General features: G+C 39.4%; 2 protein-coding genes, 1 long non-coding RNA gene and 1 pseudogene across 6 annotated transcripts; 2 read left to right on the top strand and 2 right to left on the bottom strand.

Annotated features, from left to right (window-relative positions):
- Nucleotides 1-29,264: 29,264 nt before the first annotated feature.
- On the bottom strand, nt 29,265-52,702 carry LOC106634408 (uncharacterized). Of its 2 annotated transcripts, XR_001337770.4 has the most exons (5): nt 45,882-52,702; nt 45,199-45,332; nt 43,191-43,261; nt 41,595-41,672; nt 29,265-30,203 (listed from the first exon to the last, which is right to left on the bottom strand). It is a non-coding gene; the product is annotated as an uncharacterized LOC106634408 (long non-coding RNA). The 2 variants fall into 2 exon arrangements; XR_004665884.3 differs by having other exon boundaries at nt 45,199-52,702.
- Nucleotides 52,703-66,116: 13,414 nt separating this feature from the next.
- EPSTI1 (epithelial stromal interaction 1) lies at nt 66,117-169,866 on the bottom strand. Of its 3 annotated transcripts, XM_063595930.1 has the most exons (13): nt 169,325-169,637; nt 148,007-148,065; nt 146,481-146,564; nt 143,114-143,187; nt 142,303-142,386; nt 133,005-133,078; nt 106,049-106,142; nt 98,999-99,031; nt 97,241-97,324; nt 80,035-80,108; nt 74,725-74,824; nt 68,935-68,966; nt 66,117-68,230 (listed from the first exon to the last, which is right to left on the bottom strand). In XM_063595930.1, the coding sequence occupies exons 1-13, from the start codon at nt 169,510-169,512 to the stop codon at nt 67,978-67,980; spliced, it is 1,233 nt and encodes a 410-aa protein (XP_063452000.1). In that variant the 5' UTR covers nt 169,513-169,637; the 3' UTR covers nt 66,117-67,977. The 3 variants fall into 3 exon arrangements, with proteins under 3 accessions (XP_063452000.1, XP_003805980.1, XP_024783220.1); XM_003805932.6 differs by lacking the exons at nt 68,935-68,966; nt 98,999-99,031 and having other exon boundaries at nt 169,325-169,866; XM_024927452.4 differs by lacking the exons at nt 68,935-68,966; nt 98,999-99,031; nt 148,007-148,065 and having other exon boundaries at nt 169,325-169,460.
- Nucleotides 109,740-118,946, top strand: LOC129393612 (palmitoyltransferase ZDHHC4-like; annotated as a pseudogene).
- A 30,615-nt stretch (nt 169,867-200,481) lies between the features above and the next one.
- Nucleotides 200,482-277,408, top strand: DNAJC15 (DnaJ heat shock protein family (Hsp40) member C15). Its single transcript, XM_003805934.6, has 6 exons — nt 200,482-201,082; nt 234,993-235,044; nt 238,229-238,302; nt 247,869-247,945; nt 255,040-255,110; nt 277,166-277,408. The coding sequence occupies exons 1-6, from the start codon at nt 200,975-200,977 to the stop codon at nt 277,234-277,236; spliced, it is 453 nt and encodes a 150-aa protein (XP_003805982.4). The 5' UTR covers nt 200,482-200,974; the 3' UTR covers nt 277,237-277,408.
- The last annotated feature ends 10,950 nt before the right edge of the window (nt 277,409-288,358 follow it).

The following is a 288,358-nucleotide window of genomic DNA, read 5'->3' on the forward strand; positions in this document are numbered from 1 at the left end:
GCCCAGTGTTGTTCATATTTCACTACGAGATAAAAAGCTGGAATTGTAAGAGTAGATTCAGAAAGAAAAAGAAGATTCTGAGAAGGGATTTCAGAACAACTTCCTCTCTGGAGTAAAGAACAGTTAGGAAAGAATAACTGGCAGCCTAAAGGTGCCTCTGTAGCTGAGTATACTGCCAGGAAGTCTAGGCAGAGAACCAACATTAAACTCTGCTCCTCTCGGGGCCTGGTGAGAGCTATGGAATGACCCAGAGAATCCAGAAATTCCTTCTTCTTTATACCAGGGGCTGAGTTTGAGATGTTACAGCTCCCAGAGGTGCCTTAACTGATGGAAGCCTGTGACTCATCTGGGGGAAAGCCATCATCACCCATTTGCCCATAGATACCCTTCCAATCCCAGTGGAACCAAAAGGAAACTTACAGGTGGGTCACATGGCTCTCAATCTTTATGACTGTGATCAAAAGAGACCTGCAAGTAAAGAGGCTGCATCTCCAAGCTTCAACAGAGAGCTGGTAGTTTTACCCAGTTTGTTTATTCATGGCTCACAAGAGTAGCAACTGCTGTGCCTTCTACTACTTATCTACTAGTAGTAAATAGTTGGATCACAAGAGGATCCCAAGCCCTCTAAAAAAGAAGCTCACAACCTGGCTTACCTGTTGAGGCAGTAATAATTAAAAACAAATATATATATACATATATTTAGGCAAAGAAAAAAAAATGCATGTAAGGGACCCAACAGCCAGACAGAAACAGACAAAGGAGACTAGAAATATTAGCTGGTTGCCAATATTGATGGAGAACTGGTAGAAAATAAAGAAAATATTTTAATTAAAAAGTAATAAGAACTTCTCTTTTTGATAATGGCAGGTGGGCCATTAGAGCCAATCTTCCCACTGAAGCAGGAAACATATAATAAATATACACTTGAAATATTCAGAAAACGAATAAAACAATGAGGAATTAAAGAGCAAGATCTAGAGAAAACAGAAAAGCCTGCTACGTGAGCCACACATTTAGGGCAGCTTTCTCTCTAGGGGTGTCTGCTGTCATTTAAATATGCAACTGAGAAGATGAGCAGAGCTCTGAGAACCTTGTGGAATAAACAGACAAATGCTGCAGTTCAAGGATTACCAAAGAAGGAGAAACTTGTATACTTACAAAAGAAATACACCCTAGGAGTAAGGGTGACCTATGAGTAAACTGAACCTCACAGGGACTGAAGCCCAGCGTTGAGTCATCTTATTTCCTGAAATTAAATCAAGGTGGTCTGGGATGGCTAAAGCCTCTGGTCTCCTGCCAGAGACCAGAAATTATTTCTATATTTTTATAAGTAAAAACTAGCACTCAATAAAAAAAATCAGGCACACACAAAGACAAGATAATATGAAAAAGGGGGAAATAATGCAGAATAGAAACAGATCACTAGAAAACAATGTAACACAGCTGACAAATATTTCTAGTTACATTTTAAATGTTCAAGGAGATAAAAGATGAAAATTTCAGCAGAGAACTGAAATCTGAAAGAAAGAGAATTCTAGATTTGAAAAAATTAACAAATGAAATTAACTCAATTTATAGGATTAACAGAAGATTAAATGCAAATTAAGAAAGAATTCATGACTTGAAAGATAAGAAAGAATAAAGATTCCAAGTTAATTTTATTCCAAGTTAAATTAACTCTGAATGGTCTTACGTAAGTAAACAGACTTCCTTGGGTTTTGAAAATATGAGGAAACAAGCCACATGAACAAGAGTAAGCAAAAATAATAATAAAAAGCTCTATCAGACCACAGTTATTTTATATCACAGAATAATTAAATGAAGAATATAAAATAATGTGTTTAAAATATTTGAGGAAATAAAAAGTAATTAAAACCATGAGCTGGTAATTAACATAGTATCATGAAAGAGAAAGATTTGAAAACTAGTCAAATATAACTCTTCCCCCTATGTACAAAAATCATCATCATTAACATGTAAAAAGCCAATAGAAACCTTAAATTGTAGATAGGACTCAGCTGATTAGAGGTAAGTAAGGTACTTAAGGATAGAACTGAAGAAATTTTGTAGAAGGTACACAGTGAGAAAAAGAGATAAAAGCAGGAAAGAGCAAGGAAGATCAGAGACATGGAGGATAAATTAAAATATATATATATACAAAAGACCTAAGTGGAGTTCCAGAAGAAGCAAAAAGAAGTTCAAAGAGGCCATAGTTGAAGAAATAATGGATGAGAAATTTCTAGAATTATTGAAGGATATGAATCCTTGGATTCAGAAAATATAACTAATCCTATACAGGACAGAGAAAAAGAAATCTACAATTAAACTCATCAGAGTAAAACTACAGAATATCAAAGACAAAGGGAACATTTTAAAAAGGAAATAAAGAGGAAAAAAAAGACAAATCACCTACACAGGAGCAATAAACTGGCAGCTGATTTCTCAACAGTGAGAATGGAAACCAGAAGAAAATAAATCATTTCTAGATACCCTCAAAAATTAAGACAGAGAGAGAGAAAATTTATCACCAAAAGTCCCTCAGTAAAAGAAATTCTGGAGATTATGCTTGGTTAGAAAAAAAAATGATCCTAGAGGAAAGGTCTGCCATACAAAAGAAACGTTGGCAAAACATTGGTAAGTGATGACTAAATCTAAATCATTAACTGTGTAAAATAATGAGAAAATGGCTAACATGAGGGATCAAAAATTGAAATTAAAGATTAAACAACAATGGCATGAAGTAGAGAAAAATCAGCTTGTCTATCTCTAATTATTCCTTATCATTATTTCACTGGGATTGCACTAAATGTAGGGTTTATCTTGGCAAGTATTTAACTTCTTTTTTGTTGTTGTTAATTTTATTTTATTTTAAGTTCTGGGATACATGTGCAGGACATGCAGGTTTGTTACATAGGTAAATGTGTGCCATGGTGGTTTGCTGCACCTATCAACCCATCACCTAGGCATGATTAATTTCTTTGTAATATAGCATCTCTTTCTCTCCCATACCTTTTCCTTTGTTCAAGTCATTATTTTTATGTACTTCAGGGGTCTTATAAAGTTTTATTTTATAGACATTGCACATTTCTTCTTGAGTTTATTCTAGGAAATTTATCTTGTTATTGCTATTATAAATGGGGTCTTCCATAATATCATCCAACTGGTTGTTGACCATATATATAAAAGTTAATTACGTCTTTATATTAATTTGGTAGCAATCATATTTCTGAATTATCTTATTGTTTATAGTAGTTTTTCAACTGATCTTTAGTTTTCCAAGTTTAAAAATTACATCATATGTAAAAAAAAGATAATTTTACCTCCTCTTTTCCAATGTATACTTCTCTTGCCTGTTTGTATCAGCTAGTACCTCGGTCTAAACAATGTTAAATAATAGTGGTGCTAGTGAATATTCTCTTATTTCTGATCGTAATGGAAATGTTGTTAGAATTTGTCCACTAAGTATGATGCTATTTTGCAGACTGAGATGGGCATTTTTTTTATCACACTAATGAAGGAGCTACGTATTTCTATTTAATTGAATTTTCAAATAAAGAGTGGATGTCAAACTTTTTGAAATGCCTTTTTAGTGTCTAGAGAAATGATCATTGTACATTCCCAATGCACATCTACTAATATGATGAAATACATTATATTGTGTTTCCCTATACCAAACTAGACATGCACCACTCAAATACATTTCACGTGGCCATGTGTCTTATCTTCCAAGGTGCTGCTGAATTTTGTTTAATTTTTTAAATTTGGGATAATTGCTTCACTATTCACAATCAAAATGAAAACTTGTAGCTTTATTTTTGTGCAACCTTTTTCAGTATTTAATGACAATGTTATGTTCACATCATTTAAAAAATCTTTGGAAGAATTTATTTTTCTAGGGGCTGTAAAAGTTGAAATTTCATGGGAATTATCTACAGTGCCAGATAACACCTTTTTCACTGAAGGAAGAAATTTCCTATTCCTGACTTTTTTTTTTTTTTTTTTTGTCCTCCAGTCCAAATCTGGAGGAGGCAGACACAGCAAAGTGGGATGGAGTAAAGAGGGTGTAAGAAAAAGATAAAGCAGCAAGTGGAAATACAGTTGTTGGTAATGCCTTCTCTCCTCATCTTTGGCTCCTCAGCCTGAAGCAGTTCTGAGCTGGGGGAGGGTAGAACCTTAAATTTTAAGTGAAGTTCAGAATTTGTATTATTAAACTGTCTGCCTATTCAAATTGCTGAAGACTATCCTTGTGACTTGAAGTGTTCGAGGACTTTTTATAATCTAGAAGTTACTGGAAAATCTATTGGACTTAAACAAGCACATTGAGTAGGTTTGAAAGGGCTTCAGGAGGAAACATAAAGTTATTTTATGATTGCACCCTGTTGAGTTCATCTCTTGCTATGTGACAGTTACACCTGCCTAGGACACTATAAGCAATAATGAGTAAAACAGCCCAGCTTGTTTAAAGGAGTACAAAATGAAGGGGAAAAGTCTTGACTTCCTTACAATCATCATCGAACAGAGCTCTTTCCTCCATTTCCATTTAAATTGTAAACCCTATCTAGAGGAGGCTGGCTTATTTCAGAAAGATTTCCCCAATAGTATATCATCTCTCTCAAAAGAGGGAATCATCCTGTCTCCCAGGAGTCAGATGGCCGATGAAGGGTACATATTGGTCAAAGTGGTGCCACTACATCAGCCAGGATTGAAGACATCCCTCCAGAGTGGTTAATATAAAAGCAAAATGACTTTACTCCTAGTATTGCTGTCTGATATTTATAATTCAGCTACACCTTCCAAGGAGCTACCAGAACCACAAAGCAATACTTCTCTGACCACTGCAATTACTAAGGAGGAGACACTTGATAATTCGGTATCTACAAATATTAAGGAAAGTCAGCTTTGCAGTCGTATATCCTAAGCTTGTTAAAGAGTTTGCTAACCAAATCATCTGCAAGAGTTGGCATGGCCGTTGGGGGAAATATGTTCATTCTTTCTTTTTTGCGGTTTTTAAAAGGTTTTCAGATTCACTCATTCATTCATTCCCTTTCATGCTTATTCCTCATTCCCATTCCCCTTTCCTCCCTCAATAAGCAACAATTTACTTGGGATGTATTCATTCATTTTTATGTGTTCTAGCAAAGCGTGCACTATTGTGTGTGGCTATATTTTAAATTTCCTTAAATGATATTGTACTATCGAGTTCATTCCACTAATTTTAAATTTTTGCTTCTTTCACCAAACACTGAATGTGTTATCATCCAGTCTGTTGCCTTGAATGGCTGGATGGTAATCCATGGTGTGCCTCCATCACTGCCAGTAATAAACAACCAGATTCCCTCCAACTTCTCATCAAAGCCCTGTGATGAAAATCTTCCTATAGCCCTTTATGAGCCTGTGGGATAAGTTCTTTGGGATATACACCAAAAAAGAGGGAATGCTGAGTCGTAAGGTCCATATGCCTAGGTCAAGATCTATGATCTAAAAGAGCAGCACCACATTGTGCTCCAGACCAGCTGCACCTGCCACCCTCCCACAGGCAGTCGACTGGCATTGCCACTGTCCATATGCCATGCATGTTATACAGCTCTCCAGCTTTTGTCTGATGTAAAAAGTGATAACTGGTTGTTATTTTAATCTGCACTTTTAAAATTATGAATATGTTTAAGCATCTTTTTATAAACCCAATAGCCTTTTAGGTAAAAAGCCAGTTCAAATCCTTTGCCCATTTTTCTATTAGAGTTAATGCCCTTTTCCTTGTTGGTTTATACAGTTCCTTATAAATTCTGAATATTAATCTCTTATTGCTTTAGACATTGCCAGAATTTTTTTCAAACCCTCATTTGTCTATCTCCTTCACTGAACTGAAAACCTTAATTTTTATGTAACAAATTCATCATTCTTTGTTTGACAATTTTGTTTTTCTTCTTTGGTTTAAGAAATCCTTCAGTGCCTCCATATTATAAATATATTTTACAATGTAGTTTTATTTTTTAACTTTAGGATTATAATTCATCTGGAACATATCCTTTGCATGTGGTATTTGGTAGCAATCCAAATTACAAAATCAATATCTTTCCCATATAGAAATAGTAACCAATCAGAAAATGTAATGAAAAATATTATATACATAATAGCAGAGACACAGTAAAATACTCAGAAATGAAAATATGAACATATAAAACCTATATGAAAAAAGATAAAATTTTGTTAAAGGATATTAAAAAAACTCTTGAATAAATTAAGAGATATACAACGTTCACCAATGAGACAATTCAATATAACAATGATATCTATTCTTCCCATGTTAATTTCTATATTCAATCCAATTCCAACCAAAATGCCAAGATAGTATTACAAATTGAATTTAATATGGTTGCTTGAATGTTTATTTGAGGGAGAAATATGTGAAAAGGTAGCTGAGAAAGTTTTGAAAAGTGTTTGCTACATTAGGTATTAAATATACTATAAAAAGTACAGCAATAAAATAAGTGTCATAGTGACATAATTGACCAACAGGAAAAAAAACCACACACATTTCAGAAACAGACCCATATATATATGTACTAGAATTAATGATTAAGGTGGATCTAAAACTGTATAATTTCTATCTTACTTAAAAGATGAAATTAAGGCAATTGGCGATATATTTATAAAACTTTAAGTTTTATTTTCTTCTTACATATATAAAACTAAATCTCAGATAGACAGATGAGCTACACCAAAAAGAAAACTATTTTTAAAAGTGCTAGAAAGTACATTTTAAAACATAATATTAGGGTGTAGAAGGTCGCCACACCACCCAAATGCCATATAGGAATAAATGGACAGATTTTACTAAAGTAAAAAATTACAAACTTCTATCTAGTAAAAGGAACCACAAAGCTAGATATAGGAAGAAAAAGAGCTATAAGATTAAAATATGAAGTAAAAAAATTAAATGTCCAATTTATAAAAGCTTCTTCTCTTTTCTATGTCAATGAAATAAACAACCCAAGGAAAAAAATACACAGGATATGAATTCTCAGAAGAAATAAAGTTGGCCACTAAACATGCGGAAAATTTTCAATCTTTATTATTTAGGGAAATTTAAATTAAAACATTAATAAAATATCATTTTTCTTTAATCGGATTAGGAATACTACTTGTTAATTCCTCAATGTTGTGGGGAAACAAGCATCCCAAAATTTTTTGGTAGGGATATAAATTGATACTTTGTTTTTGTTGTTATTTCCACTGACCAACATCTAACTTTCTGTCTCAGTGTAATCTCCCATGGTGTATAATCAAACTGGTAGGTGCACTTGTCTTCTATAATGAAGTGTAGGGGCCAGATCATAGCCTTAACTAACAGTCTCCTCCCTAGATTTCAAATTTTAGGCAAGCATATCTTAGATAAAAGATGTTATTATGGACTAAATTGTGTCCCCTCCCCACCCCAACCCAGTTTATATGTTGAAGTCCTAAACCACAATTCTCAGAATGTAACTATATCAGAGATAGGGCCTTTAAAGAAGTAATTAAGTTAAAATGAGATCATGAGGTTGGGCCCTAATCCAATATGACTGTGTCTTCATAAGAAGAGGAGATTAGGCCACAGACATGAAGACACAGGGAGAAGACCACCAAGGAAAGAGGCTCAGAAGAAACCAACCCTGCCACACCTTGATCTTGGACTTCTAGTCTCAAGAACTGTGAGAAAGTTAATTTCTGTTGTTTAAGTCACCCAGCATGTGGTACTATTTCATGGTAGTGCTAACAAACTAATACAAAAATGTTGAACTTCATTTGCTACAGAGGCTGGTAAGTTCTGTTAAGGGCCAGACAGTAAATAGTTTCAGCTTTGGCGGCACAGAATCTCTGTTGCAATAATTAAACTCTGCCATTGAAGTGTACAAGCAGTCATAAACAACATGTAGATGAATAGGAGAGTCTTGTTCCAATAAAACTTTATTTATGGAAACAGGTGGAGGGCCAGATTTGATCAAGGAACTGTACTTTGCTGTTCCTTGATGTATAGTGGCATCGTGCAATTTCCTTCGGGGAAATTGTACATTTAATGGTACAACAGTCAAGGCCACATGCAGCTCCACATCTACTGCCAGTATCAGCAATGGCTACAGTAGTATCATAATCAAACCATCCCTGCTGCCCAGCCTTTACAGCGCCATTGGTTTTTACTGATTTTTGAAGTTTGTCTCCAGTCAATACTGACTCCTACATTTTCTTAATGGGAGAGAATTTTTTGGAAAATTATTTGTTTAATGTAGCCTGGGCTTTTGTTGCTTCCAACTGAGAGTACAGATTGATACAGAGGGCAATTTATGAGCAACTGACAAACTTAAAAAGAAAAAAAAAAAAGCCCTTTTATCCTTCAATAGAAAAGCAGAAAAGTATCCAAAGAGATTACTTCATGTATGCACAATTAACACGTACAGGAATATTCATTACAGCCATTTTGTAATGTCGGCATAGCCCAGGATTTATTTCTTGGCCCTTATCTTTTCTTTGTCTACATTTATTCTCTAGGTCTTTTTATTTGGGGACAGAGCCTTAAATATCACCTATATGCTAACAATCTCCACATTTACAATCCAGCCTGGACTTCGCCTATGAATTCCAGAATTCTATAGGCAACTCTCCACTCAATAGCTCCCTATGGATTGCTAATAGGTTTTCAAACATAACATGCTCTATTTCTCCAGTAAAGGACAATGAGGTCAGCCTTGATTCCTTTAATCTTACACTCTATATCTGATCTTGTTGGCTCTACTGTTTAAAAGTTTCCAGAATTAGAACACTTCAACTGCTGTCACTGCCATCCAAGCCACAATATTCTCTCATCTGGATTATGGCAACAGCCTCCCAACAGATCTTTCTGTTTCTGCCCTTGTTTCCTCCAGTCTGTACTCAACAACTTGATGCCATGAGATTGTGTCCCTTCTTTTCTCAAAACCCCTCAATATCCTTCCATCTAACCCAGAGTTAAAGCCAAAATAGGTACCAGAAGACCCATGAGATCTACATGCTCTGACGCCCTACACCTCTTTAACATTATCTTCTACCACTATCCCCCTTGCTCAGGCCATTCCAACCACATTGGCCTCCTTGCTGCTCCACAAAGCCTTTGCACCTCTCATGCCCTCTGCCTTGAATACTCTTCCTCCAGATATTCACAAGGCTGGTGCTCTTGTTCCTTCAGGTCTTTTATCAAGTGTTACTTCTCAAAAAGGCCTTACCTGAACACTCTGTCTGAAATTCCTACACTCTGCCCACAATAGTTCCTATCTCTCTTCACTGCTATATTTCTTTCCTCATTATCTATATCATACACTTTGCCTATTCATCTTGTCTGCCTTCTCCAGGAGACTGTACAAGGGCAGGAAATTTTATCTAGCTTTTGTTTTTTGTTTTTTGTTTTTTGCTGTGAATCCCCTGTACCCAAACCAGTGTATAGGAGATAGTGAGCACTCAAAAAGTAGTTTCTCTATAAATAAATGTATGAATTAAAGAAATGAAAGCATTATAAGAGTCTATTAATGGTGATGACTTAAATAAATTATGGTAGATTCACAGGAGGGCAATATAGAATAAGGACTCTAGAATCAAATTGCCTGGAATAAAATTCTGTCTCTGACACATGCTATCTCTGTGACCCTGGTAAACATATACAACACCGTAATGCCTCAGTTTCCCCTTCTGTAAAATAGATAATGAAAGTACCCATCCCTTAGGATTGGTGTAATATTAATGAGATTATCATATCAAATGCTTAGCACAGTGTCTGACACTCAGCAAATACTTAAATAATGTTGACTATTACCACTATTACTATTACAATGGAATACTATATGTCTGTTAAAAGTATGAGGTTGTTTTAGACATATACACATGAAAAAATCATAGATGTTATCAAAAAATGAATCCAAAACAAATAGGTATAATATGTTCTCACTTCCATGTAAAAAAATCCCTCTGTGTGTATGCATGTGTAGATTAAAATGGACAGAAGAAAACAGACTTCTATCAATGGTTGCCTGTAATGAAAATTATGTGGATGGCAACGAAGGGGACTTTAACTTTCTGTGCTCTATATTTCCTCACCATTTGAACTGCTCGATTGAATTATTTTCAGTGAGACCCAATTCATTCCCTTTTTGCATGTAAAAACTTTAAAAAATGGGGTGAAAGATTCCTCCTACATCTGCCTGCTCAGAGGATGATCTAGACCCATGAGGTATGATTTTTAAAGGTGCTACAGAACGTCTCTGACTGGACTTATCAAAGTATATTAATCTTTTAAAATCCATTCCCTTACTGATATATATTTAAGGCTCCTTTTGTAATTTATATTTTCCCAAGTATAAAATCTGATTTGAGAGTAAAAAATTTGCTTTTTCAAACTACACTCCCCTTCTCCCTCCCATTCAAGAGTCTGAAACACTCCCTTAAAAGCTATGCCTCCTTTTTTCTCTTCCTAAAAAGTAACCTAGAAACTTAAATAGATTCTAATGTTTCATTACCAACTTAATGTCAGAAATTCCTGACCAATGAGAGCCAAATAATATCTTCATTTGGTAGCAGTTCTGTTGTGCCTATCCCTTTTCTATTGATAATGAATACCCCTTCCATTTCTAGATTTCACAACTTGAGTCTTTTTTAACTTTTCTCCCCCATCATCTATCACATCCAATTTGTATTTAATAATCAGAAACTCAACGAACATTTACTGAGGACTTATGTACCAGGCACAAAACTAGGGGTTAAGAGACACAGTAAATCAGGTATGGTCTTTGCCTTCTAGGTACTTAGAGTCTAGTGGGGAAATAGACATGCAAGCAAACAACATACTCTAAAGCACCACAAAAACACAGAAGAATAGCCACTTTTCCCAAATAACATCTCTTGCACCTGTTCGTTCTGCTACTTCTTGTCTAAACCTCTCACTTACAATCTCTTCTCTCACTCATCTCTCCATGTTTAACATTTTCCCATCCTAATGTACACTATATGATATGGTTTGGCTGTGTCCCCACCCAAATTTCACTTTGAATTGTAATAATCCCCACATGTCAAGGGCAGGGCCAGGTGGAGATAATTAAATCATGGGGGCAGTTTCCCCCATACTGTTCTCATGGTAGTGAATAAGCCTCACGAGATCTGATGGTCTTATAAATGAGAATTCCCCTGCACAAGCTCTCTTTCCTGCCACCATGTAAGACATGACTTTGCTCCTCTTTTGCCTTCAGCCATGATTGTGAGGCCTCCCTAGCCATGTGTAACTGTGAGTCAATTAAACCTCTTTCCTTTATAAATTACGCAGTCTCAGGTATGTCTTTATTAGCAGCGTGAGAACAGACTAACACACTATACAAAGCAGCCATGTGAATCTTCCCAAATCAGGAGTTTCCATAATTTAGTCCAATACAAAAAATATTCTTCATTATTTATTGCAACATTGCAAAGTACAACTTTCTTTGCCTTAGTGTCAAGGCCAGGACATAGTATACTCTCAATAAATAACTGATGAATAAATGAATCTGAACTGAGCCTCCCTATTCAAACTTATATTTTACAATCATATGGCTCTAAACATACTACTTTATACACATGGATGTAAGTCCTGTCCCAAGGACGCATCAGCACATTTTTGTCTGTGCCTCTTGCTAGTGCCACCTTTCCTGTGTCTCAGGGAAGCCCTCCTAGCTGCCTCCTCACTGCCATCATTCTAAAGCTCAGTCTTGGCCCACCTTTTCAATAGACTCTTCTCCAAACACCACTCTCTTTCAAATGTCTTTAAAACTCCTTGTCTGCACCACTCATTTGCTACCTTAGAATATGCTACTGGAAATTGTTATCTTCTGATAAATGTGGCCTGTCTTTCCAAATAGGATCCCCATAATTTATCAGCGTCTTTGAAACTGGAAACTACAGTTGTTAGCTCTTATATCATAACTACTTAGAGTACTGAAACAACACATTTGGAGGAGAAAGCAACATTTATTCCCCGTAGGTATGAATGACACATTCCCATGTCTAACCCCACTGCAGGCTGAACAAGGACCTGACAGGAAACCACAAGGCAGCAGCCCTTGCTAGCGTGACAATGAATCAGAAACCTATCGACATCCTCTTTCCCATCAACAGGACAGAATTACAAATCTATTTCCAGGGACAGCTCCATCAAACCCACCATCTGTCAATGGGTATTTCATAATTTATTTGGTTTGATTACTAAAGATTCAGGCATTTTTAAAATTAGGAAGTGGGAGAAAAGGATTAGGAGGTCTTCCTGGACTCTTTGTGCTATATTAAAGTATCCTCCTGATATAACGCCGCGGCCTTCAGGCTTTGGAGAAGAGTCAAGTAGCAAATATCCATGTTTTGATCCCGTTCCACAACATCATCCATTCCACTCCAAAGTTCAAGAGCCAAAGGGGTTATAGAAACAATCTGTTTAACTTATGACTCAAAGAAACCAAGACAGGCCAGATCTACAGGCTAGTTGAGTTTTTTCCAAAGCCACTACCCACAAAGATGAGAAGTCCTTCCTGGACTTCCCAGTGATGGTCCAAGCCCTCCCCACCCCCACTTCATGACGCAACACTCTTGGGGATATTTTGTCACGCCACTTATCACAGTGTATTTAAACTTTGTGTGCCTCTTTACTCCAAATGGAATATAATGTCCTCGAGATTAGGGCTTCTGTATCCTTATAACTTCAGTCCTCAGAAGAGTATCCGGCAAAGAGTATACCTGTAATGTTTATGGTGAACAAAACCTGACAGCTTCTTGTGATTTTCAACATTAGATTATCCTAACACCATTTCAGAAAATGTAGGCTGTATGCTCTACTTCGCCATGGATGCATACTGCAGTTACATTCATCTCGACGGATTTTCAAAGATTTTTTCAACAACTATTTGCGTAACATATTAACATTAATGAGGCATTTTCACATATGTTATGGAATTAATCCTCACAATACCTGTAAGGAAGGTATTATTATTCCCAACTTACAGGTAAGGTAACTGAGGCTAGGAGAGATCAGATGTGGTAGGCAGAATAATAGCCTTCCAGATATATCAGGTCCTAAGCACTAGAACCTGTAAATGTTACTTTATCAGGAAAAGGGTCTTTGCAGATGTGATTAAGTTATGGATCTTGAGATAAGAGATCATTCTGGATTATCTGTTTGGCCCTAAGTGTATTCTTATAAGAGGAAAGTAGAGGGAGAGTTTATACACACACACACACACACACACACACACAAAGGCATGGCGGCAAACGTTGGCATGTTGCAGCCACAAACGTGATCTCTTCCAGAGCTTCCAGGGGAGCACAGCTCTGCTGACATCTCCATTTTGGCCCAGTGGAATCGATTTTGGGACTTCCAGCCTCCAAAACTGTGGAAGAATAAATTTCTGTTGTTTTAAGCCACAAAGTTTGCAGTAATTTGTTACAACAGCCACAGAAAACTAACACAATAAATATAAATGGTCAGCTAGGAAGTAGATGGCATGGCTAACTCCTTCCCATTTCCTCCTTAACATTGAATGTATGTTTGTGTGACATGCCTAGTCCCAAATGAAGCATTTTATATGAATTACATTTTTCAATACTCACAGGTTTGTTAATTAAGATGTAATTGTTATACCCATTAAAAATGAAAAAAAGTGAAGGTACAAAGAGGTTAAATTATCCACAATAGCTTATACATGCTTTAGTAAGTTATTTGCACATCTGATAACAAATATGCAAAATAACATTTTTAAAGTTTTAACTGTGTTCAATCTCCCTCCCAAATCAGCTTCCCCTCTCCTTGGATTGTCTTTGTATGTCCCACAAAATAGCTCCCCCAACTTCAGTGAGACATTATGAAGCACCCACTGCCTTAGGATATTGGGGCAGAGAGAAGAGAACAATGGAGTGAAATTATTTACTGACATGTGACAAGCTAAAGTGCAGGTACAAGATGGTACAAATTTGGAAAAATAGACTCATCAGTCCATGTCCATCAGTCCAGGAAACAATTTCCTGGCTCAGGAGAAGGGGAGAGAGGGATTCCATGGGCAGGAATGGAGGACCATCAGGAGGCTGTTCAGATTTGCTACCTCAGAAGCTTTGTGGTGGCAGAACCAGCGCTCAGGCCACAGCAGTCTGGGCATCACTCACTGACGGACAAGCAGGAGTGAAGCTCATCTGACTTTTGCTAAGTTCTGTCCAACCCACCTGATAAGGACAATCACCTCCCCTCCCTCTTCAATGACATGGGTCACTTAAGCAACCACAAACAACTGGGAAGGAGGGCAGGGCCTTGACACCCGGAGGGATGGAAGCAATGGCATCGGGAGAGCCCCTAGGACTAACTGAACTGAACCATTTGGTGGTCTACCTTGTGCTTCCCAGGCTCTCCTCCCTCTTACCCCTAACATTGTGGCAATCAGGCAGCAACCCATTAGACCAAGAATGTATCTAATAGTCCCATTGTGCATAGTAAGCTATGGAGGGGCCTGATGCAATTGGGTTTGTCTGTTGGGAATCTGACATAAATAGTGACACTGATTTATTATCAGTGTCTTCTAGATTTCTCCACAATACTCAGAGATTTTTATAATATATTCGGTCTGTTATTTCATCATGCACCATACTGTGGGGGCCTCTTGGGTCATACTGCAGATATTTCTCTTAACTCATTCATCTCTGATAAATGATTCAGTAGTAAACCAATGGCAGTCATGGAGCAATGCACACGTTAGGCTTCCTTCCCTTTACCAATGACATAGGTCCCAGTGCCAGGCCTGGTAATGATTTAAGAGCTGGAAAGGGCAAAGCACCAATTACAGTCCATCAGGCTTGGTCCACTGGGTGAGGAGGAACTAGCAAGCTTAACCTTTTAGACTTATGCTAACATGTAGGTCACCAGGATCCACTTAGTCAAAGACCTTTTCCGAACCACTTCAAAGAATTAACAGCATCTCCCACCATAAGCAAATAGATCTTTTTTTCAATCTACAGAAACAGGCTCAAAGCACACGCACATATATATATTAATATATATAAACATATACATATAATGTTAAAAGTTCTCTTTCATGCGAACATTTGGGGGATTCTTAAAAGAAGGGAAATGGGATAATATTACACAAGATGACAACATTATTAAGGGCGGGCCTCTAAGAGGCTCTCTATTAGGCTAAAATGTATGGTGTGTCTACGGCCATACCACCCTAAATGCGCCCATTCTTGTCTAAGATGGAATGGTGTTTACAATATATCTTTTATTTAACACCATTCCACAAATACCTTCATCAATTTTATTTCTTTTTTTTTCTTTTCTTTTTTAGAGATAGGGTCTCGCTCTGTCGCCCAGGCTAGAGTGCAGTGGTGTGAACGTAGCTCACTGCAGCCTCAAACTCCTGGGCTCAAGCCATCCTCTTGCCTCAGCTGCCTGAGTAGCTGGGACTACAGGCACATGTTACTATGCCAGGACAATTTTTAATATTTTTTGTTGTTGTTGTTGTTTTTAGAGACAGGTTCTCACTACGTTGCCCAGTGAGAACTCCTGGTCTCTAGTGATCCTCTTGCCTTGGCCTCCCAAAGTTCTAGAATTGCAGGCATGAGCCACCTCACCAGGCCAGTTTTCTATTGGATATTATATGTTTCGCCCCTGATGAAGCACCAGGGGGAATAAAATTCAATTCGTTTGCCTTACAGAAGTCACTGGTCCCCTACCTGATGCCCACCAAAGGTGAATTTGCCCTGCCATTGTCATGTCTTCTCATTAAATATTCCACAGGCTGGGCGCGGTGGCTCACGTCTGTAATCCTAACACTTTGGGAGGCCAAGGCGGGAAGATCACTGGAGGTCAGGAGTTCAAGACCAGCCTGGCCAACATGGTGAAACCCAGTCTCTACTAAAATACAAAAATTAGCCAGGCATGATGGCGGGTGCCTGAAATCCCAGCTACTTGGGAGGCTGAGACAGGAGAATCACTTGAACCCGGGAGACAGTGGTTGCAGTGAGGTGAGATCATGCCACTGCACTCCAGCCTGGGCAGCTGAGTTTGACTCCATCTCAAAAAAAAAAAAAAAAAAAAAAAAAAAAATATATATATATATATATATATATATATCCCTGACACATTAAATCATTCCAAGACACAGACAAGGCCACTAAAATGACCCATCTCTGCCCTTTGGGATCCCACAGCTTACAGCATATGGAATTCATTAGAGTTTGAGTTCATCTACAGGAGCGTCACTGAGCAGAAACCACAAGTAGCACAGAGCAGAGTCAGACTTCACATTAGTACTCTTCCACTCTCACCATGAGAAAACGATGCTCTTTCTCTTTAAAGGCCTCCCAGTTAGCTTGCAAGCCCCTTCTACATTCCTGAGGGTGAATTACCCTTATAATTATTATCAGTATTGAATATTTACTAAGTACCCATACTGGGTGAGATCATGAAGTTGTTTGACACGTATATATGGCAGAAATATTCCAAGTGTATTTAGCCACCGTTAATGTTCTTCCAGAGCTGAAAATAGCAGGGAAGAGTGTACTTGACCTGATCTTTTGCATGTTGACTCCTTTAACTAAGTCTAAACAGAGCAGAAACCTTGCCATTGGAGAAGCGCTTGCAAAAGGGAGACCAGGTCAGAGCATGAGCAGCAGATGGGGCTTGAGAGCCAAGAATGAAAATCCCAGGATGTGGCCAAACTCTGTAAATCATTATTGACTGAGCTCCATGCCGTCTTAATGGCTTTTACTACCTCTTGGTTCCAATTCAAAGTGCATATTAAAGCAAGCAGCACTGCAAAGACCAGAGGGGCTAGAATAGTAAACTACCCATAGTTTAGTAATCATTATGCATTAATTATTCAGAAGCTGGATCTCCTCTTTGCAAACATTAAAACCAGTGACGGCAAAGAAATATGCCCCTCTTTTGGAGGATGAGAAGGAGTAGTACTATTTGGGGTTGATGCTGGCACGATATTTAGCAGAGCATGACAGCTTTAGTAGATAAAAAAACGTGATATAGTATCATACAAACTGTTAGCAATGTATTGGAAGACTCAAGTATTCCCCGTGGGGCATTTACATTGGATTTGCTATGATTGCAATATCTGCACAGTGATGCATTACGTGTTTTATTCTCTTTATTATATGTTTTCATTACTTTGTGTGTTAGAATGCAATAAAGAAAGCTGAAGCAATAAAGGTTGATTGATAATAATAATTCTGCAAAGATGCAACTTCCTTTCTAAAGCAGTTCCAGAGTTGGAGGAACCAATGGCATCTGATCATCTGTTCTTTTGTAAGATTTTATCTTCCTTTCTGATAAAGAAATAGAAATGGGTTTGGAAGCAGCTTTCAGTGACAGCTGGCACTGCATGGTAAAGGAGGAGAAAGGTAGGGAAGACTGTGTTCTATTTAGAAGGCTGAATCCTGCATGTGGTTCAACTCCGCTTCTCTCTTTTCTTTCATATTCTACAACTCAAATATCAGATGTTCTCTTTTAAAGGAAAGAAAAAACATTTTTCAGGATCAACACTGCTTGGGCTTTCTAACTGACATCCTATCCTACTCTCTAAAGTGTGTTTAAACCTCTTCTCTAGGATTCTTTTTAAACTGGGATCATTGAAATCAGGAACTTAACACGTGCATGTGTGTTGGGGTCCAGGCTCCCAACCTAAGCTTAAAATGAGCTTCAGACATGGCTGAGTATGTGTGAGGCACTGGTAAAATTATGCACTTAGAGTAGATTTTTCACAGTGGTTTTGTTTGGGGCTATTCACATTCATCCGGGGAAGTGATTGGACTGGAAACAGAAGCTAGTGTGTGTCAGGGGTGTTGGAGAGAGGAGGTGTGTGCAGAAATTGAATGAAATGGTTTCACAAGAGGCTTTGGAGACCTAGGTAACTAAGAGTACTGATTAGGTGGGAAAAAAAAAAAAACAACACAGAGTCAGGGCAAGCAGCACCCTCCCCTCTTCTATGTCAAGCACAGAAGGGCTCCATCTGGGTCAGGATGCCTGGTGACACACTCCCAGCTTCCCAAGGATTTGTGGCTGTGGAGCACAGAGAGAGAGAACACCTAGTCCTGGTCATGGATATCAGCAACTGTGGAAAGAAGGCCACCAGACTTCCAGACATGGAGCGGCACAGCCTAAATGACTCCAAGAGCAACACACATCAACCCGTTCATTGTGCAACAAAGCAGGGGTAAGAGCACCTTCCAGGCACCTCCCAAGACCTCCCAGAAATACTTGGGGAAAATTATGCGGGGAATTGAGATCTTGTATTATGTCGGTATGGGCATGAATCATTGAAATTTGGGTTATATATATTAAGTGGCTTTATTTGTACCCACAAACAGATAAGGTTTTGGGGAAATTGAGGTCATATATGAAATAAAAGAAAAAACTCCATTTGTGATTGTGAAAGACAGTCACTCTCAGTATGTGATTTTCTAAAAGGCTCACGCACTATAAGCAACCATCAGTTAAACACATTAATGGAACAGAGCAATGATCTATTCAGGTCAGGACAGTGAGTCCTCACGTGTGGGAGAGTCATTGCAGAAGATGGCATAAAGCTTAGAGACAGCTAAAGATTGACATCAAACTGGTAGGGCATTGCTTACCAAAACATTGACCATATAATTTGGGAGGCCAAGGTGGGCAAATTGCCTGAGGTCAGGAGTTCAAGACCAGCCTGGCCAACATGGTGCAACCCAATCTGTACTAAAAACACAAAAATTAGCTGGTTATGGTGGCTCACACTTGTAGTCCCAGCTACTCAGGAGGCTGAGGCACAAGAATAGCTTCAACCCAGGAGGTGGAGGTTGCAGTGAGCCAAGATCATGCCACTGCACTCCAGCCTGGACAACTGAGGGAGACTCCATCTCAAAGAAACAAAAACAAAACAAAACAGACACTGGCCACATGATAATCAAGTAGAACGCTTGTTAAAGTGCAGATTACATGGGCTCTGCTTCCCAGGGGTTTTGACTCAGTCAACTTAGATATTTGACAAACACACTCCCTCGAGGCAATCTTGATAGAAGTGGTCTTCAAATCCCTCTTGGGTAAGCACCATCATATTTAGGGTATACCATAAGGGTATGTCAAGGCCATCTGGGTCTGCATTGTCAACCTAGAGGCTAACCCATTGTCAAGGAAGTCATGCACCAAGGCTGTGCCCAGAAGAAAGAGAATGCTGTAGAGGCAGAGAGTGAAGTAATGAAGGCAGCATGGGATGCTGTGACCAGCCTCAGGGGCAGAAAACAGGAAGTCAGGAGGAGCAGAGAAATGAACTGGGGGTGGGACAGGAGCATGGACACACAGGGCTATGGAGTCATGGCTTTTACACCGTGCCCTTGCGTTGATGTCAGAGGTTCCATGCTGGGGGGACAGTGATGAATAATACTCAAGAGATAACTACCTCTGATCATTTATTTCAAGTGATTTTGTAGCCACTATGTATGGTGGGCATTTTTAGAGATGCCAAATTGACTTAAGTATATTTTTCTTAGCTAGTAGAATTATTTGCTATTGAGTTATAGGTGTGTTATTCAAGTCCAGCTTCTGAAAAGCTCTTTATTTCTTCACAGATATCATTCCTCAGAGGTTACCTTATACTAGTATGGTAGAGAGAACATGTATTTTGGACGCAGAAAGACTGAAATTCAAATCCTAACTCTACTCACAAACTGGGTGACATTGGACAAGTTATATGACCTCTTCGGGCGTCAGTTCTCTTTTCTATAAAGTGGAGATAATTATACCTAACTCACAAGTTTTTGTGTGGATTAAATGTGTACACAGTACCCCTCACAGTGCTTGAGATTTAATAGGTACTAAATAAATGGCTGCTATTACTATTATTACCAGACTGGTTTATAACTGTGAATGGCTCATCTTTCTAAAATTGTGGTGCTCAGGTTACTATACTTTTCCAAATTTTAGGTAAAAACTGAACTATTTTTCATAATGCCTCAGCATAAACATTTACTTTTATTTGTGTTATATTAAAATAGGATATAAGATTAGTGTGAGTTTTAAAAAATATATCAACACTTGGGGAAGATTTCTTTGTCACACACTTAATTGATTCCTTGTTTTTCTTACACTTAAGCAAAATGTGTCCGGTACACTGACAATTCTTGATTTACATATGCCTGTTTTCTGTGCATCCTCCAGGAACAGATGTTCACCTAAGAACAGCAGGCCCAGATAGACCACTCTGGAGTCACAGAAAAAAGAGCAAGGTGGGAAGTGACAGGAGCAAAGGTAGTAAACAGGAAGAGGAAAGTTCATCCCTGTGGGGCCACTTTTTCTGGGTGTTCGCTATTCCAATGTCTCGTAATGGATTACTAGAACATGATTGGTACATTCTATAAAATGATGAATTTACAAGGTGCTTTAGGAGCATAGAAAAGAGCACAAATAAGAGGCAAGTTCAGGACAGCTTCAAAGAGAAAGTGATATTCGATCTGGGTCTTGAGATTATAAAGGTAGAAGACAGTCAAGAATACTGCAGGCAGTGAGACTAGTACAAGCAGAGAAAAAAAGAGCAAGTAGCATGTTGTTAAAACTGTGTGTGTGTGCGTGTGCGTGTGTGTGTGTGTGTGTGTGTGTGTGGAGGTGGTGATAGAGGACTGGAGATTAAGACCAGGTCAGGACTGGACAGGAAATCATTTTTAATCCAAGCTATAAAGTTAACACTTTATCCATAAGATTCAACTAGCTTTAAAAAAGTGGTTCCAGTGGCAATATCTGTATAAATTGTAAGGAACAAGAATAGAGGTGAGGAGACCAGTCAAAAGACTAAAGCCTACTGCAACATCTTTTACCTGTTAGGACTTCTTACACAGCACCCCCACTTCCCAGACTAACACAAAGTAGAGGTGATCCTACAACCGAAGAAAAGGGACATTGCCCTTAACTTAGATTATCAGTGACTCAAAATGAAATTCAGCCTTCGTTTATGCCCAGCTAAATTTCATTTAAGACCTAGAATTGTAGATTTTGCCAATTTAAAAGGCTTTTTTACTTTTAAAAAAAGTATGTTCCAGATTTGCAACTTATTCTATCAAAAATATTAGTTACTGGCCAGGCTCAGTCACTCATGCCTGTAATCCCAGCACTTTGGGAGGCCAAAGCAGATGGATCGCTTGAGCCTAAGAGTTCAAGACTAGTCTGGGCAACATAGTGAGACCTCGTTTCTACAAAAAATAAATAAAATTATCCAGGCGTGGTGGTGCACGCCTGTGGGCCCAGCTACTTGGGGCTAAAGTGGGAGGATAGCTTGAGCCCGGGAGGTAGAGGCTGCAGCAAGCTGTGATTGCACAATTGCACTCTAGCCTGGGTGAGAGAATGAGACCCTACCTCAAAAAACGAAAATATGTGTGTGTGCGTGTGTGCATGTGCGCATGTGTGTGTGTGTGACCTAGACCTGCAAAACTCAGATTCTGAAGCTAGATTCAATCTGATTCTCACAATATATTCAAACTACTTAGAGCTCTTCTCAGAAGATCCACACTACCATGAAGGAGCCACAATTTGGCCAAGGAGACATGACACTGGGTCTAGAAATCTGCTGCTGTGACCTAAGGGAGAAGAAATGAGCATCTCAAAATTATGTAGAACCCACAAAAAAATCAAACTTTGCACTTGATTTTCTTCAATCCCCCAATATAGTTGCAGTTTCCTCCCTTCCCTTAAATCACATGACCTCTATAACTTTGGACAATTACTGATTAAAGTTTTATTTAACCAATCAATTTAATCAAGTGTCATTTGATTTCCTTCAAATCCTAAACTAATTGCCAAAACTAGACTCAGTGATGCTGCAAAAATTCTGCAGAAATTTTTGCCAAGTGAATTTTTGCCAAGTGAATTTTTGCCAAGTGAATTACTGAATAAAGCAATACTTACTTAATAAAGCAATACTTCAAAAGAGAGAAATTCTGTTCTTTGATTTATTTTGTGAGTCATTGAAATGGACTTCTTAGGCCTTAGGTCTTCTATTGTCAGACGTGTTCAACAATTTTCTTCACATCTTCCTACTTTTCAAGAAAATGGGCAAAATTACCATTCTTTTCTGTTTCAAATTACAGTTTCATGACACTTTCATTTCATCGTGAGTGAAATACCATGAGCAATTAAAAAAGGCTCCATATTTAAATGCCACTTATGTAGCAGCAAACATCATCACCTTCTAATGAGTAAATCCATCAGAGAAACAAGAACAAAGCAAAAAGTAGTTCAATTTCAAAACTCCATTCAACACCCATTTAAGGGAATAAAAGTTCTGACCTCAGCACATCTTACTGGCTCTTTCTGGAAGCCCCCGTCCTCCTTTGGTGTCTTCTGTCATCTTCAGTTCTACATAAATGATAGACTCTCTATCTTGAAGACATCATGGAAACATGAAAGAATAATGAACTTGGAGTCCAATTCCAGAAGATATTGCTTCCAATCTAGTCTTTGCCACAGAATAGCTCTGTGACCTAAGGCTAGACAATTAACCATTCTGGCTCAATTTCCTTAGTCATAAAATAAAGGTAAAAATAACCTACTTCCTATGGTGTGTGTGTCTGTGTATGTATATTAAGTGTATATTAAAACACCTTGATAATTTCCAGTTACCCTCAAGGAAAACATTTAAACTTATTACTGCACAAAAGGAGTCTGCTCACACAAACTCAAAAAAGAGGATGGAAGAAATGGATCCAAATATATCAGTAATAACAATTGATATAAATGAATTCAATCACCCAAAAGACAAAGAATGTTAAACTATGTATATTTATATATTTAATATTTTTAAAAATAGTCCCACCTCGGCTGGGCACTGTGGCTCATGCCTGTAATCATAGCACTTTGGGAGGCTAGGGCGGGCAGTCCACCTGAGGTCAGGGGCTCGAGACCAGCCTGGCCAACATGGTGAAACTCCATCTCTACTAAAAACTACAAAAATTAGCCAGGCGTGGTGGTGGGCGCCTGTAATCCCAGCTACTTGGGAGGCTGAGGCAGGAGAATCACTGAACCTGGGGGGTGGAGGTTGCAGTAAGCTGAGATGGCACCATTGTACTCCAGCCTGGGTGACAGAGCGAAACTGTCTCAAAAAAAAAAAAAAGTCCCACCTTGAAAGAGAATTTACAGAAAGCATATTTAAAACAGAAATTTACAGAAAGATTAAAAGTATATATTAGGAATTAAAGACCAGGCATGGTGGCTCATGCCTGTGATCCCAGCACCTTGGACGGCGAAGGCGGGTGGATCACCTAAGGTCAGGAGTTCGAGACCAGCCTGGCCAACATGGTGAAACCCCATCTCTCTACTAAAAATACAAAATTAGCCAGGCATGGTGGCACATACCTGTAATCCCAGCTACTTGGGAGGCTGAGGCAGGAGAATTGCTTGAACCCAGGAGGTGGAGATTGCAGTGAGCCGAGATTGCACCACTGCACTCCAGCCAGGGCAACAACAGTCTCAAAAAAACGGTCTCAAAAAAAAAAGGAATTTAAAAACCTAGTACAGTTAAATTAATATCAGACAAAATATTGGCTTTAAAGGAAAAAATTATTATATCAATGGAGAGAGCTTCTATATATTAATAAAAAGGAAATTCTCCAGAAGAATACAAAAATTCTAAACATGTATGCATACAATAAAACATCTTTGAAACATATAAAATATAATTATAAAATGGAAAGAAAAAATTGATAAATCCACCATTATAGTGAAAGATTCTAACATCTTTCAATAATTTACAGACCAAGCAAGCAAAGAATCAATAAGTATATGGAATATTTAAGTAACCCCATTATTAACTCCTACTTTAATGTACATTTATAGAACATTCTATTCAAGAATGCATGGAATATCTATTTAAAACTGACTAAATAAGGAAAGCCTCAATAAATTTTAAAGACTCCTATCATAATCTGCATTTGCTGATCTCAATGAGATTAAATTAGAAATCAATGTCACCCATATCCATAAAAGAAATTGAGCCAATTTTAAAATTTTTCATAAAGGGAAACCCAAGATCAGACAGTTTTACATGGTTGTTCAAACAAATATTTAATAAACAAGTAATTCAGAATCAAAATGTACTTCTTTTTGTGTTTTGGTCAAGAAATAATTTTTAACTATAAATGTAAGCTATTTTACATTTTCTTAGAAAAGTTGTGAAGTTTTGCCCATCATATTTAAATTGCTGTTACATTTGAAATTGATGTGAAGTATGGGTCTAATTTTCTAGTTTTTCATATCCTAATATTCTACAGTGCCATTTCTGTTGTGTATCAGATTTACATATATAGTTTATCTGTTTCTGAGTTTCCTATCTGCTGCATTGATTACTTACTACCACCATGCCAATATCTACTAAAATAATTACCAGTTTTTAATGCTTGCAAGTAGCCAAGTCTCTTCCACCCTTAACTCCACACCTTGCCACCTTATGCTTCTTTAAGAGCATCTGGACTATTTATAACACTTTGTTCTTTCTTACAAATTTTTAGAATATACTTAGAAAGTTCTGTAAAAATTCTTGTTGAGATTTTGATTGAAATTTCTTTAAAACTGCAAATGAATTTGGTGAGAACTAACATATTTACAACATATTTATAACACTGGTACAAAACATGGTATTTCAACATGTTTTTGCATAGAAAAGTTCAGCGTTGTAAATATGTTCATTTCAACATTAAATTAAAATATGTTCAATATTCATTTCTAGTTTCTTTAGGGTCTTTCAATAGATTTGCTATAGTTTGGTTCTTATTGGTCTTTTTGCTTTATTTGTCTTGTTCTTATACACTTTATAATTTTACTGCAGCTAATTAAATACATATACTTTCTATTTAATAGAGTAATGTATATTGAGCTTTATCCAGCAAACTTACTGAGCTCCCTTACTCATTTTAATTTTTGTCCCTACATTCTTATGGGTTTTTCTACAATAATTTCATCTATAAGTAACAAAAATTTTTTCCTGCTTCTCCAATCTTTATAATTATCATTTCTTTATCTTGTGAGTTTGCTTTCTGAAAATTTTACCAATACATTTCATCTAAGTAATAATAGTGGGTGTCTTTGTCTTGCTGCTGTTTTTAAAAGAAATGTAACATTTTGCCATTGAGTTTCCTGTTGTTTCATGTTTTGTTATTTTAGGTATGCTTTATCAGGTTAAGGAAGTTTCTTTCTACTTTTAGTTTTCTGATAGCATTTTATCAAATGCTTTTTACGTATTTATTGAGAAAAACTTTCATCTGTTAATATGGTGTTTAAACAAGCTGTTTTTCTAATGCTGAACTTTGCTTTTCTGGCATGTGCCCAACTTGGTCATACATTACCTTTTTTATGGATTCCTGAATTCACATTGCTAATATTTTAGTTACTAGTTTTGCACCTATGCTTATGAGCATAATTAGTCTGCAGAGTTTCTTTCTCATGTTCCCCGTCATGTTTTGATATCAAGACTTTGCTAAAATATAAATGAGATTCAGTAGCAAATAACAAATCATTCTAGCTATTTTAAGCAGAAAGAGGGTTAGATGCTTACAAATTTCTTAGATGAGCTGGTTGTCATAGCAGATTCTAGGATGAAACTCCAGGACAGATTTCTAGAAGAATCCTGCTTAAGTGGCCCATCAAGTTCATCGTTATCTCTGCCACAGTCAGGAAACTAGATGTGACGGTTAATTTTATGTGTCAGTTTGGCTCAGCTATGGTGCCCAGTTGTTTGGTCAAACACTAATCTAGATATTGCTATAAAGGTATTTTGTAGATGTGATTAATATCTACAATCAGTTGACTTTAAAGAACATTACTTTTAAAGATAATGTGGGCACATATTATCTAATCAGTTGAAGGTGTTAAGAGCAAAAATTGGGATTTTCTAGAGAATGGAGAATTCCACCTCACCATTTTATTTATTTTACTTTTTGCCTCAACATTTTAATGTAAATCCTTCCTGAGCTTCCAGCCTGCCAGCCTGTCCTACAGGTTTCACACCCAAGACTATATCACTTCCTATCTCAGTTTCGAGCCTGCTGGCCTGTCCTACAAATTTTGGACTTGCCAGTCCCCAAAATCACTCAAGCCAATTCTTTAACATATATATCTTCTATTTTTTCTGTTTCTTTGGAGATTCTTGACTGATATATGAGGGAATCAGGAAACCACTTCAGGAATACAGTAACTTATCTGCACTCTCTGCAATCTGGGAATTGGAAAGCTGCTAAGAGCTATGGGCTTTAATGTGGCTTTGCTTCTGCTAGACTCAAAAGAGTGAATGGTGCCTTCAGCACTGCTGCCACTAAAATTTGTATCCAAAACATATCAAGATCCTTCAAAACAAGGATTCCTGACAAACGCTATATGGAAGAGCAGACGAGAATGAGAAAGTACAGATGTCAAACAAGACAATCTACCATGTCTGCCACATCAGCTTTACATAATCAGGGGCAATATTCCTTTTATATTTATTCTTTAAAAAGGTTTGCATAAGCATCATAAGGACTTGAGATTATAAAAAGAAGACATTCTCACTTTGTTGAGACAGGCTTGAGCTGTCTTCAATTTAAGTAATAAAAAAGTGGCTAAATTTTCATTTGTCTATAAACAGATAAAGATGATATATCAACATCGAGAGTTCCAGACAGTTATGTGGCAACAGCTATAGGCTTTTCTAATTGATGAGCCTAAGGGAGACCAGCATTAGACACAGAGTAAAGGGAAGGTATGATGAGTGCCCCAATAGACATGAGTTTGTTTCAGGAAATCTACCCTGGGACAACTATCATACATTCTATTTCACATACACACACATGCACACACGTACACAAGCACATACATTTCCCAAAGTTACCATGAATTTAGAATTGAGTATTAGAATGTTTCATCCAATATCCCACCGGGAAAAAAAAATCAGAACAGGCAGAACTCCCAGACTGTCCAACTCACCAGGGCACAAGATCTTATTTTTATCACAGAAGAGAAAGTCATATTTCTTATCAAAATGAAGCCATGTGGCAGGAAGAACAAGTTGTATGAACTTGGATAAGCCACTTACCCTCTCTAATCCCCAGTTTCTTCCAATTAAAATGAGGATAAACTAAATCACAAAAAATAATTATGTTCAAGGAAATTATTTTTCTTAGTAGGAACCTAATAAGTGTGAATTGAATTAAACTAAATTAAGCTGGGGCTATTTCCAGCATATAGGGGTTCATAGAGTCATCCTAGCTGTTATGAGTGAGGTCCTTTGAGGCCTTACAGGTACAGGGTCACAAGACAAGGCTCCTTGTATTTCTATGAGACATGCTACACACAGATCACTTCCAGCTGGATTCCTTCTGTACCAAGATCAGCCATGTCAGGTGTCTCACACACCTGCTGAATGTTCAGAAAATCTACTAGGTACAGACTCCCTCAGAACCTGGTCACCCAGCCAGCAAAACAGCCCTCCCCAGGGCATAGTGCAAAGCCTTCTTACCACCTCCTTCTAGGACCTAGCTCACATCTGGAACACCCAGATCCAATGAGACACTAGCCTATTGTCCAACATCTCCAAGACAGTCTTAGTAACGACATATAAACAACCAACCAAACAAAAACAAAGGAAACAACAGAATCCAAAAGCAAGCCCATAAGAAGTTGGGTTGCACAAAGAAAACAAACAAGCCTTTGGGATTTAGTCACCTTGGCTATAAAGCCTATTTCTTAATTGGGCATTTTCTCCAATGTTGATCAGAGGCAGCTAGCATCTCTTCTATCCCACCTATGACAAGGGTGAGGTCAGCACTCAACAAATAAGAAAGAAAATTTATGGTAAAAACGTGAGGTTAAAAACCCCAGGCAACTCTTGGCCAACTCCTGCTTTTGAAATTCTAAATTGCAAGCTGAACCGTGTGGTTCCACATACCTTCCTGACTAGTGACATCTCTCTTGGGAAATGACTCAAATGTGCATTTGTCTTTCTGGGAATGGCTGAGTTTTCTAAAGGCCCACTGTCCTTACAAGCCTACATACTTTTTGTTGAAGGAAAACCTTGTGAAAAGCAAAATATTCAAGAGTCATTAGTAGGCATACACATGAGCTTTCATACTTACCCACAGCCCTCTGAGCAGGCCTCCCTGTGGTTACTAAATTTTTTCTCTTGCTGAGATTTCCCAGCATGCTCTAGGATTATCAAGTAAAACCAAATATTAAGAGGAAAATCTTGAAAATCCTTCAGTGCCTGGGGTGGAAACAAATCAGACGAGTTCTCCACTCTGGCACCAGCCAGCTGAGTCACAAATACTGACCTATCCCATGCTGAGAAGACTCAATCACGAGTTTCTATCCATCAAATTTCCAGAATACATTGTCGTCTCACAAATGGGGGAAATGAAGTATATAAAACAGTGGGAACGTTTGCAGAAATAACAGTTAATATTTATATCAGGCATTCATCGGTACATGGCAAAGTTGAGAAATTTTTCTCTGGGAATTTCTTTCTGCCTTCAAGGCCTTAGGTTGGATAGATTCTGAATTTCTTAATCATAGAAGCTATGCACCATGTTTCAATTTGCAACTCAACATAGCTTTTGTCAAAATAAGTGCCATATCCAGAAAACAGTTGACATTAAAAATGAGAAAAGGCTGAGCTGGAGACAAAAACATGAAAGCCTATATTTCCTGGTCAAATGAATTTTATCACAGCGCATTTTTAGTATCTTTTTAATGTATTCTACTTGGTTGCTCAAATTGTGAAAATTACAAAATAAAAATTAAGTGGCTGTGTAATATCTGACTTGTCAGCTTTTCCACCTGGCATTTCTTTCTCTTGCAGCATTGATTCACTGTCTCAAGGAGGAGATGCATGAAATGTGGAAAACCACCTGTCTCGTTTAGTGGAATGGGAAGTGTAATGGGCTGGAAGGGAACCCACCTCTACAACATTATGCTTTCTGTCCTTAGGCAAAATACCTTGGCCTTACCTGTGTTTAAGCTTTTACAAGAAATGTCATTCCCAGTAAAGAAAACAGAGTCTAAGATGGTTGCCTCTGAAGGAGAATCTCTGAGCATGGAGGGACATGTTTGCCAAATACCCAAGTCTGAATAACCTGAATAGCCCAAGTCTGTTTGTCAAGTAAAACTGGTGTTCATGGGAAAAGCTGCTAGTTTAGCTAGAACTCAATTACACAAGTACTATTTTTTTGTACTTCTGTATGTCACAGAAGTGCTTTATTTGTACTCCCCATAACATCACACACAATATTAAAAAGACTTGTACTGAAGGATAAAGATTTAATAAATCATGTTGCTCCTTCATCAAGGTCATTCTTAAGTCAAATTCTTTTTATGTTTGTTTTCTGCCAGTCATGAAGACGAAGAATAAGATGTCTACTAGTGCAATTGCTGGTACTGCCATTTGTCCTAAGGTGTCAGCAGTTTTGCCTATCGTTGCTTCTGCACTATCACTGCAAATGTCAACACAGTGAAAAGGGAAAGTATGAGAATAGATTTGGCCTCCCCCTGGAAGAGTCTCAGGGAGCTCAAAGTGTCCATGAACAGTGCTTTGAGAACTGCTGTTAGTATATTAGTATAAAGACATCATGGTAACACATCTGGCTTCAGGACAGCAGACACAGAAACAAGGAGAATGAAGGGGATCCATTTTTTGAAACACAAAGTTTCATCGCAGAACCTAGTAATCAGACATCTGCTTCTGTAGTGCAGATACCTTGTGTTACTCCCTTGATATTACCGACTATAAAATTAGAGTATACTAGCTAATAAAACCATATTGGTATATGTATTTGTTCACAAGCATTGCTATAACAAATTACCACTTCTGTGGCTTAAAATAACAGAAATGTATTCACTCATAATTCTAGAGGTTAGAAGTCCAAAATCAAGGTGTCAGCAGGGCCAGGTACCCTCTGAAGGCTCTAAGGAAGGATTCTTAATGTCTCTTTCTAGTTCCTTGGTGTTCCTTGGCTTGTAGCTGCATCGCTCCAACCTGTGCCTCCATCTACACATGGTGCTCTTCTCTTTGTGTGTCTCTCTGTGCATCCTCTCCTCTTCTTCCAATGACTCCAGTCATTGGATTTGGGGCCCCCACATCTCACAGGCCAAAAAGTCTGTCTTTCCAGATAAGATCACATTCACAGGTACCAGTGTCAGGACTTGAACATATCTTTTTTGGGCATACAAAATGAAGGACAGAAATTGTTGTTCATTATTATTATGTAGTATAGTAGGTTTAATTGTGTCCCTTTAACTCACTACACTAAATAGTCATAATGAACTAACAGCAACTCCTGCTCCTCATTTTCTTTAGATCTTCAAAGAGTTAGAAATATTGAGCAAGAAATTTTATTTTAAAAAACAGCTTCATTGGGGTATAATTGATATGTAATAAACTGTACATATTTACAGTGTACAATTTGATAAACTTTAACACACATATATCCCCATGAAACCATCACCACAATCAAGGTAGTAAACATATCCATTGGCCTCAAAAGTTTCCACGTGCCCCTCTGCAATCCTTTTTTCCTGCTCCTCTCTACCCCACCCCATGTCCACAGGCAATGTTGATCTACTTTCTGTCACTATGTTAAGTTTGCATTATATAGAGTTTTCTGTAACGGAATCATAGAGTATGTACTCTTTTTTCTTTGGCTTCTTTCCCTAAGCATAATTATTTCATAATTCATTTATGTTGTAACACATGTATCAACCAAGTAGTATCCTATTGCATGACTTACATTTGTTTATCCCAGTCACCTGCTTGCGGAAAATTGTGTTTTTTCTAAATTTGTATTACAAAGGAAGCTAGGCAAGAATTTTTAAATCTTCCAAAAGCTAAAACTTTACTTCAACAATATGTCATATGTTTTATTTGTTTATGAAGCTAACAGAGCACTTGCTGCTGTAAGTCAAACTTAGCTCTTCTGCTTTCCAAGAAGGTGGATTCCTCTGGTATAAATTGTGAAAAGCCTTTTGGAGAGAGAGATGCACTTTAAATCAGGAGCCAGACAAAATGATAATTTTCTACTCCATAATCCCACTCTTAGGACTTTTGCCTAAAGGATTAATTTAAAAAAAAAAGTAAAGGTAAACTGGTGAAGATATTTTCTATAGACCTCTCTAGAATAGTAAAACATTGGAAGCAACCTAAATATATAATGAGGAAATATTTTTAAAACATGAGAAAGTGCTTTAGAGAAAACATTTAGCTCAAAAAAGCATAATATGAAATTATATCTAGACCATGATTGTAACCATATAAAATTCAGATATGTGTGTGGATAAGGGAACTAAAAACTATTAGTATGTTATGGTAATGGAATTGTGAATGATATTTCTCTCTTACTTTCTTTATTTTTGTCATAAAATATACACAATAATAAACATCAGCAGGAAACAGTTGACTGCCCTAAAATGACTAAACCCATAGGCTTCTTGATGGTGTGCAAACCTGTATGTGTTCATTTGACCCATTCCCTACCACCTATGAAATAAATTAGGCTATTGTCAGAGTCCTAGTCTAATTTGCCCTATATATATTGCTACACTTTGGACAGAAATTGGAGGATGGTATTAGAAAGTCTTCTATACTCTGGGAATCTTCTTCAACCTGAAAGTTTCATATATATGAAAATGAGGGAAACTATCAAGTGTTGGGGGAGCGTGTGTGCCATCGAGAGCTTTCACACACTGATGGTGGGAGTTTGGTTTGGTACAACCACTTTGGAACTCTTCAGCATTATCTAATAAAGCAGGGTATATTGCATACACTGTGACCATAAATCCCCCTTCTAGGAGTACACCCAACAGAAATGCAGATGTATGTTCAGCAAAGGTATGTAGTAGAATGTTGATAGCAGCATTACCTATAATAGCTCCAAACTGGAAACTGCCCAAATGCTCATCCACATAGAATAGATAAATTGCAATGGAGACACACAATGGAACACTATATAACAATTGGAATGAACAATCTACAATTACATGTGTTTATATAGTTGAACAGCACAAATATTGAGAGAAATAAGCCAGATGCAAGAAAGTATGTAGTGTATAATTCCACTTATGTTAGTACAAAGACAGGCAAAATAAATCTATGCTTTTAAGGATCAGGATAATGATTGTTCTTAGAGGAAGAAGGGCAGAGACTTACTGAAAGTAGCATAAAAAGGCTTCAGGTGTACTTATAATGGACTATTTATTGATCCAAGTTCTGGTTATATAAATGTGTTTGGTTTATGGAAATTCATCAAGCTATATATTTATGTGTAGTTTTCTGTAATGTATATTATACTCCAATAAAAGTTTTTTTGTAAAGTCTATAAGCATTATCAAATGCTTTAAGAATGTTACCAGGAAATTTCTTTTTTATGTAGATATGAAAAGAGGGATAGTTGACAGTACAGTGTTGTGAATTTACAATGAACTAGAAAATCAGGATTATATAGCAGGGTGCATCTGGGGAACTTTGTGGCCAGCCAGGAATAGTTATTGCTAGTTACAGAGCTGAAAGCCCCCAATAAATTTTGTTTTCTCCATTGCACACTGCCTGATGATTGGCAAAGAAATAAAATATAGAATCAAGAAGGCCAGAATGCCCTCTGCAAGAACAAAATGTACTGCCAATATGGCACGTAGCTACACCTCCATCCAAAGTTGTATGGAGCTTATGAAAGGTCCAAGCTGCTGTATGACCTGGAGAGCTAGCATGCATCTCATTGCCAGGATCACAGTTAGAAAAAGTAAACAGAAATATGTTTCTACCAAAATCCATAAGAGAAGAAAGGAAAACTGTTCTCCAACCAAAAGAGGAAGAAGGAGAGGGCATCATCTCTCATCTTGTTAAAGATAAGCTCCAGGAAGCAAAGGAGAATTCTCTACCCAGCTGAATAAGGACATATTTCCCAAGAACCACTGGGTTGCCAGAATTTCTATTAAGAATTCCAAGTATTCTCATATTATTTTTCAATTTTACATTTCTACTGATTGTGTAAGGCCTATAGAAAGCTTCTTGAACTGTGTTTTCCCATCTTCAACCTGACTTTGCAATTGAAAGACAGGATATAGCAAAACCAGAGGCTAAGTGAATGCCAGCAAGAGAAAATGGTTAAATATTTCATGGTATGTCATGGAATGCCATAGAAGCATTAAAAAGATAATAAATTAACTTCTAGAATCAAGATTATGTTCTCTAAATGCCCTTTCTCACTAGGGAACCAGTCCACTTTGGAGAAATGACTCAATCTACATCTAGTGTAAAAAGCGTTCTGGGTAAGTCAAGGATATTCTATTTACCAGAAATCAAAGAAGTCATCATCACAAATTACTGGGGTCTTGTCAAAAGAAGACCAAAGGAGCAATTCTGCGGAGTGCCCACTGGCCAAGAATGAGACCATCTGAGCATCAAATGTAATAAAATTCCATAATCTACAACACATTTAATATATAAAAATATCTGAGTCCAACAATGTTATTGATCACCATTGGAGGTTGCTAAAGCATCATTTCATTATTCAGAAAACTGACAACCAAAAAAAAAAAAAAAAAACCTTTATTCTGCCTCTCCTATACAAACTATTATTCAAGATTACCAATGATTGATAAGAGAGAGTTCTTCATAGAATTCCAGCCAATCAAGGCAGAAAGATTAATAGATTTAGAAAATTATTATTTTACAACTCTGACTGAAATAATGAATATAGGTAATGTTCATTACTGAATGCTAAAACTGTTAAGTCAGGGTTGATGAGAAAGTTTATATTGGAAAGATAAAGCTGACCACACCTGACCCCAATGGCCAATTTCAGCATCACTTAAAGTGGGCTGGCCAATGTTGTATTCCTCCTATTCCATACCTCTGTGATGCAATAGAAAGTACACAGCACCAACTATTAAGTATTCTAGCCAAATGAATTGAGCCAGAAATCTCGTCAATCTTCTATATTCAACTAAGTATGTAAAGGAAGCACAGGGTAGGTGTTAAGTGACACCACGAGAATGAAATAAGACAAATCTAGAAGGTGGGAAATTCTACAAGGAAAATAACCTGGTTTCTTCAACAAATAGAAGTATTAACAGGGAAGGGGAAGGGAAAATCATTGTAAATTTTAGAGACATATCAGGCAAATGCAATGTTTGGCATTTGAATCCTCATTCAAACAAACCAACTGTAAAAAGATGTTTTTGAGGCAATCAGGGAGATTTGAACATGAACTGGGTATTGGATGATTTTAAAGAACTATTATAAATTTTGTTATAGGTGATATTAGTATAATTGGTTACATTCTTAAAAATCTCTATCCGTTAGTGATGAATACTGAAGTGTTTACTGGATATAAACAACATAAAGTCTGGGATTTGCCTGAAAATATTGAATAATATGAAGTAAAGTATACACAATAGTAGTATGAATCCATTTTCGTAAACAATGACCTGGTTTTGTAAAATACGCACATACATTTATTTTTAGGTAGATGTATAGACATACACATATATAAATGTTTACATATGATTTTATGAGCACTGAGAATTATTTGGAAGAGCTCATGCTACACTGTAAATATAGACTAGCTGGGGGTGGAGGCTGATATGAATAGGGAAAGATTAAGTAAGGGTAAATTTAAAAAAAGATTTCATTTTTAAAAGGTAGGATGATGTGTCCCAATATATGGATTTATATGAAACAGTCAAAATATCTGTATTTCTACATACATAAAGAAGATTGTTTTTAATCTTTAAAAAATTGCAAAATCTGTCCACATTTCTGAAACAGAAACAGCGCTGGTTTCCTAGCACTGAAGCCTGGTAACTGCAGTAAATTTCTGCCGGTCTGCCCATAAGCAGAGTGATAACAAACTAGAAGCTCTCAGGCAGCAGCATGTGGTGAGCTGAAGTGAAGCAAATAGAATTGGGTGTGTGGTAGGGTCTTTGGGATGGGGGCTGACTGGAAATCAATACTTCAAAAATGCACTGCAACACTCACCGCTGCGGTGTGTTAGCATGGATAGCAAGGAAACAAAATGAGATGTCAGCTGAGTATGCTACAGAGAATGAATCTCCTTCTCAGAGCCCAAGTATCAGGCACAATGCTCACCACCATGAGGCAGCCATGGGACAAAGGAAAAGCACTAACCCAGGAATCACAGGAGGTTTAGGTCACACCTCGGCTCAACCACACACCAACCGCATGACCTTGAGAAAGAAACTTGACCTCCTGGCCTCCACACATAAAATGAGAATAAAAATAACATCTCAACTGTCATGATCATCACATGTACTTTACAAAGAGGTAAACTAAAAAGCGCTACACATGTAAAAGTGTCAGAAAGGTTGCTGCCTGCCCCCATGTGCACGTGTGCACACACACACCCCCACACACATCTCACTATTCATATATACATTAGCACATAGAAATATACACCATTCACAGGTAGAAATGCTGTATATGCATGAGTTTGACAGCAAAACAACCCTCCTCCCAACTTGCAGATGGGAAAATCAAAGCTTAAAGAACTTAACAAGCTAAAGGTTACATAGAATTCATTTATAATAATGTTGGAATTTAGCAGAGGTATATGTGTTTAAAATAGTCTCATTCAAGGCCAGGCGTGGTGGCTCATGCCTGTAATCTCAGCACTTTGGGAGGCCAAGATGGGAGGATCACTTGAGGCAAGGAGTTCAAGACCAGCCTGCGGAATATAGAAAGACCTCATCTCTAAGAAAATTTTTAAAAATTAGCCAGGCCTGGTGGCATGAGCCTGCAGTCGTAGCTACTAAAGGGCCTGAAGCAGGAGGATCTCTAGGGTTCAGGAGTTGGAGGTTACAGTGAGTCATGATCGTACCACTGCACTCTATCCTGGGTGACAAAGCAAGACCCTCTCTCAGAATAAAATAAAATAGTCTCATTCATGGCTGCTAAATATGATTTCTGATTTATGGAAAGTTCTGACCTGGAAAAATTACAATGCCAGATGCTATGGACTGAATCGTAAACGTGAAATGCATATGCTGAAGCCCTGTTCTTCCAGGTGATGGTATTTGGAGGTGGGGCCTTTGGGAGGTAACCAGGGTTTGATGAGGTCATGAAGCTGGGGCTCTCATGCTGGAATTAGTGCCCTTATTAGAAAAGGCACCAAAGAAGATGGATTTACAGCTGAATCCTACCAGAGGTACAAGGAGGAGCTGGTACCATTCCTTCTGAAATTATTCCAATCAATAGAAAAAGAGGGAATCCTCCCTAACTCATTCTATGAGGCCAGCATCATCCTGATACCAAAGCCGGGCAGAGACACAACCAAAAAAGAGAATTTTAGACCAATATCCTTGATGAACACTGATGCAAAAATCCTCAATAAAATACTGGCAAACCGAATCCAGCAGCACATCAAAAAGCTTATCCACCATGATCAAGTGGGCTTCATCCCTGGGATGCAAGGCTGGTTCAATATACACAAATCAATAAATGTAATCCAGCATATAAACAGAACCAAAGACAAAAACCACATGATTATCTCAATAGATGCAGAAAAGGCCTTTGACAAAATTCAACAACGCTTCATGCTAAAAACTCTCAATAAATTAGGTATTGATGGGACGTATCTCAAAATAATAAGAGCTATCTATGACAAACCCACAGCCAATATCATACTGAATGGGCAAAAACTGGAAGCATTCCCTTTGAAAACTGGCACAAGACAGGGATGCCCTCTCTCACCACTCCTATTCAACGTAGTGTTGTAAGTTCTGGCCAGGGCAATTAGGCGGGAGAAGGAAATAAAGCGTATTCGATTAGGAAAAGAGGAAGTCAAATTGTCCCTGTTTGCAGACGACATGATTGTATATCTAGAAAACCCCATTGTCTCAGCCCAAAATATCCTTAAGCTGATAAGCAACTTCAGCAAAGTCTCAGGATACAAAATCAATGTACAAAAATCACAAGCATTCTTATACACCAATAACAGACAAACAGAGAGCCAAATCATGAGTGAACTCCCATTCACAATTGCTTCAAAGAGAATAAAATACCTAGGAATCCAACTTACAAGGGATGTGAAGGACCTCTTCAAGGAGAATTACAAACCACTGCTCAATGGAATAAAAGAGGATACAAACAAATGGAAGAATATTCCATGCTCATGGATAGGAAGAATCAATATCGTGAAAATAGCCATACTGCCCAAGGTAAATTATCGATTCAATGCCATCCCCATCAAGCTACCAATGACTTTCTTCACAGAATTGGAAAAACTACTTTAAAGTTCATATGGAACCAAAAAAGAGCCCACATCACCAAGTCAACCCTAAGCCAAAAGAACAAAGCTGGAGGCATCACGCTACCTGACTTCAAACTATACTACAAGGCTACAGTAACCAAAACAGCATGGTACTGGTACCAAAACAGAGATATAGATCAATGGAACAGAACAGAGCCCTCAGAAATAACGCCACATATCTACAACTATCTGATCTTTGACAAACCTGAGAAAAACAAGCAATGGGGAAAGGATTCCCTATTTAATAAATGGTGCTGGGAAAACTGGCTAGCCATATGTACAAAGCTGAAACTGGATCCCTTCCTTACACCTTATACAAAAATTAATTCAAGATGGATTAAAGACTTAAACGTTAGACCTAAAACCATAAAAACCCTAGAAGAAAACCTAGGCATTACCATTCAGGACATAGGCATGCGCAAGGACTTCATGTCTAAAACACCAAAAGCAATGGCAACATAAGCCAAAATTCACAAATGGGATCTAATTAAACTAAAGAGCTTCTGCACAGCAAAAGAAACTACCATCAGAGGAAACAGGCAACCTACAAAATGAGAGAAAATTTTCGCAACCTACTCATCTGACAAAGGGCTAATATCCAGAATCTACAATGAACTCAAACAAATTTACAAGAAAAAAACAAACAACCCCATCAAAAAGTGGGCAAAGGATATGAACAGACACTTCTCAAAAGAAGACATTTATGCAGCCAAAAGACACATGAAAAAATGCTCATCATCACTGGCCATCAGAGAAATGCAAATCAAAACTACAATGAGATACCATCTCACACCAATTAGAATGGCAATCATTAAAAAGTCAGGAAACAACAGGTACTGGAGAGGATGTGGAGAAATAGGAACACTTTTACACTGTTGGTGGGACTGTAAACTAGTTCAACCGTTGTGGAAGTCAGTGTGGCAATTCCTCAGGGATCTAGAACTAGAAATACCATTTGACCCAGCCATCCCATTACTGGGTATATACCCAAAGGACTATAAATCATGCTGCTATAAAGACACATGCACACATGTTTATTGTGGCACTATTCACAATAGCAAAGACTTGGAACCAACCCAAATGTCCAACAACGATAGACTGGATTAAGAAAATGTGGCACATATACACCATGGAATACTATGCAGCCATAAAAAATAATGAGTTCATGTCCTTTGTAGGGACATGGATGAAATTGGAAATCATCATTCTCAGTAAACTATCGCAAGGACAAAAAACCAAACACTGCATGTTCTCACTCACAGATGGGAATTGAACAATGAGAACACATGGACACAGGAAGGGGAACATCACACTCTGGGGACTGTTGTGGGGTGGGGGGAGGGATAGCATTAGGAGATATACCTAACGCTAAATGATGAGTTAATGGGTGCAGCACACCAGCATGGCACATGTATACATATGTAACTAACCAGCACATTGTGCACATGTACCCTAAAACTTAAAGTATAATAATCATAAAGAGAAAAAAAAAAAGAAAAGACACCAAAGAGCTCGTTCTCTCTCTCTCTCCTCACTATGTGAGCATCTAACAAAAAGGCAGCTGTGTGCAAGACAGGAAAAGGGTCCTTACCCCAAAGTGAACACTGCTAGACCTTGATCTTGGACTTTCCACCCTTCAGAACTCTGAGAAAATAAAGGTCTGTAGTTTAAGCCACTCAATCTATAATATTTTGTTACAGCAGACCAAGCTGGCTCAGGTACTGGGTCAAGAGCCTCTACTTCATGTTCTTACAATATCCTGAACTTCCTGTATCATAATATTCATCATTTTACTGTTAGCATTGTTAGTTCTACTTCCTAGCTACATGTCCTGGGGCAAATTGCTTAAAATTTCCCTCTGCCTCTGTTTTCTTTTCCAGACAATGGGGGTAATAATGGAATCTTTCTCCTAGGACCTTCCTGCATCTGTGTAATGATTACCTTATCATAATAATTAGGCGATTGAATACATGACTTCACCTAGAACAGTATCTGGCAAAATAGAAAATACTTAATAGGATGACAAGATGATGTTACTGTTGTTTTTGCTGTTATCTATTTGGCCAAATTATAAACTTCATAAGGGCCCAGAGACCTCTATTATCTTGCTCACAATTGTTACCCTATGAACAAACTAGCATGGCACATAAATAAATATTTGCTAAATGAACAACTAGGTGATGAGAAAGGAGAAAATGATTCAGTGAGATGGCAAACATTTTCAGGAAGTGCATACTGTACCTATAAATAGAAACAAAAGCTATTTTCTTAGATATTTTAACCGGTAATTTATAAGTTGCAATTTAATTGATTCAACACACAGCCAAGAAGATGAGGAAAGAATGGTATAGTATAATATTCTTTGAACAGTTTTCCTGTGCATAGTAAAATACCTATGGAAGAATTGTCGGGGGTGTGCTCCATTCTAAAGCTCATTAAAGCTGCTTGAACAACCATTGCACAGGTTTTGCTTTTTCATTTAATTTTAATAAAATATTTTACTGGAGGAAACTTTGGGGTATAATAGCAATGAAGTGGGTATAGTGCTTTAGGTGACATTTCATTTCATTTGTGGGCACCTGTGGAGATAAATATACTAATCCCAATGCCTCGGAATTTGGGCTGCTGGTTATCCAAAAATGAAATGTCATGTACAGAAAGTTATTTTTTATTGTTTAATTTCCAGCTGTCTGCTCAGCAAATCAGAATGACAAAGACAACAGCTATTTCAAGATAAGGCACCACCTGCATTATAGAAAATGCATCTCATTTGAAACTTTAGTCCTGTTCTTGATGACAGACCAGTGAAAACGTGAAATTTAAAATATTCCCCATTGCTTCCCGAGCATGAGTGATAATGAGCCTTTCATTTTGCTTTGACTGAAATCATAAAGCAAAGTCATGGATATATTGTACAGTTGCACCTCACACTCTACATAAACAATCCACATCTCTAGGCAAACCTTTTATAGCTTAAATAAGTCTGGAAGACAATGAGAGCAGCAAGTTAGATTTAAACCCGAGATGGTGATCTGTAGCTGGAGGAAGCCAGAGCAGACGGAGAGCCTGTTCATTCTATTACCAGAACCACAGTTGACTGTTTTTCAATCTTATCATATATCTCAAAATATCAGAGCATAATTCCCACCTTGGACTAAATCATCTGAAGAGATTTGGTAATGTTGCCTTGTTCCTCTGCAGGATAAAGAAGCTTCCCAATTCTATGAGTTTTCTCCCCAAAATGAGAAGGGAAAAAAATTCTTTTCTGGTCTATTCTCAGTAGCCTTCAGGGCTACTTACAAGATAAAGCTTCTCAGAGATTTAGATCATAGCTGTGTTTAATAATAGATAATATTCAGGTGTCATCTGTGTCAGAACCCACCACACCCGCTCCCATGGACAAGCAGGAAAGAACTAATATTTACAAAATCACTCTGTATATTTGTTTGGGCAGGTCAAGTCAGGTTAAAGAGAGAACCAATAAATTTTATTTATATTCTCTCATGAAAATCCATAGCATCCATCACTAGAGTTTCCAGGCATCAAACCTCTGACCGGCAGAAGCAAGAGTTAAGGTAATTAAGTAAATTTCTGATAATGCTGCTTAATTTCTTCATGTAAAGCCCTTCCTTCATTGTACATATATTCATTCAGTGGATTATCCCGTAGCTCTGACTATGCCACATTGGAGATTGTTTCGCAAGACGTTCAAGATGTATTGCCTTGTCTTTTTTTTTTTTTTGAGATGGAGTCTCGCTCTGTTGCCCAGGCTGGAGTGCAGTGGTGCGATCTCGGCTCACTGCAAGCTCCGCCTTCCTGGGTTCACTCCATTCTCCTGCCTCAGCCTCCCAAGTAGCTGGGACTACAGGTACCCACCACCATGCCCAGCTAATTTTTTGTATTTTTAGTAGAGATGAGGTTTCACCGTGTTAGCCAGGATGGTCTCGATCTCCTGACCTCATGATCCACCCACCTCGGCCTCCCAAAGTGCTGGGATTACAGGCGTGAGCCACCACGCCTGGCCTGCCTTGTCTTTTCTAACAACACTTTTCTCTTCCCCTGGGTGCTACCATCTACTAGTGTGGCTTTAAATATTATCTCTATGCAGATGACACTTAAGCTTGTATATCTCCCTGACTTCTGCTTGAGTTCCAGACTTTCATATCCAACTTCTTACTTGATTTATTCATTAGGATAAAGAATAAAAATATTAAACGTAAATATTTTCAAAACAGAACTCGATTTCCATCTTACACCTATTTCTCTTACAAGCATCTACTCACTTGCTCAAGCCCCACATCTAGGATTCATCCTTGATTATTTCTTTATTTCCCCATCAGCAATCCCTGTTAGCCTGGCCTCTGAAATAAACAAGTAAAAACATAAATTAAAGTATAATTAACATAGTGATATGTGTCATGTAGACTATGAAACAGGGTGTTATGAGAGGGAGGGAGTGATAGGGTGATCAGGAAAACTCTTTTTGGGAAGGTGATATGGTTTGGCTGTGTCCCCACCTGAATCTCATTTTGAATTCCCAGGTGTTGTGGGAGGGACCCAGTGGGAGGTAACTGAATCATGGAGGCAGGTCTTTCCCATGCTGTTCTTATGATAGTGAATAAGTCTCATGAGATCTGATGACTTTATAAGGTGGAGTTTCCCTGCACAAGCTCTCTCTTTGCCTGCTGCCATTCATGTAAGACGTGACTTGCTCCTCCTTGCCTTTCACCATTATTGTGAGGCCTCCTCAGCCATGTGGAAGTGTGAGTTCATTAAACCTTTTTCCTGTATAAATTACCCAGTCTTTATCAGCAGCATGAAAACGGAGTAGCACAGAAGGTGACAATTCTGTGTTCTGGATGTCAGAATGTACATGTCCATGCAAAGATCTAGGGACCATTTCAGGCAGAAGGAACAGCTAGAACAATGACTCTAAAGCAAGAAAGAAGGCAGTTTGAATGATGCAAAGAAAAGCTTAAGCCCTGGTTACATGGGGAGATAGGGGTCAACTTGTATAAGACATATACACCCAAAAGAAGGAGTTTGGAGTTTAAGTGCAATAGCAAGTCAATGAAATGATTTAACCTGCAGAGTGATATGATTTATTTCATTCTTCAAAGATCATTCAAGATCCTTGGGCAACATGAACAAAATTAATTTACATCCTTCTGCCAACATCACCACTACACCCAGATACTATTGATCCTATTGAAAACATAGGAATGTTGGGTTAAAGTATAGAGCAATAATATAGAATAAAATTCTACACTCAGAAGAAAGAAGGAAGAAAGAAATAAAAGGAAAGAGGAAAGGAGGAAATCTTTGAGAAATCAGAATAAACACATAACTCAAAACAAGACTGGTAATTATCGCAACTGATGAGAGAAGACTCTCAGAGGGTGTGAGTAGGATATCGGCTCTGAATGGGATTTACACTGTACGTAAGCAATGTAAGCAAAGAAGACAGGGGTCTGGGGCTCTGAGAGGCAAGAAGCTGGAAATAAGGCTCCTGCCTAGAGAGAGGTTCCTCAAAGGACTGCTCTGTTTGGATAAAGAAAACTGTAAAAACTCTACCCACCAGCTGAGGGAAGGGAAAAGGAATCACAGGGAATCTGAATGGAAAACAAAATCGCCTGTGAAATTGAAAGCCCACAGCCAGATACGGTATCAGAAGTTACAAAGCCTAACCAGTTTAATAAACTCAAACCAAGAGAATATTATAAAAACTGCTCCTACAGTAGTGAAACCCTAAATTTTACTTGCAAAAGTAAATGCAAAATTGAGCCATGGCGGGGGGGGCATGATTTACATAGAAAAACAACCCCAGTGTAGCAGGAGCTAACAGTAAAAACTACAAACAGCACAAGAAATGAAATCACCTGAAGGAAAATCAGCAGACACATCAATCAGGAGGCGCAACACTGAATTCCAAAGTAGCTGATAAAACAATCTGAAAGAGATTATAAAATAAGTATGGAAACTAAAATGAAAGAGCTGGGCTATGAATAAAGGAGAGGCAAGTCAAAAATAAAAACAAAACACGTCACTGTAGGTAATTAACATTAAAACTTTATCATTAAAATGTAAAAACTTAATGAGTAGGTTAAGTAGCAAATGAAAACCAGCTCTAGAGAAAATTAGTAAACTACAAGATATATTTGAGGAAGTAACACAAAATGCAGTACAATCCAATACAAAGAAATATGAATAGGCAAGGGGGATTAAGGAAGGGGAAGAATAGAAGAAAAAACTCGACGTGTATTCAACAGAATAGCAAGAAGTAGAGAATAGTAAAGAAAAAACAAAACAACAACAACAAAAAAAACAGTGCAGTATCAGCCGGGCGCGGTGGCTCACGCCTGTAATCCCAGCACTTTGGGAGGCGGAGGCGGGTGGATCATGAGGTCGGGAGACCCAGACCATCCTGGGTAACACGGTGAAACCCGGTCTCTACTAAAAATACAAAAAATTAGCTGGGCGTGGTGGCCAGTGCCTGTAGTCCCAGCTACTCGGGAGGCTGAGGCAGGAGAATGGCGTGAACCCTGGAGGCAGAGCTTGCAGTGAGCCGAGATCGCACCACTGCACTCCAGACTGGGAGAGAAAGCGAGACTCCGTCTCAAAAAAAAAAAAAAAAAAAAGGTACAGTATTTAGGTCTGCCTAATCACAGTACTCTGCAATCCTGGACATAAGGTTTGGTCCAAGGGTGAACACATATCCAAACAAGTCCAAATAAAATCCTCCCACCACCATCTCCCAGGAGAGTTATGTGATGTTGGGAGCGTTAAGATCTTTTCACTTGGCCTGGCTCAGTGGCCTCACACCTGTAATCCCAGCACTTTGGGAGGCCGAGGTGGGACGATCACTTGAGGCTAAAAGTTCAAGACCAACCTGGGCAATATAGTGAGATCCTGTCTCTATTCTTAAAAAAGAAAATTAATAAATAAAATTTTAATAAGGATCTTTTCACTGGGTTGCTGAACTGTGTGGTAAGATACAAAGTCAGGGAAAGGGTCTTGTGCTTTGGGTGGTGGGGCTAGAGAAAGGAACACTGCACCATGGAATGAAAAACTTTTCTAGCTCCTTAGCGTTTTCCCCCTACACACACTCATTGTCTTCATTCCTTATGCAAGCTATGTCCAGGGAGAAAGGAAAACATTTTTTCTTAGCACCCACTCAACCAGACACTTTCCTAGGCAGTGGGAATGATAACCTGAATAAGACCTGATCCATGGAGAACCTGAGTGCCAGAGGCTGGGAGGGGCTGGACCCCAGGTCTCCTGATGTTGAATCCAGGGCTTCTCCTGCTCTCTTCTTCCCTCCTAATTTTACAGCACTGTGTACCAGGTGCGACAGTGATTGAGCGCTAAGTAAAGGTATTTTAACCTTCGAGACACCCTGGTTGGAGTTCACAATGAAATGAAATGCACCAGCCTCCCTCTGGTAGCCAGAGTCTCTGGCCATGCTCTTGTAGCAGAAGCTTCTCATTTGGAACAGCTCAGACTCCCTGGGCTCTTTGAAAGGATTGGTGGAGATGAGTTTCTATGTTTTACAATTGTGATAAAAATCCTCTGCTCATAGCCTAAGGGAGTGTGAAGTGGAGTACAGGGTGAGGGCCAAATAATCATGCACGGGACACGCAGCCAGAGTGTCTGGGATGCCAGGGGGGTGTCTGCTGAGCGATTAGGACAGGGCAGCAGACACAGTGATTAAATGGAGAGGAGGGGCTGCTGAAAATGAAAGAAAACGCTGCAACATGCAAAAGCACTGCCATGCTACACCACAGAAGAGAATGGATTAAATAATCGACTTAAATCCTTTTGCATCTGGGTGAAACCCAAGTGAAACCAAGTAAATTAGCTCAAAAGGTTTCTGGACCAGCAACTTACCTTCAAGGCTGTTCAATGTAAGTTGTTCTTTCTCCCTGAACTTCATTACAGACAGGATAACTTTTTCCTGATTCACTTAGGACAGTCTCAGCTTACACTTCCTGTCTCAGTATCTTATCTCTTTCAGCATTTGTCTGAGATTTTTAAAGGAAAGTATTATGGTTAATAGTTGCATTACAGTTAGCCAGGATGGGTTCAGCAGACTTCTGGAGCAGATGCTGTGATGTCATCCCAGAGTCTCCTCAAGACTGAAGGGCTACTCCACCAGCTGCAGCGAGGGCTTCTGGCAGAGATCCCCAGCTGTCAGCCCTCATCGGAATTGCTTCAAATGAAGAGTGTCATCTCACCCACCACCATGCCCTCTTCCCAGGGTGCCCACAGCCAAGAACTGGTTTATAGGGAGATATAAAGGTCTGGCCCCCACTTTGTCTAGAGCTGGCCATGTGGTTGCTCTCTGTTGAGGCTGAATCATAGGCTGTGATGGTTAAGATTGAGTGTCAACTTGATTGAATTGAAAGATGCAAGGTATTGTTCCTGGGTGTGTCTGGGAGGGTGTTGTCAAAGGAGATTAACATTTGAGTCAGTGGACTGGGAGAGGCAGACCCACCTGCAGTCTGGGTGGGCACCATCTAATCAGCTGCTAGAATAAAGCAGGCTGAAAAAGGTAGAAAGAGTCGACTTACTGAGTCCTCTGGCCTTCCATCTTTCTCTCTTGCTGAATCCTTCCTGCTCTTGAACATCAGACGCCAAGCTCTTCAGCTTTTGGACTCTTGGACTTAGACCAGTGGTTTGCCAGGGGCTCTCGAGCTTTCGGCCACAGACTGAAGGCCACATTGTCGGCTTCCCTACTTATGAGGTTTTAGAACTCAGACTGGCTTCCTTGCTCCTTAGCTTGCAGACAGCCTATTGTGGGACTTCACCTTGTGATCTTGTGAGTTGATTCTTCCTAATAAACTCCCCTTCATATATACATCTATCCTATTAGTTCTTTCCCTCTAGTGAACCCTGACTAATGCATCAGCCAACTTCTCTTCCTGCCCCATCCTTCTTCCTTTCCCCTTCCAGAGGTGGTGATCCCAAGACCATTCCCTAGCAAACCTCCTGTCCACCACTCTCCATCTCCAAGTCTGCTTCCTGAGTAGGCCACAGCCTGTGACAATTGCCACTTGGTGCCTTCACTTTTTTTTTTTTTTTTTTTTGAGACAGGCTCTCAATCTGTTGCCCAGGCTGAAGTGCATTGGTGTGATCATAGCTCACTGCAGCCTCGGCCTCCCGGGTTAAGTGATCCTCCTCCCTCAACCTGCTGAGTAGATGGCACTATAGGTGTGTACCACCACACCTGGCTAATTTTTTAAATTTTTGTAGAGACAGGGTCTTGCTATGTTGCCCAGGCTGGTCTCAAACACCTGGCCTCAAGCGATCCTCCTGCCTCAGTCTCCCTAAACACTAGGAATACAGGCATGAGTCACTGTACCTGGCAGTGCTTTCACTTTCTGCTGTGGACTTGTCTAATGGTATATGAAACAAGAGCAGTCAACTGAGTTCCTACTCTTGTTAAACCAGAGGATGCCCAGGGATAACCCACCTCACTTTTCCCAGCCTTATCTAGACACACTACGTGGTAGACAACGATGTGATGTCCAGCTACCTCTTCAAAGGAGGACTTGAGGAGGCTGAGGCAGGAGGATCACCTGAGCCTGGGAGGTTGAGGCTGCAGTGAGCTATCATCATGTCACTGCACTGCACATACCCCACTGTGGGTGGTACAGAGACAGCCTCTGGCCAAGACTTTGTCATGCCCATATCACTGCTGGACATCTTTCACTGCCCAATCCTGCTTCTTCTCTCTTCCACAGGTGTTGGTGCCAAATAAACCTCTTGGGCCCTAAACTTCTAGGCATCTGCCTCCGGAGAATCCAACCTGCAACACAACTTAACTAACACCTTCCTTTCCAGGACAGCTTATGGGGTGCTCCCTTATCAAAGAAAGTGTGCTAGCAGCTACAGGCAGCACATTCTTTTTATCTGGGATAATGGTGAGAGAAGATTTGGTGCTGTGGCCCCTGCTGGCCCCTTGATGTACCAGCCAACTGAAGTGACTTCAATTGGAGATGCCTGAAGATAGCAGGATGCCATTCAGTGCTGTCAGTGGAAAACACAGGACATTTTAGTCTAGGTATATATACAATATTTATGGAAAATAGAAGTCAAGCATTCCTCCCACATAGCATATGAAAAAAGAGTCTAAATGCTCTTGCAACAGCGGTTTTAACATTAATGGTATGCTGTATAAATTGACAACTATTAAATAATATTATTTGGTAACTTTCATGCGCGTCTGTGGGAAGAGACCACCAAACAGGCTTTGTGTGAGCAATAAAGCTGTTTATTTCACCTGGGTGCAGGTGGGCTGAGTCCGAAAAGAGAGTCAGCGAAGAGAGATAAGGGTGGGGCCGTTTTATAGGATTTGGGTAGGCAAAGGAAAATTACAGTCAAAGGGGGTTTGTTCTCTGGCGGGTAGGAGTGGGGGTCGCAAGGTGCTCAGTAGGGGTGATTTTTGAACCAGGATGAGCTAGGAAAAGGACTTTCACAAGGTAATGTCATCAGTTAAGGCAAGGACCAGCCATTTACACTTCTTTTGTGGTGGAATGTCATCAGTTAAGGTGAGGCAAGGCATATTCACTTCTTTTGTGATTCTTCAGTTACTTCAGGCCATCTGGGCATATATGTGCAAGTCACAGGGGATGCGATGGCTTGGCTTGGGCTCAGAGGCCTGACATTCCTGCCTTCTTATATTAATAAGAAGAATAAAACAAAACAGTGTTGAAGTGTTGGGGTGGTGAAAATTTTTTGGGGGCTGGTATGGAGAGAGAATGGGCGATGTTTCTCAGGGCTGCTTCAAGCGGGATTAGGGGCGGCGTGGGAACCTAGAGTGGGAGAGATTAAGCTGAAGGAAGGTCTTGTGGTAAGGGGTGATATTGTGGGGATGTTAGAAGAAACATTTGTCGTGTAGAATGTTTGGTAATGGCCTAGATACGGTTTTGGATGAATTGAGAAACTATATGGAATAACAGGAGAAAAACAGGTATAAAAGGTCTAAGAATTGGGACGACTCAGGACGTCTGATTAGAGAGTGCTTAAGGAGATTTGGCATAGTCTTGCCAGCAAAGATTATTTATTTACTTCAAGAGTTAAGAGTGGCAGTTTGGGGATAGCACCAGGAGATATCAGCTGTGATGGCTTGGAAAAACAGTGTAAACTGGCAGTGTAAACAAGAGCAGGGCATGTGTCAGTAGTTGAGAACAGTGAATAGGAGTATGACTAGACAGAAAATAGTAGGGATGACAAGTTTTTGTTTTTTTTGAGGCACAGTCTAAGTTGGTCTGGTGTCTGGAATGAGACTGGGGCCTAATAAAAAGGAGCGTCTATACAGGACCTTAAATGGGCTGTATAGCCCTGTAGCATTCTGAGGACAGGCCTGAATTCTGAGAAGGGAAAGTGGTAAAAGTATTGTCCAGTCCTTTTTAAGTTGGTGGCTGAGCTTGGTGAGGTGTGTTTTTTAAAAGACCTTTAGTCCATTCTACTTTTCTTGAAGATGGAGGACCATAAGGGATATAAAGGTTTCACTGAATACTAAGAGCCTGAAAAAATGCTTGGCTGATTTGACTAATAAAGGCTCGTCTGTTATCAGACTGTATTGAGGTGGGAAGGCTAAACTGAGGAATTATGTCTGACAGAACGGAAGAAATGACTGCGGTGGCCTTCTCAGACCCTGTAGGAAAGGCCTCTACTTATTTTGAGGGCCTCTAAAAGTATTAAAGCAGCGGCAGCCACTGCACGCAGACATGAGGGCTAGGCTAAAACAGTAAGGTCAAGTTGTTTGGACAGAAAGGCTACAGGGTGTGGTCCTGGCTCTTGTGTAAAAATTCTGACCATGCCTAGGAAGGAAAGGAGTTGTTTTGTAAAAGGTGCTTGGGTTTGAGAGATCAGTCGGACACGATTGGCAGGGAGAGCACGTGTGTTTTTATGAGAATTACACCGAGATAGGTAACAGATGAGGAAGAAATTTGGGCTTGATTGAAGTAATGGGGGCTGTCTGTGAAGCTTTGCGGCAGTACAGCCTAGGTAATTTGCTGAGCTTGATGGGTGTCAGGGTCAGTCCAAGTGAAAGCGAAGAGAGGCTGGGATTAAGGGTGCAAAGGAATAGTAAAGAAAGCATGTTTGAGATCTAGAACAGAGTAATGGGTTGTAGAGGCAGGTACCGAGGATAGGAGAGTATATGGGTTTGGCACCACGGGGTGTATAGGCAAAACAATTTGGTTGATAAGGCGCAGATCCTGAACTAACTTGTAAGGCTTGTCTGGTTTTAGGACAGGTAAAATGGGGGAATTGTAAGGAGAGTTTATAGGCTTTAAAAGGCCATGCTGTAGCAGGCGAGTGATAACAGGCTTTAATCTTTTTAAAGGGTGCTGCGGGATGGGATATTGGCGTTGAGTGCGGTAAGGGTGATTAGGTTTTAATGAGGTGGTAAGGGGTGCATGATCGGTCACGAAGGAGGGAGTAGAGGTATCTTATACTTGTGGGTTAAGGTGGGGGGATAGAAGAGGAGGACGCAAAGGAGGCTTTGGATTGGGAAGAAGGGCGGCAATGAGATACAGCTGTAGTCCAGGAATAGTCAGGGAAGCAGATAATTTAGTTAAAGTGTCTCGGCCTAATAAGGGAACTGGGCAGGTGGGGATAACTAAAAAGGAGTGCTTAAAAGAGTATTGTCTAAGTTGGCACCAGAGTTGGGGAGTTTTAAGAGGTTTAGAAGCCTGGCCGTCAATACCCACAACAGTTATGGAGGCAAGGGAAGCAGGCCCTTGAAAAGAGGGTAATGTGGTGTGAGTAGCCTCCGTATTGATTAAGAAGGGGACGGGCTTACCTTCCACTGTGAGAGTTACCCGAAGCTCGGCGTCCGTGATGGTCTAGGGGGCTTCCGAAGCGATCGGGCAGTGTCAGTCTTCAGCCGCTAAGCCAAGAAGATCTGGGAAGGAGTCAGTCAGAGAGCCTTGGGCCAGAGTTCCAGGGGCTCTGGGAGTGGCTGCCAGGTGAGTTGAACAGTCCGATTTTCAGTGGGGTCCCACACAGATGGGACGAGGCTTAGGAGGAATCCTGGGCTGCAGGCATTCCTTGGCCCAGTGGCCAGATTTCTGGCACATGTAGCAAGCTCCTGTGGGAGGAGGTTCTGGAGGAACGCCTGGCCGCTGCAGTTCAGGCGTTTGGAAGTTCTTCTGTGCTGGAGATGTGGCTGGGGTTTGTCTCACAGTGGAGGCAAGGAATTGCAACTTTTTTCTATTATGGTACACCTTGAAGGCGAGGTTAATTAAATCCTGTTGTGGGGTTTGAGGGCCGGAATTTAATTTTTGGAGTTTTATTTAATGTCGGGAGCAGATTGGGTAATAAAATGTATCTTGAGAATAAGACGGCCTTTTAACCTTTTAGGGTCTAGGGCTGTAAAGTGTCTCAGGGTTGCTGCCAAACAAGTCATGAACTGGGCTGGATTTTTATATTTGATGAAAAAGAGCCTAAACGCTATCTGATTTGGGATAAAGAAAAAGGAACATTAACCTTGACTATACCTTTAGCTCCAGCCACCTTTTTAAGAGTAAATTGCTGGGCAGGAGGGGGAGGGCTAGTCACGGAACGAAACTGTAAGCCAGACCAGGTGTGAGGAGGGGAGGTGATAAAAAGATTATAGGGTGGAGGAGCAGAGGCTGAGGAAGAATTGGGACCTAGCTCGGCCTGGCGAGGAACAACCTGGGGAGGAAGGGAGAGGTCAGATGGGTCTGTAGAAAAGGAAGATTAGAAAGACTCAGCGACGCTTGGGGTTGGGACTGAGGGGACAGGCGGGAGGGAAAGAAGGAAGATTTGGGACGAGTTGCACTGGTCACAGAGACTAGGAAGGGACTGATGTGTAAAAGAATGCCTGGACGTCAGGCACCTCAGACCGTTTGCCTATTTTACGACAAGAATTATTTAGATTTTACAGGATGGAAAAATTCAAAGTGCCATTTTCTGGCTATTTGGAACTACTGTCGAGTTTGTATTGGGGTCAAGCGGCATTGCAGAAGAAAATAAGGCATTTAGGTTTTAGGTCAGGTGTGAGTTGAAGAGGTTTTAAGTTTTTGAGAACACAGGCTAAGGGAGAAGGAGGAGGAATGGAAGGTGGAAGCTTACCCATAGTGAAGGAGGCAAGCCCAGAGAAAAGAGACAGGGAGAAGGGGCGGAGGGTTCTTGCCCTCCGGAAAAGCAGAGAAGGGGTTGGGGCACGGAAATAAGGGATTGGGGCACAGAGATAAGAGGTCAGGGTGCAGAAATAAGCGATTGGGGCACAGAGATAAGAGGTTGGGGTGCGGAAATAAGCGACTGGGGGCTTCTTGCCCCCTAGGAAAGCAGGACTTGCCGCTAAGGGTGAAGGAGAAGGGGTTGAGGGGTACTTGCCCCTGCCCCAGGAAAGCGGGACTTGCCGCTAAGGGTAAAGGGGAAGGGGTTGAGGGGTACTTGCCCCTGCCCCAGGATAGCGGGACTTGCTGCTAAGGGTGAAGGAGAAGGGGTTGAGGGGTTCTTGCCCCCTAGGAAAGTGGGACTTGCCGCTAAGGGTGAAGGGGAAGGGGTTGAGGGGTACTTGCCCCTGCCCCAGGAAAGCGGGACTTGCCGCTGAGGGTGAAGGGGAAGGGGTTGAGGGGCACTTGCCCCTGCCCCAGGAAAGCGGGACTTGCCGCTAAGGGTGAAGGACCAAGGCAGGCGTCCCTGCATGGTCTGACACCCTTGAAACGTGAGTGTATACTCAGAGAGGCATCCCTGCAATGATTAAAACCAAGGGAAGGCTGCCTTCCCAGTCCGTGACCGGCGCCGGAGTTTTGGGTTCACGGATAAAACATGTCTCTTTTGTCTCTACCAGAAAATGAAAGGAATTGAAATTAAGAGAAGGGAGAGATTGAAGTGTGGCGCCAAGATTGAAAGGAGAAAGAGGTTGAGGGATAGTGAGGGAGGTTGGAGAAGAGAGTAAAAAGAGGCCGCTTACTGGATTTGAAATTGGTGAGATATTTCTTGGGCTGGTCGGTCTGAGGACCTGAGGTCGTAGGTGGATCTTTCTCACGGAGCAAAGAACAGGAGGACAGGGGATTGATCTCCCAAGAGAGGTCCCCCGATCCGAGTCACGGCACCAAATTTCATGAGCGTCCGTGTGAAGAGACCACCAAACAGGCTTTGTGTGAGCAACATGGCTGTTTATTTCACCTGGGTGCAGGTGGGCTGAGTCTGAAAAGAGAGTCAGCGAAGGGAGATAAGGGTGGGGCCATTTTATAGGATTTGGGTAGGTAAAGGAAAATTACAGTCAAAGGGGGTTTGTTCTCTGGCGGGTAGGAGTGGGGGTCGCAAGGTGCTCAGTGGGGGGTGCTTTTTGAGCCAGGATGAGCCAGGAAAAGGACTTTCACAAGGTAATGTCATCAGTTAAGGCAAGGACCGGCCATTTACACTTCTTTTGTGGTGGAATGCCATCAGTTAAGGTGGGGCAAGGCATATTCACTTCTTTTGTGATTCTTCAGTTACTTCAGGCCATCTGGGCATATATGTGCAAGTCACAGGGGATGCGATGGCTTGGCTTGGGCTCAGAGGCCTGACAGTAACACGTTTTAACTTTGCAAAAAATGTTTTGGCATTAATGGGCTCAAAAAGTGAAAGGAAATGTGTAATGGAAAATCAAATACTTTGTTCATGAGAATGTTAATGACAAACCTATAAATCCCAAAATGTTTATCAACACTTACCATGGGGGCTATATGACATCACTCACCACATGAAAAATAGAAAACACGAATCTGCTAAAGTATTAGTATCTACTCTCATTTGAGAGTACATTTGAGATACATACTGTGCATGAACACGAGGACTTGACACGTGCAGACGAGGAAAGTATCCTGTGAAGCATGGCTTTTCATTTGGATCAAATGACTGCCTCTCTAAATCTGCACTCTGTGTCTGTTGTACACATACAAAAAGTGAAGTTGATGGGTTTCAGGGCATGCTGCTCCAAAATATGGTTCCTTGGCATATTGAATATTTTAAACGGAAGAAATTTGAGGAAAACAGCAGAAGCAGGAAAGTGTCTCTGACTTTCCCCCAGCCTTCTTCCCTGATGCAGTTCATAAAACCTAGGAAAGATTTTCTGACCTTCCCCTGAAAGAGGTCATAGACTCTCATGTAAGACGTGCCCTCTCTATGCCAGAAAGAAAGGAACATCCTTATCCCTGAAAACAAAAGGTCACAGAAGGGAAACTGAACAAACCGGCCTTGCTGAGTTTCCCCAGTTTATAATCATCATGTCATACTTTTCACCCTATTATATTTCTCTATGACTCTCCTCTCTTCATCAAACCCAGCATAAAAATACACAGGTTTAAAAAATACACAGGTTTAACTCTTTCTTCAGGTATTTATTTCCTTATGAAAGCTCCCATTTCATGTAAAATACATGTTAAATAAACATGTAAGCTTTTCTCTGGTTCATCTGTAGGGGCCTCAGCCATGAACCTAAGATGGAGAGAGGAAAAGCTGGTCTCCTCCCCTACAAAGGGATAGATGGTAAGGTGCTGGATCCAATGGCAGAAAAAAAGTTTCAAACAATTAAATGATGCCACTTTTATAGAAATGGAGTCAGATGCTTCATATTGGAAAACAGTTATTTTCAACAAAGATTCCTTTTATTTTCATCCAATTCATGGTATCAAAATAAAACATTTGGAATTTTATTTTGCTGACGGTAAAAACATCTGATATTACTAGAGTGAGATGTCATTGTAAATCCAGTTAAATGAATCAGTGCTATCATAAATTGTTTTTAAAAGTTCAAACTAAAGTTATCTTTGTGTCATAATTAAGTACAAATTTTGGCATAGCACAGTGTCATTGTAAAAGCATGTTTTTTCTAAAGAATTATGCAGCAGAAATGTACTGGGAATTAGATGTGGTGCAACATGATTCATACTTGTACTCAAACAAGTAGTGATAATCTACCAATCGAAATAGTAGCAGTCACTAAGAATTTATAAATATGATATATATGTATACACTTAAAATATCTAAACTATAGTTTTTGCAAAAATATGATTTTAAATACAAGGCAGTATCATGTGTTTTTCTCTCTTTGCTGTCTGCCATAAGGAGAATTTTAGAAATATTTGAGCATTGAAGAAATAATTTGTATATCAATCTAAGTATCTTTTTGTTGAATTCTTTTTAAAAATTAGCTGTCTAAATCTGGGCTGAATTTATCCAAATCAGTTAGAAATCTTTGATCAACACTTTCAATGAATAGAGTTTCAAAAAACTTTAGCTTTCCACATGTTTAGACAATTGGAATTATTAGTAACAAGTCTTAAAAACAAGAAGACACCAAAGTGTATCCCCACCAAAGCATGAAGAAACTAAACAAATTAAGTACGTTAAAAAGAGTATATTCTCAATCCTGATATGGTCTACAGAGAAGGTTCATTTCAAATTTATTAGTCATTAAATGCAAATTTGAAGAAAATATTGGACAATTTTATTTAAAATTTTAACATAGCAAGACCATATAAGGAAAAGAAAACATTCTTTAGAAAAATAGAATGACATGGTATTTGAGACAAATGTGTTTTCAAAAAATGACTAAAGGGGTAATTATTCTGATTATATTATTGTAAAATTTCTACTTTTTATATATGTAAAGAAGTTTTAAAAGTTTTCTTTGGTGTACACAGATATATGTTATTCTACTTTCTAGAAAAAATATTTTTGAAATAGTGTTTCAAAATAATTATTTGGCAGATCCATCAAAAAATAAAAATGTATTTGTCAGTTAGTAAATTTTTGAAAAAAGATACCAGGATTTTTAGCACTTCATTTCACTCTTAAAAGTGTCCTGATTTGAAAGATGAATTCTATGGTATCAACTTAAAAATCACAAATTTAGAAAGGAGACTTTATTTGCTACAAAGACTCGCAGCCTACAATGTGGCCATTCTGACAGGCTGAGAAGTGTAGCTTCTGTGAGAAGCCTCTGTCAGTTAGCGGGTACTTCGAGGGAGGGAAGGATGAGACATACATTTTGTTGAACAGGTTGGCCAAATATATGTATATATTCAACAGGTTACAGGAGGAGCTATGCAGTCTTTCGTCCAGATATTCATGAAGGGGGAACATGGCACGCATACTGAATAAACATGCATGTTACATGCATCTCATGCTTCCCTTAGGTGGAGACTTAACATTGAAATATATTACAAGTAAGCCCTATAAGTCAAAAGGTGAAGCAGGGAAAGGAAGACACTCAAATGCACAGCATCTGTAACTCGGCTGGAACTAGTCCATCTGTGGGTGGTCTCTTAGCAGGAGAAAAATACTGAAACCAGTCTTTTATTCAATCAAAGCTGTAGTTCTGGCTTGTGGAGCAGGGGGCCTCAGTTAGTCAGCTCTGCTGGTGGATGAGCTGCAATTGTTTAATATTGCTTATCTCAAGGCCAGCGCGTGTTTAGCTGCTAGAGAAAAAGAAAAACCTTGTGGCAGTTGGAACACAGTTTCTTCTTTAACTGTAGGAGTCCATGACTTAACACGGCCTTCGGTCCTGTTTATAATGTGGTATCTCATTGTGAACAAAGAGTCTGTTCTGACAGTCTCGTGATCTCTATTTTAACATTAATGCTGGTCAGATGTTGTGTCTAAACCACAAAAGGGAGGGAAGATAAAGAGGTGCATCTGACCTCTCGTCCTGTGATGGCCAGAAACTCAGTTTTTAAAAGGTTTCTCTGGGGTCCTCTTGGCCAAGAGGCAGCCTGTTCAGTTGACCGGGGAGCTAAGGACTTTAGTTTCAGTTCTCAATAATCATCCTAGTTACACAGTCATCAGACTCACCACACCCCAAAGAAAATGAATGTTCTGTGGTTCCCCTTTCTAGGGTCTCATAGGATCAAAGTTTCCCCAGGTTGAAAGGGCTCTCAAAGAAAAGGTATGTTAATTCTCTTGAAGTTTTCAAATTTCAGTGTACCTAGGGATTTCCTTGAGAGCCTGTTATGCAAATTCCTGGTCCCTGGTAACAAGATTTGTGATGTAAGTCAAGGATGGGGCCCAGGAGTCTGTATTTTTTCCAAGACCTCACCCTCTCCCCAAGGGATTTCTTTAGAGATGTACCTGGTCAATTCTGAAATCAACTTCTAAAAGCTTTTCTTGGCATAGAGTAGAAATCTATATCCCTAAAGTACCACCCACTAGTTCTAACAATCACATAGAAAAAAAAGAATGGATTTCTCTTCCTATGATAGACCTTTAAGTATGGGAGATGCCTGTCATTTCCAGAGTTCTATTTTATTCAGCCTAACTACTTCAGTCTCTTCTTCAACTCTTCTTCAATACACAACACACACACACATAAACTCATACAAGGTTACCGAGAATAAAACGTATGCAGATTAGGGTGATATGACTCAGGAACAATGTGTGTGAAAAAGTTTAAAGATTTTAGCTGATAGTAAACTCAATATGTGTCAACAGTATGAATCATTACAAGAGAGTAGGAGAAGGAGCAGGAGAAGAGGAAAGAGAAGAGAGAAAAAGGAAGAACAAGAAAAAAATCTCTGCCTCTGGTTGTTGATGGTATCAAATGAGATGCTGATTATGCAGACTTCCCCTAATGTACTTTGCTGTCATGTATATTTCTTTGATCAAATATCTTCCACTTCCTAGAATACCAGCTCCACTCCTCCCCTAAAGCAATGAGCTATTTTCAAAACCATTCATCTTTCAAGATTCAGCTCAAACATCAAGTCCTCAACTGCCCCAGGATAACTTACCTCTCTGTCCTTTAAACTCCCACTGTTCCTTACACAGCTCATTATACTCAATTGTTTACACATGGCTTACTGCACTTACCACCACCCGCACCGCCCCCCCGGCCCGGCCTTCTAATGTGCTGCCTGCATGATTTCCTTAGATATTATTCTTACTGTTTGGTGTCTATCTGTCCTAGAATATGAGCTTCATGAGGGCAGCTTCTGTCTTATTTAATGCTATATCTCTGGTGCCTGGAAGAGTGCCTGGCACATAGTGAGCACTCCTGGGAAAATATAATTAAAAACGAAATGTCCTCCTAACCCAGAAAAGCTTTCTACAAAGGTAAAAGGAAAACTATTTTATTATTAAATAAGCATTAAACCAGAAAGTGATGCACATTACAGGCAATCTGCTAAAGAAATGGCAAAGACCAGAAAGAACTCTCACTCTTTTATAGCTAAGGGGATACAACCCATTACCATTAGTTAGGCTTTGCAATTTGGAGTCAGACAACAACTGAAGTTACACCCCTCTCCTCTTAGGAAACCGGAAGCTAAAGCCTTAGCTTCCTTGATGATTACATCAAGGAAGAGAGGACGTCCAGGTCCTTGAAGAAACACTCCAGATTGTGAGGTAGCCCAGAGGCTTCTTTAGCCACTAAAAAGATTCACATACATAGAAAAGGACAGGGAAAACTTTTATTTATTTATTTTTTTGAGACAGTCTCGCTCTGCCGCCCAGGCTGGAGGTGCAGTGACGCAATCGCCGGCTCACTGTAAGCTCCGCCTCCTGGGTTCACGCCATTCTCCTGCCTCAGCCTCCCCAGTAGCTGGGACTACAGGCGCCCACCACCACGCCCAGCTAATTTTTTTATTTTTTAGTAGAGATGGGGTTTCACCATGTTAGCCAGGATGGTCTCGATCTCCTGACCTCGTGATCCGCCGGCCTTGGCCTCCCAAAGTGCTGGGATTACAGGCGTGAGCCACCGTGCCCGGCCAGGGAAAACATTCTGAAAGAGAAAAAAGGAGTGAAATTTCTTCCCTTATTTTCGACAGGAAGATTTAAGCTTCTCATCTTACATTTTTACTTGCTCTTTCTACAGTTAATCACTACATGTTGAAAAAGTAAAAACTAAAGGATGGTTTTCCCTGTAATTAACTATAAACACCTAAGGGCAAGAGCTATGTGTTATTTTCCTACACAACACCAATATAGTGTGCACTCAACAAATGTTTGTGGAAAGAGGAAGGAAGGAAAAGAAAGAGAAACAGGAAAGAGGGAGAAAGAGAGGAAGGAAGGAAGGAAGGAAAAAAAGAAAAAGGAGAAAGATGATTTTGACAACTGTAAAACAATCTCCACATTAAGGACTAAGCATCAAGGGAAGAGAATCAAATACCAGACAGATAAGCTGGGCCTATCATAATAGTTATTGACTCTTCATAAACCATCTCTACATGTACATTTAGTTATGCATCGGGTAATGGTTGAAATAGATATCTAGGGTCCTTTCCAAAACTGGATTCTACAGTTCCTAGGTCACGGACTTGGCTTGTCTCCAGTTGGCCTGCTTTTATAACCGCCCAGTGGGTTTTTCTTGTCCACTGCCCAGATAGAGCTAATTTATGAAGGCAGGGGAATTGCAATAGAGAAAGAATTTTACACACATAGAGCCAGCTAAACAGGACACAGGAATTTATTATTACTCAAATTGGTCTCCTCAAAAATTCGAAGGCTAGGGTTTTTCAAGGATAAAGAGACGGGGGCACAGCTAGGCAATGGGTGCTTGCTGCTGATTGGTGGGGGTACAATCATAAAAGCGTGGGAAATGGTCCTCATGCACTGAGTCACTTCTGGGTGGGGTCACAGGAGCAACTAGTGGGTCCAGGTGGAGCCATCAGTGTCAGACATACAAAAAACTTAAAGACATCTCAAAAGCCAATCTTAGGTTCTACAATAGTGATGTTGTCTGCAGGAGTAATTGGGAAGTAGCATATCTTGTGACCTCCGGAATAATGGCTGGCCATCGTTTATGACTACACTTAGCAGAATTCAGGCTCCTATCCTCCTACTAGCCTGGTGGTCTCTCATTAGCTTTGCAAAGGTGGTTAAGCTTGCGAGGAGGGTATTATCATTTATTTATTTTTATTTCTTTATTTTTTATGTATTTATTTTTTTTGAGACAGAGTCTCGATCTGTCGCCCAGGCTGGAGTGCAGTGGCGCGATTTTGGCTCACTGCAACCTCTGCCTCCCGGGTTCACGCCATTCTCCTGCCTCAGCCTCCCGAGTAGCTGGGACTACAGGCGCCCACCACCACGCCCGGCTAATTTTTGGTATTTTTAGTAGAGTCAGCATTTCACCGTGTTAGCCAGGATGGTCTCCATCTCCTGACCTCGGGATCCGCCCACCTCGTCCTCCCAAAGTGCTGGGATTACAGGCGTGAGCCACCGTGCCCGGCCATTTAACCTATAAACTAAATATCTCCCAAAGCTACGTAGACCCAAGCCAAGGGATAATTAAGGGCAGTTTGAAGGCTAAAGGCAAGATGGGGGTTGGTTAAATCAGATCTCTTTTCACTGCCATAATTTTCTCACTGTTACAATTTTTGCAAGGGAGGTTTCACTTTTCTCTCCTCCTCCACCTCCAAAGCTCCCTCCTCTTAAGTAGGGAGAATTCATTCGCACGTTTTTCAGAGCTCTGCACTGTAATTCATTCAGATCCAGACATTTCGGCTCATTTACAGCGGATGCATGCTCTCGCATAATCTCTACACCCATCTTGGGCTTCAATTTTCTCTTAACAATGTTCGTTCTACCCTTTTCAGTCCAAAGATCACTCTCCTTGACAGAGAAGACAGGACTAAATGGGAGGAAAGGAGTTCTGTTTTCTTCACGTCATCCATCAACATCACACCACTGGCCTCAGGCAGCGAGCCTCTTCCTTCCTTATTCTTGCTCTAAATTTAAGAGCCCTCCGTTATCCTTACTTTCTTTTCTCTAAGCCTCAGCTCACTCTGGTCTTTGGTCCTTCTGATCTGTTACTGGTCCCTGCCTTTCTTCAACACAATCTTTGGCAGCGTGCCTCTTTCCACTTTTTGGCACATCTTTTTAAAATCCAAATTTCTCAGTGGGAGTGTGCAGCCACCTTGGCTCCGAATGTCTTTTCCTTTTGTCTGCAGCATGAACAACATGTGTGATTGCAAAGATAGAATTATAATTTTGAAAGCTTACCAATTCTTTTGAGTTTCCTCTTGAGAAATAGAATTAAAACAATCTTTTCTTGAATTCATTAAAACCTGCCTTCTCCAATTGTTGAGTACCTGTCTTAGCATTCCAAGCCTCCTCCCTGCTTGGCTAGCACAAACCTTAAAACGACACACACACTTCCTCAAAAGATTCCTTTATACCATAGAAGTGAAGTGCAGGAGGCAAAAAGATCCAATGGTTTTTTCTGACAATAGTCTCTGTAAAACATCTCAAGAAACCAATTAAAGAGGATGGTAGTAAACCTGAAATAAAAGGGAAAGTTGCTAAAGATATTGTGGTGGTAGAATTGATAATCCCTGCCAATCAATTATGCAGGGATAATTAGGAGAAGGAAGGAAGACTGTTGAGGCCTGTAAGTGTACATGGCCAGGTGATCTAGAAAATGGTGATAAGGTAGGAAGAAAGAAGGACCAACATTTTTAGTAATGAAGAGAGGAGTTGAGAAAGTATCTTTTCATTTAAAACTAATATAGTATTTCCCTTGCTACTCTCCTACCTTGCATTCCCATTTACCTTTTAAGAGCATTTATCCCATCAGTTTGTCTACAACCTATCCTGTGAGGTAAGGTGGAGATAAGAGATTTGTCCAAGGTTTCAACATTAGTGAATGGCAGAGCTACATTCTCATATCTTCCAGAAACCCGGTGGTTCCCCTTTCTTTTCCAAAATGCTATGGCTCATGGCATTGCTAACCATCTGCAGGGATTAAAGGACAGGCATTGCCAACTCCCTTTTTGCCTGTAAAGGGGCAAAGCCAGCCCTTTGGTTTGCATCAGCAGCTGCTGTTGGCGGGGTTTGGGTTTATTCATAACTGATTAGCTTAATATGATATCCTTATCCCAAGAATCTTTCTATCCTTGATTACCACACCTGGGGTTGGCATTAACTGGGACAAATTCCAAAACATTGAGAGAAGCTCTCTTCCAGGGTGTTTCTCCTCTCCTATATCTTGTCTCCCACTTCCAAGCAACAACCACACTAGTCTCTCTCTCTCTCTCTCTCTCTCTCTCTCTGTGTGTGTGTGTGTGTGTGTGTGTGTGTGTGTGTTCCGAGGTGAGCAGGCCTATACAAACCTACTTCCAAAGGCCAAGGAAGGTGAGGAGCTGAAGAAAGAAGCTGACAAGTCCAGATTCTCAGAATGAAATACTTAATAGGGATTTATGAACAGAAGCCATATCTCAAGCGGCTGTGAATGGGGGATCCCTACAGTACACTGTTACCCCACAGACCCAGGGCTTACAAATCATAGGAAATTTGCCTAAGGGGAAGATATATGTGTTTACGATAACATCAAGGTTGTTTTGACCTAAGGGCAGGAATTATTGGTAATTATACACTCTTAACAGTAGATAAAATAGAAATTTTAGAGGCATTTTCGGAACTGGGGTTAATCAGAAGTCAACATGGCCAATTAGTATACAAGATGGAATTACTCTAGCCTGAACATTCTTCCTCCTCAATGTCCCCCAAACACGTGCTTACCACCATCACTGCACCACTGTGGCTGCTTTAAATGTCCCTGCACTCAATCCTTCACCAGCCACCACCATACTTATTTCTTTCCATCTGTAAAAATTTTCCTCTTTTATCAAATCCATTCATTTACCAAATACTCATTGAATCACTACTATGTGCTAGGCACCGTTCAAGGAACTGGGAATACAGCTTTGAACAAAACAATGTCCCCGAGCTCATGGAATTTTATTCTATAGTCTTTGAAACTCTTTATTGACCACACCAAATCTCCCTTCCTCTGAAATACTATAAATTTTGTATATATGGCCACATCACCGTCAATGTATTTACACAGGCTAGAAATATGAAACTCATCTTCGATTCATCAGTCTCCATCTATATCTAGTCATTTTCAAAGCCCTGACTTTATAAAATACGTCTACATTTACTGTAACTACAATGTAATTTTTCTGAAGATACTTTCTGAAAGACAACCGAATCTCCAAATTAAATATGTAGGCTGCTTATCTTGATTTAATATCCTGAGAATTCCACATGCTCATTCTTTTGTCCTCATCCATACTCTCACGGCTCTAGCTCAGAACTCTCATCTCGGGTCACCTTGAACTGATGTAATCACCTCCAGCCTCCTAACAGATTGCTCTGCTTCTGGGCTTTCCTCCCTCAAATCTCTTTCTTGGGTTCACTCATGATTTATTTAAAATAAAAAGCTAAATCTAATCAGGTCCATGCCCTACTTATAACCTTTTAAAAGTTCAAGCTACTTGATATGGCACCAAAAGCCATTCGTGTTAGGTTTCTTATCTCATTGCTTTGCATAGCTTCTATCTCATTTTTCCTACATTCTCTCTCTCTCTCTCTCTGTGTGTGTGTGTGTGTGTGTGTGTGTGTGTCTAACTCATACTAAAGTTCTTTAGTGGCTGGTTTGTACGATATTGTAGTCTCCATGCCTAGCATAGTGCCTGGCCTATATTAGTTCCTTACTAAAGTTTGAATTGAACTGGGTTTTTGCTATTGTTTTGAATTTGTATGTGTCTTTGATCTTAAGCTTTCATATGTCTGTGTCTTCTTCAACTGTAGAATGTGTTCCTTGGGGGGATAATTAGGGTTATTTACAAATGTTCTTGTTCTCTTCCTCCTTTGTACGTTGCAGAAAATTGTAGGATTTTCTTTCCCACAGCTTTAAAATTAGGAATAGCCACATGATTTGTTCTGGCCAATGACATGTGAACAGAAGTAGCGTGTGTCATTTCCTGGAGAAAGCATTTCCTGGAGATAGCACAGAATACTGCCACTATGTCCTCCTCTTGGTGTATGGAAAGCATATGAACAGACAGAGCCTTTCTCAGTCCTTGACTAAGGTGAGCAGAGGCTTCTGCTGACCTGTGCATAAAGTGCAGCATGGGCAAGAAACTACTGCTAATCCAAGAAGAGGTGGGGGCTGCTTATTGTGGTCACCATAACCTTGCCTATTCCGACTGCTCCATTGCCTGAGGACAGGACCTGTACCACTTAACTTTGTGTCTCCATTGTGCCACATTTAAAACAGACTATAGACATATATTTAAATGTTGATTTCTGATTTTTCTTAATTCACAATGTCCAATTTCAAATATCCCTCTCCCATCAGTTTCTGTTCTCTCCATACTAAAGCACAATTTCTACTCATTTTAGCTCAACTATGGTTTCTAAAACAGAAATTTCTAATCAGTTCATAATCTGGTGCCAATCACTGGTGTAAGGTTTTGTAGGGAATGAAATGTCACCCCCCGATGACTGACGATGATTCCTTCAGCTCAGCTGTGGTCAGTGTCCTCCAGGGACGGTGAGAAGGAATGTTCGGAGCACATGCCCTGCAGCTGAGCAGCAAAGCAAAGGGGTTGTAATAAATCAGCTTCCTAGGGGAGGTGTGTGTTGCAGTACAGCTGTCCCTGTAGCCTCTGTCCCAGCAGATGGCACAACATGGCAATAAATGTCATGAAAATGCTTCTCCCATTTGCCTTTATATGCCTTTAAAAAACCCTTCACTTCTGAGCATGTAATTCTGTGAGCAGAAAAAAAATGATAATCCTCTGTGATGCTTTTTAAACTCTATTGCTAAACAAGGGAATATTTTTAAAGGGAGGGAGGAATTCCAAATCAGAGCCCCTTCCTTGAAGGAATGCCTAACATGTATTTATTCTCTATGCAATCCTCATGGTAACTGGAGAGGCATATTCTTTCTCCACATGTAAATTTTATTATACCTCACTCCGATATTATTTCATGCACATCAGCACGGAGCTAGTTTCTAGATGTGCTAGTCCACTGAGTTATTAATAAAAACAAAGAGCCCACAACCTTCTATTTTCTTCTACCTGCTAATAGTTCCAGAATGATTCCTTTTACTTCCTCTGGCAGCCACATTTCCAAACACGTCCTCTCATAACTGGACATACAAGTCCAGCTAATTACAACCTATCTGCTTAATATCCTGAAATTTAAAATTAAGATTGTAGGCACTGTTTTTATGATTACATGTTTTTAAAAATTAGTTTTTAGCCAGAGTTATCACAAAACTTTGAATTTTAACTTGAAATTTTTGGCTTTATAAATGTCAAGGGTTTTACTTTAAAATATGTCTACATTTACTATAACTACAATGTAATTTTTCTAAATATACTTTCTGAAAGACAACCGAATCTCCAAATTAAATATGTAGGCTTCTTATCTTGATTTTTAAAAAATCGACCTAAAGAAAAAATGCAATGTTTCCTTTGAACATAAAGTATTTAGGGACCACAAGAAATGTCTCTAGTGTGAAAACATACACAAAAAAACATACAAAAAATGTGAGTTCTTAGGCCTGTCCTGTGAATGGAATAAGATCTCCTGACCTGTATTATCTACAACTGTTAGCAGCAGTGAATCCGTACTGGTTGCCCCAACCTCAATTCTTGCCTCCTCAGAAGAAATTCAACCAAGGGGCATAAGGCAGAGAGACTGAGACAAGTTTTAGAGCAGGAGTGAGAGTTTATTAAAAAGTATTAGAGGCCTGGCACGGTGGGTCACGCCTGTAATCCCAGCACTTTGGGAGGCCGAGGCGGGCGGATCACCTGAGGTCAGAAATTCAAGACCAGCCTGACCAACATGGAGAAACCCCGTCTCTACTAAAAATACAAAATTAGCCGGGCATGGTGGCACATGCCTGTAATCCCAGCTACTCGGGAGGCTGAGGCAGGAGAATCACTGGAACCCAGGAGGCAGAGGTTGAGTGAGCCGAGATCGTGCCATTGCACTCCAGCCTGGGCAACAAGAATGAAACTCTGTGTCAAAAAAAAAAAAAAAATTAGAGCAGGAATGAAAGGAAGTCAAGTACACTTGGAAGAAGGCCAAGTGAGCAATTTGGGAGATTGGGTGCATGGTTTGGCCTTTGACTTGGGGTTTTATATGTTGGCAATCTTCTGGAGTCAATGATTCCCTTGGGGTGGGCTGTCTGCATGCGCAGTGGCTGGCCAGCTCTTGGGAGGGGCCGCAAGCCCAGTGTGTTTACTGGAGTTGTGCATATACTTACTTGAGGCGTTCTTCCCTTACCAGTCGAATGTTCCTGTAAGGTCATGTATCAATTAAACTCTGCCATTTTGCCCCTTAATGCACATGCTTGAGCTTTCTTGCCCAAATCCTGAGATCTTATCAGAAGCTGCTGATCACCAGTTTCAGGTGTTTCTATCTATTGGGAGACTGCCTTTCCCTGGCACTGGCTGCAACCAATTATTATTTTAGAGAGTCAGCTTAACAACTGGCTGGCCGGCTGGGTGCAGTGGCTCATGCCTGTAATCCCAGCACTTTGGGAGGCTGAGGCAGGCAGATCACCTGAGGTCAGGAGTTTGAGACCAGCCTCGCCAACGTGGCAAAACCCCATCTCTACTAAAAATACAACAATTAGCTGGGCGTGGTGGCGGGGGGGAGACTGTAATCCCAGCTACTTGGGAGTTTGAGGCAGGAGAATCTCTTGAACCCGGGTAGCAGAGGTTGCAGTGAGCCGAGGTCATGCCACTGTACTCCAACCTGGGCAACAGAGTGAGACTCCGTCTCAAAAAAAAAAAAAAGAAAAACAACAAAAATAACTTGGCTGACCATCACCTGATGGTTGCCTGACATTCCTGGTAGGGGGGGCCTCTCTTGGCCTGCTCCTGTCTGCCTGACTATCTACTATAATATAACTAAGCCCAGTAGTAGGGGAAATCCTTTGTTTTGTTAAAATAGGCCACTGGGTAGAGGTTGTTGCTTTGCAGATTTTAGGATCTATCAACATGATACCAAGAAGAAACCACAAAGGAAAAAGTGGTAAATCCAAATACAAAAGTGTTTAAAAGTTTATTAAACATTTTATTACACACCTGTATTGCCTAAAGTTTCTATAACAAACATCTTACATTGGAACGATTTTCTTGTTTTTATTTTCTACAAAAAAAAAAGCGGGGGGGACGTTAAAATTAAGCATAGAAATGGTGGAACTTAGGGATTTCCTGTCCAGTTACCTGCGAGTCAGGTTTTATTCCAATTGATTCAACATGGCAGATTAAATGTGAAAAGTAAAATGGTGGGCTCCTTTAGGCAGCAACTCTTGCTTCTTTCCTGGTTACCTCTGCCTACATAGATATTTGATTAAGCAAGATGTTTACACCCCCACACATATTCTAGATAGTTTTGGTCATGAAGTCACAATTTTCCATATCTGCACAATTTTTAAAAAATGGAACTACCCATCTGCACAAAATCTTTGTTTGGGAGTGCAGGGAAGGCCAGGCAGTGGAGGAGAAATTGACACCAACTTCCCTGAGAGCTTCCAAAGTAAGAAAGCATCCCTTTTTCCTACATCAACTCCTGGTTGCATGCTGGAAAATGCAGCAAGTGAGGCACACCAAGCATAGACGCAAAAATCGGAACACAACTGTAAGGTAACCAGGCTGGCAGGTGTAGGGCCGAAATGGCTGCACACCACCACACTAAAATGTCTGCTACAGCCGCACATTTACAATCAGTTTGGTGATGTTTCCAACACAGGCTGGGGGATTGAGTTTCCCCCATGTAAGGCAATGACAAGGATTTCAAATGGACCAAACATTTTATATTAGTGTCAACAGCAATAACACAGCTTCAGCTGGCGGAGGAGAGGGAAACCAAGAATATCCACATTATTTACTCCAGAGAAACTTCTTCCTGACACCATCTGCTCTCTGTTACCCCCAACCCACCAATGTGGCCCTTTCCTAGCGCACCCTTGCCTAGCTCTGCGAACCCCTCAGTTATGTCTCTTGGCCCAAGAATTTCAAAACCCCATGTTTTCTTGAATAAAGAGATTTGGAAAGTTCATTTCAACAGAGTGATTGGTAACACAAAAGATCTCTTAATGCTGCAAAGTATTATTAGTTGTCCAGCTGCAAAGATGATTTGTTGTATTTATCTTTATTCTAGGATTGAATGTAATGCTTTTGCTATACAATGTGGTGGCTGGGGGACGGTGAGGCGGAGGGGACAGAGGGATTGAGCTAGATTACACAGCGTAGAAAATCAATGCTCTTACACTCTAGGGTCTGAGAACTGGTTCAAGGTCACAGAAGTGAATAAGAAAGCCAGCTGAACTAGCAATAGGAAATAGGTTGCACAGAGCAAAGAAAAAGCAAGTTTCTGAAACATGTACAAACTACATATGATGTCTATATTTGTGTCTAGCTGATGTGTATACAAACATTGGCCTTTCTGGAGATAAACTGTCCCCCTCTGAAAATCAGGGTAACACTATTAGTAAGTCAAGACCAAAACAAGAGCCAACAGTAATGACAGTACTATATTTGATCTATATGGCCTGGAAAGGGGAATTAAAATGAGACCCTTCAAGAGAGAAAACCCCAATAACTTTTCACTAAAAATAAAAATGACCCATTTATACAGGAGTTCAAAATTTATTTATAAATTTGTGTAAAAGAATATAAGACCTTTTTCTTTTGTACATATTTGTACCATAAAGAAAGTAGGGATTAAAATCTAAAAAGACCCCCAAAGCTTTTCAAAACCTGATCTGAGAATTAGATAAGAATATGTCACTTAGAAAGACAAGCCTGTAGCACCCATAGCTCTGGATTAACCTGAAAGCATCAAGTGACTCCCTCTTTTTCTACCCTACCAACATCACTCTAATTATACATCCAATTAGAAAAATAATGTAGCATTTCCCTGGCAGCAGAGATTAAATATGAGTTCAGGAATCAGCTCCTCCAAACATGCATAAATGAGGACAAGGAGAAGCCAGTCACTCCTGACTGCACGGTCAAGTGTGTGGGCAGTTGAAATTAAGGTAAAAACAGTGAGGCTGAACAAAATCACATTAAGAAAAAGCATCTCATGAGGCTTTTCGAGGTCAGTTGATGAAGGCCAGATAGGAGTCAATATTTTCTCATATACCCTGGAAGAAAAAGAAAACAAAAATTACTGCAAGCAGCAAAATAAAATTCAAAGCCTTTGTAGTCAAAAATGAAGTTCCTGCAAAGAACGCTCTTATGCATCAAGCTAAAATGATCATTTTTTTAAATTAACAACTTAAATGACCATTGAAACGATTTTATTTTCAAGTCACATTGCATTTGATTCACAAAATAGTCTTGGTCAATAAGGTAATGGCTTGTCAAGTGATGTCTTATTGGCTGTGTTCTTAGAGATAGACTAACAGAGGTGACAAATATACAGTTCGAAAGTGTTGTCACCCACCTACACAGTTACAGCAAGGACAGGATGAACACATGTGGAACAGAGCAATTTAAATGGAAATGTCTCAAGTAGGGTTACGCTGTATTATGCAGCAGAAAGGTGACTTCTAAGAGGACATTGATGTAGGGAGATAGATTGATGAGTCTCCACTCCTACCATTTGCAAAGGGTCAAGAAACCTCCATCAAGCCTTCTGCAGTGCCGGGCCACGCTACGTATGGAATACACACCATTGCTGTTCTAACACTTTGGGAAATTAAAATCTCAGGTTGCCTCATTGGTCATAGGAAATGCTTAACTGCTCTTGAAGACATAGGATTTAGAGTTTCCACAGCATCCCAAAGAGCCTCACCTACTGTATCAGAGGAAATATTATTTAAAGGGATGTTTTTAAGTGACCCACCTTAGGTGCCTCAAAAAAACTAATAGAGAACCCTAGAAAAATTTAAAAAGAAATGTATTTTTTACATATAAAAGCAATTATTGAAGAATAAATGTATATGTTAAGAAATATGAGAAGACTGATTTAAATTAACAATGATTAAAAAATAAAAATCAATCCACCTAACATACACACTTATTGGGGGCCTACTGCTTAAGTGTCTATATGACATTTCAAGAAACCACTGCTTCTTTCCATGGCTTGGTTTTATCATAATTTCTGCCTTCCTCCTTGTTTACTCTGTCTCTGGCTTTTTACTGGTTCTGATATTTCCTCCAAGCCTCTGTGAATTGAGGCATAGCTTTCCTCTTTCATTCTTTGGAGAAGCTCAGTCCTCATCTATCAGTCTTTAAATGGTGACATATCCTTAATTTAATAGTAATTCAAATATATTGATATAATTTAAGTTGCTAATTCTATATATTAATTTTGTCCACTTGTTATTTGCAGAACATGTCCTAAATAAAAGTTTAATTTATGGCCTCTCCTCTTACTTTTGTATGATATTCTTTTATGAACAGATGTTTTAAAATTTAATGTAGATATAGTTATCTTTTTTGTTATTGTTGTTTATACCTTGGGTCTTACAAAATCCTTTCTCAGCTCTATTTTATAAACAGCCTCTTTTATTTTCTAAAATGTAAAAGTCTTCCTTCCTATTTATAAGCTTTAATCCAGTTAGAATTTTTTTATGAATTATGTCGGGACCTAATTTCATGTAAGTACTCAATTGTCCCCACAGCATTTGCTGGAGTCTGTTTCCCCCCAGTGATGTGCTCTGCCCCGTCTGTCATACAAAAAAACTAAAAAATTCAGAAATGTTGGGTGTGCTGGGCCAATTGCATACCGCATTAAATACACAATTAAGTCCCCATATATACTTCTTTATCTTTAGGAGTGAATTGGTTACTCTCGGTTCTTTGCTTTGATTCCAATTTATGTGAATCTATAGCTTATTTGAGAGCTCATTCCTATCTATTAACAAGGTATAACTCTCCATTTATTTATTCCACAGCATCTTTCTACAAAATTTAAGAATTTTTTTTCTTTTCTTTTTTTTTTTTTTTGAGAAAGAGTCTCGCTCTGTCACCCAGGCTGGACTGTAGTGGCGCAATCCCTGCTCACCGCAAGCTCCGCCTCCCAGGTTCACGCCATTCTCCCGCCTCAGCCTCCCAAGTAGCTGGGACTACAGGAGCCCGCCACCACGCCTGGCTAATATTTTTGTATTTTTAGTAGAGACAGGGTTTCATCTTGTTAGCCAGGATGGTCTCGATCTCCTGACCTCGTGATCCGCCCACCTCGGCCTCCCAATGTGGTGGGATTACAGGCGTGAGCTACCGCGCCCGGCTAATTTTAGAATTTTTTAAAAAGGGTCATTCATATTTTTGGTTGGATCTTTTTATTAGATTTTTTATTTATTCCTAATGTGTAGAAATGTAGTTTTTACATATTGATCTTATATCTACTAACATTGCCAAGCCTTTTTTTCTTCTAATAATTTGAATGTAAATTCTTTTGGATTTTCTACGTAAATAATTGTATCATCTGTGATTTATAAAGGCTTTTTTTTCCCCCCTTTTCAATCCTTATATCTTAACGGAAATGTTTTTAATGTATTTTTATTATTATTATACAGTTTTGATCCCTTTATGAGGCAAAGAAATTTCCCTTCTATTCCCAGTTTGCTAGAAGATTTTACCAGAAGTGAGTATTGTAATTTAGCAAATGCTTTTTCTGTACTAATTGAGATGATCGTATGGAGTTTCTCTTATAATTTATGAGGTGAATTATCTCAGTAGGTTTTTTGTTTTGTCTGCAATAAGCCAAGCTTGCAATTCTGGAACAAATCCTATCTCATCAGGATATGTTACGCTTTTTCATATTTATTTTGTCAAAATCTTGTGATTGTTTTGAATCTATGTTTATGAGTGATAGTGAGTCTATTTTTTTCTATACGGTCTTTGTCTAATTTTAATTCAAAGTCACGTTTACCTGCTTAATCATTTTGGATAATACTTCCTTCTTTTTAATCAGAAAAACTTTCTAGACATTTGAAATAATCTGTTCCTTGAAAGTTTAATAGAATTTGGCTCTAATATGTATAGGCCTGGTCTTCGTTTAATGCGAAGACAGTAAGACATTGATGTTGATAGTGTTTGTATCATTTTGCATGCCCACCAATAATGTGTAAAGTACCCATTTCCCCACAGCCTTGCCAACAGAGTATATTGTCAATATTTTAGGAGTTTTTTTTTTGCCAAATAATTGATAAGAAATGGCATTTTGGTTTAATTCTTTTTGAAGTCTGCTTGGTTGTCTTTCATTATCTCCTATTTTTTCCTCATTATTTCAAATCCAATTTTTATTTCATCAAACGTTTTATACATCATGATTTTAAATTCAGTATCTAATCATTTTAGCATATGAAATCATCTGGCTCTAAGTCTTTCTGATGTGTTTGTGATGTTGAATCACAACCACTTGTTTCCTTGTGTGTGTGGTAAGTTCCAGTTATTGTTTTATGCCTGGGATACACCAGTGAACACAACAATCCAATGGCCCCACCCTTGTAGAATGTGGAACATACAACACCACAGGGAGAGGCGAAGAGTAAACCGTCAACAAAACATACAAGGAAATTATGTTTTAAAAGTATGTTAGAAGTTGAAGAGTGCTATAGAAAAAGGGAGGGGAGCCTAGAAAGGGGACTGCAGGAGCCAGGGTGAGAGGACAGGCAGCAGCTTTAACTAGGATGCCAAGGTAACCTCACTGAGACCGTGGAATTCAAGAAAGTAAATGAAGGAGGACAAAGCATATGGATATTTTGGAGAATAGTGTAGACAGAGCACCCAGTGCTCTCAGCAAGAAAGCTGGTGTGGCTAGAGAGAAATGAAGAAGGAGAGCAGCAGGAGAGCCAGAGGGCTAAGAAGGAGTCTGGACCATGCAGCACCTGGTAAGCTGCTGGAAGGACTTCGGCTTTTACTCCAAGTGATTTGGGGGGTGGTGAAAGCCAATGGAGGGGTATGCAGAGTCAGAATCTGACTTCTGTCAGTCTTGTATCGAGAACAGACTGTAGGTAAGTAATTGTGGAAGTAAGAAAACCATCTAGGAGACTACTGCAAGCATCTGGATGAGCACTGAGAGAGGCTGGAAGCAGGATAATGATGATGAGGGTGGTGAGAAGCTGTTGGATTGGATGTATTGGGAAGGAAGAGTCAAGAGGATTTGTTGATGGCTAGCTGTGTGGGTGTGAGAGAGGGCTTGCACCGTTATGGAAACAGGAAAATGTGCAGATAGAGCACTAGGGTAAAGGGGATCAAAGGTTAGGTTTTAGACATGTTAAGGCTGAAATGTCTATTACATATCTTGGATAAGTAGAGAGGTGTTGGGTAGGCAACTGGGTACACAAGTCTGGAGTTTGGAGGAAGGGGTCTTGGCTGGAAATAGAAACTTGGGAGTCATGAACATATAGATAGTATCTAATTTCATAAGAATGAATGAGGTCATCATGGTATTAAGTGAACATCAGTTCAGAAAGTGGTCCAAGGTAGATCCCTGAGGCACTTCACTGTTGAAAGGACAGGCAGATGCAAGGAATTCAGCAAAGAGGGATGAAAAGGGGTTATCACTGAGGTATATGAAAACCCAGGAGAGTACAGTGTCACAGAAGCTAAGTAAAGAAACAATTTCAAAGAAGAGGGAGTGATTCACCATGACAAAGAATGGCGATCAGTCAAAAGATGAAGATTGAGAAATAATCGTTGGATTTTGCAATGTGAACATTTTTAGTGACCATGAAAAGAACATTCTTTTTGATGGGTAGATTCTAAAACCTTGTTAACAGTGGGTTTAAGAAAAAAATAAAGAAATTAGAGATAGCAAGGAGAGGCACCTTTTGATGTTTTACTCTGAAGGAGGACAGAGAAACAGGGCAGTAGCAAGAAGGAAATGTGCTATCAACAGAATTTATGTTGATTTATGTTTTATGCTGATGGAAGTGTTCTAGTCGAGATGGAACATTCAGCAATTCAGTAGAGAGGAGAGAGTATTATTAGAACAAAGTCCCCCAGGAGGTGGAGAAGATAAATCATAAAGCAAAGCAAGCACAGAAGTGCAGATGTCTGGAGGTCAACAGAGGTGAAGGTGGGAGCCTGAGGAACTTCCCAGGTTTCTCTTGCTGCTTCTTTTAAGTAAGGAAAGCACTGATAACCCCTTTGGACTTGGATATGCCCATCCTACTAAAAATTTCACCCAATCAGCCTCACTATTACATCATGAGGAAACAACAATGCTCCTCTCTTTGATCTGTGAGGAGTCTAAGCAGAGATTTATGGCTCACTAAGGCCTGCCAATAGTCATTGGTGAGCCAGATTGCCACATCCTCACATCCTCAGCAGAAGCCTATGCGATATCCATTTATGCTCTCCCATCATCTTCCCCTCAGTCCCAGATAGGTGCTTTCTAAGTTTTAAGAGCGGTTCCATAGAGAAGAAATGACAACCATACAGTGTGTTTCCAAGCCCTGACCAAAATCTAAATTCCAATTGTGTTTCACAACTAAGTTATACAAGCTTGGATAATGTCTTCAACTCACAATGGCCCATTTTCCACATGACTCCTACTCACATAGTGTTACAAGACACTATGTGTACTTTGTATCACACAATGCAAAGATCCTGCGTTTCAATTATTTTCTCTGTTCCATACTGTCCCTATTCTGAATGCCAGAGTGTAACAAATGAGCATATATTACGGATAAGTAGACACATCCAGGCAGCGTTCTCTGCAAATTTGCTTCTGTTCAATTATCTTAAATACGTATACATTTATAAAATCCACTCATCAATGTAAACTACTAGATGTCTTTCAAAGATACATGCTGTAAGATTTCTAACAGATTGACTTCTTAAACATGATCTTCTGTCTGTCAAGTATTTATGAAAGGAAGATCTTCTCTAGATTTTCTAGGTCAGCAAGCACTTGATTATTTTGTTGTATTTTGACCAGTTTACAGATTTCTATCTGATGTGTGTATATAAAGGGAGTGAGTGAGAGAGAGAGAAGGTAGTTATACACTGGGGCTTCAATTAAACTGTAAGACCTATGGTCTTCAGTTTTGATTTTGTACACATTGCAAACCTCACAATTATATATGTTCCAAAGCTTTGGTGCTCGTTCAATCATATATCATGCACACAAAATACATTAAACACATATTGCAACACAGTTGCAAGGTTTTCATCACAGAAATAGGTAAGGACATTTCATTTTTTAAAAGTGCCTTTTGCTATAGGGTTTTTAAAAAATCGTTTCCTAGTGAAAAATTAACTACTGGTTTCTTTGATGTGTTAGTTTGACTGAGAATATATTACTAGAGAATGCTTATTATTTTTATAACCATATTTCATTTAAAATCTTTCTGAAAAAAAAAACAAACGTTCATTTGTTTTTTTGTAGGTCTGGGCAAGGGATGATAAAAACCCTTAGAGTCCAGGCAATCATGCTGAGAACAAAGGGCAGGTATCATTTTTTATTGTGATTGGTGAGAGCTGAAATCAGGACTTTGTCCCTCTAGCAGAAGCTATTGTGGAATTTACAGTAATCCCCCTGGCTGACTGCCCATCACACTGCCAAACAGCACAACAACAAAAACGTAATATCTGGGGAGAAGGCCAAAACATATACTAAAAATTCTCATTGTTTTTATTCTTCAACATTGAAAGATGATTTAAGAGAAAAGAAAAAACTCACCCAGCTGTTACCGCTATTCATATTCCAACAGCCTCCAGATTGCTCGAGGCCACCTGGTTGACTTTTGCCCTGGAGTCGGTCCAGAAAAGCATTATTTACCCTTTAAAACAATGAAAAATGTGTGTGAGTAGAAAACTTGCTGCAGGGCTGAGAGATTTCTGAGAATCTAATGTGTTGTATGAACTGACCGTGGGGATAGCTTCCTGGCTTCAGCTTAGAAGAAATCCACAGAAACTTCTCTTCACACTAACGATATGACATGCTGTTAACCCCTCTTTACTAGAGCTGGTGCCAATCTTGGCTCAAGCCAAAGGGGGTACGAATTCTTAACCTGAGAGTTTCAGGCACTCATCTCCTGCCAGTTCAGCAAGACCCTAGTTCAAGAAAGAAACTACAGCCCTCAAAATCATGCCAGGTATGAACCTCAGAGGCTGGAGAAAGACAGAAGCCTCAGCATGAACCAAAACATGAAGAAGAACCAAAGATAGCTCTATGGCATTATTGTTGCAAGATAGATGTCCTTCCCATATTCCCTGCACTCCACTGCCAGTCTTGCTAAAGTAAACCCCATACATGAAAAGCAGAAATGGAAGGTGAGCTTATATTATTCTATTTCTGGAGCTTGCTACCTGGTTGTTCACTTTATAATTAATCACTATAAATATCTGTTTTGTGGACCTTTCTGTGTTTCATATTACAGTTTTTAAATTTAAAATAATAAATCACAGGTAACGTCGTGCTCTGAGTTGCCCACGTATGGCTGAGTAGAGTCAGGGACTTGGAAGCTGAAGAAATAGCACTGCAATAGGTACCCTATGATATCAACAGATTATTTAGGTAGTGCAGAAATAAGACTATAAGCTTCTGGGAAGCAGAAACACAATGCCTGGTGCATAGCAGCAAATATACATTTATGGAAGGAAGGGAGGCAGGAACCAGTCACATGAGCCTCTTGTTCAGTCATGAAGATTAGCAGAATGTGGTCATGGTGAGTGGCTACAGGCCAGTGACTGTGGGAGATTAGGGAACTTTGAGGCAAATAAAGGCTGGGTAGCAAAGTCAAAGGCTGGAGGGGGTTTCTGGCTGTCTGCGCTTGCTCAGTGCTAGCTAAGATGCCAGCCGTGTGTGGGCTCAGTTGCTGTCTCTCAACAACTTTAGGTCCCATCGGGCTGTGGTTCCACCTCAGCTATTATAAAGCTTCTTTCCCATCTTACCATAAAATCTACCCAAGTGCCATATTCTAGTCAGCCTGCTTCACTGCCAAGCTCCATGTTTAAGTCACCTTCTCTGAATCTCTCAGCATGCAGATAGAATAGTATCCTACTTCGCTGGAGACTCAACTATCAAGAAAAGGAAAGTGACCCTGCTCCCCATTAAACAACACAACCACTGGTATCCTGGACTGCCTGCATGCCTGGAGCTGTTCTTATCCAGTCTTTTTGTCATTAACAAAGATGGGCTTTCACTCAGCATCCTCCACCCCACACCCAAACCACTACAAGGCTTGTTTGCTCTACCTCCTGAACACAACCTAAATTCACTCATTTCTTTCCATGGATACCATTCTAGTTCAAATTACTATATCTTCACCTTGCTAGTGCTTTCACTCCCACCTTCCGTAATCTAGTCCCCATACAACAACCTTACTAGATTATGAAAGAAATGTCTTCCTTTTGCTTAAAATTCTCCCACGACTTCCCATTGGTCTTAGAATAAAACTGGCTTATTAAAGGTTGTGTTATCTTGCTCCTGCCTACCTTTCCTCCCTCACTGAGTATCATTCTCTTCTTCACTCACTATAATCCCATCACATGGGGTGAGGTGTGGTGGCTCATGCCTGTAATCCCAGCGCTTTGGAAGGCTGAGGCTGGTGCATCACTTGAGGTCAGGAGACCAGCCTGGCCAACCTGGCAAAACCTCATCTCTACTAAAAACACAAAAATTAGCCCGGCATGGTGGTGGGCACCTATAGTCCCAGCTACTCAGGAGGCTGAGGCAGGAGAATCGCTTGAACCTGGGAGGTGGAGTTTGCAGTGAGTGGAGATGATGTCACTGCACTCCAGCCTGGGCGACAGAGCAAAACTCTGTCTCAAAAAAAAAAAAATTCCCATCACTTGGGACTCAAACAGTCCAAGCTCATTTGTACTTTAGAGCCTCTGCACTTGCTCTTCCCCTCTTCGTAGGCCATCTAAGTCCATGCATCTTCCCCCAGTCTCTATGTGGCTGGTTCTTCCTTGTCCTTGGATGTCACCTCTGCAGTGAGGCCTTCCTAAGTAACCTATCATCTCCAATTTCTTCTTTAACATCACCTTGTGATATGGTCCTCACAGGACACATCACCATCTGAAATAACAGTGCCTTTGATTGTTGACTTCCATTTCTCTCCTCCAGATTATAATTTCCACATGGTGAGGGACCCCTTCTGCCGTGTTTTGCCCTATTCCCGGAGCCTAGAGCACAGCCTTTATGGAGTGTAGCCTGATAATGTAGTTACTGAATGAAACAAATCTTCCTGGCACACGTTCTTCACCCCTGAAAACAACATGGATGATGAGTGCAGACTGCAAAACAGCTCACTGGCAATTGCTCTCAATTCACTCAAACCCTGTGAAGACTGATGCCTTGTCATGAAGACATAAGGTAATGTGATTCACTTTTGAGCATCAGTTACTAAGAGGACATCAGAGTGGTTGAGCACTCTTTGATACTATAGGAGTGTCCTCAAGTTGCCTATGTCCACAGCAGTGTGAGTCAACCAGAGATAATGGGTGGGAAAGAGTTTGCTTCTCTCAATTCCTATCAAGAATCTAAATGGGAGGGAAAAGAATCAATTTCTATTTTTGTTTAATAGTTTTAGAAAGTACATACATGCTACTGCAGTCAAAGTTGTGCTCTGGGTTTTCTTCTGAGGGTTAATTTGGATAAAAACTATTATTCAGGGATGGTTCAAGTTTGAATAAATCAATTCAGTTCATCCCAGTTTTCACCTCATGGCCCAAATCCTTTCAAGTCCTTGACCCCCATACTCTGTCGTTTCTCTCTGCAATTTCTACTTGTCTTCTCCTACTCAAATAGTTACAACGGGTCAGGTGCAGGTGCACTCAAGCTCATTACAGGTTCATTGAAAAGCTTGTCAGGAATCTCAGTGCTTTCTATTATAATACTCAGAGTTGAGTTTTCTGCAATGTGAACTTTTAAACTGTAGAAAGCACGTTGTCCTTTTGATGCCAATAAAATTGTGCCTTTGGAGAAAACCTAATTTACATCCCCTACACACACACTATATAGCTTGTGTTGTTGCCTTGAGTAAGAATGGACACGGCTATTAAGAGTTCATTGAGTATGTATTCTCACATGATAACATGGGAAAGCTCATGGCACACTTTAAAGGCAATACAAACGTAAGCTCTTTTCAAAAATTGATGAAGAGCATAAAATATATATTTAATGACTTGATCAGATACTTCAAAATGAATTACTGAGTTTATTATCTAGAAAAATCTCTTCTTGGATTAAATTTGGAGCTATACATTTATTGGATCTATTTAAGTAGAATCAAAAGAAAGAAAAAATAACGTATAGAAATTAAACAGCCCCACCAATATTTAGGTATTCAGTAGTATGGAAATAAACTTAAAGAATGAAAGCCAAGATTCCTATAACAAAAAAGTTATCTTTTCCACTTCTAATCAAATAGCTTGGATGTTTATTAGGTGCCCATCAAAGATAAATATTTCAGCAATGGAGCCTATTAATGTGACACATCACTATGTTTAAGATGCTTAAAGTCTTACAATTCAATTAATCCTCAGAAATCCAGAGAAATAACTGGCTACTACTAGCAATCAGTTTATAAATACAATATCAAGTGTTTTTTAAACAGGAAGTATTTTAAAAAGAAAATAGGGCAGGTGCAGTGGCTCACTCCTGTAATCCCAGTACTTTGGGAGGCTGAGGCAGGCAGATCACCTGAGGTCAGGAGTTCAAGATCAGCCTGGCCAACACAGCGAAACCCCGTCTCCACTAAAAATACAAAAATTAGCTGGGCATGGTGGCACGTGCCTGTAATCCCAACTACTCAGGAGGCTGAGGCAGGAGAGTCACTTGAACCCGGGAGGCAGAGTTTGCAGTGAGCCGAGATCCTGCCACTGCACTCCCACCTGGGCAAAAGAGTGAGACTCTGTCTCAAAAAAAAAAAAAAAAAAAAAAAAAAAAGAAAATAATAAACAGCAATAAAATGGCTAAATTATGGCCTACTTTATAATAAATAAGTAGTTAGCATGCTTCCCCACCACCATCTTACCCAACAATATAGCCTAACCGACATATCAGAGTTTTGATATTTCCTTAAATAAGAGAAAAAACATATAATTCACATTTGTAGTTCCAAAACTATTTTGACTGGACTCTGGGGACAACATAGTTCAGTCAAATAAAAGTGAGCTCCCCGCCCACAGTTAGAGGCACCATCAGAATAGGGAGCTTCCACTGAATGCTTTTTAAAGTCTCTCATTTAGAAAATGAAACCAACATAACTTAAAAATACAGTTTAGTGACAGTGGGAAGGTTAAATACGTTCAAAAAAGCCATTCACTATCAAAAGAATTTGTCCCTTTAAATTGTGAAAACCCTTACATTCTTCTCCAAGATACTCAAGTACATCCCTAATGAACTCAACCCGTGTCCCCCTAGAAATCTTAGCATAATAATGGCAGACAATATGGTGCTTATTAGCACTGTCCCAACAGTAACATGATATTTTACTAGGTATTCTTAAGTCTGATATTAGGATTAAGATGGAGAGTGCTTAGACTATTTGAAAATTACTTAATGGTTCTAAGATTTTTTTTCTCTAATGTGTCAATATTAAATAATGTTAGTGAGTTTTTGTCTGAGCTTTTGCACTCAAGTATGGGTATCTGACCATCTATATTGATGTAATTGTTATAACGAAGTCTATAAATGGTAGACCATCGTCTCAAATTAGGATGTTTTGTCCTATGGTAGGCAAATTAAATATACCTTAATTGAACACACAACTTAAGAACATGAGTCAGTTTTCTAATGTGAGTTTATAATGCCACCTATCCAAGAAAATTGTGCATGCACATATGTACACACATGTGTGTACTTATATATGTAGCAGTTGGCATACCTCATACATATATCACGTCCCAATAACAGATTTAAAGGTAATACGCATTCCAAAACCATATTAATAATGTTATCGTAATGTTTTCCTAAAACACTGTACAAACTTTCTAGGTAATTGATTTAACCAAGGATGCTTATTTTATTAGCCAGTTTTACCTCCTGTGTTCAGTCTGGTGGATTTTGGCTCTTTCTTGCTCTTGCTGCTGCTGTTTAAGTTCCAGTAATTCACTCTAGGAACAATAAAAGTTTTAAAATATGGTTTTCAATTAACACGGTTGTACAGAAGACACCCAAATCAATTACATATTTAACCTCAACTGGTACAATATTTCATTTTTGAAACTTTTACTTAAGTACTATTTGGATGTGAAATTATTTTCTTATATACGTAGGTAGCAAATAACTGTGGCTTAGTCAAACAGAATAGCTCTGTGAGTGTAAAATTGCTAGATTAAAAGCCAATGTGCATGGTCAAGATACTAGATCAATAGGTACAACACAAACAGAAAAAAATACAATGTAAGTCAAACTCATCTATGTCTTACAGAGAACAACAAATCCAATTAGTTCCTTCAGGAATATCACACAATACTATTTCTTGGTATTTCTCTAGCATTTCTTTCCTAATAAATTCATAGCAACTTACAAATAAATATTGGACTCAATCTTATAGTGTAATTCTGTTAATAAAACATTCTCCATCCTGGAGAATAAGCACTCACCTATTATTGATTAGTTACTTCTAATACCAGCAGAACTTTGAGATCTCTGGAGGAGATACTTTGCTTCATATAAATCACATTATTATAACTAAATCTTTAGCTTCCAACAGTCTGCTTATCTTCTTGGAAGAGGCAACTTAACTTCCAGACCTAGTTACTATGTTTACAGTATTATACTGAAGAACCAATCCCAGGATTTCTCTAATTTCCAACTGTCTACCCTAAGGCAGAATAAATTTTAATCCCATTTCAAAGACAAAAAAAATGCAAAGAGAAGAAAATTATTAGGCCCAAGTCATATACCAGTGCCTGAGTCAGAGAGATTTTCTGGTAGAGAAAATACTGTCACGTCTTAACACATACCAATAAAAGGTTGCTATTGTTGTTTTAACCCCAAACTTCCTTGATGAAAAGTATACAAAAAAACTCAAAGTTCAGGCTGACATTTTATTAACTTTGTTCAAAGACCCTCTAATATTCCACAGTCCCCCAAAATAAAAAGACTTATTTCTTATACTGTGATATTCCAAATACATTGCTCATCAATCCCTAAAGCACATTACTTAACCCTAATTCCTATATAACACTAATAAGGGGAAATCATTGAACAATATTTGAGTTTTTGAAATCAATGAATAATATTTGTCCACTCAATAAGCATTTGTTATGCACCTCGCTGCCAAGCTTTATGCTCAAGTCTCACTCTTGCACAATAGGATCGTTTTTTAGTCTACCAAATATTAGTACTCTTTATTAGTATACCAAGTATACCAATGTGAAAGAAGCTCCTGTCCTCTCCCTCGTCTCCACAATCATTTTCAATTCCTGCATGTGGTTTCATAAGTAATTATCTTCTTCTTAATAGTATGCATGTTTATTCATTTCTTAAATTTTTTTATTATTATACTTTAAGTTTTAGGGTACATGTGCACAATGTGCAGGTTAGTTACATATGTATACATGTGCCATGCTAGTGCGCTGCACCCACTAACTCGTCATCTAGCATTAGGTATATCTCCCAGTGCTATCCCTCCCCCCTCCCCCCACCCCACAACAGTCCCCAGAGTGTGATGTTCCCCTTCCTGTGTCCATGTGTTCTCACTGTTCAATTCCCACCTATGAGTGAGAATATGCGGTGTTTGGTTTTTTGTTCTTGCGATAGTTTACTGAGAATGATGATTTCCAATTTCATCCATGTCCCTACAAAGGACATGAACTCATTTCTTAATTTTTTAAAAACTGTATTATCTTTTGACTACCTACAATGGAAAAAAGATTGATGCCTCTATTACTACCTTCACCCCAATCCCAACTTCCTCTCATAGTACAGCTCCATCGTCATTCTCTTACAACGTTTCTTTTTTTAACATTCAGTGTGGTAGGAGGGGGATCTAGAAATCCTATAGCTCCTCATTCAAGTTTCTAATTCATCCTCCTGTTTTCAACTCTAGGCTTCAAAGGTACCAGGTGCCTCTGATTCCTCAACTTAACCAACTTCTCTGTCTTACTGCTTCTTTCAAATGAGTACTGGCTTTTCCTGCTCCACTAAATCAGTTACCACTGACCATCTAGTTCCAGATTTAAAATTCTGGCTTATATCTTTGCTGCAGTCTACTAGTCTGTTCTTTTGCTCTTGTTGGCTTATGGCTTTTTAAAAAAATTCCTGTATTTTTAGTGGTATATGGGGAGAGAGTGATGAAACATAAGCAAATGAAATGCTTTTGATGTGCAATGTTTAACCAGAAAACCTTAATATTTTCAAATACAAGTTTTACCAGAATTGTATTATTTGATCCTAACAACAATTGCAAAGGTAGGCAGGCAAACAAAGTATTATGTGATAAATGAATGAGCAATATCATCCTCACCTTACAGATAAGGAAATGGGATCAGAGACACAGTTTTAGTAACTTGTCAAGAGCTAAATAGCTTATTAGTAGCAAAATAAAGACCAGGGCTTACATTTTCTTGTATCTAATAATCTTCTGCAGGATGCATTCAAAATAAATGGTTGGAATTAAGGATATCCTCACGGTGGCTCATCATAAAGTATAAACAGTCATGTCCAGAACTACAGGACCCATTCACATTCAAAAGTTTTAGCAGAATATATATAACCTAAGCACAAATCTAAATCCTTCTTGCCAAAGGATGCTGATTATTTTCACTTTCATTAATCCTATTTCTCCAAGGAGCAACTTCTGGTATCTGGCCCATTGTGAGTTTAATACAATGCATTCTGAACAAACTAACTCTCATTAGTTCTGGAGTATGACACAAAGACAAAAAAAGTATAAAATACATACATATATATATATATGCATACTATGACATGTTACTTTAAAATAATTTTTAAGATAATTTTTTCAGACTTGGCAAAATGATCATGCAACTTGTCTGAGAAAAAAAATACAATCACAGCCATACAAAAATACTGGAAAAGAAAACAAAAAATGAGAAAGAACCAGCTTCATCAAACATTGAAAGATATCATATGAGAACACATGGATGGGGACAACACACACTGGGGCCTGTTGGAGTGGAGGATGCAGGGGGAGGGAGAGCTAATGGATGCTGGGCTTAATACCTAGGTACTGGGTTGATCTGTGCAGCAAACCACCATGGCACATGTTTACCTATGTAACAAACCTGCACATCCTGTACATGAATCCCTGAGCTTAAAAGTTGAAGAAAATAAAACTATAGTAATTAAAACAATTCGAGTCTAGGAAGAGACATGATACATATGGAAATGTAGTTTACCATAAGGTTGTGCTAAACCAATGCAGGTGACAGAGTTTCATGAATGATGATGGACTAGCCAACTACTGTAAGAAAGATCAAAACTAGACCCTTAATTTCGATTAAATAAATTTTATACAAGTCTAAGATTTGAGCCTAGAAGATGGGAATAGAAGTTTTCAAAGGTGGCACAGGTGAATTTATTTATAAACTTGGAGTGAGGAAGTTCCAGAAGTTATAAAAAGAAAAAGATTAATAAATTTAGCTGCATGAAAATTCAAACTTTTCATTTGGAAAAAATACCATAAAATTAAAAAATTAACTGTTAATGAATGTTTAGGATATGCATAGGCTAATTCAATTTTCATTTATTCATTCATTAAATATCTGAGTGTCTATTATGAGCCAGGCTTGCATCTGCATGATAGGCTATAGTAGTGAACAAGATAGATGAGATCTTTGCTCCTTTAGAGTTTATATTCTAGAGAAAGGAAACCCATAAACAAGTGAGAAAAATATCCAACAATAATCCCAGGCAGAGGATTAAAACACACTGATGTGAGATTCAGTGGTTCAGTGACTATTTTAGGCTGAGACTCAGGAAATGTCCCAGAAAGTGGGTAAGGACTTCACATAAACCAATAAGGAAAAAACAACCAAAAAGAAAAAGGGCCAAGGGATAGGAACAGGCAGTTCACAGATAAACTACAGGTTGCCTGTCAGTTCAAAATGGTCATTATCTTCACTTAAAATCAAAGAAATATTAAAACGATGAGATAAAGTGTTTCTATTGTATTGACGAAAATCAGAAAAGTTTGACAGAAAACACTCTGGTATAGCATCTAAATTAGTGAAACCTAATTTAGTTTTTGGAAGTCAATTTAGCAATAAGCATCAAAATGTAAGACGTATACATCTCTTGCAGAAGTGTTCAAAGATGTATGTATATGAATATTCACAGCTATATTATTGAAACTGTAAAAGTTCAGGGAAACATGTTAATGCCCACCAACAAAACACTTGCACCATAAGTGAGGCCATCAGCGCAATGGAATACAATGGAACAGTTACAAAGACTAAGATGGATGTTTTGTAAGGTAGAGCAGGGGCCTATGGAGAGATCTCTAAGATACATTAAGTGATAAAAGATAGGTTCAGAGCCGTTTTCTTAGGACGCTTCTATATAAACAGAAAATATATACATACACTCATTTTGACTTTTATGTGCTGATGTGTATCCAAAACATTTAATGAAAAACTACACAAGAAAATGTTAACTGTAATTAACGCTGGGTAGCGGCGCTTGAAGTGTGAATGGGCAAGAAAAGGATGCTTTACTATCTTACATAGTTTTTGATTTTTAACTTCTGAACCATGTGTATATATTATTTCCTCATACCATCAGTAGGAATTTATTATCAGTGTGAGAGGCCATTTCTGTTTTCTTATGCTTTCCTTTATTTAAAAATCCCAATAAATATGTAATTTTTAACACAGAGAGATATAAAAGAGTGAAACACCACACATGAAGCTAAGAACTGTTAGGGAGGAAGAAAAGACAGGAAGAGAGCAACATACATCATCCTATTACGGAGGCAAGGAAAGGGGAGAAGAGATAAAGACCAGGGGACGGGAGCTGATGAGGCATCACCATGCAAGAACATTGCTCCAGATGGCCGAAGGGAAGGTGCTGGCATCGCTGCACTCAGGATTATTATCCTATAACTAGCAAAGCGTATTTACTAAGGAGAGGCTGGTTTTTCTTCCGTACTAAGAAGGATAATTTCAGCTAATTAATTTGTTCTGCTGAACTGACAGCCACCAAGGATGTGTCTGCATGCCTTATAAGCATATTCTTGGTTCATTTACTGAGATCCCACACAGAAGTTCAATATCTAGAGTTAAGCAAATAAAAAATAAGTTGTTCTTGTTTCAAGGACCAAGCTTGGGACATGAAAAGCATCAAAGTGCTCTAAGCAGGAGGACAATGACATGCAACATCTGAGGCATTGTTAAGGCCTGGCCTACTCAATGCATATTGTCACACGCCAACCATTTTCCAGATACCTAGGTTCATGCTAAAGGTACAGATATCAGCACAGCTCCACCCTGAAATAAATCACAGTATAATGAGGCAGACACACCCAGAAACAACTCTGACACAGGGCAAAAAGAAATGAGTTGCTAAACACAAAATTAAGCTACATGACATGGGAATACAAGGGAAGAATGCAAACAAGAGAAGGGTGTTCAACACTTTGTGTTTGTGCATGTCTTATCACTGTGCTACGCAAATCCCTACATTCATACAGAGCTGCATACAAACGAGGGTACGTTGGTGATATGATAAACAAAATACCATCCTAGAGATTGAAAGTATGGAACTTCCTATAAACATTGGCCAAGTGGTATGTGGTAAATGAGGACAACACTGCAAATAGTGCCACTGCCTGTGGCCACCCGATGCAGTGCTCACCCAGGGGGGCTGCTCTGCTGGGGAGCTGCAGGATGGCACCAATACCTCTGCTTCGAGCCCAAGTCAATAATAAGAAGAGGGGTGTCCATTTCCAACAAGAGGTTGCAAACATCATTTCTCTGGGCTCCAAGTGTCTGATGGTGCCCTGTTCTACAGAAGGGTCAACTATACAACAGACAGGTGTGGGTAAGGCTGGATGCTTAAGAAATGTGACAAGGTTAGAGGGAAAACATGCTCCAAAGCAAAGTTTCAGTGTGGTAATTGAAGATGAACATGGGGTCATTTTAAAACCATGTCTGAATCCCAGCAGAGCATGTTCCGACATGGTTCAGCTTGACTGCTTTATGTAAACATGAAAATGCCATCGCCTGGCAAAACAAACTTCTCCCAGGAGAGCCTGTTCTCTCAACACAACAAGAGGAAAGGGATAGTGGAAGCAGGAGAGTTGAGACCATGAAGTCATGAAGTTCAAGAATGCCTTCCTTTGAAGGTTTAATACAGAAGAGCTTTCAGGGGAAGGAGGAGAGTTTAAAGAAGTCCTGGTTCTCAGGCATCCACAGTAATACCTTTGCCTTGAAGGAGAAAGATGGCCTTGGCTATCAAGAATGGGGAGAAAAGGCAGAAGCTACCACCCAAAATTTTCAGAGCACCAACCGAATCAAAGGAAATAAATACTAATGGGTGAAGTAGAGTTTAAAAATAACACAAGTAATGTACACTCTCCCCTTACTATTGTTAGTTTTTAATTTTTAATTTTTTAATTGACAGCTTGTACATATTTATAGGATACAATTTGATATTTTGATACATATCTATGTTGTAAAGTGATCAAATCAGGGCACTTAGTGTGTCCATGATCTCATGCATTTATCATTTATTTGTAGTGAGAATATTCCAAAGCTTCTTATCTAGCTATTTTGTAAGGTACACTATCTTACTGTCAACCACAGTCACTCCACTGTATAACAGAACATCAAAACATATTCCTCTTATCTAATTGTAACTTTGTATTTGCTGTTGCTAGTTCTATCATTTTAACAGAGAGAGAAATAAACTTCCAGCTACAACAATCATGGAATCACAGCTCTACGTCTCCCACCTAAAAATATTTCCTACACAAAATGCAAGGAGGAGGTAGGTTTCAAAACTTATCTGCACTCTATTTTATGATCTTTGTTTTCATTTTCATATATGTGAGCATATTTCTATTATGTTATTAAAATGTGGTAGTAATTGCTGCATGGTATTTATTCCAAACTCCAAAACCTTCAAATCCTGTATCACTGAACAAACTGTTTCAAATTTCCCATTAATCTTATGTTAAAAATAAACAACCTTGTACGTATATCTTGTCTGTATCTCTCATTATTTCCTCAGAATAAATGTATACCTTTAGATCTAATATTTTTGCTTTTAGGAAACTCTTCAGAATTTGATGTTGCCAAAGTGCCTCTCAGTTTATCCTCTCACCAGTAATAGTACTTCAGTGTTTGTGGTATATATTGACGTCTACTAGTGGAAGTTCTCCTTACCCCAACAAATACACAAATTGTTATTCATATTTTTCTAAAGTTTCAATTTCATTATTTTTCTCTCAGTTGAAATTTAGAAACAGTATTTTCAAATTACCTCAAATTCCATTGAAATTTATTACTAGAATTTCATTAAACTTACAAGTAAACTTGGATAGAACTATAGTTACTGAAATATTGAGTTTTAGTATTTGGGAACATTAGCCATCTCTGCTTTATTCGAATTGACTTTTATGTATAATAACCAAAACAGCGTGGTACTGGCATACAAACCAATGGAACAGAAGAGAGAGTCCAAAAATACATCCACACATGCAGAGCCAACTGATATTTGGCAAAAGGGCCAAGAACATAGGGGAAAGGACAGTCTCCTCAATAAACAGTAGTGGGAAAACTGAATATCCACATGCAGAAGGATGAAATTAAACCCTTTTCTCTCATCACATACAAAAAACAACTCAATTTGACAGTTTTCACAAAAGGCGTTAAAAAATAATCAACTCAAAATGGATTAAAGACTTTAAATGTAAAACCTGAAACTAGGAAAGTACTAGAAGAGAATATGGGGGAAACTGGGCACAGTGGTTCATGCCTGTAATCCCCACCCTTTGGGAGGCCGAGGCAGGCAGATCACTGCAGGCTAGGAGTTCGAGACCAGCCTGGCCAATATGGCAAAGCCCCGTCTCTACTGAAAATATAAAAATTAGCCAGGCACGGTGGCACACACCTGTAATCCCAGATACTTGGGAGGCTGAGTCATGAGAATTGTTTGAATCCCAAAGGCAGAGGCCGCAGTGAGCCGAGATGGTGCCACTGCACTCCAGCCTGGGTGACAGAGAGACTCTGTTTTGGGGAAAAAAAAAAAAAAGGAAAAGAAAATGTAGTGGAAAAGCTCCATGACATTGGTCTGGGCAAGGATTTTTTGGATAAGACTTTAAAAGGACAAGCAACAAAAGCAAAAACAGACAAATGAGATTACATCAAACTAAAAAGCTTCTCCACATCAAAGGAAACAATCAGCAGACTAAAGAGACAATCTACAGAATGGGAGAAAATATCTGTAAACTATACATCTAATAGGGGGTCAGTATCCGAAACACATAAGGTACTCAAACAACTCCATAGCAAGAGAACAAATAACCTAATTTTTAAAATTAGCAAAAAGGGTCAGGCGCAGTGGCTCATGCCTATAATCCCAGCACTTTGGGAGGCCTAGGCAGGTGGATCACCTGAGGTCAGGAGTTCAAGATCAGCCTGATCAACATGGTGAAACCCTGTCTTGACTAAAAATACAAAAAAAAAAAAAAAAAATAGCTGGGTGTGGTGGTGGGCGCCTGTAATCCCAGCTACTCAGGAGGCTGAGGCAGGAGAATCTCTTGAAAACAAGAGGCAGAGTTTGCAGTGTGCCAAGATCATGCCATTGCACTCCAGCCTGGGCAACAAGAGCGAAACTCCATCTCAAAAATAATAATAATAACAATTTAAAAAAATAGGCAAAAGGCCTGAGTAGCTATTTCTTGAAAGAAAACATGCAAATGGCCAACAGGTATATGAAAAAATGCTCAACATGACTAATCATCAGGAAAATGCAAACTAAAACCACGATGAGCTATTATCTCACCCCCATTACAAGGCTATCATCAAAAAGGACAAAAGATAACAAGTGATGGCAAGAATATGGAGAAAAGGGAACCCTTACACGCTGCTTGTGGGGGTGTAAATTAGTACAGCCATTATGAAAAGAGGTATAAAGTCTCTCAAAAAATTAAAAATAGAAGTACCATATGATCCAGCAATCCCACTACTGGGTGTCTATCCAAAGGAAATAAAACAAGTATGTCAAAGAGATATCTGCACCCCCATGTTTATTGCAGTACTGTTCACAATAGCCAAGATATGGAATCAACCTAAGTGTCCATCAATGGATAAAGAAAATGTGGGATATACACACAATGGAATATTATTCCACCATAAAAAGAAGGAAATCTTGTCATTTGCAACAACATGGATGTACCCAGAGGACATTATGTTAAATGAAATAAGCCAGGCACAGAAAGACAAATACCACATGATATCATTTATATATGGACTTTAAAAAGCTGATCTCATAGAAATAGAGTAGAATCATGGTTACCAGAGGCTGGGGGGGTTAGGAGGAAATGGTGAGGTACAGGGAGATATTGATCAAAGGATATGTAATTACAGTTAGATATAGGGAATAAAGTCAAGAGATCTATTGTACAGCAAGGTTAATGACAGTTGTAATTAATGACAATAAATAATGATCATTTATTATATTCTTGAAAATGCAAAGAATGTTAAGTGCTCTCACCACAAAAATAGTAACTGTGAGGTAATGCATTTGTTAATTAGCTAGACTTAGCCATTTCACAATGTTTATATACTTCAAAATATCATATTGAACATTATAAACACAAATAATGTTTTCTGTCAATTAAAATTGGATTTTGTGGATTCCAGGAAAGTTTTTAATTTTTTTTAGTTGTTGAACAATTATTTATATAGCTGCTTTTTGATTAGATCTTTTTGTCCCATAACGTATTTTCTAATTAAGTTTTGCTTGTATTTGAGAAAGTTGTTGATTCTTGTATATATTTTTTAACCAAATCTTTTTTTTTTTTTTTTTTTGGAACAGAGTTTCGCTCTTGTTGCCCAGGGTAGGGTGCAATGGTGCAGTCTTGGCTCACTGCAACCTCCGGCTCCTGGGTTCAAGTGATTTGCATGCCTCAGCCTCCCGAGTAACTAGAATTACAGGCACCCGCCACCACACCTGGCTAAGTTTTAGTAGAGATGGGGTTTCACCATGTTGGCCAGGCTGGTCTCGAACTCCTGACCTCAGGTGATCCTCCTGCCTCGGCCTCCCAAAGTTCTGGGATTACAGAAGTGAGCCACCACGCCTGGTCCAACTCTTTTATTAAACTCCATTTGTTCTCATTATTTTTCAGTTGATTCTCTTAGTTTGCACAGGCAAATTGCTCCCATGCATAAATAACAACCTACTTCCAATAATTAGAAAAGCTCTTTTATTTTTAGTTTTATCAAGTTGGTTAAAAAATATCCAAACCTTGTTCCATTCAGTAAAAACAGGGAATTTTTTTTTAGTTAAAAAAATAAGTTTTCTATCAAATAACTTTGAGTAGCATGAGGTTGGAATTCCCAGAATAATACTGGGTAACAACCAAGTTTGGTAGGGGTTGCAAACATCCTTATGTTGTTCATAGTTTTAGTATTTCACCACTGAATATAATGTTGGTTATTGGTTTAGAAGACTACAAGTATGTTAAGAAAATATTATTTTTAGTTCACTGAAGTGTTTTTTAATTGATAGTAAAGATTAAAATTTATCAATGTCTTTTTGTGTAACTAAAGAGCCAAATATTCTTGTCACATGACCTATCCTATTGCAGTGATAAGATATAAAAAGTTTTAATATATAGCTACTTATCTTTGCATTCCTGGAATAAACTCTACTTTCCCTTGGTAAATTGCTATTAAGAGAAAAATTTCATCAGCTAGAATTTTCCTTCAGATGTTAATCTGTCTTTATAAGATTGGTCTATCTGTGAGAGAGAGAGGGAGGGAGAGAGAGAGTGTGTGTGTGTGTGTGTGCGCGCGCACGCACGCACGTGTGTGAGTGTGCACATGCTTCCTTTATCAGATTGTGACATCATGGAGATAGTGAAATAAACTTCTAAAATGTTTCGTCTTTTTTCTTACTCTGAAATAATTTGTAAAGCATAGGGAAAAAAAAATCTGTTCCTTGAAAATTTGAAGGAACTTGCTTCTAAAATTATCCAAGTTCAGCCTCCTGGGGGAAGTAATTCTCAGAAAACTTCAGAAATCACTTGCATTTTCATTGGTCTTTATGAATTTTAATTATTTGAGTCATTAGAGTTATATATTTTCCTAGAAAATCATTCACTTAACCCAAATTTTTAATTCATTAGCATAGCATTGTTTATAGTAACATAATTTTAAACTTTTCCAAATCTATGGTTCTAGTCCCTCATTTCTAATGCCGTGTATTTGCATTTTTACTAATCTCTTCTTGATTAGACTTACCAAAGATGTGTGCATTTGTTGACCTTATCAAAGAACAAGCTGTTAGATTTTTATAACAGCTGTTTCTTAGAGTTTTATTATTAATTTCTGTTCTATCTTAATTACTTTCTTCAGGATCATTTATTGTTTTTGTTCTAAATTCGTAGATCAGATGCTTAATTCATTTCTTTTTTTAGTATTGAATGGATTAAAATGTTGTAATTTTGAGTACAGCTTTACATGAATTCCCTATAAAAGTCTCTCACTATAATTTTGTATGTGTTCTATAATAATAATTTTCTCTGTCACCCAATAGTTTATTTTCTGACTTTCAGTATTTTACTGATTCTTGTATATATTTTGACTGTAAAATCAATGACTTTCTAAATGACTATAAAACCAATAACCATGCACAATCAATAAATGCAATCAGCTTATCACATATTTTAAGAAGTTTCTGAAAGAGAGAAAGGAGACAGGTTACATTACCAGGGAAAACCAATGTGCAGGATAAATTGGAGCTAAGTCCACCTGCTTCTGAAGGAGCTCCAGGAGGGAATACTGGGACAGTCATTTAGATGATCAGTTAGAAAACTGCACTAAGAGCAGCTTGGTGGTGGGTTCTTTTCCCTCCCACACTTGCACTACATAGTAGGCAGCACTATCATGGCCCATAAGGTAAGAAGTGAATGAGAGAGGCATGGCTGGGCTCAGTGAAACAGGGCAACATCCCAAGTACCTACTACTGACTATAAGAGAACACGAGTCTACTCCACACTGAAGACAAGCTCCTACATACCTCATTCAGCAGCATATCCAAATACATATAAGAATAATCAAACATTTGAGAAAGAATTCCATGGGAGATAAAGATTAAAATGGAAATAAAAAAACAGTTAATATAGTAAATAGAAAACTTATGTTTGTATAGTTACAAATATACAAACATTAAATAAGATGAGATGAGAAAGAATATTGCACTTACAAAGCAGAACACTGCTACTTACCAAATCAGCAATCTTGGTAAATAAACATATTCAATATGTGCCAAATAAGCAGAATGAAAAGTCAAGAAAAAATTTAGTGAGCAGGATGATCTAGATAAAGCTTTCATCCAGAATCCAATAAAAAAAAAAAAGGCCAAAGGGATAAGAAGTATAAGAAAACAATGAAGGTATATACAGAACAGATCTGAAATGTCCAAAGTCCATTTGATAGATGTCCCAGAAATGGAGAGCAAAGACAATAAGGGTAAAGAGACATAAAAGAAAATTAGGAAGAAAAAAGGAAAACTGAAGAGAGCCATGTATTTTCAGATTAAAAGAGACAACCAAAGGCTATGCAAGATTAGAAACAAAAATAGAAACACTGTGAAATTTCTTATAGTACAGGAAGGGGGAGTGAAGAAAAAAAACAGTAAATAAATAAAACAGAAAATTCAGTGTCAGTAAAAAAAAAGAAAACTAATAAAAAGTAAATCATGCAGTAAGAATACAAATACATGCAAATATGCTACTAATCATAATAAATGAGAACACATCAAATCTACCCATTAAGAGATTCTGAAAGTAGGTAAAAGGAAAACCAGACATTTCTTTCCACTCAAAATCTACTTTAAACAATGACACAGAGATGTTAAAATTAAGTGATTAAAGAAATGTCATGTAAATACTAACCAAAAAAACTGGTAGAGGAATTATTAGAATCAGACAAGATAGTCAAAAAAGAAATCAAGCTAAAAAATCATTAAATACAAAAAGTAGTATACTTCATATTGATAAAATCTATCCTAAAAGGTAGGCTTCCCTTAGTCTCATTGGTCAAAACTGTATCACATGTCCACAGAGAAACCAATCACAGTCAAGGAGAATGGAATTCTCATGAAGAGTTAGACCACTTTGGGAATAAATCCCTGGAGCTGGGGTAGCACCTGCCTTTTCTGAAACACAGTTCACGCAAAGTAGGATGGATACTTGAAGAAAAATCAGAGCTGTAGAGAAGCAGGCAATCAAAAATATTTGACACATCACTCTGAAATTATCACAACGCCTAATTTATTTCCTTGCAGCATTAGTATTATGGTTTGGCTCTGTGTCCCCAGCCAAACCTCATGTTGAATTGTAATCCCCAATCTTGGGGAAGGGACCTGATGCAAGGTGATTAGATTGTGGAGGCGGATTGCCTCCCTGCTGTTCTCATGACAGTGAGTTCTCAGGAAATATGGTTGTTTAAAAGTATATGGCACATCCCCCTTTGCTCTCTCTCCTGTTGGCCATGTGAAGATGTGCTTGCTTCCCCTTTGGCTTCTACCACGATTCTAAGTTTCCTGAGGCCCACCAGCCATGTTTTCTGTATAGCCTGTAGAACTGTGAGCCAATTAAACCTCTTTTCTTTATAAATTACCCAGTCTCAGATAGTTATTTATAGTAATGAGATAACTGACTAATACAATTAGTTACTACAGATTACTACAAGGTGATGAATCACTATAAAATTTAAAAGTATAATGTTGTATTTCTATGTCTCCTTTTAATTGTTTACTCCTCCCTTAAAATGTAAACTTCTGGAGAGCTGGAACCTTGTCTATCCTGATCTTATTTATAGCTTCAGCAGCTTGCATAAGGCTCAGTATATAATAGGAACTCAATACATGTTTGCCAATAGAATGAATGAATGGTGCTGGGAGAGATTACTCTGAGACAGATCAACCAGAATAATACAGTTTAAAAAAAAATAAAAGCCAGAGAAGGAAAGCTTTAAAGTGGTGTTAGTGTTACAGAGTTCAAGGAGAAGACAGGAATTACAAAAAGACCACTAAACTGTATGTTCAGAAGGGATTTTACATTTAGGAAGCAATTTCAGTAACAGCATTTGTGAATATAAACCAGATCATAAGGAATTAAGGATGAAGTGGGTAATAAAGAAGTGGTTACAGTAAAATTACCTTTGTCTTTTTTTAAATTTGCTAGAAGCAGAAAAGGTAATATCTCTGAGGACAGCAAAATCAAGGAAGGGGTTAGCTGGTTTATTTTAGAATGGTAAGATAAGATGAGAAGTTCACGTGTGCTCTATCATCTTCTTCATGACCTACTGTCACCAACTGTGGCATATTTCTGACAAAAAAAGGAAGCATTCAGTGGAGAAGAATGTATTGAAGATACAGAAAAAAGAGGAATTACAAATAAGTTTCTAGAAGAAGGAAGTGAATCACAGGTAAAATATTTAGAGTTTAAACTTGAGGAGGCTCCTTTTGTCCCCAGAGCCAAGAGTAATTAAAAATGTGAAAGAGAGACACATAGAACAAAACTTATGTGCTGTCACCTAAACTTAACCTAGATTATTTACCTAAGAATTATTCCATAGTAGGTATCCAATAAATATTTGTGGAATGAATGGAATAAACAAACGCATAAATGGATGCAATGATTAAAATGTATTGTGTTTTGTATCTTTTTACAGTAAACATGATCCTCCTATTTTCTTAAGGTAAATCATTCAAGTGATAAGGAATGAAAGGTTCTACAAATAAAGAAATGCCTTCGGCCAGGTGCGGTGGCTCATGCCTGTAATCCCAGCACTTTGGGAGGCCAAGGCAGGTGGATCATTTCAGGTCAGGAGTTCGAGACCAGCCTGGCCAACATGGTGAAACCCCATCTCTACTAAAAATACAAAAATTAGCTGGGTGATAGTGGCATGCGCCTGTAATCCCAGCTACTTGGGGGCTGAGACAGGAGAATCACTTGAGCCTGGGAGGCGGAGGTTGCAGTGAGCCAAGATCACGCCACTGCACTCCAATATGGGTGACAGAGTGAGACCTGGTCTCAAAAAAAGAGAAATGCCTTCAATGAACGTTTCCCAACAACAACACATCAGGCACAAAAAGAGAGAAGCAAAAGTAAGGTAGAATAGATGGATAAATATCTTTGTGTAGTCTACTGTTACTGAAATCCCTAAGGATGGAATTATTTTTATATTAAAGCTATTAATTTTACTGAAAGCTACAGTAAGTTAAAGGAAATAATTTATGTAAAATGATACATAATAAAAATATGTTCAACCAGTAACCAGAAAATATGTATATATCAATATTTAAGTCTAGAATAAAAACAAGATTAAGAAATAAAAAGTTTAATTTTCACTATTTAAAATAACTGCTCAACCTGAAAATTAAATCCCAGATCTAGTATCCTAATTTGTTAAGCATTCTGTTTGTCAAATGTTCTACTTTTAACAGTTTTTATGTTCCAAATATATATATCAAACTTTTAAAAACACTATTTAAAATCCACTAGAAGTTATTTAAAAATAAATCATATCTACAACTGACTTTGCAACATTCACCTTAGTATGCTAAATACCTCACAATTTTATGTTAAGTTAAAAGCTCATAGAAGCAGATGAACACTTTTATGTCATTTAGCAGACATCATTAAAAGTACAACATGACTATGTACCAGATTTAGCTTCTACTTGTTAACTACTAGAGTCTTACCATAACATTGCCTATTTGATTGTAGATTTCAAGATTAGGATCTTGCCAAGACAAAAAGATATTTATTTAAAAAAAAAAAACACACTAAGGGATAAAAATGTTTCATGGTTCGTCTTTGCTTACACAGGAGCTAAATAAGTAAATTTACAACTCGCATGATTTCTTTCAATGATTTAATGACAACCTATGGTGCCCAAAACAGCCTAGGGACACATTTATACCATATGCTGGGCGAAACTATGAATGAGAAAGGGGTTCCACGCTGTTGGGAAGAAGATAGCACTCAAAAGGGTCAAATTATAGCAACACCAATGAATACAAATAGTTCATTTTTCAATGGAATTTTTACACACAATTGTTGTAATAAATTACCTTGTTGGGGAAAGACAAAGAAAACATAAATTAAACCAAATCAAGGAAATCAAAATGGGAGTTAGAATTCTAGTTAATTATAGAACTGAATATACAGATTTGAGAAATGTTCTACAAGAAATAGTGACAGGATTTGTCAACCGCTAGTATGACAAGAGGAAAAGTTGGAAAATAATAATGATGGGAAAGATAAATCATTTAGTTAGCTGGAGCCCCACCCCACTCCCTTTTTTCTCATTTAAAGGAGCTGAAATAAAGTGGCACTTTGGAGCTAACCATGGGTCTTTCTCGTCATTCTCATTTCATGCTGAGGAGCTTCTGGCCTATTAAAAGCAGGTATGACCATCAAGTATGCCACTGACAATTTTCAGTTACCCTACCAGAAATTTCACATTGTAATGAAGATTATTCTTTATGCACTTTTCTTAGAAGACTCTGCATTCATTTCACTGATTTCCATTGCTCAAAACATATGGAATGCCTCACATATTTTTATACCCATGTAGCGTAGCTTGGTTTTACTGTATGTCTATAACTATTTTTAGTGAACATTTATGCCAGTTTCATAACTTTGCATGCCTACTTTCTTATGCATTATCATATTCTCTGGATACCATCTCTAATTTCATATATCTTCGGTTTAAAAATAGCAGTGATGGTGGTGGTGTTTTGTTTTGCAGATGAGAAGTTCACCAGTGCTCTGTCATCTTCTTGGTGACCTACTGGCACCAACTATGGCAGATCCACTGTGCATCCATGAGGCTAGGTACCATGAAAGTTTTGACCAGAAGGAGCCACCACCATACTCTTAAAACACATCCAGAAACTCACCTTTTATTTTCAATGCTTGTATTCTTGTTTTCAGGATTTTCATGTGTCTAAATATTTCTGTTCAGAAATTCTTCAAAATTATCTAGTACCTCAAATAAACAGTTAGCAATAACTAGTAGGGGCTTGTAAGTACCTTTTGATGTTGTTCATCCTTCATCTTTTGCAATTTTCTGTTTTCTTCTGCCTTTAGAGAATCTCTGTAAGCCCAGCTTCTGGCCTGTAAAGGTACAGAGAGGAAAAAAAAAAAAAAAACAACTTGATAGGATAAAGTGTTGCCACAGTACACCAAGCTGCCTACTATGGGCCCGGTGCTAATAACTCAACCTCTGTACTGAGCATATAGTAAGCTCTCCATACACACTTGGTTATTAAGTGATTTATGCATATGTCTGAAAATGTCCCTTGGAACATATAAAAAGAAAACTAGTGTAAGCACAATCATCCTGCACATTTGAAAGGATGATCTAAATGTTTAATTAAGCTTTAAAAATATCCCCTCAGAGATAATCAACATAGTTTATTCCTCCTAGTGGAAAGTTTAGGACATTTTCAAGAATATTCCAACTAGCTGATCAGTCAATATTAAAGACAAGCAATAGTGGCACTGTCTTTAGAAGAACGGGCATGTCTACTGCTCATTAATGATATCTGATTAAGCAGCTTGTCAACTAGTGGTTGATACCATATAATTTCAAGGATGCATATTTTCTAAGCACTTGCATCCCTAATCTGGATGAAGCTTATTTCTACCTCTGAAAAGGAAAACAAAGCCTATTCAGGAACACATGACAACAAAGCCTTTGGAAAGCCAGCACATGAGGGAGAATGCCCTTCAGTGTCTCTGACCCACCACACCAGAGTTCCACACCCTGGCATAGTGACCATGTGTTCTGACATTTATGGCATTTCAAGTGTTCTGTTTATTTGTCATATGCTTTCTCTCCTTCACATTGATTTGCAGCCCCAGCTTCTGTAAGGCAAAAAGCTAATGCTTAGGAAATTACATGGATCTCATAAAAAACTATCAGCAGCTTCATGGCAGCAGGTTACATATTTCAGACCTAGTTCTCAGGACTAATAATCCATAAAGTTCAGGTAGGCTGGTTCCCCCTTTTTCCAGCCTACGTGAACTTTTATGTAACTTTTCTCAAGCACTTCTTAGTTCATTCTGCCATTTCTGTCACTATAAAAACCCATATCCCATCAAATAATAAGAACCACTTCCCAGAAAAAGAGAGAAGCTTTCAAAATGGTATCATCTATGGCAGTGCCAGTTAGAAAACTGGAGCTTCCTGTGTTCAGAAATCCCTGGTTTATCCAAACCCTGCTGCATTGGGCAGGTAAACATACATCCTATGACTTTCTCTTATTTGCATCCTAAACTCAAGGGGACTGTGCTAAGACATAGAAGGGGAAAAGTGATTCTCTGACAAGCCCTTCTTTTTATCTCTGACAACCCCTTCTTTTTATATTAGAGAAGGCTAGCCTTTATCACAAATATTCCATATAAGACCTAGTGAGGAAGGGAGGAAGGGAGGGAGGGAAGGAGGGTGAGAAGAGAGGACAGGAAGGAAGGAAAGGAGAGAAGAAGAAAGGAAAGAAGACAGCTTCTACTCAAGATATTAAAAGGTAGAATAAAATATTTAGTTAAAGCAAAATTACAACTTGAATGAGGGTATCTAAATTCTATTTGAATAGCCTCCCTTTAAACTTGTCATTTTGTTGTTCTTTTATTAGAATACACGTCTTAGTTTTTGACTCAGAAAAAAGTGGTTATTAAATACCTTATTATTAAATAAGGTGCCTCATAAAGGTCCACAGAAACTGGGAAGTCACATGGCATCCGAACTTATGAAAAGTTCAGTTACTTGCAATCCTAATGCTTGCTTACCCAGCTGTGATCCCTAGGCAGGACAGGAAGTTTCTGTTCAAAAATAATAGAAGGGAATAAATTGATCACTATTTTTCTTAGCTCTAAACACCAGAAATTTCTAAGTCACTGTATTCACATAATTTGTCTAACATTGAAATATTCACTTAATACAATACCAATGCTATATTTTATCATTCAACCAAAATACACCTTTATTTATCCTCCCCAAAAGCTATGCTTATAATGTACTCATTCTATTAACAGTGTTTAAGCCTCCTCTGTGCAAGCACTGTGTCAGGACACGATCCCAGACCTCAAGCATTTACAGCTTAGTGTGAAAGTCAAACAAGAAGACTAATGGTTACAGTACAGCGTGATAGGTGCTATGATAGAGGAAGCCAAAAAGAAGGACATTTAATTAAACTAGATTGAGGAGACTTTCCAAATCAAGTAAGGCTAAGTTATATTTCAAAGAGTGAGTAGGAATCAGACTATGCAGGGAGAAGAGCATCACATGAGCAAACGGAAAATAGCAGTGCATGAGTTTGCTAGGGCTTCCATAACAAAGTATTGTGATACTGGTGGCTTAAAGAACAGAAATTTACTATCTTATAGTTCTGGAGGCTAGAAGTCCAAAATCAAGGTGTCTTCAGGGTTGGTTCCTTCTGAGGGCTATGTGAGAAATATCTGTTCCAGGCTTCTCTTTTTGGCCTGCAGACTCCATCTTCATCATGCATCTCTTCACATCATCTCCCTTGCATGCATGCTTCTGTGTCCCGATTTCCCCTTTTTATAAAGACACTTTTCATAATGAATTTGAACCCACTCTAGGAGCCTCATTTTAACTTATTTCCTCCGTAAAGATGCTATCTCTGAATAAGGTCACATTCTGAGGTGCTAGGGGTCAGGGCTTCCACATAAATTTTGAGAAGTGTGGGTCTCAACCCATGACAAGCATTAAGTTCTCCTTTCAAGATGGTGGAGTAAAGATGTTCCTGTTCCATTCTCCCCAGAATTACCCTAAACAAAGCAGAAAATGGAATACACACAAGCTCTATCTTCCAAAACGAAGAGATCCATATTCACAGAGGGAAATCTATGAAGACCAAGTAGATAAAGAAACAGTAAGTGACTTACAGAGGAAAAGAGCAAACCTGAAGACTTGCTGGAAGGGGCTAGAGGACACCTATGGGGAGCCAGTTCTCTCCACAGAGCAACATGAGGGCCCAAGAAATGGATGCACCAGCTATTGAGGAAGACAGATGGATAATAGGCAGGTAAAAAGGAAGGAATTACTAGATAGTCTCAGTAGAAGCCCTTCACCCCCATATACCTGCTCCTACTTTGAAAATGCAGGTGCTAATTCTCCAAACACCAACAGGAAATGAAAAGTGTATTTTCTGGATAAACTAAACCAGGCATACGTGTAAAGACAGCAGCAGTGGACAAATGCCAGGCTGAGAATGAAATGACTCTATAAAGTCCTGCATACTGACCAGTGAGCCTCTGAGTCCCTCTCTTTGAAGTTTTTTTCTGCTTCCTGTACTGTTTCTTCTGAGAAGTAAGAAGTGATATATATATATTTAAAGTAACAAAGAAAAAAGGAGGAGTTTGGAGACTTTTTTAAAATCTCCCCTTCTTCCCCCCAAAAAAACCAAATCAGTAAAATATTTAGAAGATAGAGTCAAGAAAATATGCCAAAATATGGAAAAAAGGTAGTCAAAGATAACTTACAGGAGAAAATCTCTAAAGTTAGAAGATAAATCCGGGAGGTCTACAATTTTAATAACAGAAATTCCATAAAGAGAAAATGAAAGGATATAAGTCAGAGATAACACAAGAAAATCATCTAGAACTGGAGATGAATTTCCAGACTGAAAATGAATTAAAAAAAGACTTTCACACTAAATCACATCATTACAGAATGCCAGAAAAAGAAAAGATGATATTAAAGTATTTTCAGGGGAAACAGAGAAAATCCTTCATATAAAGCCTGAAATTCAAATGGCCTTGGATTTCTCAGGAACCAGTATTCAAAGTTAGAAGAGCAATGCCTCAAAATTCTGGAGGAAAATTATTTCCAGTTTGGAATAGTCATCAACAAAAATGCAAGCAAAGTATGAGAGCTGGATAAAGATAGTTTCAGACATGGAAGGACCTGAACATGTTTACCTTCCATGTGTCTTCTCTTGGGAAGCTACTAAGTAATATGCTCCACCAAAACAAAGAAATAAAGCAAGAAAATAGAAGAAATGAGGCCCAGAAATCAGAGAACCCAACATGGGAAGGCAATAAAAGCAATTCCCAAGATGACTTTAAAACAGTGATTCTCAACCTTGGCTGCACATTAGAATGGCCCGGGGAGCTTTTTTAAACCCTGAAGCCCAGGTCACAATACAGCAGGCTCTCTGGAGGTGCAACCCAGGTATCTGTGATTTTTAAAGCTCCCTAGGTGAATCCAGTGTGCACAGGAGGCTGAGAACTACTGTGTTAAAGGAAAGTCCCAGAACAACAGCTGTGCGCCAGGCCTACAAACACCCAGGACAGGTTAAAGCAGGAGGAAAGAGGGATCCAGGAGGGAGAGAAAAAAAAATCCACAAGTTATCTGACAGGCATAAGTTGGAAAATTGTTTAGAAATTTGCGTCAAGAGGCATTTTGTAGAACAGTCACAAAAGCTGTCAGAAGACAGTCAAATGTTCAAAGGAAACTAAGAAAATGCTAAAATAAAATGTTTAAAGAGTTGTACAGAAGATATAACCAGAGTATACCAACCGGCTTGGCAGTGAGAAAATGTGTATATAGTCATAATAGGGAAAGCTCAAATTACTGAATAATTATAAGAATGAGAGGAAGAAATGAGTTAATAAGGTCTAAAATTGATTAGTCAAGAGATACCAACACATATTAACAGATATTCAGAGCTAACTAAGAAAAGAAACAGGTGGTGGGTTGCATAATGGCCCCCAAAAGATGTCCCAATCCCTGGAATCTGTGAATGTTTCTTTATGTGACAAAAGGGACTTTGCAGAAATTAAGGATCTTGAAGTGGAGAGATTAGCCTGGATAGTCCAGGTGGGCCCATTGTAATCAAAAGGGTCATTATAAGAGGAAGGCAAGAAGGTCAGGGAGGGTGCAGAAGGTTGGGTGAGATGGAAGCTAAATTGGAGCAATGCAGCCGTGTGCCAAGGGTTTGAGGGGACAGGGGACAGATGCCCCCTGGAACCTTCAAAAGGAACCATTCCTGTTGATACCCCTCATTTTAGCATTTTAAAACCCATTTTTATTGCTGACCTCCAGAAGTGTTAAGAGAATAAATTTTTGTTCTATTAGGTCACTACATTTGTGGTAATTTGTTACAGCAGCAAAGGGAAGTGTTCAAATGTTGGGGTGGAAGTGGGATTCAGGCGGCACAAAGGGACACATATTAAGTATTTTATTTGACTTCTTAATGAATGAGCATGTGACACGTAGATAAAAATTACAATAATCAACCTGCACTGAATGCTCACAGTAGTGTGAGAGAGGATAGCTGGAGAGGCATGAGCTATAGAGCTTGGCCCCTCAGCCATTAACGTGCACACACATCTTCCATGGATTGTATTAATTGCAAGCTCTGATTCAGGAGGTCTGCGGTGGGGCCTGAGATTGGTCTGCATCTAAATCTTTGCTCCTGATTTCAAAAGCTTTGCTTCCCCTTACCTTGCTTGCAAAAGCTTTGCTTCCCCTCACCCCTTTGCAGAAGCAAAGATTTAGACTTGAGACCAGTCCTCCAGACCGTAGAGGACTAGAAAGGGGCCATTCTAAAGAAAGAGACAGAATCTAGAATTAAAGGAGAGAGGGAGGAACAGAGAGAGGAAAGGACTTTGTGCCTAAGCTAAGACATTTTGATTTTATCCTTGAAGATATGGGGGACCACTGAATGATTTGGGGAAGTGAAACACCAGGATAACATTTTTTCACATCGTTATTCTTCGTTGAGGAAGTAGGGGCATAAGGCCGGGTGCGGTGGCTCACACCTGTAATCCCAGCACTTTGGGAGGCCAAGGTGGGTGGATCATTTCAGCCCAGGAGTTTGAGATCACCCTGCGCAATGTGGCAAAACCCTGTCTCTACAAAAACTACAAAAGTTAGCTGGGCATGGGGGTGCGTGCCTGTGGTCCCGGCCACTCAGGAGGCTGAGGTGGCAGGATGGCTTGAACCTGGGAGGTGGAGGTTGCAGTGAGCCAAGATCATGCTACTGCACTCCAGCCTGGGTGACAGAGTGAGACCCTGTCTAAAAATAAATAAATAAATAAAAAATGGGGGCAGCAAACCAGAGACTAGAAACCATTTCATATTTGACTAGAAATATGCAGCGATGGTCGCTGAGGAAGGTCTGATGATGCTGGTACTTCTGCCTACGCACACAATACAGAGAACTATATTAATCCACATGTAAAAGTGAACCCTGTAAATATCTCTTGTCTGAAGTCCTAAGCCAAAAGGAATTCTCTTGTAACCACTAAAGGATTTTTCTTGTAATCTTTTACATTGACATAATTTTCTAGTATTTATTAAATTCCCATCTGCCAATGGCAGATCCACTTTTAAAGGAGAAAAGTACAAGAGGAAAAATCTTCTCATGAAAGTTACATTAGGTAGTAAAATTAAAGTATTAAAAATTATATATAAATTCTTCTAGCTCATCACACCCCATATAGATGGCAATCACATAGTGTTCACATTCTATACGTTGACCATAGCTAAAGTAAACTGCAGGTGTCCTCTTTTTACAAAGAAATGTTCTTCACAGAAGTGCAATGTACATATTTGATTTTCCTACAACATTAGAAATGATTCTGCAAAGCATTCTCAGAAGAATTCTATGCATATGGATGAGACAGAATGAGAAGAGTATAATATGGGTAAAAAGTCAATTAAATATATTGAACACTGAAACCGTATTAATAGTTTGGGGTCAAAATCGGAGCAGCTATTGCGTGGAGTTTATAAGGAACCATCCTGGGTCCAATCCTGCTCCATATTTTCTATTAATAGCTCTGAGGATCCTATGACAAATGCACTAATCAATCCACAGAAAATGCAGCTCTGGGAAACATTGCTAATGCTTTGGATGACAATATTAAAATTCAGGACGATCTTGTTAAATTGAAGAAATGAGCCAAAATCAATACAGCAGCACACGCAGTTCTGCCAGGTGTTCCACATCGCAGGATACAGGGAGCCCTCAAATGGAAAGGAAGACCAGCCCGGTAGGCGAAACTCCAGTTGGTAAAGCTATCCAACTCCTGTTCTCCCTCTCCCTTCCTGACAGCCACAAGGATATCCAGACAGGTGTCTAGGGCTGTCATCTACACATGATTTAACTCCACTGCCTACAGCTTCTCAACTCTTTACCCCAGAGCCCAGCAGTGAGGGAAGAGAGATGACGAATTTCTTTTAATATAAGTTGTAGGGCCCACACTGATGAATTTAGACTTTAGAACATCACATTAGAAGCAAAAAAAAAAAAAAAAAAAATTAGGAAACAACTAAAGATTTCTAAGTAGGAGTATAATGACCTCTTCCTAAGGAGTGTCATAATATCTTCCTGACATTTAAAAACATGGTCTCTATTGAGAAAGGGGTAAGGGGAGATGAAGATGAGGGTTCTTTAACAACTCATTTAGCTACCCAAACTCTGAGAAACCTGAGACTTTAAGAAACTTAAATTCATCTTTTCTTTCAGCTACAACCCTTATCCAGAGTCATCCTTAATTACACTTACTTTCTTGTCCCCAATTAGCAAGTCAATAAACAAGCCCTGCCGCTTTCACCTTCTAAGCAGTTTGCTGACCTGCACTCTCTTCTCCATCCTCTCCCCTGCTGTCCTAGCTGAAGTCTTCATCATTCTTTACCCAGACTGATATAGAAGCCTTGGGGGGTCCTCTCTGCTTCTCTATTCCTTTAGAGCCCTCCTTCGCAATGTTACCAATGTGATCCAGAATGAAAACACAAACCTAACCTTGAGTTTTCCCTGTTTAAACATTTCCAATACCTTCAGTGCTCACAGAATGGGGTTTAGGTTTTCCAAGGTGGCATGCAAATTTCTGCGGTGGTTTTCTACCAGGAGCACCATGAGCACGCAGTATGCGGGGCATTTCTACATGTCTCATTGGTAAGCACTGTGTGGGGGCATTTCTAGATGTCTCAGTGTCTGGGTGGTGCTACTGGCCCTTCATGCCCAGGGCCTAGGGATACTAAGCATCCTGCAGTAATCAAGACAACTCACACAATGAACTGTCCCACCTGAATTTCCAGAGGTAACATCATTGGGAAAGGGTCCTCACGGTTCCTGCTCATTTCTATATCCTTCTAGCTCACTTTTCTGCACTGCAGCTACATAACTCTTCTTCTGCAACACAAGCCATGGTTATTTCTTGCATTTATACCTTAATTCTTGCTCTATGTGTCTTTATTAATTATGATACCTGGAAAGACTCATCACTTTACTGGTTCATAGTTTAAGCTTCTGCTCTGGTGTCATTTCCCAAGAAGCATCTAACGCACATGGTCTGACTTAGATGCTTCTTCCTGATAAGGCAGTAGTGCTTTCTTATTGTGATATGCTCTGTGCTCAGCAGTTTGCTTTAAAACCACTGGTGTTCTCCTTTACTAAGGTTCATTGGGCAGAAACTGTAGGCACTCAGTAGGCCTTATATAGACCTATGAATTTAAAGAATGGAAGGAAGGAAGGAAGAATGGATGCATGCATGGATGGATGGATGCATGGATGGAAGGTAGGAAGGTAGGAAGGATGGAAGGATGGAAGGATGGATGGGTGGGTGAATGAATGACTGGGTGAGAGGAAAGACTTCTCTGAGGCTGTTTTAGTCCAGGTGCCCATAAAATAATACAAGCATTATTTTATAGCTCAGGCAACAGTTGAGGTCAAAGTTTCGGATCAGGTCATCTGTCTTTAGTTCCAGCATTCTATGATGTACAAGTCACTCTATATCCCTAATCTTCAGTCACTAAATACCTCTATAAAATGTGCCAGGCAGCACCCTGCATAGCAATTCACTTACCCATGTTGAGGATTGTGGGCCACAAACAGCACTTTGACAGGCACTTCTGTCTGGCGATTCTGTGTTCAGTTTGCTCAAGAACTCAGCGGTTTTGCTACCGGGAACACAAACAGGTGTTAGTGGCTTCACAAAAATATGAATATAATTCTTTATTTTTCCTTTGGATACTAACCTAGACTTATTTGGGTGATGATTAAAATTATCCTCAGCAGAACAGAAAGTTACGTTGAGAACAAGGTGTAGCAGAAATCAAAACAAAATGCTATTGCAAGATTGCATTCTTCAAGAACAATATTACAAAATTATAAAACTAGGTTTATGAAATGTGAACTTATGACCTCATTTTTTCCACTTTATATTACTGACATAAATACAAGTCCTCTCTCAGAGCACATTCCACAGCATGCAGCCCTAATTTCCTATCTGAACATTTAATGCTTAACACTCAGACTTCAGGGTGGAGCTGTGGAACATTCACGCCCTACAACATCCTGCTTCACACCGGTTTTACATTAAGCCCTTTACCCTCTCATCTGCCTCATGGCTTTGACCGCTGTTAGGACACACAGACCCTCTAATCCAGTAGCTCTTTTCCATTTATGGATCACAGAGCCCTTTTGGACTCTGAAAGCAAAAGTGAACCCTCTGTTAACAAACACACACACACACACACACACACACACACACACACACACAGTCCTTTGCATTTTGTTTCAGAGAGAGGATAAACCCTCCATAGGGTTTATCTATAGAGGTTAAAAAGTGCTGCTGATTCTAGACTGCATTTCTAATATCTCTTTTTAGCTCTGAAAAATTGACCTAGAAATGTCCTCAGTTTAAATAAGAAGTTCTCTGTTTTTACCTTAAAAATCCAAACCACCACCCCAATTTCCCCTCTCACTTATGCCAAGCATAGAACACTGGAATTGTTTCCTAGTCCTTACCTCAGCGCCTGGCCCGTTCTGCCTACCCTTGATTAATTTCTACGCCTTTGTCCTTTTCTCATGTAATTTGTGGGATTTTTATCTCTTCGTTGCACATTCACAGCCACATACCTCATTGAGCACTGATTTACATTGCACCAGACTTGCGCAGCCTGTTTCCATCTCCCTCCCTCCTCCTGCTAGCCCTCTGCTTCCCCCTAATATTTTAAGCCCAATGCTAAGATCTGATTCATCAAGTACTTAGGACATGGGCATCAAAGGAAACACAAAGTATCTGGTAAGAACAAATGGCATCCAGTGTAGGAGGAAAACAAGGAATTAGAAACTAAACAGGTGCCAGCATCACTTCAAATAATTACTTAGGTAGAACATGGCATTTGAAAAAGGTCAGAAGCTTGATCTGGGGAAGGAAGAAATAAAAGTGAAGCAACATACGGAACCCTGAGAAACATTCAGCAGTTGAGACGAGCAGCCTTTCCATTTGTCTTAGATTACTTATCTTGCCCAGAATAGACAAGGAGACTAATGAAGTCGCAGAGTGTGGAAGCTGCCCCATTGTCTGGGGCTTTATGAAGTCATCAGTCAAAAGTATAAAAAGAAGAGTGATGCCAGAAGTTTGGATGAGATCTCTGAATATCCTAAGCCAAGTGCAGGCCATAGGAGAAAGCAGTGAAAAAGAAACACTGTGACAAGCAAGGAAGAAACTTCAGACCAAGTCGACAGGCAGCCCCTCAGTTTACTGACTGCCGCTTCTTACCTGCCAACGCCAAGCACAAAGCTGCCTGCATAGCCAGCCTCTATCTGTGGTCCTTGTGCCAATTATCACTGCCCCACTCATGCCGCAGGATATAAAGCAGAGTGACAGGGTCACAGGACTGCCAGAGGAATACAGATAGGGGCCTGCAGAGGATGCGGATTACTGCCAAGTGATCAGCTATACAAAGGAAGTCCCATGTTATGACACTAACTCATATTTTTCTACTATTAGCATTAGTCCCTGGTATATAAAATTTCCATATATTGGCTGAACTGAAGTGGGATCCCTGTAGGTAACTCTGGTTATATTTAACAAAAATAAGATGTAGAACCTGTTTGAGGGGCAAACGAAGGAAAACATCCTCGTGGGAAGTCCAACTGGACTAAGAACCCTGGACTCTAGCACTGTTTTCACCTTGCCCTTGGGGGTTCTTGGTATTATCACTACCGTGACTCTACTGCCTGTTGGAGAGGGGTGGTCCTCTTCCACTTTGTCACTCTGATCCAAGCATAAAAGATTTCTTCCTCTATTCTCCATAGAGCAAAATAAAATTTACTTATGTCCAACTTAGGATCTGTAAGGGTCCTTCCTGCTCATTCTTACGTTGATTTCTATGGCATATCCTGAAAGGTCCCTTCAGGAAAATCTCGCCTCAACAGAATACAGTTGTAGCAGACTGCTAAATGGTCATGAAAATTTACATTCTCCTCTTCTGGCCACACAACTTGGCTACATTTCCTAGCCTCCCTTGCAGCTAAGGTTGGCTGTATGATTGAGTCTTGACCAATGGAATGTGAGAAGTGTTGAATGCCACCTCCAGTACTAACTTATTAGAAAATTCCCATGCATATGCCTCCATACATTGTTCTCCTGGCTGGAACAGAGACAGCCCTCAAGGAAATGCTGGAAGTTGTGCATTGAAGGTGGTGGAGTCTCTATCAGTTTTGGTTCCTAAATACCTGAGTGGAGGAGGCTGCCTTTCAAATTATGATACAATGATATTTTAAAAAGCAGTCTATGCTTTTTGTGAATTCACTTATATGCAGTAAAATTAGAAACACTTGCCAAGTGAGAAGAGCAGCTCCTGGCATCCAGGAACTGATCTGATGCTCACGTCTAAATCTCAGTGTTATTATAAACTGATCTGATCTGACACTGAAGTTAAGCCTTGTTCCACTGTTGGATGTAAATAGTCACACAGAATATCCACTTCACACAAGGTCATCATGCAATCTACAAAGTACCAAACATCATCTCCTCTAAGTGAATGACCACTACTTCTTCACTAATTACAGCTTTGTAGTCACTCTAGGTCCTTCCTATAGATAAGATTTATTGAGATACCCAATCATAAAATTGTCCCCACATTCTGATGGCACCCAATCCAGAGCAACTCCCTGCCTCCGTAGACCCTCCCCAAAATTACCCAACCAAAGCACAAATCCTGTAGTAGGGTCTTTCTAACACTTTCTCCCTGAGATAACTCACCATTCCCTATGGTATGCATTTTCCTTTGCGGCAATGAGTAATAAACCCAACTTGTTCAACTACAGGTATGTTTCCAGTAGTTTTTGGTTAAAGCACATTGACAAATGTTACATACCAGGACAGTGGTTACTGCTAGAGAAAGACAGAGAAGGAAGGGATGAGGGTGGAGGGATAGCTAGCTGTCTCTGTAATATTTATTTGTTTTAATTAACCAAATATAAGTAATACCTTAACAATATGAGCTTAGTGGTTGATACATATTTTCTGTGTGTTTGAAATGTTTCTCAAATAGAAAGGGGAAAAAAAAACCCACACAGACTATGGTGGTGTTTACTAGGGAAAGACTTGGCAGATACCATTCCAGATTTCATAGAACAATAGTTTCCAGAATGCCAGTGGGAAGACCAGTGTGGGGCTGGCTATATGAGAATCATCTGTGGTGCTTCCTAGAAATTACTGGACTCAGGCCTCTGACTCTAATTGAGCATGTCTGGAGTGGGATCTGGGAATCTGCGTTTCTTAAAAGCACCCCTGGTGATGTTAAGAACTACTACAGTAGTACAGATGGATATTCAATATGCATAATTATCTTAAGTCTACATGACTCTGACTTATGAATAATTCATGTTATACAACACATTTGGAAATAAAACCTCAGCGTGTCTTAGGAACTGTCTGTATAAGTACAATCTAATAATGCATTCTACATGTATTTTGCAATAGCTTCACAAACCTGAACTTTGCCACCATGAGGTTTAGGTAAGTAATCATTCGTACATGCACGCATGCATTCATGCAGGCAACAAATATTTCCTGAGTCTCTGCCATGTGTTTAGCAATATGGGTTATAGGACAATCTAAAGAAGTATTATTTTGCTTAAGTCAGTTTCACATAACTGGGTGTGAGCAAATGACATTCACACACCTATAAGCACTCACAGAGCCTATGTAAGTAAGAGAGTGAGAGATAATCTATTGGGATACACAAAACCCATTTAAGAAATCACAAGAACAAGATTTACAAAACAAAACATGAAAGTGAGTAGTAATGCTGGGAGAACTTTGTGCTTAATCAAAGTAATCAAACTATTGCATACACTTTACGGAATTCTTTCCCCTCATTTATCTGGTCTTTAATGATTTAATTTTTAATTGCAAAAGCAATACATAAATACGAGTCAGAAAATAGAATAGAAATTAGATAAAAATATAAAGAAAAAAAGTGAAGGTCCTATTTAACACCTCTCTCAACCTGACTCCTTTCCCCAAAGGACAACATCATGAATTGTCAGGTATGTATCCTGATTTTCTATTAATTGATAAATATCTATTTAAAATTACATACAAATGAATAGTGGTTTACTTTGGGGGAGGATAATTAGGATAAGGCAGAGAAGGCCAGCTGTTCTCTAAAATGTGTTTCTCTGCTTCCTGCATATATAGCTAGACTATGTTTCCCAGCTCCCACGCAATTAGATGTGACATAGGAGCATATATCTGCATTCTGGCCAATGAAATTGAGTAAATGTATGGGCCAGGCTGAAGTGATCCATATCAATAACCTCTCACAGCATTCTTAATACTCTTTCCTCCTTCTATCTGATGATGGTATCTTAAGTGAGCCTGCAAGGCATTTGCAAAGGAGAGTAGAGCTACCTTTTGCCTGCAGCTTTTAATGCCAGGGGGCGAAAGCTAACCTGACTCAAACATCAGCCCTGGATCATTCCACAAGAAAGATATAAACTTCTTGTTCTTTAAGTCACTGAAATTTTGGTGTTTATGTTTTTTAACTACAGCTTTTCCTACCCTAAACTAACAGACTTTTTTCTTTAAGTGGGATACTATATTTTGTTCTGAAAATAGATTTTTGTCATCTAACCACATCTTTGAGATTTTTCCATATTTATAAATATATATCTTATTCCTTTTGGCAGCTGAATAGCATTTTATGATATGGATATAATACATTTAACATTCTTATGGATGGATATTTATAGTTTTTTCCAGTGAGCATCCTGGTATATACATCTTGTGCAAATACATAAATATTTTTCTAAGATATACACCTAGAAGTAGAATTTTATTCTAATATAGGTTCCCATAAATAGATATGCAATTTTTTGTTTTTGTTTCTTGAGACAGGGTCTCACATTGTTGCCCAGGCTGGACAGCAGCCTTGACCTCCTGGGTTCAAGTGATCCTCCTACATCAACCTCCCAAGTAGTTGGGACTACAGGAGCACACCACAATGCCCAGCTAATTTTTTTTAGAGGTGGGGTCTTGCTGTGTTGCCCAGGCTGATCTCAAACTTCTGGCCTCAAGTGATCCTCCCACCTCAGCCTCCCAAAGTATTGGGATTACAGGCACAAGCCACTGTGCTCAGTCTATTCACGATTAAACCATGCTTAATAGTGCCAAGCTGATCTACACAAATTTATATTTTCACCAAAAGTTAACTTTATGAAAGTGGCAATTCAGAACCATGGATAACCTCCTGTAAGTACTAATCCTATCCTGTCTTACACATTCCTATTTATCTCGGTCACCACCGAGTGTCCCAGTCTCACCTATCACTCAATATGACTCAGTCTCTCAATCCCACACTGCCCCATATATCTACCACTTAAGCCCCCACACCTCCCTCTAGCCTTCCAAACCTTTCCAAGGGGGCAAAAATCTCTCGATCTTTAACCAAGAGTTAACAACTCAGGATTCTTAACCTCATATCAGAAAGTCTCCCTCAAATACAAAATCACTATTAGGCAAACATCCAGGTAAAAAAAAAAAAATGTTGGCAAGATTAATTTACATAGGCTAAAATCACTGGGCAAAAGTTTGCAGATAACAGGATATTAGTATAGTCTTAAAATATCTCCCCCAAAACATTCATCAATTATAAAGAGAAAAACAATAACTTAACAGTGGAGATCACCTTACCAAATGATCCAAGTAAATATCACCAGTGATAAGGATACTGACCATCATGTACCCTCTGATGCGATGCACTGAGAAGGACATGGCATCACTTCTGTAATTTTCTTGTTGGAAATTATAACTTCAAGCTATTCATGAGAAAACATCAAACAAACCCAAATTGGGGGAAGTCTACGAAGTAATTATCCATTACCCACTGAATGTGTTAAGGTCATGAAAGAGAATGGAAAAAATGAGGTACTGTCACATATTGGAGGAAATTAAGGAATCATAATGACTGGATGTTTTATGTGATCCTGAATTGGATCCTGAAATAGAAAAGGAGCACTGGAGGGAAACTGATGGAATGTGAATAAGGTCTGTAGTTTATATTAATAGTATTGTACCAATGTTAATTTTCTGATTTTGATCATTGTACTATGATTGTATAAGATATTAATGTTAGCTACATGAAGGTTTTAATGGAAACTATTTTTCTACTATTTTTGTATCTTCTAAGTTGGAAATTATTTCAACATAAAAAGTAAAAAAAAAAAAAAAAAAAGAGTCTGCCTCATTTTCCCACATTGTCTGAAACCTGACCACCTCTTGAGAACAGTACTTCCCACAACCCCCCGAAATGGAACTATTTTACTTCCCATATACATATTCCTTGGTGCCTGAAAATGAAGCAGACATCCTGTTTGCTCCCAATCTACTTCCAGACCATTACTTCCCCCATCATTTGCAAAACATGTTTGCTCCTGTAGTACCCACAACACAGAATACACCATCCTCTTTGCCATTGTCATCCTTCAACCTTCTGGTCAACCATCTCTCATTTGTTTAAGATTTCAGCCTTTGGTGCACCCAGGAGGTGTGGGCATCATGTAATTGGCAGTTGGTCAAGGCTGGTGCCAGCCTCCTGAAGGAACCATGTCCTGCAGCTTTGAGTGCTACCCGTCATGTCAGGCACACACTGCTGCCCAAGAGGAGCTGCTCTTTGAATTCTCTGTGAATGTTGGGAGGAGGAACACCAGAGCTGCTGGCTGAAAATTGTCCAAACAAGAGGAATACCCCCCTGCATGGACTTCCTGGTTCTCTTCCTGCTCTACTGGCTTTGGTGCTAGTTGGTTATGTTATGACCTGTTTTTGCTAGAAAACTCATGATTTGAAATGCCTGGTCAGGGCAGGAGCACAGATATTTTCCTGTATAATTCCAGAATGTCTTCAGAAAGCCATGTAAAGATTGCTTCATTACCTCTTCCATACATGAAACCATACCTTCATTATCCTTCACCTGGTCTTGCAAGGGATGGTAAATACTGAATATACCTGGGAAATACTTGGCTACCGTCAAAAGCTAGTTCTCCTGTATTATCTTCTTCTGCTCTATCTGCTTCTGATTGTAAACCCGTTTATTTCCACCCTGACTTGTGTAACTGATTCTGGCATTATAAGAAAAGCAAATGAATTATTTCTTCAAGTTTATGAATTCAGTGATGTTTCTAAAGAGGTGAGGTGCTCTACTTATGATTTACGAACACCAACTCGATCAAAGCACTGACTGCAGTGTGTGCACCGTTTTGACCATCATTAGGTTTGGGTGAACAACTGCATCTGGGCTTGGAACACCAGTTATTAATACTTTCTCATCTACCTCTTGATGTTGACGGCTTCGGCTGCTGCCATGGCCATTGTGAGCACTGCATTTCTGGTCGATTTGGTGGTATTGTTGGATTTGTACTAGACTTACACTGATGACCTTGGACACTTCCAGTTTATGGACTTGATATTTCTTATTTAGTACCTGTTCCTGACCTTTCTAACAATTGTCTTCATGCTGGGGTTGTGGTTGGGGGGGACGTTGTAATGGTCCTGAGCTTCCTCCTGGGTAGCTACCTGTGCTTTGCTCTGTACCTGGTTGCCACCAACCAGACTACTAATGAGTGGTACAGAGGTGACTGGGCCCCATGCCAGCATTGCCCCCTCATGGCCTGGCCCCCATCAGGAAAGCCCCAAATCTACCAGAACATTCACTCCCATGGGCTCTGGAGCAAACTTTGAGAGATCTTTCTACCTGCCATTCCATATAATGAGAGAAAGAAGAAACAAGAATGGAAGAAGTGTCACTGCCTTTTAAATATAGTATGCATTTATTATTTAATAAAAAACCTTCAGCCTTCCTCCCTATCTTGACTACTATCAACATGGATATCCTATGTGCTGCCCCCCACCACAGGCTGTGTTTCTTGATTTCTTGGTCTCCAGTAGCTCTTCTTCACTCTACCTCAGCCACACTGCCAGGGCCATACCCTGGACATTGTTGTCATGAATAAATGTCCTCTCTCCAAACTATCTGACAAATTCCATTCCTGAATACAGCTTTCTGTCATTCCATGTCCTTCTTTCAAGTACTATCAATATAACAACATTCCAGTCTCTCTGGGATTTCCAAACCACTGATTCCCCACCTCTTTCTAACCATCAGCTCCCATCTATTTTAATTCTTGTGCAGCTTAGAGCCCATAGTCCATTTTTTAAATCTTTCCCTTACAAATGCCTTTCTTCCTCTTCTCCCTGCTTCCATCATATATGTCTGGAAAAATCTCAAACTTAGATCAAGTCAACCATCTGCTTTCTCTGAGTCTGCACCAGAACAAGTAAATCAAACTTGGGAAAAATAATACATCTGGTGTTTTGGGATGGAAGGTATGAAGAAGGAGGGAGTGGTAAAGTAGACTGGCTTCAAACAAAGTCCATTAACTCTAGCTTCATCCTACCGAATTCTTCTACTCCATTTCACTAATAAATTCTTTTTTTTTATTTTTTATTTTTTTGAGACAGAGTTTGCTCTTGTTGCCCAGGCTGGAGTGTAACGGCGTGATCTCGGCTCACTGCAAACTCCATCTCCCAGGTTCAAGTGATTCTCTTGCCTTAGCCTCCTGAGTAGCTGGGATTACAGGCACCCGCCATCATATCTGGCTTATTTTTTGTATTTTTAGTAGAGACAGGGTTTCACCATGTTGCCCAGGTTGGTCTCAGACTCCTGACCTCGGTGATCCACCTGCCTCAGCCTCCCAAAGTGCTGGGATTAGAGGTGTGAGCCACAATGCCCGGCCCACTCATGAATTCTTCTCCTGTACTTTTTGTTTGTTCTCAGTTCTCAGCTGACAATCTCCTCATACTTCATTGAGAATAGAGAAATAAGTCTTTCATCTTCTCAACACGAAATCTTTTAAGTCTTCCTATATCTGTACCTATCTTCCTTTAACAAAAATGTAAAGACTGCTTCCTCAATTATAAAAGGAGAAGTACTCTCCTTTTAATCACTGACTAATCATTAAGCATTGGTTATGTATACTCAGGAACTTATTCATATATTCTTTCTCAAGTTTATTTCTTCTGTCATCCCCTTGTGTCTAGTCTTCCCCTTCTCTCCTGGATCATTTCTATCAGCATACAAACATGATCAATTTAAGAAAACTTTTGATTCCGCAGCCTCATCCATTACTGCCTCATTTCATTGTTCTCATTTTCAAATTATTCAAGAGTTACTGATAAATGCCAAATCTATTCCCATATCTCCATTTACTCATAAGTCCAATTCAATCAAGCTCCAGCCCCATCATCATACCCAAATCATCTATGTCAAGATCACAGCCACTGTCACTGGTCCTTCTCTCATTTGAACTTTCAACACTAGTAAGGAATTGACTAATTTCTCCTTTCGGAAATATGTCTGTCCTGTTTTCCATACCACACTCTTAATTTGCCCGACTTCTCGGATGTCCTTTCGTATCTACCCGAACTCTACATGATAGAGCTCCTCTGTATTTGGTCCTGGGCCCTCTTCTCAAACCTGCAATTTCATCTTAAGTGACTTTATCCACTTTTATGGCTTTATATTTACATGCTAATAATTCCTAAATTTATATATCCCACATATCTGCTCAGTGAGACCAAATTCGTGTGTACAACTGCCCATTTGATATCTCCAAACCATCTCAAACTTAAACTCTTGATATTTTTCTAAATATGTAAACTTAACTTAAACTCTTGATATTTTTCTTCCCAAACCTTGGTTTTCACCTAGTAGCCCCCATCTCAGTACATGGCATCACTACACCTCCAGTACTTCAAGTCAGAAACTTGGGAGTCATCCTTGATTCTTCCTCCTTCTTCATCCCCAATATCAATATGTCCTATTGAACTTACATACAATATGTAGTTATAGTCATACGTCAGAGATATTGTGAGTTTGGTTCCAGACCACTGCAAAAAAGCAAATGAAATATTGCAATAAAGTGAGTCACATAAATTTTTTTTGTTTTCCATTCATATAAAAGTTGGGTTTACACTAGATTGTAGTCTCTTAGGTGTGCAATAGCATTATGTCTTGAAAAATGTACACTTTAATTTAAAAATACTTTGTTGCTAAAAAAAATGCTAACATCTGAGCCTTTGGTGAGTTGTAATCTTTTTGCTGGTGGAGGCTCTTGTTGATAACCTGCTGACTAATCAGGGTGGTAGTTGCTAAAGGCCAGAGTTGCTGTGGCAATTTCTTAAAATACGACAGTGAAGTTTGCCACATCAATTGACTCTTTCTTTCATGAAAGATTTCTGTGTAGCATGCAATGCCGTTTGACAGCATTTTACCCATAGTAGAACTTCATTCAGAATGGAAGTCAATCTCTTAAACCCCGCCACCACTTTATCAGCTAGGTTTATACAATATTCTAAATTTCAACTCATTTAATCAATGTTCACAGCATCTTCAACAGGAGTAGTTCCCATCTCAAGAAATCCCTTTCTTTGCTCATCCATAAAAAACAACTCCTCATCCGTTGAAGTTTGATCACAAGATTGCAACAATTCAGTCACATCTTCAGGCTCCACTTCTAATTCTAGTTCTCTTGCTATTTCCACATCTGCAAGACTTCCTCCACTGAAATCTTGAGTCCATCAATGTCATCCATGAGGGCTGGGATCAACCTCTTCCATATTCCTGTTAATGTTGATATTTTGACCTCCTCCCATGAATCACAAGTGTTCTTGATGGCATCTAGAATGGTAAATCCCTTCTAGAAGGTTTTTAATTTAGTTTGCCCAGATCAATCAGAAGAATCACCATCTATAGCCTTTAAAAATCTATTTCTTAAATAATAAGATGTGAACATCAGATTTATTCCTTGATCCATAGGCTGCAGAATGGAGACTGCATTAGCAAGCATGAAAACATTAATTTCCTTGTATATCTTCCAGGCATCTCAAACTTAGCATGTTTGACCTTGAACTTTTGATATTTTTCTTCCCAAACCTTGGTTCTTGGTTTTGATATTTGGTTTAGAAATACTGCCAAATATCCTAATAGGTATTAGAACCAAGGTTTGGGAAGAAAAATATCAAAAGTTTAAGTTTAAATATGCTAACTTTGAGATGCCTGGAAAATATACAAGGAGATTAGTGTTGTTTTCATGGGTGATTAGGTGCATTGTCAATGAGCAGCAATATTTTGAAAGGAATCTTTTCTTCTAAGCAGGTCTTATTACTGGGCTTAAAATATTCAGTAAACCATGATGTAAACAGAGGTGCTGTCATCTAGGCTTTGTTGTTCCATTCATAGAGCATACACACAATTTAGCATACTTTTTTAAGGGCCCTAGGATTTTCAGAATGGCAAATGAACATTGGCTTCAACTTAAAGTCACCATCTGCATTAGCCCCTAACAAAAGTTAGCCTGTCCTTTGAAGTAGGTATTGACTTCTCCTGTCTAGCTATGAAAGTCCTAGATGGCATTTTCTTCCAATAGAAGGCCGTTTCATCTACATTAAAAATCTGTTGTTAGGCTGGGTGCAGTGGCTCACCCCTGTAATCTCAGCACTTTGGGAGGCTGAGGTGGGTGGATCACCTGAGGTCAGGAGTTCAAGACAAGCCTGGCCAACATGGTGAAACACCGTCTCTACTAAAAATACAAGAAATTGGCCAGGCATGGTGGTGGGTGCCTGTAATCCCAGCTACTCAGGAGGCTGAGGCAGGAGAATCACTTGAATCTGGGAGGAGGAGGTTGCAGTGAGCTGAGATTGCGCCACTGCACTCCAGCCTGGGAGACAGAGCAAGACTCTGTCTCAAAAAAAAAAAAAAAAAAATCTGTTGTTTAGTATACACACCTTCATCAATGATCTTAACTAGATCTTCTGGATATCTTGCAGTTTCTACATCAGCACTTTCTACTTCACATTGCATGTTTATATTATGGAGCTGGCTTCTTCCCTTAAACCTCATGAACCAACCTCTGCTAGTTTCTAACTTTTCTTCTACAGCTTCCTCATCTCTCTCAGCTTTCATAGAATTAAAGAGTGTCAGGGCCTTGCTCTAGCTTAGGCTTTGGCTTAAGGGAATGTTTTGGCTGGTCTGATCTTCTATCCAGACCACTTGAACTTTCTCCATATTAGCAATACAGGTATTTTGCCTTCTTATCATTCACATGTTCACTGGAGTAGCATTTTTAATTTCCTTTGAGAACTTTTCTTTTGCTTCACAACTTGGCTAACTAATGCAAGAGGTCTAGCTTTTGTCCTATCTTGGTTTTCAACATGCCTCCGCACAGAGCTTAGTCATTTTTAGCTTTTGATTTAAAATGAGAGACATGTGATATTTCCTTTTACTTGAATGCTTACGGGCCATTGTAGGGTTATTAATTGGCCTAATTTCAGTATTGTTGTGTCTCAGGTAATAGGAAAATCCAAAGAAGAGAGAGAGATAGACAGGGGAACAGCCAGTCAGGGGAGCAGTTAGAACACACGCAACATTTATTGATTAAATTCACTGTCATTTGTAGGCAGGGTTTGTGGGTCCCCAAAACAATTACAATAGTAACAACAAAGATCACTGATCATGGATCACCAAATCAGATGTAATTATAATGAAAAGGTCTGAAATATTGTACAGATTACCAAAATGTGACACTGTGACACAAAGTGGGAAAATGGCACCAATAGGCTTGCTCAACACAGGGTTGCCACAAACTGATAATTTATAAAATTTTTAAAAATGAAATATCTGTGAGGTGCAATAAAGCAAAGTGCAATAAAACAAGGCATGCCTGTACTTTTCTCTGCACTGACATCACTTAAGCTGAGCCACCACCAACTCTTATCTGGACTACTGCAGTAACATCTTTAGTAGTTTCTCCATTTCTTCTCTTGCCTTCTCAAATCTATTCACAACACAGCAACTAGAGTAGTCATTTCTTTTTGAAAAACAAAAATCTTCTATAGGTTATCCCTGTGGCTTGAAAAACATGCAGACTCTGTGCCATGGCCTGTGTGGTCCACTTGACCTGCCTAGCTCCTGCCTGTCTTTTCAACTTCGTCATTTCTTTTTTTCACTTCAGTCCAAACATACCAGCTTCCTTTCAGGTTGCTGAGTACCCTATATGCCATTGCCTCAGCCTAGAACTTTCTTTCTGGTTCTCAGTATGGCTGGTTCCTTCTCATCATTTATCTTCAGTTCAAATGTCATTTTCTTGGAAAGTCGGGTCCTACCTATCATGCTAAGGAGATGTTGCCTTCCTAGTCCCATTATGCTCTCTTACCCTACCTCTAACACTATGTTCCTTCATAGGAATTGTTCGAATCCTACACAGTTATCCTACACAGTTCTTTGTCAGCTTGTCTATTTTCCACATTTGCTCATGGAGCCATATTTGCTTTATTCATAATACATGCCTAGAACCTAGTATAGTGCTTGACACACACTTATCGGTGCTTATCAGTTTAGAGGATTTTTCTGTTTGGGGTTTTTAAGAGACAGGGTCTCCCCTGTGTCACCCAGCCTGGAGTGCAGTGGTGTGATCATAACTCACTGCAGCCTCTAACTCCTGGCTCAAGTGATCCACCTGCCTCAGCCTCCCAAGTAGCCAGGACTACAGGCACGTGCTACCACACCTGAATCATGCTCATTGTTGAATAAATGAAAGCTCCTTTCCTAATGTGAAGTATTATCAATCCATTGATATTTTTGCCACTGAAATAATAAAATCTATATTTGTGTTTCTCTAATCATTAGTGAAACTGAATATTTTGATTCCTATTTCCTCTTTTAACTGCTTGTTCAAGTAATTTGCCAATTTTTGAGTTGTTATGTTCTTATTATCCTATAAACATTCTTTGTGAAATTAAGCCTTTATCCATTATGTTTGAGGCAAATATTTTTTCCTAGATTATTATTTACTTAAAACATTCTTCATTATATCTTCTATCATAGATTTTAAAATTTTTATGTACTTAAAGCTATGGTCTCTCTTTATGGCTTCTGAGATTTGTATATTGCTTAAAAAGGAGTTTCTACCCCCAAAGTATAAAATCATCCTTCACTACATTTTTATTGTGTTGATTCAATACAAATTGTCAAATTGTCTATTCTTTTGACATTAGTTTGAAAGAAATACTTTCATTCATAGTTAAAGTCCTAAATACTGAATTTTTATATAAACATGGGTCTACTTTAGATTCTCTATAGCATTCAATAATTCAATTCATAGATTGATTACAATGCCAATAACAGTTTGTTATTCCAACCAGCTTTAAAGTTTTTAGTCTTTTATCTCAAAGTAATTTCAGTTTTGGTTTTAATTTTTCCCCAATAGTCATTTTTAAAGATAGTTTAAATTTTTTAATTAAAAAATTAGCTGGGCCTAGTGGTGCACGCGTGTAGTCCCCCTACGTGGGAGGCTGAGGTGGGATGATTGCTCAAGCCCAGGAGGTCAAGGCTACAGCAAACCATGGTCATGCCACTGTACTCTAGCCTGGGTGACAGAGCAAGACACTGGAAAAAAAAAAAAAAAAACAGAAAAATTTTTTAGGTAAACAGACTTTATAATTTCATATTGCTTAATTTCTAATTTTACTCCATTTTTCTCAAGGACTGTGGCTTTCTAGGATTTGGGGTTTTTTTTTTTTTGGAGGTTACCAAGAGTCTTTGAGGCCTTGAACATGGCCAATTTTGTAGTAGATTTTAGTCATTCTTCTTAAAGTCAGTATTTATAAAGAATATGTGTTTTCATATATTGGGTACATTTTATGTCTATACAATTATGCTTAGCATTGTTATTCAAATCCTCCTTTCTTTACAGAGTTTTTTGGTTCACTTGGTCTGTTAATTTCTATGGAGAATTAGTTAAATAAAAGGAAAATTTGGCAAATCCATAGTCTATATTAGAGACAAATAGTTTTTGTCGTATGTATTTCAAATCTATTTTGATAAAGATTTGTGACTCGCATTTTCCTTTGGATTATATATTTCATCTGCATAAATATCTTTTATCGTGTTGAATGTTTTTCACCTTGAATTCAATTTGTCTCATACTAATATTGCTTCTTTTGTTAACATTTACGTGTATAACTTTGTTTTCAACTCTTGATTTATAGATATTCTTTGTAATCAAATATAGCTAGATTTGTATTTTTTTTTAGGCAATCCAAGAGCTTTTATTCTAATAAGATAATTTAGCCTGTATACCTTTTTTGTGAATGCTGACTTATTGGACTTAATATTTTGCTCGTTACTTTTTATTGAAAAATTCCCCCTTCTTTTCTGCCTTTTATTGTAAAGGCAGAAATTGATGATCAAATTTTTATTTGTTGTATTATACTTATATGTTTTTGTGTTATTTATCCTAATTTGTACATATAATTAGCATATAATTAAACATATAATAAGCACATTTATTTTTCTATGAATCTCTGGAATTGATATCAATATCCAACATTCACTCATACAACAAAGGAAAAAAACTTATTGTAGTTCATATCCCTGTCTCTTCCTTGTGCCTCTTCTAGTGCTAAAATCCTCCATGATTTTAATTAGATCCTGTTGATTCTTATTTAAACAGAAAAACAAGCACATATTTGACCAAAAATGTCACTGTCTTCTTTGTTCACAATTGTTCTGGTATCTATGTCTTCCTCTTTCTTGGATTTACTATTTGTTTGACTAGCATTCATTTTCATGTAATTTTTAAAATACGGCTCTTAGAGCTCACATAGAAGTGATGAAGTTGGCTATGCAGATGGCTTGTCTCCAGGATGGGGACCACATATTCCCCCAGGTATAGCATGTTTACCAGAAGCACTTTCTGGGCCCCAGGGCCTTCCTAGTGAATCTTATGCATCAAGAAGAGGTTCTCAGGCTCTATTGTTGGGGGTAAAGGCTGGAGTTGGCTGCTCACTTTCCTTCACTTCTTCCTCTGCTGTCCTTGTTGGAGTTACACTGTATTCAGTGTCTCTTTCCAAACACTATCCTGGATCTCTTATGTGGATTGTATCAGTTAATCTTCTTCTGAGTTAGCAGTTATTGTTACCCCCTACCCCAGGCTATATGTGAGGAAACGAGGCCCCAAGAGGTTAAATAATGTTCTATTAATGAGGAAAAATGTTATAATTTAAACTCAGGCAGTCTAACCCCCAGATCCCCTGCCCTCCCAAAAGGAGAACATGGATGGTACTAGGTTCCAGTGATAAGAAAACCAAGTGAAACTATTTTGTAAAAAAGGAACTAGTCAACTTTTATTTTTTACCAATTATTAATTGCATACAGAGAAAGACAAAAACTGGCTTGGCCAACCTACAGAATGGGAGAAAATTGTTGCAATCTATCCACCTGACAAAGGGCTAATAACCAGAATCTACAAAGAATTTAAACAAATTTACCAGAAAAAAACAACCTCATCAAAAAGTGGGCAAAGCATATAAACAGACACTTCTCAAAAGAAGACATTTATGCAGCCAACAAACATATGAAAAAAAGCTCACTATCACTGGTCATTAGAGAAATGCAAATCAAAATCACAATGAGATACCATCTCATGCCAGTTAGAATGGCGATCATTAAAAAGTCAGGAAAAAGTTGCTGGAGAGGATGTGGAGAAATAGGAATACTTTTACACTGTTGGTGGGAGTGTAAATTGGTTCAACCATTGTGGAAGACAGTGTGGCAATTCCTCAAGGATCTAGAAACAGCAATATCATTTGACCCAGCAGTCCCATTACCGGGTATATACCCAAAGGATTATAAATCATTCTACTATAAAGGCACATGCACACGTATATTTATTGCAGCATTGTTCACAATAGCAAAGACTTGGAACCAACCCAAATGCCCATCAATGTTGGGCTGGATAAAGAAAATGTGGCACATATACACCATGGAATACTATGCAGACATAAAAAAGGATGAGTTCATGTCCTTTGCAGAGACATGGATGAAGCTGGAAACCATGGTTCTCAGAAAACTAACACAGGAACAGAAAACCAAACACCGCATGTTCTCATTCATAAGTGGGAGTTGAACAATGAGAACACATGGACACAGGGAGGGGAACATCACACACCAGGGCCTGTAATGGGGTGGGGGGCTAGGGGAGGGATAGCATTAGGAGAAATACCTAACATAGATGACGAATTGATGGGTGCAGCAAACCACCGTGGCACGTGTATACCTATGTAACAAACCTGCGCATTCTTCACACGTATCCCAGAAATTAAAGTATGATAAAAAATAAAAATAAAAAACTGGCCTGGCACTCACAGCTAGGACTTGGTGTTCTCCTGTTGAAAGTAACCAATGTTACATAATGTCAATATCAGAAGAGGTCACTGTGACTATAATAGCTCATAACAAAAACAAGATCACTCTATAACATGTCTGAACACAGAAAAATACATGGACCTTGTACAAACTATAATAGTGACCAAAGATCCCAAAATTATGGCTAATATGAGTGACTTCTGCTTCTTTATCAATTACAGCATGAGTCTCACTCTGGTCTTCCTTCCTTCTAGATAGAATTGATTAAGACACCTCATCATAGACCTACCCCTGCTTCCTGATAAGATCCAATTCAGAGCAAAGCTCTGCTTCCTTAAGTCTTCCCCTAAATCACCTACGTATTAGTCTGTTCTCACACTGCTAATAAAGACATGCCCGAGACTGGGTAACTTACAAAGAAAAAGAGGTTTAATTGACTCACAGTTCCATATGGCGGGGGAGGCCTCACAATCATGGCGAAAAGTGAAGGAGGAGCAAAGACACATCTTACACGGCGGCAGGCAAGAAACAGTGGGTGCAGGGGAACCACCCTTTATAAAACTACCAGATCTCATGAGATGTATTCAGTATCACAAGAACAGCAATGGAAAAGACCCACCCCCACGATTCAATTACCTCCGGCCAGGTCCCTCCCACAACACATGGGAATTATGGGAGCTACAATTCAAGACGAGATTTGGATGGGGACACAGCCAAACCACATCAACCTGACACAGACCCAAATGCTATAAGTCCTTTCTGACATCTAAGATGGCCCATGGTTCCCCATGGTGTGGCTAAGGAGTCTGGAATTCATTTTATAGGCAGTAGGAATAGGAGATAATCAAATCTGTTTGACCAGTAGAGTGACATGACTAAAGCTATGTTTTAGAAAACTAAACTTGACAAAACATGTAAGACAATGAAGAGACTGGTTGCAAAGATAGTAACAAACTCATTGCAGTAGTCCAGGGGGTGACAAGAAATCACAAAAGACACAGGCCATGATTCAAGTGGCATGTGATAATACTGACGTCAGGGCAGTGGCAGTGGGAATGAAAATGAGGTAACATACACCAGGATATCTGCAGGGAGAATTGATAGTGGGTAGAGATTGTGATATGGTTTTAACCATCAACATAATTTTACATTCAATAGGTAGGAATTCCTCTGACCAGATTTTTCATAAGCTGTTCAGTCTTATTCTGAACAAAATAGATATGAGATTTTTGTATCTATAAGTTCACTTTATTAGCATAAGATAGAAAGTTATGAATAGGATGACTTTCTATTCACCTTACCTGGATTATAAAATTCAAGGCTGGATTTAAGCCTACCATATGGATAAGGGATTAACTGAGCCCTTAAGTGTCTTTCAGAAGCTCCCATGAAGGGCATTAGAAGTTTTGTGAGCATATTGGAAGGCAAACTTGGTGCCTATGTGTGCATATTCAGCTGACTTGCCTGGATTCTCAGCTCTAAGAGACTAAAATAGATGAAGATGTGCCCCATAGGAACTAATCACACTATTATTCAAATGCAAGTAAAAAAGATGCATGGTTTCAATAGCAAAAATGAAGAAAACTTTCCAATATTACAATCGACAGGCTGAGCTCAAGGTGGTGCAAGGCAATTTAGAAATAGGAAGACCCTATTTTGGAATGCGCTTGGTTCCAAGAGCTTTTCCAACTGAGGTTTTTAGAACTGAGCCCCTTCTCCCCTAGAAACAATGCTGGAAATCGTACGTAGGAATAGAGTGCAGCCAGGAGAGGTCACAAAAGCCCACCTACCCTACAGTAAGTTTAATTAAGGTACTAATCCATGTTGGGCCTGGGAAGAGGAGGTCATTCATATATGCTGATCCTAGAGAAAGCAGACACATTTCCTCTCTTTACTTTTGCCTATTCTAGCAAAATCCAGATATTGGTAGGAAGAAATAGAAGTCAACTGCCCAAGTCTTTCTCTCTAAGCTGTCTGTCCCACCCTCTCCAATAGTCCTCTCCACAGGTAGCCTGTGTTTCTACAGTGCTCACCACCCCTATGTACTTTGAAGGTCAGGAATATCTGAGCACCGTCTCCTGTCAGAACAGCAGCGGTATTAGAATCTCATAGGAGCACAAACCCTATTGTGAACTGCACATGTGAAGGATCTGGGTTACATGCTCCTTATGAGAATCCAACTAATGCCTGATGATCTGAGGTGGAACGGTTTCATCCCAAAACCATCCCCCTTGCCCCATTCATGGAAAAATTGCCTTCCACAAAGCCAGTTCCCTGTGCCAAAAAGGTTGGGGACCACTGCTTTATATACACTATAAACACAGATAAGTAAAACACTACTCACAGATGTAAGGGACAATAGTTACTCTTGCCTCACTACAGGCACACGGGCATAGACTCTTTCCACTTCCCCCTCCTCCCTCCTCCCCTGAAACACAATGTTGTATTAGTGGCCAGTCCCCACTAAAAAACAACATTTCATATGAATTTCAACAAAAAGATATTCACAAAATGTGTTATTTTACTACCTGTACTTTTAACACATATCAGGCACTTCAGAACATCTAGAAGAAAGCCCAGACATTTCAAAAAAAAAAGTACTTAGTATTGCCAACCATGTATACAGTAGTGAGGAATAAAATACACACACAAAGCGATGGTTAAAATATGAAAATGTCCCCTAAATATGATCAGTCTAGCATGGAGCCTTCTTCTCCTCCTTCTCAGGTCTTCCACCCCAAGTCCTCTTATCCACTGAACAAATGTGGACATGTCATCCCTGATGTCACTTCCAGAGGTGGTCTCACAAATCCATTTCAAAAAGTCATCCCAGAAGACATTTTATATGATTTTTTTAAGAGGTGAGCATTTGCAAGATGTGTGATTTTATGACTCTTTTATCATAATTTGGCAAAACCTACTTACATCTAGAAGGGCTAGATGTAGCAAGTGTTCTTTTAAAACTTTGGAGAGGTCAGTTGAGAGCAGTTTTTCCTATGACGTACACAGATCTTCTACACAGGGCCAGTACATTTTTCCAAAGACCAGTGGGCCTTTCCGTTGCCCAAATGTGGCTTATCTCCTACTGTTTCTCTTCTGATATGAAGGTATGGTAGATGGGAGATCAACCCCGCCTCGTGGCTTCTAGCAGTTTCATCCATCAGGGCTCTGCTCACCTTCTGGACCGTTAAGGCCTTGGTCCATTGTAATCAATAACGAGGCAGGCCTCACCCAACTGGGACAGAGTGGTCACCCCAGGCCCCGGTCCTGCTGGGTTTCAGGCCAACAGAGGTGGCGGAGTCGGGTCCGTCTGCAGACCCACCTTCCAGGCCTCACCCCACAGCGCTCTCCACGGTGTTCCCGCAGCTGCCAGGCTTCCCACCCTGCACACCGGCGCCACCCAAAGCAGCTGCATCCTGAAGGCTTCATCTAGGCCAGGCAGGGTTAGGCCGGGAGGCCCAGCAGCCAGCTGAGTCTGGGCTCAGAGAGGCGGCTGCCTGATGGTCAAAGAGGTGGAGTGGAGAGAGGGGTCCTCCTCTGCATCGAGGCCTGGGCCCTGCCGGTGCACAGCCATGGCAAGGGCTCCAGGTGCCTGCAGAGCAGAGGCTTGCTTGTCCTTGGACCCCAGCTTTCCTGGGAGGGCCATAGGGGAAGTGGCCATGCTTCACTTCTCACCAAGCTCTCTGCAGGAACTCCAGAGTGGCTTGTTTTTTGTTGTTGTTGTTTGTTTGTTTTTTGTGTTTTTGTTTTTTTCGGTGAGACAAGGTCTCGTTCTGTTGCTCAGGCTAGAGTGCAGTGGCGGCATGACCATAGCTCACTGTAACCTCAAATTCCTGGGCTCAAGAGATCCTCCCACCTCAGCTTTCCAAGGAGCTGGGACTACAGGCATGCATCACCACTCCCAGCAAATTTTTGTATTTTTTGTAGAGATGAGGTCTCCCTATGTTGCCCAAGCTGGTCTTGAACTGCTGACCTCAGGTAATCCACCTACCTTGGCCTCCCAAAGTGCTGAGATTACAGGCGTGAGCCACAGCACCCAGCCTCATAGCAGCTTTTTATTACTTTATTTGATTAAAAGAACAAAGCACTTTGTATTTTAAAACCATATGAATATATAATCTGTTACATTTAATGTGTAAACAAGAGATAAAATCCCAAGCCCCCCAACAGACTTAATGGATTCCCTTGTAGCCATGTGGATTCCAAAAAGAAAAACTAAATTCCAAATTCTAAATGCCCCCTCCCTTTTGGAGTTTAGGCACAACTAACCAGCACATTAAAATAGACGTCATAGACTGCCCTAACAGACTCTTTGTGGCAATAAGATAACAAATTCCAACCTGACTCCGGTACAGCATCACACAACAGATAGCAGACCCTGAAGGAAGTAAAAATTTTTTACCCCAAAATATATTTCTTTGGCATATTTTGAAATGGCCCTGTAAAGCTGTCTTTTGTGGGGAAAATTTGCATATGTAGAGACACTCTTACCCCTTCCAGGTCTTCCCCAGATCAAGGAGAGATAAGTGAGAATCTGTTATCTTTAAGGGTTGAAAAGAGAGGCTTTGGCCCAGGCACATGGCTCACGCCTGTAATCCCAGCACTTTGGGAGGCTGAGGCAGGTGGATCACATGAGGTCAGGAGTTCAAGACCAGCCTGGCCAACATGGTGAAACCCCTTCTCTACTATAAATACAAAACATTAGCTGGGCATGGTGTTGCATGCCTATAGCCCCAGCTACTGGGGAGGCTGAGGCGGGAGAAATCGCCTGAACCCAGGAGGCAGCAGTTGCAGTGAGCTGAGATTGAGCCACTGCACTCCAGCCTGGGCAACAGAACAAAACTCCGTGTCAAAAAAAAAAAAGAAAAGAAAAGAAAAGAGAGACTTTTCTTTTTTGGTCATCAAGTGGCTGTTAGACATGAATTTTAAATTGTTAATGTTTAAAATGTAGCCAATTCTTATATCTCGAGAAAATTCTTAAAAGAACACTTTTTCCTAATACCCGCACACAAAATGAATCTGTCCTGCTTCACTCACATTCCTACCCTAGCTGAAATTCAAACCTCTCTTAACACTCATCCAAAAAAACACGATTGGAAAGATGACTACATCCTGCCCCCACCACCAACAAATTACCAATTAAAATTTTAAATCCTGAGATTTATTTTACCCAATGTTTTAAAGAACCTAAATCATAAAATCCTATCATTGTTTTTTAAAAAAGGCTTATCAACCGTTACTTCACGTCTTCCATCTAATAGAAAAGTCCACCCAAAGGTATCACACATGAATTTTTATAAGTGGTAAATAATTACAGAGACTAAAAATAACCTTGAAAGTTAGACCAAGGCTAACTGCCGATTTCTACCCTCTGTTTTCAGGCTCAAGAATCCTAAAACTAATTCTAAATTATGAAATTGGAGTCTGTCCCCAGCCAGAGTAGCAGACGTAATGCACCATTAATCTGTTCTGCTCTCAGCTGCTCATTGAAACAGTCACAGTCATTCGATTTTTAGGGAAAAGACAGTACTGCAAAAGTACATTCCAGAGGTCTTTTCATAAAAACCATCCTGTGTGCTCCATCTGCATGTGCAATCTGCTTGTGTATTTTCAGCCAGCTTGCACAGGCAGATTAATGCGTACAATTAGAAAGCAACCTCACAGGCATTCGATAAACTGCCTTCATTATTACACTCAGGAGAGTCCCTTTGGATGTCAATAAAAGCCTAGTTTTCTGCCTGTTAGCTAAATAATTGACAACACTAAAAATAATCAGAAGCAAATGAACGAAGTCAAGAACAAGGTGTTAAGAAAGAGCACATTAAGATTCTCATGATGGTGCCCCAGGTTGCTATCATGAGCTTTTTCTCCAGCAACTTGGATTTATAGTCCGCTCAAGTCCATGGTTGCCCTCTCTACAGAAAAAAAATACCATTCCTGGTTTGCTGTATGAAACACACATTGCAGCATGGTGAAACTAGCAAAGTATTGACTGGTTTGAAAGAATTTCTTATGTACGTTTCTATTTTATGTTCCTTCATTTAACAGTTTCAGGAGAATCTAATTTGGGAGGTGGGAGTAGGCAGTCTGGTTGGTCTGGCAAAACCTTTGTGCTGTTAAAAATCCAAAGAGGTGGCTGGGTGCGGTGGCTCACACTTGTAATCCCAGAGCTTTGGGAGGCCAAGGCGGGTGGATCACTGGAGGTCAGGAGTTTGAGACTACCCTGGCCAACATGGTGAAACCCTATCTCTACTAAAAATATAAAAATTCATTGGGTGTGGTGGCATGCACCTGTAATCCCAGCTACTTGGGAGGCTGAGGCTGGAGAATCGCTTGAACCCAGGAGGCGGAGGTTACAGTGAGCCAAGACCAAGCCATTGCACTCCAGCCTGAGCAACAGAGCAAGACTCCGTTTCCAAAAAAAAAAAAAAAAAAAATCCAAAGCACTTTCCTAGACATTTTTTCCACCATACACTGATTCTAAGGAGGTATGACAAAAACTTGTCATATAGACGATCCATCTTTTATAAATCTCTTTTATATTTCTAACTACATACTCGCTGCTTATTTCATGAGTTATTGGTCTTTTAATTTCAAAAGTAATTCAAAACATAATACTCTTTCAAAAAGAACCTCACACATATACCTCTTCTTGTGTTTCTCAATAGGCTTTAAAAATCAATTTGAGATACTTCTCAATTTTAGCCAAACTCTGTTTTTCCTGGTTAACTGGGACTTTTACAATAAGCAGAAGAAAGAGCAAGAGTGAAATGTGTGTGTAATTGAATTCAGCTCCACTGATAGCAGGCCAGGTGGCTGAGGGCAAACTTCTTTTTTCTTTACAGAAAAAGGGTGATTGATCTTCTGTATTTAGTAAAACACAAACTCAAGAAGCTGGAACTATAAAAGAAAGGAGGTTGGACGCACAACTTCTAATGTCTTTTAAAACTTCAAGAATCTCTTACCCTTTACTTTGCCATATTTAGAACTCTCCCGAGAATGAACCCATTCAACTATCCAGTCCTGTGCCCAAGGCCCCTCACTGTTAAGTAGGTCTTCCCTCTTCCAATGTAAAACTAGTATGCCACAAGACAATGACATTTGTTCTCATTTGTGACTCTAGGCTACTAAAGTTGAGAGGTGAAGCCAGATGGACTTCTGGATCAAGTGGGGACTTGGAGAACTTTTCTGTCTTACAAGAGGATTGTAAAATGCACCAATCAGCACTCTGTAGCTAGGATTGTAAAACGCACCAATCAGCGCTCTGTGGCTAGCAAGAGGTTTGTAAAATGCACCAATCAGTGCTCTGTAAAAATGCACCAATCAGCGCTCTGTGACTAGCTAGAGGTTTGTAAAATGGACCAATCAGCACTCTGTAAAATGGACCAATCAGCACTCTATAAAATGGACCGATCAACGGGATGTGGGCAGAGACAAATAAGGGAATAAAAGCTGGCCACCCCAGCCAGCAGCGGCAACCTGTTTGGGTCACCTTCCATGCTGTGAAAGCTTTGTTCTTTCGCTCTCCACAATAAATCTTGCTGCTGCTCACTCTTTGGGTCTGTCCCACCTTTAAGAGCTGTAACACTCACCGCAAAGGTCCACGGCTTCATTCTTGAAGTGAGCGAGTCCAAGAACCCACCAGAAGGAACCAACTCCAGACACAAAGCCACCAGCCCAGCCCCTAATCTCTCTCAACTCTTCAGGCTGAGCCTCGAAATAAATTCTCATTCATTCTCTACCCATGAAAGGAGAGGCAATGATACATTCACAGTCTTCATCTGGTGCCTCCCTCCCACCATATCTCTCTGCAAGACAGACAGTTTCTCCTGGTACTTAGCTCCTCAGCTTCCCACCAGCTCCTCACTCAAATGCCTTCTTTAGAAGAAGAGTTGGGAGAGACAGGCTAAGGATTCTGTGATGAAAATGAGAGTGATGCTCCTTTTAGCTAAGGAGGATGACATCACTTACCAACACTTTCATCCTACCCCATCCCATCTCCCATCTATTTTCTGGCCTGGGTAGCAGAAACACAGTACCTAACTTGCTAAGGAGCAAAGCAGAGGGTTGAGAAACGTCTCTTGCATTCCTGCTTCTGAATCTTAAAGCAAGAAGGAGCTGCTTATGATAGAGGCAGGATAATTTTAGTGGCATGAGAAATCAGAAGATACTGTGCTTAGAGGGGGAATATGTTGGAGGGTGTCACAAATATGCTCACCCCAACATCTGAGTGATCTTAAATTCTGCAAACAAGGAACAACAATGGAGTGAGAGAACAGGCGGCAGGCAGTGAATATTTCATATGAAAGTGGAGGGCCCATTACTGGTTCTGGTGGGACCAGAAATTTGTGTACAGCCTCCATAAAATAAAAGTTATATGATCCTATTCAACAAGGATCTCTGTAAGAAGGATCGTTTCAAGTGCCTGTAATAGTCAGGCACTTTTATGTCATTTACATATTTTATTTAATTCTTGCAAATGGCCTATAAGATAGATATTATCTGTATTTAAGAAAAAAAAAAAAAAACACTGACATTCAAAGAGTTTTAGCGAGAGCTAGGACTTTGAACCCAGATCTGCTTGGTTCTATTTCTACCACATTTAGAATTAATGTAGGGCCAGAAATAGGATTCTTTGGTTTTGTCTTTTAATCAATGTGCAGGTAACCTGGCTACCAAGAGTTAGGACATGAGCTTATCCTTAAAGCCTACATAACAAAGTAGATTACGTTATAAAGCACGTAGTAGTTGCCCTATATCTGTTAGCTGCTGTTGTTCACAAATCATACTGCAAATTACCTTGGTGTATGACCACCAGTTGAGACTTTTGCCAATAACTACTAAATGATTTCTCAATCTTGTCTAGAAAAAAACACAAGTGTATAGTGGTCCTCAGTCCATCAGATAAATCCCTGGTCAGTTTAGACGCTGCTTAGGCACTTCAGTGCAAACACCCTGTTCCTTATATTGGTATCCTGGACGTCAACATAAGCAGAAGTACCTTGGATCACCAAAGGATCAAGTCTTCCAAGTTATTTATAACGGGGAATTTCTCAAATTTAGTGTTATTGACTACTAAAGGATACTTTGGTGAGTAGACATGTCTCCCACCTTACTTACATGGTGACAGAGTTCAATTACATAATTAATACAACAGCCAATAATCCAATACCAGGTGTTTTGACAAGTTACCATCACCTGAATTTAAAACCTCTATGAACAATCTGCCTATAAAGGCACGAAGTTCTGAAAACATTAACTTACTATTGCTGATGCTCTCTAAATGCTTCTCTTCTAAGGTTTTCTTGAAGTCTTTTTTTCTCCTCCAGTTTATTGCTCTGAAATTGCAAATATCAAAACATAACTCATTAAGGATGCTTTAAGCAGAGTCATGATGCTAAAGTTACCCAAGGTCCAAAATCCTAAGGTTCAACTGGCCTTGATAGTCTAATGCAGTATCCTGCTAGAGGCTCCAAGATGGTAGTCCCTGTCAGACCCATGGGCACTGCACTGAAAGCCAGGAGCTCCAAGTTCTTTCCACCGCTCCCCTCTCCCAACTTGATTGGTATAATCACAGAACCAGCATTTTGTGTTTTTATTCTTTAGTTCAAATGATAGCAACATTTATTTTTTAAGCAGTGCTTTCAAAATGTTTTAATGAAAACATGAAATTTCCATACCAAGTATGTTAAATTAAAATTATAATAAATGGTTAAACAGCTCACACAAAATTTATATATACACTCACATTCTACTAAAGTATTCGAGAAGAGATTTTCAGTAAGACAACCCAACTCCCTTCTGACTTAGTATCAGATACTTAAAGCTGTTGAGGGACTGAACAGCACAGGTCATAAAAAAAGCCATCCACTTGAATAGAAAATAGATCTTTTTTTTAATTAGCTGTTTGGAGAGCCTGGAGATAAAGGCCTTCATATTTGATATTACTGTCACCATGGCTCTGGCATAGTTTAATCCAATTTAAATAACCCAGGAATGTTTACTTTTTGCTCACCATGACACACTGTCATTTTTTAACTTGCTATGACCTATGAAAAACAAGTAAAATTCCTAGACAACAAATTTAATGGAGAGTTGAAACACATTCTACTATCCAGGAGGATCATGAAGTTTTAAATGAATCCAAGAGAGACAGTAAGGAGCTGGGGTTGCTTTAATAAAAATTGGATTTGCCCAGAAGAGGACCAGTGAAAGGAGAATAATGGAAATCATCACTTTCAAGGCCAAACATAAGTCTGGTTCCATCTTTCAAAGAAATGAAGAAACTGCTTGTATTGTTCATTTCCATGAAAGTCTTCATTCACTCAAAACTAATTACTAGTCCCATTTTGAAAGGCAAAATGGATGATGATTTCAGTTTCAGAAAAATACTAAAGGAAATTTACTACAGTCAAAGAAAATCAATTATAAGGCAAGCAACTGGATTATTAATGAAACACAGAATTCTAGGAGGCAAACTAATGGAAAATTGTAAAACCAAATAAACATGATTCTAGTCTAGGAAAAAATCCTGACTCATGAGCACAAAAGTGTTCGATTGTGATGAGTTCCCTGCCCTCCAGGGTGGGGACTGGGGGGTCGTGGTGGATCTAAAAGGGTGAAAGACAGCAAGCAAGCAGTAAGTGTTGATTAAACCAGTATTCAGAATGCTACTCAGAGAACAGTGAGAAAGCCAAAAACAGCTAGAGACAAAAGGCTGGATTCCTTTAGCAAGGTTAGAAATTGAGACCACTGATTTTAACCTTTTCACTAATAGATTCCAACTCACAAACAGTCATACAGTAGCTAAATTTTATCCAACAAAAGTCTGTTTATGGCAGGGCGCGGTGACTCACGCCTGTAATCCCAGATCTTTGGGAGGCCGAGGCGGGCGGATCATCTGAGGTCAGGAGTTCAAGACCAGTCTGGCCAACATGGTGAAATCTCATCTCTACTACAAATTTAAAAATTAGCCAGTCGTGGTGGCAGGCACCTGTAATCCAAGCTACTCGGGAGGCTGAGGTAGGAGAATCTCTTGAACTCGGGAGGCAGAGGTTGCAATGAGTCAAGATCGTGCCATTGCACTCCAGCCTGGGCTTTTTTTTTTCATCTCAGAAGAAAAAAAAAAAAAAACAACATTTGTTTATGCCTCAGCAGAAGTTGATAGTTGATGAAGAAGTATTTTAGAGGGAGAAAAAAGTAGTAGTAGTAGTATTTCTGGAGTAGTTGAAAAATTGTATTCAATCCCTATTCATATCAAATGCCTGTTATATGCTCGGTACCATGTTAGATGCTGGGAATACAGCTACGAACAGAGAAGTGCCCATTCTGGAAAATGTTACAGTGTCGTTGGGGACACAGACAAAAAAGAAATGATGGCAGTATGCTAAACACATTAGGGGACAGCAGTTTGCAAATAACAGTAAGAATGCAGAAAAAGCACTTATATGGATTGTCAGGAAATGCTCTCAAAAGTTCCACAGTAACTCAATGCCTACTTAATGTTAGACTCCATCCTGAGCACGAGAGCCAAGAAGCGGAATAACACTGGGAATGTGGTTTCTAACTTTGGGTAAGCTGCATGTTATGAGGGTGCTTCTTTCTATGGAGAGTGGACTCACAGCTTTCTTCATATTCCCCAAAGAGCTGATGACCAAATAAAAGGATAAATACCATGGCTCTAATGAGAGATAGAAATTCTATATCCAACCCAATCTTAAGCAAGAGTGTTTCAGGAGGAGGAGAAGGTAGGAACAGGGTTACTACACTCCATTATATGGGTTGTTCAGCCCATGGGGTCCCAGCAGGCGGGAGGGGAGTAGGAAAGGAAAAATAGAGCCAGTGTTCAGCTCACCAAGATTTGTACTGCAGCATGTGGCTGCTTTAGCGCAGAGGAGGTGTCTTTTTCTGTGTCTCACAAAGGCACTATCTATCACCAGTCTGAGCACCCACAGAATTGACCGCCTGGATGGAGAATTGGTCTCTAATTTGCACAAAGGCAACCATGGGCTGGTAGTAACCCTGGACAGGAAAGGGGCATTCCCAGAACTTACGTTTTTAATATACAAAGGTACAAGAGAATATGTTAGCTCAAGGAAACCCAAGAAGCTCATGGATAAATTGAACAATATTTATAGAGAGAGGAGTAGAAGATAAGGTTGAGAAAGTAAGAAGGAATAATTATATAGGAACGTACGTGCCAAGTAAAGGAGTTTGGACTTTATGAAACCCAACAGTAAGCCATTATATTAAGCAGGAAAGGAAGTGGCTCACTCTTATAGCAACATGGAGGTTAAACTGCAGCAAGGGCCACAAATACACGAGAACCCCTGGGGTGATTCTCACAGTAATCTAGGCCATAAATTACAAGCCCCAAGTTAAGTCAGCAGGTACAGGGAAGAGAGAAGAAAGGACAGTCTTCAGAAAAACTTAAGGGACAGAAATAATAGGAAGCATGATGATAGGGATATGGGATGAGTAAGAAAAGGAGGAAGAGTCTAAGATTACTATCATTTAAGAGCATCAGAATGAACATATGAGTTCAATTTTGAATTTATTGGATTTGAGGTATACTTGTGGAATATTTAGGGAGAAATATCAAGCATGTGGTAAAATATATGGTTCTGGAATTTAGAAATATGGTCTGGCCTGAAGATATGGACTGCAGAAATCAGTACAAACAATAACTAGATCCTTAAATGTGGAATTTTTCATCTAAGGAGAGGGGGCCTAGGCCCAGCAGTATCAGAGGAGACCAAGGGATGGGATCTGGTAAGCATCAATAGTGGAAAAACAAGTACAAGGAAAGGATCCCAGGGACATTCAGGAGGGTGGAATTTGAAGGACAGAGTACTTAATAGTTAATTTTAAATTTTAATTTTATTTATGTATTTATTTATTTATTTGAGACAAGGTCTTGCTCTGTCACCCAGGCTGCAGTGCAGTGGTGCCATCTGGGCTCACTGCAACCTCTGCCTCCCAGGTTCAAGTGATCTTCATGCCTCATCCTCCTGAGTAACTGGGATTACAGGTACATACCACCACACCTGGCTAATATATGTGTTTTTGTAGAGATGGGGTCTCACCATGTTTCCCAGGCTGCTCTTGAACTCCTGGGATCAAGCAATTGGCCCGCCTTAGCTCCCAAAGTGCTGGGATTGCAGGCATGAGCCACCACACCCAGCCTTAATATTTAATTTTACACAGAGCAAAAATAAGTGAGGAATTTAAGAATCTTTACTGGGATCTTTTCTTTCTTTCTTTTTAAGAGCTGGGGTTTCACCATGTTGCCCAGACTGGTCTCAAAGCTCTGGGCTCAAGCAATCCTTCCTTCTTGGCCTCCCAGTGTCCTGGGATTACAGGCATGAATCACTCCGCCCAGCTGGATTTTTCAGTTAAGAACACCGTTGGTGATCTTAGGTAGATTAGAACCAGAGAAGCATTAGAAAGAAAAGCCAAATTCAGCTCACCAACAAATGAGGAATCAGAGAAGGAAAGGAATCAGAGAAGGTAAGTTCTTAAGCTAGCTGATCCATACATCTCCTGGGGAACATTTTTTTAAAAATAGAGATTCTTTGGTTCAGGTGATTGTCCACAGACTGACATTTGGGAACCAAATATGGTAGAGGAGTCTTTCAAGAAGTTCGAACCATAATGCTTGGGACAGAGGAGTTGAAAGCAGACCACTATATGGAAGATTTGTTTTTAAGGTGAGAGATTTGAGTAAGATTAAATCCTGAGGAAGAAAAACAAAAACAAAACAAACAACAAAACAAGAAAGTGAGAGGAGAAAGGGAGCTTAACTGATAGAGAAGCAAGGTCCCTGGGGAGACCGGAGGGAAGATGAAATGGTGAACACATGTGGAAGAATCCATGGTACCAATGAGGAAAAGGACTTTCTGATTCCTCCTGAGATAGGATGGGGGTAGGTGCAGCAAAGGGAGAGTAAGAAAAGAGAAAAATAAAGATACTTAAGGCTGGCGACCTTTATTTCCTATGAAGTGAGAGACAAGGTCACGTGCTGCAAATGAAAGGAGAGCATAAGAATATAAAGCCAGCAAGGATTTTGGTAATTGGGTTTGGTTCCCAGTTACAATGCAAAGAAAAAAAAATGCTGGGCATTGGGCATTGTGAAAGACCCAGCTGAGATCAAATCTCAGAAATGTAGTGTGGCAAAAGAAAAAACAAAAGTCACATATGTTTTTCTCTCCAGCAACTTCATTCATGTGGGTTTAGTAGAAATGAAATAATTGAACCCATCCAATTCATGCATAAAAATAATAATACTCTCTATGCCCCCCTTCCAAGAGGTTGATATAATAGATTCCAACAAGATAGTGTTAAAGCACTTCTTTACATTTATAATTAGGTTAGGGTACTTTACTGAGTGCTTACCAAGCGCTAGGTATTGTACTAAGGGCTGTGCATGTATTGCATCCTCTAGTCCTACCAGTCTCACTATTACATTATTATACCCATTTTACAAATAAGGGAAGTGAAGCACAGAAAACCTATCAGCCTACACTCTTAGTACCACATGTTTATTTCAGAGATATTAACATTACCACATTATGGGGTTAATTAGTGAGATCCTATTACATTTCAATAACCAAAGGCTTAATGCTTCCACCAAGTCATCCACAAAGAAATGCATGATGTAGGAACCACATTTCTTGGAAACACTGATGTTCCCTGAAAGTTTTCAGAAATGGAAATGTTTCCCAATTTATATAAACAACATTGAAATAATTTCCTCATGTTGAGTTTACCCCTAAAATTGTTCTTAAACTGTTAGCCCTTGCTACTACTTGCTTCCTAGAAATAAGAAAGCAACAAGTGTGATTCCTTAACATGTACCTGTATGCAGCTCTGCATCTAATATGCATAACTTATTTTCTACCAGTTAGTTCCTACTTCACCGTATAGCATTAAAACTAACTGTGCTTCTCAGTGTCTGCATGAAACACTGTGACTTCCAGTGCTTCAAATGACTTTCACAGCCATAGCTTACTGGAAAGAGCAAGGAAAGGTGTTGGAAGCCACTCAGATCTTTAGCTGGTTTCCTGAATTCTCTGAGGTTATGATACCAAGAGGTTGGGGAATCAAATGAAGTATAGTTGGTCCTCCTTATCTGTGAGTTCCATATCTGCTGACTCAACCAACTTCAGATGGAAAATATTCAGGGGATGAGGAATAGACGGTTGCATCTATACCGAATATGTAAGACTATTTTCTTGTCATTATTCCCTAAACAATACAGTGTAACAACTATTTACACAACATTTACATCATATTAGGTATTATAAATAATCTAGAGATGACTTAAAGCATACAGAAGGATGTACATATGCTATTGCAAATACTACTCCATTTTATATAGGATTTTGATATCCATTGTGTTGTGGGGGCAGGGGGAGGCAGCAACCAATCTCCCATGTCTAAAGGATGGCTGTATCTGGAAACTATACAATACCGTATATTATCTCAAACATATGTAGATCGAAGGCAGAATAAGATGAACCCAGGAAATTGAGAAAGTCTTTAAAATGGAGTTAGAAGATTTTCATATTTTAGGTTTGTGGGTATTATGAAAGTCTGGGAAAATAAAATTATTATTTATCATGTGATTATGGGGGGAAAATGTGATTTACTCCCATAGCACTAAATTTGGGTGAAATGCTTGCTGTGGGGAGTTAGGAAAACCTGTCTATTTATACTGAAAGAACCAGTGGCAAAACACTTGCATCTGGTAGACTGCTTTTTTACTCTAATGCTCTAATGTCTTAGAGACGTTGTCTCTGCTTTATAGATTTCTTGGAAAAGAAATTAATGCATCATTATAAAACCACATGAGTAGTATTAGTTTCCTATTGCTGCTATAATAAATTACCACAAAGTTAACAGCTTAAAACAATACAAATTTATTATCTTACAGCTCTGGAGGTCAGAAGTACAAAATGGGTCTCAATGGGCTAAAATCAAGGTGCCAGAAAGGCTGTGTTCCTTCTGGAGGCTCGAAGGAAAATAATCAGTTTCCTGGTCTTTTCCAGCTTCTAGAGGCTACCCACATTCCTGGGCTAATGGCCCCTTCCTACATCTTCAAAGCCAGCAGTGGTGGGCTGAGTCTTTCTCCTGGTATCATCTCTTCGTTCTCTATCTCCCTCTCCCAATTTTAAGGACCGCTGTGATTATATTGGGCACCTGGATATTGCAGGATACGCTATTTCAAGGTCAGTTGATTAGCAACCCTAATTCCACCTGTGACCTTAATCCCCTTACCCATGTAAGGAAACATGTTCCTAGGTTCAGGGATAAAACGTGGACATCTTGGGGTGGAGCATTATTCTGCCCACTACATGAATTATAATCTATTTTTAAATCAATAAATATCATACACACAATAGGCCAGCTATTTCCCCAAATCTTTGCTCTCCCTAGCCCTCTGAGGTTTGGCTTTAGAACGTGGGTGGTAGGGGAGGGTAAGAAAATACCTTTTTCATTCAGTGCTAAGCAGTGGTGTGCTGGTCAACATTTAATCAGGTCTAGCAGGTAGGAGGAGGAGGGGAAATTAATCTGTAGCATTCACTGATTTCCACATCGTAAATATTTTCCACCACAGTTGGTTTCAAACTGACAATGATGAAGCCAAGTAGCTCAAAAAAATCCTGAAAATGTGACAATTCTCACAGTACAAGGCAGTACAAGGAAGCTACAGAACATCACTGAAGTATATATACTGTGACAGACTCTAGTCTAGGGAATGCAAGTTACATTCCTGAACTGAATACAACTCAAGTATACCAGTGCTGTCTCCAAATTTCCCTTTGTACCCATAGGATTAACTCTTCCTGGGCCCCACTGACATGACTGGATACTAAAGAGCTGGTTGACTTTCACACCTTTCTGTCTATTAAGGATCAAAGAACATGCACAAATGCTGGCAAGGAATCCAGTCTACTCTTCCCTCACTAAATGCTGCACACAGAGATGACGACCAATCAGAATAAGACCCAGTGTCCCCTGACTTCTTTTGGGAGAGAAGGAAATGAAGGGCAGAAGGGGACCAGCAGCCAGTGGGGGAAGACCAGAGACAAGGCTAGAGGCTCTTGGGTGGCAATAGGCTGCTTGGATTCTACTTGGCTCAGAGTTTACTGGGCAGCAGCCATTTGCCTGGGGAGGAGGGCAGCGTGTTTGCAGGCTGATGTCCATGTGTGTGTTTGCTGTGCATTTTAAAATATAAGTGCTCCATAAGCACAGCCATTATCACTTCCCTCGGCCATTTCCACACTGGCAATGTGAAATATGTCATTTCTAGATGGCTAATGTTCATTTTTCTTATCTGACACAAGCTACTAACTAGGCTCACATTTAACATGAAAAGCTACAGATTTATCTACAACAGGGAAGGCTAGGATCATGGTGACGGTGCAGGCCAATCAGCCAGAGAAATCACATCTGTGGAAGAACAAGGATGGGTCACCCCTTCTTTTGCAAGGTCATTTAAATTAATGCTCCTCGAGCTTTTATGTGCACAGGAATTACCTGGGGAGCTTGTTAAAATGCAGATTCTGATTCAGTAGGTCTGAGGTAGGGCTCAAGATTCTGCTCTTCTAACAAACTCCCAGATGATGCCAATGGTGCTTGTTCAAGGGCCATATTTTCAATGGGAACGGTCTACAGGTCAACTCTCTCTCCCCATCTCTCACATCCTGGCAAATTTATGCCAACAGAATTACAGTTATCATATTAGGAAAGGGAAAAACACTACTTTTAGACAATGTTTAAACAGTTTAGGCCAGGCATGGTGGCTCATTCCTGTAATCCCAGCACTTTGGGAGGCCAAGGCAGGTGGATCCCTTGAGCCCAAGAGTTCGAGACCAGCCTTGGCAACATGGTGAAACCCTCCCTGTCTCTACAAAAAATACAAAAAAAAAAAAAAAAATAGCTATAGTGGTGTTAACCTGTAGTCCCAGCTACTCAGGAGGCTGAGGTGGGAGGATTGCCTGACCCCAGGAGACTGAGGCTGCAGTGAGCTGTGATCACACCACTGCACTCCAGCCTGTGCAACAGAGTGAGACCCTGTCTCAGAAAAAAAAAAGAAAGGAAACAGTTTCAACCACAAACATTTATGAATAGCGTACATTATTGACCCATGAAGAAATTAGCTGTAAATGACCCACACGCCAGCCAATTATGGGTATTAAATGACAACGAATAAATGATCTTTAGGACAAGAGGTTGCAATACAATAATTATTAAGGGTCTGCAAGCCTCTTCACCCTGTTCCTGGTGATGACTTAACAATTGTCTTTGTTCTACCTGAAATACAGGCTATGCTCCGTAAAGGCAGTGCCTCCTCTAAAATCACAAGACCTAAGCATGCATCTTCCTTTGAAGGATAAAATGGAAGGAAAAAAATTGGATGAGGAAAAGAAGAGTGGGGAATAGAAAGAGAGAGAGAGAGAAAGATGGATAAATTTTTAAAGTTACTATAATAAAAATCTTCTACAACGAAACTATAATTGTTGATCAGCAAATGTGAACTAATCCTCCTCCTCCTTACCTTCTCTCTCTGAATTGCCTTCATTTTTTGGAGTTCAGCTTCTTCAGCTTCCTTCTTGATTCTTACAGATTCTTCTCTTTTTAGCTAAATTGTATTGAAATTACAGAGAACAAAAACAGTTACCATTTTTCAGTCTGAACTCTGGAACACAAAATTATGATGAAAGGCAAATTACAGTATTGTTTGTGCTATACCTCACCATGATTATAGGTTGTTACTTCAAGCTACTTAGATCACAGAGAATGGCCGGGCTACATCTTCTGCCCGTGAAATTTCTGTCTTTGTGTTTCTTCCTTGATCTGTCTCTTTTTCAATGTCTCTGTCTTTGTCTATCTCTGTCTCTCTCTGTGTGTATGTGTGTGTGGTGTGTGTGTGTACTGGGGAGGGAAAAGGGAAAATAATTTTTCCTGATTACAAAACTCAGTGTTCATTGTAAAAATCGCTGGGAATCTTAAATATTTTTTGTACTACTTCCATGACTGGCATGCAGTAAACAAATCCATATTCTTAGAACCAAAACATTCCAAATGTTATAGACTTTAAACTATAGTTAAACATAGTTAACTTAAATGAAAAAAATAATTCCCTTAATCAAGGGTCATGTTGAGTGATAAAGGGCTTAGGTAAGAATTGAAGGTATCCATCTCTTCACTTCTCACTTCCTGAGAGCTTTGATTTTGAAAGCTGCCTTTTGCAACTGGTTGGAAGGTTTTATACTTTTGGTAAAGTTACTGTGTTATTTCACGGTTACTTGAAAGAGCTGGTACTCATATTCCTTACCAAAATTCAACTAAAAGAGATGAATTCTGACCTTTTGCTGATATTTAGATTGCATCAGCTGGAGTTGTTGTTTCTGTCTGACTTCAGTTTCTGACTGGCTTCCACCTTAGGAAAAAAAAAATCCATGAAGGTGAAACATAAATATTAAGCTGAAATGTCAGCCATCGAGGACTAATTAATACATAATAAATCTATAACATGAGTTCCCTTAACATTCTCATGCTCTTGCAAGTAAGAACATAACCAGTTTTCCAAGAAGACCTTAAAGAAGGGGAATCACTTAGAAGAAAGAGCTGGATAGAAAGAGGAGACCATATTTTTAAAACAAAAGAGCACTTTTACTAAGGTTTTTCAATCATGTAGGTATTAAAGTTTTCACTTGGATTGAAATCATACCTAAAGGTCTGTGCTAAACAGAAGAAATAGTGCCTGTCTTGGAAATTGTAGAATATTCCTCCTGCTTGAATATGACCATGCCCGAACCTAGTAAAGATGGTGATCAAAGGTGCTTCTATTGCTTTTCTTCTTCTAACTCTATTGCCTTATATTCAAGCAGCAAGGCTCAGGAGGCTCTCAGAGGTCTTGCCACTAGACAAGCATGTAGTCTTTATAACCCAGTTTCTAAAAATACAATGGGAATATTCTAGTTAGTAACTGATCATCAATCCATACTATTTATTGTTCTTTCCTTATATAGTCAAAATAAAAACATGGATGTTAGATTATTTACTTGCTCTCTCTTAAACCTAAAAGAATTTGGGGCCAGAAATCCTGGCAGCTTGACAATCATCTAAGAATTGCCATTTAGGGAATTCTCAGTGTTTATGCAAGCTTGGTGTGCGTATTATAAAGATTCCTTTGAAATAATTCTCTGGTGCTTTGGTCACTAAAAGTGTCAGCTCTCTGAAAGATTCACTCTCACAGAAGATGCATTAAAACAATTTGTGTTCACTATAAATCTTATAATTGAACTGAGAAAGATACCATAGGGACTTTTCTTCTGAGATCTGAAAGATATATAAGGCCTGTTTGGTGTTGGCCCTTTGACTGCTATTGTGGGGGATGGGGGATGTTTCTTTCAAAACAGTAAGGAATGTTGACACTTTTCTCTAATGTTACAGCAACTTGTAGTATCTCCTGCAACCATTCCAATATTGTAAGGGGTAGAGAAATAGAGGAGGAGTTGAAAATTAGAAGAAATGGAGAGAGCCAGATGTCTAAGCATTTACAAGTTTTGTTCAAAACTCATCTCAAAGTTTAATACATTCTATAATTTTCTTTTCTACCCCCAAGTCCCTCCCACACACACATACCTGACTAACCCTAGATAATGCATATAACAGGAAGTCAAAATGAGAATCCTGCTCATTTTCTGCTAAGGCTTCAAGACAACAGATGTCGAGCACTTCAAATTCCAAAGGGAGGTAATGGCCCCTCAAAGCAGGATCTGCAAGGAGGTAACTGAAACCTACCTTGGGGAACCTTAACTAACTTCAGCCTATAAAAGAGGTTGGTTAGGTCAAAGGGAGGCAGAAATCTGAGGAAAGATGTCATTCTGAATTCTATGTCTTCTGTGTTTTGAGGAAGGAGAAATCTTCACACCAGATGAGCAGGAGAAGTTTAATGAAAATCAGCTGGAGACCTCAACCTGCATTTTTAAGAGTCTGAGGGTCTTATTGGATTCATGCCTAGAACAGTTAGAGCCTAAAGGTATAAGGCTGTTGTCCATTGGCCACTGAGATGAGTCCTCAAGAAGAGGTAGCTACATTACAAATGGCCCACATTCACAGTTTATGAAAAGAAATAATGCACAAGTATTTCCTGTACTTTTAATGTGATTCTCATGAAAGAGAATGCCAACCTAAAGCCATCTAAAGGGACTTGCCTATGAGGGCCATGTCAAGAACAATGGAACCCTAAAAGGAGTCTACCAAGAGCCAACAGTGAGGCCAAGCCCTGCCGACAGGAGAGGAAATCGTCTGTATCAGGGAAATCCAGGTGGGAGATGGGTGGCAGAGAGTGGGGGATGCTGAAAAACTCGAAGATTCCCAGGAAGAAGAACGAGCAGTCAGTGTAAACCTAGGCTCAAAGAAACAAGGATCACTGCATTACGAACCCCGACCTCTCTTATCTCCCTCCACTTCCCCCTTCAATCCTAGAAAGGTCAGAATCTGGGAACAGAGCCGTGAATAGAGAAAAGTCCAGCCACACCCTGTTCTACTTGCTGGATTCCTACCTGAAACAGGCCTGGGTTAGAGCAGGGGAGAAGCTCTCATCTCCATTAGTAACAGAATTTTGATCAGTACCTAAGACTGAACATTAATTACTGAAATGAGACTGTTTTAGGCCTAGGATTAGCTAGGTCACTCTACTGTTTGAGAGAGACCAAAAAGCTTTAATTTCTCACATCATCCAAAAAGCCTGAGAAAGACTGGTCTCACATAGCCAATCTCAGGGGCCAAGCTAGGAAAGATTAAAGCTGTTTTCTGATTGTACCCTTCGAGTCTGGCTCATTTGCACAAAGGAGGCACTTGAGATTAGCCCTTTTCACGAAATACAGTGGGATGATGATAATATTACTATTACTTCCTCTCATTAAATAATTTCCAAATTAGATTATTTTTACCTATGTTCTTGGTGGGGGGGGGGCAGGGTGTGGGGAGGGAACTTCTCTAAAACTGTCACAACCGTAAGTGGCCCCTGACACAAGACATGCTTGTATTAACTAAATCTGTGGACACTGTGTGTCCAACCCTTTAAATTTTCGGCTGCTGATAGAAGAGAAAAAGCAAAGAAAAGATGTGAATGATTCCCATTAGGTGGCATCCCCTCTGAATGATTCAAACACCGGCAAAGGCGGCCCAGACAATTCATCACACTGGCAGCACCTGCTCCAGAGGCCCAGAGGTCTCTAGCTGTAGAATAAAAACACAGGTGATGTTTCTCTTATACCCACCACCGGGTTTCCAGCTCACTCTCATCTCCCTCTTGGAACTGACTCTCCACTCCTTTTCTTCAGATTAACATTTAACTGCCATGATTAATATGCTTGTGCCAGCATTTACTCCCATCCTGACTAGTGCTATGACAGGGCATATGCAGCGCCCCAGGTAAGCTTTTTCAGAGTCAATCATCTAAGAGGCTCTAAATTATTTGGCAATTAAGCCATCACTGTGTTCCCACAGAACTCTGGCATTACAGGTTTGCTACTTGCAGAAAATCAGAAAAAATATATATATATACATACACACACACACACACTAAATGCATTCCACCCAAGCAGCACAATGACCAAACAAACTACAATGGACATTCACAGACAGACATATGCAAGCTGCTTACAGGATCCATAGGTGGCCCCGCCCTCCCTCATTCCGGCAGCGGCTGTGCTTGCTTACCTAGCCGTCTGGGCACCAGGTGAACCGGTTTAGCTCTGTTCTGCTCCTTCCACTTCTCCAGGTTGGCCAGCTCCTGCTCCGCAACTAAGCCAGGCGAGAAATATCAAATCGTCAATTATTAGACTTCTAAAAGAAAACCAGTCCCTTCAAAGCATAAGAAACAACTATTAGAAGGCAATTAACTACATGTGAGCATGAGTGAACAAGGCTTCCAGGTTAGAAACACAATATTCAGCCCTGACCCGTACAGGTCACCCTGGGCCTGGCCCTGTGGCACATTCTCACCAAGAGTCAGCACAGAGGGTTCGAATTTGAAAAACCACCTGGGCTCCTACTAAAAGAAGTATAGATTTTCCTACCATTCTGGCATTTTTAAAACTCTATATCAAGTTAATTTTTAAAGTTACCTATAGAAAATGTGTGCAAAACTAGAATATTTTCACGTCAATAAGAACTTTCCACACATAGGTAAACATATCCCCAGAAAATTCTGATGCCCATACTCGTTTTATCTTCAATGCTCCCAAGCTTACTGCGACTCTAGAGAATGAGGGCTCGGTGCCACAGGTGGAGACCCTTGCTCTGGTTTCAGGCACTCCAGACCACTGTGCAGAGTCGGCTTCCTGGGGAGCAGGGCTCATTTCCTAAATGTTCACTCTGCACGACAGCAGGGGGCGCCAGAGAGAAACTAGTTCTGTCACTCCAGCGCCTCCCCTTATCTCCTCATGAGACCTGTTTCAAATGTCCATTACTAGAAAAACAAATTCTGAAACATTTCGAAATCCAGACCACATTGAGACTTAATCTCCTATTAAGTATTTAAGTCAAAAGCTTGTAATACCGGAACTGCTGGCAGTTCCCATAGTCCCTGCATGGCTGTGATTGTCATATTCTGCACTGACCCGCTGTCCCACCCGGGGCTACATGTCCGGTGGAGACTCTTTAGAGAGCTTTTTCCCTTTTGTGCCTTTCTGTCCATCATTAGTCATGAAGTTAAATTTCCTACCAATCATCTAATAAAGGAGACCATCGAATTTCAGCATAGCCCCACAGCTGGACTTGAGCAAGCCTACAATTTCTTTGTGAACTAAATGAACTTTAGTTCTCTTCCACCTCTAAAGGATAATGCTATAACTTTAAATGGCAGCATTTATATTTACTGTACATCAATTAAACATGTTATGTACACATTAAGTACAGAGAGCACAAAAACGAGTAAGATGTGGTCCCTACCCTCAAGGAGGTTTATTGGCAATAAGTGTAAAGTTGTTCAAGCCAACAGAAATCCAGGATCTACCATCATGTCATGAGTTCTGTTACTAATGTAGAGAAAAAAACTTAGAAGTGTTAATAGTAGAATATTTTTAAAGGTATAATCAAAACTAATGTTTAAAAAAAAAAACAAAAAACCTTGATGAGATTTGGTGAGTCTATATAAATGAGAAAATAAAAATACTTCACACCAAAACAAACCAATTGTAAAAAGAGAGAAGCATTCTGAATGTTAAATGAAGGACTATACATACTTCTTTGTATCTCATTTCTCCGGTTTATATTTGGTGCTATCAAGGTATATGCACTTGTGCTAAAAGGAAGAGAAAAAAAATGCTTATTACCATGAGAAACTACCAATGCATATAAGCCACCAGATATTTTTCCTTCTATTATACTGTATTTATGATCATTACCATCAAATAGGCACTATGAAAGATAATCTTCTTAAGACCCTGATCTGTTCTCTGGGACCTCACAATCTTGATGTCAAAGTAAAACAAAGGACATGGCCAAATATGAAAATATAAAGCATTCGATGAGTGACAAGTGACTAGTTGGTGTACTGTCCTTGTAGGGCTCCACCGTTCCTCTAGGTGGTGCTTGTGAGTAAATTCCTTTAAGATTGCTTTAGATTGGCATTCTCTTCTGTGTGACCACACCGGAGTACAGGAAACATTGGTACATTTTTTGTTCCCACAGACTGATCCTAGAGGCCATTTGCAATGCAGCCACCTCCTCTTGATGATCTGAGTAACTAACTGGCTTTTAGGCTTTGTCTTTTCTAGGCCTATGTCCACTGGTCTCTTCTTCTCCTAGGGACACAGGTTGAGCATAATCAGGGGCTCGGAGAAGCAAGGAGTCATTTCAACCAGGCAGATCAGGGAAGACTTTTTAAGAAAAATATTCACCTCTGTGACACTAGGAAGCTGTTAAAATATTGTGAGCTTTTGAGGGCAGAGAGTGTGCTTGATTGATGTGTATTCCAAGCCCCTGGCACAGTGTCTGGCACAAAGACATTGGCTGCTTGATAAATGTGGGCTGAATTAAAACAAAATGATGCTACAGACCCAGCCTGTGAGTCTGTGTGGGGGTGGCTGTTTTTTGAGATGATGCATGTGATCCCACAAGAACCTGAATACTCCATTAAGCAAAAATATAGCACAGCAACAGACTGCAGCATACATGTAGGTACAGTTTTAAGAGAAATGCTGTGGATAAACACAACCAGCTTATAACTGTAGGATTTAAGAGGGGGGGAAAAAACCCCACCCAGATACTCTTGGAAGTCTCTCTCTTCTACCTGAATACACAATTTCAAAGGGCAAATTAGCAAAGATTGAACTGTAGAGGCCAAAAGCACTGATCAACAGAAGCCATTTCCTTCCTTATCTCATTATTTTTCTAGCAGCTAGCCTTCAGCCAGCTTCAAACTGGGCTTTAATTTTAGACTTGTAAATGTGAGGTGTGCAACAGCCTTTGCATGCAAATGGGGCTGCTGGATGCCCAATTACTTAATGTATATCAGCAGACGTTGCATGTGTAGCCTAGCATGCATACAACGTTATGAATACAAAATTAGGAGACTGCCACTGGAAATTAATCCCTTGTCCATTGCACATTCTTTGTACACCCTGAGAAACATTTTTCACTTCTGAATTGCCAGTACTTTTTAGGAGCTTGGAAGCTGCAATCCCGTGGGTAGTCCCTGGAAACTTGAATATGATGCAATGGTGAGCCATGCTACAGAGACTGAAAGCTGAAACATGAGATACGAGACGTAAATGCCAATCATGAAATTGCTACACAATCTTCAATGTCTGCTAACATTGTGGTATAGAGCTTCTCTCTATACCACAAATTTGACTATACTCCAGATCAGTAGTTCTCAGCCTTTATCATGCATCATAATCACCAGGAGGGCTTGTCCGCGAGCTTGAGAGTTTCTAATTCAGTAGCCTGCGATTGGGTCAAATAACTTACATTTTTAACAAGTTCCAAGATGATGCTGTTCTTGATCTAGGTACCACACTTGGAAAACCACTACTATAGAGCAATCAAGCTATCTTAGAACATTTGGGATAAAAGAAAACTTAGGTATTCATAAATCACTGGTAAAGACACAGAGGTTGAATCTCAGGCCAAAGATCACCAGGTCAATTGAGCAACAGTGATGAGACTCCAGTCTAAGACTTTTTACTTAGATCAGTTTTCTGTCTGCAGCTAACTTTTCAACTCAATGTGCAAAGCATAAAATATGACCGTCCTTTAACTTTAGTCCCTTGATAGACTTCCAAACAATGCAACCTACTTAACTGGGCACTTATTATGGATTTATTGTATTAGGGGCTTGTAGAGAGTGAGGGGAGATTCCAGAACAGGGATACTAATCACTTTAACAGAACTTACACTTTAGTTAGGAACAAGTCAAGAAACCACAAAAGCACCCCACGAGAATATCCAACCACTCAACATGAGTTCTGGATGGGGGAAAAAACAAAAATAAATAAATAAAAAATAAATTAAAAAAGAATATCCAAACAAGTCTTAAAGTGGGAATGATGTAAGTACTCAGAGATCCAAAACAGTGGAGATTCATAGACACCTCAGAAGAGTAAAAAACTGAATAGCACGAAATAAGAATAGTAAGTTGAGGCTTAAAGAATAGGATCTGAAATAGCAAAAGTGTTTCTTTGCCAGGACTTTGCCAAAAGCAGCTTCACAGAGAATTTTCCAAGTCCATGAGTCTCTCTTACGGAAATTTTGCAAAAGGTTTGGAGAGAAAAATCAATTCATTTGTAAAAGATTGTATTCTACAATATCTAATCTGGTTAAGTTTTTAAGTCCGATATCATACTAGAATCTTCCGTCTTAAGAATAGGACTTCAGTCAATCTATGGCCAATGTGTGTAGCTTACAGGTACCTAATAGAGAAACATAAAATAAAGGGAAAGAATTAGCTCTGAATTTAGAACGTTTTTACTGAAAGCATTTTAGCATAAACCCAGGCAGTGGTCCCAGTAATAAACATTTTATGTAAATTTTATGTGAATTTCTCAGCAACCTTCTTAGCAATATTTTATTGACTGAAAATGCCAAATCTGAAACATGTTATAATAGTCCCAAGAAAGCATTGCCAAGTAAATGGTAAGGAACTTAGCTTCTATTTCTATTTCTTAATATAGGAAGAAGAGCTTAAGTCAAAGGATATGCTTTTTATTTTTTAATATCATGTGTCAGAGTGTAATGCCTTAGTAGATAAAAATATTCGTCCCTTCTTTCTTAGTTTTCTCTTGACATGAATAGCAAGTATAATTTATTAATGTTTTCAGCCAATTAGTTTCTACCCACAGCAAAGGCCTTTGCTGTTTTAACTTATGTGCTATCTCTTCCAACAGCCTGACTCTCAAAGTTGCTAATCTAGACAAGCCCAACAACCAGCATTTCGCATTCTTGTCATTTCCTGATTAAGCAACATTCAAGCCACTGAAATAAATATATATATTTGAAAATGAGTCTCCTTAATTACCTCATTGAAATTTAATGAAAGATCTCAATTTGTAAGATTATTTTCACTTTCCAACAGTGCACATCCATGAGATATACTGAGGGAGAATATATGAAAGAACAGACAAGATAAAATGTTTTTCTGCACCATAAGAAACATAAAATAAAAAGATATTCAAGAAATGTTTGGCCAAGCGCGGTGGCTCATGCCTGTAATCTCAGCACTTTGGGAAGCTGAGGCGGGTGGATCACTTGAGGTCAGGAGTTCAAGACCAGCCTGGCCAACATGGTAAAACCCTGTCTCTACTAAAAATACAAAAATTAGCCGGGTGTGATAGCACACGCCTGTAATCCCAGCTACTCGGGATGCTGAAGCAGGAGAATCGCTTGATCCCAGGGGGCAGAGGTTGCAGTGAGCTGCGATCATGCCACTGCACTCCAGCCTGGCCGATAACAGCGAAACTCTGTCCCAAAAAAAAAAGAAAAAGAAAAGAAATGTTTTCCTGGCCGGGCGCGGTGGCTCACGCCTGTAATCCCAGCACTTTGGGAGGCCAGGGCGGGCAGATCACGAGGTGAGGAGATTGAGACCATCCTGGCTAACACAGTGAAACCTCGTCTCTACTAAAAATACAAAAAAATTAGCCGGGCATGGTGGTGGGCGCCTGTAGTTCCAGCTACTTGGGAGGCTGAGGCAGGAGAATGGCGTGAACCAGGGAGGCGGAGCTTGCAGTGAGCCGAGATTGCGCCACTGCACTCCCGCCTGGGCGACAGAGCGAGACTCCGTCTCAAAAAAAAAAAAAAAAAAGTTTTCTTTGCGAGGTCTCTCAAGTTACACAACTGCATCTTGTGTGTACATTCTTGCACAATTTTTATAACTTTTTATCAATAAGTACTCTGAAAAAATGTTATGTTGAAGTTATCAAAAATATCTTGGCTGGCTAAAAGTATTACATAACAATATCCCCTGGTGTGTACAAACTGCACCAGATGTAATTTAAATTTCTAATTAGGAGCAACACTGGTTTGACTGAAAAAGAAATGCAGTTAAGAGCAAAAGTTCGGAAAGAGAAAATTAAGTGAAAAACATAATTTCAAGCAGAATAGTAGACATGTAAAGTCTACAGTCCTGCAAAAAGTTGAAGTTTTCATAGTTCAAGAAAATCTTATCCTTGGGTATATATAAATTGAAAAAAAAAGACTTAGAGATAATCAAAGGCATTTGGATACTTATCTTTCTAGATAAGACATTCCATATTGGTTTTTGTTACATGACCTTCAATGTAAGAATCTGAAACTTACTGTTTTCAGTCAACATTGAGTCAAAACTTTTGAGGCATTTAGGTTTCCAAAAGTTTGTTCATACATAGATCAAATTCCCAAGAATAATAGAAAATGACAAGACCAGGCTGAGCGAATTACCCTTGACCCCTACGCCTATATTATACCACCCCTGATCAAGTATTCCACATCTCCAGTGTGGAAACATTTATGAATTGTCTTTGGCCTCAGAAACTACAGAGGCTAAGATACTGTCTGCACACCCAAGAAGCTGATGTGTAATTGATTAGTTCTTTCATCAGTACAACTCATTGCCTCTGTTAGATGGCTGAATGCAGACACAGTGGGTAAAGACAGATAAATAAGCAGGAAATCATCGGGGCCTTTGTTTATAGGATGTCTTTAAGAAAATGAGAGGCATACACACCCAGGATCCCCATGGCTTACTGAGATATTGTAAATTCATGCAAACTAGAAAAAAAGTGCTGCTTCTTTCAGGTGGAGGTAATCCCACACTAAGATACATGGTTTGGTATGTATCTCAGCCACAAATCACACCTTAACTGGGCAAGTGTGTGTAGTCACCAATCTGCACAACCATACAGAATGGACCTGAGATGATGTATTTCTTCACTTAAACACACACACACACATAAGTAAAAGCCACACAAAAAAAACTTAGCAAGAAGGAGTCACACTAAAGATATAAAGAGTGTATATGAAGTACAATATTGTAGAGACTCACCATCTTTAAGAGGCCAAAAACCAATGATGGGACCATCGTTGAGATGGAGACCAACTGGTAGGTATACTTACAAAATGTCTTGTAACTACTTCCTCAGTAAAAATAACTGTAAGAAATTCATATTTTCAGAACATAGAGATGTCAGGTCTGGGATTTGATTGGATTCCACTTACAAGCTAATAAGTTAGCCTGTTACTGTTTCACAGACACTGGCAGAAGACATGAAATTCCTGGATCAGAGACAAAGACTTTATTGCTGATGGCACAGTAGGCAGCATGAGCACCAGCTTATTTACATCTATTCTCTCTGGCCTCCAGTCTTATGATGGGAGCAACAGGATGGATGCTGCACACATGGTGTATTTGCATTGCAGCTGATAAAATCCTTCAGGAATACACCATTTTTACAGCAGATAGTAAGTGAGCCTGGTCTTTGTCCTGGGAGAACAAACCTTATCTCTCAAGGTTCCCAGCTAAATAAATAACTCTAAGAAATAGGTTAAAGAGTGGTCTTGGCACATCCAACAAAACATAAGTGTACCCGAGGCCCTAGGGGGACTCTCTTTTCCAGCAAGAGAATATTTAGTATTAACATTCCTATTAAGAATGGCTTAATGATAAAGAAATTGATATTGGCAGAAAAACCACTTACTTATGAAATGTGCTATATATTTTCTCTTCCCATTATTATTATTAATAGACTTAGAACGGATTATGTTTATGTCTCAAGCCTTACTCAAGGTTATCTATAACTTAAAGGAAAAAACCAGAAATGCAAGACATAGTGATGTACTCCAAAATCTGTACATAGAACACTTAGAAATGAAATTCATGTTTTCTTTCTGATTTTGAAAGAAACACACTTGTAAAAGAAAATTCAGAAAACTATTTTAAAAACATTTAAAAGTCACACATAATCCCACCTCTCAACCACCACAATTACAATTTTATTTGGGTGAATTTACTTTTCATCTATGCTCTATACATATTATTACACAGTTGCAAACATATTTTAAGTACAGCTGTACATCCTGCTTTCATTTATAAGTGGTTTTCCTAATTTGATTATATATATAACATGCTTAATTCTCAATGGCTATGTAGTATTTCATGATATTGGTGCATCATATAACCACTCAACTATTGCAACTGTTTCAATTATTCACTATTATAAATAATCCTACAGGATGTACAAAGCATAATGCTTTCAGCAGAACATTATCCAGAAGAAAACGCTAACAGTCCTCTGAAATCAATACTCTGAACAGGAATGTGGGCTACATTTAAACTTTTCTTCCTTAGATATCCTATTTACATTTCAAAAATCTGAGACAACATAATCATATGATTAATTTCCACTCTTATGTGTGACATCCTTTATTCTTTAACCAAAAGAGATGTAGGCCCTACCCAACATTCACTCTCACTTCCTCCTTGCTAATAGCACTTCTATATTATTCAGACAGAGAATGTGCCCAATTAAAAGACTACAGCCACCAACCTTCTGTATAGTTAGGTAAAATTATGTGATTAAGTTTGAGAAATTGAGATATAAGTGGAAGTCATGGAGAGAGATTTCTAGAAAGCCTCCTTTAAATGGTGGTAGACAAATAGAAAAAGCTGTTTTGTTACTTTCCTTCTTCCTGGAAGGTTGATGTGGTAGCTGGTGCTCAAGCAACCATCTTAGTCAATGAGGCAACCTGAATATGGAAGACATGATCAGGAATGGCAGAGCAGAAAGTCAGAAGCAGTCTGGTGCTCTGTGACCATGAAAACACCACATCAGTGGTAATCTGTTGCTGTACTGCCCAACTTCAAACTCTAATTCTGTTATTTCCTATCTGTACAACTTTGAGCAAATTATTCAGTTTTTCTATTTTTTCACCTGTAAAATCGGGATAACTATCCACTTCATAGGATATAAAGTGCTGTGAACCCCGAATATCTGAGGCAGGCCTCAGTTAATTTATAAAGTTTAAAGGCCTGGTGTGGTGGCTCATGCCTGTAATCCCAGCACTTTGGGAGGCCGTGGCAGGCAGATCACGAGGTCAGGAGATCAAGACCATCCTGGCTAACACGGTGAAACCCCATCACTACTAAAAATACAAAAAAAAAATTAGCCGGGCGTGGTCGCGGGCACCTGTAGTCCCAGCTACTTGGGAGGCTGAGGCAGGAGAATGGCGTGAACCCGGGAGGCGGAGCTTGCAGTGAGCCAAGATCACACCACTGCACTCCAGCCTGGGCCACAGAGCGAGACTCCATCTCAAAAAAAAAAAGAAAGTTTATTTTGCCAAGGTTGAGGACGCACCCATGACACAGCTTCAAGAGGCCCTGATGACATGTGCTCTAGGTGGTCAGAGTACAGTTTGGTTTTAGACATTTTAGGAAGACATGAGACATCAAACAACATATGTAAGATGAACATTGGTTTAGCCCAGAAAGGCAGGACAACTGGAAGCAAAGGTGGGACAACGCATAGCGGGGAGGGGGCTTCCAGGTCATAATAAATAAGAGACAAACAGTTGCATTCTTTTGAGTTTCTGATTAGCCTTTCCAAAGAAGGCAATCAGATATGCATTTATCTCAGTGAGCAGAGGGCTGACTTTGAATAGAATGCAAGGCAGGTTTGCCCTGAGCAGTTCCCAGCTTGACTTTTCCCTTTTGCTTGGTGATTTGGGGACCCCAGGATTTCTTTTCATTTCACAGTTCTGAGAACAATGCCAGAAAATAACAAATATTCCATTATAGTTTTCCATTATTTGTATTAGATCATCCCTAGACTACCTACCTTCAGACTTATTTTATGGGAGAGAAATAAACAAAGCCATAGGTACTTACTTAAGATAACTAAGGGGACATCTATTGCATTGTATGTAATTATAATAACTATATATAACATATATGACATCTATTTTATATGTAACAACTTAGCCCTGAATCACTAGGACATCTCCTTTCTTCATGCTGTGACTGATTCCCTTTGCTGCATCTTCTTTCATAAATATATATCATTAAGTTTTTTCTAATTATTTCTTTATATCCCTGTTTCTGGCTCTTCCTTTTAACAACTGTATCCTGGTTCCTGATTCTTTCCTTTGAATAATAAGGACCACTGCATGAAACAAAGTAGTATTTATAAATAATACATCTTAAAAATTAGTACATATTTTTTCTCCTGTAAATGGTAGCATGATTCTGAGCCCAGGCTTTTTTCGTTAAATTATGTATTAACGTATAACGTACCTACAGAAAACGGCACAAATTTTAAGCATACAGCTTCATAAGAAAAGTTCTTTTACATTCTCCAGGTTCCAAAAAAGAAAAGGAAAAAAATAACAACAGGCACAATGAGCTGTAGAATATCACCTAAAATTGTATTTCCCCCAATGTTTTAAGAAATTTTAAGCCGGTGGGGCACAGTGGCTTATGCCTGTAATCCCAGCACTTTGGGAGACCAAGGCGGGTGGATCACGAGGTCAGGAGATGGAGACCATCCTGGCTAACACGGTGAAGCCCCGTCTCTACTAAAAATACAAAAAAAAATTAGCTGGGCGTGGTGGCGGGTGCCTGTAGTCCCAGCTACTCAGGAGGCTGAGGCAGGAGAATGGCGTGAACCCGGAAGGCGGCGGAGCTTGCAGTGAGCCGATATCGCGCCGCTGGACTCCAGCCTGGGCGACAGAGCGAGACTCCGTCTCAAAAAAAAAAAAAAAGAAAAGAAAATTTAAGCCTAACAAGCAAAGTTATATATTATTAAAATGAATATCCATATACTGTTTACTTATATTGACCAATTGTTAATGTTTTCCCACATTTGCTTTTTCTCTTTTAACCATATGAAAATAAGCTGCAGGGTCATAACACATCATCCCTAAATATTTTAGCATGTATCTCCTAAAAACAAAAACAGTCTCCTACTTAAATATAATACCATTATCACACCAAGAAATTTAACATTAATATTGCCTAATAGTCTATATTCAAATTTCCAAATTGTTTCCATTTTAATATTCTTCCCTACCTTTACCTCATTCTAGATCCAATTATAGATTACACATTTCTATGGTTTGACATGTGTTTGTAGACTCCTATGAGCTCAGACAATTTCCTTGACTTTTTTTTTCTTTCTTTCATGACTGACATATTTGAAGAGTTCAGGTAACTTTTCTTATAGAATACTTCACAATCTGGATGTAAGGAAAAGATTATTTCCTCATGATTCGATTAGGTTAAACATTTTTAGAAAGAATACTAGATAGGACATGTTATCCAAGATGCCACTGTGAGAACAAAGGTTGTTTCCTTGTGCAACTAAATAATAAGCCAAAGTGAAAAACAAGATCCGTCTATATGATGGAGTGTAATCACAGTTTAAAACAAAGATTAGAAAAAGAGTATCTGTCACCTTCTATTGGCAATAGAAATCAAAGGGCATTGTATTAGTCCATTCTCATGCTGCTAATAAAGACATACTTGAGACTGGGTGATTTATAAAGAAAAAGAGGTTTAATGGACTCACAGTTCCACATGGCTGGGGAGGCCTCACAATCATGGTGGAAGGCAAAGGAGGAGCAAAGGCACATCTTACATGGTGGCAGGCAAGAGAGCACGTGCAGAGGAACTGCCCTTTATAAAACCATCAGATCTCATGAAACTTACTTTCGAGAACAGCACAGGAAAAAACAGCCCCCATAATTCAATTACCTCCCATGGGTCCCTCCCACAATACATGGTGATTATGGGAGCTACAATTCAAGATGAGATTTGGGTGGGGACACAGAAAAACCATATTAGGCATCATGGCCCTAGGTTTTCCACTTGGAATAAAGAGTCAAAGAGTGCAATCTGTACTTTAGAGATTTCTTTACACTAAACTCTTTGAAGTGTTTATTTCTAAGGGTCAGAATTGCAGGGGACTTTCACATTCTGTATTATTTTTGAAATGTTTGAGTTTTTATAACAAGCAGATATGACTTTACTTTTATAATCAGAGAAACATATTCTGAAGATTTTTAATAGAGAAATATTTAATATAAAGATTTCTTATAGCAGGGGCTCAGCTTTTCTTACAAGATTAGGTAGCATAGGTTTCTGCTTTCACTAGTACCATAGTAAAACAAACAATGGGCAATACTAGCCCTTGAGTTTTAATGATGGTAAACATCTTCAGTTTTTCTACAGGACTTTAATGGATTTTCTTTTAAGTCTTCATATTTGCAGGGGGTGGAGGACAAGGAATTACAAACATTACAGAACAAAGGAACCATCATCAGCCGATTCTCTGATATAGAATAGACCCTTCAAATGCAGTCATCTCCCTTTGATTATTTTCTTTCCTCTTAAGCTTTTGTTTCAGATTCAAATACATTCTGAATAGATGCAATTAACCTTAATATGTATAACCTTACAGCACTCTACTGACTTTGAAGTAAGTAACCTTACTGTGTAATTGAACTAAGTTTCTTTTTTTCTCATTTCTGCTATGGTTCTACTGATTATTGTTGGTAATATGTGTTTTCAAGCTTTCATCATCCTGTTGATTTATTGTTTCACCGTTCCAGCTGCCAAAGACTTTTTAGCAATTCCCATTCATTTTTGGTGATATTGTATTTGAACAAAAATGATTGCTTCCCAAGGCTTGGCAGACCACAAATGCATACCATACTGAGGAATGGAATCCAGTGCAGAAAAGTTGGAAATTCCTTCTAAACAGGACCATAATTTCTACCGTCCTGCACAAACAGGAATGTAAATTTGATCTAATCAAACCAAAATGTTTTTTTTCTTTTCATCCACTCTGTCTCTTCTGTCATGCATGGAACTGTGCTTTTCAAACTGTAGGAGATAACCCTCTAATGGGTTATGAAATCAATTCAGTGGATTTATTTTTAATGCACAAGAATAGAAACTGTCAGAGTACATCACATATAATAAAGGTGAAAATTGTTTTGTGAAATTTTTTCAGTTATATATACCCTAATATATACTCAGTCAGGTACTAGGTCATGATGTCAAATGAATTGCTCACTGTAGGCTATGATCAGAAGTCTGAAAAAAAAAATCACTGTAAGTTACTATGTTGTTGAGGTTGCACAGTGAGAGTGAGATAACTGCTCTAATGTCAGAGGTGTTTGAACCGAGAGATTCCATCTTGAATAGGGGCTGGGTAAAATAAGGCTAAAACCTGCTGGGCTGCATTCCCAGTTAAGGCATTCTAAGTCACAGGATGAGATAGGAGGTTGGCACAAGATACAGGTCCTAAAGACCTTGCTGATAAGACAGTTTTCAGTAAAGAAGCCAGCTAAAACCCACCAAAACCAAGATGGCAATGAGCGTGACCTCTGGTTTTCCTCAATGCTACACTCCCACTAGCACCATGACAGTTTACAAATGCCATGGCAACATCAGGAAGTTACCCCAGATGGTCTAAAGAGGGGAAGCATGAATAACCCACCCCTTGTTTAGCATAAAATTAAGAAATAACCATAAAAATGGGCAACCAGCAAGCCTTGGGGCTGCTCTGCCTATGGAGTAGTCACTCTTTATTCCTTTACTTTCTTAATAAACTTGCTTTCACTTTGCTCTATAGACTTGCCCTGAATTATTTCTTGTGTGACATCCAAGAACCTTCTCTTGGGGTCTGGATCAGGACCCCTTGCCAGTAACACTAACACAAGGCTACCAAGCTCACCTGTCATTTGTGAAAAGCAGCAGAACAAAGCAGAAACCAGAGAAACTTTTCTCCTGCAAAGTACTTCTCTATTCAAATCATTTTAAAGCTATGATGGGGTTCACGACATGTTATCCCAAAATATGGCACCTTGGTATTTGAGAAAACAGCAAAAGGAGGAAGGTCTCTCTGACCTTCGCCCATCTTTTTCCCCTGAAGCAAGCCATAAAAAATTTCTCTGACCTTCCTCTAAGGTAGGTCATAATATCCTCATTTCAGAGGGATCCTCCCTCCTCCCTAAACCCATAGGAAAGAAATGGAGACATAGAGACACAAAGAATTTGAACAAACAGAACTTGCTAAGCTTCCCCAGTTTATGTCATTAGACCATACTCCTTTTTGACCAATCATACTTCTATACACTATCCACTCTTCATCAAACCTAAGCATAAAAAGACACAGTTTTCCCTGGTTCTTTGAATCTTCATTTTTGGATGCTCCTATGTCCTATAAAACTTATGTTAAATGAATGGGTATGCTTTTCTTTTGTTAATCTGTCTTTTTTTATAGGGATATCAGCCATGAACCTAGGGATAGGTAAGGAAAGAAATCTTCCCCTCTCTGCAACTGTAAATGTCACATTACTGCTTTGATATTACCACTCTCTTTAGCCTATAGAACTTCTCTTTTCTTAATGTCAATATAAAACAATGATAGGGCTGGGCGCAGTGGCTCATGCCTATAATCTCAGCACTTTGGGAGGCCAAGGCAGGTGGATCACGAGGTCAGCAGTTCAAGACCAGCCTGGCCAACATGGTGAAACCACGTCTCTACTAAAAATACAAAAATTAGCCAGGCATGGTGGTGGGCGCCTGTAATCCCAGCTACTCGGGAGGCTGAGGCAGGGGAATCGCTTGAAGCCAGGAGGCGGAGTTTGCAGTGAGCTGAGACCATGCCATTGTACTCCAGCCTGGGCAACAGAGCGAGACTCCATCTCAAAAAAAAAACAAAAAAAAAACAATGATAAGACCTTAGCTAGCTGTATTATCAATCCTTCATCTATCCTCCATCTATACATAATATTCAAGATCCAAAATTTGGTAGATAGACATAGGTTTGAATACTGGTTCTGTCACTCAAAAAGCCATAAGATCTTGGAAAATCATTTTATTTTCAAGACTCAGTTTCCTCATCTTTAAGGTAGCAAATGGCTTATCATGAAGAGAATATTCAATAATGTACCTGACATACTTAACACAAGGTCTAGCACATGGCTAATCATGGAAAACACATGGGCTACTAATTGTTATTTTGGTTTTAGTCTCTCAGGGGTACCCAGTTTAATTATTCCAGATCATAACTAATTTACTTTATGCTACAACAGGATTCCAATGCTTCATTACGCTTCTCATTTCAAAAATAAGTCAAATAGTATTAGTATTAGTATCTGATAATCATAGAGACATCTACCTAGCTCATTGAGACATGTCATTAGGAAGAGTTAAATACTATCTGTTGCTTTATAAATTTTCTGCATGCTAGAGATTGACTTAAATAATCCCCTAATGAATAACCATCTATATTGAGCCATCAAGATTACTCATTACAATCAATCACAGATACTCTTTTCCAATGTACTATTATTTCATAACATTAAAAGGAACTCCAGCATTATCCAATTCTCCATCTCCAGGGAAGAATACTAGACTGATGCATTCAGACCACTTAGCATCTATAAGCAGAATTTTATTCTCATAATCATATAGAGAAGGAAATTGAAAATTTGAACATTGCAGTGAGGAAGAAACAGTGAAAACAGTTCTAATATGCTCTAATAAGTTTGTTAAAACTTGTACTTCATTTCAGAATATTTTATGTGGCTTATTCAGATGCAAATAATGTGAGTCAAAATGACTTAAGTTCTGTCTCAGACATAAGAAACCATACTTCAGGATTTCAGAAAATAGACACTAAATAGTGATATTTATAAAAATTTAACACTATAACTTAGTGACTTTATTATTGTATATCCCACCTTGTATTCCATCTTATAATTACAAAATACTTTACAAAATTTAACAATGCTTTTTAAGGAGAAAAGAGAAAAATCAGGATTGGCCATGATGACCTGCTCTTACCAAACCATGATTTATTCTCCTTTTATCTCCCTTGAGAGTTTGGGGATGAAGAGAAGGATTACAAAGATTATTTCCTTCCCTCAAGCATAACAAACTGGTGGGACGCATTGAGGTTGGATCAAGGAAATTAGGAAATGTTTTTCTGGGCCCTGAAGGAGGAAATGAGAAAAAGAATGGGTTTCCCCAATCTGCATAGAGAGCATGCCAACAACAGACATAAATAAGATGTCTAAGTGTTGAGGTTGCAGTAGGGTGTTTTAGAGACTGTATTAGTTTGAGTCCTTCAGAAGCTGACACCAAGCTGGGGTTAGACAAGCAAGAGATGGATAAGGGGGAATGCTTGTGAAGGATGAAAGGGGGAGCAGGGGTAGGCAAGGAAAGCTTTGAGAACAAGACTGGGTCTGATTACTATTGCCAAAACCTAAATAAAAGACAGTGAGAGAGGCCCTCCCAAAGAAAATTATATTTATTCTGGATTGAGCATTGCAATGGGAATACAGTGGGTATATTCAAGAAGGCAAAGGAAGACAAGGGTTTTTTAAGGAAAAGTGAGGAGAGGAGGGTGATACAAGTTGTTTGAGACAAATATCCTTGGCTACAAGAATCAACAAGGGTAGAATCAGTCCAAGGCTGGACAGACAGTTGCTAGGCAGATGTCCTTGCAGAAGTATTTTTTGTGTAAGGTTGTAGCTTTTGTGCAAAGTTGTAGTTTTTGCAGAGCCTTTTGTGAGAGTTCTTGTTATCAGGCATATGTGCATGAGAATCTTCCCTTCATGGCCCCAGCTCCACGTGTTTGACACAAGTGACCTCATTTTGAGTCTGACAACTTTCATTCTATGAAAGGACCGAAGGAAAGAGGATTGAGTAGCAAGATCCTCAGTGTTATACAGTTCTGAGAAAATCTTGGACATGAATATGGGGAGTCTTCCAGCAAAAGTTGCCTAATAGAGGAGTCGTACATGGGCCAGGAATAGGCTAGCACTAAAACCATCCCAAGAAAATTGTATAAAATTGAGCAAGAGAAAAACAAAACAATAAAATCCAACCGGGCTTGCAGCAGCAATCATTAAGCCAGCTTGCCCTTTGGTCCACTTCCTTGTAGCTGGTTGTTGCTCGCTAGCCCAGCTTTGAGCTGTCCAATGGACAACCCCAGATTTTCTAGCCCCTCACCCTCCATGAATCCCCTTAAAAACCCTTGCCCAGAACCCATGGAAGAAACAAATTTGAGGCTTGAGAATTCCTCCTGTTTCCTCACTGAGAATGTTGCGATGATTAAACTCTTTCTCTGCTGCAAGTGCCATTGTCAGTGTACGGGTCTGTTGCTGCACAGAAGGCGTATAAGCCTGGCAGTCCTGCAACAGCACTGGCACCCTGGAATGCTCAGCCATTGCCTGGGATGGGTGCAGCACAAGCCAGCACTCACAGGCAAGGTGTAATGGATCCAAAAGGGTGGCAGCTGTGGCCGTCAGCTGACTATGCTCCCCACTGTAAGTTCCTCTGAAGACAATCTGAATAACAAGTTTCTCTGGCTGTCCAGAGGCCATTTAAACTCCTGTGATATAATAAAAAATAAATACTAAGCCATGGTCCCTGGTTCCTGGGACAGAGCTCCCAAAACCCTTGGGATTCCCAGAGTGCTAAGTGTCTTTTTTATGCTAATGACTGTTGGTGAGGTCCCTAGACAGCTAGCTTAAGAACTGAGACTGGTAGCTAGAAAAACCAGCTATGCGATTGGGGGGTTAAAACTTTCAGCCCCTGGCCGGGAGCAGTGGCTCACGCCTGTAATCCCAGTACTTTGAGAGGTCGAGGTGGGTGGATCACAAGGTCAGGAGTTCGAGACCAGCCTGGCCAATATGGTGAAACCTCGTTTCTACTAAAAATACAAAAAAGTTAGCCAGGCATGGTGGCACATGCCTGTAATCCCAGCTACTTGGGAGGCTGAGGCAGGAGAATTGCTTGAATCCGGGAGGCAGAGGTTGCAGTGAACTGAGACCGCGCCACTGCACTACAGCCTGGGTGACACAGCGAGATTCCATCTCAAAAAAAAAAAAAAAACTTTCAGCCCCATCTCAATTTCTGGGGAGAGGCGGGGGCTGGAGATTTAATCACCAATGGCCACTGATTTAATCAATTATGCCTAGGTAATAAAGCCTCAATAAAAGTTCTTGAACTATAAGGTTTGGGGGTCTTCCAGGTTGGCGAACACATCAAAGTATCTACCTAGAGTATGGAAACTCTTCACACCCCACCACCTACCCCTTCATCTCCCAAAAGATGCCTTACGCATCTCTTCCACTTGACTGAGTTGTATCCTTTATGATAAACCTGTAATCATAAATATAGTAATTTCTGCGAGTTTTGTGAGTCACTCTAATGAATTATCAAAACTGGGGAAGGGGAGATGCATGGGAACCCCCAACTTTGTAGTCTGGTGGGTAGACATACAGGTAGCCTGGAGATTCCATTTGCAGCTAGTGTCTGAAGTCTGAAGTGGGGGGCAGTTTTGTGGGACTGAGCCCTTAATTTGTGGGGTCCACACTAACTCTGAGTAGTTAGTGTTAGAATTGAACTGTAGGACACCTAGTTGGGGTCACAGTTAGTTGGTGTTAGAATGACATATTTGATGTCAGGAAAAAAAAAAAACCACACAACTCCTAATGATCCTGTAGACCAAAGCTCAAACGTCACCTCTAAGGAAAGATCTTCCTGCTCCCAAGACCAGCTCAGACCCCAGCTTTCCTTGCAAGCTTGTCCAGCCCAGGGCCCACAAGTTGCATGTAGCCCAGGTGGCTCAGGATGGCTTTGAATGTGGCCCAACACAAAGTCATAAACTTTCTTAAAACATTGAGGTTTTTTTGCGATTTTTTTTTTTTAAGCTCATCCACTATGATTGGTGTTAGTGTATTTTGTGTGGGGCCAAGACGATTCTTCTTCCCATGTGGCCCCAGGAAGCCAAAAGATTGGATACCCCTGCTTTAAAGTATACATATTTATTCACATATTAATAAATGTCTGTCCCATCAATTAGACAGTAAGCTTCATAAGGGCTTATTTTGTGTTGAATAGTTATTTGTTCCTAGTTTTTAATTAGTTCTTTTAAGCTAGAGATCCTCTCATTCCATGGTGGTTATGAGGATTAAAAGAGTTAGTATACATAGTGTGCATTTACATACTAGGTACTACGTAAGTGCTATTATTATTATTGCTCATGTTGAAGTCTCTACGATACTAATACGAAGTAGGCCACAAAAATGTTAAGATGAACATAATTTACATACAAATTCAGCTCAAGTTAACTGTAAAATAAAATTCCATATTATAGGTTCATTTTCAAAATATCTTTTTATTTTCTTCAAACAGCATCAAGCTAAAGGACCAGGTATGGTTAGACAAGTACATGAATGTGAATTCAACCCTATATTACCAGCATAGGCAAGACCCCATTTCCCAGAGTTGGATAAAACTAGGTAAATGCATGTCTTTGTCTTATATTTATCTAGAGGTGATATAAATAATGTAAAATATTTACAAACAAGCAGAATATTAAAAGGAAGGATAAAGGTTTACTTTGGATTAGAAGTTTGTGTAAGCTTTTTTCTCTTTTAATTTGTGTAGACAGCTTTGATATTTAAGGACAAGACAAAAATCACCAAGTAAAAATAATTGGGAAAGCCAGTATGAATTAGTAAATACTTATAATAACTTAAATCCAAATTCCATCAAGAACTCAATCTTGGCCGGGCACGGTGGCTCACGCCTGTAATCCCAGCACTTTGGGAGGCCAAGGCAGGCAGATCACAAGGTCAGGAGTTTGAGACCGGCCTGGCCAATGTGGCGAAACCCCGTCTCTACTAAAAATACGAAAATTAGCCAGGCATGGTGGCATGTGCCTGTGGTACCAGCTGCTCAGGAGGCTGAGGCAGAGGAGTCGCTTGAACACGGGAGGCAGAGGTTGTGGTGAGCTGAGATTGCGCTGTTGCACTCCAGCCTGGGCGACAGAGCGAGACTCTGTCTCAAAAAAAAAAAAAAAGAACTCAATCTTGTCTGAGAGTCTATCAGAGGTAGTCAGAATAATTTAATATATTGATAGCCACAGATTTTTACTAGTATACTTTCTTTCTATGCAAATAGGTGGTTTATTTATTTATTTATTTGAGACAGGGTCTCACTCTGTTGCCCAGGCTGGAGTACAGTGGTACAATCACAGCTCACTGTAGTCTTGGAGCTCCTGAGCTCAAGCTATCCTCCTGCCTCAGCCTCTTGAGTAGCTGGGACACAGGTATGTGCCACCGTGCCCAGATAATTTAAATTTTTTTTTTTTTTTGGAGAGACAAGGGACGCCCTATGTTACTCCTGGACTAAAGCAATCCTCCCACATTGGCTTTCCAAAGTGCTGAGGTTACAGGCACAAGCCCCTGCGCCCGACCACAAGTAGGTGTTTTAAACCAGTGTTGTTTTTTTTAACAAGGCACAAACATTCGACTTAAGGGTGACAGCATAGTACTTTACCAGGAATAAAGTTATGTTTTACACATATACACATGGAAAAATTAAAACCCTATGAAGTTGGTATTGTCTTATATTAAGTAATGAGGAAACTGAGGCATAAAGTAGCTAAGGATTTTGTTCAAAGAGCAAGTGATGGTATAATCAGAACTTGAACCCTGGTCTACCCGGCATCAGAGCCCATATTCCTAATCCCCACACTGGGGCTGCAGGAGGAAATTAATGGAAGGATGCCCACAAAACAAGACAAATCTTTTACCATATAAATAAATTCACATTATGAGTGGACAAATGAAACTGTACTATTAAAGCACTTTATCCTCTTTTTTCCTTTTTTTTTTTTTTTTTGCTTGTTTGTTTTGTTTTGTTTTTGAGACAGAGTCTCACTCTGTCACCCAGGCTGGAGTGTAGCGGCGCGATCTCGGCTCACTGCAAGCTCTGCCTCCCGGGTTCATGCCATTCTCCTGCCTCAGCCTCCCAAGTAGCTGGGACTACAGGCGGCTGCCACCATCTAATTTTTTGTATTTTTAGTAGAGACGGGGTTCACTGTGTTAGCCAGAATGGTCTCCATCTCCTGACCTCATGATCTGCCCGCCTCGGCCTCCCAAAGTGCTGGGATTACAGGCGTGAGACACCACGCCCGGCCTCTTCATTTTTTTAAATCAGAAAGTGTTTCTAATTTTTATCCCCAAAATAAATAAAGCCTTCTTTATTTTGGGGCAGGGGGTAGGCAGCTAATTCTATTGAGATATTTGCCATTCATTTTCCTTGGTTTTCCAACTTCATTAAAGGAAACAAGTGAGAAAGTGAATCTAAGTAACTAATGGAGATGCAACAAAAATTCAAAGTCATCCCAACAGGATCTCAGACATCAAACCCCTAAAAGGGAATATATAATTCTGTACTTACTGCAACTGGTTCACATGAGAAAAAAAAAAAAAAAAGGAAGACTCTGTGAGAGATAACTAAACACTTCCTGGTATTTTTCAATGGTTCATTTGAAAGTCTTTTCAGGAATCGCAAAATAGTGTACAGTGAGGTCTTCAGGGTATTAAGGCCTGGATAACCCATCAGAAAGCTGCCTCTTTCTGAGCAATTTGATCTAGCAAGATTCCAGGGTAATTACAACCAAATAAGAAAACAGATGCAACAGTTAATACTTATGCGATGATATGAGCTTAAAAATAAATGGTTGTATCTAAATAAATGCTTTTTAACAGAAAAAAGTCATGCAAATCATGTTCATCATTAACTATTCATGGACACGAGAGCATATGTCTATGACCTTTGTTACTGTTAAGTACTATAGCTTGTAGATACGTGGGTTACTTGAAAGTAATTGGCTGCTTCTATTGTGGCGAGACACTATTCTGAGGAGGAAAGAAATGAAACAATCTCTAATTGATTTCCAGATTATCCACCCCATCTAAGGGTAAACCTAAGCTAAATAATAATATTAAAGGCCTGGTACTTTCCAAAAGCTAAGGGATGAAAGAAAATCTACTGTTTATCGGCCATAAGGTTATATACTGTTTCTTAGCAACCAGGGTTTGTCTTTCAGAGACTAGAAGTCGATGAAAAAGGAGAGACTAAAAATAAAACCATTTGGACAGTTCCAATTCACAGAGGCAGCACTTCAAAGGCAGTGATGTTGTGATAAACCATACTGTTGAGTTAAAGAAGTTCATTCCATTGGCTAGAAAGAGAGGCTCATGACACTTGCTTAATAAATGTTTCCCGGATACTCACTGCAGTCCCTGAACCAAAGACCAGGAATAAAAGCTACCTATCTGTTCCTGCATAGAGCACATATCAACATCAGGGATGAGAGGTACTATGGTCACTCACCTCCTCACTCTCTCAGCTCCACTCCTCTGGTTGTAAGAGGCTAGTTTATCTGGGAGTCTTGCTGGGACGTAGGCTTGCTCCTATCTAGAGGCAGAATTTGAACCTTCTACCCCATATCACATTTCTTGTTGACCCTTACCTGTTAGTGTCTGATACAGTAATTCCGTTTAGGACACCAAGTTTTGTTTTTCTGTTTTGTTTTGTTTTGAGACAGTCTCGCTCTGTTGCCCAGGCTGGAGTGCAATGGCGCAATTTCCGCTCACTGCAACCTCCGCCTCCCGGGTTCAAGCGATTCTCCTACCTCAGCCTCCCAGGTAGCTGGGACTACAGGCGCGTGCCATCACACCCAGCTTATTTTTTATTTTTAGTAAAGACTGGGTTTCACCATGTTGGCCAGGCTGGTTTCGAACTCCTGACCTCAGGTGATCTGCCTGCCTTGGCCTCCCAAAGTGCTGGGATAACAGGCTTGAGCCAACGCGCCTGGCCCAGCACCAAGTTTTTAAAAACAGTAAGGGAAAAGTTATTTCCATACTGGTTGGAGTATGAGTTCTGGAGATACCTGGAAAATGACATCTTACTGGATGCCTAGGCAGTTCCTACACACCCATATCTTTCAATCCTGTAGCCAGTCACAAAAATCAGGAAAGTAGTGTTCCTGGAAGGAACCGGGCTGGTTATTTACCAAAGGACTGCAAACTAGCCGACTCAATTTATAAGGTACGGCAATGGATACTTTCATTTAAGCAAACGAGCTTTCATTCAGTCAAAATCCCTGTTGTTGGGCCCCTGTGGTTTTAAACTCCAAGGACCAAGAAGGTGCTTGTGAGTGAGTATGTTTGGGGCCCGGGCTCCCGCCCCGAAGCCAGGTTGTTAAAATACTCACTGCCTCTGGCCCGCGTGCACGACGCTCTCCCGCGAAGGGCTCTCAGGGGCTGCCTCCAAACCCTGTCTCTGGTCTTCCACGGGGCTCAGCGCCCCTTGCCGCCCAGAAGGGTCCTGGGGATCCCGGGTCGGGCGGGAGGCAGGGGAGGCGCCGAGCCCGGAGCTCACCACTCTATTGCGGGTGTACATGGTTCACAGCCCGCGGGTCCCGGGCCGCCGTCGCTGCGGGAGGGATGCGGCTGGGACGCTTAGCGAGTCTCAAGATGGGATTCCAAAGTGCAGAGGCAGCGGTTTTAACAACTGAGTTTCGGTTTCTCAGAATCAGCAGCAGACTGCGCCCGCCCCAGAGAACTTCCCCACGTATTCTCCACTGAGGCCCCGTCCGACCTTATCGCGGGTTAACAGCCCAGGATGTTGACTTCAGCTGGCTTCGTCGGCTACAGGTGAGACGGTTTAAAGTCTCACAATCACCTTAGAGGTTAATCAGAATAACTGGGATCAGCTGCGGACACCTGGTGAGCGATTAGCCCGCAGAGTGACTACAATCCTGAAAGATACTTGAGAAGCTGTTTAACAGGCAACTCTAATTTGAGGTTACCGCTGGATATTTGAGACTGTAAAAAATATATTAACCTTAAAATACCAGAGATTAGGTCAATAACTAAAATCATCTCAACAAAATGTCGCCTTTTATCAGTAATGACTGCTGTGTGGCTGTTACCAATGCACATACTTTCAAGTTAGAGGAAATGGAAACCGAAATCAAAAGAAAACAAAAACCTACAAAGCCGGAGAAGTAAGCTAAGGTAGACATGATTCACCAGGCAGCCTTGCTAAGTAATTGACTAGACATTCGAGAACTATTAAAAATACCTGCTCTGTGCAGAACAGTGTGCAATGGTGATGTGGGGACATTTTAAAATATGGATGTGTAAGGCTCAGTTCCTGTAGGTTCAGGGGTGAGCTCTGGCATTCATATTTTTGAAAAGCTCCCAGATGATTCTGATGTGTGCCAGGGTTGGTCACCAGGGTCACAATGCCGTCTACACAAAGATGAGTGAAGGCTCTTCCCTCACATTACCTGCATTCTAGGAGTATCCTAGTAGACAGGTAAACAAATGGGAATGCCACTTTGGGATAAATGAAATGACAGGCAGCTGTGGAGGCATAGAGAAACTGGGGATTAGCCCTCTGAGTAATTCAGGAACAGGGACATTTGAGAATGAGCCACCAAAGACATAGGAATTCACCAAGAAGAAGGAGATGCTATGGCAGAGGCTTGTCACTTAAAATGACATGGTGTGTACTTAATTCCAGGGGTTGTCATGTGGCTGGAGCACCCCAGTCCTAGGTCAGCAAGACAGTTAGGAGCTGGACTGTCTTCCTTATATTATTGGTGCTTAGAACAAAAAGACACATACAGGTTTGATAGCTAATGAAAGAATGAAATTGAAGGGTGGGCAAGGGTGGGACAGGAGAGGAGAAAATAATGACAAGGAACATGGTAGGAAAGGCAGTCAGGATTTCTATGCCATCCTAAGACATTAGGGTTTTGTAGAGTAGGCCAGAGTTTCACAAATTTCAGTAAGCATCAGAACCACTTGGAGGAGGGTGCGTTGAAACAGATTTATGGCCAGGCACGGTGGCTCACTCCTGTAATTCCAGTACTTTTGGAGGCCGAGGCAGGAGGATCACCTGGAGATCAGGGGTTGAAGACCAGCCTAGCCAACATGGCGAAACCCCACCTCCACCTGGGCGACAGAGAGAGACTCCATCTCAAAAAAATATATATATAGTTTCTGATTCAGGTCTGGGATGGGGCCCAAGGATTTGCATTTCTAACAAATTTCCAGGTGATACCAATGATGCCAGTCTCAGGATCACCATTTGGGAACCACTGTTGTAGGCAATGTGGAAGGCACAGGAAGTTTTTCAATAGGGCAGTTACTCAATAATATCTGTTTTACAAAGTTAGCTTCTAACAATGTGAAAACGGAGACTGAAAGATGAAGAGACTGAAATCGGGAAGATAAATTCAGAGCCTAGTTACGTCTAGGTAAGAAATACAGATCTGAGCTAAGGCAACCCAGAAAGTGGGGAGCAAAATCAAGACATTTCACATGGGCCAGGCTCAGTTGCTCATGCCTGTAATCCCAGCACTTTTGGAGGCTGAGGCAGGAGGATCACCTGAGGCCAGGAGTTTAAGGCCAGCCTGGGCAGCATGGTAAGACCTCATCTCTACAAAACAAATAAATAAAACATAAAAGACATTTCACATGAGAGATTAGCATAGATAAAAACTAGATGAAAGAGAGAATTGAGTACTGGAAGGCAGCAGAGAGAAGGGGAGATGGCTTTTATAGTGCTTTGAGACCAGCTTTGCCACATACTGGCCACACAACCAAGGCCAAATCTCTTAATTCCTCAGAGATCCAGTTTCCTCCTCTGCCTCATGTGGGTATTGTGAGGAACAGAGATCATCCACATCAGTGGTTCTCAAATGGAGTTGATTTTTCCTCTAGCAGACATCTGGCAATGCCTGGAGATATTTTTGATTGTGAAGCCTCAAAGTGGGTAGGTGCTACTAGCATCTAGTGTGTAAAGGCCAGGGATGCTGCTAAACATCCTACAATACACAGAATAGGCCCACATGACAAAGAGTTGTCCTGCCCCAAGTGTCAACAGTGTTGAAGTTGAAAAATCCTGATCTTCACAATATGCCTACCTTATAGCCCCAGTAATTTAATGGTTGCTGTCTTTATGGTGACTTTTAGCTTTGTGACTGGATACGAGGTAGAACCATTAACCTAGAGGAGGGACAAGCTGTGAGGGAAGTTCTAAAAGTCTGTTTAGGTGCTGTTGGGTGTAAGGTACCAACGGGGTGAGAAACGCAGACCTAGAGATCAACAAAAAGAGGAACAGCATGGCCTTTCTGGAGGCCATCTTCCGCATTGTTCTTTACTAGGAAAATACCCCTGGAACTCTTGTTTCAAAGGAGAAAATTATTTTGGTGGTTGGATGAAATTTAAAGTTTGAGGAAGGGAAAACCCACATTGGGGGAAAACTGATTCTCCTAAAGGAGCTGGTAATAGGGATGTTGGCCTCAAGAATACACTTAGTTAACCATATTTGTTTCACAACACAACCACATCTCACACCAAAGTTTCAAACCTGAGATTTCCCACTCCATTCACTTCTTGTTTTACCTGAGATTTCTCACTGCATTCACTTCTTGTTTTGCCACATTCTCAAAGTGTTTTAAAAAATGCGAATGTGAGGCTGGACGCAGTGGCTCACACCTGTAATCCCAGCACTTTGGGAGGCCGAGGCAGGCGGATCACGAGGTCAGGAGATCGAGACCATCCTGGCTAATACGGTGAAACCCTGTCTCTACTAAAAATACAAAAAATTAGCCGGGCGTGGTGGTGGGCGCCTGTAGTTCCAGCTACTCTGAAGGCTGAGGCAAGAGAATGGCGTGAACCCGGGAGGCGGAGCTGGCAGTGAGCCGAAATCATGCCACTGCACTCCAGCCTGGGTGACAGAGTGAGACTCCGTCTCAAAAAAAAAAAAAAAGTGAATGTGATTTATTATGGCAACAGACATCTACAGGCTCCTTTTGGATGCCTGAGAATGGGCTACTTGTGTATCATCCATTCTTTCACCGTAGGTGTGTGCATTTGGGTGAAAATATGGGCTGGCCTTTTACTGGAGTTGTTCTTGGGTGCGTTCTTCTATAGCGGTGGCTGGTGGAGAGAAGCAGAGGTGAGTGGGGAGGGTCCTGGGCCCCTATCCCCATTTAGCCAAGTACTTTAGCCCCTTATCTCTTCTACTCACTGGGCTACTGCCTAATTTTGTTTGAGGCAAGAATTCAATGGCTTTTAAAAGTTTGAAAAACCACCATACTAGACAATTACCTAGGAATATGTTTTAAGAAACATGAGAAAGAAGTGAAATCTAGTGGGATTGTTACCTTACCTGAAATTTGGCCAATTAGAGATTCATTTAGGAAATGTTTTTCTTTTCAAATGAAACTGCCTCTGGGAAATAATCATGTATTCGTTCCTTTCGGTAAATGAGTTTAATCTGAGCAAAAGACATTTTGGCTGGGGAAGAGGAGAACTGAGTGAAAAGAAAAAGGATTCCAAAAGTTGTGTAAAGAAAAATGTAAAATGAGGCATTGTTGGGGAATGGAAATTCAGAAATACAATGAGCAATTTTAGCCAGCCCTATGAGCTTTAAGAGAGAAGATTAAATCAAAAGGAAACTTTACCAATTTATTTTACTGCAAACATGTCTAAGTGTGTCTTCTTTCAGGAAAATAAATGGGAATATATATCTGATTTTTAAATTAATTGCCTTAGATTACTCCTGCATTAATATGTACAAATATATAGAGAGATACATAAACTCTAAGACTTTTCTTGTCATAAAATGCGTAAATGAAAAAAATCTTAGTTTTTGAAAATTCTAAAAAGTCACATTTCCTTAAATTTGATTCTTCGGTGGAAAGTTAGATTAATCTAAGAGATTTAGGACAGCAGTTATCTAAAGGTTTTTTTTTTCTCTTCTAACAAAGGAGTTATGTAAAACTGAATATTTGGTATCTCCTCATTTTTAGTGTGTGTGTGTATGTATGTGTTTGAGCATACTTGTATTGTGACAACTTCATGTGAAATTCTTCAAATCCTACCATAGAATTGTGGAATGGTACAATTATGAGTCACCATAAGTTCATACAGGAAATATTTTTTGAATGATAAGCATATATCATTCTTTGCATCAGACCCTGGAGCTACAGTGGTAAACAGACAGAATCTTGTTATTCCACCTTCATATTTAAGAGCATCTAACCACTTTATTTTAAACAAGGAGACAGAGGCTTAAAGAAGCCAAATGACTCACCAGCACTGTGCACAAACTAGTGGCATAGCTAGAACATAAATTTAAGTTTTCTGAGCCCCAAGTTTAGCTTTTCATATTTTGGAAGATGATTGTGACAAAATGTCTCTTTTGACAAAATTCAGAATTCGGCATGTTTTTTACTTATTATAATTATCCCAATGAGCAGCTGTGCATTACTTTCTAAAATCAAAATGACTATGTCAAAGTTTCTGAACCTATCAGAATCAACATTAATAAAAACCTTAACACTCCAATATTTACCCCTATAATTACACGATCAAATGATCTCTACAATGATACTGTTTTATACAACTTGTCAACATTTCATGAATTGCAAATATGCTACATTTGGGCTAAAATGCCTTTTCTTTAACAGTGTTAAAATAGTGAGCCTTATAGTGTAGTGCAAAGAATTCTACTTAAGAATGGAAAGATACACTATTTTTCGGATGACAATGTGTACTGTCACTTGGGGAAATGAGGAATGTAGAAATGTGCTTTAAATGATATTTCCTACCCCCAGATAGGTGGCTGAATTTCCTTGTTTGTAAATTCAAATCTGAGGAGTAGGTAACAGCTGCCATATCTGGGTTCTAACACTGTGTAGTAGCTATCACAAGATCTCTGCTAGCTGCAGGAATGGAAGGAATTTCCCTTAACTTTGGGGAAACTTCTGTAGACTCAGTGGCGTTGACAGGGAGATTACCCTGAAGGGTTTCTTTAGCTGTGATAAATGAATCAAACCGAAACTCTCTAAAGTACTCTTCATTTTTTGTGTGTACTTTTTTTTTTTTCATACGAAGTCTCACTCTGTCGGCCAGGCCAGAATGCAATGGCATGATCTCAACTCACTGCCACGTCTGCCTCCCAGGTTTAAGTGATTCTCCAGCCTCAACCTCCTGAGTAGCTAGGATTACAGGTGTGCACCACCACACCCAGCTAATTTTTGTCTTTTTAGTAGAGACGGGGTTTCACCATGTTGCTCAGTCAGGCTGGTCTCAAACTCCTGACCTCAAGTGATCCACCTGCCTCAGCCTCCCAAAGTGCTGGGATTACAGGTATGAGCCATCGCACCCGGCCTTAAAGTACCAGTTATTTTTACCCAATATCTGTTCCTTTTCCAATGATGCCCCTTCTTAGGGAACTCCTAACTGTTCTGATGTTTTAACTCCAAGCCAACACTTTTGTGAGCTTCATAGTCCTTCGTAAATATCACCAAGTATGTAAGAAAACATGTGGTAGAGGGGAAAGAGTAATGGCCACAAAGGCAGAAGACCTGAACTTGAGACCTGGCAAAGCCATTTAAAGAGTTTTGTGACCTCAGGCAATCATTGAAACTCTCTGAACTTTAGTTGCTTTATTTGTAAGATGGAAATATTAATCATAATAACCCCACCTGTCCTATCTACCTTTTAGAAGCTTGTGAGGGCCATAAATTGCACCTTGATGCAATATAAATCGATGTTATAATTTTTGAGTTGTCAATGTAAGAGCTTTATATATTTTTTCTAATAATACTTAAATTTGTCCTCAAAGAATTCTTAACTTCAGTTTCAGTGGCTTTTGGTTTTAAATTGCTAAAGCATTACAGAGCTATATCTTTAATGGGTTTTTTTTGTTTTTTTTTTTGTTTTTTTTTGAGACAGAGTCTCACTCTGTCGCCCAGGCTGGAGTGCAGTGGCTCAATCTCGGCTTACTGCAAGCTCCACCTCCCAGGTTCATGTCATTCTGCCTCAGCCTCCCAAGTAGCTGGGATTACAGGCATGCACCACCACACCCTGCTAATTTTGTATTTTTAGTAGAGACAGGGTTTCTCCATGTTGGTCAGGCTGGTCTCGAACTCCCAACCTCAGGTGATCCGCCCGCCTTGGCCTCTCAAAGTGCTGGGATTACAGGCATGAGCCACTGCGCCCGGCGAGTGTGTTTTATCTTGAAATCCCTTTCAGAATAGAAATAAAGTAGTGTTTATAGTTTTACTTACCAATATAGAAATGCCTGGCACAGAATACAGTTTCCAGCGAAGCTGGAACTCTGTTGTCATAACTAGGAGACACTGGGCATTCCATAGACATTTTGTGACAATGTTCCATCCTGATATCTTCTGGTAGCTAACAAGAGTTTCATTTCTGTGGATAAGGCCTTGGGTTCTCCTGTTTGACTTGACTTAGAAAAGGAGTCGTATTAGGAATTTCCATGACCTTTCATGTTTCCAGGACTGGGATATAGGGCTGGGATTCTCCATAGGCACATCACATGGGTTAGAGTTCCAGACTTTTCAGTATGGTCCACAGTAGCCCACCAATTATTAGGTTGGTGCAAAAATAATTGCAGTTTTTATCATTAAAGATAATGGCAAAAACCACATTTACTTTTGCACCTACCTAAATATATGGCTCCTCTCCTTGAATTACCAGTAAGACAGTCCTTGACCAAGAGAGAGTGATGAGAATGGTTAAGGTAATGATGTTACAGCCTGTCTGAAGAAAGTGAGTAGTCCCTGTGTTATCCATCAATGCAGGACACTTCTCCAGGTGGCCGTGGACCAATCCAGTTCTCCCTCATTTCTTGCGTGTGGTTGTCAACAGAATGTGCTGGGAATGTTGTATCCTGAGATAGAAAGAAACTGCCTGAAATAGCCCAGGCCTTGTTTCTGTCCCTCCTAAGGAATGTAACATCTTGAGTTAGAGAGGGACTGCCTGGACATCCCAGGCTTTGTTCCTCTGTCCCCTAGAAGCAAGATGTCCTTCAAAGCTTTGCCCAGTGACATGGCCTCTAAAGTGCATAACCCAGGGCAGACTGCTTTTCGGGGTCCCTCAGCTGTGCTGCAAGTGGGGCATGCACAGTCAAGACTGCATCCTCCCTGGGCAGCTTTCTTGAGCCTTGGGGACTTGTTCACAATGGATCTGAGACATCTTCTGTTCCTTACTATCTGTAAGTGGTAAACCAGTTTCATGTAACTTGTGTGTGAGTGTGTTCTGTCTCATTAAACTCAGACAAGTACATAACCAGTATATCGTGGACCTAAATAGTAGCCCAGGATGCAGTGGGCATAAATATATCGACTCCTGTTTCCGATGTATGGCATAGTGAACTTTGCTATTCTCCATGCAGTGGAGGTTCTCACTCAGGGTTAGCGATTAGTGAACCTGCTTCACAACGAAGAGCTTGCTGTTCAAGCTTCTGGTTTTGTCAAATAGTCCTGTGTTTAGATTTTGGCTCTACTACATACAACTGTGTGACTTTGGGCAAATTACTGAACATCTCAGGGCCTCAGTTTCTTCTCCTGTGAAATAGGAATAATATTTACATGACCTACTGAATAGTGTTGTTGTATACATTAGGTAAGTATGAAATGCTTCATATCATGTATCCAACATAGTATATTCAATAAATGTTGTGATCATTATTATTTAAGCTCTGAAAAAACAAAGTGAGCAGGGCAAAATACTTGAACAAGCACTTTACACACACACACACACAAATATCCAAATGGCTAACAAATATATAAAAAGGAACTTCATTTGTCACAGAGGAAATGCAAACTATAACCATAATGAGATATCTCTATACACTCAACAAAATGGTTAAAATGAAAGAGAAAGACTGTTTTGGGCAAAGAGGTGAAACAACTAAAACAACTCTGCTAGTGGACTTGTAAATTAATACAACCTTGTTAGAAAACAGTTTAGCAGAATCATCTAAGGCTGAACATTTTTATATCCAGCAATTCCATTCCCAGATGTCCAACACAACTGTGTACATGTATTCACCAAAAGTCATATATGAAAATGTTCATATCAGCATTATTCATTGAAGTGTAAAACTAGAAACTACTCAAATGCCTATCAACCATAGAGGAATAAATTGCAGTACATTCCTACAATATAATACTACATATGAGGAGTTGCTATATTTGTTATTCTGTAAGTACTAGTTGGCCATTATCTTACTTCCTCAGGCCATCCCCATGTGTCGTTGGACTTCCGTCTAACTCATCTCACTTACATAACTTACATTAGTTAAACTTTAGGCTCAGCTGCAGTTGTAGAGAATGAATATAACTATAGTTTAAACACATGGAAGTTTGCTTTTAGATACCAGTCCGGGCATATGCAGGCCAGGGGCTAGGATGAGGACTTAATGGAGTCAAGGATCTAGACTTCCCCATTTGCTCCACTCTGCCTTCTCTACCGTATTGCTCTTACTTGCATCCAACACATACACAATGTAGCCAGTGAGAAGGGGGAAAAGGATACTGGAGGGCAAGTTCATTCCCTTTAAGGGTACAACTTAAAGATTGCATACAATGCTTTTATTTACGTTTCACTGGCCAAAATTTAGTTGCATGGCCAAACCCAGTCGCAAGAGAAACTAAGAAATGTGGTCTTAATTAGATGTAGGCATACTGTAGTAGCTAGCCTCCAAAGTGGCCTCCAATGGTTCTTGCCTTCAGGCATTTATATCCTTATGCTGTTTGTTTCCTCCAACATTGAACAGGACTATCTGGTGTAACCTTCAGCCTCCATTAAGTTGACTACAATTCTACTTGACATCTTGACTGCAACCTGAGGCAGAAACATGCAGCTAAGCTGCTCCTGAATTTCTGACTCTTAGAAATTATTTGAGAAAATAACTATTTAATGTTGTTTTAAGCCACTATATGTCAGGATAATTTGTTATAAGCAATAGATAACTAAAACAAGAATTGAGGAGAGGAAATTAAAGTGAAAAGAGAACAGGGGGGTGTGGTGACTCACACATGTAATCCCAGCACTTTGGGAGACCAAGGTGGGTGGATCATCTGAGGGCAGGAGTTCGAGACCAGCCTGGGCAATATGCTGAGATCTCTTCCCTACAAAAAATACCAAAATTAGCCAGATGTGGTGGCATGTCCTGGTGGTCTCAGCTTGGGACGTGGGAGGCTGAGGCAGGAGGATTGCTTGAGCTCAGGAGGTCGAGGCTTCAGTGAGCAGAGATCATGGCACTGCACTCCAGCCTGGGTGAGAGAGCAAGATCCCATCTCAAAATAAGAAAAGAGAATGGGACGTGGTGTATGAAATTTTAGATAGAGTGGCCAGGGGAAGTATTAATGTGGCCTCTGAGTAGGGGCGTAAAGAATGTGTGAGCACAGGAAGAGTATTTTGGGTAAAATCATGTTTATAGTCAAAGTGTTTATCAACCAGTATGCCACGGGCACTGACAAAACAGAATAGGTGCCCAAACAAATAAACACTGAGACAGGTCATAAACATTCATCAGGGCCTCATGTGGAGCCCCAGCTGCATATCAGCTGTGAGCAGAGGGAAAAGAAGTCAAAGACCCTGGGGTGGGGGAGTGGCTGTGTTTGATAAACCACAAAAAGGCCAACGTGAGCAGAGGGAGAGAGCAGGAGGAAATTAGGACAGAAATATAATATAACATAACATGTGGGCCATACAGTATAGTGTCACTTAAGTCATAGTAAAGCCTTTGGCATTTATTCTGCATGAAACGGGAAATGTTTGAAAGATTTTGTGGAAAGGAACAACATGGTGTTATATGTTTTAACGTGATCACTCGGGCTGGTATACTGAAAACAGACTGAAGCAAAATGTTATAGATTGAAGGTTTGTGTCCTCCCTAAATTCATGTGTTGAACCCTAACCCCCAATGTGATGGTATATAGAGGTAGGGCCCTTGTGAGGTAATTAGGTTTAGATGAGGTCATGAGGGTGGGGCCCTCATGATAAGATTAGTGGTCTTATAAGAACAGGAAGAGAGACAGATCTCTCTCTTTCCATGTGAACACAGAGGAAAGGCTGTATAAGGATAGTGAGAAGGAGGCCTTCTGCAACCCCAGGGGAGAGTCCTCACCAGACATTGACCCTGCTAACACCTTGATGTTGGACTTAAAGTTTCTAGATATGTCAGAAAATAATTTTTAGTTGTTTAAGCCACTCAATCTATGGTGTTTTGTTATGTCAGCCCAAGTTGACTAAGACAAAAGGCAAGGGTGGAAGCAGGGAGACTGGTTGGGAGGCTGTTGCAATAATTCAGATGAAAAATGATGGTGGCTTGGGCCAGCATGGTGCAGCAGAGGTGGTGAGAAGTGGTGAGATTCTGGATATATTTATAAAGTACAATGAACAAGATTTTAAAAGTAAGATGAACAAGAACAGATTGGATGTCAGGTGTAGAGAAGGAGTCAAGGACGATATCAAGGTTTGGAATTTCAATCGCTGGCAGGATGGAGTTTTCATCAGCTAAGTTGGGGAAGGCTGTGAGAGGCATTTCTGACAGTGGTGGTGAGCCAGGGTATAGCCATGAGTTCATGTTTGGACTTGTTGTTTTGAAAGCCTGCTAAATATCCAAGTGGAGTAAGTTATTGAAGTGCAAGTGTGGAATTCAGAGAAAATGCCTGGATTGAAGATAAGAGTTTGGAACTCATTGTCACATAGACTATATCCAAAGCCAAATGATTAAATGAGATTACACAGTAGTGAGTTTAGATCAAAAAGAGTTTGGGTGGCCTTGTCCACAGCTGTAAATTGTAGGAGCAACTTTAACACTATCAAACGAGAACTAGAATTCTCTCCCTGCTCACTCCACTTTCAGAAGTTTAGTTAATAAGAGTGCATGGTTTCCAGGTTAGTGAGCTGGGCCAATATTCCAGTGGTATAGGGTCAACACTAACAGTGTAATACAGACAGACATATCTAAACCTCTAAATCTGAAGTCCAATCAAGAATATTGTCATGGACAAGGGGGAAATGCTGTTGACTAGCAGCTGGAAAATCAGTTATTTGTCTTCCAGATCAGTGTTTCTCAATGTTGGCTATACTTTGGAATTGCCTGGCAGGCTTTAGCATCACTGAGGATTGGGTCCCACCCCAGGATTCCGATTTAATTGGTCTGGGGTGCAGCCTAGACTCTGGGAGTTTAAAATGTTCCCAAGGGATTCTGAGGTACAGCCAAGGTTGAAAACCACCACAGTAGCTAAAGAACGCTACAGTTAATAAGTCATCATTATCAGCACCTTTACAAGCAGCTCCTAGTTTGCTTTTTGTTCAGAAAGATGTTAGAAGTGACTAAACTATGACAGAATGACAGCTCAGGAGGCTAAAAATAGACAAAGTAACTGGGCACAGTGGCTCACACCTGTAATCCCAGCATTTTGGGAGGCCGAGGAGGGTGGATCACCTGAGGTCAGGAGTTCGAGACCAGCCTGCCCAACATGGCAAAACCCCGTCTCTACTAAAAATACAGAAATTTGCCGGGTGTGGTGGAGGGCACCTGTAATCCCAGCTACTTGGGAGGCTGAGGCAGGAGAATCGCTTGAACCTGGGAGGCAGAGGCTGCAGTGAGCCGAGATCACACCACTGCACTCCAGCCTGGGCGACAAGAGTGAAACTCCATCTCCAAAAAAAAAAAAGGTATAGGGAGAAGCATTAAACATATATTTTAAGTTGTTGCTAAGCAGGTATTTCTCAGAACATTAGGCCAAGACCCCAAGGATGTGTGGAAACAGAATAACAATTTGGGCTTTTTTGTTTGGTTTGTACCACAGTAGGTGGTGTGCAGTACAGCAGAAGAATCATCGACTGGTTTGTAAGGGAAGGATCACAAAGCATGGACACAGAGTGTATCCAAACATAGGCAATGTGAGTGAATTTCACACTTTTCAGAAGAACGTAGAATAGGTAAGCATATACAAATTCTTTATTTTTATTTTTAGTTTTTCTTTTGAGACAGAGTTTCACTCTTGTCACCCAGGCTGGAGTATAATGGCGCGATCCTGGCTCACCTCAACCTCTGCCTCCCGGGTTCAAGAAATTCTCCTGACTCAGCCTCCCGAGTAGCTGGGATTACAGGCACCTGCCGCCATGCCCAGCTAATTTCTGTATTTTTAGTAGAGCTGGGGTTTCACCATGTTGGCCAGGCTGGTCTTGAACTTCTGATGTCAGGTGATCCACCCACCTCGGCCTTCCAAAGTGCTAGGATTAGAGGTGTGAGCCACCATGCCCAGCCACAAATTGTTTATTGATATAAGACATTTTTAACTGTTTGAATAGTGCTTTCAGAGTTCCTTCAAACATATTTCTATGTTTGTTTGCCAGAGTATAGCTCCATCTGAACCCCACTAAGTTGACCCCAACAGCCACTCAGCTGTTCTTGTGGCTACAGTACAGGGACATCATGTTGATGAGACAGGTAGGTTTCGTGGCACAGAATTGTGAAAGATAAAAGTATTTTGAAGAGCAAACCTATATCACCCTAAGTTTCTTTTGCTTTCAATAACTTAACATGACTCAATGTAGAGAGGCCAAGCAAAATGCTAGAAAAGTGGTACAGTTTGTACTATGTCAGCATTAGATTTGGTGTTTAATTTAGGTTAAGACAATCCAGCAGACTTTGTCCCAGAACCTCGCATATTCACACAGAATCTGGCCACAAAAACAAAGTTGAGACCCAAATGAAAACAATGTTTTCTATTTCTTAGTTGTTTGATAGCAGTGCGTTTTCTGAGGCAAAAGGACTGGGATCATCATGCTGTTGTTCCTTTTTAGGGTGTATATAATCCAAGAAAAATGTGCTGCTGGGTTATAGAATGCTAAGGTTGAGTTTTAAACTCACTGGGAAAATAAATGTAGCAATCAAAAGTATCCTGTTGTAAATAGTAATAGGTGGATTCGCTCTTGGGTACTATCAACAACCTGTGCTTCAAACCAGATGTTTAATTCTGGCTAGAATCCTAAACTATGTTCTAAGGAGATGACCGACACTGGTTTTTAGGAATGTTAAACAAGAATGTTCTCTGTATTGTCTTTTCTTCTTAAAAGCTACATGACCTTGAGCAAATTACTCAACTCTTCTTAAATTCATTTTCCTTTTCTGTAAAGCCTCTGCTATTTGCTTTTACATGATCTCAGGGACAAATGTGATTATTCCACATGAAAAATTATAAGGTGCTTTTTATAGTTAGTATCTAACAAGTTAACAATGGCATGCTGGATAATCTGCACTTGCAGATAGTATTGTAGCATGCATTAGTGAGATGGTACCATTTTTAGAGACAATGTGAATGTTCCCAAGAGAGTTTAAAGATCAAAAAGAAATTTTACATTTATTACATTATTTATCCTGATATAACCTGTAAAGAATGTTAGTTTTTCAGTTTTTAAAGATGACACAAGCAGCTCAGAATTATTGTGCAATAATTAATATGCACACACATATTTACATATTGTACAGTAATTAGTACGCACACACATATTTACGTACATATTTATTGGGCTACTGCTATGTGTCAGCCATTGTTAAGCATTTTCACCTATGTTATGTTAGTTCCAAAAGCAGGCTTCAACTCTAACTCATTAAACTCTCTAATGTTCTCTTTACTAGCTAACTCTCTATTTTATCATATTGGGCATTTTAAAGGAGATACTATCCAGCAAAAAAGTGAGAATTAAAATATATAGTAACGTCATACACAAGGCTCCCATAGGTATATGGATGAAAGATACATGCAGAGAAAAATGACAAAATATTCTTTTTTTTTTTTGAGACGGAGTCTTGCTCTGTCACCCAGGCTGGGGTGCCGTGGAGCCATCTCAGCTCACTGCAACCTCCACCTCCAAGGTTCAAGTGATTCTCCCGTCTCAGCCTCCTGAGTAGCTGGGATTACAGGTGTGTGCCACCATGCCCGGCTAATTTTTGTATTTTTAGTAGAGACAGGGTTTCACCATGTTGGTCAGGCTGGTCTCGAATTCTTGACCTCGTGATCCACCCACCTCGGCCTCCCAAAGTGCTGGGATTACAGGCGTGAGCCACCGTCCCCGGCCAAAATATTCTTTATACATACACAGTGCTGAGGCTCCGAAGCCCATACTCCAAAATATGGCGCTTTAACATGCTGAACTGAAGAAGCCTCAAGGTCTCTCTGACCTTCCCCACTACCGCATACTGTCTCTCCTAAAGCACAGAATGAAGTTGAAGTTCCTTTATCTGCCTAAGATCCAGACCAACCCAAAAGAACAATTGTTTCTTTTTTTCCCCTCCCTGTAAGACCAAGATACAACCATACCTGAATAAACCCTTTCACATAACAATGTAATCTCTGTTCCCTGATCCATTCCTTCTCCCTGGTAATCCCCTCAACAGAATTCCTCTTTTTCCCCCTCCCATAACTTGTTTTGCCAACACGGTGTATGAACTTCTGAATCCCTGTTGGGGGATGAGTAATCACTTTGTGGTTCTCCCTATGTACAGCTTAAAAAATTCCTGTGCCTTTTCTTGAATTACTCTGCCTTTTGTGAGTTGAATTTTTAGTGAACCTTTAGCGGGCAAAGGGGAAGTTTCCCTACAATAGGAATACATTGTTATAAATCTCTTTCAGATGACTTTTTAGAATTTTCAAGTTCAGAAAATTGCATACCTAAGAAGCTGATGTTAATGCAAGCAAACAAAGGATTGATATTGTGACCAAATGCAGGTTTAGCCACTGGCTGCTTGCAAAATCCAACAAGGACGAAGTGCGGTACAAAGAAGGTGACTTCATTTTTTGAAGCTAGCAGTGGGGAAGTGGTTCAGGCTCCTGCCTTAAGAAAACCACTTTAAAATTCTCAGGCAAAATGCCAGGGTTTAAGAAGTGGGGAGGTGGTGAGGCAGTACAGGTCTACATGACCTGTTCCAGTGACTTTTGTTATTGCCCCAACTGGTGAATGGGCTGTCACCATCTCAGGTTTGTCCAGGTTGTCAGTTACCTACAGCCTTGAGGTAATCTCCTGTGGGGGAGAAGTCCACAGGCACCTGATTGTCTCAAGACCCGGTCTCTGGAACTTCTTCTTTTTTTTTTTTTTTTTTAAATTTGAGATGGAGTCTTGCTCCATTGCCCAGGCTGGAGTGCAATGGCGCGATCTTGGCTCACTACAACCTCCGCCTCCCGGGTTCAATCGATTCTCCTGCCTCAGCCTCCTGAGTAGCTGGAATTATAGGCGTGTGCCACCATGCCCAGCTAATTCTTGTATTTTTAGTAGAGACAGGGTTTCACTATGTTGGCCAGAATGGTCTTGATCTCCTGACCTCGTGAAGCGATCCGCCTGCCTCAACCTCCCAAAGTGCTGGGATTACAGACGTGAGCCACCACGCCCGGCCGGTCTCTGGAACTTCTAAGCATACGTAACTAGATAAGCTAGCAAGGCAAGCTTATGGTGGAAAGAAGGAGAGTAATTATTATTTTATCACTAAAAAGTTAATACAAAGGGCAGCAGAAGGAAAAGGGGGAAAAATCCTTAAAGCCAGGGCTCTCAGTTATAGTATTAGTTTCTTAGGGCTGCCATAGCCAAGTACTACAAACTGGGTGGCTTAGAACAACAGAAATTTATTCTCTCACAGTTCTGGAGGCTAGAAGTTCAAAATCAAGGTGTTTGCAGGGTTGGTTCCTTCCTTCCAGGAGGATATGAGGGAGAATCTGTTCCATGCTTATCTTTCCGCTGCGGATGTTTGTCAGAAATATTTTGGCATTCCTTGGCTTGCAGCTGCCTCACAGCCATCTCTGCCTCTACCATCATGTGGCTTTATTCCCCATGTATCTGTGTATCTCCAAATCTCCCTCTCCTTTCAAGGACACAGGTTCACCCTAATCGAGTATGACCTCATCTTAACTTGATTACATCTGCACAGGCCCCATGTCCAAATGACATCACATTCACAGGTACCAGGGGTAGGTTTTCACAGGTTTTCAACATTTCTTTTGGGAAGGCACAATTCAACACACAGAGGGTTTTTAAAACTTTTTTTTGCTGAAACATTTGAGTGTAATTTGTAATCACATTGCCCCATTACTTCTAAATACTTCACTGTGTATTTTCCTTTTTTTTTTTTTTTTTTTTTTTTTGAGACAGAATCTCACTGAGTTGTGCAGGCTGGAATGCAGTGGCATGATCTCGGCTCACTGCAACCCCCACCCCATGGGCTCAAGCAATTCTTTTGCCTCAGCCTCCCGCTCAGCTAATTTTTTGTATTTTTAGTAGAGAAAATACAAAAGGAATCTCACTATGTTGCCCAGGCTTGTCTCAAACTCCTGGACTCAAGGGATCCGCCTGCCTCAGCCTCCCAAAGTGCTGGGATTACAGGCGTGAACCATCACACCTGGCCTACTTCAGTGTGTATTTTCTAAAAATCAGGACACTCTCCTACATAACCACAGTATACCCATAAGAAATTAACATGGATGCCTATTACCATCAAAGACACAGATTCCATTCAAATTTTGCCAATCGTTCCAGTAAATTATTCATAACAAAACAAACCAAAAGCAAATTTCTTCCATGTTGCATTCTTTCTTCATGATCTAGGATCCAATCTAAGACCATTTAGTTGTCCTATCTCTTCTCTTTCAAGCTGGAACCGTTCTCAAGTTTTTCCTTGTCTTGAATAATTTTGATATTTTTTGAAGAGTACAGACTCATAACTTTGCAATGTCCTTTAATATGGGTTTGTCTGATGTTTTCTTAAGATTCCAATAAGGCTCTGTATTTGGACAGGACTACCACAGAAGATGCTGTGCTTTTCTCAGTGCATCATGTTGGGAAACATAGAATGTCAGTTTGTCCCATTATTGGTAGTGCTGACTATTATCACTTGGTTATGATGGAACATGCTGGGTTTCTCTACAGTGTGGTTATTGAATAATTAATAAACAGTTGATATGCAATTTTCAAGGAGATACTTTGAGGCTATGCAAATATCCTGGTCCTCATCAAACTTTTACCCACTGGTTTTAGCATCCATTGATGTTTTCTGCCTGAATCATTTATGATTGTGAAATAGTAATTTCTGACTCCATCATTCCTTCTCTACTTATTAGCCTGCATTCAGCTGTAAGGAAGAGCTTTCCCTTTTCCCTTTGGTATTCATTTATACAAATAAGCACTGGTGGATATTTATTTTATTCAATAGGTTATAATTCATTACTATCATTACTTTGATTGTCACATTTGAACAGTGAAAGCCGTTTCATGCTGGCCCCTGTATCCTTTTTTTTTTCTTTTTTTCTTCAATTTTTTAAATATAGAGATGGGGTCTCGCCATTTTGCCCAGGCTGGTCTCAAACTCCTGGGCTCAGACAAATCTTCCCACCCAGTCTCCCAAAGTGCTGAGATTACAGGCGTAAGCCACCGTGCCCAGCCCCCTGTATCCTTTTGACACATCCTTATCATTCTTTGAGTGCTTCTTTTGCTTTCTGGTATAAGATGTTCCAGATTTCTCTTGTACTTTTCCTGCCTCAGCCATGAAAATACCCATTTCAAAAAGGAGACATGTTTCCTTTTAGTGGGGAGTGGTATTTAGAAACCAAGATTTGGGTGCAAAGTATACTGCTTTTTACTAGAGTGTCATTGCTTCTAGGCCCTTTCAGAAGACACATGTAGGAAATATGTGTATGTATACATGTGTACATATGTCTCTATTTCTGTATCTATCCATATAGATATCTATTAACCCACTGACAAAGTATAGATAGTATGGTAGACAGAATTCTAAAAGCAGATTTCCTGAGATTCTTGTCTCCTGGTTATTCAATCAAACATTAAATTAGGTACTGTAGTGAAGGGATTTTTGCAGGTGTGATTACAGTCCCAAATCATTTGACCATAAGATGAGATTATTCAGGTAACCCTGGTCAATTCAGGTAAATCTTTTAAAAGCACAGAGTTTCCGCCAGCTGGGAGCAGAAGGGAAGTCAGTTAGATTTGCAGCGTAAGAAAGTTTGATGTGCTGTTGCTGGCTAGACGATGGGATTAGAGAAATGTGATGAGGAATACAGGTGGTCTCAGAGCTGAAGACAACAAGATAACAGAAACCTCAGTCCTACAAATGCAGGGAACTAAATTCCGCCAACAATGGCTTTGAAGGCAGATTCTTTCCTAGAGCGCCCAGACAAAGGCCAGCCTGACTGATACCTTGATTTGGGCCTTGTGATGCCCTGTGCCTAGAACCCAGCTGAGCCCTGTTGGAGTTCTGACCTACTGTGAGCTAATAAATGTGTGTTGTTTTAAGCTACCAAGTTTGTGGTAATTTGTTACATCAGCAATAGAAAACCAATACAGATAGATATTGATATAAAACTATAAATTTACACCAATTCTAATCCAATGCCACTGAGCTTTTCTAGTTTCCCCTTTTTCATATCTGTACCTCCAAAAATTAATAACCTGATTCCCACTATCTTCAAGATATTTACTTATTTGCTCAATCTCCTCATATGTAAACAACCTCTTTACCACGTGGATCATCTCCTTGGCCTTGGCCCCACAGCACACAGTGGTTGTACTGGTTAAGTGCCCCTCAATACCGATCCTATCACATATAGTAAATCTTACTGTTTGAGATGGCTCCCAACCAGACCTTATCACTCACAGGGCCTATGCCAGCCAAGTTGCCCCTGGTCTATGGACCCATGGATGATTTATATTTATGTATATTTTACTTTATTTAGCATCATTTCAGGTATGTACCACTTCCTACTCTAACAACATTATCACTTCCATTAATATGAAAAGGATTTTCTAAGTCCCCATTGTTCTAAGAATTGTATTAGATAGGCCGGGCGCAGTGGCTCACGCCTGTAATCCTAGCACTTTGGGAGGCTGAGGCAGGTGGATCACCTGAGGTCAGGAGTTCAAGACCAGCCTGGCCAATATTGCAAAACCCCATCTCTACTAAAAATACAAAAAATTAGCTGGGCATGGTGGAGGTGCCTGTAATCCCAGCTACTCAGGGAGGCTGAGGCAGGAGAATTGCTTGAACCCGGGGAGGTGGAGGTTGCAGTGAGCCGAGATTGCGCCACTTCACTCCAGCCTGAGTGAAAGAGCGAGATTCCATCTCAATAATAATAATAATAATAATAATAATGATAATAATAATAAGTATTGGCTAGATATTCTGAAGCAATTCAACATGAGCAATATGATGGCCACTGTCAGGCCACCCTTTTTTTTTCTTTTTTTTTTTTAGAGAGGGGGTCTTGTTCTGTTGCCCAGGCTAGAGTGCAGTGGCAGGATCATAGCTCACTGTAGCCTGGACCCCCTAGGCTCAAGTGATCCTCCCACCTTAGCCTCCTGAGTAGCTGGGACCACAGGTGTGTGGCACCATGCCCGGCTTTAGGTTGTTGTTGTTAATATTTTTTACAGATGGGGCTCATTATATTACCCAGGCTGGTCTCAGACTCCTGGGCTAAGCAGTCCTCCCAAAGTGCTGGGATTACAGATGAGAGGCACCATGCCCAGGGAGGCCACCAATTTTTTTTTTTTTTTTTTTTTTGGTCTGAGATGGAGTCTTGCTCTGTCACCAAGGCTGGAGTGCAGTGGCACGATCTCAGCTCACTGCAACCACAGCCTCCCAGGTTCAAGTGATTCTCCTGCCTCAGCCTTCCACGTAGCTGGGATTATAGGCACCCGCCACCACACCTGGCTAATTTTTGTATTTTCAGTAAAGACAGGGTTTCACCATGTTGGCCAGGCTGGTCTCGAAATCCTGATCTCATGATCCGCCCAACTTGGCCTCCCAAAGTGCTAGGATTACAGGCGTGAGCCACCGCGCCTGGCCCCATTTTTTAATGTGGTTAAGTATAGAAGAATTAGGATCCTGAATGGATAGCTGAACTTTTACTTTGCCTGACACTTTTCTTCAAAATCTGATAGACTGTCTCATCTGGGTTTTTTTTGTTTTTTCTTTTAACGCCACTCAATGATCTCTCATGTCATTTTGAGATGTTTTTGTAAACAAACATATTGTGATATAAAAAACATATATTTAGTCTTTGTCTTAGTCCATTTTCTGCTGCTGTAACAGAATGCCACAGAGTAGGTATATTTATGAACAAAAGTAGTTTATTTGGCTCCTTGTTCTGGAGGCTGGGAAGTCCAAGACTATGCATGGTGTCAATATCTGATGAGGACCTTCTTGCATCATAGCATGGTGAAAGATGTCACGTGGTGAGGAAGCATGCACACAAGAGAAAGAATTGGGGCTAAATGTATCTATTTATCAGGAGCCCACTCCCATGATAATGGCATTAGTCCTCTCATAATCTAATCACCCCTTAAAGGCCTCATTTCCAATACCATTACATTGGCAATTACATTTCAACATGAGTTTTGGAGGGGACATTCAAATCATAGCAGTCTTCATCCACAGTTCCTGGCACAGAGCTCCTAATATCCTTAGAATTCCTGAGTGATAGGAGTGACAAGAGCATCTTTTGTTACTCACAAGAAGCTCCTTTCAACCATACCATATTATAAACATAACATAAATCATATCAAACATATGACATAAACCATATCAAACATATAACATAAACTATATCATAAACATACTGAGTTTATGATAATAAGGTGACTGTTAGATAATGGAAGCTAATTGTCAGGGAAGCCAACCATGTGTTTAGGGAGTTGGCACTTATAGCCTCACCCCCTAACCTTCAGGGAGGGGAGAAGGGCTGGAAATTGAGTTCAATCACCAATGGCTAATGTTTTAATCAAGCATACATATGTAATAGAACTTCCTATTACTATTTTGTAATTAAAAAACCCTTATGTTTATTAAAATGTAAACCCTAAACAACAGGATTTGAAAAGTTTCTGGGCTGGTGAACACGTTGAGATGATGAGAGGATGGGGTGCCCGGAGAGGGCATAGAAGCTCTGTGCACCCCTCCTCCTGATACCTTGTCTTGCGCATCTCTCCCATGTGGCTGTTTATAATAGTTATATCCTTTATAATAAACTAGTAGTAATAAATAAAATGTTTCACTGAGTTCTGTGAGCCATTACAGAAAATCCTTGTACCTGAGGAGGGGGTCATGGGAACCTCTGATTTATAGCCAGTCAGTCAGAAGTACAGGTGGAAACCTGGGACTCACAATTGGCATCTGAAGTGGGAGCAGTGTCATGGGACAAAGCCCGTAACCTGTGGGGTCTGCAGTAATTACAGGGTAGTTAGTGTCAGAACTGAATTGTAGGACACACACTTGGTTTCCAGGAGGGTGAAGAATTGGTTGGTATGAGAAAAAACCCCACACATTTGGTATAAAAAGTGTCATGTGCGTAGCCAGAAACGGTTTTTCCTTTTACAGCCCATGTGTTTATTAGGAACATACTTTCTACACATTTCTTCTCTTTTTAGGACAGAGAGAGAAGAGGGAAGAGCTGAATTTGAAAAAATGTAAAACATAATAAATTTTAATTATAATAGGTAATACCCAGAACTTGTTTTGCTATCTAGTAGAAAAAGCCCTCCTCTCTCAACTATAAATTTGGCTGAGAGACAAGGACAAAATAATTATATATTCACCTCCATCTTTCAATAAAGGCAGAAAGAGCTTTCCATTTCAAATTTGTTTTGTTTTGTACCACATGTGGGTTAATTAGATAAAACCATGTCATGTGCCAGATTCAATCAGCCTGAAAATAATCAGAAAACCGAGTTTGGCATTGTTTATGCTGTTTTGGCTCAGCAAGACAAAAGCACAAAATGTAAATTGGCTCCAGAAAGCAACATATGTGTACTGGTGCCAGCTTTTCTTTCATGGGATTATCTCTAGCTGGCACCTGAGCAGCAGAGGCTGCTCTGGGTGACCATTAGACAAATCTACATGATGTAGATACCCATTTTCCTCGATTAGACAGTGGACACCATCATGAAGGGGACTTATTTTACTGCTTTGACATAGGCCAAAACTAGCTTGCCAACTATTGGCTGTCAGTCAACTGAAAATACAAGTTAAGGTTAAAAAATGAACCCACATTTTTGTTTGGCATATCCCCTTGTGGCTTCCTTTAAGCTCATTTCTTGATTTTTAATTGGTTGTAAGATTAAAAATAAAGGCTGGGCATGATGGCTCATTCCTGGAATCCCAGCACGTTGGGAGGCAGAGGTGAGAGAATCACCTGAAGTTGGGAGCTCAAAACCAGCCTGGCCAACATGGTGAAACCCCATCTCTAGTAAAAATACAAAAACTAGCTGGGCGTCATGGTGAATGCCTGTAATCCCAGCTACTCAGGAGACTGAGGCACCAGAATTGCTTGAACCCGGGAGGCAGAGGTTGCAGTGAGCCAAGATCGTGCCACTGAACTCCAGCCTGGGCACCACTGCACTCCAGCCTGAGCGACACAGTAAGACTCAAAAAAAAAAAAAAAAAAAAAAGATTAGAAATGAAGCCCTGAAACCACTCCTCAGCTGTATTTCCTTGTTGTATGCAGTTCAGTGAAATATTATTAAAGAGAAGAAGGCAGCGCATTTCACTGTCTTCCTACCTTAAGGTGGTTTTTTAGTGTTTCAAGGGATAAATATTTTAGCAAGTATTCAAGCAATCACAGAGTGAGAAATAGTCATTTCAAAGACCTAATCATCTGACTGTTGATGATAAGCTCTGCATGAGTTGGTTTTCTCTTCTCTTTTTGCTGTATAAACTATTCGACATTACTACACAGAAAAATAGCATTATATGTTGTTCTTTTTATACTTTTTTTAAAAGAATACTTTCTAGAATATTCTAGAATGCGGGATGGGTGGTGATCATTGTCTCTAGTATGAATTAAACTCTTCTTGCTTAGGTCACCAGTGATCACCTAGTTGCAAATCTTATGGGAGCATTTTATCCTTACTTGACTTATCTGTGAGCACCTGGCATTTCTCACTATTTTTTTTTTTGTTTTTTTTTTGAGATGGAGTCTCACTCTGTCACCCAGGCTGGAGTGCAGCGGCCAATTTTTGTATTTTTAGTAGAGATGGGGTTTCACCGTGTTGGTCAGGCTGATCTTGAACTCCTGACCTCATGAGCCACCTGCCTCAGCCTCCCAAAGTGCTAGGATTACAGGCGTGAGCCACCATGCCCGGCTCTATTTCGTTTTTTTAAAACTTACTTTGTTTCCATGACCCCACTCTCTTCTGGCTTCTTCTATCTTTTTGGCTTTTTATTTGTGGTTTCTGTCACCTCCTCCCCTCTCCTTCCACTGTCCATTCCTTGAGTCTTGGTGTCCTTAGAGCGTAATCTTCACTTTCTTTTCTTACTCTGTATATTTTTCCTAGCTCAGTAGTTGCCAATGAAAGAAATCTAAGAATAACCTAGGATCCTCCCCTTTCCTTATCTCTCCTATTTGTTCAATCCCAAATCATCTTGACTATCCCTTTATCATCGAGTTCACTCCTTGGATCAGTTAGAATGCTGTGGTTACAAACACAGAAAACCCAACTAAAACTTGGCTTAAAAATAAGGCAATGATTTTCTCAACAAGTTAATATATTTAAAAAGGTGGAGAAAGGGAATTTTTAAAATAAAATAGGACTAATATGACATAATGATTGTCTTCGTCTAGTTTTTGTTGCTATAAAAGAATACTACAGACTGGATAATTTGTAAAGAAGAGAACTTTATTTCTTACCGTTCTGGAAGTTGGGGAATTGAAGGGCATATGGTGCTGGTGTCTGGTGAGAGCCTTTGGGCTGCATCATCCCGTTGTGGAAAAGTGGAAGGGCAAGTAAGCACATGCAAAAGACAAAAGCAGGAGGGGCGGAGCTTGCTTTGTAACAACTCACTCTAGCAACAACTAACCCTGTCCCATGATAATGGCATTACTCCACTTATGAGGAAGGAGCCCTCATTACCTAAACACCTCCTATTAGGCCTCAACTCCCAACACTGTTGCATTCAGTATTAAGTTTCAACATGAGTTTTGGAGGGGACATTCAAACTACAGCAACCATCTACTGCTATGTGTGGACTTTGTTTGGATCTGACGTAAACAAAGCAGCTATTTAAAAGTTTTCTGTAACAATGAAATTTGGATATTAGATGACACAAAAGGTGATCACTAATTTTTGTTAGATGTCACAATGGTGCAGCTATGTCAGAAGATGTCCATATTTGGGAGGAATGTATACTGAAATGTCCAGAGTGAAATTTCTTGATGCGTTTTAAATACTTAATCAGAAAAAGGAAAATAAATGAAGAATTGTGACAGAATCTTGACAACTGTTGAATCTGGTTTTGGGAGATATGAGGGTTCATTATATTATTCTTTCTACTTCTTCAATGCTTGCAATTTTAAATACAAAATTTAAAAAATTATAATAAAGGAAATTTTTACTCTCATAACTAAAAAGTTTAGAAACGGGGTAGACATCAAGTGAAGATTCATATAGTCAACAATATCATCAAGGACTCAGTTTCTTTTTAATTTCCTCATGACTTTCAATGGTGTTTGCTTCATCCTAAGGCCATCTCTTCTCATGGTATAGGGACCATATATCCTGGTTTGCTAGACAGTCTCAGTTATATCTATTGTCCTAACATAATTATTTATAGCACTATCTTTCTTTCAAATGTGACCTCGTTTTGGATGATAAATTAAATGGTCACCCTAGTTTATGGTTGTCAAATGACTGCCAACTACAATTAGTGCTTCAAGCTTCTCTGTTCATGTCCAGCTAAAGAGAGAAGCTGCTGTCCCAGAAATAACCAACAAACCTTTTCTATAATCCCAGTGTCCCAGAAGGGAAAAATGTCCATCCATGAAACAGACATCATGGCTAGAGTGATGGGATGCATCAGTTGGCTTAGGTCAATCAGGGGCCACCCTGAGAATAGGGGACAAAGTCAATGGATGGGTCCATGGTAGGTGGGGCCAAGAGGGATTAAATGTGGAGAAGAATCCAGTTAAAGCCACTATACTCCTCCTTGCCATATCTTCCGCCAGTGCCCTAGTTTAGGGCTCAGCCTCTCTTAGACTATTGCAATAACTTTTTAGCTGATCTCCCTCCTTTTGCTTTGGCCTATCACTACATTGCTGCCACAATGATCTTCTTAGTATGTAAATCTGATCATGTCACTGCCAGATTCAACATTTTTTGATGTCCTGCTTTTACCTATGAGATAAAGTCTAAATGCCTCTGCTTATTATATAAAGCTGTTCAATACTTGGCCTTTGTCAGTTATCTGTCCACCCTCATCCCTCTTCAGTCTTTTCTTTATACTTTAAACTTCAGCAAAACTGAATGACTTTAGTATTGTTTACATACAAGCCTTTCTCACACATTGTTTCCCCAAGTCTGCCTCATATTTATCAGTTCAGCAAATTTGTTTTCATCTCCCCATTGTCATCTTGATGCTGGCTTCTCCGACTCCTTCCTTGAACATTTCAGGCCCGTTTTTGGTGCCCACTGCACTTTGTCATACAGTAAAGCCAGCCTCTTTTCTGACCAGACCAGGCTAGTGGTTGGTGGGTTAATTGAAAAACCAATTAAAATCTGAGATCACAACAATATACATATTTTAACCTTTTTTTTTTTGAGATGGAGTTTCACTCTTGTCACCCAGGCTGGTGTGCAATGGCGCGATCTCAGCCCCCTGCAACCTCTGCCTCCCAGGTTCAAGCAATTCTCCTGACTCAGCTTCCCGAGAGCCTGGGATTACAGGCACCTACCACCACGCCCGCAATTTTTTTTTTTTTTTTTTTTTTATGAGAGGGAGTCTTGCTCTGTCGCCCAGGCTGGAGTGCAGTGGTGCGATCTCAGCTCACTGCAACCTCCACTTCCCGGGTTCAAGCAATTCTCTACCTCAGCCTCCCGAGTATCTGGGATTATAGGCGCCCACCATCACGTCCGGCTAATTTTTTGTATTTTTAGTAGAGACGGGGTTTCACCGTCTTGGCCAGGCTGGTCTTGAACTCCTGACCTCATGATCCACCCGTCTTGGCCTCCCAAAGTGCTGGAATTACAGGTGTGAGCCACCGTGCCCGGCCAGTAATTTTTGTATTTTTAGTAGAGATGGGGTTTCGTCATGTTGGCCAGGCTGGTCTCAAACCCCTGACCTCAGATGATCCGCCTGCCTCAGCCTCCCAAAGTGCTGAGATTACAGGCGTGAGCCACTGTGCCTGGACACTTTAACCATTTTTTTTTTTTACAACATATATAAATTACTGTTTCTCAACCTTTTTTTCTTCATTATCTCCACCCAAAAGTTTTTTTTTTTTTGACTTTTTCTCTAATACACTCCCTCTACCCACATGAAATTTTAGTGTCACAACAGACACACTGTATGTGTACTCTATGTACATCCGCAGGGCTGCAGGGCCAAGGCCTTTTATTTGGATGTGGGTCCTCTGGTTCAGTTCTGCCTTGGATTTCTTCCACACTGGTAATCCATCCTCTATGATTCCTAATTTGAGTTCGTTTAAAATGAAGGTGGAGCAAGACATTTTAAAAGCAAACAGTACAGAATCATAGTCAGTGTTTGTGATTCTCTTCCCATGCTCACCATTCAACAGCTTTTTAAAAATAACCTGTTTTATCAAATATTTCCAAGGCATTTAATTTCATTTTCATGAAAACAACTATTTCCTCTCCCACAATTATATTTTATCACTATGCGATGTTAGTCAGATTTTGTAATTTCAAAGACAAGACAATTGGTTGGGGATCAACACAACTGCTGGGGGAAGGAGGCAGAGCTAGTGAGAGAAAATACACAAGGAAATAAATCGGTGAAAGAGGTAACATAAAGAAAATAGTAACTAACAATTTTGTAGAAGTTACTAAGTATCAAGCACTGTTCTAGGAGCTTTTCAAAAGTGAACTCATTTAATCCCTACAAGAGAGGTGCTATTATTATCACCTACTTTACTAATGAGGAAACTGAGGCACAGAGAGGTCAATTGTCTTTGTTAAAAGTCCTTTCAAACAATAAATTTTTAGAACATTTTCTGCTGAGATGTTTCAAAGACATACTACCAATACAATCTGCCTTTCTTTTACAAAGTCTATTGAACATAATGTAATCTGTCTTTGAAGTGGCGTAACTAATAAAAGTAGGCCAATGAAAATTTAATGTGGCCTCCCTTTTGGGTTTCACAAAAATATTTTTCTTTGTTCTCAAGAAGCTAGAAAATTGAGTTTAACTAAATCAGGAAGAGATCCTTGTGGGGGAGAGGAAAGGACTTCATGGCCCTTTTTTCCATCCTTTCTTTGCTGAGGAGGGTGAATTTACCAAAGAACCAAAGGCTGGGAACTAAGTAATCTTTGTGGATGAGATTTTTCTTTAAAATTGGCTACATCTGCAATAGTGGATGCCTGAGGCAGCAGTGGAATGAGGTCAGTCAAGTCTACAAGCAGCCAGCTATCTGATCTCAATAGTTTGGGGTCTGAGCTGAGATGCAACCCTGCTGAGTCCACCTTACCTCCACCTTGCTATATTCTCCCCTTCCCATTTCTTCTATTCCCCCTTTTCCTGGCTTCTGCTCTGAAAGCTTCTCTCCAGTTCCTGAGCAGGGGCAGTAGCTGCCCTAACAGGAGCTGAAGCTAAGCTGGGTCTTACTCTAATTGTTCATTTGTTTCAGGCCAGCAGCCTGTTACTGCTAGGGCCTAGCCACTAGAATACTCCAAACTCCAAGGAATCAGAGACCTTATTTGTATGTTTGACTGTATAGGTCCAATGCCTAGCATAGTTCCTCATATCTAACAGATCCCCAAAAGTATTTATTGAATAAATAAATGAATGGAAGAATGACCTGTAGGCCTTGATCCAATTCATTTGCTTAGTTTACTAGTGTCCTTCATAGTTGTGGATCCGTTTAACAAAAATTAATTTCTGTAATGAGATTATTTCTGTGAAGAGTCCTGGAATATTTTTTACCCAGTCCTATAAATCACTGTTTTTCATTTCCTTCCATTTGTTTCCAGTTGAAATTTCTGGCATTTCCTCTCTTCCATCTAGAGAAATGTTACCCATTCTTTACCTCATCTCAATGGCTAAGCCTTCACTAAACCTCTCTGATGACCCCTGTTAAAAGTGGCCATTCCCTCCTGTAAACTCCAAGAGCACTATGGTTGTAACTCTTTTCATAAGTGCATTATACAAGTTGCTTCCATATCCTGTCGTTTTCTTTTTTATCCCTATGTAAATGAAAAGTTCTCTGAAAAGGAATTTAGAGGAGAGAGACTATCCCAATAAACAGTTTGCAAACCTGAGAGCCACAGATTTCAGTGTAAAAGGAAGGTTTGGCTCCATTTTAAGTTAGTCCTAGTTAGCCACTTGGGATCCATCTTGAAGGATTGGTTCTTTGAGGTTTATATTTGTTTGCACAACTTCCCTGAGTCAGAATGTTGGACAAATGTTATTCTCCTTTTACAGGTAAGATTTGGAGAGGTTAATGGATATGTTCAGTTATACAAGCCCAGAAAATAATGGAGGTACACTAGAACTCAGACGTCTTCCTTATTCCTGTAACCACCCAATGGGTTTACTTTGCTGGTTGTCTAGACAGAGCCAAATTTATAAAGACAGGGTAATTGCAATAGAGAAAGAGTAATTCATGCAGAGCTGACTGTGCAGGAGACTGGAGTTTCATTATTACTCAAATCAGTCTCCCAGAGCATTCAGGGATCATAATTATTTATTTATTTATTTATTTATTTATTATTATTTTTTTGAGACGGAGTCTCACTCTGTCCTCAGGCTGGAGTGCAGTGGCGCGATCTCTGCTCACTGCAACCTCTGCCTCCCAGGTTCAAGCGATTCTCCTGCCTCAGCCTCCCGAGTAGCTGGGACTACAGGCGCCCACCACGCACAGCTAATTTTTGTATTTTTAGTAGAGACGGGATTTCACCATGTTGGCCAGGATGGTCTCACTCTCTTGACCTCATGATTCACCCGCCTCGGCCTCCCAAAGTGCTGGGATTATAGGCATGAGCCACCGCGCCCAGCCGGGGATCAGAATTTTTAAGGACAACTTGGTGAGTAGGGGGAAGCCAGTGAGCTGGGAGTGCTGATTGGTCAGGTCAAAGATGAAATCACAGGGAGTCCAAGTTGTCTTGCGTTATCAGTTCCTGGGTGGGGGCCACGAGATCAGATGAGCCAGTTTATCGATCTAGGTGATGCCAGCTGATTCATCAAGTGCAGGGTCTGCAAAATATCTCAAGCACTGGTGGTAGTTTTTACAATAGTGATGTTAGCTCCAGCAGCAATGGTGGGGAGGGTCAGAATCTTGTAGCTTCCAGCTGCATGACTCCTAAGTCATAATTTCTGATCTTGTGGCTAATTTGTTAGTCCTACAAAGGCAGTCTAGTCCCCAGGCAAGAAGGAGGTTTGTTTTGGGAAAGGGCTTTTATCATCTTTGTTTCAAACTATAAACTATGAATTACATTCCTCCCAAAGTTAGTTTGGCCTACGGCCAGGAATGTACAAGACAGCTTGGAGGTTAGAAGCAAGATGGTGTTGATTAGGTCAGATCTCTTTCTCAGTTGTAACTTTGCAATGGCGGTTTAATTCCCAGTCCAGTTCTCTTTATACTGCTATGCAATGCATGTGCTCATGTTCTGGTATGCACTATTATTCTGTGTCAGTGTTATCTTCCCTACAAGATTGTAAATTTCTAGGACCTAACTTCTTAGACATGCTAATAATATTAACTAAGTGAACAAATTAATAGACCCTCAAAACTTTAAATTCAGGAATAGAAAAAAAATAAAGCTTTTTCTTCCTGTCAGCTGATTTTGCAAAGGGTATAAGGAGCCAAAGAGCTGCCAAGTTGGTACAGAAGTTGGAAAACACCATAAGCTTCAACTGCTGGTTAATTTTTGCTCTAAAAACTTGATGGAGGCCAGGCGCGGTGACTCACGCCTGTAATCCCAGCACTTTGGGAGGCTGAAGCGGGCGGATCACCTGAGGTCAGGAGTTTGAGACCAGCCTGGCCAACATGGTGAAACCTCGTCTCTACTAAAAATACACAAATTAGCCAGGTGTGGTGGCACGTGCCTTTAATCCCAGGTACTCGGGAGGCAGAGGGTGCAGTGAGCCAGAGATTGCGCCACTGCACTCAGTCTGGGCAACAGAGCGAGACTCCGTCTCAAAAAAAAAAAAAAAGCTTAATAATAAAATGGGCTTTTATATATACAAATCAGCACAAACTCATTTGAGGGAGAGTAAGATTTACCTACTTGCTCATAACTTTTTTTCCCCTGCCTCAGGCTCCTGAGTAGCTGGGATTACAGGGACGCACCACCACACCCAGCTAATCTTTGTATTTTTAGTAGAGACGAGGTTTCACCATGTCGGCCAAGTTGGTGTGATCCACCCGCCTCGGTCTCCCAAAGTGCTGGGATTACAGCGTGAGCCACCGCACCCGGCCACAACTTTCTTCTGTGTAATTTCACCTTAAATACAGCCATTTACTCGGGGGTGGAGTAAGCAAATTGCCTCTTTAATTTCTCTCCCGGGGTGGGAGAACTGTGGCATTAAACAGAAGTGCGAACAGAAGTTGAGAGTGGGAAGAAAGGCTGCCCGGAAGGGGGTCAGGAAAGCTCAGGCAAGCCCACCCTCAGGCACTACAGCCAGACTCCGAGCTTACTGGGCAGTCATCTGATTCGACCAACATCAGTTCGCAGGGCTTAAGCCCAGTCCCTTAGGGCGGCCTGGGGAGGGGCCAGGCCCAAGTATATAAAGCTCCCTGAGGGTCCGCGTTGGCTTTGCGCCTGTGAGTGTGATTCAAGAACGTCCCAGTGCCCTTGGCTCTTTTCGGAGTGTGACCCCGGGCTTGCACAGGACACGTTACCCAGCTCGGGTGAGAAGGGTATCTTCCGGGACCCTCGCCTTTAATAGCACAACGAGCGCAGAGTCCACTGGATCTGCGAGAAGAAACCGCGCTAACTAGTTTGTCCCTACGGCCGCCTCGTAGTCACTGCCGCGACGCCTTGAGTCTCCGCGCCGCATTGCCATGGCTGCCCGTGGTGTCATCGCTCCAGTTGGCGAGAGTTCGCGCTACGCTGAGTACTTGCAGCCCTCGGCCAAACGGCCCGACGCCGACGTCGACCAGCAGGGACTGGTGAGTCCTGCCAGCGGCCCCCACCCCTCTCTGGCTCCCTTGTAGTTTCTGCTTCAGCCCCCTCTACCGCCTCACCCTTGAACCTTTGTACTCCCCCGCATTCGCTTACAGTCTGTGCCCTAGCGCTCACTTGTTCAGTGGAGAGACCGCTTTGTGCTGGGCTTTGACGCCTGGGCGTGGAAGACGGAGCAGTTCTGAGGATCTGTCTCCTCAAGGAGCTTCCAGTCTTGTCTGGGACACAAACCAGAAAACAGGCAATTGCAAATAAAGTAAAATAAGTGCTGTGTGTGGATTTTCCTATCTCATAGGAGGCCCTAATACCGTCTTGCAGGGGACGTGGTGGAATCAGGGACGCTTCTTGGAGAAAGCTGTAGTTAAAAATTAAGATCTGAATGAATAAAAACAGTCCATTTAGCAAGGAGAAGGGGAAAAAGTGTTTCGGGTACCAGGAGTACTGTCTCCAAAGTCTCCGGCACAGAAACAGGGCCCAGTTGGAAACTCCAAGTGGTGTATTCAGGATGAACTGTAGAGCTGGAAAAAGGAAGGGTCTAACAGAAAACTGTCCAACAGAAACATATTGTGAGCCACATACGTATTTTTACGTTTTTTTTTTTTTTTTTGGAGACGGAGTCTCGCTCTGTCGCCCAGGCTGGAGTGCAGTGGCGCGATCTCGGCTCACTGCAAGCTCCGCCTCCCGGGTTCACGCCATTCTCCTGCCTCAGCCTCCCAAGTAGCTGGGACTACAGGCGCCTGCCACCACTCCCGACTAATTTTTTGTGTTTTTAGTAGAGACGGGGTTTCACCGTGTTAGCCAGGATGGTCTCGATCTCCTGACCTCGTGATCCGCCCGCCTCGGCCTCCCAAAGTGCTGGGATTACAGGCGTGAGCCACCGCGTCCGGCGTATTTTTAAGTTTTTTGTAGCCATGTTAAACAAGTGAAGAGAAACAGGTGGGTTTGATTTTAACAGTGTATTTTCTTTAACCTGATACATGCACAGTTGCACGGTAATTTTCAACACTCAATACGAAATATTGCCCAAGTGGTGGTTTAGGCTTGTAATCCCAGCGCTTTAGGAAGTCCAGGCAGGAGGATCACTTGAGGCCATGAGTTTGGAGGCCAGCCTGGGCAACGTAGGAGACCCCATCTCTACTAAAAAAAAAAAAAAAAAAAAAAAAAAAAAAATTAGCTGGGCGGGGTGGTGTGAGCCTGTAGTCCTAGCTGCTTGGGAGGCTGGGTCTGGAGAATCACTTGAGCCCAGGAGTTTGAGGTTATAGTGAGCTATGATTTCGCCACTGCACTCCAGCCTGAGAGACAGAGCTAGACCCTGTCTCCAACAAAGAAAAAAAAATGAGGCAATAGAGATTTAGAAAGTTTTAAGTAACTGGTCCAGGATCATCCCTGGTAAGTGGCAGATCTACGATTCCAAATGCTACACTTTTTCCCTTATGACTTGCTGACTCCTTAGAAATAAGGATTTCTGGATATAGTATTCAGTGTATGATATAGCTGAACAAGATTAGGCAGAAGTAATTCTTTTGTGGAGAGTTGTAAAAATCCGAGTATCAGGCTTTCAAGGTAGTTGGGAACTGTGGTAATTGGAAGATAGAACTAATATTGGTGACTTTTACATGTGTAGGTATTTTTACTTGGAAGAGGAGAGAGTTTACAGAATCCAGAGTACCACATAGGAAGCATCTTTAGTAGTCCAGGTACTTGAAGGCTAAAGTGTAGGCCAGTGATTCTCAAACTGTCTGTGTCCTGTAATATCCTGAAATCCTGAAGTCAGATTCATAGACAATAAAATCTACCTGTAAACATAACTTTTAATAATCAATATAATGCTTTAATTGAGACATAAAGGTGAAATATTTTATTAGACAATAACATGTCTACAGGCTGCAAGCGGTGTCTCGCTCCTATAATCCCAGCAATTTGGGAGGCTGAGGTGGGCGGATCACTTGAGTCAGGGGTTCGAGACCAGCCTGGCCAACAGGGCAAAACCCTGTCTCTACTAAAAATACAAAAATTAGCTGGGTGTGGTAGCACAAGTCTGTAATTCCAGCTAGTAGGGAGGCTGAGGCAGAAGAATTGCTTGAACCCAGGGGGCAGAGGTTGCAGTGAGCGGAGGTCACGCCACTGCACTCCAGCCTGGGCGACAGAGCGAGACTTTGTCTCAGAAAAAAGAAAATAACGTGTTAACATGTCTACAATTTAAATATGTAAATACTTAAACATTACTACATTAGAAAACATAATGAAGTAATTATTAGTTGCTGGCATATTGCACCAATTTGTAGAATCACTGTGTATGTGACAGCTACCAATGCAAATTGTTTATCAAATGTATTATATTGGCTTTTCAAATAGCAGAAGGACCATTGTTCTCTACAAACTTATTTCTCCTAAATGGTGAACAATTTCTGGTAAAAACTTGAACAAAACAGTGGAATCTCTCTCAATTTACATGGCACTTGCACTTATGGAAGATTCAGTCTGTACTAAAACAGTGTAATAATGATATATATAATGAAGTTCTGGACTAAGATTATCATAAACTTTTCACCTACTTAATCTTTTAAAATTGAGGGATGCAAACAGTTCTTTGTTATACAGGCTTGTCTCATATATTTTAGGACTTCTACTATCAATAGTCCCCCATCCACCAAATACCCTCCCTTCTATTCAAATTATTATGCAACCAAACAGGGCCTCATGTACTTTCAGAATGTCCCTAAGGGGTTGTTCTGCTTCTTTGGGGAGTTGTTGGTCCAGGCAATGACCAATAATGAGGCAGAAGATTGTTGATAATAACTTTAGGGAACTTGGAAGTACTGAAAGCAATGAGAAGCTGACAAAAGGTAAATATTAGGAAAGAAAAAAAAATGGCCTAGGTGTAGGGCATATTTGGAAATCTTATGGAAAATAGAAAATAATATTTGTCAATGAGTTAAAGAAAAAACCTTTCACACTGTATTTTAAAAATGTAATTCATTTTAAGGTTTATGAAATATATCTTGTTGGGCTGGACACGGTGGCTCATGCCTGTAATTCTAGCAATTTGGAAGGTCAGGTGGGAGGATTACTTGAGCCCAGGGGTTCGAGACCCAGGGTGGGCAACATAGTGAGACCCCTGTCTTTCTAAAAGAAAAATCAAAAAGAAATAAATATATCTTGTCATATTTGTTAAATAACTTTTTCTTAGGTAAGCTTCTCTTTTGAAACTAAGAACTAATGTTCATTAGCCTGCTTAGGAGATTAAAATAATTTTTAAAAATAGGCAAAATATGTAGCATCTTGAATAAAGTCAGCATTTTACAATTAATGGTTTAATAGAAGTCATAATCAAACTTTGGACTAGCAAAGCTGTTTCTCATGGAAAAGTAGAAAAGAAACTTTAAGAGATTATTATCAAATTTTAAAGCAGTTTAAACAAAACTCAGTTTGTATGAAACAGTAGTCATTTAGTTTCCATTACTTTCCTGAAAATTGTAACTCCTATTTTTATTTTTCTTCAATTTTTATTTTAAGTTCCGGGGTACATGTGCTAGATGTGCAGGTTTGTTACACAGGTAAATGTGTGCCGTGGTGGTTTGCTGCACAGATTGTCTCATCACCTAGGTATTAAGCCCAGCATGCATTAGCTATTCTTCCTGATGCTCTCCCTCCTCCCACCCCCACAACTCTTGTTATTATTAGGATAGTGTAACATGTAAAAAAAACTAGACACATGTTTCATTATAAACAGTCCTGATACGTGAAAGCTAAAACCTGTCAAACTAATTTTCAGGCATTTATTCATTTCCAAAAATAAGACAGTACTTTTACTATTTTGCAATGATAACATGATTTAAAACATGTTTTAACAATACTTTGAAGCTTACATTGGTAATCACATGGATTATGTACTGTATACTCATATTTTTAACTTTTTTTTTTTTTTTGAGATGGAGTCTCGCTCTGTCTCCCAGGCTGGTGTACAGTGGCGTGATCATAGCTCACTGCAGTCTCAATTTCCCAGGCTGAAGTGATCCTCCCACTTCAGCTTCCCAAGGAGCTGGGACCACAGGAGTGTGCCATCATGCCTGGCTAAATTTTTATTTTTATATTTTGTAGAGATGGGGGTCTTGCTATGTTGCCCAGGCTGGTCTTGAACTCCTGGGCTCAAGGGATTCTCCCACCTCTGCTTCTCAAAGTGCTGGGATTACATGTGTAAGCCACTGTGCCCAGTCCAAAGTACCAATTTAATTTTACATTTTAAAAATTGGATTCTAAAAGTCTGCCTTCTTATCTGAACACTATTTTTCAGATTCCATTTTATTTTGTTACTTTTTAAAATTGTGATTGGACAAAATGTTTTTCAGTTTCTGTCTTTTTTTTTTTTTTTTTTTTTTGAGACAGGGTCTCACTGTCATCCAGGCTGGAGTGCAGTGATGCAATCTCAGCTCACTGCAACTTCCGCCTTCCAGGCTCAAGCAGTCCTCCGACCTCAGCTTCCCAAGTAGCTGGGACTACGGGTTGCACCACCACACCCAGTGCAGCCCTCAACAGAGAGGAGACTGGAGTGGGTAGCTCCTATCTGCAGGCAGGTCATCCTGATAAGGATGTCTGGCTAAGTCTGCAGGTTTTTATGTGCTCAGAATGGAGGAAGTGCGTGTTGATTGGTTGATGGGTGGCCATGGGCAGGCCTGGAAAAAGCACCATCCAATTGGCCGATTGGTCATCATGATATGAACTTCATACTCCTGTTGGTGGACTTCATCCAGAACTGGCAGCCTGGCCCCCAGGCTTCAGGCCAGTCCTAGCTTGAAGGAGGGGTTCCGCCGGGGACCCACCCTTTCCTGCCCAGGAAACTTTCAACCTCTTGCTGCCACCAACATGACCTCCACAGCACCCTGGCTCTAGAGGCTGCGGGGAGCCCACAGGCCCATGCCAAGCTACTACCCTCAGCCCCTTGGCTGGACCTCCCTCCTGGGCTTGTGCCCAAAGTCTAGAGGGGGCCGAAGTGGCAGGGGGCTGGCATGTCATCACCGCTCTTAGTGCATGCACACCCGGCTGGGTTGAGACAGTGCCTCAGCTTAGCCACAACTTTGCCCCACCCTGGAGTGGATGCCGGGAGTCGGGAGAGGCCAGGGAGCGGGAGAAGGCACTTCTAAGCCTGTAGGGGCAGGGGACTTCCTGGGCCCCTGAGAGTGCGGTTGGGCGGCTGCAGCTGTTCCTGGGAGCACTGGCTCCTACCCTGCCAAGCTGATAGGTGGCTAGCCTCCTGCCTGTTTGCAGCTCTCGGCAGCTCTGCTGAATGTCCAGCCCCCATGGTGCCTCCCGCTCTGCAGCCAACATCCTTGTGGGGGCCGCCCCAGACGGGCCGTAGCAGCCACTGCCTTAAAGTAAAATCGGTTGCTGTAAGGGAGTAAAAGTAACTTTCATTAAAGGGGATGATTTCCTAAGCAAGAAGAAATAAGCAAAACTACAAAATGTTGCAGATAAGGTGTACATCAGATATAAGCCGAAAAAGAGAGTTTGAGGGGTTCTTGCTGGAGACTTCAAAGTCAGTATGATAAAAGCTTGGAGTACTTGATAGGAAGGAGGCCAACTAGAGATGCAGTGGGATCATTTTTATGATCAGGGTGCAGATTTAAGTGCAAGGATAAAAAGGGAGACACCGAAGATCAATGTAGTTATTCTTGAAGAATGTAAGGAAGAATTCATTTTTAAAGTTTATTTTAAAGTAGACAGGTCAGAGGGTTTTCTGCCTTCTGATGTTAAAACATGTTAAACCCATCTCACCAAGTGAGATCTTCCTTTTTCTTTTTTTAATAACCTTTATTTTTACCTCCTGATTTTAAAAAGACGATTGTGTAATGTTATATAGTAATTGTAATAGCTACCATTTGTTGAATGTTTATCCCATGTTAAATATACTAGTTTATATATATGAATGCCCTAACTTAAAAAAATTCTTATCAACCCAAGGAATTAGGTGCAGTCATCATCCTCATTTTACAGATGAAGGAACACATGGAGGTCATGTAACTTGGGCAGGTCATGGAGTTGAAAAGTAAGGAGCCAAAACTCAAACCATATTTCTTTGATTCTAAAGTCTAATGATCCCAAGACTACGTTTTAATGAAAATATTCTTTTTTATAGCCTGCTTTTATTCTGTACTTAACATGTGGTTGCTAAACATTCCTCAATAATATATTTAATTGTTGATCCATATTTTACATGTGCCTTAATTTATTTAATGATTTCCCCATTGTTGGGTAGTCAGATTGTTTCCATTTTTTTGTATTACAAATAAAACACAGTGATGAATTTTCTCTTAAATGTTTTTATGGATTTTTCTGATTATTTTCTTCGGATAAATTTTTTGAATCTTAGTTACTAAGCCTAAAGACATTAGTATATTTAAGGTTGTTGATTCCTGTGACGAAAGTAACCTCAAGACACATTGTCCCAATTTGCATTCCCAGCATCAGTCATCAGTTCAGGAGATTGTTCATTGAACCATTCTTTTGACAATTTGTAAGACTTTGATTTGTTGGCCAAAATGTATACCTCTCATGATTAACAGGCTGCGTAATGGAGGTATGACAGATTGTCACATGGCCCCATCCAGAGGAAAAGCTGAAAGAGGGACTAGTAATGCCAGTTTCATACTTATCAAACGATTCCATTTTTGTATTAAACATAGGAGTATTAAAAATACGACTGGGGAGGCCAGGTGCGGTGGCTCATGCCTGTAATCCCAGCACTTTGGGAGGCCAAGGCGGGCAGATCACAAGGTCAGGAGATCGAGACCATCCTAGCTAACACAGTGAAACTCTGTCTCTACTAAAAATACAAAAAATTAGCCGGGCTTGGTGGCTGGCTCCTGTAGTACCAGCTACTCGGGAAGCTGAGGCAGGAGAATGGCATGAACCCGGGAGGCAGAGCTTGCAGTGAGCTGAGATTGCAGCACTGCACTCCAGCCTGGGCGACAAAGCGAGACTCTGTCTCAAAAAATAGGGGGAAAAAAAAAAAAAAGGAAAATACCACTGGGGGAAGGGAGACCAAAGAAAATTTCATGAAATAAAGAATTAAGGACACCAAGGACTGGTGCTAGGATCTAGCTTGACGTTAGATAATAAAAATGACACTATATTCTCTAGAAAATTTAAAAACCTACCTAGTAATAAGTTGTAGAAGACTATATATTTTTTGTGAATGGGCAGATAGGGGTGTTTTGTTGAGTGTGAGCTCACACTGGAAAAAATCTTGAGTAATTTTTATAATCCATTAAAGGTAATGTGAGAGTGACTTCAGATTGTTGCTTGAAGGCATAAGCTCTGGTCTGGAATTAGGATACCTGGGCTCTAGTCCAGTGTAGACCCTGATAATTGTTGCTGCAATTTGCAAGTCATTTAACTTCTCGGGCCCTCAGTGTCTTCCTCATAAAATGTGGGTTTTGGCTAATGTTCTCTGTCATTTTTTTCAACTCTATGATTCCGTGACATTGACTTAATTTATTATTACAGTCAGAAATGTCAACAAAACATTCGTGGAAACTATTGAAAATGGAACAGAAACATCTTTTTGTATAAAATTATAGTGTTTCTATACCTAGAAGTCTGTGTGTGCCTTTGCATGTACCTTTCCATGCAATCAAACAGAAATGAAAAATTTCCAGAAAAGGTCAACAAGTAAATTTACTGAGGGGAGAAGTGTGTGATTGAGTGTCTAGGAGTCTCAGGGGGTGGGGACACCAAGGGAAGGCTAATTTGAAGACATAGGCAAAATAGTTCAGAACTTAATTTAGGACTTTAGAAATTCATTGGCCAAAGAATTCTAATAAAATTTCAGTACAATAATAAAATGATAAAAGCTGTTGGTTGGGTGAAAAAGGCCCTTTCCTTCAAATGTTAGAAAACAAAACTAAGGATACTATTTAAACTTGAAAGAGATAAATTTGGCTGGGCATGGTGGCTCATGCCTGTAATCCCAGCACTTTGGGAGGCCGAGGCAGGGGGATCACCTGAAGTCAGGAGTTCAAAATGACCAGCCTGACCAATATGGTGGAACCTCATCTCTACTAAAAATACAAAAGTTAGCCAGGCGTGGTGGCGTGTGCCTGTAGTCCCATTTACTCGGGAAGCTGAGACAGGAGAATTGGTTGTACACGGGAAGTGGAGGTTGCAATGAGCTGAGGTCACACCACTGCGCTCCATCCTGGGCAAAAGAGTGAGACTCTGTCTCAAAAGAGAGAGAGAAAAAAAGGAAATATATACATTTAGGACTAGTGAATTAAATAGCAGGGATGAGCAAGTTAAAGAATCTCACTCCTAGACCCAAATGAACCTTGAGCTGCCTAGAAGACTGAACCTTTGAGAGCAGCTGTATCTGAAGCTTCAGGCCAAAGAACAGTTCTCAGAAGTTGCATTACTAGACTTGACATGTGCCAGCCATCAAGACCCACAAAGCAAAGATATAGAGCCTACTGTAGTTCTTTCTTCCTAACAAATTCGTTTCAAATGCTGAAGGTTTTAAAATATTTTTTCTGGCTTAATTTTCTAACTAGAATTTGGTTTTGGCTTTGAAATTTTTGTCTCTTTTTGACTTACCTGTTTATCTGTGGGGGTAATAATCTGTTACCTGGTTATCATCTTGAAGTGACCCCATAATGTTAAGTAGATGGAAGTTGACTTTACATTTTACAAGTTGTCTGGTCTAATCTGTGTTTAAAATATTCTGCAGGCCTAGTCTGTTTTTAACATATTCTATATGAAGGAGTGGGTTGCCCCTCCACACCTGTGGGCGTTTCTCGTTAGGTGGAACAAGAGACTTGGAAAAGAAAGAGACACAGAGACAAAGTATAGAGAAAGAAAAAAGGGGGCCCAGGGGACCAGCGTTCAGCATACGGAGGATCTCGCCGGCCTCTGAGTTCCCTTAGTATTTATTGGTCATTCTTGGGTGTTTCTCGGAGAGGGGGATGTGGCAGGGTCATGGGATAATGAGAGAAAGTCAGCAGATAAGCACGTGAACAAAGGTCTCTGCATCATAGACAAGGTAAAGAATTAAGTGCTGTGCTTTAGATATGCATACACATAAACATCTCAATGCCTTAAAGAGCAGTATTGCTGCCTGCCTGTCCCACCTCCAGCCCTAAGGCAGTTTTCCCCATCTCAGTAGATGGAACATACAATCTGGTTTTATACTGAGACATTCCATTGCCCAGAGATGGGCAGGAGACAGATGCCTTCCTCATGTCTCAACTGCAAAGAGGCGTTCCTTCCTCTTTTACTAATCCTCCACAGCACAGACCCTTTACAGGTGTCGGACTGGGGGACGGTCAGGTCTTTCCCTTCCCACGAGGCCATATTTCAGACTATCACATGGGGAGAAACCTTAGATGATACCTGGCTTTCCTAGGCAGAGGCCTCTGCAGTGTTTTGTGTCCCTGGGTACTTGAGATTAGGGAGTGGTGATGACTCTTAACCACTGCTGCCTTCAAGCATTTGCCTTCAAGCACTTGTTTAACAAAGCACATCTTGCACAGCCCTTAATCCATTTAACCCTGAGTTGACACAGCACATGTTTCAGGGAGCACAGGGTTGGGGGTAAGGTTACAGATTAACAGCATCTCAAGGCAGAAGAATTTCTCTTAGTACAGAACAAAATGGAGTCTCCTATGTCTACTTCTTTCTACACAGACACAGTAACAATCTGATCTCTTTCTTTTCCCCACACTATAGATATTTAACATGTCTTGTAGATGATCCCTGCCTCCCAACACACACATTGACTAGATTGCAGTAACAGTGAGGTGAGGGCAGAATCTCAGTCAGAATTCAACATCTAACCTTTGTTCTCTCCCTGTATCCTCACATTTCCCTCCTTGGCCTAACCTTGACCCGATGCTTCAGTTTTAGTTCTACTTTTCTAAGAAGCAATCTATGATTCAGAAGCAGAGTACTCAGCCAGCTGGCCAGCTGTCTGTTTTACTGTCTCTCCATGCATATACATCCATGCAGTCAATTAACTGCTAACTTTTATTTAGCCTATGCTATATACCGGGAATACAAAGGTGAATGAAGCCTACCTCTTGCCTTCTAGAGGTTCATAGCATGGTGAGGGAGGGAAGTTTTGAAGTGTGGCCTGGGATCACAATGGAGCAGTAAGCTGGGAAGTAGTCAGGTGGTGATATTTAAATAGGTAAGACCATAACACTGACATTGATTTCTTTCATGGTTGGATGTTTACTTAATCCTGCTGCCTATCTATAGTGTAGTAGGCCCCCTCTTATCTGTGGGGTCTGTGTTCCAAGACCACCAGTGGATGCCTGAAACCATGGATAGTACTGAACCCTACAGATACAGTATTGTTTTCCTATAGTACTGGTTCCTTCATACACAATGTTTTTTCCTATGTATACATAATTATGATAAAGTTTAATTTATAAATTAGGTACAGTAAGACATTAACAACAAACAATGCAATGGAACAATAATAACTATAGTTGTAATAAAACTTATGTGAGTATGGTCTCTCTTTCTCTGGAAATATATTATTATAACCGTGGAAAGCAAAACTGTAAGAGAGGACTACTATAGTTTTGTTTCTTCCTCCTCCTTAGTAGCTGAGAAGCAATATAGAGCAGGCACTCTCCTGTGTTAGGGACAGGGATCAATCATAACATCTTTACATGAAGGGTGGTGAAACAGAAGGGCAGGAGTGCATTAAGAGTCAACTAGGATGGGGGGATATGACTCAAGTGCTCCAGCTCCCAAACTGAAAGCCAGCAGATTCAAAAGAGGGAGAGCTTATCTTGAGAAAAAATGTCATGGTGCCACATAAGGTAGGGACCAGCTGTGATGGTGTAGCTGGCAAGTCTAAAATTTGTAGGGCAGGCCCACAGTCTGAGAGCTTTCAGATAGGATGAGATTCTTGAGGCAGTATTTCTTCTTCTTCAGAGAAACTTCAATTTTGTTCTTAAATCCTTGCAAATGATTGGTCCACATAGATTGGCCCACATAGATTATCAAAGATAAACTCCATAGGTGTTAGCCACATCTCCAAAATACTTTCATGGCAACCCCAAGATCAGTGTTTGACTAACTGGGCTACACATAGTGTAGCCAGGTTGACACATAAAATTAACTGTCACCATGTTCCTGGGTTCAAGAACTTAAAGCCAAATATGCAACCTGGTTTGGCAAGCCTGTGATGAGTTCAGGGGCTGCAAGTGCTCTCCAGGCTGTCAGGAAGGACATGGTTGATGACGGGAGCAAGATTTTCTGACCAGTCACATTTATTCACATTTTGGTTTAAAAAAGCTGCTTTTTAAATTTTTTTATTTTTATTTTTTTGAAAGGCAGTCTTGCTCTGTCACCCAGGCCGGAGTCCAGTGGTATGATCTTGGCTCACTGCAAACCTCCGCCTCCCGGGTTCAAGCGAGTCTCCCCCCTCAGCCTCCCCAGTAGCTGGGACTACAGGCGTGTGCCACCACTCCCAGCTAATTTTTGTATTTTTAGTAGAGACGGGGTTTCACCATGTTGGCCAGACTGGTCTCGAACTCCTGACCCTCAGTTGATCCACCCGCCTTGGTCTCCCAAAGTGCTGGGATTACAGGCATGAGCTGCCATGCCTGACCTCAAAAGCTTCTTATATTATGAGAAAGTAGAGCCATGACTCACACCGTTATTTTGAGTAAATGCAAAACAGTACTTAAAAGATCATTCTTGTTATTATTTATTTACTTATTCTAGACTTTTTCTGACAGTGTGAAAAAGATTATTCTTAAAAAATCATTATCTGTAGTGAAGATTTAACTTTGAGGAGTTTTTAATTATGCTGGAGAGTGGAGTAACATTCATTTGGGGTAAGCCTAAGAGTTTTGTTTCCTAACATGTTTGGCCTCTGATTTTGTTGTTTCGCCCTTTTATTTATTCACTAGTCTTGCTGTAGATACTAATGCTTGCCTGTGGTTTAAGAGAAATTAAGCAACTTAAAAACAGAGCAAATAGAAATGTAGTTAGCTTTGCCTTTCTTTTTTGCTTAATGTAAGGGTTTCATGGGAATTGGTGTTTTGGGAGAAGTTCAAATGTATTTGCTCTTGGCAGTGGAACAATAATGGTAAAGGTAGGGTGTATTAATGTAGATTGGTTCCATTTAGATATGAAAGTCTGAAATTTATATTGGCTTGAAGATTTTAGGGCAGGATAATTTTATAAATTCTCTTGTTACTGTCATTTTATTGTGTCTGACACTTTTTCTTGAATGTAAATTCTCCTCCCCTCCTTATTCTAATCTGCATGTATAATACCTCTTTTACCCAAATTATATTGATTTGCCAGCAGTCTTTCTTGTTTCCTCTCTTTTTCTCCTTTCCACTTGCTGTTGTTTAAATTCAAAGAGTTTTCTTTGTGGAGACTGAACCTAATAGTAAGACAGCATAAAACACTGAGTTCAGCAGAAAGTGATTTGCTTGTGATTAACCCTTGAGAATTAACTTACTGCAAGATAACAAAGAATGAATGTTTTCCAAACATCTGGCTCATTCTTCTTTTCCATTAGTAGATGAGACCTCTCCATTTACCCTCTAGGTGTTAGGAATTCTCATACTGTTTCGCTTAGGCTTTATCATACTCGTCATGGCATATTGTTAGAAAGTAAGTCCAAAAGAGAGTTCATGACATACCCTTTCTCTGCCACAGACCTCTCACAGTCCTTGCAGCAAAAGGCAGTTAGTGTCATTCTTTTAGTTGTTCAAGACAATAACCTTGACTCTTCTCTTTTCCTTTTAGTTGCTCAAGACAACTAAAAGGTCCTTTTAGTTCCTTTTGGTTGCAAAGACTTTATTTTCTTTGTCTTCTGTGAGACTTTTGGATATATTTACCTGGTCCAGGGTATTTTGAAGCATGACTATATGTTAGATTCTTAATTACGTTTAACTAGCATTGTCCATTATATTTTCTCATTTCAAAACCTTGACTCCATATCCAATCTCTCAGCAAATCCTATTGGCCTTACCTCCAAACTCTATCTAGTATCTCACCACTTTCCTCATTTCCATCATTAATCACTGTAGCCCAAGTGACCATTATCTCTTTCATGGATTATTTTAATAGACTTACAACTCATCCCCATGCCTCTGCTTTTCATCCTCTACAATCTATTCTCAACATGACAAGTAGAATGATCCTTAGAATTTTAATTGAAATAATCTTAGGCCTCTGCTCAAAACAATGATGTACTGTATCACTCGGAGAAAAGCTAGTCTTTATGTTGACCATATAAGGCCCAGCATGATCTGCTCCCCTTGTGACCTGTTAGACCTTGTTGTCTATTTTTTTCTCTTTCTCTTCCTGCTGTATGCACACTGGGCTTCTGGCTATTCGTTAGGCACACTGGGCACACCTGTGCTTTAGGGACTTTACACTTGTTCCCATTGCTAGTCCAAAATCTAAGGAATCCTTTTTCTTGCTTTAATTTTTTTCCAAAAGTCATTTTTTTCAGTGAAGCTTGCCCTACTCACTTTAAATTTGTTGCTCTTGTAGCAGGACGAGCCGCAGGCAAAACCTCTCAGACATGGAGTTGTAGAAGGAAGGGCTTTATTCAGCTGGGAGCATCGGCAAGCTACTGTCTTAAAATCCAAGCTCCCCGAGTGCACAATTTCTGTCCCTTTTAAGGGCGCACAACACTAAAGATTTTATATGAAAGGGTTGTGATTGATTGAGCAATCTAGGGATATGTGACAGGGGTTTCATGCACTGGTAGTCAGAGTGAAACAGAACAGAGCGGGGAGTTTCACAATGTTCTTCCATACAATGCCTGAAATCTATGGGTAACATCGGGTTCCAAGTCATGAGTTGATTTTTAACTACTAGGTTTAGGCCATGCAGGCCCGGGCGTGGTTTTGGGCCTGGGGCTGGGCTGCCTGTCTTTGATTTCACTTCCTTGTTTTTTTCTTAAAACAGGTACTGAGTATAAAATATAAAACAATGTGAGAGGGTCTCTCTCTTCCCTCACTCTCACCATACAAACACATACCTACTTCTTTATCTGCTTAATTTTTTTCCATAGCACATATCACTGCGTAAAATAATTATATATTTTTCCTGTTAAAATTGTTTGTTGTCTGTCTCTCTTGCTAAAATGTACCTTCATGAGGATAGGGATTTTGTCTGATATATCCCTAGGGCTTAAAATCATGACTGGCACATAGTAAATACTGAGTATTTATTGAATTAATTAATGAACCAGTCAGAGATGGGAAATAGCCTTCAAATGCCTGTTTGCTAAATTACCTAACCTTTTTATTGGGAGTTTATTTTCCTTAATGTTTGTTTAACAAATTAGTTATTCTTTAATGTTTTCCACATAACCTGTGGATTATCTTCATTTTTTTTTTTTTGTAAGGAAATTTACCAGACATAAGGTCCTAACTTTATTTTCTTTGTCTTCCGTGAGACTTTTGGATATATTTACCTGGTCCAGGATATTTTGAAGCATGACCATATGTTAGATTCTTAATTAAGTTTAACTAGCATTGTCCATTATGTTTTCCCATTTCAAAACATAATTTCAGTCACCAGTATGGTACACATAAAATATGAGCTACAAGAGACATCTCGGTGGTGGTGAGAGACAGGACTAGTTGGATTTCCTAGGCCGACTAAGAATTCCTAAGCCTAACTGGGAAAGGTGACCGCACCTACCTTTAAACACGGGGCTTGTAACTCAGCTCACGCCCAACCAATCAGGTAGTAAAGAGGGCTCACTAAAATACAAATTAAGCTAAAAGCAGGAGGTAAAGAAATAGTCAAATCATATATCGCCTGAGAGCACAGGGGGAGGGGCAGTGATTGGGATATAAACCCAGGCATTGGAGCAGAGAGTGGGCAACCCCCTTTGGGTCCTCTCACATTGTATGGGAGCTCTGTTTTCATTCTATTAAATCTTGCAACTGCACACTCTTCTGGTCCGTGTTTGTTACGGTTCGAGCTGAGCTTTTGCTCGCTGTCCACCGCTGCTGTTTGCTGCCGTCGCAGACCTGCCGCTGACTTACACCCCTCTGGATCCAGCAGGGTGTCCACTGCGTTTCTGATCCAGCGAGGTGCACATTGCCGCACCTGATCAGGCTAAAGGCTCGCCTTTGTTACTGCACGGCTAAGTGCCCTAATCGAGCTGAACACTGGTTGCTGGGTTCCACCGTTCTCTTCCATGACCCACAGCTTCTAATAGCTATAATACTCACCACATGGCCCAAGGTTCAATTTCTTGGAATCCGTGAGGCCAAGAACCCCAGGTCAGAGAACAAAAGGCTTGCCGTCATTTTGGGAGCGGCCCACCCCATCTTGGGAGCTCTAAGACCAAAGACCCGCCTGTAACAGTGGGAAAGTTTCTTAAGATCATTTTCATGTCATTATACAAACTTTTAGAAAATGACACTTTGCTAGATTTTGGAAATCCAAAGAAATAAAACACAGTCCCTACCTCCGGAAGCCTACACGTTGGAAGGGATTTGAAATAGGTAAATGAGTATTAACTAATGTAATATATATTACAGTAGAAAGATCTGCCGAGTACTATGGAGTACTGAAGAGTTTTGTTTGGGTGAGAGGTGAGTGACAAAAGCTTTTTTGAGAAGATGAGCTTGAAGTTGATTGCTGAGTAAGATTTCCCAGGAGTAAAGCAGAGAGGAACAAAAGGAGTAAGAGTAAATAATATGAGAATGAAAAAAGGACCAACATGGAATGTCTGTCACGTTCACATAGGTGCTGATTATTTTTCATAAACTTGTTTGAATCATTACAAGCATGTTAGGATACAGGTATTTGTATCTTAATTTTATAGATGAGGAAATGGGCCCAGAGAGAATAGCTTAGGATCACAGAATGTTGAATTGGAGCCCAGGCCTGATTAACTTGAAGGCCATGGACTTTCCATAGCAGCCCCATACATAGCATTCAGGTGTGAAGGAGTAGAAAGTATAAGGGGCTCATGCTTGCTGCATGGATGAAAAACTTGAAGGCTTATTTAGAAAGTAAAAGTTTAGTACGAGCCATGAGGAATGGGAAAGGGTACTAATTAATGATGAGGAAGATGATGGTACAGAGTAGGCTTGAAGGGCCAGCAGGCATCAGAAACCATAACTGTGTAATGATGCTATTTAGTGAGAACATAAGATTTTTCTTTAGCTAGACCTAGCAGTCTAGGATGAGGATTCTCTGTGGTAACTCTGCCACCATTTTGAAACCATTCGATTTCACTGACAATTTGCCATCTGTTGCTTTCTGCAGTGCTATTATGCATATGCCTGGAAGTTTTTAAATCCAAAATATTCATGCATTGTATATGGTCAGAGAGAATGCAGTGAAAGCTATGCTTTTTGTAATTTTTGACAAGTGTACTCTAAAGTAATGAATTTTAAAAACTTAGGACAGGTGCATTGGCTCACGCCTATTATCCCAGCACTTTGGGAGGCCAAGGCAGGTGGATCACCTGAGGTCAGGAGTTCAAGACCAGCCTGACCAACATGGAGAAACCTCGTCTCTACTAAAAATACAAAAAAAAAAAAAAAAAAAAATTACCCGGGTATGGTGGCTCATGCCTGTAATCCCAGCTACTGGGGAGGCTGAGGCAGGAGAATTGCTTGAACCCGGGAGGCGGAGGTTGTGGTGAGCCGAGATTGCGCCATTGCGCTCTGGCTTGGGCAACAAGAGCGAAACTCTGTCTCAAAAATAAACAAAAAACAAAAAGCTTAAATACCCTTGTCCCATATCACATAAATTTGTTTTTTGAATATGTATCATCTTTTTTTTCCCCATGGTGACCATGACAGATTATTAAAAACTAAATTTCTAAATTTGACGTAAGTAGAATGTTAGGTTTTTGGTTTTTCTTACATAGAGACCACTGTTCCCAAACATTATGCTGGACCAGTTGTAAAAGAATTTTTTTGGTGGCATTTGTAACTGATTTCATTTTTCAGTATATATGTGCATATATTTATAGAAAGATCAGCTTGTTCTATAAGTAGAAGTATGTGCTACCCTAATTTTGTGTAACAACAACAAAAATATATCCAATAATTAGATTTTCTGCAGGCCTAGAAAATGTTAGCTACTTTTTTAAGCCATAAACGTCTGAATCTTCAAATAAAATGTTTCAAAACTAAAACTTGCCCAACGCAGTCTTGTGAATTTTTTTTTTAAAGAATTAAAAAAGCCTCATGGCATCCACATTCATCATCTACTGCTACATATGTGTGACACTTACGGCAGTTTTAGCCTATACTAGGGTACAGGAATATACTTACTTTTTTAAATCGTACTTCCTGATTTCTTTTATTTTCATATCCCAATTTTTCCTAAGTCAAAGAAACAGCAACATTTCTCTGTTTCTGCAGAATTTAACCTGGTTATTGCCTAGTTGGTAGAAAATGACTGTAGTTGTGGTACCAACACTATGCCTGATTCACCATTTTACTATTATATTGTCTTTTCAATGTCATTTTTTCTCATTCTGTTACTGGCAGTTTAGTTTTAAAGCATCATTGTTTAAAAAACATTCAAAATAAAAGTTGAAGTACATCTTCATGTTTACAACTGGATCAGATATGGTGTTGTGCATATGAAAGAAACAAAATACAGATCTTCTTAGCCCAAGGATATGATACTGAAGTTTAGTAAATGAGAAATAGCATAGTGATGAAAGCATGCTAATTTTTTTTCAACAATAGTAAAATAGAGAACATGTTAATGGAATTATCTGATATTTACACAGTTATGCCAAGTAAACCATAGGTTATTCAAAAACCCCAGTGTGTTTTAGATGTTATTTTATTTTTAAAAATTAAAGCCAAAGAAAGGTATGGTCAGGAGTTCTGTGTTGAGTTACTTACTTAGACTTAGATTGACTCCCTTTCTCTTATACTTCTGTTTTCTACATTTGAAACTAGTTTCTTTTTCCTGTTTGAGTCATTCACATATGTGGAAGTTTGAGGAGAATTGTTACTGTTTTACAGCTCACAAAATCTGTGTCTGAAAAGAAATACCAATGGCTTTTTAGCAAATAAAAAAATGTTAGGTAGTAGATAAATTTTTTTCTAGGAAACAATTCATATTATTCTGGGCCAGTTAAAGTTTTGTTTGTTTGTTTTATTTTATTTGTTTGAGACAGAGTCTTGCTCTGTGGCCCAGGCTGGAGTGCAATGGCATGATAATCGGCACACTGCAACTTCCACTTCCCAGGTTCAAGCAGTTCTCCTGCCTCAGCCTTTTGAGTAGCTGGGGCTACAGGCACCTGCCAACACACCTGGCTAATTTTTTGTATTTTTAGTGGAGACGGGGTTTTGTCATGTTGGCCAGGCTGGTCTCGAATTCCTGACCTCAGGTGATCCACCTGCCTCAGCCTCCCAAAGTGCTGGGATTACAGGCATGAGCCACTGTGCCCGGCCAGTTTTAATTGCTTGTAAATCTAACAGCCTTACTATTTCCACAGGAAACTTTATAAGGACTTTTATTCTTTCCTTTAACATTTAAAAAAATTTTTTAGTTTTTTTGAGACAGGGTCTCACTCTGTCACCAAGCTGAAGTACAGTGGCATAATCACAGCTCACTGTGGCCTCAATCTCCTGGGCTCAAGCAATCCTTCCACTTCAGGCTCCCAAGCAGCCGGGACTACAGGCACACCCAACTAACTTTTCTTTAGTAGAGACAGGGTCTTCTTGTGTTGCCGAGGCTGGTCTCACTCCTGGGCTGAATCAGTTCTCCCATCTCAGCCTCCCAAAATGAAGACTTTTATTCTTACTTCAGATTACAAAATATGATTGTATAGGATACATGATTAAAAAAAAATTTCAAGTTGATTTCAACTTCTAAATTTGTTTTTGTTTTGTTTACTATCAATTGTTCATGCTCAAAAAGTCTTATTTTAATATCAAATTAAAATACAAAGAAAGAGGTAATTTAGATTAAACCCTTTCAATAGAGAATTTTTAAGATTTAAAAAAATTTTTTAGCCTTGATTTGAAATTGAATAAGGAATTTTAATTCCAGTAAATAAATGGGTTTTTGATTAGCTGTGCTGTATTTTATCGTTTTAGTGTGGATAAGTAAGATTTGATTGCTCAATTTTGGTTATTTACTGAACATCCTTTTTTACTCTAGTGATCTACCTAATTTGGGTTTCTTTTTGTTGTTTTTGTTTCTTGGTATTTTATTTATTTTTTTGAGACTAAGTCTCACTCTTGTCGCCCAGGCTGGAGTGCAATGGCGCGATCTCAGCTCACTGCAACCTCCGCCTCCCAGGTTCAAGGGATTCTCCTGTCTCAGCCTCCCGAGTAGCTGGGATTACAGGTGCCTGCCACCACACCCAGCTAATTTTTTTATTTTTAGTATAAGCGATGGGGTTTCACCATGTTGGCAAGGCTGGTCTCGAACTCCTGACCTCAGACGATCCACCCACCTCAGCCTCCCAAGGTGCTGGGATTACAGGCGTGAGCCACTGTGCCCAGCTATTTTATTTTTTATTTCAATAAGTTTTGGGGGAACAGGTGGTGTTTGGTTACATGGATAAGTTCTTTAGTGGTGACATCTGAGATTTTAGTGTACTCATCACCTGAACACTGTACCCAGTGTGTAGTCTTTTATCCCTCACTCCCACCCATTACCTGCCCTGTGAGTCCCCACAATCCGTTGTATCAATTCTTATGCCTTGCATCCTCATACCTTAGCTCCTAGTTATAAATGAGAACATACAATATTTGGTTTTCCGTTCCTGAGTTACTTCGCTTAGAATAATGGTCTCTAACTCCATCCAGATTGCTGCAAATGCCGTTATTTGTTCATTTTTATGGCTGAGTAGTACTTCATGGTGTGTGTGTGTGTATATATATATCACATTTTCTTTATCCGCTCTTTGATTGATGAGCATTTGGGCTGGTTCCATATTTTTGCAATTGTGAATTGTGCTGCTATAAACATGCATGTGCAGTATCTTTTTCATATGATTGCTTATTTTCCTCTGGTTGGATACCCAAGAGTGGGATTGCTGGATCAAACAGCAGTTCTACTTTTAGTTCTTTAAGGAATCTTCATACTGTTTTTCATAGGGGTTGTACTAGTTTACCTTCCTACCAGCAGTGTAAAAGTGTTCCCTTTCACCATATCCATGCCAACATCTATTATTTTTTGATTATTATTATTATTTTTTTGAGATGGAGTTTTGCTCTGTTGCCCAGACTGGAGTGCAGTGGCGTGATCTCGGCTCACTGCAACCTCTGACTGCTTGGTTCAAGCGATTCTCCTGCCTCAGCCTGCTGAGTAGCTGGGATTACAGGCATGCTCCACCACAGCCAGCTAATTTTTGTATTTTTAGTAGAGACAGGGTTTCACATATTGGCCAGGATGGTCTCAATCTCCTGACCTTGTGATACACCTGTCTCAGCCTCCCAAAGTGCTGGGATTATAGGCGTGAGCCACCACGCCCGGCCTATTTTTTGATTTTTAAATTATGGCCATTCTTGCTGGAGTAAGGTGGTATGGCATTATGGTTTTGATTTGCATTTCCCTGATAATTAGTGATGTTGAGCATTTTTTCATATGTTTTTTGGCTATTTGTATATCTTCTTTTGAGAATTGTCTATTCATGTCTTAGCACACTTTTTTTTTTTGAGACAGAGTCTCACTCTTGTCACTCAGGCTGGAGTGCAGTGGTGTGATCTCAGCTCACTACAACCTCCACCTCCTGGGTTCAAGCGATTCTCCTGCCTCAACCTCCCAAGTAGCTGGATTACAGGTGCCTGCCACTACACCTGGCTAATTTTTGTATTTTAGTAGAGACAGGGTTTCACCATGTTGGCCAGGCTGGTCTCGAACTCCCTGACCTCAGGTGATCCACCTGCCTTGGCCTCCCAAAAGTGCTGGATTACAGGCATGAGACACCGTGCTCGGCCATTAGCATAATTTTTGATGGCATTATTTGTTTTTTTCTTGCTGATTAGTTTGAGTTTCTTGTAGATAGTGTATATTAGTCCTGTGTTGGATACATAGTTTGCAAAGATTTTCCCCTACTCTGTGGGTTGTTTATTCTGCTGATTATATTTCTTTTGCTGTGCAGAAGCTTTTTAGTTTAATTAGTTCCCATCTATTTATATTAGTTTTTGTTGCATTTGCTTTTGGCTTTTTGATCATTCAGGAGCAGGTTATTTAATGAAATCTTTGCCTAAACCAATGTTTGGAAGGGTTTTTCTGATGTTATCTTCTATAATTTTTATGCTTTTAGGTCTTAGATTTATCCATCTTGACTTGATTTTTGTATAAGGTGAGAGATGAGGATCCAGTTTCATTCTTCCACATGTGGCTTGCCAGTTATCTCAGCACCATTTGTTGAATAGGGTGTCCTTTCCCCACTTTATGTTTTTGTTTGCTTTGTGGAAGATCAGTTGACTGTTAAGTATTTGGCTTTATTTCTGGGTTCTCTATTCTGTTCTATTGGCCTATATGCCTGTTTTTGTACCAGTACCATGCTGTTTTGGTGACTATGGCTTTATAGTATAATTTGAAGTCGGGTAATGTGATGCCTCCAGATTTGTTCTTTTTCCTTAGTTTTGCTTTGGCTGTATGGGCTGTTTTTTTTGGTGCCGTATGAATTTTAGGATTGTTTTTTTCTAGCTCTGTAAATGATGATGCTCGTATTTTGATGGGAATTGCATTGAGTTTGTAGATTGCTTTTGGCAGTACAGTGATTTTCACAATATTGATTCTATCCATCCATGGGCATGTGATGTGTTTCCATTTGTTTGTGTTGTGTGTGATTTCTTTCAGCAGTCTTTTGTATGATACTTTTCCTTGTAGAGGTCTTTTACCTCCATGGTTAGGTATATTCCTTTGTAATTTTTTGTTTGTTTTTTCTTTGCAGCTATTGTAAAAGGGGTTGAGTTCTTGATTTGATTCTCAGGTTGGTCGCTGTTAGTGTATAGCAGAGCTACCGATTTGTGTACATTAATTTTGTATCCTGAAACTTTGCTGAATTCATTGATCAATTCTAGGAGATGTTTGAAGGAGTCTTCAGGGTTTTCTAGTATACAATCATATCTTCAGCAAATAGTGACAGTTTGACCTCCTCTTTACCGATTTGGATGCCCTTTATTTCCCTCTCTTGTTTGATTGCTCTGGTTAGGACTTCTAGTACTATGTTGAATAGAAGTGGTGTAAGTGGGCATCCTTGTCTTGTTGCAGTTCCCAGAAGGAATGCTTTCAACTTTTCTCCACTCAGTATTATGTTGGCTGTGGGTTTGTCTTTTATTACCCTAAGGTATGTTCCTTCTATCCTGATTTTGCTGAGAGTTTTAATCATGATGGGATGCTGGATTTTGTCAAATGCTTTTTTCTGTGTCTGTTGAGATGATCAGGTGATTTTTGTTTCCAATTCTGTTTAGTATATCACATTTATTCACTTGCGTGTGTTAAACTATCTCTGCATCCCTGGTATGAAACCCTCTTGATCATAGTGGATTATCGTTTTGATATGCTGTTGGGTTTGATTAGTTAGTATTTTGCTGAGGTTTTTTGCATCTATGTTCATCAGGGATTTTGGTCTATAGGTGTTCTTTTTGTTGTTATGTCATTTCCTGGTTTTGGTATTAGGGTGATAACTGGCTTCATAGAATGATTTAGGGAGGATTCCCTGTTTATCTTTTGGAATATTTTCAATAGGATTGGTACTAGTTCTGTTTTGAATGTCTGACAAAATTCAGCTGTAAATCCATCTGGTCCTGGACTTTTTTTTGTTGACAGTTTTTTTGATTACCATTTCAGTCTCACTTCTTGTTATTGGTATGTTCTGAGTTTCTAGTTCTACCTTGTTTAATCTTGGAGGGTTGTATATTTCCTGGAATTTATCCATCTCTCCTCTAGGTTTTCTAGTTTCTGCGTGTAAGGGTGTTCATAGTATTCTTGAATGATCTTTTTATTTCTGTGGTATTGATTGTAATATTGTTATAGGAAATAGAAATAAAGTATTTGGGTAGACGGGGAGAAGAGAGTCCCTGGCAGAAAACTTTCCTTCTAACATAAAGTAGCTCAGAAATAGCTCCCTTCTAACCTCATGCAGTTCAAAGAAATCACTTCTCTAACTAAACAAGCAGCCTGAAAGATCAGGCTGTAAATCACAAATAAACCCCTGGAGCACAGAAGGAGGGCGGGGAGTCTCCTGGGTAATCACCAAACTTCACAATGGGCCCCAGTAAAAACAGTGGGCCTTAATAAGCACATTCCTTTCCCTTTAGGACACCAAGATAGAGAAGCTAAAAGTGGACTTGGGGAGGCGGGGGTGGAGACGTCGTGGGGGAGGGGTGTTGGGGGGATGCCTGCAGCTGCAAGAAGATGTCTGGGAACAGACACAGAAACTCTCCCTCTCAGATAAGCAAAAGAAGGCATCACAGACTAAGTCTGCCCATGTGATCCAGGAATAAAGTGAGAGCTGATTAAAAAAAAAAAAAAACTCTGCTCTATAAAGATAGCACACCTGGTCCCAACTAAATCGTCAGGCCCTGGGAGGATAAGACATCCCCTCCTCACTGGCACCACCCCCGCCACCTGCCACTAACTCCCTCCTCACTAGCCCATTTATAAAAACCCTGACATTTTTACTAAGCAACCCACTCGGGACCCATCTCTTCAAGGGAGAGCTATTCTTTCTTTTTGCCTATTAAACTTTGCTCCAAACTCAAGTCTGTGTGTGTAGTGTGTGTCCGCGACCGCCGTCTCCTTGACTGTTCGACCAAGAGCCTTGGTATTTACCCCAGACAACGAGGCTGCTTCAGTATCTCCCGTTTCATTTCTAATTTAGCGTATTTGGATCTTCTCTCTTCTTTTCTTGGTTAATCTAAGGGTCTACCAATTTTACTTATCTTTTCAAAGAACTGAACCAGTTTTTGTTTCACTTTTGTTTTGTTGTTGTTACTGTTTCAATTTCCTTTAGTTCTTCTCTGATCCTTCTTCTTTCTTTTCTCTTGCTGGGTTTGGGTTTGGTTTGTTCTTGTTTCTCTTTTTCCTTAAGGTGTGACCTTACATTGTCTATTTTGTGCTCCTTCAGAATTTTTGATGTATTACATACATTTTGATTTAATATTATGAACTTTCCTCTTAGCACTGCTTTTGTTTTATCCCAGAGGTTTTGGTAGATTGTGTCACTAATGTCAATTCAGTTCAAATAATTTTTTATTTTTCATCTTGATTTCATTGTTGACCCAAAGATCATTCAGGAGCAGGTTATTTAATTTCTATGTATTTGCATGGTTTTGAGGGTTCCTTTTGGAGTTGATTTTCAGTTTTATTCCACTGTGGTCCGAGAGAGTACTTGATATAATTTTGATTTTCTTAAATTTATTGAGACTTGTTTTTTAATTTTTTTTTTTTTTTTTTTTAGAAGGAGTCTCGCTCTTGTTGCCTAGGCTGAAGTGCAATAGTGCAATCTCAGCTCACTGCAACCTCCACCTCCTGGGTTCAAGCAAGCCTCCCAAGTAGCTGGGACTACAGGCATGCACCACCACGCCTGGCTAATTTTGTATTTTTAGTAGAGACATGGTTTCACCATGTTGGTCAGGCTGATTTTGAACTCCTGACCTCAGGTGATCCACCTGCCTCAGCTTCCCAAAGTGCTGGGGTTACAGTGTGAACCACTGTGCCCAGCCGAGACTCATTTTGTGGTCTCTCTTGGAGAATGTTCTATGATGAATAGAATGTATATTCTTGCAGTTGTTGGGTAGAATGTTCTATAAATATCTGTTAATTCCATTTGTTCTAGGGTATAGTTTAAGTCCACTGTTTCTTTGTTGACTTTCTGTCTTGATAACCTGTCTAGTGCTGTCAGTGAAGTAGTGAGGTCCCCCACTGTTATTGTGTTGCCATCTATCTCATTTCTTAGGTCTAATAGTAAATTTGGGAGCTCCAGTGTTAGGTACATATATATTTGGGATTGTGGTATTTTCCTGTTGGACTGATCTTTTTATTATTATATAATGTCCCTCTTTGTGTTTTTTAACTGTTGTTGCTTTGAAGTCTGTTTTGTCTATTGTAAGAATAGCCACTCCTGCTGGCTTTTGGTGTCCATTGTCATGGAATACCTTTTGCTACCCCTTTATCTTATTATGTGAATCTGAAAATTGTTTTGTTTAAGGAGGCTAAATATAGGACCCAGATTCCTTCTTGATTGTAGGGTTTCTGCTGAGAAATCTACTGTTAATCTTTGATAGGTTTTCCTTTATAGATTACCTGATATTTTTGCCTCACAACACTTAAGATTCTTTCCTTCATCTTGACTTTAGATAACCTGTGTTTGTGCCTACATGATTTTTTTGCAATGAATTTTCCAGGTGTTCTTAGAGCTTCTTATATTTGGATGTCTAGGTCTCTAGCAAGGCCAGGGAGGTTTTCCTCAACTAGTCTCTCAAATACATTTTCTAAACTTTTAGATTTCCCTTCTTTGTCGGGAACACCAGTTATTCTTAGGTTACGTCATTTAACGTAATCCCAAACTTCTTGGAGGCTTTGTTCCTTTTTTAAAATTCTTTTTTGTCTTTGTCAGTTTGGGTCAGTTTGAAAGCCTTGTCTTTGAGCTATGAAGTTCTTTTTTCTACTTGTTCGATTCTGTTGTAACTTTCCAGTGTATTTTGCATTTCCTAAGTGTGTCTTTCATTTCCAGAAGTTGTGATTGTTTTTTCTTTATGGTATCTATTTCTCTGGATATTTTTATCCATATCCTGTATTATATTTTAAATTTCTTTAAGTTGGTTTTCACTTTTCTTTGGTGCCTTCTTGAGTAACATAATAATCGACCTTCTGAAATCTTTATCTGACAATTTAGAGATTTCTTCTTGGTTTGGATCCATTGCTGGTGAGCTAGTGTGGTCTTTTGGAGATGTTAAAGAACCTTGCTTTGTCATACTACCAGAATTGTTTTTCTGGTTCTTTCTCGTTTGGGTAGACTACGTCAGAGGAAAGATCTGGGGCTCAAAGGCTGCTGTTCAGATCCTTTTGTCCCATGGGGTGATCCTTTGATGTGGTGCACTCCCCCTTCCTCTAGGGATTGGGCTTCCGGAGAGCCAGACTGCAGTGATTGTTACTGCTCTTCTGGGTCTAGCCACCCAGCAGAGCTACTGGACTCTGGGCTAGTACTGGGGAGTGTCTGCAAAGAGTCTCGTGATGTGATCTGTGTTTGAGTCTCTCAGCTGTAGATACCAGCACCTGCTCCAGTGGAGGTAGCATGGGAGTGAAGTGGACTCTTTGTAGTTTTGTTTAGTGAGTTGGTTTTCTTGAATACTGGGTACTAGTAGTACAGTTGTTACATGGACAGATTCAGGACCTCTGGTTAGCCAGGATGCTACAGGCAGTGGAAATAGCTGTTTTCTTTTTTCTTAGAGTGTGGTTGTTCTTTTATGAGTTGCTATAATGGCTTGAGTTTGTTGGCTTCTAGCCAGGAGGTAGAGCTTTCAAGAGAGTATCAGCTGCAGCAGTATGGGGGATACAAGCTTGCCCTAAGATCACCTGGGTAAGTATTTGGTTTTCTCAGCTGATGGGTGGGGACATAGAGCTCCCAAGAGATTATGTCCTTTGTTTTTGGCTGTGGGGTGGGTTGGTGTGGGTGATGGAAGGCGGCAGTGTGTAGAGAAGGATCACCAGGTTGGGGAAGGGTGAGGCTTGTCTGACTCAGATTGTCCTTGGGCAGGGCTTGCTGTGGCCACTGTGGGGTATGGGAGTGTGGTTCTCAGCACTGGGAATTTGCCCCAGGCTATAAGCCTCCCACTGAGAAAGCAAGATGGCTTTCAGGCTCCCTGCATGCTGCATCTTCTGTGTTCATATCTGCACTTCCTGTTTGACCCTCTCCCACCCCTTCCTCGATTCCTCTCAGGAAAATTCATGCTCAATTGAAATTATCACAAAGTTCATCTGGAACTTTCCTTCTACCTGTGGTCCTTCCCTAATTCCAGTGGCAGCCCTCCCGAAGGACCCCTGTGAGATGGCTTCCCTGGGGACCAGGAGTGCTTATAGGGCTCTTCCTGCTGTTGTTTCTACTTTTAATTTTTGCTCAGCTCTCTTCAGCTCTAGGTAAGGTTAAATCCTACTGTTTCCTGGATTTTCAGGTTCCCCAGTGAGGATGCATGTTCAGAGGCAGACTTTCCCCCTCTCACACTTTGGGCACTTAACGGTTTTTCTGCTGTCTCATGGAGTCTGCAATGGCAAGTTGCTGCTTTCAAAGGGTCTGTGAATTCTTTTGGTTTTCCTGATATGTTTCTGGAGTAGTTCTTGGAGCAAAAGTTCACAGTGTGAGTCTCCACATGCTGTTTCTGCACGTCAGAGTGGGAGCTGGAAGTTAGTCCAGCCTCCTCTCCACCGTTTTTTTCTTTTTGTTGTTTTTAAAGGTTACAAGGCCTTTGTTTTTCCTTCTGTAAAATAAGTCTTTAGAAGTAGTCTATTAATTTTATTATTAAAAACTCAAGTTTTTATTACATTATTATTGAATGAAAAAGTAAAATATATGTGACAGAACTTCTGATGTGCTCTAGGAGTCGAAAATTGAATGAGAGATCCTTCAGTGAGCTCATATATTTATATTTCTTCTTCTCTTTCTTTTTTTGGAGACGGAGTTTTGCTCTTATTGCCCAGGCTGGAGTGCAATGGCGCAATCTCGGCTCAGCGCTTCCCGGGTTCAAGGGATTCTCCTGTCTCAACCTCCCGAGTAGCTGGGATTACGGGCGTGCACCACCATGCCTGGCTAATTTTGTACTTTTAGTAGAGCCACCACACCCAGGATTTGTTTCTTTTTAAAGAAAGATTCTTCTGTTGGAGCTTGTGAGCTGAAGGACTTCAGGAAAACCCACGGAATCCCCTCAAATTGTATACAGATTTTTGTGATGTTTGTGTTTTCCTGAGTGTCTCACGTGTCCGTGTGAAGAGACCACCAAACAGGCTTTGTGTGAGCAACAAGGCTGTTTATTTCACCTGGGTGCAGGCGGGCTGAGTCCCAAAAGACAGTCAGCAAAGGGTGGTGGATTATCATTAGTTCTTACAGGTTTTGGGATAGGCGGTGCAGTTAGGAGCAATGTTTTGCGGGCATGGGGTAGATCTCACAAAGTGCATTCTGAAGGGTGGGGAGAATCACAAAGAACCTTGTTAAGGGTGGGAGAGATTACAAAGTACACTGATCAGTTAGGGTGGGGCAGAGACAAATCACAATGGAATGTCATCAGTTAAGGCTATTTTCACTTCTTTTGAGGATCTTCAGTTGCTTCGGGCTATCTGGATGTATATGTGCAGGTCACAAGGGATATGATGGCTTAGCTTGGGCTCAGGGACCTGACATTCCTGTCTTCTTATATTAATAAGAAAAGCAAAACAAAATAGTGAAGTGTTGGAGCCGCGAAAAATTTTGGGGGTGGTATAGAGAGATAATGGGCGATGTTTCTCAGGGCTATTTGAGCGGGATTAGGGGCGGCGTGGGAACCTACAGTGGGAGAGATTCAACTGAAGAAAGATTTTGGGGTAAGGGGTAATATTGTGGGGTTGTTAGAAGGAGCATTTGTCATATAGAATTATTGGTGATGGCCTGGATGTGGTTTTGTATGAATTGAGAAAGTAAACGAACGACACAAGGTCCGAATAAAAAGAAGGAGAAAAATAGGTATTAAAGGACTAAGAATTGGGAGTATCCAGGACATCCAATCAGAGAGTGTCCAAGGGGGTTCAACGTTATTGTTTGCTTGGTTGGCGAGTTTTTGGGCTCTATCCTTGAGTTTTTTATGTTGTCATATTCCAGGCCAGATTGATTTAGGTAAAAACAACACTCTTCATTTAAAAATATACAGAGTCCTCTTTAACAGTAAGTCGAGGCCTTGGTGATTTTGGAGGAAAGAGAAATGCAAAGCCAGCAACTGTTTGTTGAAGAAGGATTAGAAACGTTTGAGGTAAAACCAGGTGCCACTAAATACCAAGAGCCTGAGAAACAGCTTGGGTGATTTGACTAATAAAGGCCGGTCTGTTATTGGACTGTATAGAGGTGGGAAGGCCAAACTGAGGAATTATGTCTGACAGAAGGGAAGAAATGACTGCGGCGGTCTTCTCAGATCCTGTGGGAAAGGCCTCTACCCACCCAGTGAAAGTGTCTACCCAGACCAAGAGGTATTTTAGTTTCCTGACATGTGAGTAAAGTCAATTTGCCAGTCCTGGGCAGGGGCAAATCCCTGAGCTTGTTGTGTAGGGAAGGGATGGGGCCTGAGAAATTCCTGAGGAGTAGTAGAATAGCAGATGGAATGCTGAGAAGTGATTTCCTTGAGGATAGATTTCCACGATGGAAAGGAAATGAGAGGTTCTAAGAGGCGGGCTAGTGGCTTGTAACTTAACATGGAAGAGGTTATGAAATGATGACAGAATAGAATGGGCCTGTGAGGCTGGAAGGGGATATTTTCCTTGGTCCAAGAACTATTTGCCTTGTGTGGGAAGAGATTGATAGGTGGAAGTTTCAGTGGGGGAGTGGGTGGGAGTGGCCAGATGAGAAGGAGAAAAGGGATAGAAGTTTGAACGCTAGCTGCTTTTTTAGTTACCTTATCAGCATAAGCATTGTCCTGAGCGATGGGATCTGATGCCTTTTGATGGCTGCTTTTTTAGCTACCTTGTCAGCATAAGCGTTGTCCTGAGCGATGGGATCTGATGCCTTTTGATGGTCTTTGCAGTGAATGACTCCAGCTTCCTTTGGAAGTAAAGCAGCTTTGAGAAGAGTTTTTATTAAAGAGGCATTGATGATGGAGGACCCTTGCATAGTGAGGAAACCTCTTTCAGCCCATATAACATCATGGTGGTGCAGGATATGTGAAGTGGGAGCAGGCATTGCAAATGGCGGAAAGCAGTACAAGAGAGGGAGAGTGTGGTGGGAGGTGCCACATACTTTTCAATGACCAAATCTCATTTGTATTCAGAGCGAGAACTCACTTATCACCAAGGGAATGGCCCAAGCCATTCATTAGGGATTTGCCCCCATGATCCACACAGCTCCTGCCAAGCCCCACCTCATTACATTTCCACATGAGATGTGAGTGTGGACAAATGTTCAAACTGTAAGGATAAAAAGCAAGATCTTTAGGAGATAAGCATAGAGATTTAGGAGATTAGCCTACCTATCATGTTCAAGTTTCTATGTAGGACTCATATGATGTAGACCCTTGGGCCAACTTTACCCTGTTGCATGCCCCATCTCTCACATGCAATACAGTGACTGGTATGTAGTGATGATTTTATCAGTGAGGATCCTGGTAGTAATAGGTGGATTTTTTTTTCTTTTTGAAGATAGTTTATTGAAGGGACTATTTTCAGAGGTGTGACCATGGTTTAAGATAACCAAGAAAGGATGATGAATCACGTAGGGACTAGCAACACTTGGAAACTGTTATTCATCCAGGTGACAGGGCAAGGGTAGAAATCATGTTCCAGAACTCAGTGAGAGTTGTAGGCATGAAAGAGGAGCCTTCTCAACAGGAGCTGTGGCCAAACAAGAAACAAGGCAGGGAAGAAATGGGGAATAAATTATGCCATTATTTCTCTTTCCTTCCACTCTTTCTTTTTCTGCTGATGCTTCCTCTCACTGGTGAAACCCAACCAGAAGCTAAATGGCAAGTGAATCCCTAGAAATAAGGTGAGGCAGAGATGCAGAGCAAGGCAGATAAAACTAGAAAATGGGTCTAGGGGGAGACAAATGGAAATAATCAACAGAGTGCTCAATACTTATTTGTTGAATTAAATTGAATTTTTATTGTTAAAGTGGAAAACGAGCAAATGCCTGATGGTTTAATGTTTTCTTATATACAAAACTTGAAATAAAAATCTCTTTGAAATTTTGGAGGCAACTATTTCATCTTTTGAATGGTTGAAATAGTAAAAATGTTGCAATACTTAATCTATAAAAAATTAAATACTTTATATTTTTCTTTTTTCTTTTCTTTTTTTTGAGACAGAGTTCTGCTCTTGTTGCCCAGGCTGGAGTGCAATGGTGCAATCTTGGCTCACTGCAACCTCCGCCTCCTGGGTTCAAGTGATTCTCCTGCCTCAGCCCCTTGAGTAGCTGGGATTACAGGAGCCCACCACCACGCCCGGCTAATTTTCATATTTTTAGTAGATACGGGGTTTCACCATGTTGGCCAGGCTGGTCGCAAACTCCTGACCTCAGGTAATCCATCTACCTCGGCTTCCCAAAGTGCTGGGATTACAGGCATGAGCCACCACACCCAGCCTTTATTTTTTGAGAGAGTCTCACATCTGTCGCCCAGGCTGGAGTGCAGTGGCACAATCTCAGCTCACTGCGACCTCCACCTTCCAGGTTCAAGTGATTCTCATGCCTCAGCCTCCTGAGTAGCTGGGATTACAGGCACACACTCCCATGCCCAGCTAATTTTTGTATTTTTAATAGAGACGGGGTTTCACCATGTTGGCAAGGCTGGTCTTGAAATTCTGACCTCAGGTGATCTGCCTGTCTTGGCCTCCCAAAGTGTTGGGATTACAGGCGTGAGCCACCGCGCCCAGCTTTTATTGATAGTATTAAAAACAGTTCACATTTACTGATTGTTTGACATGTCCCAGGTCACTGTGCTAAATCTTTTACATATATTCTTATATTTTATCCTCACATAACCCTGTAATGTGTCAATACTGTTGCTATACTGTTGGGATGCATCACTGTACAAAACAAGTTCCACAAAGGCCACAGATCTTTATATTCTGATATTAATATTTCTATACCATTCTGTTGTTGTTAGTATTCTCTGGTTACTCTTGAAATTGAGCACCTTTTCATATGTTTTAGCCATTTAATTTTGTGTGTGTGTTTTGTGAAATCACTGACTTAGTCTTTTGCCCATTTTCTATTTGGTTGTCTGTCTTTTTATTATTAATTTGGAGGAAGCCTGTGTATATTTGGATATGTGCCATTAGCTACGTGTTGCAAATGACTTCTGCCATCTGGGAGATTCAAGCTGAGGTATTAAGAGCAGGTAGGATTTGGGTAGGCAAAGATGAGTGTTTCTAGTGAGATGAAAGAATAAACAAAATTATAAGGGAAGAAGATATAATTCACATATGAAATAGTTGAATAGTTTGATTGGACTAAGACCAGAAAGCTCAAAATATGTAGCACCAGGGAAGCGCTAGAAAATGGCAAAAATATACCTCAGCAGAACATTTGCTTTAAATCAATACGTCTTCTATTCAGGCAGGCTAGACAACCTGAAAGGAACCCCAAAGATAGTTTGCCTCTCTGGTAGGCAGCTCTAGGCTTTCGCTCCTCTGCCAGGGAATGAATCTTCTTTTACTGAAATGGCCTTGCTGTCATTGCCTTGTGAAAAGGTGTGACTTAAAACTGGAACTGATGGGGGGAGAAGCCTAGAGGAAAGTCCTTCCTCTTGTCCTCCGGCTCTAGATTTCTCAGAGTTTTTGCATATTAAAGTTAGAACACCTTCATGCGGCTGCCCTTGCTGACCTGATGTTTCTCATTATAGAGTCATTCCTTGAAGGTTGGGACTTTGATTTCCTATGACTTGGTGTATATTTCCCTACAGAACTTTAATGCCAATGGCTGAATGGCTTTTTGGTTTTAGCCTCCCTTTAGTCTCATCCTCCATCTTACTATGTCTGCACCAATGAAGAAGTCTATTCATTCTGTTCCCTAGGGAGATTATGCTAGTGTTTTCAAAGTCTCTGCCGACTCTTCAGGATTTGCCTCTCCCACCATTTATCAGACAAAAATGTTTCTGTGGTTTCACTTCTTAATTTTGTATCCATTAGAATTTGTTTTGGCTCCAAGTGCCTAAAACCCAAAAATATAGTGGCTTAGGAAGATAGAACTTTTATTTTTATCCCATGTATTAATAAATAAAGGCAATTCAGGGATGGGAACGCAGCTCCGTGATCATCTGGAACCAATGTCTTTTCATCTCATTGTTCTTCCTACTTTATCCAAGAGGGTTGCTCCAGCAACAATGTATGCATTCCAGCCAGCAGGAAGGAGAAATGGAGAAGGACATCTCCTTACCCCTCTGTAGGACTTCTCAGAAGTTGCATACACTACTCTGGTTGTATCTTACGTGCCAACGCTTAGTTAGCATAGCCATACCTAAATCTAAGGGAGGCTTGGAAAAATATATCTAGCTAAAAACAGGAATTCCTGATCCTATTGAAAAAAAAAAAAGAGAATGGATATTGAGGATTACCATTGATCCTTGCCACATAAATCTTTTGTTACTGTGACACTAATAGTTTCCTGAGATGTTTAAGGAGAAAAGCTCAGAATATTGTGGGTATATAGCCAATTTAAAATAAATTCTCATCAGAATTAGCTTATATCTGACATTCTGAATTTTGGACCCTTATTTTAAAATTTTTACACTGGTCTAGAAGGTAGACCTTAACTTTTGAATTTTTTATCATTTTTGATAAGTTTGGAAGCTTGACTTCTTTCCTAAACATTGATGTAAGGTTTCATGAAATTTTTAAATATAGCAAATGCTGTTGAACATTGCAAATGTAAAATATGGAGGAGGAAATAGGTGCTTTTTATCTTTATAGAAGATAAATATATTAAACCCACTTAAAAATCGTCTGTAGAAAAAATTATAGCAATAGGTAGTATAAAAACTCTGGGTTAGAGTGGATTCAAATATATGGAAATTAAATGAAAATCTAGAATCAATTCACTGAGAATTAGCTGATACAGTGAGCAGCAGATATAATCCCATAGACACTGCATATTTTTTTAAGTCCTGATCTTCACAGTAGAGCTTAAAGAAAGTGTAGTATTGTAATGTAATTATTCTCATTATTAAAAGTGATTTACTTTTAAAACCCAGCATGTTACATCATAAGTAATATTCATTTTTTCTTCCATAGGTAAGAAGTTTGATAGCTGTAGGACTGGGTGTTGCAGCTCTTGCATTTGCAGGTAAGATAAAGAATACATACCAATAAATTGCAGGAGAAATCTTTCCAAATAGCATCTACAGTGATTCATGAGTAGACCCTTAGTATTCTGAGGTTTTGGTTTTCAGACATAATACATTCTCATTCTTTCCACCATTTGTAGTTACTGAACATTTGTCATTGTAGCAAAATCTAGATAAACTTTATAGGGAAGAAAATTAGTGATAAAAAGCCAGAAAAACTAGCTCCAATAATAGTTTATTCCTGGCATTTTTTTTCAGTTTGAAGTATAGTATACTATAAAAAGAAATTTTAATATTATGCAATGTAAGTGGCATGGAGTGCCTTTATTCTCCCATATTTATTTTTTCTTGCAGACAGGTTTATACATTTTAAGCTGTCAGTTCTTTGTCATGAGCATAGTTGTTCTGTGTAGTTTATTGATTTGTCTCTAAACATATTGGTATAATTACCTTGATAAACCCTGGGGAATTTTTTTCACTGCTAAAATTACGTTTTTCGAAAGAATAGTTCTTTTGTTTTTTTTTTTTGGAATGGGCAAGACTGTGCCCCTTCCAGAGGCTCTGGGGAGAACCCCTTTCCTTACCCTTCCTGGCCTACAGAGTTTGCCTTCATCCTTGGCTCATGGACCCTTCCTCCATTTTCAAAGCCAACAGCTTAGCATCTTCCAACCTCTGTCTGACTGTCACTCTCCTCCTTCCCTCTTAAAAAGATTTTGTGATTACACTGGGCCCACCTGGATAATCAAGGATCATCTCCCCATCTCAAGATCCTGAACCTAATCACATCTGCAAAGTCAGTTTTATTACATAAGGGTAACATATTCTCAGGTTCCAAGGATTAGGACATAGACATCTTTGAAGGCCATTATTCAGCACAGCACAATGCTAGTTTTTCTTTTTTTTGAGACGGAGTCTCGCTCTGCCCAGGCTGGAGTGCAGTGGGGCGATCTCTGCTCACTTCAAGCTCCGCCTCCCGGGTTCACGCCATTCTCCTGCCTCAGCCTCCCGAGTAGCTGGGACTACAGGCGCCAGCCACCATGCCCAGCTAATGTTTTTTGTATTTTTAGTATAAAAATACAAAATTTAGCCAGGATGGTTTCGATCTTCTGACCTCGTGCTCCGCCCACCTCGGCCTCCTAAAGGGCTGGGATTACAGGCGTGAGCCACCATGCCCGGCCCATTCGAAAGAATAGTTCTGAAGATCTAAAGTAAATTTGCTGAGTCTGTCATTAACTTACAGCAGTTTTAAATTACATAGCTATATCCTAATTAAATGTTAATTTGAGAATATGTCCTTATTGATAACGATTTACTTTTTTGTTCTAGCATTTGTGTTTGTAAGTTCTATCAGTTTGATCTTGTTAATTGGCTCTTTTAGGCAGAGCTGCATTCCATTTTGGCTATATAGAGTTTAGTAAGATCTAATAGAAAAACGAGAAATAAGAGGGTCTTGTTTTGTGTGGTATTTATTTTCTCACAATTATCATTTAAAACACTATTTTAATCTTTTGTCTTGGAAATGATGAAACACTTCAACAATCAGAACTTTAAAATCTAGATCAGTGGTTCAGATTCTCTTGATGTTTTTGTCATCAAGGTCTTATGTCTCAGTTATATAACTTATACTTAATAAATTTCTGAGGTTTCATGAGAAGAATATCATGTCTCAAACAGAATTCTGACAAACTTGCCCCTAAACATAAAGGAATTTTAGTATTAATTAGAGTAGGCATAGTTATGAATTCAAATGTAAGGTTTTGATTTCAAATTAGATAAAGATGTATTTTTTCCAGGGTCATCTTTGTAAAATGACAAGAATTGGTGTGTGTATTCTGTATAGACCACACCATTCCCAAACTCGTATTACTGACTAGAATATTATATTAAATAACAGCAAGATCTCTTCCAGAGCCAATTACAACCAAATAATAGAATTTAGGAGAAAGTACACTTAGATGTGTTAGAACTAGGTCTTCTAGTTAGAGTAAACCTCCAGATGTCACTTCTTGAAGCATTTAACTGCTTTTTAACTGAGATTAGAAGTCAGTCACTGTGGTTTTGAAGAATTTTGAGGTAATATAAAAGCTACATTTCATACTATTATAAAATCAAATGGAAGATGACATCTATGTGATAAGAGATACCGGCAAGTTAGGGAATCAGCCTCATTTAATTTCACTTTATTTAATGTTCTCCTTTATCTCAAGACCTTTTTATCTTCACATTTTCCCATTTCTGGCATCCTGTCTTTCACTGTAACATGTTTGCACAGAATAACAGTATACATAGGCAGGTAAATTTTTCTAAAAGGTCTAGGTAGTCGAATTTTTGCAGTAGAACTCTTGATTTGCAAATAGGCTTATGGTTAGAAGTTGAATTAAAGCCTGTACTGTCATATACTGGTTTTCTAGCAAGACTCTTGGAGAAAGAGTTACTAGTAGAAGACACAATCTGATTGGGGTGCAAAAGATAAAGTACCTAGATAATATTTTACTCTTTTTTGATGCCCTCAAAATAATTTAGAACCTGTTTTACTATTGACTCTTAGTTGTTAAAACTCAGGGGAGTTTTGATTATTGGGATTCCCAACTAGGGAAAGAACTAAAAATAAGTTTTCAGAGAGAGTAGCCATCCTCAGTGAGAAAAATCGATAATTAACATCCTTGGTAAGTATTTCATATGTAATTGCTTTTTTACTTTAGAGATAATTCATTAAAACCATTTCTGTGTAGTATAGATCATAAATATAATTTGTTTTCTATATATTTCAAAGTGATTATCATAAAAAGCAATACAATTAATCATTTTAGTATTATAAGTATCTTTTATATGTAATAGGACTTTACAGTTTGTTGCATAAAGAATACTAGGATGTTATTTTTTTGTGACCTATACCATAATATAAATGTAAGATATTATACATAAACATTGAAAATTTCTAGTTTTATGATCATAAACTAGAACTTGATAAATTTAATGGCTATGATAATGGTATTAACATGAAATTTTGCCCTCCAATAAATTAAAAATTTGAAAAAATTGACCATCTTTCTGGTAAGTTTTGAAATACTTATTGCAATAACATATATAAACTATCAATAAATACTGTTGCAAGCACTTTGAAGGTGTTGATTGATTTTGATTATAGAAAATACGTTTGCTTTTATTCCTTTTACTATTTAGGTCGCTACGCATTTCGGATCTGGAAACCTCTAGAAAAAGTTATCACAGAAACTGCAAAGAAGATTTCAACTCCTGTAAGTTAAACGTGGCTTTAGTTAGAAGACTCATTTTGATTTTTGTTCATATGACATATTTCAATTAACTTAGAAAATGTCTTGGATTTTCCAATGTTTGTAGAAGTTTGTTTCCTTCACTATATCATTGGTGAGTTTGTCTAATTTACTGGCTCAGTTTCTTTTAAGTTATTGGTCACATTATTTTTATATCTAACTTTATTCCTGGTTTTGACATCTAATTATTATAATCTGTTTAGTAGTATTACATCAAATTTGATGTAACTTACTTTACCCGTTTAGTTACTGTTCATTTATTCAATAAACATTTAGTGAGTCCCCCATCCCTGTGCCAGGAGCTTGGAATAGCTGATGAACAAAGAAGACATGGTTCTTGTCCTGATGAAGCTTATCCAAGAGTTGATGCCATCTTGTAATTTGAAACTAGTCCCCTTATACCATCATGCCTGGCCATCTCAAACATAAAATTACGAGATTTCAACCATGAAATCCTGTAGAACTTATTACACATTTTCGTACCAGCATTATAGCTACTCTGGGGAGCTGAATGTAAGTGAAAAAATGAATGACAGTATGTATCCGTAAAAGCAACAGTATGGATTGTAGTTTGTAACCACTGAAGACAATATAAAGAAAAGTCAGTGAGGCCCTGCAGCGTAAACGCTGGCTTCAGGGAAACAGAAGCAGATCTGGGATAGATCAACTTGGTTGAGATTTGAGATTGTCAAATTGCTGCAAACCAAGTTGATCATCAGCTATTCTGAGTTCCTGGCACAGGGATGGGGACTCACTAAATGTTTATTAAATAAATGAACAGTAATTAAACAGGGAAAGTAAGTTATGTCAAAGTTGATATAATACTACTAAATGTAAAACTACTAAACTACCTACTTTATATATGTTATTTCAATAAATATTTCAAAACTTACCAGAAAGACTGTCATTTTTTCCAAATTTATAATTTATTGGAGGACAGAATGTCATGTTAATACCATTATCACAGCTATTAAATTTATCAAGTTCTAGTTCATGATCATAAAACCGGAAATTTTCAATGTTTATGTATAGTATCTTATATTTATATTATGGTATAGGTCACAAAAAATGAATTGATACTTTTAGCAAAGACATTACAGGCTTGTGAGGCTTAGTTAGCCATGAATAATGACAGCACCAAAGGATGACATACTGACAAATAATTAAACTTAGATTCAAAAAAACAGCAAGTGATTTTACAGTCCTATAAATGCATGTCTGTGATTAGAGGGAACATAGGTGTATTTTCTGTTTTCCTATTTATATTTTATTTGGCTAAAATATTGGTAGGTATTCAGTAAATATTCTTTGAGCACCTACTACATACTACATTACCATAGACAGTGGGATATAGTTATGGACCAAAGACATTGCCGTCTAGGAGCTTACATGTTAGTGGAGAGACACAGTGTAAAAAAAAAAAAAAAAAAAAGAAGTAAGATATATAATACCTAAAAGTGTCGAGTGCTTTTGAGAAAACCAAATTAGGGTAAGAGGTTAAAGAGTAACAGCAATGAGGAATCTTTACCTTAGATAGTCCAGGTAAGGTTTCTCCAAGAAGATAAGGGAGCAGGCCATACGAGCCTCTGGTGTAAGAGCTTCCTAGGTGGTGGGATCACTGCAAAGGTCCTGAGGTGCAAATGAGTCTAGCAGCAAGAGTAACTCCAAAGGAGTGTATGAAGGGAATAGTGGTAGCTTGGGCCCAGATCCCTTAGGGCCTAATAGACAATGAAAAAAAACTTCAAATTTTACCTTAAGCGTGTAAGAAAGCCCTTGGAAGGGTTTGAGCATGGAGGCAATGTGATTTGCATTTTAGGTTATCACTCTGCTTGCTACCTAGAGCCAGAGTAGAAGCTGTGAAACCAGTAAGCGGGTATTGAGATAGTCCGGGTGATAGATCATGATGGCTTGAAATAGAGTAGTAGCAATGGACACAGTAACATAGTTCTTTAAACGAATTCTATTTATATATTTCCATATGTTTATAAATAATAAATGGAAAGAATTTCAGAAATCGTTTCTTTTCTGTTATGGTGATCTTCAATATAGTGTAAATAGAAAATTACCAAGCTGTGCAAAACTACATTATTTAACATTGTAAAGGAAGAGAGAGCAAGAAAATCAGAAAATCTTCAGTAGTTGGTAGAGGCTTACAGATAAGGCAGGGTAATTCAGGAGATTATAAGGGATATACTCATGTAAACTCTTTATTCAGTGGCTCATATGACCTGCTCCCTCATCTCAGAGGAGCCTTACTTAAGAGTCTGAGCCTGGTACCTGCATTTCTTAAAGGGAAATGATGTGTGTACCCCCTTTTCCCTCTTTGTGGGGCTCAAGGTAAGAAACTTAGCCTTCAATAAATCTGGCTTCTTTTTCACAAAGTGCTACTCTTAGAGTTTGCAGTAAAACAACTTAGAATATCTTTATCATTGTCATAATCATAATTATATTTTTACCTCAGGAAAGATGCAAGTACTTTTAAACAATTTTAAAACTAGTAATCATTCCAGGGAAACTGAGAAATGAAATATGTGCATACTTTCTGTTGGTACTAATGAATCCCAATGTCACACCTCATAAACACAGTATACACAGTGTTTTGATTTTGTAAATATTATTAATTATTGAACCAAACAGGGTTACTAAAAAGACAGGAACTGTAATTGTGGGTCACTAAATCTCTGTCATTCAAAGAAGATTGTCCAAGGCTCAAGTTTCAATGGGGGTCTCTTTTCATTGTTTCTTTAAACTTTATTTGCTTTCTCTAAGCTTTAACATGTTGTTTTTCAATCTTATCTCTTTTTCATACTTTTTTTTCATCTTGCTGAAATAGTGCCTTGGATAAGTCTTTTATATGGAATGCATGGATGTTAAATGTATTTTCTGCTTTGTTAAACAGTTTGTTTCTTTTGTTCTCACTGTTAATTATCAGCTGCTAGCTCCTTGAAATCTGGTGAAGCCAACATTAGAGAAGTATAGAAATCTCTGCTGAGACTAAGCCTCAGTGCCTGAACTCCCGCATTCCTGCATACTCACAGCTAGATTTTTTGGTGGTCTTATTATTCTTATTCCATTGTAGACAACCTATTGTTTTGGTTTTCTTTTGTTGTTTGGGTTTTGGGGTTTTACGTTTTGGTGGTGGTGGCTTTTATTTTTAGCTCTGAAAATTTGTAGGATTTTCTCTTTCTTACTGATGTTCTGGAATTTCACAAGAATTCTTAGTGAGCCCTAACTTATTTGAAAATGTTCTTTAGTTCTGTAAGATTTTCTTACAGTTTTTTCTTTTATTATTTCTTCCTTTCATTGTCTCTCTTTTCTGCTTCTGGAACTCCGAACAGAAAGATGAGAAAGATGTTGGACCTGATAAAAAGATGTCTGTCCTCTATGTCTCTTACCATTTTATCTCTTATTTTCCATCTCCTTATCTTTCTTTGCTCTTCATTCTACAGTATTTTCACAGCTTGTTTTCCAGATCACCAGGTTGGCCTTTAGCAATGTCCATTCTGTTTTTCATCTATCCACTGAATTCTTCACATCGGCTTTTTTTTTGGAGACAGAGCCTAGGCTGTAGTGCGGTTGCGCAATCTCGGCTCACTGCAACTTCTGCCTCCTGAGTTTAAGTGATTTTCCTACCTCAGCTTCCTGAGTAGTTGGGATTACAGGCACTCGCCTCTATGCCCAGCTAATTTTTGTATTTTTAGTGGAGATGGAGTTTCACCATGTTGGCCAGGCTGGTCTTGAGCTTCTGACCTCAAGTGATCCACCCACCTCAACCTCCCAAATTGCTGGGATTATAGGCATGAGCCACTGCGCCCGGCCAACGTTAGTAATTTTCTAACTTCCAAGGATTCTTTCTTGTTTCTTTTTTCTGGCAACCCATTTTTTAATTAATGTGGTATCCTTCTGAATATTTCTAAAGCCATTAATTAGAATTTGGCCAAATTCTCTTCTGCTTCCTAATTTATCTCCTTCTCCTAAAGTCAGTTGTTATGTGTTCATATTGGTTCTTTTTTTCCCCTCCATGATAATTGGGTTTGCTCAAATGTCCAGTGATCCTTGGTTGCTGATTCATATTTATGATGACTAAATTGACTAATAGAAGTAATGTTCTTGACTTTTCTTCAGCAGTTTGGTAGGGTTGCTTCAACAGCTTAATTGAATGACAGTGTTGACAGTGGACTGTAAATAACATAGGTGGGTTTGTTAACAGGCATGTCTTTCAGAGCAAGGAGACTAGAGGCAGGATTGGTACCTGGAGAGTCCAGGAGAGGTTGAGCACCGTGTATATTTTACTCCTTGGCATAGCTTCTCACCTCCCCAAGCTTCTGGGTTCTGAAATGGGATCTGCTGGTATTCCTCTTTGGTTCTCTTAGTACCTACCACCCAAAATAAGATGCATATCAGAAAAAGAGGCATATGGTTCTCTTTCTCAGCCTGAGGGCAAAAGTGACAGGTGCCTGGCCTCTTATGCTCTATATGAGTAGAGTAGGAATGATCTGTTTATATTGTTCTGGTTTAATAAGTTTCGCTGATTTTTTTATTGTTGTTGACTCTGAATTTAGTGTTCTTGTTTTCCTGAAAAAGGTTTCTTTTTTTCTCTGATGTTTGAAGCTGCTGGGATTTTTCTGTACATGCAAATTTTACCTAGGATTTCTTTAAACTTTCTGGTTTGCTATTTATCCCATTTCTTGTTTTCTAGGCCTATTAAGGGTGTTTTAAAATTTACAGTGTCTTTACTCATTTCAAAGGCACTTCGGAAAGCAAAAGATCTTTATGATTCAGTCTGCTCTTTTGAACAAGTGCCCTTTTGCTTTTTTTTTTTTTTAATTAATGTATTAATGTATATTATTGACTCAGCCAATGTCTAATTACCCTTAAATTTTTTTCTGGGGGAGAAAACCCATCCTTCTTTTTTTTTTTTTTTTTAGGCTTTTAATTTTCTATTTGTGAATCTGTCCTTTTATTTGAATATAATTTTTTAAATTGCATTTATTTTGTTTTATGATCAAGTGAAATTTATGGAAAAATATACTAATTAAAATCATCCTTTGTTAGCTTTAAATCAAATAGATTATTGTACATAATAAAGTTTATAGTTTATGATAAATGTATTCTTTTAAAACTATGGGATGATCCAGTTCTTCTCTAGTTGCCTGGAGGACTTTTGTGTTTCAAGCTATTGAGTGAATGAATTAGCTAATGAAGACTTTGGTTTAACTTAGCAAAGGAGACACAAAATAATCTTAACATGGCACTATAGCATTTAGTGCTAATTTTAGAAGGAAAATGATTTTGATTTCTGTCATTTATATATACAATATTTTATGAATGGGATAGTACAAAATAATCATTTGTAAGGTCCAGGATGTGTTTCTGTTTTCAGAAAAAAAGGACCATTTACTCCATCTATTTGATGGTATACTTGTTCCTTACAGTAATCTCACTTTTTGGATCTAAACATTTTCTTTGACCTACCACAGTGTTGTCAGAAAATGGTTCTGCAGTGGCTTATACCTGTAAGTCCTAATATAATGCAATATGGGTATATTATTTTCAAGCTTAAAAGGACCTTTCAGTTTTATTAGTGGGGAGGAGTACAGAGTTACAATTTTGTGCTTTCTCATGACATAGATATTAATTCAAACATAATAATGGATTAAAATACTGTGATAACAGTTTTGTTCTATTTAAAGTTATATAAGACCTAAATTTTCTAGAAGTTTAGGAAGCATGATTTTCTCTGAAGAAATGTGTAAATACAGTTGACCCTTGAACAACCTGGGTTTGAACTGCACAGGTCCACTTAATCATGATTTCAAAAAATAAACTCAATGAGCCCTCCATGTCTGCCATGAAATGTAGATCAAAAATGTAGTATTCAAGGGATGCAAAACTCACCTACGCTGAGGCCAACTTTTTGTATCTGTGGTTTCTGTAGGGCTGACCGTGGTGCCTGAGTGCAGATTTTAGTATGAGTGGTCCTGGAACCAGTCACCCACAGACACTGAGGGTTGAATGTATTTTAGTAGTGTGTAACATAGCAATTTTTTGTTTTCTCTTTGTATACTTTTCTGCACCCAGCCCCAAATGTTAAGTCTCTATTCTCAAAATGGTCTAGATCTTTTTGGAAGGGTTGTGTTGATTATATGTATATACAGATTGACTTACTCGTAATAAAATCAGTGTTCATATGAACTTCTTCCCGACACTAGATTTTTGGCAGCCTTTTCTGAAACTCTATGTCTACCTGGGCAAAACTGAAAGTGAAAAAATTGCTCAGATACCAATACCTGCTTTTAAGATTAATGAGCTTGGTGACTATAGTGGGAATGACAGTTTATGAAACATGATAAATTTATCTTTTTTATTATGCTGGCTCCAAATTTTAGAGCTCCCTAAGGTAAAGAATAAAGCATTATTCTATGTAGTAGTTCAGGCATGATTTTAAAACAAAAGTAGGAGCAAATATTTGGTGATACTTCTGTTTTGTTATGACTAAATCAACTACTTACCTTTAATTTAGGGAGTAACGTATGCATCTAGTAAAAATTTTGGTTTCCTGAAAGAAACCTTAAAACCAGCCCCTATTCCTCTAAGTCCCTCGTTTTTTGAGACAGTCTGTCTCCATTGCCCAGGCTGGAGTGCAGTGGTGCACTCACAGCTCACTGCAACCTCCACCTCCCAGGTTCAAGTGATTCTCCTGCCTCAGCCTCCAGAGTAGCTGGGATTACAGGCGTGCACCACTACACCCAGCTAATTTTTGTATCTTTAGTAGAGACGGGGTTTCACTGTGTTGGTCAGGCTGGTCTCTAACTGACCTGAGGTGATCCGCCCGCCTCAGCCTCGCAAAGTGCTGGGATTACAGGCGTGAGGCACCACAGTCGGCCCCCTTACTTCTTTCCATTTGTATCTGTATCTGTATTTCTCTCTATATCTCTCTTTATATATGTGCATACTCTCTATGTGTGTTTAGAAAGATATAAAATTTGTTCAGGTTAGTATGTGTACTTAACCCAATTTGATTATCCTTCCTCTCCTCAAAACTTGTGTCATGGGTAGGGGACTATTTGTTTTTTTACTGGATTATAAATTACTTGAAACTTGGAGAGTATGTTATATTCTCACAGTATTGATTCATTGATAGATTAGCATCTGTGTGATGAAGGACAGTCCTTGATCTCTCATTTGAAAAGTGCCTGGTACACAGCAATTGCTGAAGTGTTTATTGAATGAATTAATTGCCAGGAATTATTTATTACCAAGTAGAAATTTATAATAAGCTGTTCAAAGAGTATAGCTTATATAAATGGCCAGATCTGACTCCCTAGAACCCATTTTTTAAGCTCTAGTCATTTCCTTAGTTTCTTTTAGTATTCTTCTTTTTTCTTTAATTGTATAAATAGCCTGTGCTCATTGTTGAAAATTTAGAAGTTAAAAAAAAGAAAAAATTATAATCCCACCAGCTAAAAATAACTTTAAAGTTATATGCTTTCAGATTTTATTTCATGTAAGCATACCTATTTTTCCCTACTTTTGTAAGGAAATGGTTTCATGCTTAGAAACGTTTATGCCTGTAATCATATATGTGTATGTTTCCTCCTAAAAGCTAAGTTTGTACATCCTGTTTCTCTGTTTAGAGCTACTGAAAATAGTGCCTTTACTTGCTGTCTCCATTCCTTTCTTTCCATTCTGTCTTAAATACACTCTAATCATATGCTCACCTCACTTTCTGCAGCTCTTCTCAGTTTTTGATGTCCTCTTTGCTAAATCCAGAGGTCAGTTCGTGGCTCTCATTTTACTTTACCTATCAGAAACTTTGAAACCATTTTTCATTTCCTCACTCTTGACTTGTGGTTACCATCCTCCTTTACTGCTAGGCCTTGTCAGCCTCCTTGACTGATTCCTCTCCATTTCTATACCACGAAGTGTTGCAGTCTTTAGGGAAGACTCCTTGGATTTCTAATTTTTAAACCATCTTACTTCAGTCTCATGGCTTTAAATGCTATCTGTACACTAATGACTCTCAATTGTAAAGTCTGATGTTAAGTCAGACATTCTCCACTTGGATATTTAAGACATTTTAAACTTAATATATCCGAAATCATTCTCCTCATGTCTGTTATTCACAACAAATAAACAGCTGCTCCTTTCCTCAGTCATTAAATGGCAATTTGGCAGTTTAGGCCAGAAACCTTGAAGTCGTTTGCACAGCTTGGGTTCTCTGGAAAGCAGAGTGAGATAAAGATTAGCAAGCTATACCTTTATTAAAGAGTGCTCTTAGCATAAACAACTCCAGAAAGAAAGGGAAGGACAAGTTAGGCTTCAGTGCATTCCTACAAAAGCCTCAGCCAATCTCACAATAACCTCTAAGCAAGGATGGCTCATTGTAGTTATCCCAAGTTGGGGCAAGGGGTCATAGGATTAAATGACATTACCCAGGAAGTGAGCATATATAAGAAGTCCAAGGACTGAACCCTAGAGAAATACAATGTTTCTATCCCATGTCAACCAGTCAGTAGATACAGGCTGCCCTGCAAAGTGGGATAAGCTTGACTTCCTTTAGGCAAGGCGATTCCTAAAGTGTCTGACAGCTGGGAGCTATCAGCCAGCCACAGCCCCAGTGTCTGGGGAGTAAGTCCTTCACGCCTGATGGGGGATCTGATGAGCACCAGTGTCCTCAACATCATTCTTAATTTTTCTTTTTCTCATATCCCAAATTCAATCCATCAAGGAAATGTTAGTTCTGTTTTAAATATACATCCAGAATCTAACCACTTTTATCACCTCCTCTGCTACCGCCTTAGTTCATACCATCATCATCTGTTGTCTGGATTATTGTTATGTTTTCTGAACTGGTCTGCTACTTCTACTCTTGCACCTTTCTATTCTCTACATGGCAGTTAGATTAAATCGAAGTTAGATTGTTATTCCAGTGCTCTGGCTTCTCCTCCCACTTAAAATTCTAAATTCCTTTCATTGTTTACAAGGCCATCCACAATCTGGTTCCCATTATATCTTGAGTCCTCCTTTTCTCCTTGTTCACGCCTCTCCAGCAGCATTGAAACCTTTTAATCCAGCTTCCCAGCCTCTCTTGGCTTGCCTGTCTGCTAGTGTGACATACTCCCCTCTTCATTAGTTCCTCCCCATTCTCTGTTGGCTAGTGTGATAGGCTAAACGATGTCTGCCATGTCAACATTAAATGACTTCATCAAGGTTATCCAATGAGAAAAGTACTACAGAGCTTAGAAAAAGTTCAAGCATTTTGCTTCTACCAGTCTGTTTTGTTCTTTCTGTTGTATCTTGGTGTAGAAAAATTAATCTGTTTTAAAGTGAAAAAAAGTATTTTTTAAAACTTCATATTGGTCAAAATTTCTTGAAAAGTTTCATTGTTTGGTGCTTCCCCCCGCCCCATAATTTTGAGTTGACTTCTAGTAAAATGCATTACTCTCAGTGCAGCTACATGATGAGATTGAGGTCATGCCACCTCATACGTGGAACTAATGATTTCTTGCTCTTTCTTTCCTATACAGAGCTTTTCATCCTACTATAAAGGAGGATTTGAACAGAAAATGAGTAGGCGAGAAGCTGGTCTTATTTTAGGTGTAAGGTAGGTGTGCAGCATAAGTATTGTTTTGTTGTGTGACCAAGCTTGTCTTTAAAAAAGAGAAAACGTTACAATAAGGTTATACTTACACTTAAAATTATGAGTAGGTGGCAGAGGAGAAAATATCAAATTTTTATATTTTAAAGCCTCAAATCTAAAAGTATCCCACTCCCCTAAAAAAACAAAACAAAACAAAACAAAACAAAAAAAACAGGCAAAGTTGTGAAGTACCTTTATTCTTTAACAAGGATCTATAATATTTGAATACTGATGTTTCAGTTAACCAAAATATCCTTTTTTGTGACATTCTCTCTGGACTCAGTTTTATAATTTGATATCATATTTTTAATTATAATCCAGGATATGTTTCATAGTTCTTTTCTGCTTCTGCAGTGTGACATCAAGCATATTTATTGTGCTTGTTTCACCTTAGTATCCTTTTATTGTCTAACTTTGGACAATATGAGAGAAAATTAATGATATTATATAATTGCTGTGTGATATCATTTAACATTTAATGTTAAGAATATTTTCCCCTATGATAATCATTTGTTTACCATATGTTCCCTTAGAGCCTACTCTCAAGTTTTTGTGGGAATTGGTTACAGTATGTCATGTACAACAAATCTTCTGATGATATAATCAACACAATTAAGCAAATTAGATAATAAAGTCCTGTATTGACAAAAATGTTTTGATATCTTGTAAATTTTTTAAAATTTAAAGATTTTTTTAAAAGCCAAAACATTTTATTATTTCTTATGACCTAGCAGAAAAAACAAAAGAGTTGGGAGGAGGAGCCCAGTTTAGTTTGGTGCTTTATTTAAGAGATCTCATCTCTTCTTAGATGAGATCTCTCCTTACCAGACAATAGAAAATAGGAAATGATTTTAAGCATGAGAGTCAGATTAGGAAGTTTGCTATACTGCCAACTATTTCTTGCTTAATATCATTCAGAATGGCATTGTTATTTTTCCTGAACTTTTATTGGCCTCCCAAAATACCCTGTTGATTATCTTGAAATCTGAGTATGAAACACATTATAAAACCAAGTACAAAGGTTTTTGAGGATATCCTTTAATATTATGCAGGGCACTTACGTTGTTAGGACAGACAGGAGTTGACTATATTTTTACATTCTCTTAAGATATATATTTATAAAGTTTTATCCCATAGAACTGAAAGCTGTATAAAATTCACTTGGAAAATTCAGTGATTAAGAGCACAGACTCTGGTATCAAGTATATCTGCGTACAAATACCAGTTTAACACCTATTAAATGGGTGACCCCAGTTTCATCATGTGTAAAATAGAGATAATAGATTAGTTTTAACTGCATAGAGTTGCCGTGAAGATTAAATTATATAATATATGTGAACTTCTTTTTTTGGAAGTTTTTTTCTTTTTAAACTTTTAGGTTCAGGGTTACACCTGCAGGTTTATTATAAAGATAAACTTGTGTCACAGGGGTTTGTTGTATAGATTATTTTGTCACCCAAGTACTAAGCCTAGTACCCAATAGTTATTTTTTCTGCTCCTCTCTTACCTCCTACCCTCAGGTAGGCCTCAGTGTCTGTTTTTCCCCTCTTACTATTTAGCTCCCACATGTAAGTGAGAACATGTGATATTTGGTTTTCTGTTTCTGCATTAGTTTGCTGAGGATAATAGCTTCCAGTTCATCCATGTTTCTGCAAAGCCCATGATCTCATTATTTTTTGTGGCTGCGTAGTATTCCATGGTGTATATGTACCACATTTTCTTTATCCCATCTACCACTGATGGGCAGTTAGGTTGATTTCATATCTTTGCTGTTGTAAATAGTGCCACAGTGAACATATGTCTGCAACACATGGTACTTACTAACTACTCAATAAATATCAGCCAAGCAAAGCAGATTCTTGCCCTGATTCTGTCGCTTAGGCGCTGCCCTGTATGATCTTGGTCAAACTTTTTTGTTTTGTTTTGTTTTTAGCTTTTCTGTACTTTGGCTTCTTCATTTTTGAATTGAGAGTAATAATATTCTGCCTTGTTGGAATAATATAAGAATGATATGATGATACCTTTTTACATAATACCTACCAAATATCAGGTGCTGAAAAAAATTTGGCTCCTGTTTCTTTCCATGTCTGTCACGAACGCAGAAGCTAGATATTTGTCCTAACACATTAAGTGGAAAGGTAAATGAAACTTATCTGCTTTCCTCTAGCCCTTTCTTTTCAGTCAGGCAATGTTGATTATGACAAGATAATTTTAAGACGTGAGTGTATTCATTGAATCTCAGCTATGTAGACTATATAACAGGTAGGTGAAGGCAAAATGGAGCCAATCCTTTTGATAACCTATTTTAAAAATACTGTATGTGTTCTAGATGATACTATACATTCTGACATATTGCATATGAGAATTGTTTATTGAAATTTGTACTTGAGTCTTTGCCTTATGTTTTTCCTTGCAAGAGAATAGTGTCCTGCAATATGACTCATGTCTGTAACAAAAAGCCTGAATTATTTTACAAAGCTGTCCAGGAAAATTGTTTTTATACCTGGTATAGTAAGTCCTCACTTAATATCGCCCATGGGTTCTTGTAAACTGTGACTTTAAACAAAATGACTATAATGAAATCAATTTTTTAAATCAATGTTATAAAGAAAGGATGTTGAAGGAAATGACATTATTCAGGGACCTGCCATACATCATTTTGCTTAAAATCACAGTTTTTAAGAACCTATCAACAATATTGTGTATTATATGAAATGATGCACATTTATGATTTTTTTTTTTTTTTGAGACAGAGTCTTGCTCTGTTGCCCAGGCTGGAGTACGGTGGCACGATCTCCCCTCACTGCAAGCTGCGCCTCCCAGGTTCACGCCATTCTCCTGCCTCAGCCTCCCAAGTAGCTGGGACTACAGGCGCCCACCACCACGCCTGGCTAATTTTTTGTATTTTTAGTAGCGTCGGGGTTTCACCGTGTTAGCAGGATGGTCTTGATCTCCTGACCTTGTGATCCGCCCGCCTCAGCCTCTCAAAGTGCTGGGATTACACGCAGAAGCCACCATGCCTGGCACATTTATGATTTTTAAGCTTTCTAAAAACTTTTGTAGAATTCTGTTTATAAACTATATTAGTCCATTCTCAAGCTGCTATGAAGAAATACCCAAGACTGGGTAATTTATAAGGAAAAAGAGGTTTAATGGACTCACAGTTCCACATAGCTGGGGAGGCCTCAATAATGGCAGAAGGCAAAGGAGGAGCAAAGGCACATCTTACATAGTGGCAGCAGGCAAGAGAGCATGTGTAGGGGAATTGCCCTTTATAAAACCATCAGATCTCATGAGACTTAGTCACTATCATGAGAACAGCACAGGAAAACCTGCCCCCATCATTCAGTTACCTCCCACCGGTTCCCCTCCCATGACATGAGGGGATTATGGGAGCTATAATTCAAGATAAGATTTGGGTGGAGACAGAGCCAAACCATATCACTATATGTTACTCAAAAGCTCAGTAGTAGAAAAAAAAAGATGAAACCAAAACTGCTCCATTTGCCAGAAGGTCCAAGAACACCACTCCACATACCCCCACTGCCAGCCAGATGCATTCTAGGGAGCTGTTTGAAATCTCTGGTCTAGGTAACATCATATTTAAAATTATACTGGAGGTATATCATCATAGCTACATTTAGTTTTTATACTAAACTTAAAAACTAGGCTTCTCTCATGTTGTTTAATCTTTACAGCAACAAACATGTATTAATATTAAAATGTATTAAGGTCCAAGAGACTTAATATAATAATAACTAAAAGGAAATAAACACTGCCAGCAAAGCAGAATAGGTCTCATTTCCAGAGCTCACCATTAGGAGTCTGATCATTATTATCTTAAAGGCAGAGTGTTTTGAATGCCATACTTGTGCATATGAACTTTCCTTCCTTGTGTTTACTTTAGTTCAGTGGTTGGTGGACCTCAGTATGCATAATGCGTTGTGGAGTTTTATGTACAAAACTATGTGGAACTGATTTTCAGAGCATTGTAATTAATTATCAAGGAAATTTTGACGGAGTAATTTTCAGATTTTGTTTTATGTGCTCAACTAAAACTTAATATCTAGAATAAAATGGACCTTGCCATATATCTTCTAAAAAAATATACAATGGTTCAGCAGAACATTCACCTATATATATATACACATATATATGTGTGTATGCATATATGTGTGTATATATATATGTGTGTGTGTGTGTATATATATATATATGAAATTTGGATTTTACTGAACTTATCTCATTATTTAGAGGGCCACATGGTGATGAAATTTATGAAATAGGTTTTTAAAGCTCCCCCCTTTTTACTTTAAAATTATTTGCATAGTAATCCTTTATAATATTAGTATTTACTAATATGGAGTATTTGTTATTTTAAGGAGTTTACCTTTTTACAGTCATTTTTGGAGGGTGATGTAAAATGCATTAAGCACTTGTATTATATATAATCCTAATTTCTTTTTTTTGTTTTTTTTTTGAGACGGAGTCTTGCTCTGTCACCCAGGCTGGAGTGCAGTGGGGCTATCTTGGCTCACTGTAAGCTCCGCCTCCTGGGTTCATGCCATTTTCCTGCCTCAGCCTCCCGAGTAGCTGGGACCACAGGCGCCCGCCACCACGCCTGGCTAATTTTTTGTAGTTTTAGTAGAGACAGGGTTTCACCATGTTAGCCAGGGTGGTCTCGATCTCCTGACCTTGTGATCTGCCCGCCTCAGCCTCCCAAAGTGCTGGGATTACAGGCGTGAGCTACTGCGCCCGGCCTACAATCCTAATTTCTATTTTAAGATACAAATCATAGCTTCAGCCCTAAAGTTATTTAGAATCTACCTAACACGACATGCCAAATACATACAGAACAGCTAGAAAACATAAGTAATAAAGGCAAGATGTGCCACAGAGCACCTGTGTAGCAAAAAAAGGAGTTGATAAATGTAGATTAGCCACAGAAATCGAAATCATTGAGCTGTAATTTTTCAGTGTAATTTTTTTATTTCTTAATAGGCAATTAAACAGTATAGTGTTCATACCTCTGGTATGATGTTTAACAGTTATTTTCTCAAAATTCAGTAGTCTTTTAACCAGACAATGTTTAATTGTTTATCTGGGAGGTACCTACAAGCCAAAAAGTAAATTTAGAATGCTGCTTCAAAGACATAGGTAAACAGCCAAGAGGAATACTCTTAAGTCCTTATAGGAAAATATTTAATTCATTTTACTCATGGAAGACTATTTTATGTGCTTACTCAGCAATTAATAGTGCATTTTAATGTGCTTGGTGATCTGTCACTTACCCACAGATCAGAGGTAGCAAGTAACTAGCAAGGAACTGCCAAAGACTAGAACAATAGCAGAATCAAGGATTGACAACTGATAGCATAGGGGAGGCACTGTTCAAAATAGAACTTAAATGAATAACATTCTAGGTCCATTTAGTAGGAGGACAAGCAAACATCTGCAGACCTTGAGAGTTTAATTGGTAATAATGACAATGCTGTGAGCCATCCAAGAAATGTTAAGTTAGGTTATTTACACTTTATTTTCAAAATGCAGGAGATATCTAATACAGTCTCATAAGCATCCTTTACTTTCATGTGTGCTAGGTTATGTTAATCTTTTTACTTATATTATCTAATTTTTCTTTAAAATAAGCCCGGGGGTAGGTTTTATTATGTGTATGCTATGTATGAGAAAATTGCAACTGAGTTTAAGCAAGATATACTTTCACAGCTATTAAGTAGTAGAATCAAGAATTTGAACCTGTTTCTGACTAACTGTAAAAGCACATGCTTTTAGCTATTATGTTGTGGTTCATCCATGCAAATTAAATTATTTTGAGCTTTACAATAATTACACTGTGCTTTAAGTCAACTATTATTATCCCCATTTGAGACTCAGAAAAGTTAAGTAGCTTAAACAAGATAGTATAGCTATTAAGTAGCAGTAGTAGGATTTTGTTGTTGTTGGTGTTAATTTTTTTTCCTTGCCTAGAAAATGTACTAATAAGCAACATTTCCAATACTGGATACATTGGGTTTTACCCAAATAATTTTAGGATTATTTAATTATCTACTTTAATTTTTGTTTACAGCATAGGCTTTAACAGCCAAGCTTTTCCCATGGGTTTTTTTTCACAAAGCTAAATAACTATGAGACATAGAGTTTTGAGATCCTCTGTAAAGGTAAAAGATAACTATAATGAAGCACTTGCTACATTCCAGGTACTGTTCTAACATTTCTTAGGCATTAACTCATTTAATCCTTACAGTTGCTCTAGCCCTGTTTTACAGTGAGGAAACTGAAGCACCAAGAGGATAAAAATTTGATCAAGCTTACACAATCTTAAGTGGCAATACTGGGATTAAAATCCAGCAGTGTGCCAGGCGTGGAGGCTTACACCTGTAATCCTAGCACTTTGGGAGGCCGAGGTGGGCGGATCACGAGGTCAAGAGTTCGAGACCAGCCTGGACAACATGATGAAACCCTGTCTCTACTAAAATACAAAAATTAGCCAGGTGTGGTGGCGCACGTCTGTAATCCCAGCTACTTGGGAGGCTGAGGCAGGAGAATCACTTGAACCTGGGAGGTGGAGGTTGCAGTGAGCTGAGATCATGCCACTGCACTCCAACCTGGGCAACAGAGCAAGACTCCTCCTTCTTGGGGGGGGGGAAAAAAGTCCAGCAGTATACCTCTGGAATCCAAATACTTGTCTGCTACACCGTATATACCGCCTTCCCCCCAAATAACTTAGAAGCATAAGTTTTCAAACTTACAGTATTGTCTGCAGAAGCTGACTCCCCTAACCTATATGTTGTTTTGTTTTTTAAATTGATTGAGAATAAGGATTGGCATTACAAAGGACTGAAGAAAAACACATGTAACATTGAATCAATGATTTATTTTGATGGTTAGTGGAATTAAGTGGAAAGCTGTAATTTCATATTTGTCCACAAGATGGTGAAATTCTCATTAGGTATAATTTTTTGAAACCCATATAAACCCTTAATTTATAATCTGCATTTGATGCTATTTATTATAAGCACTTTAATTTCTTTTTACAGCCCATCTGCTGGCAAGGCTAAGATTAGAACAGCTCATAGGAGAGTCATGATTTTGAATCACCCAGATAAAGGTAGGTAGAATTCCTATTTTTCATAATATGTATATCAAAATATGCTGTGAATTCCTTTCAGATTAAAGTCATTATATATGATATATAGTTGAGATGGAAGTTTGTGTGCCACATGTATTGTGATTTTTTTCTCATAAATGAGCATTTAGGTTGGAGTTCAGGGATTCACACAGGTAGTGGATTTATATTATCTGCTTTCAAGAACTTAGTTGCTGGTTTTTACATATGACTTCCTGAACCCATCTGATGCGCCTACCATTTTTATCAAGAAAAATCGAAAACACGAGTTATGGACTCTTCGGTTGTATAAACTGATTTGGGCATCACGAATTGTATTTATGTAACCTTCAATGTAAAAGCACAAGAGTTAGAGGATTTCCTCCAAATCTGTGAATGTAATATGTCATAGATGATTCTGAATTTCTTAATTTTATTCTGGAAGGCTCTGAGGCTGAGCCATTTGTTTTTAACTGGCCAGGTTTTTAATGTAAATTTATCTTACAGAAAGACAATTATTATAACTTTAACTACACTACAGCTGCTTGAGAGGGAAAGCCCATATGTTCATTGCTGTTTCTGCTTTAAAATAACAGATGGTAGAAAGTTACACTGTATTTCAGAAGTCAAAGGGGGGTGGGGGAGGAAAGTGAAGGGTTTCTTGGATTCTTATTTACAGACTTTCAGTTCCCTAATTATTTCAAAAAAATTAAAAACAAATTTTGGATTCCTCTCCATCCTAACCAGTACCAAAATAAGGCATTCTTTTTCAGCTTTCTCACTTAATTACTTACTATAAAAGTTTTTTTCACTAAGCATCATCTCTGTTGGTTTTTGCACTTATTATTCTTTAGTGTGAATAAACATGAGAATAAACTTTCAAAAGAGGTTTTGCTAAAAATTTCTAAACAGTTTCAACAGTTACTGAAAGATTCACTCAGCTAATTTACTTTGCATTGTGGGCTATCTTATGAGCAAGTAGTGTTTAAAGAATTACGATTTATTTTGAGATGGTATATTTATTCGAGGTGGGATTGTTGACTATAGTGGGCTTACTAATATCCTTTAGTCTCACCCTGTGTGGGGTAGCTGGGTGTGAAAGAATGGACTTCGGAGCAAGGGATCAGCATTTTTCTTTGGCTTCTACCTTCCAGTCAGCATTGTGGTCTTGAAAACTCCCTTAACTCCAAATATGAGTTTTATTATTTACAAAATGACAGGATTTATTTCTAAAGTCCTTTTTGTTTGCATGATTTAATAACCTTTTATGCCTATTCAATTAATGTAGAGGCTGTACCCTATGTTTCTGTTCAGATCAGATTTTTAACTTAAGAAAGACGCTTTTAATGTTTTTGGATTATTGTTCCCTCTGAGAATATATTGACAACTGTGGACTTTTTTTCCATATAACTGCTCATTCACCCAAAATTTATAAACATTTGGAGTTTCAGAAAGTTCATGCACTTCCTAAAACCCATCCATATACTCACAGTTAAGAACTCCTGCTCTAGTAAAAGTGTAGTGATAGGAATGTTGGAACTTCTCTCTTTGATGGAGTTGAGAGATGATAGCTCATAAATCTCAAGATTATCCTTTGAGAAGGAAGATTGTTTTGTTTTCAGTGGGAAGCTAACAGATTTTAAACAAAAATGCCTCATTGCCTTTGGAAAGCGAAATCCAAGAGTATTTGGGGAAGTATGAGAATGGGCAGCTTTTAATTTTGTTTCTTCTTCTTAGAATCCTTCAACATATTTACTTTAGCCAGGTCACCACTGGGTATTATAGGTAGTTGGAAATACTTAAATCTCATTTCCAGTGCTTCCGAATTCATGAATATGTTTCCCCACCCACCCCCAAGGAACTTTTCTGTTGGTTTTGCTACCAGCTGATAGAACAAGTTTGGAATTTCAAATGTGTGACCAACTATAATTTGTTACACATTTCATTATCAGCTGTGCAAAGAAAGTGACGCCAGAAAATTAGGTGTGGGAAATGGCTGAAAATAAATTTTTGTAATTAGTTTTAAGTAAGCATTCAGACGTATTTTGGTAAAAAGGAAATTTTTCTTTTTCAATGTAGTGAGATAAAAAAATAATGCAGTAAAAACATTTCGTGTCCTTGATCTAATGCTTTCAAGGCTAATATCTTTTAGATTACTGCTTTTCTTTTTTTTTTTTTTTATTGATCATTCTTGGGTGTTTCTCGCAGAGGGGGATTTGGCAGGGTCACAGGACAATAGTGGAGGGAAGGTCAGCAGATAAACAAGTGAACAAAGTTCTCTGGTTTTCCTAGGCAGAGGACCCTGCGGCCTTCCGCAGTGTTTGTGTCCCTGGGTACTTGAGATTAGGGAGTGGTGATGCCTTCAAGCATCTGTTTAACAAAGCACATCTTGCACCGCCCTTAATCCATTCAACCCTGAGTGGATACAGCACATGTTTCAGAGAGCATAGGGTTGGGGGTAAGGTCACAGATCAACAGGATCCCAAGGCAGAAGAATTTTTCTTAGTACAGAACAAAATGAAAAGTCTCCCATGTCTACCTCTTTCTACACAGACACGGCAACCATCCGATTTCTCAATCTTTTCCCCACCTTTCCCCCCTTTCTATTCCACAAAACCACCATTGTCTTCATGGCCCGTTCTCAATGAGCTGTTGAGTACACCTCCCAGACGGGGTGGTGGCCGGGCAGAGGGGCTCCTCACTTCCCAGTAGGGGCGGCCGGGCAGAAGCGCCCCTCACCTCCCGGACGGGGCGGCTGGCCGGGCGGGGTGCTGACCCCCCACCTCCCTCCCGGACAGGGCGGCTGGCCGGGCAGAGGGGCTCCTCACTTCCCAGTAGGGGCGGCCGGGCAGAGGCGCCCCTCACTTCCCCGACGGGGCGGCTGGCCCGGCGGGGGGCTGACCCCCCCACCTCCCTCCCGGACGGGGCGGCTGGCCGGGCGGGGGGCTGACCCCCCCACCTCCCTCCCGGATGGGGCGGCTGGCCGGGCAGAGGGGCTCCTCACTTCCCGGTAGGGGCGGCCGGGCAGAGGCGCCCCCCACGTCCCGGACAGGGCGGCTGGCCGGGCGGGGGGCTGATCCCCCCCACCTCCCTCCCGGACGGGGCGGCTGGCCGGGCGGGGGGCTGACCCCCCCACCTCCCTCCCGGACGGGGCGGCTGGCCGGGCAGAGGGGCTCCTCACTTCCCAGTAGGGGCGGCCGGGCAGAGGCGCCCCCCACGTCCCGGACAGGGCGGCTGGCCGGGCGGGGGGCTGATCCCCCCCACCTCCCTCCCGGATGGGGCGGCTGGCCGGGCGGGGGGCTGACCCCCCCACCTCCCTCCCGGACGGGGCGGCTGGCCGGGCAGAGGGGCTCCTCACTTCCCAGTAGGGGCGGCCGGGCAGAGGCACCCCTCACCTCCCGGACGGGGCGGCTGGCCAGGCGGGGGGCTGACCCCCCTACCTCCCTCCCGGACGGGGCAGCTGGCCGGGCAGAGGGGCTCCTCACTTCCCGGTAGGGGCGGCCGGGCAGAGGCGCCCCTCACCTCCCGGACGGGGCGGCTGGCCGGGCGGGGGGCTGACCCCCCCACCTCCCTCCCGGACGGAGCGGCTGGCCGGGCAGAGGGGCTCCTCACTTCCCAGTAGGGGCGGCCGGGCAGAGGCACCCCTCACCTCCCGGACGGGGCGGCTGGCCGGGCGGGGGGCTGACCCCCCCACCTCCCTCCCGGACGGAGCGGCTGGCCGGGCAGAGGGGCTCCTCACTTCCCAGTAGGGGCGGCCGGGCAGAGGCGCCCCTCACCTCCCGGACGGGGCGGCTGGCCGGGCGGGGGGCTGACCCCCCCACCTCCCTCCCGGACGAGGAGGGAGGACGCTCCTCACTTCTCAGACGGGGTGGCTGCCGGGCGGAGGGGCTCCTCACTTCTCAGACGGGGCGGTTGCCAGGCAGAGGGTCTCCTCACTTCTCAGATGGGGCGGCCGGGCAGAGACGCTCCTCACATCCCGGACGGGGCGGCAGGGCAGAGGTGCTCTCCACATCTCAGACGATGGGCGGCCGGGCAGAGACGCTCCTCACTTCCCAGATGTGATGGCGGCCGGGAAGAGGCGCTCCTCACTTCCTAGATGGGATGGCGGCCGGGCAGAGACGCTCCTCACTTTCCAGACTAGGCAGCCAGGCAGAGGGGCTCCTCACATCCCAGATGATGGGTGGTCAGGCGGAGACGCTCCTCACTTCCCAGACGGGGGGCTGCCAGGCAGAGGCTGCAATCTCGGCACTTAGGGAGGCCAAGGCAGGCGGCTGGGAGGTGGTTGTAGCGAGCCAAGTTCACACCACTGCACTCCAGCCTGGGCGCCATTGAGCACTGAGTTAACGAGACTCCGTCTGCAATCCCGGCACCTCGGGAGGCCGAGGCTGGCAGATCACTCGCGGTTAGGAGCTGGAGACCAGCCCGGCTGACACATCGAAACCCCGTCTCCACCAAAAAAATACGAAAACCAGTCAGGCGTGGCGGCGCGCACCTGCAATCGCGGGCACTCGGCAGGCTGAGGCAGGAGAATCAGGCAGGGAGGTTGCAGTGAGCTGAGATGGCAGCAGTACCGTCCAGCTTCGGCTCGGCATCAGAGGGAGACTGTGGAAAGAGGGGAGAGGGAGAGGGAGAGGGCATACAACCACTTTCAAACCACCAGATTACTGCTTTTCTTAAATTGATGAAGAAAGAGGTTGGTGGTTATGAAATGAGTAGTTTTACAGTAATGCATAGTGAATATAGAAGGGGAGAGGACAGATTGCTCAGAGATTTCTTACAGGCTGTCTAATGCAGTCTTAATGTGTATTTTGCCTATTCTTACCAGTCCAGTTTGTGCAAGTTAAAAACAGAAACCAAAAGTAAACATTTAGAAAGCTTTATAACATCGCCACGATACCCAAATGTGTGATACTTTTGTGCTATTTAAAAGTATTGGTCCACTAAAGATTGGAAATGTTTAAAATATTTAAAAAGTACACCTTTGCCGTAGCTTGAGAGGCACTGATCTAATCAATGCTGCCTCCTAAATCTGGGCTTTCTGCTCTGTCCCGGGGAAAATGTCCTATTAGCTTCTCCTTCAAGACTTTTAGTGATTAAGAGCTTCCTGTTTCACAAGGCAGCTTGCTTTACTGGTGGACAGCTCTAACTACTAGAAAGTTCTTTCTTGCATTTAGATGAAATCTGCCTGCCTGCAGTGGGGAGATTCTCAACCTTTTCCCACTTACACGCCTTTCAGTAAACATGCAGTATTCTCACACTTCCTTATTAGTGTTTAAGTCAAAATTAAATATTGGGATTAAAAACAAGTCAAAGTAATTATACTGTTGAATGGATTCTCTCTAATTACTCTCATTGTAAAATAAGCTAATTTTTATTTGAAGTCCCGATAATAATATATTGTAATTTCTTACAGTATATTACATTTTAAAATGTGTTCTAAATATTTAGAAAGAGATGATCCCCAAGAGTCAGCATGGATTCACTAAGAAAAGGTGATGCCTAATTAACTTGGTTTTGTTTTTTTTTTTTGATAGATTTACTGGACTGTTTGTTTTGGAGCGTTCATCTTTCTTTTCCCTTCATTTCAGCATTTTAGATTTAAGGCTTTGTGTTAACTAATTTTTTTGGTAAAGAGATAATTTTGTTTTATGCATTGATTTTCCTTGATAAATGCTGAGATCCTTAAAAGTGAAGAACGTGGCTTATTCTTCTTTATAACTTATATGGCTGACACATCGTAAACTCTAAATTCGTAAGTTTTTTTGGTGAGTAAATGAATAAACAAATGGATAAAAACAAGGCAAACACTTGGTAGGTAAAACAGAATTGGTAGTGATAACTAATACATTAAATAATTTCTTAGATTAGATTGATAGGAAACAACCTGACACTAATCTTCCATTTATTCAAAAATTATTTATTTAGCACCTACTATGTGCCAGGCATTGTGCTAAATCTTAAGACAACTTCAACAAGACAATTAGATCTCTGTCCCCGTGGGATCATGCATTCTAATGGAGGAGCAGACAAAAAATAAGTAAACCTATTTCAAGTTGTAGCAAGGCAATAAAGGGTATAATGAGCTAAGATATAAAACATAGAAGAGAGGCAACTTTACATAGGATGACTGGGAAAACCTCTGTGAGGAGATGTACAGGATGAGAAGGAGCTAGCTGTGTGAAAAGTGGTAAACAAAGTAAAGGGGCTAATGTGCAAAACCTCTGAGGGAGGAAAGAATTTAGTGTGCTTAAGGACCTGAAGGAAAACTAGTGTGATAGGAATATAATAGGCAAATGGAAAGATAGCATGAGATAAAGTGGTACCCAGATTTTTAAAACTAGGTATGTATTATGATAATGAAATACTGTAGGTTCTATATAAGATTTTAACTTTGTTCCAAATGCAAAGGGAAGTTACTGTTAACTTTTAAACAGTAGAGTGATATAATTCAGTACACCTTTTAAGAAGTCATTTTTCTTTCATCCTCAATCTCTATTTTTGATTTTTAAGTATACTTTAATTGAAGTGTAATTTATGGGCAGAAAAGTGCACAAATCATAACTATATTCCTTTTTCACTTTGCCAGCCTTTGCACTGATGGTGTAAAAATATTGGTGGGTAAAACTGGTGGTGTCTTAACATTAGTCAAGGCAGTGACACCAGTCTATCCATATATATGCATATGGGAAAAATGAATCATGTGATGCCATATGCAAAATTAATTCTTAATGGATTATAACCTGTTAAAAGAAAAACTTCAGACAAATTTAGCAGTTTATTTCAGCAATGAATGATTCATGAATTGGGCAGCACTCAGAACCAGAAGAGGTTCAGAGGGCCCCCTTAACAGCATGAGCAGCAAGCTTTTATAGGCCAGATAAAGAAGCAAAACAGATAAATTACCTGATTGGCTTCAGCTAGGCATCTGTCTTGTTTTGCATGGGCATGGTATGATGAAGCATTTACCTTGTTTGAGCATGGTGTGATGAGTTGGCTGCTTGTGATCAGCTGAAACTATCTGTTTGTTATACTTCTAAGTTGGGTTTCAGTTTGTGTTAAGTACTAAGTTAGGTTGTAGTTCATTACGTAGGAACTAAGTACAGAGACAGCCCCAGGCTAATGGCATCCTGCTTATTTAATTTAACAAACCTAAATATGAAAGGTAAAACAAACTTCCATATTTAAAAAAGCATAGACTTAGGCAAAGATTTCCTATACATGGCATAAATTAAAGGGGAAAATTTTGCCTCTACTTATGAAAAAAACTAACTGGTTATTTTGCCTTTTTTTGAAAGTTGACAAATATTGTTATCAAGGCGCTCTGGCCTCTTAAAAGAAATTGGGCAGCATTCTTTACTTTCTGAACGTTTGTGTAAGATTAGTCTTCTTTCTTTCTTTTTTTTTTTTTGAGATGGAGTCTTGCTCCATTGCCCAGGCTGGAGTGCAGTGGTGCGATCTTGGCTCACTGCAAACTCCGCCTCCTGGGTTCACACCATTCTCCTGCCTCAGCCTCCTGAGTAGCTGGAACTACAGGCGCCCACCACCACACCTGGCTAATTTTTTTGTATTTTTAGTAGAGATGGGTTTTCACTGTGTTAGCCAGGATGGTCTCCTGACATTGTGATCCACCCACCTTGGCCTCCCAAAATTAGATTAGTCTTATTTCTAGGTATTTGTAAGAGTTCACAAATGAAGCCATCTGGGCTTGGAGACTTCTTTGTGGGAAGGTTTAAAATTACAGATTCAATTTTTTTTTTATTTCTTTATTTTTTATTTTTGAGACAGAATCTCACTCTGTCACCTAGGCTGGAGTGCAGTGGCACGATCTCTGCTCACTGCAACCTCCACCTCCCGAGTTCAAGTGATTCTCCTGCCTCAGCCTCCTGAGTAGCTGGGACTACAGGTGTGTGCCACCACGCCTGGCTAATTTTTGTAGATTACTTAGTAGAGATGGTGTTTCACCATGTTGGCCAGGCTGGTCATGAACTTCTGACGTCAGGTGTTCTGCCTGCCTTGGCCTCCCAAAGTGCTGGGATTACAGGCGTGAGCCACTGCGCCTGGCCAATTCAGGTTATTTAAAAGATACACATCTCTTTCACATTTTTCGTTTCTCCTTAATATCATTTTGGTTAGTTTTTTTCTTAGGAATTTGTTCATTTCACCTAAAATTTCAGGTCTATTGTTACAAATGGGTTCATAATATCTTCTTATTACCTTGGTAATGTTTGTAATTGCATTGTTAAGCCACATTTTTATTCCCAATATTAGTAGTTTATTTGTATCATCTCTTATTAATCTCTGTTTATAAAATAATTTTTTGCATCATTGTTATTTCCTTCCACTATCTTTGAGTTTATTTGCTGTTCTTTTTCTAATTTTTTGAAATGAATAGTCAGATCACTGGTTTCAGCTGTCATTCAGTTCAAAATACTGTAATTTTCATTATGATTTTTTTCTTTGACCTGTGTGTTATTTGACATGCATTCCCACATTTTTTAACAATAGAGGGTTTTGTAGTTATCTCTATAGTATTGATTGCTAGCTTAATTCCATTTGGGAAGAGAACATACTCTGATTTCAATAATCTAGCATATGGTCAATTTTGGGAAAAATTTGTGATCACTTGAACAGAATGTATATTCTGCAGTTACTCTATGCAATGTTCTAGATATGTGAGTAAAGTTTGTTGACTGTACTGTTCAGATCTTCTGCATTCTTACTATTTCTTGTCTGCCTACTCCATTGTCTGTTAAGATAGGGGTAAAACCTCCTACAGTGATTGTGGATTTGTCTGTTTCTTCATTTAGATTTTTTTTGCTTATGGTGAAAAGGATTTTGGGGACAAATGATTTAGGATTGTTAAATCTTACATATGGATTTCTCCCTTGTTTTAAATATCTCTCATTGTTTATAGTACTGCTTTTTGCCATAAAGCCTACCTTATCGAAAATATGTATAGCTGTACCACCTTTCCTTTGGTTAGTGTTTACATGGTATATCTTTTTTCCATCTTTTTATTTTCAGCCTTTTTGTATGTCTCTTTTTGGTTTGTCTCTTCCAAGCAGAATGCAGTCGTTTTAAGTGTGACAATTTTAGACTTTTAATGTAACTATTCAGTCCTTTTACATTTAATGTAGTTTACTGGTATTTGAATATATACATATACACACACACACACGTGTGTGTGTGTGTGTGTATATATATATATATATAAGTGTTACTTTTTGTTTTCTATTTGACTCACCTATATTCCTTTTTCTGACCCTTGACTTTTAGCTGGTTCTGTTTTTTAAAAATTTTATACTTTTTTCTTTAGTAACTTGATAGATACATTTTTTTAAAAGACAATTTATTTTGGGAGGCCTGGGCAGGAGGATTGCTTGGGCTCAGGAATTTAAGACCAGCCTGGGCAACACAGCAAGACCCTTTCTCCGGTAAAAATTTAAAAAAATTAGCTGGACATGGTGGCACATGCCAGTTGTTCCAGCTACTTGTGAAGCTGAGGTGGGAGGATTGCTTAAGCCTGGGAGATGGAGGCTACAGTGAGCTATGATCATGCTACTGTACTCCAACCTAGGTGACAGAGTGAGACCCTGTCTCAAAGAAAACAAAACTGTTTCTTTAGTGACTGTCCAAAGAATACAGAATACTTTCTTGACTTACTACAGTCTGAAATAAAATACTACTTTGGCCACTCCTAAAGTAATACTGGGACTATTAATTTTTTCCAGTTCATTGTTCTTTCTTCTACACTGTCTAATTTCCTCTTAAACTATCTATTAAGCTCTTAATGTCATTTCTAATTTCCTGTTGATTCTTTTTTATGAAATCCAATTCTCTGTAAAATTCTCTGTAATTTTACGTATCTTTTCCATCTTCCCTCTGTTTTCTTAAATATATTACTTATAGTTATTTGGTTTTCAGGCCTTCTGTTTGTATGCAAAGTAATTTTTTTGAATGCCATACATTTTGTATGAAAGCAACAGTTTTCAAACTTTTTTGTCTCAGACCGTAAAAGACTTTATATGGATTCTATCTGTGAGTATTTACAGTAATAGAAATTAACACTGAAAAATTATTTTCTTTTTCTTTTTATTTTTCTTTGTTTTCATTGAGACAGGGTCTTGTTCCATTGCCCAGGCTAGAGTGCAGTGGTGTGATCACAGCTCACTTCAGCCTCGGCCTCTCAGACTCAAGCAGTCCTCTTACCCTAGCCTCTCAAGTACTTGGGACAATAGGTGTGTGCCAACATACCCAGCTAATTTTTTATTTTTATCTTTGTAGAAATGGATCTAGAGTGGACAGGTGATTGTAAACAGGTTTAGGAGAAAAGAAATACTGTCTTGATGTTAAATGAATTAGTAAGTAGATTGTCCGAGTGGAAATGGAGAATAGGAATTGAATAAATGACTCTAGAGTTCAGAGAAGCAGACTGGACTTAAGAATCATCAATATAAGATGGTGTTGAAACCAACCTTAAGAGGTCATGGAAAGTGAAAGTATGGATAAGAAATAGGAGGAAAAAACCCCGAGGATCCAGGTCTAAGGAACCAAACACTTATAGATCAAGTTAGAAAAGGGGAAATCATCAAACGAGACAGAAGGGAAAAAATGTAAGGAGAAAATGATACCATAGAAGCTAAGAAAGGAATATATTTAAGGGAACCAAGTGATCAACTGGGCTGAATGCTGCTATGAGAACCATTAAAATAAGGATAGAGAGGAGGGTCCAGAGTATTTTTTCCACACTGGAAGACTTTGATGACCTTAAAAAACAGTTTTAATTGGTGCAGGGCTAAGGAATGAAAAGATGCGGAAGTTGAGTTAGCTTATATACACAACTATTTTGAGAAGTTTTGTGAGGAAGAGGAGGAGAGAAATGGAATATTGTCTGCAAGAGAGGGATGAGTCATTAAGGGAAAAATGCTGTTTTTTGTTTTATTTTGCTTTTTACTTTTTTTTAAATTATAAAAGCTTGTTGAGTAATTTTTAGCAGGTTTGTTTGTCAGTGGAAATGATCAACGAGAGAAGGTGATTTAGAAGAGATTAAATTTTGGGGGAAATAAATGTAATGTTTTAAGTCTCAAAAGTCAATTGTATAACTGGGACAGAGATTTGGCAGTGTTTCACATGGAAAAGAGCCATGGGACATGTATTTGATCTCAAGGCTTGTAAGATTCAACAGCATAAAAGCTGCTAAAAATTTTATGCAGTCCTAAGCTGCATAAAGGACACATAGTATCTTTATTAAAGACCAAATATTACTGCAATCCTCTATTTATTTGTTATGCATTCATTCAATTAATATTTATCCAGCTGTACTGAGCTAGGCATTTAGATCTTATCTAGAATTTTATGTCTGTTTCTGGATCCCAGATTTTTTACGGATACTGACAAACCAAATAGTATTCAGAGGAAATTGAACAGGATCATGAGGTGTCTGGAAACAATGTCATATGAGCAATTATTCATTCAACAAAATTTATTGAGTACTTAATGTAAGCCAGATAATGCACTAGATACTGAAGAAGATAACCAAAGACCTTGCTGTTATGAATCTTATATTCCACTGTGAGAGACAATAGTAGATAGGTAATTGGTAGTTTAAAAATGGCCACAGTTTCTTCATAGCTCCTCCCATCAATAGGTGGTCTGATTTTTCACCCGTTGTATTCAGGTTGGCCTTTGTCATTTGTTTTGACCAATAGAATATAGCAAAAAATGACATGTGATTTCTGAACCTAGGCCTCAAGAAGCATTGCAGCTTCAGCTCTTACCTTCTTAGATCCTTGAGTCCACCAAGTGAAGAAGACTAAGCTCTCCTCCTGACGGAAGAAACACCAAGTAGAGAGAGGCCTAGCTATCCCAGCTTAGGCCCTAGTGAGGCCATCCTGGACTACCCAGCTCTACCAATCCACAGAAAAGTGAGAAATGAAAAGAACATTGTTGCTTTTCGCCACTAAGTTTTGGGGTGGTTTGTTATGCAGAAAAGGCTGATATAAAAAATGCCCATGATGTCATGGATCATAAGTGCTTTGAAGAAAAAGCAGAGCATGAGGTAGAGAATGGCAGCTGGAGGGGAGGCGGTTGCTGATTTACTTATAGCCTTCTTAGAAATTCTCTCTAAGGAGATAATATTTGAGCAGAGACCTAAGGCAGTAAGTCATGCAAAATGAAGAAAGAATATTTCAGGCTGAAGAAACACCAAGTGCATAGGTCCTGAAACGAGAACATATGGTTTGTTTCTGGAATTATAAGCAGATCAGCTGGAGCATAGGAAGCAAAAGGGAGAGTGGTAGGAAACACAATTGGAGAGGAAGCCCAAGGCTAAATGATAGAGTGGCTTGCAAGCCATACTACAAACTTCAGGTTTTACTGTTGGGCATTATGGGAATGCTATTACCTGTTTTGCAGTATTAGGAAGACTATTTTGGCAGCTATGAAGCAAATAGGGAGTCAAGAGTGGAAGCAAGGCAGTCACTAGAGAAAACTGTAGTAATCCAAGAGAATGATACTGTTTTGGATGAGGGTTGTTGTAGTAGAGGAGGTAAAGGGGGAAAAAAAAGGTCTAGGCCAGGTACGGTGGCTCATTCCTGTAATCCCAGCACTTTGGGAGGCCGAGGCGGGCAGATCACCTGAGGTCGGGAGTTCGAGACCAGCCTGACCAACATGGAGAAACCCCATCTCTATTAAAAATACAAAATTAGCCGTGCGTGGTGGCGCATGCCTGTAATCCCAGCTACTCAGGAGGCTGAGGCAGGAGAATCACTTGAACCCGGGAGGCGGAGGTTGCGGTGAGCCAAGATCTAGCCATTGCACTCTAGCCTGGGCAACAAGAGCAAAACTCCATCTCAAAAAAAGAAAGGTCTAATTCAAAATATATTTTGAAGGAACACCCAACAAAGCTTATGAATCAGGGGTAAGAAAAAATGAGGAAAGATCACTCCTGGGTTTTTGGCCAAAGCAGTGGTTAGAGAAAAAGAAAATTTGCTATACTGAGAAACTTAGAGGGGATCTATGCAATATCAAATACTTAAAATGTGGCATGTATATGTGAAGTCCCTCTTGTATGCCTCTATGAGGACAGAATTATGTTCACTGAGAAGAAACTCTAAGCAGTGAAAATTTGACCCCTATAAGGAAGACTTTTCTTCTAGCTGGAACTTAAGACATCAGTCAGCTAGTAATTATTGAGGCTTTCTGGAAGTTGGTAGAACAGGGTACTTTCTAGGCACTGAAGCTACAGCAGTGGAAAAAGTGATGTGCAGATAGAGGCAGCAAAGGTAATTTGATTGAAAACTACTAGAGAGCAACTTATTAGGGATGTCATAGAAGGAATATATTTATTGGGTAAGAGGTAGAACCTCTTCAGACCCTTCCAACTCTGGGTTTCTGTGATTCTCTAATGATCTGATAAACCGAATCAGACTCAAATATTTTTCTTCAGATCCCCTTGTCTCTACATTATTTAATGCTATATTGAGATACCATACCATACAATTCAATTCATCCATTTAAGGTATACAGTTCAGTAGTTCTGGTATATTCTCAGACATGTGCAAACATCGCACTCAATTTTGGAACATTTTCATCACCTCAGGAAGAAACCCCTTTAGCTATTGTCCGTCCCCTCATTTTCCTGTTCTCAGTTCAGTTCCATTGATCAGTCTGTCTGTCCTTGTCCTAGTACCACACTGTCTTGATTACTGTTGCTTTGTAGTAAGTTTTAATATTGTGAAATGTGAGTCCTCCTACTTTATTCTTATTTTGTAGAATTGTTTTGGCTATTATGGTCCTTCCATAATAATTCCATATGAATTTTAGAACCAGCTTGTCAATTTCTACAAGGAAATCAGCTGAGATTTTTGATAAGGATTGCATTAAATTTGTAAATTAGAATGGGGAATTTTGCCATTTTAACAGTGTTAAGTCTTCTGATCCACAGAGACATGATGTTTTTCTATTTATTTAGATCTTCCTTAATTTCTTTCAACAGTGTTTTGTAGTTTACAAGTCTGAGTTTTGGACTTCTTTTGTTAAGTTTATTCCTATTTTATTCTTTTTAATGCTATTGTGAATGGAATTATTTTTATAATTTTATTTTCAGGTTGTTAATTATAAATGTATAGAAATACAATTAAGTTGTATATTGATCTTTTATCCCACAACCTTGCTGAACTTATTTATTAGGTCTAATAGTTATTGGTGGATTCTTTAGGATTTTCAGTATACAAGATCATGTCACCTATGAATAGTGATAGTCTTACTTCTTGCTTTCCAATCTGGATGTCTTTTTCTTTTTTAACCTCATTAGACTGGCTTGAACCTCCATTACAATGTTGACTAGGAATATTAAGAACAGACATTCTTGTCTTGCTTCTGATCTTAGGGAAAAGCATCCAGTCTTTGCTCATTCAATCTGTGGGTTTTTTGTAGATGCTTTTTATCTACAAACATACTAACACTTAGAGAACTTCTGTCTATTCCTAGTTTGCTAGGTGCTTTTTTCATGAAAGTGTGTTGAATCTTGTCAAATGCTTTTTCTCCATGTATTGAGATCATTATGTGAATTTTTTTTTCTTTTGATGAGACTCGATATATTTGTTTTTTGGTGGTTAAACCAAACTTGCATCCCTGTGTTAAATCCCACAGGGATGCAAGGTTTATAATTCCTGCATCCCTTGGTTGGTCGTGGTTTATAATTCTTTTTATATGTTGCTGGGTTTGGTTTGCTAGTATTGTGTTTTAGTATCTTTGCATCTACACTTATAAGATGTATTGATCAGTAGCTTTCTTATGATATCTTTGTCTGGTTTTGGTGTGAAGATAATATAATGTAGGCTTTATAAAATAAATTAGGAAATGTTCTGTTTCTCTCTTCTATAAGCCATCAGGGGCTGGGCTTTTCTTTGTGGGTAGTTTTTTATTTACTGATTCAGTCCCTTGTTACAGGAATATTCAAGTTGTCTCTTCTTGAGTCAGTATCAGTAGTTTGTATCTTTTAGGAGCTTGTCCATTTTCTCTAAATTATCTAATTTATTGACATACAGTTGTTTCTCTTCTTTTTCCATTGTCTTAGGTTGAAGGTTAAGTTATTGAAGTCTTTTTTTTTTTTTTTTTTTTGAAACAGGGTCTCACTCTGTCACCCAGACTGGAGTGCAGTGGCACAGTCATAGCTCACTGCAGCCTCGACCTCCTGGGCTTAAGTGATCCTTCCACCTTAGCCTCCCGAGTAGCTGGGACTACAGGCACATGCCACCTTGCTCAGCTAATTTTTTTATTTTTTGTAGAGATAGGGTTTTGCCCTGTTTCTGAGGCTGGTGGTCTCAAATTCCTGAGATTAAGTGATCCGTGCCCCCCTCACCCTCCCAAAGTGCTGGGATTACAAGTGTGACCCACTGTGCCCAGCCGTCTTCTTTTTTAACATAGACATTTATAGCAATAAATTTCTCTGCAGTGCTATCGCTGTGTCCCATAAGCTGTGGGTGGTGTTATTCATGTTTAATACATTCTATTATTGTCGGAGAATACAGTGTATTATTTCTGTCCTTTTCAACTTATTAAGGTTTGTTTTATGGCCTATTATATGCTCTGTCCTGGAGAATATCCTCTGTGCATTTGAGAAAAATTGCATATTCCGTTATTGGGTAGTGTTCTGTAAATATGTGTTAGGTCTTGTTAGTTTATAGTATTAAGTCTTCTGTTTCCTTGTTGGTCTTTTGTGTGGTTGTTCTGTTATTGAAAGTGGGGTATTAGCTGGTATTTATTCTTCATTTCTTAGTTTCTGTTTTTGTTTTGGTTGGTTTTTGCTTCACATATTTTGGTGCTCTATTGTTAGGTGCACATATGTTTACAGTTGTCCCATCTTCCAGGTTGATTGGCCCGTTTTTCATTATGGAATGCCCCTTTTTGTCTCTAATAACATTTTTGGTTTCAAAGTTTACTTTGTCTCATTAGCCACTCTAGCTTTTCAGTGATTGCTGCTGTCAGGATATGTCTTTTTCCATCCTTTTACTTTTCAGTATTTTTGTCTTCAAATCTAAAGTGTGTCTCCTGTAGAGAACATATAGTTGGCTCATGCTTGTTTGCTTTTCTTCTATTTTTAATAGAAACAGGGTCTTGCTATATTGCTCAGGCTAGCCTCAAACTCCTGGGCTCAAGTGATCCTCCTGCCCCAGCCTCCCAGAGTGCTGGGATTATAGGCATTGAGTCACTGCACCTGGCTGGGTCATGTTGTAATTTAATCCAGTGTGACAGCCTTTGCCTTTTGATTGGATTGTTTAATCCTTTCTCATTTAGTGTTATGATTTAGTATTTACTTTTATTTCAGTAGTTTTGGGGGAACAAGTGGTGTTTGGTTGCATGGAAAAGCTTTTTTGTGGTGATTTCTGAGATTTTGGTGCACTCATCACCCAAGCAGTGTACACTGTACCTAATGTGTAGTCTTTGGTCCCTCATCTCCCTTTTCTTTCTTCCCCCTAAGTCTCCAAAGTCCATTATATTATTCTTATGCCCTTGTGTCCTCCAAAGTCCATTATATCATTCTTATGCCCTTTCACTTATAAGTGAGAATATACAATGATTGGTTTTCCACTCCGGAGTTACTTTGCATAGAATAATGGTCTCCAATTCCATCCAGATAGTTGCAAATGCCATTATTTTATTCCTTTTTATGGCTGAGTAGTATTCCATTATAGATATGTACCATGTTTTCTTTATCCTCATGTTGGTTGATGGGCATTTAAGCTGGTTCCATATTTTTACAATTGTGAATTGTGCTGCTATAAACATGTGTGCAAGTGTCTTTTTCACATAATGACTTCTTTTCCTGTGGAAAGATACCTAGTAGTGGGATTGCTGAATCAAATGGTAGGTCTTTTAGTTCTTTAAGGAATCTCCATACTAGTTTCCGTAGTGGTTATACTAGTTATACTCCCACCAGCAGTGTATCAGTGTTCCCTTTTCACCACATCCATGCCAACATTTATAATTTTTTTTTATTTTTTAATTATGGCCATTTTTGGAGGAGTAAGATGGTATGGCATTCTGGTTTTGATTTGCATTTCCCTGATAATTAGTGATATTGAGCATTTTTTTAATGTTTGTTGGCCATTTGTGTATCTTCTTTTGAGAATTGTCTTTTCATGTCCTTAGCCCACTTTTTGATGGGATTATTTATTTTTTTCTTGCTGATTGGTTTGAGTTTCTTGTAGATTCTGTATATTAGCCCTTTGTCAGATACACAGTTTGTGAGATTTTCTCCTACTCTGTGGGTTGTCTGTTTATTCTGCTGATTATTTCTTTTGCTGTGCAGAAGCTTGACTGAAAGCTTTTATTATGAATGTGTGTTGAATTTTCTGAACCTATTGACATGATTATGTATTTATTTTGGCTGGGCGTGGTGATTCGCGCCTATAATCCCAGCACTTTGGGAGGAGGAGGCTGCAGTGAGCCAAGATCTAGCCATTGCACTGCAGCCTGGGCAACAAGAGAGAAACTCCGTCTCAAAAAATAAATTAATAAATATATATTTATTTTTTATTAATGTGGTAAATCACATCGATTAATTTTTGAATGTGTAAGCCAGTCTTGCATTCCTGAGATAAACCTAACTTGGTCATCATATCTAGTCTGATTTGATAAGTGAATATTTTGTTTGTTTTGCACCTGTGCTCATGAGAGATCTGGGTCTGTGGTTTCCTTGTGACATTTTCATTAGGGTTTGTTATCAAAGATATGCCAGCCTTATAAAAAGAGTTTAAAGTGTTTTCTTTCTCTTCTGTTTTTCAGAAAAATTCAACAAAATCATGGCCAGGATTTTTATTTATGGGAAGGTTTTTAATTACATATTTAGTTACTTAAATATTCTTTTGATTTTCCATTTCTTCTTAGATTAATTTTGAAAGGTTTTCTTTTTCTTGGAATTTATCTTTTACATTTTTATGTGCTCTGACATGAAGTTGATTAGTTTTTTAGAGAACTAATCTTTCCCTGTGTTGATTCTCTCTCGAATGCTAATTTCTATTGCGATATCTTCCTTGATGCATGAGTTATTTAGGAGTATATTGATTAATATTCTAACATTGGGACCTTCTATATGTGTTTAATTCTACTATGGTCAGTTAACAGACTCTGTTTCAATGTTTCTGAAACTCTGTGTTGGAGGACTTTGTTTTTTTCTCTCAATCTCTGGTGAACTGACAGCTTTTGTAAAATACAATGAAAATGAAATTATGAGAAAATTGAAGAAAAAAGTATGTATATAAGATCCAGGTTTTACAGGGGTACACTGTTATTTCAAACAGGTATATTTTCTAAACACTTAATCTCAATTTCCAAACCTATCTATGGTCTAATAGCAGTTGTAAGTCAACATTCATCCATGGAACACACTTTAAATAGCACCGTTTATTGTTATTTTAATCTTTGAAGTTTGTCGAGACTTGCTTTTAGCCTAGCACATGATCAGTTACAGTAAATGTTCCATGTGCAGTTTAAAAAAAGATACGTTCTGCACTTGCAGGGTGGAATGTTGTATGTGTGTCAGTTAAATCAAGTTTGTTGATGTTATTTAACTTCAGTGTTCTTACTCTTTCATTTTGTCTACTTGTTTTATGCGTTATTGAGAAGAGGCATCACTCACTAAAATTGTAGATTTGTGTGTTTTTCCTTTTGGTTCTCTCCTTTTTTCCTTTGTATATTTTGAGGCTATCTTATTAGGCATATTCAGATTTACAATTGCTTTCTCTTACCAGTAGACTGACCCTTGTAACACTGTGAAATTGCCTGTTTTATTTTTGCATTTTACCTTAAAATGTACTTTATTTCATAATTAGTATAACAGTGTCAGCGTTTTTGATAGTGTATATTTTTTCTATTTCTTAAAAGTATAGTCTCTAATAACAATATATAACCTGCTGGATTTTTATTAATCAACTTTATTGAGATATAATTTATATAGAATAAAATGCACCCATTTAAATGCACAATTTGACAAGTTCTGGCAAATATATATGTGCATGTAATCACTAACAGTCAAGACATACACCATTTCCATAAGCTCCAAAGGTTCCTTTTTGCCCCTTCCCATTGCCAATCCCTCCCCACAGCCTGGGCAATCACCATTCTTCTTTCTGCCACAGACTATAGATTAAACATGTCTTTTCTAGAGTTTCATATATATGTGGAATAGTATTATATACTCTTCTGTGTCTGGCTTCTTTGAAGGAAAAAAGCAGTGCAGAATGTTGGGCTCATCATAGTGCATTTCCGTTATCTCCAGGATCGTGGCCCTCAAGACCTGACTGACTTGGTAGCCCTCCAGTGCTTTTATACTGATGTGTTTATATTTTATTTAGCTCTTCTAGTTGGGTGTCAGTGGGAGAGTTGGTCTTAAACATGATGGTTCACAATAGCCAGAAGCAGAAGACCTCTGGCCATATTTAGTGGTAGAAGTACAAAGATACAGAAATACTAAGGGTGAAGGTGAGTGTTCTAATTAAATGGAACCCACTGAATTCCCCCAGAAAACTGAGAGGGGTTGAAGAGTCTTATTTTTTTGTTCTTTTTCTTTTCTTTTCTTTTCTTTTTTTTTGGAGATAGGGCCCCACTCTGTCGTCCAGGCTGGAGTGCAGTGGTGCGATCAAGACTCACTGCAGCCTCAACCTCCTGGGCTCAAGTGATCCTCCACCTCAGCCTCTCCAGTAGTTCAGACTACAGGTGTGCACCACCACACCCAACTAATTTTTTAATTTTTTGTAGAGACAGAGTCTTACTATGTTGCCCAGGCTGGTCTCAGACTCCTGGGCTCAAGTGATCCTCTCACCTCACCCTCCCAAAGTGCTGGGATTACAGGCGTGAGCCACTGTGTCCAGCCAAGAGTATTTTGTTTTCATTAAATTTAGGGTATGCATCCTATCCTATGTTATCAGTCAGGATTCACTGCCAGCAACTAGATATTATAACCAGGAGAGCATTTAGTACAGGTTACATATTGTTGGAAGATCTGAAGGAGCAAGTTCTACACTTGGCCTACAAGAATCATTCCTAAACAATTACAGAGCTACTCTGTCAGGGAAGCTGCTGCCTCACAGGCTGCCACTAGAACTGTGGGAGAAGCACAGTTGCTGCCACCACTATACCACACTCTTGCTTACTAGTAGTAATAATGATAAAGAGGTGCAGCAAGAAAGCCTTTCTCTCATTTCAGCCTTCCAAGTCCCACAAGAATGGCTCTAATTAATGGAACCTAATGTGAATCAAACACTACTTGAAGAGACTATAAGAATTGTAGTTTTGGACTGAGGAACTTTTCCAACTATTTAGAGGTAGAATGAGGGTCACAAGAACCAGTCCAAAATGTCTACCATGTACATAAATTAAAAGCCCTCTAACTTAGAGTGAGTGGTAGAGAATTCAACATTATTCTGAATAAATTGTCATGTCATTTTTTTCCTCTAACATTGCTATCAATAAGTATAATATTTAATAAGACTCTCTATCATCTGTGCCTTTGATTTTTTCCAACTGCTGAGTGAGCATAGTATGGCCTATGATTTAAATATCCATAATGCATATCAATTAAAGGTTATGTTTAAGTTCAATTAATATTTTAATATTTGCTGAGGATATCCAAGACATCGAGGACATCACCCTGATAACTCTAAGAATTTAAACAGCTTACCACATTGACATTACCTAATTCCTGATTGCTAGATTGTCTTCAAAGATAATCATGAAATCAACATATTTCATAACCAAGTGCTTTAAACTTTTATCAGCTTTCTTTGTAACTCTTATAGCATATTCAGGGACATACTATGATATATTCCATAAGTGTTTATAGCAATTCAGATCTTGATATGAAAATGTCAGTTGTATCCTCAAGGGCAAAGAGGTAAATATAGCTTTCTCCAGCATTACCCTTTCTACCACAACACCATGTTTGTTGATCTATTTTCTTTGCTTTCTTTTCCCTTCATAAGCTGGGTGGTATGGTATCAATAAAAGGCCGGAAAAAAGTCAGAACAATTTACACCAATACTAGCTAGATGCTTTTTGGTTTGTTGTAAGCTACTGAGACCTTATGATATTTTCAGCAGCTATAGATGGTTTGCACTTAAGGGGAGAATACAAAATAAAAAACACAAAGAGACTGGTGAGCTGTAATATGATTGTTAGTCTAAGCATTAAACAATGACAGTATTCAGGACTAGAAGTTAGAAGGTATATGATGTTTAGCTTTCATATGACAATTTGGTGCTAGTATTTTTGTATGTAGGTTCTGTTTGTGATTTACAATGATTCTGCATTTGAAATTCACCTCAATTTTCCTCTTGCTGTTTGCATTAGAAAGAATTCATTGCAAAGAACTCTAAAAAAGAACTGACTTAATTTTATTTTTTGCACTGTAAATCCAAAACTACACTCTGTAAATATTCGAATAGAAACATTTCGGAGAGCAAAAAAAATTTTTTGACATTATTTTTATCTCTCATTTATTAAGATTAGATCATTTATCTCTTAAGTAAATAGGTTTTTGGCACTGGGTAGTATATAGTTGCCTTTTTAAACATGCATTTTATTTTTGTGACATTATAAGACTTGATTAATGCTTTAAAAGACCCCTTGGATTGATTTACCTTCTTCAAAAAGATACCCGTTTTCACAGATGAATGTGTCTTTAAAAAAAAAAGACAGTCATGGAAAAGACTGTTATTTTACTTGCCTAACCATCCACTTAATTTTAGAAAATTCTCTGGTCAAATACTTGAAAGGTGAATGTCTGACCAGTGCAGTAGTTGAATGTTGTTCAAGTTATTCCTGATTATAACTTTCTTTCATCATTTTTCTCAGAGGTTTTTTTTTATTGTTGGATAGTTGTAGGACTTCACTAATCAAGTTTAATTTATACTGTTTTGATTTCTAGTTAGCTTATAAAATAATTTGTCAGAGGATTAATGTGTGAGACTATCAAAAAAGAGTATTTTATATTTTGGGGACTTTAAAGTATGTCAATGATGAAATGTATTTTAATTCATTTTTCTTTGTTCTCTCAGGTGGATCTCCTTACGTAGCAGCCAAAATAAATGAAGCAAAAGACTTGCTAGAAACAACCACCAAAAATTGATGCTTAAGGACCACACTGAAGGAAAAAAAAAGAGGGGACTTCAAAAAAAAAAAAAAAGCCCTGCAAAATATTCTAAAACACGGTCTTCTTAATTTTCTATATGGATTGACCACAGTCTTATCTTCCACCATTAAGCTGTATAACAATAAAATGTTAATAGTCTTGCTTTTTATTATCTTTTAAAGATCTCCTTAAATTCTATAACTGATCTTTTTTCTTATTTTGTTTGTGACATTCATACATTTTTAAGATTTTTGTTATGTTCTGAATTCCCCCCCACACACACACACGTGTGCAAAAAATATGATTATCAAGAATGCAATTGGGATTTGCGAGCAATGAGTAGAACTCTTATTGCTTATATTTGTACCCTCATTGTCTATTTTTTTTCAGGGAATTTGGGACTCTGCCTATATAAGGTGTTTTAAATGTCTTGAGAACAAGCACTGGCTGATACCTCTTGGAGATATGATCTGAAATGTAATGGAATTTATTAAATGGTGTTCAGTAAAGTAGGGGTTAAGGACTTGTTAAAGAACCCCACTATCTCTGAGACCCTATAGCCAAAGCATGAGGACTTGGAGAGCTACTAAAATGATTCAGGTTTACAAAATGAGCCCTGTGAGGAAAGGTTGAGAGAAGTCTGAGGAGTTTGTATTTAATTATAGTCTTCCAGTACTGTATATTCATTCATTACTCATTCTACAAATATTTATTGACCCCTTTTGATGTGCAAGGCACTATCGTGCGTCCCCTGAGAGTTGCAAGTATGAAGCAGTCATGGATCATGAACCAAAGGAACTTATATGTAGAGGAAGGATAAATCACAAATAGTGAATACTGTTAGATACAGATGATATATTTTAAAAGTTCAAAGGAAGAAAAGAATGTGTTAAACACTGCATGAGAGGAGGAATAAGTGGCATAGAGCTGGGCTTTAGAAAAGAAAAATATTCAGATACCATATGATTGGTGAGGTGACTAAGTGTTATTCTGAGATGAGAATTAGCAGAAATAGATATATCAATTGGAGTGTTTAGAGTGCAGGGTTTCTGGAAAGCAAGGTTTGGACAGAGTAGTCATCAAAGGCCAGCCCTGTGACTTACACTGCATTAAATTAATTTCTTAGAACATAGTCCCTGATCATTATCACTTTACTATTCCAAAGGTGAGAGAACAGATTCAGATAGAGCAGCATTATTTCCCAGTATTCCTTTACAAATCTTGGGTTCATTCCAGGTAAACTGAACTACTGCATTGTTTCTATCTCAAAATACTTTTTAGATATCCTAGATGCATCTTTCAACTTCTAACATTCTGTAGTTTAGGAGTTCTCAACCTTGGCATTATTGACATGTTAGGCCAAATAATTTTTTTTGTGGGAGGTCTCTTGTGTGTTTTAGATGATTAGCAATAATCCCTGACCTGTTATCTACTAAAGACTAGTCGTTTCTCATCAGTTGTGACAACAAAAATGGTTCCAGATATTGCCAAATGCCCTTTAGAGGACAATAATCGCCCCCAGTTGAGAACCATTTCAGTAAAACTTTAATTACTATTTTTTCTTTTGGTTTATAAAATAATGATCCTGAATTAAATTGATGGAACCTTAAAGTCGATAAAATATGTTTCTTGCTTTAAAGTCCCCATACGTGTCCTACTAATTTTCTCATGCTTTAGTGTTTTCACTTTTCTCCTGTTATCCTTGTACCTAAGAATGCCATCCCAATCCCCAGATGTCCACCTGCCCAAAGTCTAGGCATAGTTGAAGGCCAAGCTAAAATGTATCCCTCTTTTTCTGGTGCATGCAGCAAAAGTAATATGAATTATCAGCTTTCTGAGAGCAGGCATTGTATCTGTCTTGTTTGGTGTTACATTGGCACCCAATAAATATTTGTTGAGTGAATGAATAAATTCCCATAGCACTTTATTCTTCACATGGTACATAACTATAGGGGCTATAGCTTGGTACCTTGTGAAGAAACTCTTGGTGTAACATACCTTATTTCTCATACTAAAATGCAAGAACCTTTAGAGCAAGGATCTTGCCATTCATCTTTGTAACCTCTTTACTCTGGAGCACTTGCGTTTAGCAGGCATCATAAAGTTTTACGTACTAAGAAAATGTTGCTGTTTTCTGAATACTATGCATCAAAAAATGTTACCACTAATTTTTAAAGCTCTGCTGAGGAGTATTGGGGCACCCTCAGATGCACCTTTCAATTGATGTCATATTTTCCTAATCCATACTTTATTCATGAGAATTTGAGTCACCCCAGCATTAGCTTGGAATTTCCTTATTTCCCATTTGCTTTGCAGGTGCCTTGGAGTCAGATCTGGTTTTGAATACTATCTTCCTGTTATGTGATCTTGGACAGTTACTTAATTTTCTAGTCAATAACCCGTATCTATAAAATAGAGAAAACAATCCTACACACCGGGGCCTGTTGTGGGGCGGGGAGAAGGGGGAGGGATCGCATTAGGAGATATACCTAATGTAAATGACAAGTTAATTGGTGCAGCACACCAACATGGCACATGTCTACATATGTAACAAACCTGCACGTTGTGCACATGTGCCCTAGAACTTAAAGTATAATAAAAAGAAATTTTAAAAAATCCTGTCGAATAAGGTTATAGTAGAGAATAAGGATGTGTAAAGCATTTAGTCACGTAAATGCTAAAAAAAAAATGTAATTTTTACTTCTTTCACTGCCTCATTTAATTAGTTTTATCTTTAATAATACCTTGGATTCACGGTAAAGTTTCAGTTATGTCCCAGTAATCATTTATTTTACCCTCGAATCTGCAATTTGGATAGAACATGGTGGGGACAGCTCGTCTCTATTCCTTGCAGCATTAACAGGCTGGAGGCACCACTTCTCTGGCCAGCAAGTTGGGCCTGGTTGTTAGCTGAGAGCCTCAGTTCCTTTCTGCATAGGTTCCTCTTTACATAGGCTTCTCAACAGGGCTACTAGAGCATCTTCACCATAGCAGCTGTCTTATAACAGAGTGGTCGGTCTGAGAGACAAAATGGAAGCTGCCAAATTGTTCTGGGTCTGGAAACTGTCAGGGCATCACTTGTGCCATATTCAGTTGGTCTAAGAATTACAGAGCCTGCCTCGATTCAAAGGGAGAGGATAGAGAGGACTGAAGGAATCAGTGCTCATCTTTAATATGCAGCAGGAGAGTTTTGGGATTTTTTTTTCCCCCTTGAGTCTGTGAAGGCATTACTTAAGAACAAAATCAGGCATGTATAATTGAACTACAGTTACTTGAAATATAAGCCCAGAAAGTTTCAGATAATAAATATAATTATTTTTCTGCTGTTACCCTTGTACCTAAAGATGCCATCCTAATCCCCAGATCTCCACAACTATACGTACATAGTAGAAGGATAAAATGTATCCCTCTTTTTCTGGTGCGTCCAGCAAAAGTAATATCATGAATTATGAGCTCTCTGAGAGCAGGGATCATACCTGTCTTGTTTATTGTTGCAGTGAACAAGTACAGTTGCAGATATTCAGGAGTAATTATCTAAATGGCAGTATGCTTATAAAACTGAATTTTCACCAGCCACACCCTCCCCCAACTCCTTATCTGTAAAAAGCTTATTTGAGTGGTTACCTGTCTTCAGTAAAGATTGCGCTTGCATATTTGCCGTCATTGCATATTCTGCTTAATTAAGCTCTGTTGATATTGCAGTTTCTGTGCATACTTACATCTTAGATGCAATCTGAGGGACTAGGAAGGCCTTTTAAAAATAAAACAATTCAGGTTGCAGAGAAAGTGTAAGTCAAGGACAGTTAATTCAAGGGGAACATAGAATGCTATTTAGATTTGTTGATGGTGCCAGTCTTCACCGTAAAGTCAAAAGTGGAGGGAAGTTTAGGAAGGAAAAAATGTCGGGCTTGGAATACATTGTTTAGTCTTCAAAGCACTTTACTTTTTATGAAATATATTTTAGACATTCAGCAAATATTGAATACTTACTATATCAGGCAGTAAAGATATAAATTCATTCTTAAAATGTGCACCATGTTCAAACAAAAAAAAATACATTCTTAAACAGGAAACTTTTTCCCTCATACTTTTTAATTAACAAGACATAAGAGTTGCATTAATGGGTGTGCTTATGATTGATCACCCAGCAGCGTCATTAGAAATAATATATTTTATTCATGTGCAGAAATCTTTTGGTTGTCCTGGGGAACCTTGAACACAGAAAAGAGCTTTTATTGATAAGGTAATTGAACACACTTGACAATTAGCTTAATATGGTTTAATATCATTTGTGGGAGAAGATGAATCAGCCAGGCTCTTTATGTCAAGAATATGAAGTTTCTCTTGACTCAACCAACTTAAGATGAGCTACGGAGACTGCAGTGAAAAGTTAAATATCCAAGTACACCAGCCAATTTCACACAGTGGAACCATGCTGTCCTCGGGCACCCTGCGCCTCGCCCAACAGTCATCAACTAGATAGAGGCTCCTGGCTGCAAGGAGGATTTGATGGGAACGAGTAAATGTGTCAGCATAGTCCCTCCCTTCTAATGGAAAAGCAACCCAAAGAGCAAATCCTATTAATGGCTGGATCAGTATCATCTACTTGTCAAAAACATTCCATGAATTATGAGTCAAAATTTTATTTATGGTGGCATTACACACATTAAGAGATGAGGACTTCTGTTAGCATAATTTATTAGCTGGAAAAGTTGAGAAGGTTCTCTGGACTCATTTTTATAGGTGGAACCTAAGTGATCTGGATCATTGCCCACCAGCAAAATTGCTGGGCATGGCGGACAAAGAAAATGTTCCTTCTAATGATTTTTTATGAGCTGAGTAGCTATTGTTCCCAGCTGAGTGCTCTTTTCCTCTTTTTATTGTTGCTGAGCAAAAGAATTTATAAAAAGCTCTTTCTTTTGTATTAAAAACCCTGCTCAATTGAAATGCAAGTTCATTAAGTAATCTTCATTTCTCTTCCTGCCATAATAACCCTTTCCCTCTCTGTTTGATTCAACAGTATCTAGCAGCACTGGTCCAAATTTTAAGTCTGAACAGACTATATTACATAGATGTAGAGAAATACTCAATCTTCAGCATTAAGAGGGAGCTTAATTTCACACGGGTAGAATATGATCACTCAGGCTAGATGTTGGCCATAAATTTCAAATTAGTATCTCAACTTAGCGGGGGGAATCAACAGTGGCAAACTTCGATTATGACAGGATAAAAATCACATAGAGATATTGGTTCAATAGGGACATCTAAACTATAATGCTAAAAGCCAATAATTAGAATAAGTTCATTTTAAGAAAAGCATTAATAATATTAGCTAACGTTTAGTACCTGTGCCAAACATTCTGCCTATGTTACCTTGATTTTCATAGCTAGCCTAAGAGGTACTATTATGTATCCCCATTTTACAGGTTAAGAAACAGGGTCAGAGGAGTTTAGGATCTTTTCCAAGATTACATAGCCAGTAAGTGGTGGGACTAGGAACCAAATTCAGACTCTGAAACGCATGCTGTTTATATTATATTGCACTCATTCTAAATATGTGGGAATCAGAATGAAGGGGCTTGTATGACTTTTGGCTCATTTTTTGATGCATGTGACCTGGGATTATAAATGTGAAATTAGGTTTACGAAAGGATCCAGTGTCATTGTGCATCATGGGCAAGGAGTACCTAATCTCTTTAATTCTTCCCTGGAAGCTTATGATGTCCATCCAAGTGCACATAGCAAAAGTTCTGTTGTAAAGTTTAGCAGAGTGACTTTCTTTGACTCAGAGTGATGATGGAGGAAGCTTTGATAAGATTTTATCTGAAATGTTCATGGACAAGAGCTTTCAAGGAGAACATCCAGAGCAAGGTTCTGAAGACAGCTCATGAAAGTGAAGCAGCAGACCTTGCACAAGAAATGAAGAGATAGCTCAGTATATTAAAGATGAAAACAAGAAGACCGAATTTATTGAAAGGAGCAGAGAGGCAATGAAAACAAGACAACTGAAATGAGATAACTTGCAGCAATTGAAAGGGAATTTCAGTACTTTTATAGAATTTTTAAAAATTGTTTCCTGCTGTTTATTTTCAATTTTGAACAGGGTTATTTGTCCATGCCATACTTTTTTTGCCAAATTCCAAAATTGTGTATAGTTCTATAGTTGTCTGGTGGAGTCAATGGAACTTTAGTTACTAGTCTAAGAATGTGTCTTTGAGATTGTCCAGTTAATTCTCTATTTCCAGTAGCTGTAATAAATGGTGAAAAGGTTTCTGACTCCTGGAGAAAGTTTCTAACTCCTTATGACTAATATTCATAACAGACTTGTGAGTTCCTTAAACATGGATACACCTATATGCAAGAGTGTATTCCAAAGCTAACTCAGTGATCTTTCCATTTATCTATTCTTGGATTAGTGGTGCCTTTGCTCTTTCCTTCTGTAAATGTGAATAGTTAAGAGTTGACTGCAGAAGTGTTTACACTTTGGCTTCCATGCCTCTGGAATGTTTGTGCTTTGGTGGTGAGATGTGAGACTATATTTGTATAGTCTGCATCTCTCAGGCTGCCCCAGAATGTTGTACAGTGCAGTGCTGAAGAAAGCAGCAGGTACACACAGAAATGCAGCCTTTCCTGGTTAACCCTGCTTGGATCTGAGTTACACTTTGTTTCCTGACTTCGTGGGACTTAGGTAATCAGTTTGCCTTCTACTCTATCTCATTTTGTACTCGCTTACATACTACATTCTTGTTTGGGCTTTCGTTTCTTCTTGTAAGCAGAGATTTTTTAAAATCCAATATGTGAAAATACGGATGCACTACAATTAAATAAATAAAATGCTGTTGTGTTTGTTTTGCTTTAAAATTGTAAAGGATAAACAATAAGATAGTTTTATCTATGGTTTTCCCGATGCAGTTAAAATAAAACCTAACCTGCTAAAATTGAATTTACACTCAATTTTTCTGTTGTATAACTCTTGAAGAACACCTCGTGTGTTGTACAACTTCATCTACATTGTGAACTCTTTTATTTATTGAAAGTCTATCTTAGTCTTTCACTTTTTCTACACTTCCCTTTACTTCCTCATGAGATGCTCAGCCCAGTTGTCCCTCAGGACACAGTATCGATTGGTTCACTTTTAAAAGCAGCTATTAGAAACCCAAATCATAGACATGTGAATTTTCTCAGAAGCCATTATTGAAACTTGGATTTTTACCTCTCATACCAAAATAAAGAAGGGGAAAAGTAGAAATCAGCCCATCAATACTTTTAAATTGATTTTTATATTTATGTTGTAATGCAAATACCAAAGAAAAGTGCCTAGTTCCTTGGTTTATTTACTTATATCTTGCCTCTGTTATCTTCATATCAATTTTTGGCCTTAGCACTTTTGACTGCATAAAGAACTCTAAACATAGGCAATGGTAATAGAAATGCTGACACATCTGAACTGTCAGGCCCAGAATATATTATTGAATATGACTGCACAAATGCCTGGAACCTATACTTAGCGTAAAGAATAAGGCTGCTGTTTTCAACTTCCAACAGGAGGAGAGTACAGACATATGTGCCCTCTGTTTCCCCTCTCTGGCTCTTTCATTGTCTTTCCCCTATGTGTGCATGCAGGCAGGCACACATACAAACACATCCTGCCCCATGAAGTGGTCACATCTTAATATCTACTAAGGCCAGTTAGACATTCTGTGGGCCGAGTGTATGTTGCAGTTGCTTAACTGGCCTAAAGGTCTCATGATATCATGGGCACTATCGAGTGATCTGTTTCCAAATCTGTAGAAGGAGGAGGACTGGTAGTGTTGGGCTTGCATAACATAAAGGGCCTGTCTACCATAAAACAGGAGCTTGGATTTGTTTTTTCAGGAGATGAATATGTTTTTCACAGCAGTCTAGTGAATTAAGAACAATACACAGAATCCCACAGCGAGCGTGTTCTATTTGACTCTATTGATGGGATTTATGTATGGAACAACAATTTTCTGTATAGACATAATTGAATACATATTACCATGATCTGAAACCATGCAAGAATATGTATGGTGTGTGGAAAACCTGAAGACAGATACAACTGATGAAATTATTAGTTTACATTTTTTACTCAAAATATTTGTGAAGCAGCTATTCCCTACATATGCTCTATGTAGAAATGCAGAGACAAGTAGATGATTATAATGTGTCACCATCTCTTTTTTGGACTGATTTTTTTTTTTTTTAAGACAGAGTTTTGCTCTTGTTGACCAGGCTGGAGGGCAATGGCACAATCTTGGCTCACCGCAACCACCACCTCCTGGGTTCAAGCGATTCTCCTGCCTCAGCCTCTCGAGTAGCTGGGATTACATGGACTGAATTTTTAATAGAGCAGGAATGCCAAAAGGGAAGTCCCTCAGATCTGGTGTGTGGCTCAGTAATGTGCTCAGTTCCATGCAGCTTCTTCCCTTAGGACTCTGAGTAAAGTCTCTGGTGTCAGAAGGTATGAGGGTCTCTTGTATTTAATAATATCAAGGGAGTACAGTGTTTTCCCTCAAAGCCTGGCCAGCAGTTACTCCTGGAGAAAGAAGAACAATCTGGTTGACAAATGTGTCACCCATGTAAACTGACCAGAAATATCTAGAGCCATGAACACCTAGTGGGGTCAGCAATAGGTCAGGCAGTAATTGCTCAGTGCCTCGTTCGCTAGCAGCAGTGGGAACTGCTGTAGTGTAAATTGGTTTTAGGGGCCAAATTGATCAACCAAAAGAGGCTTAGAGATTTTTGGTGTTTGGGTTACTGACAAGGGTTCCGACTTTCTGGATCACATGATGAAATGCATGGCAGTTGACTCTGCTATCCTCTAGGTTTTGTGTCTCCCTTCCAACCCCCATCAGCAACTGTTTCTTGTTCTTGAGGCTGCTTAGCCTAAGAACTTTTGGTCTTTGCTGTCTCTGAGTTACAAATCCACAATGGCAGTGAAAGCTTTTCTTTCTCCCTCATCCTTTGTCCTTTCCTACTTTTGGCCTTTTTTTGCTTTTGCACCAGTTACACTTGCGTCCATCTGCTAGACACCCACAGCATCAGGGTGCTTGGGCGTGGTTCCTGCTGGGCAGTTGAGGAGCTCTGGGTCCACGACCCAGCTCTCCAAGCCGCCTCACCTTGCTTTCCCCTTCTGAAATACCACTCACCTACCTGCCCACAGAGGGAGACAGTGAGACTAATGAGAAGGGCATAGGGAGTAATGAGAAGAAATGCACAGCGTGTTCTGGACTCCTCGAAGAGAAGTGTTTGCTCAAGGCATTATTAATATTTTTGCAAGGCACGGTAACATTGATTTTTTCATCCAAGAACCATTTTGCATTTGCACAGAGTAGTCACTAGAGTGTTGAACCATTTTCTTTTATACATGGAGGAAGTGGCTCATCCTCGGCCTAAGAGCACCAAATTTGAGTTGGCATTTTTTATTTCCAGTTCCAGGCATGAATCTTTGCTCCATTTTGCAGGTAGCTGGAAAATCTTCTGTTTGTTTAAATCCACGTTGGGTAATACTGCATCATTTTAAGTTTTCTATCTGGAGCCCGGTATAGGAATTCACCAATGCCAAGCACGGACTCTGTGCATAGATGCCTTGTATAGGCTCCAAGCTGCAAGCCTCCCACACTGATGGATTTAAATTTTTATTTTACATCCCAGCCAATCAGGTGTCTGACTATAACTTGAAGCCAATTAGTATTTTTCACAGAGCCAGGTGCAAAGCTGCCAGGTAACATCTGCAAGTGACTTGCATTGCTCTAATGGGATCTGCATATGTTCAGCTCTGTATGAAGATGTTTTTCACTTGACATGAAGTCATCTTTGGTCTTGTTCTCCCTCGACTCCATTAAGCAGACACACCTACGTGTGTTGCCAATTTGATCCACTTTCAAAGGAGGATGGTGCCTAGTGTTTCTTTTCATGATCTAATATTTATGCTGATGCCTCTTAGAAAACTGTATCTACCCATCCAAAGTGCTTTGAGAGGGGAGGGGAAGGGGTGTGGCAACACATCTCTCAGTTACTATCAAGGCATTTTCTGATAATACGTGGTCCAACCTAAATTATCCAATAAAGATTTACTTGAGGACTTTGTAAATTTCTTTTAAAAAAATATATCTGATGGAGGCAATTTTTTTCTCAAAGAACATACCTGAGTTCCTGTAACTTTGAGGAACAAAGACGTGGGTTCTAGTCTCCTAGTTTGCAGCTGATGAGCTATGTGACTCTAGGCAGGACAGCCTTTGCTGAGCCACTTGCATAGGTGCTCACTGATGGCCATAGGACCTGTAGAAGGAGCACACCTTTCCGAGTCACACTGACCTCAGTTTGAATCCCTGACCCTCTCTGTTAGCACAGTCATCTTGTGGAAGTTTTGTAACCTCTCTTTTGGTTTCCTGACCCATGAAATGGGTATAATAATACATACCTCAGAGGGTTATTTGGAGAGTTTAATGATTTCATATAGACATGCCTGCTTAGTGCCTGTACATGATAGCTTTTCAAAAACTGCTCATCTTCACAGCCTGTCTTTTTTACTCCACTGCTTTTATTTTATTTCAAGTACTATACAAATATTCCAAGTGGATTTTTAAAAGAATGGATAACTACCAGTATTTCCAACATCCTAACCTCAACTATATTCTTTTTTTCTGGGGTCTCTTCTAGTACATATTCACATAAAGCCTTAGGAATTGATCTTATAGGAAATGCCTGTAGGCAAATATGCTCATCTCTAGATTGGAAATTGAACCAAAGTATTTTACAACGACACTGTGGCTAAATAAGAAAACGTGTTTAACAGCTGAAAACGTCATCCAAGAGCATTTAGAGGAAAAAAGAAACAGTCCTTTGGCCAGGATTATGGCAAAGCAAGGTATGATAATATTAACGGCTGTTAATTACTTAGTGCCTGATATTTGTGCCAAACATTCTTTATATTATTTCTTTCATCCTTACAGCACCCAGTTAGCTATGCATCTCTTTTCAAATAATGTTTTCAAATGCATAACAAAAAAAAATTTCACAGGAAACCAATTAGTTTAAAACAACATTTTTTATAAAATTGAAAAACATTTGTGATATAGTAACGTATGTGCCTCAT

This window comes from Pan paniscus, chromosome 14 (assembly GCF_029289425.2).
Source record: "Pan paniscus chromosome 14, NHGRI_mPanPan1-v2.0_pri, whole genome shotgun sequence".
Lineage (NCBI taxonomy): Eukaryota > Metazoa > Chordata > Mammalia > Primates > Hominidae > Pan > Pan paniscus.

What these genes read in the sequence shown, in the direction of transcription:
- EPSTI1 (XM_063595930.1), bottom strand. Translation starts at nt 169,512, where the DNA reads ATGTACACCCGCAATAGAGTGGTGAGCTCCGGGCTCGGCGCCTCCCCT. An exon ending in CCTGGTGCCCAGACGGCTAG is followed by an intron (nt 143,188 to 146,480) that starts GTAAGCAAGCAC and finishes TTTTTTCCTAAG; the next exon opens with GTGGAAGCCAGTCAGAAACT. An exon ending in CACCAGACTGAACACAGGAG is followed by an intron (nt 74,825 to 80,034) that starts GTAAAACTGGCT and finishes ATTGTTTTAAAG; the next exon opens with GGTAAATAATGCTTTTCTGG.
- DNAJC15 (XM_003805934.6), top strand. Translation starts at nt 200,975, where the DNA reads ATGGCTGCCCGTGGTGTCATCGCTCCAGTTGGCGAGAGTTCGCGCTAC. An exon ending in ACGTCGACCAGCAGGGACTG is followed by an intron (nt 201,083 to 234,992) that starts GTGAGTCCTGCC and finishes TTTCTTCCATAG; the next exon opens with GTAAGAAGTTTGATAGCTGT. An exon ending in GGTCTTATTTTAGGTGTAAG is followed by an intron (nt 247,946 to 255,039) that starts GTAGGTGTGCAG and finishes TTCTTTTTACAG; the next exon opens with CCCATCTGCTGGCAAGGCTA.